This window comes from Argiope bruennichi, chromosome 10 (assembly GCF_947563725.1).
Source record: "Argiope bruennichi chromosome 10, qqArgBrue1.1, whole genome shotgun sequence".
NCBI classification, from domain to species: Eukaryota; Metazoa; Arthropoda; class Arachnida; order Araneae; family Araneidae; genus Argiope; species Argiope bruennichi.
The window spans coordinates 27,305,917-27,594,274 of NC_079160.1; the positions used below are offsets into that span (position 1 = coordinate 27,305,917).

General features: G+C 30.8%; 3 protein-coding genes and 6 non-coding genes across 9 annotated transcripts; 4 read left to right on the forward strand and 5 right to left on the reverse strand.

Annotated features, from left to right (window-relative positions):
* Positions 1-4,142: 4,142 nt before the first annotated feature.
* LOC129988409 (uncharacterized HIT-like protein Synpcc7942_1390) lies at positions 4,143-14,171 on the reverse strand. Its single transcript, XM_056096633.1, has 5 exons — positions 13,986-14,171; positions 13,020-13,157; positions 11,871-11,975; positions 7,487-7,559; positions 4,143-4,373 (listed from the first exon to the last, which is right to left on the reverse strand). Exons 1-5 carry the CDS (start codon positions 14,043-14,045, stop codon positions 4,282-4,284), a joined length of 468 nt encoding a protein of 155 aa, XP_055952608.1. The 5' UTR covers positions 14,046-14,171; the 3' UTR covers positions 4,143-4,281.
* Positions 14,172-25,587: 11,416 nt separating this feature from the next.
* LOC129988161 (uncharacterized) lies at positions 25,588-84,796 on the forward strand. Its single transcript, XM_056096314.1, has 3 exons — positions 25,588-25,784; positions 52,873-52,915; positions 77,605-84,796. The coding sequence occupies exon 3, from the start codon at positions 77,605-77,607 to the stop codon at positions 84,745-84,747; it is 7,143 nt and encodes a 2,380-aa protein (XP_055952289.1). The 5' UTR covers positions 25,588-25,784; positions 52,873-52,915; the 3' UTR covers positions 84,748-84,796.
* A 17,522-nt stretch (positions 84,797-102,318) lies between these two features.
* On the reverse strand, positions 102,319-149,696 carry LOC129988908 (cyclin-dependent kinase inhibitor 1B-like). Its single transcript, XM_056097198.1, has 3 exons — positions 149,105-149,696; positions 126,745-126,927; positions 102,319-103,258 (listed from the first exon to the last, which is right to left on the reverse strand). The coding sequence occupies exons 1-2, from the start codon at positions 149,475-149,477 to the stop codon at positions 126,803-126,805; spliced, it is 498 nt and encodes a 165-aa protein (XP_055953173.1). The 5' UTR covers positions 149,478-149,696; the 3' UTR covers positions 102,319-103,258; positions 126,745-126,802.
* A 3,902-nt stretch (positions 149,697-153,598) lies between these two features.
* Positions 153,599-153,671, forward strand: Trnaa-agc (transfer RNA alanine (anticodon AGC)). Its single transcript has one exon. It is a non-coding gene; the product is annotated as a tRNA-Ala (tRNA).
* A 9,778-nt stretch (positions 153,672-163,449) lies between these two features.
* Positions 163,450-163,522, reverse strand: Trnaa-agc (transfer RNA alanine (anticodon AGC)). Its single transcript has one exon. It is a non-coding gene; the product is annotated as a tRNA-Ala (tRNA).
* Positions 163,523-230,930: 67,408 nt separating this feature from the next.
* On the forward strand, positions 230,931-231,003 carry Trnaa-agc (transfer RNA alanine (anticodon AGC)). Its single transcript has one exon. It is a non-coding gene; the product is annotated as a tRNA-Ala (tRNA).
* A 47,242-nt stretch (positions 231,004-278,245) lies between these two features.
* On the reverse strand, positions 278,246-278,318 carry Trnaa-agc (transfer RNA alanine (anticodon AGC)). Its single transcript has one exon. It is a non-coding gene; the product is annotated as a tRNA-Ala (tRNA).
* Positions 278,319-278,384: 66 nt separating this feature from the next.
* Positions 278,385-278,457, reverse strand: Trnaa-agc (transfer RNA alanine (anticodon AGC)). The gene has a single exon. It is a non-coding gene; the product is annotated as a tRNA-Ala (tRNA).
* Positions 278,458-283,650: 5,193 nt separating this feature from the next.
* On the forward strand, positions 283,651-283,723 carry Trnaa-agc (transfer RNA alanine (anticodon AGC)). Its single transcript has one exon. It is a non-coding gene; the product is annotated as a tRNA-Ala (tRNA).
* Positions 283,724-288,358: the final 4,635 nt, after the last annotated feature.

A 288,358-nucleotide genomic window follows, 5' to 3' on the forward strand; every position in this document is an offset into this window, starting at 1 on the left:
CAGAGAGGTGCGCGTGTTAATGTCTTGTCTTGTCTTTTCGTGATTTGTGTGAAATGTGATCATTAAAGAAATGTTCCTGAAAACATACATCCCCTTGCTTCCATTGCATGGATTATAATGAACTTCATTCCACCAGAGTATGCATTTTTGAAGTAATTTTGAATGAAATCTATACTAATAATAAAGATGAATGTGTGTGCGAGTATATTGGTGCTCTACAGATCAGATCACTTACAGCTATCAAATTTGGCACATATATACAGTACACTCCCGATTATCCGCGGAATTGGGTGGCGCGGCCGCCGCGGATAATCAGAAAAAAGCTAAAAACGGGTATATCAAAAAAGAAAACAGTCATTCCAGCTTTGAAAAATCGTTTTATGTACAATAAAACGTAAAATAAACAGCAGGAAATGTTTAACTAAAGCTTAATATTTTACTCAAAACTGACCTAAAATGCATTTTGTTAATGAAAACAGAAAAGTGCTTTGTACTTACGAGAGGCGTCAAGGATACACAGAAAAATTAATACATATGTACTGTTTTAATACTGTAATGTATTATATAATTACAAAAGCATAACTGTAAAACTGCACCTTTTTGAAAAAATCAGTCAGAAAAAAAAAAAAAAAAAAAAAACTTTGTGCGGCCGGCGCGGATAATCGAGAGTCTACTGTATTTTGAAAGGCGAAAATGTGCATCTCAGAACGATTTTTTAAAATTTTTAATTAGAATTTTAATTCATTAAAAATTAATCTGAATTTTTTCTACAATAAATATTATAATACAAAAATTATGAAAATTTTTCCTAATTTTTTTTTTTTTTTTTTTGCCTGACTTCCAACAATAGATTACATTTTGTCCTGAAGTAAACTGTCTTCATTATGTGATCAACTATCTGATCGCGTAATTTTTTTTCCATTGCTGAAAGCTAAGGAAGAAAGATTTTGTTTAATATTTATGCACTTTATGAGAGGGGTAAAAGAACTGAAGGTATAATACCATGAAGCTTAGAAGATAGATAAGCAGAAGAAGCTTAGAAGATAGATGTTTACGTTTTTAATATTGCAGTGATGTCAGGGAATTGATCTCCATTAGAAAGGTTCATGCATATAGAGAGCGGAGAATATGTAAGACAATTAAAATAACATATCTTTAACGTCTGATAATTTGCCAGAATCATGAACATGAAGTTATTGCCTATATAATTAAATAAACTACTATTCCCAACAAACCAGCTAGTTGCCAAAGTTGAATAATTTTATAGTTGTTAAAAGTTGTGACCACTTCATCAACGTCTCAAAGATACACCAATCAGCGCCCAGAACTTCTCCACAGCTGACTGGTCTCATATTATAAAAATATTGGTTGTTCTTAAATAATAATATTCATAATTCGGTCAAATTTAATCGCAAAAATTAAAAAAGTGTGTTTTTTTTTAAATTTAAAGTTGAAGTGCCAAGAATATTTCCTTAGAACCAAAGGACTGTATAAAATTTAAAATACATTATATAGTATATATAGAAATATAAAAATTTTATATATAAATATTAAAAAGTTAATATTAAGTATATACATCTAAAAGAAAAAATGGCGTAAGTGTAATAAAGAACATCATTTTATGTAGTTTGAATCAATATATGTTCTGATGATTAACGAATAAGAACATTTTAATGAATTTCGTATTTTTATTCGAATAACGAATTTTATATTTTCATACACATTGTCGGTCCTATGAGTCATAATTAGTAAAATATTCTTGAGACACTAACATTTTAATTAAAAAGATAGGTTCTTTTTATTGCTATTAAAACTTAGTAAGTTATAAAAATTTCAATATTAGAATCCTATAAAAGCGCGTGATATTAGACTTCATTGACCATCTCAAAGATATGTCAGTCAGCGTCCGGAGTTCCTCCGAGTCTGATTAATCAAAAAATTATAAAATTTTTGATTGCCCTAAAATAGTTCAAAAATTCATTACTCGATTAGATTTGGTAGTAGAAGATAAAATTGGGTTTTTGATTCAAAAATTGGAATGTCAAGAATATATCATTGAATACGATTCTTTAGGACCAAAGGACTCTATAGATTCCATAATTTTTTCAGATGTATACTTATTGACGAAAAACAAAATAAAATATTATTATTATTTACATCATTAAAATCCTTGTGAAAGCAAAACTAAATTTTAAGACAAATCAGAGAAATTCTTTTCTAATTCTTGAAATAATATATATTATATTATTTCTTTTATAATTGTTTAAAATAATGCATAAATTATGAAAATTATTCTGTAATTCATATAAGACTTCAGTGCTGACGGTTCTGCTTTTTAATATTCAAATTTTTTAAATAAAAAACATAACTGATTGAAATTTAATTACTTCCGTTTGGATTTAAAAAACGAATTTTACGGGTGAAGATAAAACGTTAGAAAGGTACATAGTACAATGAATATACAAAAGATTACTGACAATCAAAATTTGGAGCTTAAAAATATTTTATTGAAGTTAGCTATTAAAAAAAACATCACGTTACATAAAATATTTATAGGAAAATTTTTAGCAAGCATTACTCTCGGCGAGCCAGCGGGTTGCCTAAGACGGCTAGTGTTAAAAAAAAATGCTAATTAACAATTCTTGAAATTTATACCATTACAAACAGTATAAATATCCTACTTAATTTATCTTGAATGTTATTTATTTTAAGTATTGACTACCTGTAATTGCAAATTCTTTTAAATCTACATTATGAATAGTTGATCATGAATGTAAATGCATTTTCATTTAATTAATATTAGATTATTCAAAATATAATTGCATTTGTAATTATATAATATATACTACTGCAATCAAAAAATATCCTACAAAACATATCCCATGTATTATATCTCTTTCAAAGTAATGCATGCACTTCTGTCAACGGTTTTACAAATTATCAAAACTTGCTTTTAAGTCATCAATGAAACTTTAAGAATTCGAAGAAAATTTTCACTTACCGAATAAATAATCTCAAATTGGCAACCAGGAAAAGGCAAGTTCAATCGTGAAAACAAGAAAAAGTCTTTTAGAAATAGGAAAAGTCACATGGTGCTCTATCAGGTTTTGGAATCATGTTTGTAGAATGTTTGATTAAAAACTCACGAATAATTTCACTTTGAAATGTGGTGCAAAAGCCATGAGTTCTCAGATGCATTTCAAGTCATTTTCGATTAATTGCTTTGCACAAAAAGTGCATAACACTCAAATAATAAATACGAAAATCAAAGAAAAAAGTTAACATTATTTTGACTTCATCTTTTAAGTGTCATTTACATGCTCGTTGAATTGCTTCGTTATTAAAAGCATATATTCTTATTTTATCACCGATAATAATGCGTTTTAGAAAGAAATCATTTTGAGAAAGCATTGCTCGAACTACTTGAATACGCTGTTACTTTTGGAACAAAGTTCTTAACACAATTCGAAAAGCGATGTGTTGCAGTCCTAAATTATCTTTTAAAATTGCTTGATAGGAACCAAATGATAAAAAAATTTGTTCAGTAATGTCTCTTATTGTCAGACGATAATCACCAAGTATCTGATTTTATCACTATCTTGATCCTTAATAGAAATGGATGGTCTACCAGATCGCGGGTTATCTGCGGCCTATTCTATGCCATCTTTGAATGTATATCAATCAAATACTGTTGTTTTCAGATTAACAATTGTAACTGTGCTTTTGCATATTTCACATGCGTTTATAGCAGAAATTTTAAGACAAATGTATTTTCAGATGATAAAATGGCGTAAATTCCTAACTACTATAGATGTTTATAGAAGTCATAAAAATATTTGATGAAAGTTTGCAGATGATAGGTACTAAAGATGTATTATAAATCAATATTCCAGATATTTTTGATTAAGTATATTAATTGATATATTTAACTTAAAAATTATAGTCAAAGTTGTGTAAAGAAAAGCAAGAACTGATCGTTTAATATAACATATGAAATATACCTTTCCTAAAAACATGTTTCAATAAGAGCTTAAAATTCAAATTAAATAAATTTTTCTGATGCAAGTTTCAGCATTCAAAATCTGAAATATTGAAGATGGATGCTTGTTTAATAGATTAATGAACAATTTCAAGAAACAACATTTAGAAGTTAACAGTTTATTCAAAATCTTATAAATGTAACTAATTACATATAATAAACAAATTATTGCACACTTATCAAAAAATTGCAATTAATGAATCATTTTTGAAATTCAATATTTTTGATTGAAAATGCATCTTCTATCCAGGAGGCCATAACATCTGTCTTCCTCCCAAAACATGGACGTGTAAATGATAAACTGACTGAGCTCCATCAGGACCATTGTTAATGACTAAAAAAATAAAAACATTAATTACACTACATTAATAACACTAAAATACTACATTAATAACACTAAAATTAAAATGTATCCTTTCAAATAAAATGAAAATGTACACAGACATTTAATAAGTAAAGTAATACATACACAAGTAAGACATACATTTAAGTAACACATATATTAAGTAACACATACATTTTATGTACAATATGTATAATCAGGACTGAACTAAGCAATGCGAGAACTTTTATGCAATTTCAAAATCGGGTACTCTATTTCAATCTAATTTCTTATTTAAGCAACAGTTGATTTCAGTATTTTACCAAAATAATAATAATAATTTGAAGCTAGTTTTACACAAAATGGCAAGATAATTATAAAAATTTTATAATTCAATCTAAATATTTCTTTAATTATACAGGTAGTTCCGAAAATATCTGCCAATATTTTGAAGGGGAGGATAGAGGGGACCAAAATAAGCCTTTTTTACTATCGAATGTATGCCCGGAAATGGAGCGTTTAATTACTGGTTGCAAATCAAATACAAACGTCGGAAGAAAGACAGGCTCACGGAAATGCCACAAGGATCTGCTCAATAAGCGCTGTTTTACAGAAGATCTCAAACGAGCGAATACTAACTTCACACCGTCAACACATTGATGACCGTAAATTTTCGAAGATGCTGGACATATCCTAACATCCCTCCTCAGCAGCAACAGACAGTCTGGCAACAAAATTTTCTGGGGAGTCATTGGGGGTAGCATAAAATGTGTTCTTCAGATGCCCTCACAAATAGAAATCTAAACATGATAAATCTGGTGATCGTGGTGACCAATGAGGTCCACTTCGACCTATCCAACGGTTTGCATACGTCGCGTCCATGTAATTTCGGACATGTTTGCTGAAATGCATAGGAGCATCATCATGTTGGAACCAGATTCGCGGTTGAATGAACGCTGGAACGTCGGCCATCAATTCGGGCAATCTTTCGCAGGAAGATGGAGTACGTGCACCCGTCCAAGTGAGGCATCGGCAAGATGCAAGGTTCAATAAGATAATCATGAACCATACCAGCACAAACGTTTATGGAACATCTCCGCTAGAATGCATGTGGTCTTGTTGCGTGTATACTGTAGATGCCCCAAACATTCGAATTGTGGTCATTAAACACTCCATCTCATGCAAATGTTACTTCGTCGGTGAATAGTTCGTATGCGTTGAAGTCCGGCTGTTGCAGGTACCTAGTAGATCCTAACGATCCGATAGGATTCTGACTATCTTGTACCAAGTATATCTTGACTATCCTCTGCATGCACAGGATAGTCATCCATATTTAATGTTTGTACTCTCTATAAGTGAAATGGCGCATAACTTCATCATCCTATACATGCGCACGCCTCAGACCCAGGCTTCGCGAAATAGCTTTCGTGCTTGCAGCAGGATTCTGTTCAACGGCACGTAAAACACTTTCTTCCACGGCAGGCGTTCGGGCGGTTTTGGTCCGACTCACATCTCGCTGGCTTCCCGTGAAAGGTGCATTTTCGCCGAGCTGGCGGTGGACACGGTCAAACGTTCGTCGACTCGGCAGTTGTCTTCCGGTAAAAGGGCTAGCCTCTGAGAAGCTAGCCCGTTTCCGCCGGCTGCCCAATACATCAGACGGATATCTGGAAGCTCTGCGTTTGTAAAGCGATGCATGCTGTTCTAATCCCATCGACCAAATGACCCTTTATTCCCAGATGCTGTTCAAAAAATGAGCAATCTATTGGTGCTTAAACACATCATTTTCGAACACACATTCTATGACAAAAAAAAAAAAAAACTTTTATATATGTATTTTCTATCCCACTTTTTAAATATTGCAGATAATTTCGGAGCACCCTGTAGATACAGGCATGTTAAAATTATAAAACTAGTAAGTCATTAATTGGGAGGAATCTTTAATTATATAATTAAAAAGTTGAAAATATTTTTCCCTACTTTTCTTTTGAAATAAATTCTTTAAAAATATATCGAACACCAATCCACCACTCCCTCTAAGATGTTAGATTCTTCACTCATTATAGCAAGTAAGTTCAAGCATTCTAGATTGGCTGAAAATCAATATCAACTTTTCAAAGTTTTTTTTTTTTTTTCAAAAATCAGATTTAATATTAGAATTAGTAAAAATGAGACACTTGTAAATTTTCAGTACATTATTATATCATTGCAGAGATTATTGTTCCTTCATTGGCTTTGAATAATTGTAATAAGAAATACCTATGATGCACCATTTCATTTACAAATTTAGAAATATTTTTTTAACAACTGATCTACAAGTGAACATGAATATTATATATATATATATATACACTATGGAAAATACTTTAAAATTTAAATGATCCTTGATTGCGATCAATATATTTGAATCCATGACTTTTGTAAATCAAATAAAGTAGAATTCTGTTTAAAAAAAAAGAATGCACTTAAAAAATCTTTAGGCTTGGAGTAGCTGCATATTATATTTATTTGATAATTCAGTTTGCTTGTCCTTGTAAGTCCTGTCAAGTTTTTATAAGACATTTTGTGAAAAGCAGTTGTAAAGTCTTTATTTTATTTGTTTATTTATTTACAATTCTTATTCTTTATAATTTCAAGGAAACAGAGCAATTTTATCTTTTGCCAAGATTTCTTTCTTAAAGCTATTATGAGAGCAATGTAGTGAACCTATTAAGAAGGTGGAAAGAAGGCACACACACACGCAAAAAAAATCTGAGCTTATAGAAATACAGTCAACACAACTCAGAAATTTTAGTGAAACTGTAATTCAAAAGATTAGGAAATTATTGTTAGTATTTAATATTCGAAATTATATATATATATATATATATATATATATATATATATATATATATATATATATACATACACACACACACATTTACAAATAATTTATATTTATTGCTGCAAAATCATGTTATGTATATATATATATAATTTAACTAACATCAGAAAACATACCAGCCACATTTTTTTCTCTTCCTTATATGCTCAAGAATATCATTAATTTGTGAAAGAATGATATTTTTATACAAGCACACTAAATATAGGTTAATTTTTTGAACAAAAACTTAAAAATTTATCTTTACCTAATCTGTAACCATTTTCAAGTTTTTCTTGAACTGCTACCTGTTTTGCAACTTGAAGAAGATGGCCTAACAGCTAAAAATGTATAAAAAGACAATACCAAAATAAAATATTTGTTATGTAAATAGAAATATAACAATGAATATAAAAATATGAAGTAAGTAGAAGTAAAATTTTGCAGTCAACATTAAATTTAATTAAATTATTCTTTTAAAAATAAAAACGTAATCATTTGTACGTTGAATCTGTACTGTTGATAAAACTTAAGTAATGACATTGGTATTTTAGATATAATTTATTTCGAGAGGAATTTGTAATTTTATCCTAAATAATTCACATGTATATTTTTAATCCAGGGTAATATTAATAAAAAATACAGTGGATTTCAAATATTAATCCCATTTATAGTTTATTATACAACTAAGATAAGCAAAAGAATTAAACTGCAAGACAACTTTTAAAATTTTGAAATACTTTTAAAGAGTAAAATATATTTTTAAAAACCAAGTAATAAATATGTTAAATAAATTCATATTAAAAGAACCAAGTTGTCAAAATTAATTGAATAATAATAATAATAAATATCAGTTGAAAGTTTAAATTCAAAACAGTTATAGGTGTTCACCATAAGGTCCTGGGAACAATATCAGGGTGCTTTGATCACTCAGCTCATAGTCTTTCAGCATCTTCAGATATGCATGTCTCATAGTCTACAGATATGCATGTCTCATAGTCTTCAGATATGCATGCCTTGTGTTTATCAGCATCAAATGATAACAGAAGAACAAACATATGCTGTTTTATATAGCTTCAGAAAAAAAAAAATCAAATATTGTTATACATGCATATCTGCATTTTTCAACTCTTCATACTAATCAATCAGAGAAAATTTTGGGATGAGTCATCATATTGTTTGATATTCTTGCATTTCTTGAAGGCTTGCATTGAACACTTATAACTGTGTTGAATTTAAAATTTCAACAGCTATTTTTATTATTTTTGATAAATAGCAAGGCAAAGTTAGTATATTCATTTATAAATATCGTGCATAAAATATGATTAGAGAAATATCTTTGAAGTGAGGAAATATTAACTGCAAAATATATAATAGACATAATACAGATGGAATCAAATCCCAATAGAAAACTGCATGGAACTATATAAGATATTCTCAAATTAAAAATATTTGGTATTTTAGCTCACAATCACATTTATGCAGGGTGCATAGCGTCATGAAAAGTGTTTAAATTTGAAAACCATTTTTAATCACCTTCTTAGTGCTTAATTTTTTAAAAAATGTCCTTAAAAAGTGCTTAATTTTGTCAAGCACATCGAAAATTTTTTGAGGGTTGCCAACAAGTATTAAGATTAGACTTTTTTTCCCATTCCTTCTTCAATATTGTGCATTGTTGCTTGTTTATTGAAATATTGGGAAGGTTATCCCGAAGGAGCTATACAAAATACTTACTATGTCATACTCAAAAAATGTTCAAATTTCAGTAGAATTCAAAGATAGTAAAGAATTTATTATGCCTAATAAATGTATGTTTGATATTTTTATGTGTTAAGAAAAAAAAGGGGATTGGTCTAACGAGTGGAAAATAAGAATACAGCAGGAGAATCTGGTGCACCAAAGAAATATATTGAACAAAGGAAAGGCCGCTCTAAAAACTCTTACAGTGAAGAAAGAGCCTTTAGCCCATTTCACATTCAATCCTTTATTTCATTAATAATGTCTCGAACAACCTATTAAAGTCATTTTACTGTACTATACTGAATTTTAATTCCGTGCTGTGCATAATTCAGCTTATTGATTGCATAAAATCTAGTATGGTGAAATTTTAACTTGAAACTATAGGTTTTCAATGATCATGATTTCTTCCACACTTTTTCTAAAGTTTCCCTCCATTTGAAAATTTTTATTTGTTAGACTTATCTTGACAAATTTTAGTTTTTATATATAAAAAAAATTAAAAAATAAAAACTTTTATTTTTCGGTGGGGTAGGGGTTAGATTCTATCATTTTTTTAATGATCTTCCACATTGTAATTCTTACATATTTTTCCCCCCATTGAAATCTCTCTATTCATATAGAGGTTTATCCCAATGGGCAGAGCCATGTGCAGCACAAACTACTGAAATTACTAAAATGACATTTAGAGAAAGTTGCTTCTTTGGTATAGAGGCCTGCTTAGAACAGATATGGTTTAGAACAGATTTTTCAAAATTTTAATTAGACCTTTAATTAAAAAATAAAAACAGAAATTTAATATGTTTTCACCAAAACATCAAAGCTTATTATCACACAAAAATTATTTTTATATCATTTTAAAAGGTGGCTTTTCAATGATACCAATTTTGTTTGAATGAATTTTTTAAAGTTTAAGTAATATTTGGAAAATTAGTTTTGGACACAATTTGTAACAATGACTTTTATTATAATAAATTTCAAAAACTACTGTTGCTTCATAGAACTGTGGTGAAAGCTTATAAGCCAGTTAACAGCTACACTACACAAGCAATTTCTTTTGTATTGTGGTCATGTTACAAGGCTGCAAACCACAAGGTCCCAGGTTCTATCCTCGCTCATAACAATCTTCCACATACCATTGAGTCACATTAAACATGCTAACATTGTGATAAAAAAATGCTTTCTTTGATTTAATTTAAAACTTTAAAGCTGTTTACTGATTATTCACCTTGGTAAGTGTTGTTAAATTTTGAGACACTGGGATATATTATCAAGTGCTAGCTTCAAAAATAATTTTAAAAAATTAATTAACTATAATTATTTTATTTTCATTTTACTTCTAACCAAAGAGCTGGTGTATTTTTAACTTCATGAATTTGTTTCTGTTACTTACAAGAACTAAGAGTTGTGAAATAATTTTCATTTTTTCACAAAATATATCATGTTTTTTTGTAATTTTTTAAAAGCTGAAGTAAGAAAATTTTATTTTTGCATATAGGTTAAAAAGCAGGTTTTTATTAATTTTTCAAAATTGAAACATCCCCAAAAATTCTTTAATAAATTTTAAAAGTATGAAGCGATAAAATAATTTTTTTTATAATCTGAACAGTTCTAAGCTATTCTGTAACTCTTTTATATATATATATATATATATATATATATATATATATATATATATATATATATATATATATATATATATACGATAAAAGGGATGATTTCAACTTTAAAATAACAAAACTATGTAACTACCATTCCAATCTAAACTCTAAAATTTTCAAAAATCTAATTTTCTCACAAGTTAACAGGATCAAAAGGGTTTGCAATAATAAAAATTCTTATATTGAAACATCAAACAACCTCCTTAAAAATTTAATTAAAAATGAATTTCCTAGAAATTACTGTAATGTCAATTTTTTAATTAAACAAGGTATGGTTTGGGATTAATCCTTTGGCTTAAATAAAAATAGAACTTTCCTTGCATATTGGATTACTCAATAGATGGTGCTGGGAGCCTACTTCTGTTTACATAATTTTTTAAAAACAGGGAATCACAATCAATAGTTTAAAGTTTTCTTGACTGTTAATGGTATGTACTGGCCTTTTCGTTTTTATTTTTTAATTTTGTGCTATTGTTTGTTTTTATTGTTATTTTTGTTATTGTATTTTTACTTTGTTGTGACTAATTTCTTCTTATTTGTTGTTTTATATTTCCTTTCTGTTAAAATGGTATATCTCTTGAGCATAATTTCAGGGGATTTTCAGGTCACGAGGAATCATTTTTAGACAAAGTCTGTTTTTCCTCACAGAAAAAATCCCTTTCTTTGAATCCCTGCCTGAGGGTGACCCTTGAAAAAGTCTTCAGGCCGGATTCTTTTTTTATATTTTTTTATATTTTTTATAATTTTTTTGATTTTTGTTTTTCCTATTAACTTGATTCTAATACTTTTGTATATATATATATATATATATAAAGAACAATTTGACCTAAAAATGTTTTTTATAAAAAAATTAGATCATGGCATTGTTCTATCATCAATTTTTGGTAGTTTCACAAATTTTATGATGCTAGCCATCCTAGGTAGCCTTTAGCTCTTAACTTTATAAGACTGCAAATAAAATGTTCTAAATTGCTAAATATTATGAGTTAGCATAGGAGCAAATTTATACTTCTCATTAAAGACATGTCAGATTTTATTTCTTGCTGCATATATAAAATTTTTGGTTTTGCTGCATATATAAATTTTTTTCTTGCTGCATTTTATAAAAATCAAATAAAAATTTTTTGGTCATCATATGCTTCTACATCACTGTCAACATTTTCATAAATGATGTGTTCATCCAAATTAATTGGTAATTTATTAGAAAATGTTGAAAAAGATTCCACATTTAATAAATAAGTTATTAAGACTAACCTCTGTATCTCCCGGAGAAGCATCACTCAAAGATGGAATCAGTTTTCGGGGAATAACCAGAAAGTGCTTTGGAGCCTGTGGTGTAATATCTCGAAAAGCCATGCACTTGAAAACATAAAATATTAGGATGAACACAAATATTTTTTTAATGGATCACACAGTAAATATGATTAAATTCTTATTTTAAATAGAAAAAAGTGTTTTCCACTCATGAAATATAAAAATTATCAGATATGATAAAGGTTAAAAAAATACTTTTTACTTAAAAAGCTTTTAAAATTACGTAAAGCAGCTAAGAAAGCTAGATTATTAGCTCAAAAGAAAAAGGATGAGGGAAAAAAAGGAAAAAGAAAGAAAGAAAGAAAAGGAAAAAAGAAAAAAAAAAGAACTAAAGAAAAAAAAATGATTTACGTGTTTGGGCAGAAGTTGATGATGATGCAATAAACCATTTTTTGAGTAAGTAAATATGAAAGCTTCCCTACATGAGAATTTACTACACCTTTATATTTAATGATTCATTTTTTTTATTGATTAGTCATATTTCCATGCATCTATATATATATATATATATAAAGGATCTTTACAGATAAGGAAAATGAAATAAATAAAGTAATTTTAATTTAAAGATAAATTTTCCATAAGAAATTTATTAAAAAAATTCCATAATAAATTTATAAAAATTAACAATCACTGAATTAAGATTATTTTATACTAATATATCTAGATCAGGACAAACATCTAATGATTAATTTTTTATCAGTTAATCAGAAAATTATTCAAATTAAATAATAAAACTCTAAATTAAGTGATACTGACATGCATCATTGTGAGTGAAGTATATAAAATTGTAGTCTTTTATGGTTACAATGCACAAGATATTGTTAGGAACCATATATTTTTAAAAATAGAAATATTTATAACTATCAAATTATTCATCCCTTTTGAAGATTTCAATATTGAAAGTACATATAAATTGAATATTTGTCTATAAAATAATTATAAGATAGTAAAACGTTGAGTTTTATCAACAAAAATATAAACCACTTTGAAAATTTAGGAAACTTTAATATGGAGTAGAAAGAAATAAGAATTAAAAATAATGATAAAAAAAAGATAAAATCAATATTATTTTTTAGAAATTAAAAGTACCTTGTCATCTTCATATAAGATATCAGCAGGTATACTTTTATCTAAAATTTTGGAAAAAATTGTGGGCTTAAAAGATGTTTTTGAAGCTTTTACAGCTTTTGAAACTTCGCTTTCAGCAGAACACATGGTTCTAACAAACTGGAAAGAGAAAGAATTTACATATATATATTGAAAATTTCAGCTGTAAAACAACTTTTCTTTACAAAGTTAAAAATAATTATTATTCAAATATTTCAAAAGGAAAAAGCAATCAAATAATCTACAAATTTTAAAAACTCTATTGCAAAAACATACTTTTAAAATACCAGATTAATTCAGACAATTGAGGTAGCTTAATTAATTCTACTTGGAATTAGGTTATTTTGTAAGTCATTAAACAAGAGACAAATGTCTTAATTGAAACAATTGCTCCAAATTAACTTCTAAAAATTCTATCACATTTTATTGGTACAGCAGTTCGAATTTTCAATACAGAAACAAAAATTTTCAAACACTGCAATTCTTCATTTCATTCATAATTTTTTTAGGACAGATGTGGACTAATTACATCCACAGCATTGGAAACATTATTTCAACATAATTATAAAAATGTGCATATATAAAAAAAATTTTCATAGCAATACTTTTTTCAGCCATAATCAGGTCTAAAAAATATTGTCAACAAGCTTGCAGTAGTATAAAATGCCTGCAGTTTTAAAATTTAAATATTAGACCACAAAAGCTAAATATCCCTTTAATTCCAGATTGTTTAGAAAATAAATATTTCATAAAAAAAATATTGAACAGTTGGATTTATTCTCACTTCCCATATGCATTAAAATTTACAATGCTGAAGTAAATCATGCAACTTCAAAGTTTTTAACAAATAATCACTTAAGAAAATAAAACAATATCAAAGACACTATTTTTTGTGTTTAGATAAATAAGGAAAAAAAAATTAAAGTATAAAGATATCACTTTCATTACCAAGTTTCGACAAGCGTTCCATATTAATAACTTTTGAGCAAATAAAATATTTGTCTTCATTTTATTACAGAAAAAAGCAATCACTTCATTGCAGCACTTAAGTATTCTTTCCCCTCCTTTTTTTTTTTAGATATACTTTTTCTGCACGGCCAACGTTACACACAGAGCTAATTTTTTCGAAAGACATAGAATAGGAAGGAGTCAAATTCGTTCATTTCCCTGTTCTGGACTTTTGATTCCGGGTTCGACCGCAGAGCTGGAAATGCATCTCGTTCTCAAGTCTGGATCCGGAATTCAACTAGTATTAAGGCTCAAACTTACTTTAATAATAAAGTTTTTAATATTAAAATTTTAAGATTTATTAAATGAATTATTTAATAAATCATTATTATTAATAGCATAAATTTAATAAAATTAATTATTTTAATGTTCGTCTTAATTAATTTCATTTGCTTTTTTTCATTTTTTAAAATTATGATTAATAAAAATTTTCCTAAGAATAATTAATATTCTATTCTTCCATTATATGAATTTTTTATGAATATACGTTATTATGAACATATGTTACTTAATACAGTTTTCAATATTTTGACGACGACACCAGACATTTGAAAACTGTATTGTATTCATCTTGTATATGAATTTTTATGAATATATGTTACTTAATACAGTTTTCAGTATTTTGTCAATGACACGAGACATTTTTAAACTGTATTATATGATTTTAAATGCAACTTTTCTATAAGTTTATTTTTATTTTCCGGAGGCAGTTTATTCATTGTAACGTTCAATTACAAAATTGCATATTTCTAATTAATTCAATTCAATCTAATAAAATCTCTAATCTAATCTGACTAACACCATATTCTACAAAAGTGCATTATTCAACATCAAAAAGTTTTAAAAAACTTCTTGTAGTTATTGGAAATTAAGTGTCAATATTCAGAAGTTTTAATTTGTTAATAATCTATTTATAATATTTTATTACCATCGACTTGCCTACTAATTTAACTATCACCAAAATCTAAGCAAAATACAGAACTTATTTTAATACGTCAAAGTTGCATTATTTTTTATTCCGAAAATAATTTTTTTTGTTTTTGTTTTCTTGACTATATACACTGCTATTAGTATTTTTTTCATCTTTGGACCGTCTTCTGATAATTCTTGTACAAGTTTTTCCGCATAACATTTTTTGAAATTTTTTCTTCTGAATAATGAATGTTAGTGGATTTTAAACAGGTGGATTCTCAGGAATAGAGTCAATCAAGATCGACTCTTTATCTCATAACTTTTTTTGCCGCCATTTTACAGAAAAGAAGTAATTCGGAAATTTGTTTAAAAATTATTTTCATGTCATTGACGTCAATCACGCCGCACCATTCTTGAGATAATTAAAGTCACTACCGCCACGAGAAAAACCCTAGTAACCCTAAAAGTAGGGGTCAATTGTAGAGATGCATAATCCACGATTTTTTGAATAACAAATAATATTGCTATTGTTATTTTTAAATATGCGTTCCAAATATCTGTTATTTCAATCATATTATTAATTAAAAATTATAACTTAATATTAAATATAAAATTTATTTATTGTAAATAATACTTAATTTACTAATTTAAGTAACGTGTGATTGAATTAATTTATCTGTTTCAGCTTACTTCTTAAGTTTTACTTTTTTCTCAAAACTATTTATTTAATTTATTTATTAGAGTGAACCATTTTCTCGAAAAGGTGAGTTAAAAATATATGTCATTTCTTTAAAATGTTTACTTTAGTCCTATATTCTACCAATAGATGGCGCCAGCAGTAAACAGAATACATGTAATCAAAGTCAATCAGGTCACGAGCAATTAAAAATTATCTGTATGGAATAGTGTATCATCAAATACGAATATCTGTCACTCCCGTAAAGTGGAGCGGTGATTTCGCACTTTTCAATGAAGCCTCGCACTTTCCGGTGAAATCACCGCTCCGATCAATTTCAGTGATATGCAATTCAATGATACGATACGATAATTCCAATTACCGCTCCGTTCACTTTCAATCCAATCACAGATTTCTTTCGAGAGCTTCCATTGGACAGATAGTATCGATTGTTACTTTCCAGTGAAGTCACCGCTCCGGCAAATTTCAGTGATATCGTATCGATTGTTACTTTCTATCGTGATCCAAAACCTGTAATCGAAATATCATCAGTAAGATCGTATCAAGGATTTGAATCACACCCGTCTTTGAAAAGTATTGATCACTTGTATTTGTGACTTTTTGATATTGGTTACGTAATAACCGCTCTTAAAATATTCGTCATCCCTAGTCACTAGGAATGGAAACGAGATATTCTATTACATTTTGGAGGAGAAGGAAATGACTGTATTTCATTTGGCACAAATAGAACCGGTTAGAAGTCTCATTTTGCTTTATACAGTCTATGCCTGACGTACATATTTTGTGATTTTCTGATCAATTCTATCATTTACGGATCTTTGTTATATATAATATATCTGTAAGAAGTGCTACGGATGACTGGGTAACCAATGTTGGAGAGTATGTGATCTTCCAAAGATTGTGATAAATATTTCATAAGTTCTTAAAAGAATATGAAACAAATAAATATCTTTAATTTTGTTTATTTATTGATTTGTTTCTATTTTAACTTTTTGCTGAATTTCGTGCTTTTATTTAGATTAAACAGTAACACATTTATTATCAATTAAACAGTAATACTTTCTAATTTTTTCCCCCCTGACTTTTAGTTTATTATTTGAAACTATCATTTTCATCTAATTCAAAACTTAGAAATTCTAGTGTAACAAAACAAAACAAAAAATTCTAGCTTTAAAAAGAAAGTTTTCCTCTCTTAAAATCGCATGAATCTTCAAGAAAATATCAAATTATTTTGTTATTATCCAATGGTTTTTATTTAATTGACGGCAGCCTCAGGTCTTTAAAAAATTCAGTACAAACGTAATAGAAGAAATGTCGTTGAATTCTTTTTTATGCAAGACATTACTTTTCAAATTAAATAACAAGGAATTTTTAAGTTTATCTACAATTTAATAACAAAATTTTATTCAACTATCATATAAATACATCTGCATTAGCACAGCCGAAATGAGTTTCTCGCCTAATGAAGCTCGTATAGTTAGCCAAATGTTGTGGTCAGTTTTGTGCCCACTTCCCTACTTTCTTCGACTCGTCTAATTATTGCAACTATGTTCAGGGTAGAGATGACGAATATTTTACGAGCAGTTATTACGTAACCAATATCATAAAGTCACAAATACCAGTGATCAATACTTTTCAAAGAGGGATGTGATTAGGGATGACGAACATTTTCAGAGCGGTTATTGCGTAACGAATATCAAAAAGTCACAAATACAAGTGATCAATACTTTTCAAAGAGGGGTGTGATTCAAATCCTTCATACGATTTTACTGATGATATTTCGATTACAGGTTTTGGATTACGATAGAAAGTAACAATCGATACGATATCACTGAAATTTGCCGGAGCGGTGACTTCACTGGAAAGTAACAATCGATACGATCTGTCCAATGGAAGCTCTCGAAAGAAATCTGTGATTGGATTGAAAAGTGAATGGACCGGTTATTGGAATTATCGTATCGTATCATTGAATTGCATATCACTGAACTTTATCGGAGCGGTGATTTCACCGGACAGTGCGAGGCTTCACTGGAAAGTGCGAAGTCACCGCTCCACTTTACGGGAGTGACCGATATTCGTATTTGATGATGCACTATTCCATACAGATCATTTTTAATTGCTCGTGACATGATTGACTTTGATTACATGTATTCTGTTTACTGCTGGCGCCATCTATTGGTAGAATATAGGACTAAAGTAAACATTTTAAAGAAATGACATATATTTTTAACTCATCTTTTCCAGAAAATGGTTCACTCTAATAAATAAATAGTTTTGAGAAAAAAAATATAAGAAGTAAGCTGAAACAGATAAATTAATTCAATCACACGTTACTTAAGTTAGTAAATTAAGTATTAATTACAATTAATAAATTTTATATTTAATATTAAGTTATAATTTTTAATTAATAATATGATTGAAATAACAAATATTTGGAACGCATATCTAAAAATAACAATAGCAGTATTATTTGTTATTTAAAAAATTGTGGATTATGCATCTCTAGATGTGATTCAAAGCCTTGATATGATCTTACTGGTGATATTTCGATTACAGGTTTTGGATCACGATAGAAAGTAACAACCGATACGATATCACTGAAATTTACCCGAGCGGTGACTTCACATGAAAGTAACAATCGATACGATCTGTCCAATGGAAGCTCTGGAGCAAAACAGAAACGGAGAAATCTGTGAATGGATTGAAAAGTGAACGAACCGGTTATTGGAATTATCGTATCATTGAATTGCATATCACTGAAATTTATCGGAGCGGTGACTTCACTGGAAAGTGTGAAATCGCCGCCCCACTTCATGAGAGTAAACTTGACTTTCCGATATTCGCATTTGATGATCCAATATTCCATAAAAATCCTTTTTAATTGCTTGTGACCAGACTTTGCATATATTCCGTTTACTGCTGGCGCCATCTATTGATAGAATATAGAACTAAAGTAAACAATTTAAAGAAATGACATATATTTTTAACTCACCTTTTCGAGAAAATGGTTTACTCCAATAAAGAAATTAAATAATTAGCTTTTAAAAAAATCAAATTTAAGAAGTAAGCTGAAATAGATAAATCAATTCAATCACACGTTACTTAAATTAATAATTTAAGTATTAATTACAATTAATAAATTCTATATTTAATATTAAGTAATAATTTTTAATTAATATGATTGAAATAACGGATATTTGGAACAAATATTTAAAAATAACAATAGCAAAATTATTTGTTATTCAAAAAATCGTGGATTATGCATCTCTGGTTCAGGGTTTTTCTCGTGACGGTAGGTCAGTATCAAAACCATACACGATTGATTGAATTTCATCTGCAAAGGATCTTTGCGTCATGGTCGTCAACACTGCCAAACCGGATGAACCTGCGCAATTCACACGAAGACGAAAATCTTGCCTGACCGGTTGCCTGCAGGCTTGAACAGAAAACTGTATCGTTTAAATATATTTCACAGAATTTGATGATTAATTTTATAAAAGTCATTTATTAATTTCAGAAATTTATTTTTAATGTAAGAGGATAGACAGGTGAGCGTATAGATTAACAGCTTTTTTTATGTCAATTTGTCAATACATTCCAAGATTTGAATGGACAGATTACAAATTGTGCAAAACAGAGCTGGTGATTTAATAAACTGAAAAATTCTTACTACATATTTTCATAAATTAATTTCACAGTTAATAACATAGTCAACTTTAGCATTTTTTATGATTGTTTTGTGTAAAGGAGAATGGTCAAAATGATGAATAAAATCTTTTATCCGGTAAGTTCTAACTTCATTCTTAACTACTTAGATTTCATTAGTGAGTTATCATTATAAATTTAATAGCAAAATATTGAATAACTATTGTCCAGTAAAAAAAAATAAAAATATTAGTCTTTTTCTAAGTAAATATATAACATAAATTTTACGAAAGGATTGCAATGTTGTATTCAATTTACCAAATGTTTTTGTGTTTTAATTTGCACATACTTTTATTCTTGGACCAAATGCATATTTCGTTTTGTTTATTTTTATATAATTGATAAAAAAATGATCAAGATAATTCTTTGCTGTTGAAATTTATCAAATCTTGTAAGCCATTCATATTTTTGAATTGGATAAAAATAACAGTGAAACAAAAGGAATATATAATTAGCAATTTAAAAATAAATATTTGGTACCCATTCTCCAGTAATACTATCTATAAAAAAATATTTATCTAGATATAGACATAACCCTATGAAAAAGTGACCATGGTAATGAGCATTTTATAGAATCATATAATATTTATTAACATTTAACTCCCTTGTTTCCAGTTGTCAAATAAAAAGTTTCTTTGAAAATAAAATAAAAATCATTTCTTTACTTACATAAAGGGAAGAGAAATAATGGTGAGGAAAATAAAAAAAATAAATAGTAAAATCAAAATTTATATAAAAATAAATTTGAGGAAAAGAAATAAATCAAATACATGAAAACAAAAGTTATGTATCATATCTAATCACTAAAGCTTTATCTTACCTTGTGTAAAAGAAACAATGGTCTAATTCTATAGACGATTTTACATAAGAAATACCAGCGCCTTACTCCGAAATTTTTAAACTCAGTGCTTTGAGCATTAATAAATAATCCATTAAATCTTTTACTGACTATTTTGGTATATTGAATCATAAGAATAAAATTATTCCTTTTCAGCTATAATGCGGACAGTAAAGAGTGAACTGCTCCCATATTGGATAAAAAAAAAAGTAAAAAAGCAATTGTAAAACTTATCAACTTCTCATAATGAAATTTAAAGTGAAACCAATTAGTACGGTGAATATGACTTCAAATCTGTGACTCTCTAAATTTGAAGCGAAATTTTAAGAAACTTGGAATTTAGCCATTTTAGTAAATGTTTAATTGAGGAACAGCGGAATGTCATTGAAATACATTTCAGAAAAGATAAGCGATCAACTGAAAAAGGTGAAATTTTGGGAGAATTTTACAATATGGAGGTGAATTTAAAAAATTCGCGAAATAAATTATAATTTTATGCAGATTAAAAGGAGGGAAGAATTTTAATCTAAATGGGTAGTCATCAAATTGAAGTAGGACTTCAGGACTACCTTAATATGATATTATGTAACTTAATCTACTTGTATTAGAAAATAGAATTCACTTGTACAATATAACTCAGATGAAAAAAGTAAGGAACCTTGAAAATTAAAATAATAAATATGTGCATTAAAAAATCAGAAAAATGTTCAATTCTAAGGATAAGCTAAAAAAATCAATATTCTTTAAAATTTACAAAAAGTAACCCTAGCCACCAAGTTAGTAATAGCATGAAAAACTGTGTTACTGCTGCTTCTGTAGATGTAAAATTGTCATATTAATTGACTTTTGATTGGGTGTTAATCATAAAAAAATTTATATGCTTTTTATGAAACAGCTGAAAAGAAAGGACGTTTGTACAATTGTATCAAAAATGAAAGAGGGCATTAAATTTGAAGGACAATCAACAGATAAATTAAAATTTAAACCCTTCAGGACCAGGATGTGGAGAACGAAGCGCTCTCACTGGACTGAATGCCCCGAAGTGAAACGTCACCACGGACCAACACAGTTTCAGCAGTTAAGCGTAATTTTACAAAAAGAAGAAGAAATATCTTATAAAATTATCCTTTTAATGTAATGACTTCAATTTTACAATTTTAACATTTAAATATATTACTATTAAATCTACTGCAATTAACATTTGTAATATACTACAACTTAATATGTATTAATTTAAAGACTATAACGTTGATAGAAATGAATGAAAAAAGCAAAAATATCAACTTTTAACTATACCCACGAAAACAAATATTATACACATGAAAATAAAGTTATAAATATAAAAAATGTATAATATTTCATTCTCACCCCCAGCAACAGTCATCTGAACGCATTTTCCCATATTCTCCTAACAAAAGAAACCAAAGCAATCAACAAGAACACCACAGTCCCTTTAAATCACACATGCACTTTTAGAGAGCCATTTGTTTATACCAATAAATCTATCGAATTCAGAAACGCAGAACAGAAACCAATGCCTGCCCGCATATGAAGGTCAAATGCTATATTATTAGACTGTTAAGTATTTCACTCTTCTCGTAATGGGAAGGTAAAATAGAACTGATCAAAAACATACAAAATACTATGGAGTGATCCTGAAACTCCAAACAACAAATCTATTCCTCCTACGTAAATCACTAAGCATTCCATCCTTTCCCTACTCAGTCAAAATATAAGCAAAAGCCCCCCCCCCAAAAAAAAAAATCATGGCCCTTTAAATGCCAAATCCTCTCGAAAGAGCGGAACACTTGCAATTGCTTACATGTTAAATATCCCGGATCAAGTAAAAAAAAAAAAAAAGTTCAGAACCGGATACGTATATTGAAGATCTGTGAAATATACTTCAGAGTTATAACGGACTTCAGCCGCCATCTAGTGTTATTAAAAAATTTAAATAAAATGTTCCAAATAGAAATCACACTGGCGGGATCGTAAGCCCATAGAAACGGAAAGGTTCGCTTCTTATACGATACCTTGGCTCGCGAAGGGAGAATCGCGTGATAACATATACGTGATCATGGTCCTGAACGGGTTAATGATAATTAACTTTTAAACAAGGAATCTTAGCACGTTTTACAGCTTACTCGCCACACTTGAAATGAAAAACAGCCTAAAATAATTGCAGAACATTGAAAAATCTAAAATAAATTTAAAAAATACAGTTTTTTTTTATATTTATTTATTTATTTATTTACGAAGCAGCAGAGCAATAGATTTTATGATGGTAATAAAATCTTGTTATTTCTGGTTCTTTAATTGGAAAATCAAAGTTATAGATATTTAGTTCGCTTTTAATCTTAATAATTATTTCTTAATTTAAATACGAAAAATAACACACACCTCACGTAATAAAAGATTTATTTTAAAGCTCTCTTATTATATCAATTTTCTCTCTTAACAATTTATTATCTATTCTTATCTCTTAATTTTCTCGAACAATATTAATAGCACATTTTATTTGTCACGCACATAAAAAAAAATGTGTAGTCCATTTAGAACCACTGAATAAAACGAGCAGTTTCAATAATTTCTTTGATCGTTGAACAGATAGATCTTTTTCCTCCTTAGAATTTCTTTCCTTCTATATTTAGCGAAGCCCCTCCTCACAAAGAAACTTAGGAAAGTAGATACCCACGAGTCCCCCGGTTTACCCGAATGGGTAACTCCTTTGTGTTAAATACAGGTGTGTTTTTAACTCCTGAAGTCAAAGCAATTCCATCGCCAAAATTACTTCAGAGACAGGAAAACAGATATACTCATGACTTTTTGAAATTTTTCTTCCCTTCTTTTTATTTTTCTGCTAATTTTCTTTTTTGAAACCGAGTCTTGACAATACTTACTTGGCATGGACATGATTAGATCTAACAATATTAAACATTTTATGGTATGAATTATCAAAGTAATATATGCAATTTAACCTTGTAGGTGAGGTAAATGACAGTACTTTATGTTTATAATATGTTGCAAACTTACACTAAACCGTTATACATCTGTAAAGTTCGTATATTTCAAAACTCATCGATTGTTCCAGTTAAATTTCTTCCTCTGTTCTTTCCTTCTCACTATTACCATTCAGAACATTATTTTAGTTCTTATCAGGCTGAGGGCCCCTCGATCGCTGGGCCCGGTGCATAGCATCCACTGCACCTCTCACATGGCTGGCCCTGCATTGAAGCCATAATTATTACTATACGCTTAAATAATCTCTCCTCTTGCAACAAACAGTATCGCAAAAAGTTTTTTTTTTTTCCCATTTATCATCATCCAGTCACAATAATCCCTGTTTATATGGTTTAGTACTGGTGATGGGGTGACTGGCTGTAATTAAAAAAAGTCTTTTATTTTATTCATTAATTCGTTCCACAGATTCGACAAGTAGAACTAAATCCTACTTGCCGGACTAGTTCCGAAAATTCATTTAATGATATGTTTAACGGAGCGCCCAGCCCCTAGGATTGGGGCTTAATCTCCGGTAGATGATAAACTTTTAAATAGCCTGGCTTTCCATATTTGGCCAATGCCAATGATGTGGGGGGTTGTTGGGAAGCGCCTAGGTTCGGTGGCCTTTAATCTTCTGCTCGACTGAAATGATGAATGAGTGACAAATAACTTATGTTGAGCATGATTAACAGTTTAGGGAATTATAAAAATTTTAGATCAGTTTTAAATGTTGCTAGAAATTGTGAGTTAACTTGACGGTATTTGGGGAAAAAAAAACATAAACATAAGATTACATAATTCTAAATGTAGTTTCTTATTTGTCATATTGTTTACATTGGCTATCGGCGGGTAGAGTAATCACAATGGGGAGTGGGGAAGCGGGGTCAAGGTTTAAGTTTTTAATTATTAGTTGTTGGGGATCTCAGTGCCTCGGCTAGGATCATCAATTTTTCCCAGACGTTTTCTTTTTTCTGCATTGCTGCGATGGTTCCTGGAATGTCTTTTATGGCGGAGAAAATCTTATTGAGCTCTGCGGCAAGTGTCAGGACTTCCTGCAAGTTTCCCTTAGTGTTGAAGGACGATTCTTCATCTGTTATCTGTTTGTTTACTTCCTTGGGTCCCGTCTCCTGGGGGGGGGAGGGGAGTTGCCTCGCTTTTGCGATCGGGTTGGTGGTAATTTTTTGTTTTTATTGCAACTGCGTAGCTTGTTCCTGGTCGGGTTGATTTGTTCTGGGCTACCTTTGGGTATTTGGGGCATCCTCTATAATTTGTGGTGTGGGGCCCTCAGCAATTGGCACATTTAACTTCTGCTTCTTTTCCCTTTTTTGGGCAGTCTCTAGATATGTGGCTTTCTGCACAGATGACACATTTAAGTTAAAAAGTCCGATGCACTGGCTTATATAGTACTAGCAGTAGGTGAGGTGGGATGTGCTTTATGAAACTAAGGTTTCTATTGGCTGTCAGGATGTGAAGGGAGGAGCAACATGGATTGGGAAAACGCTGCCGAGCAATTTAATAAGGATATGAAAAATTTAAGTTAAGATATGAAAAGATTAAGTTAATATAAAATAAATAGGAAAAACTAAAAATTTAAGGGCTAAATCAGAATATTACGGGGTCTTTTAATACGAAGATTAGGGGTATATTTAGGAATATCTAGAACTGCTTTATTGTCATGAGTGTCAATATTTTTAAAGAATTTTTCAGCGAGTTTTTTAATAAATTTTTTAAGTGGTGGGTAGTCAAGTGCTTTATACATGTTGGTGTTTGGCATATACCAATGGCAATTACAAAATCTTCTAATAAGGTTGTTTTGTTGAATTTCTATAATTCTTAGGTTTGATTTAGCAGCGTATCCCCAAACCGGAAATGCGTAAGTTAAAACTGGAAGCAGATAGGCTGTGCAAATAAGTATTTTGTTGTCCCTATTCATTTTGGAGTTTCGAGAAATTAAGGGATAAAATTTACGAGTTAGGTCTCGAAACTTCTTTTTAATATAAATAAGTAGTTCCGAAAATTCATGCATTAGTCATTTTATTTATAGTATCAGTTTTCGGAACTACTTATTTATGTTAAAAAGAAGTTTCGAGACCTAACTCGTAAATTTGGAGTTTCGAGAAATTAAGGGATAAAATTTATGAGTTAGGTCTCGAAACTTCTTTTTAACATAAATAAGTAGTTCCGAAAATTCATGCATTTAGTCATTTTATTTATAGTATCAGAACCGAGAACCCTTTGCAAAAAGAACGACATATCAAGCCAGTAAGATTACGCATGCGCATTTACTACTTGCCCCTTCGAGACAACCGTTATTTCCGTTCTTTCAGTGAATGCGCTTTCTTTTATCTGCGCATGCGTGGTCATATTGATTCTTATAACTGGTCCCTCTTCTCGTCCCTTGGCAACAAGTGCCGACGAACTAACTTGGCGTGAAAAATCGAGGATCTCGGCGTGGAGCCCATTTGTTATTGTTGCGAAAGCTCCAAAACACCAATTTGTCTCATCTTGTCTACTTAGTGTACTTTCCTAGTCATATCTGCGCATGAATCAGTTCGTCTCCTCTGCAGGAGCGTAAACGAAAAAAGAAGTATGTCTTTCATTAAATTAAATTTTATTCGTTTTATATAATTAACCGCTTTTGATGACCTATTTATCTGTCAGAAAATGTGGTTGTATGCAATTTCAAATTTCTTATGTATAATTATATTATTCCTTATGGAGCACGAGGGCATCATAATGCCATTAAAAATCGAATTATTTGTTATCCATCTTTTAATTGTATGTGGACTTTCACTTTCTGATTTTTCTTGAATGTTGAGAAAATAAGCGAAATTTCTTCCTCAGTTTTCAATGTTGTATAAAAATTACGCGATTTAATATTTGAAGAAATAATGAAGATAGTTTAAATTGCATGAAAAATATTGTTGAAAAGCGTGCAAAAAATTCTCAAATTTATGAAGAAAAGTGTATTTTAATTATCTTTAGGAAGACATTTTTTTGAATTTTAAAGATATAAAAGTTGCTCTTTTGTAGCATAATTTTAACACAATAAGTTTAATTTTAATAAGTAAATTTTAAAAAAATTGCTAAGAGCTTCCTGTTTTTCAAAGTTACATATTAATACCTTTAGGTAACATTCTCTCCAGTAGAGAACCAGGATGCTCCCCCAATCTACTTGATTTCTAATAGAGAATATTCCTGATCATTGTTTTTTTAAAATTCTATTTTCTTTTTGCTTTTGAACTATTTAATATGAAACAAAATTTATAGTATATTGTGTTTATTTTATTGTATTCTTGAGTTTAATGGCATAAAAACCATTAATTTTCAGTAAAATGGATGAATTGAGTTGCTACATATACTGCTCATTAATTTTAGTTTTAGTTTCTCGAAATATTCATCCAGTTATTTCAGACCAAGTAGAACATATGCTCAAAACATGTCGATATCAAATCTATTATGATATAATTTTTTTTTACCATTATGCTATCATTTGGAACTTCAGAATTTCATAATATTATATCTGTGATTTCTTTTTGATATTGCTTTTATAAGAAGAAAGTAAATATAAATGCATTTATTTTTGAAATCAGAATTTTTTTCTTTTGTAAATGTATTTGAATTACTTATTGTGAATAAAAAATCTTAAATATTATGTAGATAAATATACATAGTATAATTGAAATATTTATAAAATGTGAAAATTTCATGGAAAATTAATATGATAAAAATTTCACACTTGTCATATAATTGATTATAGTAAGGAATGAAAATATTGTATTACGTCCCAATACCTTCATTATTACATTACAACTAAAGCAAGCATTATTCATATTCATCAAAGCACCATGTCTTCAATGCTTTAGCTTGTAAGCTTAATAATATAATCTGCAGGAACTTTATGAAAACCTTAGGCATAATATAACACCTATGTGAAATTGGTAAATATATAACTTATGTAGTGTTAAACGAGTGAAAATTGATTGAATGCATAAATTTCATTTTTAAAGGTTCCTAATGCACAGTCAGATGAATGGAAAATTGATGCAACAAACATAATTTATTTTGAAAAGTTCCTGATGTGCAATCAGATGAGTAAAAATAAATGTATATACTGTATTGTAAAAGGATTTTAAGGCTTTATTATATTCCATATCATTTTACTGTCATTAATAGAGAGCTGGAAAGAACTTTTTCATTTATTCTCTTTTAGAGAGAAATGAGATATACATAAACAAAGTAAGCAGTTACTAGAAATAAAGAGTATGTCTTGAGATTTACAACTCACATATTTCTACAAATATGTGAACTTTGGACTTCAAAAAAGTATTTTCATATTTCCTTTACATGATTTAGCACTGCTTTTATGATACTATTTAGTTTTTTTTTAAACCAAAGTTTCTCCTCTCCTTTATAACCCATTGACCTTTAGTTCGCTAGCTTCAGAAGGTTCTTAAAACTATCTTAGTCTGGTGTAGTATTTCTGCTTTCCCTCGTCTTATTACAACATGGGCTAAACTTCCCTTGTTTTTAGTGTTAACCATTTTACTGGTAGATTTAGTATTTGAAATGGAAATAGCATGAATTATAATGAATGTGTAGTTCTCTGATTAAACTTATTATAAACAACATATTTTATTATTTATTAATATGATTATTATAAAAATCATATTATTAAATACCTTTACCTTTATTAAATACCTTTTGAAAAAAATAAAATCTTATTAAAAATTATGGAATAAAAATTTATATGGCTTTCTATTTTATTTGTTTTTTTATTTCATTTTTTAAAATTCTTAAAGTAATAATACAATCTTTTATCAATTGAAAGTAATACTCTATATTTATCTTTCTAAAAATTTATGACAAAATAATAAGTTTTTGAAGTTTATTTTAATGCTGAACACTTGTTAATGCATTCATTTACTTATGAAACTTATTTGTGATCAAAATTAGCATTTTCTTTTTTAGTAGATGAATATTTTAAATATCAATTTCTTATATCATTTAAAAATGGCTCAAATTGTCATAAATTCATGTATTTCTCTTCCTGCAAATATTGTAATGAACTTTTCCTCCATTGAATTCCTTCAATGAAATTCAAATTTCAAATATATCCTTTTTATTAAGTTACAACATGATTTTATTGTAAAAATTCAAGGGATTGCATAGAAGAATAAACTTATCTGTATGTACCTAGAAATCTAGAACTATCTGTTTCAAACTGTTGTTTTCATATATTTCATGTCTGAACAATTCAAAAAATTTTATAAAAAGTATTTCATTTCATGGGAATTTCAAACATTGCTTGCACTATGAAATAAAAGAAAAAAAAATGTTGAGTAAAGGATTGTTTTATTATTATTATTTTTCATCATAAGTGTTTTCATAAAAGTGTTTAAAACACAAGATTGATAAATTAGGTTTTTGTTTTATTACATTAATAAAATTCATTGCTATAAATTTTGAAACTTTGATTAAAATGAAACAAATTATTGATATTAATGAATTTTAAAATTATTTTGTTTATTTATGGGCGGAGGGCTTTCATTAAAGGTTCTTATCCTCCCGATATAATAGATGGATGGGTGAAAAGTGACTTAACAATGGTATTGCATAGCAAGAAGGTTTTATTGCATCAGAGATATTGAAGCTTAGTTAGGATTAATTAGTTAAGAAGCTAGTTAGTTATATATAAAACAAATATAGAGAGAGAAAAGCTTGTTTTTTATATGATAGAATAAATCAGCAAAGTCACATTGGTGTTGTTACGTAGCAAGTTATTGGTGGTCTAGTCTCAGATGAATCGTTGGGGTCTCTGGATATTAAATTCCTCTTATTACCTGCAACTTTATTATTTTTTTTTATCAAAAATGTCATTCACAAATCACTTTTAACAAAGCCAAAAGTTTAATATTTTCATAAATTCTTAATATTTAAAAATTCATAAGATTTCCTGTAGCAGTTTAAAGGGAAGTAATTTAATTAATTTCAATTATCTATATTACTTAAGCATTTTTTTACATCAATATATTACATACATTATGGAAGTGAAATTTAAATCATTTTCGTTGTTGCTCCTGTCATTTCATCCAGGCTTTCCTCCCCCCCCCCAATTGCTGATATCAAGATATGATTCAACTTATTTCTAAATGTTGAGTGTTTTTCAGGGATTTGCTTTTCTTAAAAGTTTTGTTGCACTTTAATATAGCTTTAACTTCAGAATCAAGTAATGGTGAAACAATTTTTTTTTTTGTCCATTTTTAAAAAGTCTGGCCTTAGGAAGTGCATAGTCGTATTGTAAGCAATTTTTGATAGTACCTGGTACCAGGCAATTTTTGCTCAGAATATAAAATAACTTTTAATTAAAAAAATATACCTTCTTTTTAAAAAATATGGTTATTAGTGGGGGGAAAAAAAGAGTTTTCATTTTGTTTTTTACTTTTTAAACATTAATCATGTAGGGAATTTTAAAATCATTATTATTTTTATTTTGAAATTCACTACCAATTAGTACTGCTAACATGGGATAAAATTTGAGTGAACTGATAGATCAATTCATAAGTTTATTTTGAAAAGTCTAAAATTGTGTGTAGTCATAGAGAATACAAACTACCATAGAAGAAGTGAATGAAAATTCTGTTACAAAGAAAGATATGTCATTAATTACATTCATTGAGAATTCTATTAAAAATCAAATAAGTAAAGATTTAATGTATGATTCATAAAAATAAATATTTTCTATATTCCAATAAAAAATTATTATTATTTAAATGATTCTGAATAAAGGAGAGTTAAATTCAAACTATTGGAATTGCAATAAAGGACAAAAATAATGATCTTGATGCTAAAAAAAGTTTTTAAAAAAAATCGAAATTCAACTTGATTTTAATTTTTATCATCATTATTATGGCATTTGAACGAAATAAAAAATGAACACTTTTATTTCTCTTCTCAATATTGGAAGATTTTTTCCTTCCTTTTATTTCTTTATTTTATCATTAAAATCCGATGTTGTTTATATATATATATATACACGCTCGCATATATTTACAAATTTAAATCATGTGTTTGTATGCAAACAATGCAAAAACCTAAATTATCAAAATATTTAAATTTAAAGAAACTTCTGCTAAAAGTACAGTAAAAAAAAAAAAATCTTATAAATTTTAAATAGAGGAAGAAGGATTCTTTCATTATATTTAATAGTTTTAATTAAAAAATAATTAAATAAACCATAATTTTTTTGAAAAATAATGAAATTATATTTGTTAATAAAAGATTTATTAATTACATTATAATAATTATTATAAACCTGTTTAATTTTTTTCAAAAATTGAGAATTTTTTCAGTCAGTTTTTTAAAACATTATTATTTGTAGGCTTGACATTAAACTGAACAAAATATATTCGTTTCGCTGACTGTATTTTTACATTTTATAAATAAGAAATTCAATCGGCTGGGGAAAAAAATTGAATTGTCAGTAAATTAAAATTAAAAATTTGAATTTGTCTGCTTGATGGAAAGTGGCACACTTTATACATAAGACAGTAAGGACCTTCCAGAATGTATGTCTGTGAGAGAGAAAGGAAAGACTTTGCTCTCTGAGAATTGCTCTGGAACATCCTGGGCCTCTACTCATACAGATAAACCAATAATTATGAATTTTATGTTACAAACAAGTAAATTTTTACTGTATACAAGAGCAAGGACCAAGGATTTTTCAAAATAAATATCCATTTATTGAGGAAACGCTGATCCTTATGATGGGATAGTGACACTTGTACTCACTCATTAACTTGAGCCATTTGCTCTCACATTATAGGTTTACTGAGCCTATAACTTTGGCAGGAAAAGATGAGCATTTAGAGGAATTTTAGAGAATATCTACTTATTGTTCTGATACGAGAAGATTGATGGTTGAGAATTCTTTCTCATGGAATAATCACCTCTTTCGCATGGTAAAACTGATAATTGCCCTTTAAGAACGTTAGAAACATCTTAGAAATTCATTAGGTGTTCGATGTGCTTTTTTTTTTTTTTTTTTTTTTTTGCTTTGGCACGATTTTAAATAAGAATAATAGTACCGAAATATTCGAAAAATTAAAAATAAAGCCATCATCTATGTATAATTGATGTCAATATTGACAGGACTAATCTTAAGAATGTAATGCTGCTGCTTTTACGAAAAATCCGAAGGATATAAAGAAAATTTGAAGAAAAAAAAATGTAACAGTGTTCTTTTCAAAATTATTTTTTTAAGCCAGTTGAAGCTATGATCAAGGTTAAGAAGCACGTAGCAGAAATTAAAAACAGAATTCGTAAAACTGGTGAATTCATTTCAGAAATATATCAAAAAGAAATGTCTTCTCTTTTCAATGTGATTATGAATTTCTTGATGGATATTAATTTTTGCAAATTATAAATTTAAGCAACATTCATATATTTAAATATCTCTACCTTAAGATTGTCAACATCGATTGCAGAAAATGCTTTCAATATAGTAACCATAATGTAGATTGAATAATTGTTCAACAATTTTTATAATTTGGAAAATATTGTCTTCAGTGGAAAATGGAACAAACTTTTTTTAATCTCTAAATATACATAAACAATGTTAAATTATCAATATTCAAATTTTTTAACATTCAAAATAAATTAATTAATTGTCAATTCAAATTAACATTACTAAATGTACTACTATGAAAGAAATGAATCATTTAATTTTTCAAATATATAATTTAAAATCACATATTTCATGTAAAATGGGGATATATATATATATATATATATATATATATATATATATATATATATATATATATATATATATATATATATATATATAAATAATTAAAAATATACGAACAAAGAAAAGGACAAAGAGATTATTATCAGTTTACAGAAATAATCTGTTAACTTATTTAACTCTCCTAACAATTACTGGTTATTTAAATGGATGTAAAACTATTTTAAATAGGTGTTCTTTTTTAAAGGAAGTTATTTCTGATATGTAAGAATGATTCAATTTGTTTTCCATTTTAGTATTCAAGTATTGCAAATATGTGAGAGACAATATTCAAAAATTTATTAAATGCTAAATTTTAACTTGAATGCTCCATCTGTCTTATTTGTAAGTACATTAACCTTTTCTTAATTAGTCACTATATATATATATATATAAAGAGACAGAGAGAGAGAGAGATTTTTTAAAAGTAAATACTCTTTTACATAGAATTTTTTTATATAAATGTGGTTTAACCAACATTCGATTTCACTTTATAATTTTGATATAATTAATGCATTGATGCCAAAAATATAAAATATAAATGTAATTATATTTAGTCAGTCAGGTTATTGTATTGTGCAAAGCTGTGTTTTATACTAAATATTGAATAAAAAATAATTTAATTCCTTACATACAAAGAGAATTTGAAATCATCTTTGAAAGGTAGACAATAAAAATTGCAGATATATCAAATTTTAGAGTAGCAAATATCCATAACAATTGTCACTGTTAAAAGGTATCAAAAAGGGTGAATCCAAGTAACTTTCAAAGCATCATTTTAGCAGCAATAAAATTACCCTAGAATTTAGTTAAATCAGACTGATTATGTAAAAGAAATTAAATAAATAAATTATTAAATCGAAGTATATGTAAGTGGATTATTTAGGATACTACCAAATATTATTTTAAATTATTGAAAATGATTTTTTCCCCTTACTTTATAAAAAACAAACGCTGAAAATCAAAACCTCAATTATGTAGAAAGCCATGCATTTTATATATTTAAATAAATAGCATTAAGAGGCAAAATAAACTCGATTTATATATTTCAAAATATAATTCTTCACATTATGAAGAATCGTGTATGATTGGTATTATATATATAATATTTTACATGTATAATATATTAATATATATAAAATATATAACACTTAAATAATTGATTCGTGTGGTCTTCTGCATTTTCTTTTATGCAATGGAGTGGGGGGGGAAGCTTAAATAAAAAAAAGCTTTTTTAACTTTAGCACATCTTTATGATGAATATTTTTTAGGAAATATTTTACATTTTATGTAATCTTTTCACTTCTGTCATACAGAGAAATATCTTATTATCTCTGATATATAAAGGATATTTTATAAAATGACCTCAAGGATTTTTTCAAAAAAAAAAAAAAAAAAATAGCTATCTAAAGAAGCCATTTTTCGTATGAAATTTGATGATTCTGATTTAAAATACTGAATTTTCGGGTTATGACAGGATGTATGTTTTGGCTTTAAATCTTGGTTACAGATACAATTATAGAAACTAACAAAAAACTACATTGGTTTCCTTTAGTATGTGCGCCTTAGGAAATCTAACAAAGGTTTGATCGTCTGTCGGTCTGTACTTGTAGAAACATATAAAGCTGAAGCTGAAAAAAGGAATCATTTAAATACATCACATCTTTCAAACTCACAATAAACTTAAATACATCACATCTTTCATCATCAAAACTACAAATGTAGTTTTGTGTCAAATTTTTGTTTCAGTCGGTCTTGAAAAACCTGTATAGAACAGAAATTCCGTTTTCGGTTGTTATTAAACACATGTTGGGGATTAATCGCCAAGGATGACTCGATAGAATCGGTAAAAGAGCTAAATTCACGCCAAAACGCCAGTATCATGCAAGCAGTTCTCTAGGATAACGCCTTTATTAGAAAGTATGCAAGAAAGTTTTCGGAAGACCATTGCTGCTGGTTTTAAAGAAAAATAGCAAAATAATAATAATTTTAATGAAACGAAAACAGTAGATTTCTTTTGATAGTTTATCTTTAAAAATAAATGAACTTTTTGAGAAATGCGTTTTAAAGTAAAATTAAACATAGCCTATTGAAGTTGTATCTTCGGTTCATTTAAAGAAATTTTTTCCTCTAATTATATTACCAATTTCTTTACTTTTCTTCTAATTACATCACCAATTTCTTCCTCTAATTACATTCCAATTTTTTTGCATCACCAATTTCTTTCTTCTTTCCAATTTTCTCAATAAAGGTTTTATTATTATTATTATTTTCAAGTTCATATCGGCACATTTTGACATTTTTTGAACATTTTGACATTTTTGTTTTAACATTACATTACATGCAACAACATTAAGTTTTGACATGTTTTAAACTGTATCGTTTTTTTTTTTTTTTTTTTTTTTTTTAATTTTATTCGTTTGTCCGTTACAATACAAAAACACACAGCTATAGCTTTGTACTGATTGATGTTTTTAATATTCTTGGATTATGTCTTTTTGCTTTAGCTTGTGCCAGTTTCAATATATGAGGACTGGTAATAATTATAACTGCTTCCTTAGCGATATAATAATCCCCTTGATTTGACCATCGATTTCAGGCAATGAATTTAAGTTCAATCTAAGCAGTCTTTGAACCCCCCTCCCTCCAAAAAAAAAGGATTTAACCTCATCATTAAAATATTGAATAAAATTATTATAGTAAACTATAGTCCAGAAAATTTCTTCTTTCAGGATATAACGTGTTTTTCTACTTGTTTACAAGCATTCAAAGATTATCGTTCCTTTGTTAATCATATGAATAATGATATCTATACAGGAAGGATGTTCCAAAAAATTGCAACAAGCGTTTATTTCCTTTACAACTGCAATTAGATATATTCTTATTGCAAAGTTTCATCAAGTAGGATATCAAAATGTATGAACAAACTTTGGCAAACTGAAAAAAACTTTGGTTTCTGTTGAGAGGATAATAAAAAGAAAGATTAAATTTTTATACAGCCCATATTATGAAAAAGGGCCAATTAGTGAAATATTGTTCTTATATCCATACATGCACATTTACGCTTCTTATCTGTAAATGGACGAGATAATAAAGACAAATTTTTTGCCTTATACTTTTCTTTCATGACTAAGCAGTGTTTGAGCGATACTTTCGTTGTTATTTTCTATAATAATATACATATCCCGAAAGATTATTTAAAGGACAAAATCAGAAAATATCACGCATTAACTTTCATAAAAATTTTTTTAAAAAAATGGCTTGTTAATGCATTAATTGATATGCTTAAAACACTTGTTCAAAATTAGTACCTTCAACGTCTATGCAAAGCTGTACCCTTTTAACAGTACTTGCTCGTATGCGATCGAGTTCATCTATGACATAAAGACATCTTTAGAATTCGTCAGCACAAATCTATAGAACATTTTCTCACAAAGCTAATTCATCCCTTAGTTCAGACATAATGCCAGTCAAAATTAATCTGTGGGCTACCAAATGGAACCAACTAAAGAGTTTTCTAAAAATAAAATACATAACATATTTACAGAAAATTGTCATTGAATAATTAACTTCTTGTATGAAGAATTTATATTCACCTTTCGAAAATTGATAGTTTTGTCCTAGTTAAAGTAACATTGGATTGCCGAAACTGCATTTTTTCAGAAAAGAAGGATTTGATTTTACCTAAGGAAGGGCCCAATCGTAAAATTCTAGACTTCGATCTTTTAATTGTATTCTGTATGAACGCCAGGTATTAGGTTGAAGCATTTTTTACTCTGCTGATTGTGGAATGTTGAGTTCTGGTTTGACTGTTCATAATCTAGTATAAAATTAGCCTGAAAAGTAAGGCAAACTATAAATTTTTGCATCACATGTATGATGTCTCATCCTCTCCAAGGAAGGAAAGCTCCTGCAATTTTTAATCGCTGAACACCCTGCCTAGAAAAATGCTGGAAACTGAAAACGATGTTTATACATATTCTTTTTACTATTCCGGAAGAATATTTATTTATATTCTTTTACAACTAGGCCGGCAATACGATTATATATAACTTAAATCGTCATAGTATCCTTACTTTCCTTCTTGTCATATGTATGCCATCCCTTTAGAAAGCTCACAAGTGCGAGCAAAAATGTTTACTTTCTTGTTGAGTATTACTTCTCAGATATGTCAAACGTTCAGTTTCTGAAGTTTCGCTTCCCTTCTTTATAAAATGGAAGTTGCATCTGTCGACCAATCAAGGTGAACAACGTTATACGTGATTAGCAAATTTATTTGAAGTCGTAATGATTGGGTGATATACTACCAGACAATATGTACATATGATAGTTTTTCTGGGCTGAATAAAATTTACATTCTGAAATAAAGGTTTTCTTCCAAAAACATTGAAAACTAATGTGATCTGATCTCTGCAAATTTTGTAGATAGAAATGTAAAAAATTTTGTGTGCGTAAACGAATGTAAGATAAAAGTTATGTTAAATTACACATTGATACTATGACGGGTTTATAAAAATTTAATTTTTTCATCTTTTTCTTAGCCTTTTCTGCAGAAGCCAAAGTATTTTCATACAATTGATTACCTTATTTAATGAACTTCATAATTGGAAGTATGCGTCTTGGTGCGATATTTAGAGAAATAAAAACATTTTCCACTTTTGGGGGCCCTTTTGGAAGAAATCAGTCCAACCGACTTTAAGGCCAGTTCTAACTGCTGCTTTTTCTTATAAAATGGGATGTAAAAAAATGAGGGCAACAAATTAGGAAAATATATAATGCAATGAACAGAACGATACAAAACTTCTAAAATAATAAGAATTATTTGCCTGTCAAAATTTGACGCATAAAAATTATTTATTGAGGACACTATTAAGACAGAGTTGACACGTAACTGAAAGATAGGGTTTTTTTTTTAAATTTATTTATAATGTTAAACATTATTGTTATTAAACTTTAAAAAAAAACACACATTTTGCTTAGCAAATTTATGTTTAAAAACAAATTTAAATTTTAGTTAAAATGAAACAAATAATTGTATGCCAATGGAAACGTGAGGCCTACCAAATTCTTATTTTCCGTGGAAACTACAAAATGATCCTAACAAGCAGCTGACCTGCCTCTTTTATTACAGTCAAGGGAGACGCACTGACGACTTACTACGTCGGAGCCGTTTTTAAGGAAGTCTCAGAGCCTTAGAACATAGGGGAAAATACAAAGGGCGAGTTCAATCTGATAGTTTTTTTCGTATGAAGATGGCAGGGATGACGTACCATTGGAAAAGACGGAGATACGAATATTCAATCCGACAACCCTAAAACAAGAGGTTCTATATAATAGTTTTTTTTTGGGGGGGGGCTGCTTTTAAACGTTTTTTTTTTTTTTTTTTTTTTTTTTCCCTTCCTCGAGGGTCTTTTATTTTTATATCTGGATCTCGTCTGTGCTTCTTCTCACTGCATTAAAATTAGATCATCGATTTATTGCAGTGATTCCAATATTTTCGATTATGCTGAAGCAGTTTTTGTGGCTTTGATGATGGGGGCGGTTTTAAAACAAAAGGAAGAAGCAACTCTCAAATCTGACATTCTGTATGTCATTTTTTTTTTTTTTTTGAGAACTTTAGAAAAATCTTGCCACCTACATTCCATTAATAAATTCTCTACAACTTCCAAGAATTTTTCCTTTGTTGTCGTTTCTGCTTCTTGATGTATTTGTAATTATTGAAATCTGACAAAGAAATCAATTTCAAAAACCCTTTAGTGGGTTTAGCAGAATGTATCACTTGAATCAGCGCCCTCTCCCTCCCATTTTAAAAAATTCTCTACAAGAGGAAGGAATACAGATTTTACCTTTTATACATTCAGCATCTCACATATTCTATACACAGTAACTAGACTCTAGGGCTTGCACCAAAATTTGCTCATAGGTAGAAACAGGAATTTTCTAATGTTTAGGGAAAATGGAGACTTTTCAATCCACCATGATTCTGTGTCAGATTCCTGCTCTGTACTGTTAATGCTGCATATATGGAAATGATTCGAAATGTCTGCTTGAAATTAAGAAATGTGGATGCTTTTGATTTCAAAAACTATGTTATTGAAATGAACGTAACTGCAGATTTTAATGAAAAAACATTATAGCCCAACTAAAGAATATGGTATAGATTTTTTTTACCCGTGTCAACCAAATCGATGGCTTAATTTTTTTTTTATTTAATTAAATATCTTATGTGCTTGTTTACTGAAAATGTCAAGTGCACCTACATTAAAAGAATTCTAAAAAACTAGCAATTTAAGATGATAAAATTTATGATTCATAATAAAAAAAATTGATACCGGCTACTTTATTAAGATTCCACTAAGTTTTTATTTTTATCAGCTCCATGCCTTTTGATTTTTCGTTAATCTGTTAATGTTGATGATTGAAATACTTAAATATTTACTGGTATGTATAAAAAACAGTAAGATTTTATGTTTTGAAACGCTGATGTTAATTTTTATTAATGATAAGAATATTTAATATTTTTATTTGCTGACAAAATTTATAATCTTAAAATTTTATGGTGATACTTTAGAATTCTAAAATATTGATAGGAAGTTGATCTTTATAAAATTACACACACCTAAATGAACGTTGTTAGTTGAATTATTTGGAAATAAAATCTAAATACTAGAAAGCGCAATTCCGTTCATCAAAGTTTTGTATAAAAATATAGCCAATAAAAAAAATTATGTCTTAGAATTTTAAAATTTTGGATTTTATTATTTATAAGACGTCTTTTATAACCGCTGGTTGGTCAAAATATTGTTTGCATTTAATTTCAATTGAATTTCTTAAACATAACTTTTTGTTCATGATTTATGCCCATGACAAAATATTTTTAAGTGTCTGATTGTCCTAGATATTAAACCATGTTAATTTAATAATCTTATATATGTTAGTGTTATTGGAAACATGATTGTCTGAGACATCTAACATTGGTAATATTGTAGTTAATTTATATATATATATATTACTTTCCCCATATTATCTTGTTAACACAATAATTAGAATACTTTTGTTTGGATTTTAACTGGTTTGACATATGTTGTAAGAAGTGTAAAAAAAAACTTTGAGTTGTAAATGGGTCATCTAACTTAAACAGAGTGAAAATGGTGAGGTGTTGAAATTTTCACTTCCCTGTAACTTATTTAATATTGGAGATAGAAAAATGAAACAAATTAGAACCCCATTAAGGCGGACAACTTTCTTATTTAAAGTTTTTCGATTGCTTAGAAGTTAAGGATTAAAAAATGATTTTTAACCTCTAATTTTGTCTATTTCTAGCATCAGCAATTATATTGTTGCCAGTTTTGAAAAAAAAATGACATAAAAATTCTATCTTCATTTCATTTCCATATTTTGAATTTGTTTAAATCCACGTGGACTAAAATAATAAAAGCTCGAATAAAGATAATTAATGTATACTTATAATAAAGCTCAATGTGTGTGTTTGTGTGTGTGTGTTGACGCTCTACAGGTCAGGTCATTTGACATACAACTATCAAATTTGGTACATGTATACCTTAGAGGTCGGGAATGTGCACCTGGGGTCCCTTTTTTTGAAATTTTAATTAGAATTTTAATTATTAATTAAAAACTAACTTTCCCGCCAAAAAAATCTTCCATTTTCCCCACCGCCAACTTTTCCGCCAAAATAATCTTCCATTTTCCCCACCTCCAAATGAGTAAGGCTTTTTCTCCCAACAGTAATGAGGCTAGGGTTAATATTTTTCGGCGGATTATTTCAAACAATTCTGTTTATTTTCTTAATGTTTGATGCATTTAAAATTAAACATTGTTAATTAATCCATGTTTCAGATTCATTCTGAAGTACTTTTGAATTAAAATAACACAGAATAAAGGAAATTAAAAATGTATAATCTGCATAGCGTTACCCCAACTGGCGTAGAAAAATTCACGCATTTGCGTTACCTAACTGGCGAAGAAACTTCACGCATGCGCATTGTTCTGATTGTTGTCATGACAACCACTATCAACGTATGATTTAAATTATTTTTAGGTTAGTTGCATGCTTTTGTAATTAAATTGTATTTATGTTAGTTATATATTTTTTTGTATATGCTTATAGTTTTAAGTCCATCGTTTTTTAAGTACTTTTTTTAAACCTGTTTTAGACCGATTATTTTAAATGATTCATTTTATTTTTTTAGTGTTTGATGCATTTAAAATTAAACATTGTTAATTAATCTATCTGGTCATGATGAATCTGAGAAATTTTGTTGACAAATTCTTGAGATATTACATAAATTAAGAAAGATATTCTTTAGTGCCCATAAAGTTTAAATGCTCAGTGACTCTATTATCAGTAATCATATTATTAAAAAAAATGCTTTGTTTCAGTAAAAAATATTATTATATTAATTGCAGATTAATCATTTACACTTTAATTTAAAGCATAAATTCTACGAGGGGTAACAGAAAATTAGAGAGATACATATCACGTTATGGCTGAAGGCCTTTATAATATTATGAATGAATTATATGACTATCAAAATTTGAAGTTTTAAAATATTTTCCTGAAGAATCTATTAAAGTTGGAATTGCATAAAATATTTAATTATTAAAATTTTAACGAACATTAAGATTGGCGAACCGGCTGGTCGCCAAAGGTGGCTAGTTAAAAATAAACCAGTAGAAAGATTTAATGGTAACATTATGTGAAAGTGGTCAGCTTAAATTTTTCCAGAAATTGCATGTTTTTTTAATTATTTCCAATATATTGTATAATTCTTATCAAAATAATGCAATATATTGAAAAGAATTAAAGAACAATCTTTTTCTTGGAAGTTAGAGTATGAGAATTGTATATCAGCTTTCTCGCCAAGGCAAAAACATTCAAGCCAAGTTTATCAAAACTCTGTTCCATTTATCACTTATTGTATTTAATCCACTTATTTAACAGTTGAGAAATAAAGAATTTTTATTCCTTTAGGATTTTAAATTTTAAGTCCAAGGAAAATGATACATTCTCCAGAAAAATATTTATTGTGGTTAAATCCCTTAATTTAACTGCAATATATAGAAATAAGCAAATATTAAAAGTGACGTTTTCTTTAAAAAGAAAATATTTTTAATGTTTGCTTATTTCTGAATAATGTAATTAAATTCTATATGTACTACACTAGTATAGTTGACATGACATGAAATAAGAAAGGTAAAATATTAAGAAAAAATTTCTACATGCTTACAATAGCAGAAATATGATTTAATTTTAGAAAATATATTCTCATAAACATATGTATTGAAATTGTCTCATAAACATGTTTATATTTGTATGGTATAATTTTCATAAAATATCTAAGAAATTAGTTTATCTAGCTTTACTTTATAATTTCATTCAACATTGAGGGTGTGAAACCCTGTAACAAATGTATGTATATTTTTGGATATAGGAAAGGTAGTTGTTGTAGTGATGGGGAAAATCTTTAATTGCATTGTATACAGATAACATTTTTGATGAGGATTTTCGGTATATGCAAGTATACATTTACCATACAAGTTAGCAAAGTCTGTCACTAAGTTATTTTAGAAAACTCTAGGGAAAAAAAATGTGAGCAACTTACTAAATAATTTTTTAACCATCACATATCTTATCCCTCAAAACAAAAGTATTGAATAAACATGTTAATACTTCCCTCCCTTGTAGTCATAACAGTATATAATAAAATTTTAAATAAAATGTATTTACTATTATTTTTAAAATCCCTAATCACAGATCAATTTCTGGGGAAAGAGCTTGGTATCAAAAATGTATAATATATATATATATATTTAAGGCTGCGAATTGCCTATGAAACAAGTTTGAGGATGTAAAATCCTTAGAAGTACAGTTTTATTAATTTCTCTGAATTTTCTTCATAAGTATGGAATTGGTATCTAAGCATATGCATTATATCAAAATCAATATGCATTGCTTCAAAACCCCCTAATCAAAACAACATCATGTTCTCACAAAAAAGGAATGCCACGTTTGGAAGCTGAATAACGAGCGTTTCCGTCGCAATGAGATTTTCATATAATAAATTATTTACCAATAAATTTTTTAACATATTAATTTATATAGAATTTTTATGAAAAAATTTTTTTTTGTGAACACAAATTGCTATTTTCTAATTTCTGAGATCATAAAACGGTTTTTTAACGGATTAATCTTAGAACAGGAGTCAAATCCTTCAATGTTTCCCACTTAAGAATGAATGAAGTGATATTTCCCTATTGGGGGGGGGGAGAGAAAATACTTTTATTAAACCTGTTATTAAACGCGAGTGAAGTTTTTTTGTACATATTATAAAAATTAAATTATTTAATTTCCTCCGAAAAAAAATTACATTCCATGAAAATAACAGCTATGATGTCATAGTTCTACATCAACCTTTTAAAAAAACACGTCTGCTATCAAAGAAGCATACGTAATAGTACAGCAATACTGGTAGAATCAAGTCAACCTTTTTCAATGAAGCGTACATAATAATAATAATGCAGTACTGGTAAAAGCAGGTAAAAAATATATATGCGATTAAAAGATGATGATGAAAATTGCCATTTATGCTTTATTCATTGTCTACGCGATTTCTAGCTTCAAAACCCCCTAACCAAAATAACATCGTGTTCTTACATGATAATAGTAAATTTGTGGAAAATTTTAAATTCGAAGTGGTAAAGAATCTGGAACAAATCAGCCCTGTATAACAAAAAAAAAAAAAAAAAAAATTATATACACATTTAAGAAGGAGAATAAACTGACCATTGTCCATTTTACCCAGATTTTGAATCATATTCTACATAAGGGATATTTAATTGCTTCTATGTCACTTGCGCTCGATAAATTTCCCCCTTTCCGCTCAAGTGTCAAGAAAGACTACCACATTATAAACTTTATCTTTGCATGTAAGATTTGGCGATTTTACAATGTACGCCAAACTGTGCGGTCAACTGACCCATTAACCACCCCCAATAAAACGATTAACCAATAAAACTTTCCCTTACTCTCTGAAGAGGTCACTGTCTTTGTACATCACGAGAGGGGTTTTGTGGGGTTAATGAGTCACCCAAACTTGTTTGGAAAAAATACTCTTTGAGTTGGATATTTTAGATTTTCTCTGCTTGCACAGAAAATCATACTGAGGCCCGCGTGAATGTTAGAAGGGCTCTTAGAACATAGAACTCATCGCTGATTAATTATTGAAGCACTTCGATTTTGGTACATTTACTTGCTCTCTATAATTCTGTTAATTAACATTTCCGAATTCTGTAATTTAGAAGGAGTAATTCAATGTTTATAGTATTTCGTTTGACACGATTTTATTTTTATCAATAATTGCTTTTATTAATTTTTCAATCCAGGAGAATCGGCCAACATCTATGTGCCTATGAAATTGTAAGACCTCGGATTCATCCCAAAAGAATGGCTCAATCCTTTCTCTCAATAGTTTTAGTACTAACAGCGAATTTTAATAAAATGTCCCTAATTTTTTTTCGGATTTTATAAGTAAATTATTTATTCAAAAAATATTAAATAGGTTTAATTGAGAAAGAAACGAACAAAATTAAATTGAATTTTTGTATATTTCGTTATTTCGTATTAAAGTTCTGGAATATTTCAGACTGAATATTCATCTAGGAATTGTTATAATTTTTACTTATACATAAAAAAATAATATGAAAATAATAAAAAGGTGAATTTAAAAAAAATGAATATAATTTCTAAATAATTCTTTTTTTAATATGCATTCACAATATGCATAATATGGTCACTTACATTTAACAAAAATAAATAAAGAAATAAAAAAAATAAACTAACTGCAAACATTTATCTCTCTGACATTCAGCATAGTCAAGACTGTTCCGCATTTCTGAAAGCTTAACAGCATTTTTTGTTCATTTGTATGTAATTAAAATTTAAAAAAAAAAGTTTTGAGAGATTCATTGAATAACTTGGTAGTAATGTTGCTTTTTTCGAAATAGAAATTATGATTACTCCTATATAACCATGAATTGAAGAAAAATAGTTGCAAAATATATTGTTACACAAATGCTAATACACATTAAAAAGCATTTTTTTAAAAGTTTTTATGAAAGCAATGGCCAACTTAGTTTTATAATTCAGATTTATGGTTGCTAAAGTTTACTTAACTTGTCATTGATCGCTTACTCACAAGAGCATATTTAACTTCAAATTCTATTGGACATGTAACATTTACTATTGTTCTTAAAACCGTATACTATTCCGCTTTTTGCGCAATGCATCTTTTTTAATTTTCAGTAATCTCAACAAAAAATGGGAACTTGAAAAACGAAAGTGTTTAAATTTCAACTAATACGAAAACTTTCTCAATCAGCATTGTTTATGAGCATTACAGATAATATACTTATCTAATATTAATTCATTTCACTGACATTGACCCTTATACATACAATAATTTGTTACATTAAGGAGTAACAAGATTTAAAAATGGATACACTTTCTAAAAATTACAACGTTGTAACTTCCGAAAATATTAAAACACAAAATTGATTTTTGCATCAAGATAAAGCTAAAAAAATTATCTTTTTAATGATACCAATGCTTTAATCTACAAATTAAGTTTCGATTTTTAACGTGTTTTTAAAGAAACATTTTAACCATATTTTTCAACAATGTACTTCGCACAAAATAAAAATAAAATTTAATCTGCATGAGCACGTCAATGGGAAAAAATTAGCTGTTATCCACCTGTTGCCATCACATTGAAAGAAGTTCAAATTAAAAACATAAATCAAATATTATTGTAAATTAAATATATAAAAGTGTAAATTTCAGCTAGTGTCTGTATGAAGCGAACAAATTTGAAATATATTTTCTAAAAAGTAAATGGAGGAAAAGATTTCTATGAACTTTTACAATATCTATATTATTAATTAAATCAAACAATTAAATTTAAGGTAAACAGGGTTTATATATCTATTGGATAGTCACTGTAATCAGCGCCCATCAGTCAATTTTAATCAGGGGCACGCATCTACTAATAAAATGGTCTAAATGAACTAAACAATTACAATTTATGTTACTGGAATCAATAAAAGCCCCGATGAATTAAGAATTTTAAATTTTTTCATAGGTCCTTTCAATTACCCTTTGTAATCCGTTTACATGTTTATCCTTTTACATTAACCTTTGAATCTTATTTAACAAATTGTTTTGAGACATGAATATATTTACACTTAGCACTTAGATCTCTCCTCTCAGGAACCATTCAAGGCAGTGCATCATTTTGGCGTTTTATTTAATTATTTTATTAAATTTTGAGTGATAAAAATATGTAGATTAATTTTCTGGGAAAATTCATATATATTAATTTTTCGGAGCAATGAACAAGGCTCTTATTAATAATAATAAGATAAATGATAAGATAAATGTATGTACATAAATGAAAAATCAAATAAAATTTTTACAAAAATTAGCGCCATTCCATTATTACCAATAAGCCCGACCGGAAATGCAGCTATGGAAAACTAAAAACCGTCACCCGCGCCAAGTTTTCTTGCCAAAGGTCCAAATCCCAGTAAACCTATGACAGCAACAGGGGTAGGGAATGATTTACCGAGCGCAAAAGTTCCGATTCCATTTAATTGGCCTTTTAAATAGACTTATTGTAAAAGAACAGCTAGCATTAGAATTTAAAGTCCAGTCACACGCACATAAAATAAGTGAAGTCGAATTTTAATACAGGGATGTGACTCATCATCATAATAAATATATATTTATTATATAATATGATGATAATCTATTGACAATCATTAAATATAAAATTAAGTTAAAAAATGAAATAAGATTTATCTTTAAAAAATTCTCAGGTATGATAAAATTTAAATAGGTATTTTATCATATAAATATTCTCTTACCTCTCAAATGTTATAAATATAAAAATAACGTTTGCAGTGCTTTTTTTTTACAGCATATTATGAGATCATTGTTGTTTAAGAATAAAATGATAAACAATTTTAAATATACATTCCCATTCATTATGAAGGATTTTTTAATAAACTTTTTTGCTTTTGATTGAAGAAAAAACATTGTCTTAAAATAAAAATTTTCATAAAAAAATCATGTAACCAAATGGCCATTGTATTAGTCTTCAGGAATTTGAAAAAAAATCCGTGAATAACTTTCATATTTTATTGGCAAATGCAATTTAAAAATCAAATACGACAAGATTGTATGTTTTAATGAAGTTCTATAATAGTTCTGTATGTTAAATAAAGCTCTATAAGGTATATATTTTAATACTCTCCTTTACTATGCTGAATGCAAGATATACATTCTATTCCCAGTTTGATGTGGGATTTATTTATATAATTGAAGATAATTTTTTGCTCATCTTCATATTTATTACACTGCATAAAAACTACATATAATCAATTTCCAGTAAAATACTTTTTTATATTTTAGAAATTGTTTTGTATTAGATTTATTACCAGCATGAGTAAACTTCAGAAATATGTGAACAAAATATTTCATGTAAACTATCTAAATGCAACTTACATCCTTACTCATAATAAGGAGATACGTCTGTTTGTGCTCTACAGCTCAGTCCTTATGACTTAGAGCTATCAAATTTGACACATGAATATGAATCTTGGCATATGGAATTAGAATGTATAAATGTCTAATCCTATATCTGCTTAATAGACATGAAGAAACGAATACTTTATTATGAAAGCATTTGAGCCAAAACAGTATCAAAAATGTAAAGCAGTATATTTTGTCTGTTATTCTGTTCACCTGAAAATTGTCTTTGTAAAACATAACGTTAAAATAAATTTGATTGCGGTTCGGTAGCTTTTTTTCTTACTGTGCTTTTGAAAAAAAATTTACCAAGAAACAATAAGTTGTATTGCGTTATGCTTATGCAACATGCAATATAATTCCTTTACACGGTAGTTATTCAGAAATTTTCAGTTGTTGTTTTGCTGTCGGATTGTATACACATCTGATTGCTTGTGTATTAATTGCTTGCTTACAATTTTTGCCATCATTATCATGTTAGTTTATTGATTGTGTTTGGCAATGGCGTGCAATTAATATTCAAATACCTAAATCTGATATGTGATTTATTTCGTATCTGAGTATAATGGGTTAGGCTTGGTTTAATATAGTGTACAAAATATATGACTTATTTATTTAACAATATTTTTCGTTGAAATTGTTTTCTGCTTCATGGATTAACTTTGCAAATAAAATGAATTGACTTTTATGGGCACTAAAACATTAGATTCATGAGAATGTTGGGCTTTGGAAAGGAAATGGTGAAAATGTTGTTCTTTTGGAATTGTCATACGATGGAATCTAAAATTTGAATCTTCATTTATTAAACTCTTAATCTTGAGTAAAAGGTGATAAAAAATCATATTTATTATTTTTCAATTAGCAACATTTGTAAATAGTACATCCTATATATATGTCCAAAAATGTTTTTACCATATAAAATCACTTCAGTATTTTTTCATCATTACTGATTTTAGCCATAAAATTTTGTTGATGATTTTAGTTATTACTATTTTTTTAGATTTAAGAATATTGTATGTATACAGTACAAAAATTATTCATGGCTGTAGTACTTAAATTATTATAACAAATTTTACTGGCATCTTTGTTACTGTCACCTTAAATTTGACATTTTCTGACATTTAATTTTGACATTTAATTTGACATTTAATTTTTTAATTTATTCCACGATTGTATTTGTTTTTCAACTTTAAATTTTTATATACCATTAAATCTTTTTAAATAATTTAAATACCAATTTTTAAAAGGTTCAGTTTTCTTAGCATATCTTAAATGCAAAGTTACTTTTGTCATACCACTTATATAGCAAAGCCACTTGTATAGAAAGGGAGGTTAGTCATGCTTTCTCTACAAATACCCATTAATGGAATTTTAATGATTAATGATGGAATTGCATGTGTTTGTTCTGTATTTATAGACAAAAATTATACTGTACTGTATTTAAAAATGTGCTCTTTGTCTAAAATTTAATGCAATTTGTATTATGATTTAGAAGAAACTGTTTGTTTCTTATTCCATTACAAATTTATATGAGAATTATAGTTAGAGCTGACGAATGCAATAATGTATTGATGGTCCTGAGGGATTCAATCAGTTTCTTTGAACTGCATAAGAAAGTTTTGTGCATATTAAGGAGGCTGATTGTTATTTTATTTATTTTTACTAGTCTTTTATTTTCATGCAGTTCTTATTTATAAATGTATGAGAAAGAAAATCTTTCTTTTCCTTATTGCAGATAGTGATTTGCATTCATGGTTAAATTCATTGTAATTTAAATAACAGAAGTACTTGACCAAATTTGTTGTAAAATTAAATATTTAATAAAAATTAATTTCTTTATTAAAATGTCAATTTTTAAATTAAAAGTGTAATTATAATTTTTATTAATTGTTAATCAATCTATGGAAAACTAATTAAAAACAGCCTCATTTAAGTTACTCATAATGGATTACTTAATTATAGACTATCATCCCGCACAGATTATACACTAACTGCCACTGTATAGAAAAGATGACCATCAATCAATTTTCTTTTGAAATCTATTCTTTTTACTTCCTGTATTCATCATTATAAACATTTTACCTTTGCAGAGTTTATACTGTATCATACATTGAAATCCAATGTAGAAATAGTATTTACATTCATGACAGGAGATTTAGAATTACTCAAATGAAGGGAGTTTCGTTTTTAATTTATAACTACGATTCAGAATAAATGATTAACGTTTTTTTAATCGACAAAAAATAAAAAAAAATAAAAAATATTGAATAATAAATTCAAGATATGGCTTTCCAGTGAATTAAAATAATTTTTCTCATGCAGAAGTTACGTATTTCTGGGATCTATAGGATATAAAGATGACGAGAAAGATTCTAAAAAATCTGTCACATGTTACTTCATATTACTTTTCACGAATGAATTTTCTTTATAAATAATAATTTGAAGCTGTTTATAATTTATGGGGGAAAAACAAAAACAAAAATTAACATCAGGGAAGGAGATGCGGAAATATGAGTCGGAAGTTGATGTCTGATTGTTTTCAATAAAAAGTGGAAATTCTTATTGAAGTTGGAGGAAGTAACTTTTCTCGAGTCATCTATGTTTTCTTTTTCAAATAAATATTTATATTTTGATCGATTATGTTAAAAGTGCTAGAATGAAGACCTGCTTTTCTACCTCTGTTTAATTAAATTAGAATTTATTGTGATAGTTGATGATAGTTTCCACTTGAAGACATTTTAGGAAATTGAGTTGAATAGAAAATATAACATTCTACTGGAAATGAGACTTTTTACTACTAAATTTTATAGCTACTAGTCCTTACTCATTTTAAAGTGTTTCAAAATCTTGGATATTTCTTTCTCTTGTGTCATGAAATTCAACGATTTCTGTTTTTATGAAAATATATTTTCTGACTTTTACCAACAAAATGGGGGAAGGGAAGTGGAATTTAAATTATAAATATTAAGTTGGTATGATAGGTTATATATGATATTCCATGCAACAAAATATATTTTTATTGAAAAACAATTTAAAAAGAACTTTAGAATAGTTATAAATGGGCGATAAATTAAATTCTAAGGAAATAAGTAGGAATTTTTTTATAATTTCAAATAAATTCTTTTCAAGTTAGTTTTACTATGAATAGAAGCCAAAACAGCTGTTCCCAATTATTCTACATTCCTTGGTGTAGAAGGTAGCCATAATTATGGTAAGTGAACATAAATCAATCTAAATTGTAAATATTAAGTAGGTATGATAGGTTATATATGATATTCCATGCAACAGAATACATTTTTATTGAAAACAATTTAAAAAAAAATTTAGAATAGTTGTAAATGGGAGATAAATTAGGTTCTAAGGAAATAGTAGGAATTTTTTATAATTTCAAATAAATTCTTTTCAAATTAGTTTTACTATGAATAAAAGCCAAAACAGCTGTTCCCAATTATTCTACATTCCTTGGTGTAGAAGGTAGCCATAATTATGGTAAGTGAACATAAATCAATCTAAATTGTAAATATTAAGTAGGTATGATAGGTTATATATGATATTCCATGCAACAGAATATATTTTTATTGAAAACAATTAAAAAAAAACTTTAGAATAGTTGTAAATGGGAGATAAATTAGGTTCTAAGGAAATAGTAGGATTTTTTTATAATTTTAAATAAATTCTTTTCAAATTAGTTTTACTATGAATAGGAGCCAAAACAGCTGTTCCCAATTATTCTACATTCCTTGGTGTAGAAGGTAGCCATAATTATGGTAAGTGAACATAAATTAATCTAAATTGTAAATATTAAGTAGGTATGATAGGTTATATATGATATTCCATGCAACAGAATATATTTTTATTGAAAACAATTAAAAAAAACTTTAGAATAGTTGTAAATGGGAGATAAATTATGTTCTAATTAAATAGTAGGAATTTTTTATTATTTCAAATAAATTCTTTTCAAATTAGTTTTACTATGAATAGAAGCTAAAACAGCTGTTCCCAATTATTCTACATTCCTTGGTGTAGAAGGTAGCCATAATTATGGTAAGTGAACATAAATCAATCTAAATTGTAAATATTAAGTAGGTATGATAGGTTATATATGATATTCCATGCAACAGAATATATTTTTATTGAAAATAATTAAAAAAAACTTTAGAATAGTTGTAAATGGGAGATAAATTAGGTTCTAATTAAATAGTAGGATTTTTTTATAATTTTAAATAAATTCTTTTCAAATTAGTTTTACTATGAATAGAAGCCAAAACAGCTGTTCCCAATTATTCTACTTTCCTTGGTGTAGAAGGTAGCCATAATTATGGTAAGTGAACATAAATCAATCTAAATTGTAAATATTAAGTAGGTATGATAGGTTATATATGATATTCCATGCAACAGAATATATTTTTATTGAAAACAATTTTAAAAAAACTTTAGAATAGTTGTAAATGGGAGATAAATTAGGTTCTAAGGAAATAGTAGGATTTTTTTTATAATTTTAAATAAATTCTTTTCAAATTAGTTTTACTATGAATAGAAGCCAAAACAGCTGTTCCCAATTATTCTACATTCCTTGGTGTAGAAGGTAGCCATAATTATGGTAAGTGAACATAAATCAATCTAAATTGTAAATATTAAGTAGGTATGATAGGTTATATATGATATTCCATGCAACAGAATATATTTTTATTGAAAACAATTTTAAAAAAAATTTAGAATAGTTGTAAATGGGAGATAAATTAGGTTCTAAGGAAATAGTAGGAATTTTTTATAATTTCAAATAAATTCTTTTCAAATTAGTTTTACTATGAATAGAAGCCAAAACAGCTGTTCCCAATTATTCTACATTCCTTGGTGTAGAAGGTAGCCATAATTATGGTAAGTGAACATAAATCAATCTAAATTGTAAATATTAAGTAGGTATGATAGGTTATATATGATATTCCATGCAACAGAATATATTTTTATTGAAAACAATTAAAAAAAAACTTTAGAATAGTTGTAAATGGGAGATAAATTAGGTTCTAAGGAAATAGTAGGATTTTTTTATAATTTTAAATAAATTCTTTTCAAATTAGTTTTACTATGAATAGGAGCCAAAACAGCTGTTCCCAATTATTCTACATTCCTTGGTGTAGAAGGTAGCCATAATTATGGTAAGTGAACATAAATTAATCTAAATTGTAAATATTAAGTAGGTATAATAGGTTATATATGATATTCCATGCAACAGAATATATTTTTATTGAAAACAATTAAAAAAAACTTTAGAATAGTTGTAAATGGGAGATAAATTAGGTTCTAATTAAATAGTAGGAATTTTTTATAATTTCAAATAAATTCTTTTCAAATTAGTTTTACTATGAATAGAAGCTAAAACAGCTGTTCCCAATTATTCTACATTCCTTGGTGTAGAAGGTAGCCATAATTATGGTAAGTGAACATAAATCAATCTAAATTGTAAATATTAAGTAGGTATGATAGGTTATATATGATATTCCATGCAACAGAATATATTTTTATTGAAAACAATTTAAAAAAAACTTTAGAATAGTTGTAAATGGGAGATAAATTAGGTTCTAATTAAATAGTAGGATTTTTTTTATAATTTTAAATAAATTCTTTTCAAATTAGTTTTACTATGAATAGAAGCCAAAACAGCTGTTCCCAATTATTCTACATTCCTTGGTGTAGAAGGTAGCCATAATTATGGTAAGTGAACATAAATCAATCTAAATTGAAAATATTAAATTGGTATGATAGTTTATACATGATATTCCATGCAACAGGATATATTTTTATTGAAAAGCGATTAAAAAGCAAACTTTGGAATAATTGTGAATGGGAGATAATTTAAGTTTTAAGGTAATTTGTAGGTTTTCCTATAATTTCAAGTAAATTCTCTTCAAATTAGTTTGTTACTATTTGTAGAAGCCAAAACACTTCCCAATTATTCCACATTTCCTAGCGTAGATGGGAGCATACCGGAATGATTATCGACGTCTTTCAACTGAGGCTACTAATTAATAAATTGATTTGAAAACAAAGGTTTTGTATAATGATCTTTCCAGAGCATGAATATGCACGTGCATAAACTATAGGCCTAATTTCCTTCGATTTCCTATGGTCATTTTAAAAAGATATAATTACCTGCAAAATTCGGTTCTGATTATCCTAATTGATTTTGTCAATTTTGAGATATCCGCTTTTTCTTGTAACAATAATCTGTTTACTCGTTTATTTAAAATTATTTAGATATTTATCAAATTGCATTTCTTTCAGGTTCTTCTTGAAATCCTCGTCAGATCTCCAGTCTTCATCAAAGGTAAATTTAATATTATAAATTTATTAAAAGTGTATTACAATGACCGTATATTTATTTTCCGAAATCGAATATTTCGTTTGTATCCGTGTGTAAACAGATATGAACTGAAGATGCAAAGTGAAGCCGTCAGAATAAGCGTTATTTTCGAAGAGTTAAGTAATTCACATTTATTTATTTATTTATCATAACTTTATAGTTGTATAATTTTTCTCCATAAATATCGTTTTTACTTTTCGTTTTTATATAGGTAAGGAATCAACGAATAAGTTCAACATTTTTCAAGAAATGAATTGAGGTAAGTTGCTTAGAATTAATTATTATTATTTGTATAATTCATATTATACTTGGCATCTGAAGTAAGTAATGCAGAGAATGCTTATTTATTTATTTATGAAATGCATAACTATATAAGCTTGAAAGTAATTGATCTTTTTTTTATTTAAATAGATTTCACACCAAAGAACTCAGTATTATTCTTTCAAGAAAATTGCTTTGGTAAGTCACGCAGAATTTTTTTTGTTCATATCTTTAATATATGTAGAAAGCTAATCTATCATTTATTCTTAAATAGGGTTGAACTGAGCATTGCAATCCATATATAAATGGTGGCCAAAATTGTGGACACTTTCGAAAATTTTTATGTTTTCTAATTACGTATGCTTATAGAAAATGTTACTTTTTACAAACAGCAAACTCTTATATATCATTTTAAAGAGAATTTAATGCTGATTTCAATACAAAATGCAAAATTCAAATATTTGCAATACAAAAAGTTGAGCGGCAATAATTATCGAGATACATTAGCTGATGATTGCAGTATGTTGTCAGTACAGTTATAGCAGTCTGTTAGTAGAGTAGTCTATTTTTTATTACAGCTTCACATAAATGCTTCATTGAGCTGACTAGAGTTTAAAGTTCTTCCTTCGTTATTACATGATGCCAGGAAACAATTATAGCCTCAGTTAGTTCTATTATATTTGATAGACGCCTCATTCGTACGAGAGTTTTCAAACGGTGCCACCTGTTCTTAATATTAATGAGGTCAGGACTGTTTCCTGGCCAGTTCAATGTCATTTGAATTCCAGCAATTCAATGCTTTTATACTAAACAACTTTTACGATATTTTTGCTGTGTGACTAGGAGTTGAATCCTGCTGAAAAATAAATGATGCGATGTTGGGAAAAAGATCACTGATTGAAGATAAGTTTTGGCTCTTGAATAGTGTCTGTGTATTTTCTTGCATTTAATGCATGACTAAATCATAACACTGAGTTTTTCACAATTGCTTGAATGCAGTCGGAATGCAGCTCTTCGCCTTTTCTACATCTTACATATTTTCGCCCATCACTACCAAATAACAATATATTTGTTTCATCACCCCATATAACTTGTGACTACTGATCATTTGGCCAATTAATATTCTCGTTTGACCACTATAATCTTTTTATATGCTGCTGTAAATTGAGAGAAGGCTCTTTTCGCAGAATTCTGCCTTTTAATCCAATATCTAATAATCTTCTGATTGTTCTGGAATTGACAAAACCACCAACATCATTCAGTTGACTTCTGATGGCCTCTGATTCTTCTGTCTTGGAGATGGAGTTATTTTATTCTTCTGTCGTCAAGAGATGTGGTGCGACTTTCGCGGCCTTTTCCTGCTTTGTTTTTTTATTGAATTTGTCTCCTGATATCGTAAACAAAACCAGATACCTACCCAACTGTCTTGCAATTTTAGCATAGGAAAGACCACATTCTTGTAAACAGTAATCTTAGTTTTCTTTCTAGGTATCCAATCTATTCTTTTATCTGATGATATTGCTTCTTAACTGTTTACAAATATTTACAAAAATTGCTACTAAATATTAAAAAGTTTAACAAAATTTCTTGTAGTTTGATTGCATAAAAAGCAGTCTTCCTTCTACAGAACAAAGCATAATATTGACTTGTTCCAACTTTAAACATGATATCAGCTTTTGCTGGCAATTATTAACATTTGATTGGTTCCCAGAACAAGAACAGTGATTGTTCAGGAAAGTTAGAAATTACAATCCACTTCATCACTGTTTGTTTTTCAGATTAAATCGTAACTTTTTTTGTTTTGCAAGTATTTGATTATTTCATTTTGTATTGAAATCAGCATTAAATTCTCTTTAAAATGACATGTAAGATTTTGCATTTTGTGAAACATAACATTTTTTTATGAACATACGAAGTTAGAAAACTTAAAGGTTTTCAAAAGTGTCCACAATTTTGGCCAACACTGTATGCCAAAAATTCAGGAAAAACCTATTTAAACCTATTTATTTATATATATTTCATAAACTTCTTATCTTTGAATTAAGCTGAGGACCTGATTTACTTTTATTTTTTAATAGGTTTGAAGACATTGAAATGAGGCTTAAAGAATATCAGCGCAAAAGGAATCATTTGCTGAACTAGTGTTGACAAATGATTCGCAAAAGGAATCATTTGCTGAACTGGTGTTGACAAATGATTCCCTATATGATGATTACAATGAAGTCATCATCTGCATCCAGTGAAGCCAGCGTCCATATGGTTTATCTTTCAGAGAGAATCAGCTATTACGACAACGAAGACGGAATGCGTGGAGACTCGGAGCCGTAAATTGCATGATTCTTGTTTTTGCGCATGATACTTGAAATTTAAGTAATTTTGGTTTTTTATATATGGTGTTTGACGGTTGTAATGGCGACCAAACAGCACCAAGAAAAATGTCGCCAATTTTTTAGCATTTTTTGGTCGTCGTTAAAACCGACAAGCACCTTATCTACAATTCGTGCATTGATGACTGTGTGTATCATTAATGCGGGAAAATATAAATTATGCGTAATGTAATGGAAAAAATGTATTTATAAAGATGTGTCTTCTTACAACTTGTACAGTGGTAATTCATGTTAATGGCAATCACTCTCATTTCTCCAAAAATACTGTTATCAAATTTTAATTGATACTGGAAAGGGGAGGGCAAGTTGCAACTGCTTTCGCTGGTGTATCTCAGGCTTGCTTCATAGAAATAAAGATCAAATATCTGATTCACGATTGAAAATGTTAAATATCTGTATGTTCCTGATATTCCAAATAAATAACTTTTCGAAATTGCCTTAAAATTCTTGCTGACTTAGTTTATAGATTCTTTTTAAATATTTTAATTTTTTTAATATGAACTTTTCCTTTAGAAAGCACTATTTGACAATTCCCTTCTTTCTCGCTTTACCAGTCCAGTGTCAAATGTAGAGGCCTATTTTGGATGGCTTACTTAGCAACTTCAAATAAAATCACTGCTCTATGATTTGCTACGATTTGAACTTTATAAGCCTACAGCCTTTTATGAAAAATTCGTAACTAACTTGTTTGCGGTGTTTGAAGTTCGTGTAATGCTTGACGAGTTGATTTAGTAAGGCGCCATTGAAACGATTGCCGAACGAGTTCAACACTTTCTTCACTCGCTCTAGGCCTACCGCCCCTGGGAAAAAGAACGTTCGCTGATTTGACGTATTCTTGTATCTTATTATCGGCAAGTAGAGATGAATTCACTAGTTATTACCTTTCAGATGTTACATGAGTGCTGACACAAAAAGGGCTTGCACCATTGTGGTTGTATGGATCATGTGGCCGAATAATACTTACTTTTGATTGTATAATTAATGCCAATACGCAAATTAATTGGGAGGCACCAGACCTTCAGTACTGCATTGCCCTTATGCAATTGTTTGCGGTTTCATTCTGCGATTTCTCTCTCTCTCTCTTTGTGTGTGTGTGTCTGTTCCTGTTGTCATCTTCATACAGGATGCTGCGCCTCTCCACTGTGCATGTGAAGTCATTAGAGACAGAGTGGTAAGTCGAGAATGTAAGTTTAAGTGGCCCTCATGATCACCAGACTTAACATGGTTGTGGGGAAACTTAAAGTCTAGTATGTACCAGGGCTCCCCAGCCACTTTTGTGGAACTAAAAGATGCTATTCGACGGACCATTGGTAGCATCAATACCGACATGTTACACTCATATATAAATACCTTGCATTAGTGGTCATGTTGAATGTCTTTAGCTTTGAAATAAATGCACAGTGTCTGGCTGTGGTGATCTATTCCTTTTCCTGTTTGTGTTTGTCTGAGTTATATGAAACATTTCAGTATGACGTGTGAGTTCCTGTTTCGGTTACTTGTTTTTTTACTTTCTCGTATACGTAGTATAAAGAAAATATAGTAATTGTCAAAAAATTTGAACTGGAGATTTTGACGAATCTCCACATTTTAGAGATTCCTGAGATCGAAAAATACATTTCTGGGAAATGTCCATCTGTCTGTGACAAAGATGATTAAAAAACGCTTTGAATTAGACGGTTGAAATTTGGTATACGGTCTTTACATCAAATTTGCAGATTTGAATAGTTACAAAATGAAATTTTGTAAATATTGAGGTGCAAGGCATTTTCTGGGATAACGCCTTTATTAGAATATGCGAGAAAGCTTTAGAAATATCACTTTTTTTTTCTTTTTTTTTTACACATTGAAAATCGTTCAATGTCACTGATAATTTTCGCACAAATCGAATTATTTTCTAACATTATTTGTTTTATTATGAATTTTGAAATTTGCATGAATTCATGACGCACCCTGTCCCTTCTCTGTGCTTCGTATACGAGAGAGTAAAACTGTTGAATTCAAATACACGGTGCGCTATATATCAACAAATTACAATAAAAAAAAGTATTGCTCGAAAAAATTGTGGTTTGCGAGAAATGTTTAAAAAGTCTCTGGATTTTCCCCCCATAAAAGTGATTAAAAAATGACAGATAAATGGTACTGACACGCCAAACAAAGACTGTTTGTGCAAATAAAGTTAACTACATGGTTGAAAATGGATCTGTCATTCGATTATAGCAGCCTGCTATCGTTTCCGGATTGAGCATTTGTGGTTCAACTTTTCTGTAAGTGCTGTTGATCCACGACTAAAGCATTGCGAAATTAATTTCCGCATGATGAAAGGAATCGAGACGAATAAAAACCCTATTTCATTGAATGGGATACTGGATTTAGTAGATGGTTTTGAGGGAGTTTGGAAGATCGTGTACGAAGTGGCAGACCCTACGTCAGTGCTAACCGCGTCCCTTCTGTACAAAGTTTCATAAGAAATCTGGCAGCCGATGCATCAACAGGGAGTAGCAGTGCATGTGAAGCTGTGAGAGTAAAAGGGATTTTGGAAATTTCGACTCGACACATTCTGCACGGAATCTTGAAGCTGCATCCTTGCAAGATACAGACACTTCATCAGTTATTGCCAGCAAATTCCGATGAAAGACAAGCCTTTGCAACATGAGTGCTTACATAAACGGAACGTGACCCACCATGATTGTCGAACATTATGTGGCCAGGTGAAGCCTACTTTTCATTGCATGCTCGTGTCAATAAGCAAAACATTCACATCTGTGCAACATGAAACCCTTGTGAGTGTATGAACACACCTTTACATTATTCGCTTGTGTCTGCTGTGGTTTCACCTCGCCCTTCACTTCGGCCCTTTCTTTTTTGGAAAGCTTTGGAAATCCTGTTTCGTTACTTACTATTCGGATAGCCTGTTTCGTCAGAACAGTATCTTACGCTTTTGCGTGACCATGTTGGGCATCCTGCAGCAAAAACGTACGATCAGCTTCATGCAAGATGTTACCCCGTCTCACGTTGTTCGTTCTGTCAAGGCGTTCCTCTTAGACACATTCGCTGAGGACCGAGTGATAAGTCGAGGATGTATGATTAAATGGCTGTCATGATCGCCAGATCTTATTCTAGTAGACTTTTGGTTGTTAATATATTTTAAAGTCTTGTGTTTACCGGGGCTCTCTAGCTCCTTTTGGTGGAACTGAAAGATGCCATTAAATGGAGTATCGGTGGCATCGATGCATTCAGCTGTAATAGGTGTAGTTATGCGCTCCCTTGCTTAATACCTTGCGGTAGTGATCATGTTGAACATCTTTTGCTGTAAAGTAAAATGCGCTGCGCTGTGTTAAGATACTATGCTGTGTTTTTCTGATTTGCATAAGCCATCTCAGTGATCTGTTGGTCATTTTTAATGGGAAAAAGATCCAAAACCTTTTGAACATATTCTGCAAACTGCAATTTTTTTCGAGCATTACTTTTTTTATTATGATTTTGTGAAGTTTGCAGGAAATTTATAACAAACCTTGTGTATCACAATGCATTTCATATAATGAAATAACAAAACATTCTAAATTGTGAATAAAAGGAACTATTGCTCAATAATAAAGCGCCAACAAAAAGCAGGCAAGAATGTCCCAGGAAAGATAAATAAATCAGTATAAATTATTCTTAAAGTTTCAGATAATTCAATAATTTGAAAGGAAATATCTATTGTTTTCGATAGTTTATCCAGTAAAAATGGGAGCGCTAAAAACTTGTTAAAACAACAAAAGGCTTTTATTTTTTAAATTCTTTAGCTTTTTTAAAAAATTAGTGCTGGTTTAGGGTATCCAGAGGAGTCACCACGTCAAAAGAACGATTCTAACTAGGGGAGTTTATTGACGTAAGCACTATACTGTACAGAGAAAATTTCATATCCTACCACACAATAAGACAGTAAAAAATAAGAACATGGGAAACGGCAATATCTTTACAGACACACAAACACAAAATTAAACTTGTTGGAAACACAAGATACCAGCAACACAGTTGCTAGCACTTTTCTCAGACTTCTGTTTAATCTTGTGAAGAAACAGTCAGCCGGATAATGAGGTAGAAGCTAAACAAATATTTTGTTGTATAAGCATAAGGAAAGAGTTGACTTGTAGGTAATTGAGTGAGGGCTGTCACCAGAATTGGAATAGATGCTAGAAGGATCTTGTTATATCATAGAGGTATTTAAGGAAAGGAGGCTAAATTAGAACATTGGAATTGTTGTGGGTATGGCTATGGAAGATACTTAAAGTAATTTTGGTCTACCTAGAATGGAATTGCCTTGATTATTTTGGTACTAAATTGGTGGTTTTTGTTAATTTACCGATTCAGGTACGAATGTTTTCACCTATCGGCTTCTTCAGGGGAAAAGAAGCTGTCAAGTGGCATTCCATGGTGAAGAATAGGTAGGGTAGGTTTCAGATTCCATTTGTACAGTTCTTTGGGTGCCTTGCTATATCTCTTTATATATGAAGGGAATTGACCATGTTCCATGATGAATTGCACGAGTTCCATGCAATCATGGGGCGTCCTGTTTGCATATTAACTGTATATATGTTGTTGTACTGACAAAGTATAATAGAAATTAATTTTGACTTAATAAAAATCATCTGTATTTACATTTTAATTATTTAGTCCTTATTCGGCATTTTCTTAAATTTACTTTTGGATGAGTTTTTGATAATCAAAACTTCACTTTTGAGCATTGTTTGTAAGAGCAATTCTTGGAATATGTCAGCAAAGTGAATACTTCAAGAATAGGATGTGAATAGGATTCCCATATATAAGACACAGCCGTACAAGTGAAAAATTCTCTCCTTTTGACCTTTCGTCCCTTGAGTTCTAAAATTGGTCAATATTGCTTCTATAAACGTTATTTGGACAACATCTCTGATTAAACTTTGTTAATTTGAACCCCCACTGTTAGAAGGAATCTTTCACATTATTATAACTTTGATATTTAGACACCTGGAAACTAAGGGAGTACTTTTAATTGTTATGCTGTGATTGGATGGTGACAAACTTTTTTTGACAACTTTTTGACTTCTTTCAATTAACTTTTCATTAATTTTAGCTGGCTAAGGAATGTCATCTTAGATTTGGCAAGTTAGCGATATTGCAATTTTTGATGGTGCTGCACGTGTTTTAAGCTGTGCTCATACGAGGCCAATTATTGGGTGTAATAGAAAGCCACATCTTCCTCAGGAAGGTGGCGTGATTTATGAGACAGTGTCCCTATGGGACAACTATTTCTCATTATAACTTTGATATTTGGACACCTGGAAACTAAGGGAGTACTTTTTATTGTTATGCTGTGATTGGATAGTGGCGAACTTTTTTGACAATTTTCTGACTTCTTTCAATCAACCTTTCATTAATTTTAGCTGGCTAATGAATGTCAACTTAAATTTGGCAACTTAGCGGTATTGCAATTTTTGATGGTGCTGCACGTGTTTTAAGCAGTGCTCATACGAGGCCAATTATTGGGTGTAATAGAAAGCCACATCTTCCTCAGGAAGGTGGCGTGATTTATGAGACAGTGTCCCTATGGGACAACTATTTCTCATTATAACTTTGATATTTGGACACCTGGAAACTAAGGGAGTACTTTTAATTGTTATGCTGGGATTGGATAGTGGCGAACTTTTTTGACAATTTTCTGACTTCTTTCAATCAACCTTTCATTAATTTTAGCTGGCTAATGAATGTCAACTTAAATTTGGCAACTTAGCGGTATTGCAATTTTTGATGGCGCTGCACGTGTTTTAAGCAGTGCTCACACGAGGTCAATTATTGGGTGTAATAGAAAGCCACATCTTCCTCAGGAAGATGGCGTGATTTATGAGACAGTGTCCCTATGGGACAACTCTTTCTCATTATAACTTTGATATTTGGAAACCTGAAAACTAAGAGAGTGCTTTTAATTGTTATGTTGTGATTGGATAGTGGCAAACATTTTTGGCAACTTTTTTACTTCTTTCAATCAACCTTTCATTAATTTTAGTTGGCTAATGAATGTCAACTTAAATTTGGCAACTTAGCGGTATTGCAATTTTTGATGGTGCTGTACGTTTTTTAAGCAGTGCTCACACGAGGCCAATTATTGAGTGTAATAGAAAGCCACATCTTCCTCAGGAAGATGGCGTGACTAATGAGACAGTGTTCCGATGGGAGAACTATTTGTTATTGTCCCATTGGGGTCATGTGATCTTCCTGATATAAGCATGACCTTTCATTGTCCTCAAGCAACCTCTGCTTTAGAGAGGACACTCTTTTTCTTTTCTGGCACGCAAAAGAATAAGATTTTTCTTTTTTTTTTTCCATAGGCGTGATAGAGAGATTGTTAATTCTTGAGATGTTGATTCCCAAAATAACAGTTTGGAGAACGGCTTTGTCTATAACTTGCGGCCTGCAATTTTGTAGACTGATGCACGAGCTTATCATTAATGAAAAAATGATAGAAAAGTTAAGTACAGAATAACCACTCGAAACCTAGCTTCCTGAACTGCATTGGACACACGATAGCGAGACTGCAGCCTAGGAGCCTGAGAAAAAGGTGGTCTTTGCTTGCGACCTAGAGCTAGGGAACTGACAAAAATAAATTGGAATGATAAAAAGGGACCGTGTGCAGAATAACCCATTCCGCTGGCCAGTTGACCTGCGTTGCCTCTAGATTCCCGCACCCCAGTTTCCACCTGATGATCCTGATCTGATCTGTAGCTGTAGCATTCCTGCCACTCCCCATGAGTTTGCATCCACAGAATTAGAATTAGTAAACAAGAATTAGTAATATTAAAGAATAGAAGAATTAGTAAAAAGTAAAATTAATTAAATTACAAAAGTTATAAATTTTTATTTTATAACTTTTGTAATTAATTTTATTTTTTATCAATTATTTAAGCAGAGCCCGATTTTTTTCTTTAACGTAATTGGATATAGATTCTGCTTCCAAGGTTTAAGAGTGCTGATGTATATGCTGTTACTTAAATTAATATAAAGCTAATTGAATTTGATTTGTAAAATTAATGAGAAAGTGAAAAGATATTTGAACTGCATATTAAAAGTTCAGGAATGTCATGCTTTTTTTTTTACATGTTTATGATTATATTGATGTATGTGTTCTTATTATAGATTGATATTAAGCTAATTATATTTGAATTGTGAAATTTAATGAAAATGCTTGAAATTAGTAGCCATTTTTATACTGTATATTAAAGGTTGAAAGTGCGTTTAATTATGTGTGCGTTTAATCTAATGTAATTTGCTCAAAATAGTTATTCTTCGACATATTTGTTATGTAATTTTTTAACCAAATTTCTATAACTGAGACTAATTGAAATTTACACAAAGATACATTTTTATTTTATATATTTTGATTTAAGGAAACGAGTTAAAAAAATGTTAAAATTCTGTCACGATTAATCTTTTTTTTTTTTTCTTTATTTATTAAAAAATGTTTCTTTATGTATTTACTATTTCTTACCTGAGGTTGACTCTAAGAAAGCAAAGTTATAGAAATTTAGTTGTTAAACATTAGTTTATTTTGTATTAATTTATTTTATTAGAGCATTTGTATTAGTTTATTGAAGTGCTTTTTGTATTAGTTTATTTTAAGTTAAATATTAACTTTGTATTTAGTATTATAGTATTTTCTGTCATTTTTTTTTAAGTGTTATGTCAAGTTGAAGTTATAATGATCTAAAATATTAGATGCGAATATTAATGAAGTCGTTTCAAATTGATGTTATTTACATTTTATATATATCTCTTAATAAAAATGTTTAATTGTTTAAACTGTGATTCTATTATTCTTTCATTAACCTATAGAGCATACCCATTGACGTTGTCTGTAAAAAGAATTGTGGGAAGTTTTTTTATTTTTATTTTTTTCCCCCCTATCTGAACACAGAGCAATGTACTGTGACATTTGATTAGTCCTTTTGTTTTCATTATAAGTAACACGATAATACTCTTATGGATAATGGAGATTTTTTAACCTTTTTATTGGTTGGATGTTCCGACATCATATGTGGCATAACTGACTGTAAGACACCTTCCCCTTATACTGTGACGAGAAATTTGTATTCTCTTCGTAAATCGTTTAATGAAAACAAATAAGCATTGATACAGAATTTTATTTCAATTCATTTCTCGCTTTGTTTTAAAATTTCGATTTCTTTGGGCCAACAACAAAAATAAGAATTAAAAATTTACCACAGCGCCATTTATTTTTCTGGTATAGAACCATAGATTGCTCTTTGCCAAGAATTTGATTTTTGTCATCTAATTTTTGTGTATAAAAAAAGCATCGAAAAGAAAAGAGAAATAATATTTAATTTTCTAAATCAGAATCCGAAAATTTTTGGGTTAGGAAGCGTCAGAAAATTTAATAATTCAATGTTTATGTAATAAGTTATGTGCAAAAGAATATTTTGCTAAAAAAAATAACAGAATAAGAAAAAATGGAGTTCCCCCCCCCCTTTAAAAATCTGATTAAAAAGGTAAAATGTTTTATCTTGTACATTTTCAGATTCTTAGGTGTTACTTTTTTTCAATCATTATTTTGAGGCCCTTCAAATATTAGATAAGCACTTAATGAGCAAAGAAGGAAGGATTGATATTTTCTGTCGTTTTTTAAGGTTAATTTGAGTTATGATAGTATAGAATCATTAAAGATCAAAAATTAATGTGCAGTGAGTGAAAAAAATGAAAGTTTAATGGGGAGGGGGGTATAATTTTCCATTTTATTTCCTTATCTGAGAAAAGAATTTGTAAAATATAATTTTTTTTTAAAAAGTCGTTATTTTTTTTTCTCTTAAAAATCCTTTCATAACTATATATCCTTATTTTTAATGACAAACTGGGAGAAAGCTTATAAACAATTCCATATATATATAATATTTTAAAATCTAATTTAAACTTAGTTAATTTCCCAATTTTTAGCGCAATTCAGCACATATTAACTGCTTTCTAGAATATTCTCTTATTTCCTGATTCCATTCCACTTTTTCTATTAAATTAATGCAACAGAAAGCTCTGTAAAAATGCTTTGGTCAGTAGTTCCCATGCTCCGAGTGAAGGGATAAAAAATTGCTGACCTAAACAAATTCTTCTAAAAGATTCCTTTGCCTGAGGTCGACACATGTAGGAAATCCCTCATTTCGTTTTGTGTCGTTCTGTGTTGTGCTCGTCGCTTCTGCTTGTACATAAATCATGCCTCCCGGGATGGAAATAGAACGAAGTTAAAAATTCAAAGTGTCTTCCCTGTCTTCGGCCACGACTCTGCTTACAAAAATTATGTTTATATATATATATATATATATATATATATATATATATATATAATAAAAAATCTTATTCCATTAAAATTAATTTCCAATTTTTTTATCTTAAACTAGCCCATGTTAACTTCATTCGAAAATGTTCTCTTATTTCCTGATATAATTTCCACTATTTATTTAATTGTTTTTAACACGCGCTCTATAAAATTTCTGATTTCAGTTTTAAAATATTTTTTTTCACACTCCAAGTGAAGGGATAAAAGTCCCTAACATCCACGCATAACTTTCAAACAAACCTAAGATTCTCATGCTTAAGTCTACACATATCAAAGAAATCCCATCAAAATTTCATAGTATAATCATTGAAGGGAAAATTTTTGGTCTCTTTTGCTGTTGTGTCTTGATGTAGATTTACGCATCTCTTACCACTTTTTCTTTGTACAAACTATGCCTCCTGGGATAAAATAAATCGAAATTAAAATTCCAAAATTTTCAACTTTTCGTTCACGCACTGTTGAAAATATGTTATGTAATTTTATATTGGCATCATGTGAACAGATTACTAGTATGTTATTTTCTCTCTCTAAAATTCATATGTTTGTGAAAGTAGGTAGAGAAATAAGGTACAGATAAAAGGGTTTTTTTTTTTTTTTTTCACGTTTGAGTTTTCAGCGATTTTAATCATTATATTAATTGTCTGCTATTTTAATGATTACATTAATTAAAATCGCCCAACTGTAAAAGTAATAAAGGAACACATAATTAAGTTTAACTTTGTTTTTAGGGGTTAAAAAACACATTGGTAGGGCAATTTAATGCCCTTTAGTTAAATAAAAGAATGAAACCTAGTACAAATGTCAAATCTTTTACGAGCTGAGCGTGAACAATTTTGTGGAATTAGAATCCTTTCTTAAAAGAATATAAATGAAAATTCTTGTTTTTTTTTAACAATCAATTATATTTCTACCTAAAACAATTTTGCTCATGTCTAATAATCGGATAATGTTCTTTTGATATTCTTGAATTTCTCTTTAGTTTAATTTCTGCAATCTTTTATCCAGCTGTCGCATTTCCTTTAAATTTTTAATATTGCTGATTAACTATTATTAAGTTTAAGGAAAATGATTAAACTTCATTAAAAATGAAGTTGGAATTTTAGCTTCCGGTAATTAATAGATGAGAAAAAGAAATTAATATTTAGCTTTGTCAAAAAGCATTCCAAATACAAAGGAATAATGGCGCTAAGAAGAGCATCTCCAATGACGACATATTGTGAATTACTTACCAATAATGTTGGAAGAATCCAATCTCCAACTCTCGTGTGAATTTTAGGACAGTTGATATGCATCTTTTCACTTCTATTTATATAAGAGCCCGTTTAACTTGATTTTGAAAAAATTGATCCTGGAACAAATAACTTTAATGGGAGACCTTATTGTCCTTTATTAAATTCGGATTCAGCTTAACCATTCTTACTGGATGTATGTTTATGAAGAGGGAACTGGAGCCTGCTAACTATCTATTAATACCAGAGAGGGAGAGATCAGTTTGTTAGTGGAGATTTGATGATTTGACTAATCATTATGTTGAAGAGACATAGTCCGTTTAACTTGGTGCAAAATAAATTGACACTAGAGCAAGGGACTTGATGAGAGACCTTTTTGTCCTTTATTGAATCTATATTCAGCTTTATCATTCTTACTGGACGTACGTTTATCAAGAGGAAACAAGACCCTGCTAACTATCTATTGATACCCAAGAAGAGACCGGTTTGGTTGTGGAGATTTGATTGACCAATCATTATGTTGAAGGGACATAGCCCATTTAACTTGGACAAAATAAATTGACACTAGAGCAAGGGACTTGATGAGACACCTTTTTGTCCTTTATTGAATCCATATTCAGCTTGAACATTGTTCTGGACGTAAGTTTATCAAGAGGAAACAGGGTTCTGCTAACTATCTACTAATACCAGAGTGAGAGAAAGAGACCGGTTTGGGAGTGGAGATTTGATTATTTGACCAAGCATTGTGTTGAAGGGACATAGCCCATTTAACTTGGTGCAGAAAAAATTGACATTAGAGCAAGGGACTTAATGGGAGACCTTATTTCCTTTATTTGACTGTTTTCTTATAATATTGAATTGAAAATAAAAGTCATCGTTTATTCATCTTTATTATATATATATATATGTGTGTGTGTGTGTGTGTGTTTATGTGTGTGTGTGTATATATATATGTGTGTGTGTTTATATATATGTGTGTTTATATATATATGTGTGTGTATATATATATATATATATATATAGGTGTGTGTGTGTGTGCATGCATTCTGCCAATTTGCAGGTGAATTTTTACTGCAGACTGAAAATTTATACAATTTTGCTGTCACTTAGCAGTTTCTTTTATTCCGATACTATTTGGATGAAACGAGACAACTATTTTTCTACAATTTTTTTTTGTGCGGATGAATATCTGTGTGATTACGGTCCTCTTTTCCCTCATTCCAATCACTCACATTCTTCATCCATGCGAGTCCTTGGAGATTTAACTGTGTTCTTATAATATTGAATTGAAAATACTCTGACATTGTTTATTGATCTTTACTTTATATATGCATTTGTACGTGCGAAATAAATATGCTGTCTGAAAGAACCATGACCAGGATCTTATTAAAAAATAACAACAACAAAAAAGATATTTTTTTAGTAGTACATTCTATTATTGCTGTAAATATTTTTGTGTTTATTTGTTGGGTGGTGGAATTATTGTTCAGATGTTGGTAAACAGTATGAATAGGAAAGATTTCCTCTAAAAGTAAACAGATTTCATTCTTAAACACTTTTCCAATGTGCAATAAATTTTGTACTTCATTTATCAGTAAATTTATGACAATCAATTCTGAAATATGATTGGCAGGCTAAAAGCCCGCTTAGATGGACACTTATCTTCTTGTATTGTATATATTAATTAGAATATTTGCAAAAAAAAAAAAAAAATGTTTGAAAAATAATATATAAAACGTATAATTATCTGAAATTGAATAAGTGCAATTTTTTTTTATTTATTTATTCCATGAAGATAACCTCCGGGGGGGGGGCACCTCGAAATGAGGATGAAATGCTTCCGGCGTGGTGGTTGGATCTCGCCAGGTTGTATGACTTTTGCGTACAATACACTTTGCGTACGAATCATAAAACTGTCAGTCAGTTGTCTCGTTTACAATGCGGTTGTGTTACTGATAAGGTTCAGTTCTGGAAGAGGTTACAACATCTTAAACGTTATCTAAAAGTGTCATAATTGGCGAGAGTTAGCCTGATGTTTGACACAATTTCGAATACTTAACGATACGTTCATTAATATAATTTCATGCGTTTTAATACTGTAGGAGTCATTTCCACTTTGCTTTTTATGAAAGATGGATTGCTTTTCAATGTATATATTTAAAAATGTAAGATAAAAACATTGTTGAATGATATTTCTGCTCATATAAATAGTGTACCCACTTCGAAATAATAATCATTTTTTCTAGATTTCAGATATAAATGCATTACTTTACATAAATATAACGTTTTGCATTAAACGAAAGAGTTTGCGTATCATTAATTTTTGATTTATTTCTTCTTCATTCGTTTATTTAATTCAATAAGTTCGTTATTTAAATATAGGCAATTAAAAATTATTTCTTAAATTTAAAGTACAATTAAATGAGGTTAGTGGAATTGGAAGGATTTGTAAGGAGGGATTTGTATTTGTTTTAAAAAAAATCAGTTTCCAGAGTAGAACGCCATTCAAATTTAAACTTTTCTGTTTATCATCGTAGATTTAATTTAAATGTTGTTACATTTTTTTTTCAAAAATCTCTACTCTGATAAAGATAAATTATTTGTTCATTATACGACTTTGCATTTTATGTATGAAATATTTTAAATATAAGGTGCGTAAAATAAACAGCTTACTAAATCAGAAGTATATTAATATTTTGCTAACTGATCATTTGTACCTGCGAAAATTTGTAGGAAATATTAGCTGAATTCAAATTTAATTTTCTTCTAGTTGCACTATTCATTAAACTATAATCGAAATCTACTGTTAAATATAAAACAAAATTAAGAAAAAGGATTTTTACATTAATATATGTAGTATATGTTCTTCAGAAACTTTAATTTCATTAAAGATCGTTCTTATATGTACAAAAAGTCATTAAAAATAGTGTTGAATGAAGTTCTGGTAAAATACTCTTCAACAATATACATCTACCCCTTTATTGAAATGTTTACTGATTAGCTATGCGTTTTTTTCCATATCTTAAACAATGTAATTATTTCTAATTTCAAAAGAATTCATGGCCGTTTTAAACCTTCCAGGGGCCTTGAGATAATGCAAATCTCGAAGCCCCTTTTTTCCTCCAAATTTTTTATTGATTTTAATTTAATTTTTATTCAGCAATTTTAAGTAGTAAATTTTGAAAACTGAAGTCGCAAATCCCTTTCTAAAAAGTCCATTTCAATATTGTACAAATAAAAAAAGTGCACTGTCAAGACGTAAAATTAATTTTAAGCAAAATATCGAAAACAAAAGAAAACTTTCTATAACACTCTAAACAATATTGTAAAAGGAGGGAATATATTTCTTTAAACTGTAAAGCTTCAAATTTTTTAGAATTATAAAATAGCATAACGAGTAAATGGTAATTAGGAATATTACTAGAATAAAGTCTCAAAATTAATATATAATTTAACTTGAATAAATTTGACTGCACGGCCCACTGTCATTAAATGAAAGTATAAAACTATTTACATTTCTACAACTATTAAAAATTATCAAGAGCTGAGGGGTTCCTTGACAATTGCCAACTTTACCTATTTAAAAATCTTGTCCCCTCCTCCCCCCAGATTAGAATTATTTAAATAATTTTTTTTGGACTGTTGACATAACAGCTCCTTTATAGTAGATTCAAATCTCTTGGGAATTTAATTATATTTAATAGAAATGGCTTCAAGGGCATGTTTCGATTTTCCCATTGATTCGGACGTTCTTAAGCGATTTTTTTCGTGAAAACAATGCACAATTTGCAGATATTTTGCTATGGAAAAAGTCTGGTTATCTCACAATGAGCCCATAGTTTTCAGAAGTCCAGTCGAGATCCATATAAGATTTTAAGAGCAAATGAATTTAGAACATTAGTTTCTTTATTTAAAAAAATAAAGTCAGACTTCTTTTACTGCATTGCAGAAGAAACTCTTGCTGTAACATTAAAGAAGTTTTTAAAGAGATGTTTTATTTCTTCATAACTATATAAGTGAACATTCACTTCTATTTCTGTAATTTACTTTCATTCATAATACATGAAACTTCGATTAAATCTTCAGTATTCCATTATAGTATTTCCATTATAGAAATTTGCAATCTTGTAATTAAAATAAAATGAATAATTTCCTATTAGTATATTGCTATTAGTAATTTTTTTTTAGAATGGAATTTCTATTTCGGATTTTTTTTAAGTTTATTGATTTTCATTTCATGAGAACTATATTTAGCATACTTTGATTTTGAATGAATAATGCAGAGAATTCATATGATTTGGAAGTAAAAACTATTTTTTACTGTAAATTTTTAGAAAGTTATCAAAGTTATCAAATAATTCTCTTATTTTTTGATAAATTAAAATTCTAATTAAAAATTCAAAAAATCACTTTCCTACCCTCCAAAATATATATTTGTCAAATTTGATAGGCAGACGGCCTGGTGTGTACAGAACCAGCATATACACATAGAGACAAAAGTTTTTTCCCTGTGTTTAAGCATCAAAATTTAGTTAAAATACCAATATATTTTCTCGCCAAATACTTTTGCCAACAGATAACATATGTTTTAGCAAACCTAGACTAATTACTCCCTACCCCCTTTTTTCAAAGAGCTACGCGTGATTTATTGGCTTTTTTTATGAGTTGTACGCAAATGGTTGTACGCATCTGTCCCACTACCATCTCGCCATCCTGGAGGGTACACAAATAGGTGGGGTGGTCTGACTCCTCCCATCGATGACGGGACGTACTCCCTTCGGGGAGGGTTGTACCGTGGCCGGTGATGGCCCTTAGGACTCAACCACAGTTCCCGCCAATGTTGCTGTTGCAGCGGTCCGGTCATTCAGTTTTATGTTTTAAATCCATGTGCCTTCGTAGCGGGTCGGAGAGTCAGATGGCTGACTTATTCCATGAAGATTTTAGTTAAAAAGAATATAAATAATTTTCACATACTGTCATTATTATATTATAATATTTTTGCACATTTCATTATTATTAAGAATGTAATACATAATATATAAGAGGAAGGATACGAACAAAAATTTTATATACATTCGGTTTTTTTTTTTTTTTTTTTTTTGTAAAACCTAAAATATCAGGAAAAATTAAACAGCAGAAATTTTGGTTCTTGTAAAAATATTTTCACAAAGTTGCTAAAAAAAAGTCAACTAAAATAAATCATAATATGGTGATTATGTTAAAAAATGTTTTGAAATGTGAAACTAATCTGATCAGTTTATTAAAAGAGGATCCTCATAGTGAGCATTGTTTAAAGTCATTTTACTGCTGCTGTCATAAGTATAAATAATTGCTGGCAAGCTCTGAAATATTTTTTAAAAATTTTAATTTCGAGAATTTTTATATTTTACTAGTACATTATCGAAAAATTCGGCACTTCGGCTTTCCAGTTTCTCATACTAGAGCTGTGTATATCTATCTGTACAGTTTTTATAACTGTCAGTCAAGGAAACTGCAGAAAAAATAAAGGCTGCATTCTGAATAGATCAAAATATGGTTGTTGTTGTTTCTAATAGCTCTTGTCTAGACAAGCCCACTGACTTTAAGATGTCAATTGTGGTTTAAGCCAAGGGTACGTCTCTTGTTTTTACAGTAACGCCATCTAGGGCCAAGAGAACGACTTAGCTACACACCCGCACAACCCTTTTTAGGGGACGGACTTAATTCATATCTTTCATTCACTCATCCACAGATTTTAATATAGATCTGAATCAAAGAACGATCACCCCTGATCCAGTACCCCCAGTGGTATTACTCTCGACATGGAGGGCGTTGTGACCACGACAGATTTAACGCGCATCAGCCACCACACACGCGGGGAATCTTCGGCTGGCGGGGTTCGAACTCGCAAAAAAGGGACGCGCATCCGTGGAATGCTATTATGAATCAGCTTATGGGAATATTGTTATTCGCTTTCAACAATGTATATTTAAATTTTGTAAACAGAAATGATGCCATGAAGTATTTATTAAAAATGATGTTACAAGTATTCATTCATTTGAACTGCAAATTTCTTGAACGCGAAAGCACTTGCTTTCTACTTTCTGGCATATAAAGAGAAAGTATTGCTTGTAATCGTCAGAAAATTCGAAATCGAGATTTTGACGAATCTTTTCATTTCAAACCTCCATCAGTTCCAAAAACCAATTTTGCAAATTATGTCTGTATGAACAAGCTAACTCAAAAGCGCTTTAACCTCTAGACGGTGATATTTGGCATATGACCGTTACACCTAATTGTTAGATTTCTTTCAAATTTTGTACATAATCCATTCAGATGATGTCTTTCTGTTTGGCTGTTTACATAAAATAACTGTAAAGCAACAATTCGGCATTTTACTCAATAATAACGTAATAGTATTATGATAATAAAATTTGATATATAGGTTTAACATCTGAAGTGTACATTTATTTCATTTCAAAACTATCAAATGATACAGTCTGTATTTTCACATGTCTGTAAAAGCGATAACTCATAAACATACCGACTGAGATTTAGTATGTTCTTCTTACTACAATTGCAATTATGTGTCAAATTTCTTTTTCAATCGAAAAAAAAAAAAAAAAGACGCACAAAATGCATATTTGATTTTATAGTGAAACTGCCTGAGAATTAACCGTTGCATGTTGCTCAATTAAAAATATATTTGCTGTTCATATGGTCCTGTCGTGAATTACATCTTTCGGAGCTAAATAAGAACTCACTAGTGTAGAACAAAATTTGGACATGACAGAGGAGCATCAACGCAATCTCCCTCTTTGTCATCGGATCGTGGTGTAACGACCAGTGCCATCTATCGGAATTACCAAGAAAAGGTGGACTTCCTGCTTGAATTGGGTTGAGACATGATTATTTTAATTTTATTAGCGTTCCTTTTAAAGCAACACTGGGGCTAGTTTGGGACGGACCTCGTAATTTTGAATCTCTGTCAGATGAAGTGGACAGTTGAACTGGCACCCACCCTGCAAGCTTCCACACCACACCAGCAAGTGGACATTTGTCCCTGACGGATTTGACGTGCATCAGACGCACTTACACGATGGTTATTCGGTGGAATCGGGTCTCGAACCTCAAACCTTCCGGCTCTGAAGTCGAGATGTTACCACTAGGCCACCGCGGTCCAGTTGCGATAAGAAGATGATAGATGAGAGCGAGAAATAATACAAGGATTCCGGAAATCCCGGTTTCTAAAATTTATATCAACTGAATTGTAATAAACATTTTAAATTAGTATTTGTAATGTCTGCAATAGCAATAAATGAATGATTTGCACTAAAAATAATTGGACTTTTGACTTAGTAATCTTGCTCATACGTTACAGCGGCCTAAAACTAAGAAATTTGTTTCAAAATAGCTCTGTTGTAATTTCGAGTAATTTTACCTATGTTCTCATGTATATCAAAATAAATAAACAGGCCCGTATTTTCTACACCTAGCATAGTTTACGATTTAAAAAAATGTTTTTATTATTATTATTATTTAATTTCTCTTACGTATCTTCTTAGAATTTCTTTAATTTTTTTTTTTTCCTTATTTATCTCTTATCGAAAGGTCCTAGATTCTAAGATTTTTTTTTTTAATTTTGGAAGAAAAAAAAAATATGTTATTGGTGACTAAAGATTGCTAAAATATCCTAATTGACGAAGCAATGAGTAGTGACATGTGAGCTAATAAACAAGCAGCGCTTTAAAAAATATGGATTTAGAGAATACAGTTTTAATCAAGCCTCTTGACTCGTACGCAGCCCAGATGATTAAATAATGAAAGTTAGTATCATTTATATTAAACAACCAACATAAGGTATAAATTGCTTTTAGATTTATCAATAGAAAATTAAGTGAATATTGGAGTGACAGTTCTATAGACGAAAGAATCAGAGCCCTACATATGCGTATTTATCTTCAAATTAAATTTAAAAAGAGAAAGAAATGCATTTTGGCTTAAATTCTGTAAATATGTGAAAGTTTTAGCACCTTGTTTTTGACTAATATAATACAACTTTTGCATAATATTTCATTGTAGCAAAGTTTTTCCCGGTAGTAGTGGGTTTTTTTTCACTGTAGTGAAAAAGGTTGATCACTCCTTATTAAAGGTTTTGATAATTTGCTACGTTCCCCCCCCTTGTATTGTAATCATTAAAGAAAGTATTATAATCATTAAAGTATTATAATCATTATTAGAGAAAATAATGTAATCATTAAAAAAAAAAAAAAAAAAACGAACTCAAGATTTTTAAGAATCTTTACATTGCAGACTCTGAATACGAAAAACACTTTTGGCGTCATGTGTGTCTATTATCTGTGAATACAACGACTCAAAAACGCTTTGAGTTAAACGGGAGAAATTTGGTGTATGGATTTACAAACAAAGTGGATTCCCTGTCTGTTCGAAAACAAGTGAACTCGATAACTTAAATTGTATACAGATAAATAGATAAAATTTGGTACACAAGTATACATCGGAAATGTTGATTCCAAATATATTGTCGTATTGAAAAGAGATAGTGGACTCTCCATAGCAGAATGGTCATGGCTCTGATCTCTTAATCAAGAGACCGTAAGTTCGAATCCCGCTAGAGACGATGTGATTCACAGTCTGTGTAAATATCTAATTCATTGATTTTATGTTTCCCTTTATTTCATGTTCCAGAAGATTCTGGACATTTCTTCAGTTTACCAGATAAGTGTTCTGGACTTTTCTTACTGTCTGCAGAAAAGTATTCTGGAACTTTCCCTGCTAGTATAAAAGCAGAAGATCTGGCAGTCACTGTGTTCTCAGTTCAGAGTTGAGTTAATAAATTGGTTTAACTTTACTTCTTGTGTGTGTCATTGAATTCCGCACTAAAACACATACGTGACAGTATTTTGAATCAAGGACACACCTTCTGTCCTGACAAATTTTGCTTAAAGTCTGGTTGAAAAAAGATGTCTAAAATATGTATTCTCCCAATAGATGCATAAAAGTTCTATTTTATATTACACTTCTAGAGATATTTGTATTTCAAAACTATTTTTCGTCAGTGTCATTCAAGTTATGTTGTTGTTGTTGATTATCCCCCTTGGATTGAACACCAATTCAAATCAAGTCCAAGAGATCGGGGTGCAGTAGCTTCTGAGGGCCCCTGAGCACCCGAGGGCAGGATTATGAAGATGACATTCACACACTCGCTTACACGACCCCTTTTTACAGGGTTGCTCTTTCACACACCTCACAGATCGAACACAGGGTAAAAAACAACCATGTTCGAAGCCGGGGCGCCCAGATCACGGGGAAGACGTGCTACCCCTATGCCAGGATGCCATCATTCGAATTATTCGTGACCTTATTCAAGGTCACAATTTTATGCAGGTGGACAAGGATAAAATCTGTATTAGAGAATATTCGAGAAAGTTTCGGAAAGACATCTCTCGCTGGTTTTACGTGACAAGCAGGAAGCAAAACCCAATCTCGTACTGAGACAAAGCGGAGAAAAATAAATAATGAGGGAATGAAAGTGAATTTAGTCTTTTATTAAGAAAGGTATAGAAAAAAATATATCAGTGGGTCAAACCGGAGTTGCTAGGAAAGCAGCTCTTTCATAAGTAAGTTGAAAGTAAGAAATTACTATTTTTTGTTTTTTAGTATATCATTTCATTTTACACATTAGGGGAATTTCGGTGCCTTTTAGAACTGCTTGCCGAGCAGCCTCAAAATATGAGTATTTTACTTGTTAATAGGGCTGGGCGATGACGGAGTTCATCACCGCGATATATCGTCCAACAATATCGATATTTTTCGATATATCGTGATATCATTATTTATTTATAGCTATTATAAGTTATAAATAGTGTCTTTTTAACATAGTGACTGATCAGAACGACTCCAAATGAAAGGAGTATCAATCTATATAATAAAAGTATTTGTCTTCTGTTGAATAAAATTAGTTAGAAAATAATTTTGTTAAACCCCCGTTAGTAAAGTGTATCAATGCCAAAGAATGTCTACATGTTGCAATTTATAACATTGCGTTTAAAATAAGCATTTTCATACATTAGAACATGACAGTGTTTATAGAAATATTTAAAAAATTTATGTATGAAGGTCAAAAAGAATGGAGAGCAACAAAAATGAAATCGAAAATTAATTTTGAATATCGATTTATTGTATCTCGATTTATCGTGAGCCGCTAAGCAAAAGCGGAAATATAACGGAATTTATTTTCTTTTTTATGCGAGTACGCTTAAGTGTGAAAATGCGAGCTGCGAATAAAATAGTGAATTTAATCTGCATTTATAATTTTTTTTTTATTTCTGAAGATAAATATTTAGCGATTAAATAAAGCACAACCTTCTGATAACCGCAATTATTTTCCCATAATGGTATCATTCAGTTAGAGAACGGAAAACAGTTTATTCCAAAATGGCGTGCTTAAAACAAGTACTTTTATAAGAATGTGACAGTATTTATAGAAATTTTGACAAAAATTTGTATAAAGGACAATAAGAAAGAAGAGTAACAAAAATAAATAATAACACTAACCGAAATCGAAAACGCAAATTAATTGTGAATATCAATTTATTGTATCGTGATTTATAGTAAACTATTATTCATCATCATGATTTCGATAGATCGATATTTTTCAAAAAACTGTCATAATTAAAAATCGATTTTTTCAAAATACCGATTTTTTTTCGATAAATCGAAAATCGGCACAGCCCTATTTGTTCGTGTATTTTCTGTTTTTACAGATGCTTTTATTATTTCTTTTTTCAATTTCAGTTTGAAATAAGCAAATGTAATCTAAAGCAAAAACACAAGTTTTAAAATTATATCAAGCGCTGCTGCGGTCCTAACAGATGATACGTCTCAGGAAGTAAGATTCTTTCGCCTTAAATATTGACATTAATGTATGGCATTTAAAGGCCGAAAAATTTAAAACAAAAAGGAAATCAATTCATTCTTCAATGGTTCAGTCTTCAGATGGTTCATGAGTTTAAGATTTGTGACAATCTTTCGTTTTCTCTCCAACGTTCGAGATATCTTGTAAAAAGATTTCATCAATGTAAGTAACGTAGAATTCGCAACTTTAAGTGCACTTTGCAAATTCTGAGATAGTGTCAAGTAATTGTATTTTCTTCGCCGTCTTTGTCTAAAGGTATGCATGTAAAGAGACATTCAAAATATCAGCTTTGAAGACAACCAAAAAGTTCTGTCTGCGGTTTCATGATGACCTATAACATTCTTTTTCCACCCAAAGACTTTCCTCAGTTTTGGTCACTGCATACTTTAATTTTTGAATGGCTTATATTTCTGTTTTAAATGGAAAAAAAAATATTTAAATGATTATTCATTCTGCTTAAAGATATAATATTAATTCAGTTATGTTTGTACATGTTTCAGATGCCCAGAAAAGATCCATGGAGTTACAAAAAAAGAAGGAGGACAAAAAAAGTGAAACATTCCTTACAAGAGAAGGAACGTTCAATGACTCAACATTGCCGAACTTCTGATACACTTGGTGAATTGTCAACATCCACAGAGCTTGTCTCTCAGAAGGCATTGGATCTTCCACTGAAAAAGGAAGAAATAATTTATCCAGACACAAGATTTCCACGATCGACTACGCTTTTTCCAGCCGAGGGAACGCTTATCGATGACGAAAAGGAAGATTTAACGTCAGGCACTTCTAGTGTAATTTTTAAGCGTTGCGCTGAAAAAGAATTAGTATCCGCAAAGTCTAAAAAACTTAAAGAAAATGATCCACCTAAGTCAATAGAGCCAACAATTCCTGATGATGTTATTGTAATAGAAAAACCCCAAACACAAGTTAAAGTTGATTTAATCGACTTGACTGAAGAATCTCATCCAGTCGTAAAACTATTTTGCTCTCCTACTAAGACTAGTCATCTTGGGAATAGATTACCTGGCAAACCAAAAACAACATTTGAAGATAATGATTTTCTTGTTAAAGATAAAAGTAATGAATCCAATACCATTACCGATATTGTTAGTGCGGCAGGCATAAATTGCCATACTATTCAGGTAAAAGCCGAACAGAAGAAAACCTGTAAAAATAACTGTCATATCAGTGCCAATATGTCTTATATCTGCAATAGTAAAAAAATCAATCCTCCCACGGAAAACTCCCTTCCTTCCGAAGTGGAAGATGAAGATAGAATAATAATGAAGGAAAACAGTGATAAAGTTAATTTAAATCAGTCTCATGGTGCCCGTCCCTTGGATAACTATGTTCAAATAAAAGCCAAGCAGAGTCAGTTGAATGAAAATAATACTGGAAGCAATTTTGGGAAATCTCATGTTGTTGCCAGCCCAAACATCGCAACTGAAAATTCTCGTTTGAGCTCTGAACTGGATAAGGAAACTGATGATAGCGGAGAATCCGAGGGCCAAGTTTGTACTTTCAGCAAAGTTTCAGATTGTAATGCAAAAGACGTCACAAACGCCTCAGATGTTGTTAATCACTCGTTGAATGCTGCTATTATAAAAGTGGAGCAAAATGACATCATCAACTCTATACCAGTTAACAATTTTTCTTCTCATGGTGAACCGATAAGCATGAATACTGATGTTCATCCAATACAAAGTTTGCAAAATAACACTAATGCAAACTGTGAATTCAGTGATATAGCAGCTGAGGATAGAATACTGAATGAAAACAGTGATAAAGATAATTTAAATCAGTCTCATGTTGACCGTCGCTTGGGTAATCATGTTCAAGTAAAAGCCGAGCGAAGTGAGTGGAGTGAAAATAATGCTGAAATCAATTTTGGGAAATCTCATATTGTTGTCAGTCGACACCCAAACATCACAACAGATAATTCTAGTTTGAGCTCTGAACTGGATAAAGAAACTGATGACAGCGGAGAAGTCGATGGCCAAGTTTGTATTTCCGGCAATGTTTCAGATTGTAATGCAAAAGATGTGACAAACGCCTCAGATGTTGTTAATCACTCGTTGAATGCTGTTTCTATAAAAGTGGAGCAAAATGACATCATCAGTGATAACTCTATACCAGTTTCCAATTTTTCTTCTCATGGTGAACCGATAAGCATGAATACTGATGCTCATCCAATTCATAGTTTGGAAAATAATACTAATGCAAACTGTGAATTTAGTGATAAAGCAGCTGAAGACAGAATACTGAATGAAAAAAGTGATAAAGATAATTTAAATCAGTCTCATGCTGTCCGTCCTTTGGATAACCATGTTCAAATAAAAGCCGAGTTAAGTGAAAATAATACTGAAATCAATTTTGGGAAATCTTATATTGTTACCAGTCCACAACCAAACATCATCACTGATAATTCTCGTTTGAGCTCTGAAATGGATAAAGAAACTGATTATAGCAGAGGGGTCGATGGCCTTGTTTGTACTTTCAGCAATGTTTCAGATTGTAATGCAAAAGACTTCACAAACGCCTCAGATGTTGTTAATCACTCGTTGAATGCTTTTACTATAAAAGTAGAGCAAAATGACATAATGAGTGATAACCCTATACCAGTTTCCAATATTTCTTCTCGTGATGAGCCAAAAAGTATAAATATTGATGATCATCTAATACAAAATTTGCAAAATAACACTAATGCAAACTGTGAATTCAGTGATATAGCAGCTGAAGATAGAATACTAAATGAAAACAGTGATAAAGTTAATTTAAATCATTTTGATGTTGTCCGTCACGTAGGTAATCATATTCAAATAAAAGTCGAGCGAAGTGAGTTGGGTGAAAATAATACTGAAATCAATTTTGAGAAATCTCATATTGTTGCCAGTCGACACTCAAACATCACTATTGATAATTCTCGTTCGAGCTCTGAACTGGATAAAGAAACTGATGATAGCGGAGAAGCCGAAGGCCAAGTTTGTACTTCCAGCAATGTTTCAGATTGTAATGCAAAATACGTCACAAACGCCTCAGATGTTGTTAATCACTCGTTGAATGCTGCTACTATAAAAGTGGAGCAAAATGACATCATCAACTCTATACCAGTTAACAATTTTTCTTCTCATGGTGAACCGATAAGCATGAATACTGATGATCATCCAATAAAAAGTTTGCAAAGTAATACTAATGATAAATATGAATGCAGTGATATAGCAGCTAAAGATAGAATACTGAATGAAAACAGTGATAAAGTTAATTTAAATCAGTCTCATGTTGTCCGTCCCTTGGATAACCATGTTCAAATTAAAGCCGAGCAGAGTGAGTTGAATGAAGATAATTCTGAAATAAATTTTGAAAAATCTCATATTGTTGCCAATCGATATCCAGAAATCACAACTGACGGTTCTCATTTGAGCTCTGAACTGGATAAAGAAACTGATGATAGCGGAGGGGTCGATGGCCTTGTTTGTACTTCCAGCAATGTTTCAGATTGCAATGCAAAAGACGTGACAAACGCCTCAGATGTTAATCACTCGTTGAATGCTGTTACTATAAATGTGGAGCAAAATGACATAATTAGTGATAATTCTATTCCAGCTCCCAATTTTTCTTCTCATGGTGAACCGATAAGCATGAATACTGATGCTCATCCAATACAAAGTTTGCAAAAGAACACTAATGCAAACTGTGAATTCAATGATACAGCAGCTGAGGATAGAATACTGAATGAAAAAAGTGATAAAGGTAATTTAAATCAGCCTCATGCTGTCCGTCCTTTGGATAACCATGTTCAAATAAAAGCCGAGTTAAGTGAAAGTAATACTGAAATCAATTTTGAAAAATCTCACATTATTGCCAGTCTACACCCAGACATCACAACTGTTAATTCTCGTTATAGATCTAGACTGGATATAGAAACTGATGATAACAAAGGAGTCGATGGCCAAGTTTGTATTTCCAGCAATGTTTCAGATTGTAATGCAAAATATTTGACAATCGCCTCGAATGTTGTTAATCACCTGCTGAATGCTGTTACTATAAAAATGGAGCAAAATGACATAATGAGTGATAACCCTATACCAGTTTCCAATTTTTCTACTCATGGTGAACCAAAAAGTATGAATACTGATGATCGTCCAATACAAAGTTTGCAAAATAACACTAATGCAAACTGTGAATTAAGTGACATTGTAGTTCCTTGCCTTTCCTCTGTTTGTCGTACTGAAATTTCATCTGGCATCTTCTCTAGAAAGAGTGAACCAGAAAAGATGGATTTTCAGGAAAATTCTGTCAAAAATGAACTTCAAAATTACGGAGACATACAGCAAGAAAGTACTGACTCAAATATTGGAACTAATGCTGAGAACTCATCTAAAACATTATTTACAAATATATCTAATTGGATAAGTATTTCTCCTATCTCTGGTAATGATATTTTTGGCGATGGTGATTCGGAATATAAACCGGGAACATTTGCAACTCCATTGATTAAATACTTGAATTGTAATAAAAAAACTGACATGCTTGAAATATATCACACAAAAACTGCTCTCAACTTATACAGATCAGCGACAAGTTTCCACGCACAAGAGAAATCAGAATTGTATTTATCAGAAAAATGGGAAGTATCATCAAATTTGCAAATAAACGAAAAGCCATCATTTAATTTAAACATTGACGAAATTACAAATAAAATCTCATCATTGCTGAATTTTTTCAAGCCAAATATTACTCATTTGGATTCAAACTCAGCTTCATCTCCATTCTGGAAGTTTGTTGATGAAAGAGAAAAGCAAAATTCATTAAATAGTGATGGTTTATGTGTTGGAATGCGGCAGAATAGTTCTCCAAATTTTCTTTTTGAATCGTCTTTAAAAGTTAGTGAATCATGGCCGGGGAGTGTCTCTAATTCTCAGATAGAAGATTCCCCGATGGATATCCAAAATTCTGTAAAAGATAATTGCCCACCTGCCATATGTCTCCCGCCGTTAGATTACAATAAAAGAAGTGAAACTTCTAACGGTCTGTCGACAGAGTCAGTGGAAAATCCGAATGAAAAATTGCTCTCCAAAGATTTTCTTTGCCAGATACTTAATAATGTCAAGACTACTGCAAATATTAATGTCTCGTCGAATCCACCAATTGATCCAATAGTTAAGTCAAACATAAATATCGATGAAAGTATTTTCGAAAATCTTCGTCAAATAGATTTCCTCAAAATTAAACCAGTTGAAAGCACAGATATCATATCAGACTTAAATAAAAAGAATTACGAGTGCATTGCAAAGAATTCAGAAATGTCTCCACACAACTTTTCAGCACCTAATGAAAATATTAGTAATCCATCTACCTCGTACGACGACACTTTTGAAACTCCTCCAAAGAGAGTTAAAAAATGTAAAGATACCGCAGCATTCGAGAAAAACGCTAGAAAAATAAGTTATGAGGAGTATAAGAAGAGAGATAAAAATGTAATAACTCACCCACCAATTCATCAACTTAATTCTTATTTCCAGTCACACGCATTGGGAGCTTCACCTATTTCTTCTAATTTTGAGCAAAATATGCATACTCCTCTCAAAAATCGCCAAAATCATGACATTCATATTTATAATGATATAGCTTTGCGGAATCCCTATCTTCAAAGATCGGTTAATACAAGCCCCAATGACCCTAGGTTAACTCGAAATAACTCACCTTTAAATAGAGACTTAAACTCTGAAAAACATTTAGATTCTTTCAATAATGGTGAAATCAGTCCTCATCACAGTGTTCCTGAAACTGCAAAACTAACCCTTCGTGTTCATCGGAAACGAGCAATATCAGCTTCAGAGACTAATGCTTCTAATGAACCATTTTGTCACTCGGATTTTAATCAACCGACTTCCAAAAGAAATAGAATTGCTTTACTTCCTACTCCGTCTTTTAGAAGTAATTTGCTTACTGTGCCTCAACCTCATCCTGTTAATTCCGTTTCTGGTGTAAAAAATTGCCAGCCTCTCTTTTCACTTCCCAATTTGTCAGCTAACGCTTCATCATCTTCTTCTCCACAACATCATTTTGTGTCGCAGGGAATTCATCCGCAAATGTCCAGGCATCCTGAATCAACCCATGATCAGTACTCTTCTGTAAATGTTAAACGCCAATTCATGCCTTATCCACCTCGTCTAATCAACAACCCTCCTCTTGTAATACCTTCTAATACCGGACCGTGTAATTCATTTGCATCTGAGCGATCTCCCAATCATTCCACAGTAGGATTCCATTTTGAATCTCTGATTCCAAAACAGATAAAAGACAATATTGGAAAAAAGATAGTCGACAGAGATAATGTATATCCCATCATCATTGAGAGGAACACAGATTGGCTATATGGATTTAATGTGTTTGGAAATGTAAGAACTTGTGAAATGGGCTTTGAACTCCAGCGAGTGCGATTTAATTACGTGGATCATCTTACGCATTATAATACGTATTTCCCCCTTCTGTTGGTTGAGTGTTTTAGCAATATCTCAACGTGCTTGAAGAAGAGAAAAACGGACACCAAAACCTGCAAGATCGTAGATTATTCGAAAGATGATGGACGTTATGTTAAAATTTTGTGCGAAAGCTTTATTCATTATTCTGAAGTAGAGACAATCCCGACTGAGGATTATATAGTTCTTGTAAAATTCGGCACTTCTCCTGCAGGTGGTATTAAAATGCTTGGCTATGTCCTCTCTTCCTGCACGAGACCATATTCGCAGATCCACGACCACGGCAATGAACTTTTAAAATTCTTGAAGGTAGACAATCTCAAAGATGTGGTCAAATTTAAAATCCTATTTAGCATTGTTTTCGAAGTTCCTGGCATCGACCTAACAATGCCCATAGAAATTACAAGACTGACAAGTATTAAAAAAGTCCTGATGATGAATGAAGCCCTTGCGAAACTTCCAGAGTCACCACTGTGCAATATTGTTCTCAACCCTCGAGGTCATGTTATGAAGAGTATTGCCTTACCTCCCAGTAAGGAGAGAGATTCCTTCACCACCGTAGCACAAGAGGCTATCCAATTCTTAAAACTTTCTTCCCCTCAGTTGATACTCCTGAAGTGTGCTCCTTTCACGGATTCTGAATTAGCTATAATCGTGTTTGTGGAGGAGATCCTAAAATCTGAGTATCCTGGTAAGATACTTGTTTGTGTGCGCAGGGAGATTTTAAGCGAGATGGGAAAGAATCTCCTCAAGTCTACCCGGAACTTGGTTATCCTCAGCAGGGAGAAAGAGTATTTTCAGACAAATATCCATAATAGAGTTCTCGATGTAAAGATCTCACATCTGTCAGAGAACCGAAACATAACGAAAGAGGAGGCCAAAAACCAGGTGCTTGAGGAATCGAAAGTTCTACTGGCTGTGACTGGAACGTGTTTCTATGAGGATGTGGGGTATATTGTAAAAGACCTTACTTGTTGTATTATACATGATGCAAATTCTTACACAGAACCAGAAACTTTGCTTCCCTTGTTGTACAAGATCCGGCATCTTCTTTTATTTGGGGATCTCAATAAATCTCCGATAAACTCAAGATTTGCCATGACTTTGGGATATAACAAGAGTCTTTTCTATCGAGCTCACATGAATAAATTTACTTTTTAATCGTCATGAACATTATATAAATTCATGTTATCGATTGCATATTTGTATAAAATCATCATCATTGTATTTTGTGAATAAAATTTTGCATCTATTGACTAAAATATATGCCTTCATGAATTTATTTATTCTCTGATACTCTAATATGTTTGGCTTACTACTTATAGAACATTAATAGCACATATATATAATTTAAAACGACGTTTCGTATAGCCGTGGATTTAATGCTTTCCTATAATAAAGTGACTATGCTGAATTTATTGAAACAACTTATAGCGCCTCTGCGGCGAATCTGGGAAGGAAGTTAAAAGAAAATCAGTGAAAAAATCCAAATAGAAAAATGCATTCTATATCATAATAAAAACACAGGAAAACATTTCATGTAGTTATCTGTAAAACTGACGGAGATATTTTCTATTAAAATTATTAACTTCCCGTAACTTGTAAAAGGGGTTCATCCTAAAATTGGGAAATATATTCTCCGGTATTATCATACAATTTTTCTGAGTTAAGCAACGGCTAAGTGAAATTTAAGCAGTTAAGAAAGTAAACAAAAAATAATTTGAAAAACATCTGAGGTTATTGAGGAAATATTTTAGAGCAAACCTTGTACAAGTCACAGAAAATTCATAATTTTAATCTCAAATGTCTGCATCAATTTTGTAAATAACTTCATGAAATTTTTTATAATGGCGCACATTTTTCTAATTGGATTTTTTGGCCTGTCTTCGTTATTTTTGTAAGTTCCTTATTTCGCTGCTAGAAGCGCTGTAATCTGTTTCAATAAATTCAGCAGTCATTTTATTATAGGCATGCATTACATTCCTGGCTACACGAGACACATTCTGAATTTAAAGTGCTTAAAAGGATTTTACTAATCACTCTTTATGTAATGAAATTTTGTCTAATGATTAAGTAAGAAGTTGGTTTTTTTACAACTTTTAAATGAATTATCATTCGATATAATTCTTTTATTAAGTATAAGTAAATGAAAAAAAATTTTCGAAAATAACTTTGTTTGTAATCTAATTCTTTTCTAATATTTCAAATAAATTAAAAAATTTACTTAGTTTATAATTTTTAAACTAGTCTGAATCTGCAATTTTATTATTTATATTCGATAATTGGATTTATTTTCTTTATTATGTCAACTTGAAATTATTCCGTTGAATAGTTTTAATTTGATATTATTGTTAAAAATAAATGTTTTAGGCATCTTCTAAACATGATATTTTACACATAAAACAAATAACACAGAATTATAATTGGATTATTTGCTTTTGAAGTGTGGATCACTTACTCTTTAATGACTCGCATATAAATACTTTTACTATGCAAATTTTTTTTTTTCTGATTCTTTATTTCGATTTCTATCTTCATTAGATTTTTTGCATTTTTAAATAAAGAATTTGATTAAACGATAACTGGAGAAATTAGTAAGGGTAACTTGTTATTATATTACAGCATAATTTTTGAAAAAATTTCACTCTTGAATATTTAGTGGGTGGAAAAAATTTCCTGCCTTTTTTAACCATTAAAACTATTATTGCGTCTGGCTGAAAAAAATGAGAAAATAAAACAGTAATTAATAATAATTTTTTAAAAAAACTGTACATTTATATAATTTTTAAAGAATCTATAAATAAAAAATGAGAAAATACAACATTGATTAATAATAATTTTAAAAAAAACTGTGCATTTATATAATTTTTAAAGAATTTATAAATAAAAAATGAGAAAATACAACATCGATTAATAATAATTTTTTAAAAAACTGTACATTTATATAATTTTTAAAGAATCTATAAATAAAAAATGAGAAAATACAACATTGATTAATAATAATTTTAAAAAAAAACTGTGCATTTATATAATTTTTAAAGAATTTATAAATAAAAAATGAGAAAATACAACATTGAATAATAATAATTTTAAAAAAAACTGTGCATTTATATAATTTTTAAAGAATTTATAAATAAAAAATGAGAAAATACAACATCGATTAATAATAATTTTAAAAAAAACTGCACATTTATATAATTTTTAAAGAATCTATAAATAAAAAATGAGAAAATATAACATCGATTAATAATAATTTTAAAAAAAACTGTACATTTATATAATTTTTAAAGAATCTATAAATAAAAAATGAGAAAATACAACATTGATTAATAATAATTTTTAAAAAAACTGTGCATTTATATAATTTTTAAAGAATTTATAAATAAAAAATGAGAAAATGGAACATTGATTAATAATATTTTAAAAAAAAAAAAACTATACATTTATATAATCTTTAAAGAATCTATAAATCTAGATTATTTATAAATTATTTTCGCTTACAGATTTTAAAAGAATGTAAGGAATTTCACTTCAGTGCCATTTTTATACTCATTAATTTATTAGAATTTTTGTAAACCTTGAAATAAACTGGAATGAAGCGGGACGAAGTCAAAAACGAGTACTAATGAATAACGTATTAAAAAGATTTCAATGTATTATGTAAATTTCAGCAATCACAAATTACATTGAATTTTACCTTCAAATATGATTACATCCCAAATCACATTTCGGATATTATTTGGTACGTATTCTATATGTATAAAAATATAGTTTTTTAAATACATTCTGAATTTTAAAATCTAGTTTCGGTTTCGGTACTAATATATTTCGTAATTATTGTACTCAGTTTGAACTGGTGATTTTGTCGAAGCTCCACATTTTAGATCTTCCATGAATTAGAAAAAACACATTTCTAGGAAATGTCCATCTGTCTGTGACAAAGATAATTCAAAAACGCCTTGAGCTAGACGGATGAAATTTGGTACACAGTCTTTACACAAAATTTGCGGATTTCTACCAAATTTTGAGTAAAATCTATTCAGAGGCTGTTCGAATATAAATTAACACGATAACTACAAAACGAAGGGAACTAGATAGATAAAATTCGGTACACAATTTACACAGATTTAACATCTATAGTGAAGACATCAATCAAATTTTGAACCAAATCCAAACTCAAACTCAAAAACGCAATGATTTAAATATATTAAATTTGGCGTGGGTGTAGTTTCGTTTAGTTGTATTAACGCCCCTTTTTAAATCAACACTAGGGCTATTTTGAGACGGACTCCGAAACTTTGAACCGCGGTCAAAGGACGAGGACGACGCCTGAGTTGTTGTTGTTGTTTTTACTTCATGCTTGAGAACCTTTTATGGAAATGAGATGTCTCTTAAGAAATGCGAAAAGTCATGTTGTGCTAAAATCGTTTGGTTATTGCCATTTTAACCCTTTAAAGGGCCATTTTTTTCTAGTCATATTATGTTTAAATATTTTTAGGCTTGAAATTAGAATAAGAAAAAGGATTCATTTAGCTTATTAGATAAATTTAATTTGATTAATTAATTAATAATTGAGTAACAAATCAAGACACGTCATTTTGTGTGAGATAAAGAACTGAAGCATCTAAGTTTCTGTCTTTCTAAAAAACATTGTCAGAACTGATGCCAACCTACATAATTTCATACAAAGATTGATAAATTTGGTGGAAAGCATACTTTTCACGGCCCTAGAAAGGGTTAAAAAACTATTTGATGGCAGTAGAAAAAAAATTGAAAAGTGATATTTTAGGTCTTCCTCCTTCGATTGGGATCAAAATTTTTATAGATTTCTGTTCAAAAATTTTTTGTGTAAATTACTTTTATATATTTCTGATTTTTAAAATTATTAAAATATAAAATGTACTTCCAAATTTTTAAAAATGCCTAACTTTATCCGTGCTTATTAAGTATTGTAATTTAAAGTAAAAATTATTGCCAAAGATTTCTTATATGTTGAAATATATTGGGAAAAGGGGAAATCTCATTAAGTTTAAGAATTCAGATTTTCGATCGCTTATAACGTATCAACCGTTTATTCAAAATTACAATATTTTAATCTGGAGAATCTGAATATGCATTCAAAATTCTGTATGGTTATTTGAAAAAAATTGAGTTTGAGTAAATCTACATATGGAGACGTCCCCTTACGTGAAGAAATATTTCGTACAATGAACGTACAGCATTACATAGCGAACATATTCCTACAACGATAGACATTTAGAGTTTTATTTGGGAATAAAGAGCAATATCTGGATACCTTTTTGAGGGACCCTACAAGTAGGGATGACGAATATTTTAAGAGCGGTTATTACGTAGTCAATATCAAAAAGTCACAAATACAAGTGATCAATGCTTTTCACAGAGGGGTGTGATTCAAATCCTTGATACGATCTTACTGGCGATATTTCGATTACAGGTTTTGGATCAAGATAGAAAGTAACAATCGATACGATATAACTGAAATTTACCGGAGCGGTGAATTCACTGGAAAGTAACAATCGATACGATCTGTCCAATGGAAGCTCTCGAAAGAAATCTGTGATTGGATTGAAAAGTGAACGGACCGGTTATTGGAATTATCGTATCGTATCATTGAATTGCATATCACTGAAATTTACCGGAGCGGTGAATTCACTGGAAAGTGCGAGGCTTCACTGGAAAGTGCGAAGTCACCGCTCCACTTTACGGGAGTGACCGATATTGGTATTTGATGATGCACTATTCCATACAGGTCATTTTTAATTGCTCGTGACATGATTGACTTTGATTACATGTATTCTGTTTACTGCTGGCGCCATCTATTGGTAGAATATAGGACTAAAGTAAACATTTTAAAGAAATGGCATATATTTTTAATTCACATTTTCCAGAAAATGGTTCACTCTAATAAATAAATTAAATAAATAGTTTTGAGAAAAAAAAAATTTAAGAAGTAAGCTGAAACAGATAAATTAATTCAATCACACGTTACTTAAATTAGTAAATTAAGTATTAATTACAATGAATAAATTTTATATTTAATATTAAGTAATAATTTTTAATTAATAATATGATTGAAATAACAGATATTTGGAACGCATATTTAAAAATAACAATAGCAATATTATTTGTTATTCGAAAAATCGTGGATTATGCATCTCTACCTACAAGCCTTTAGGCAGATATCGAGAGAGATCAATTGCCGAAATAGAAAAGAATCGAAGTCAAATCGCAATATAGATCTAATAAATAGTTGAGGAATGGGGAATACAATTTTCCTCGATTAAAAAAAAAAAAATAGTCGCAGTTTCTCGAGAATGGAACTGATCATAAACGATAGAAGATTGCCTTTTGATAAAGTGAAACAATGCTTTTTTAACTATAATTATTAAATTTTTCTTTTAATCTCTCTTAAATTCTTCTTGCTGTTGCATCCATTTACTCTCAATATTGTCTTTTTATTAGTGTATGATTATTTAACTAATAAAAGAGAAATTTTGTACTTTTTGGGTTTCTACGCGTTAAATATTATCTGTTAATAGCTTCGAGCATTAATTTTAATATTGGATCCTGTATGTATTCATCGTATTAACAGCCTTTGGCGACCAGCTATTTCGCCAGGAATACTGATTGCCTTCATTTTAAAAATAAACATGAAAAATGCATAATTTCCTTCTACTTAACTTTATATTTATGATTTTTTCAAAAAAGGTGGAAATTGCCTGATGAAGCCGAGTCCCAAGACTTCGTAGTGATATTAAAAACTTAAATCTCTGGGTAATCTTATTTTTAAATTGCACATTTTCTTTTGTAGTAATGTGATTTCGTCTTCTGATTTCTCGTATAAACTGCTTAAATAATTATCAGCTTCTTTCTTTCTTAGCTTTCAACAAAGGAAGAAAATTCGAAATTTGAATTTTTGATGAAAGAGTGAACGGTTGAAATCCATTTCAAAATTTGAAAATTTGATGAAAGAATGAAAACGGTTGAAATCCATTTCAAAATTTGAAAATTTGATGAAGGAATCAAAGCGGTTGAAATTCGTTTAAGAAAAAGAAATTCTATTGTTAACTATAAAAAATACTGAAATATTTTTTTAAAGAAAATTATCAAAACTCAGGGGGAAATTACTCCGTAATTCATTTGGTTTCTTTAAGAAAGACATTAAATTTTTTTAAGTGGTTTAAAAATCAAATCTTTTACTATGATTCCTCGTGTAAATTGCATAAATATTAAACAGCATCATTCTTTCTTAGCTTTCAACCATGGAAGAAAATCATATTTGATGAAAGAATGAAAACAGTTGAATTCCGTTGTAGCATATATGTATATAGTCTAGTTTGGTAATTCAAGGTCTAACAATCTGTCCTGTATAACGCCGGCATGCTCATACTTCCTTTTATACAAATACGCGACAATAAAAATAAATGTCTGAGGCAGCATTTAGAAAGGGGCTTTTGATTTTTTAATTGTAATCATAAACAACACAGAAAATTATAAAATAAGCATATTATTTAGGATTTCGGATTCGTAACTGTATTCTAGTAATTCGCTTCTCAAATGGCACTTCTCGGAAACATGTAAAGATAAAAAAATTCAAATTGTAATATTATTTAAACTCGTAATTTTTTGCTAAAGATAAAAAGTTGTTAGTTTTAGAAATTTTTTTATGTATCTTAAGTTTAAACATATTTAAACCGGCGTCCTGGCATAGGGGTAGCGCGTCTTCCCCATGATTTGGGCGTCCTGGGTTCGAGTCCCGGTTCGGGCATGGTTGTTCTTCATCTGTTCTATCTGTGCGATGTGTGAATATGCCCCCCCCCCGTAAGAAGGGGTTGTGCAAGCGAATGTGATGAGTGAGTAGCGTAATCGTATGTTTGACCCTAGTTAGCGCTACTAAAACAAGAGACGCTCCCTTGGCTTAAAATCGCTGACTTCGTTCAGCGGGCTTGTCCATGGCAAGTGCCATTAGAAACAACAACAAAAAGAAATGTTTGAAACCTTGAGCATTTATCAACACTCTTATCAATTTCTGACAAAAAACAAAACCTTCACAAAAGCTTCAATATTTTATAGCGGCTGTAGAAGGTCGTGGACAAAATTTTAAATTTTTTTTTCTGACCGTTTTTTTAAATCTGTGCTATTATCGAATAATACCTCGTTAAGAGACTTTGTGCTTAGCAGTTGTTTTCGCATTCGAAAAAAAATTTCTTAAAGAAACTTGAATCCCTTGCAGACCAAATTTAAAAGTACCCGCCTTAAAATCTGAAATATCGATCTGTTGTTATTCCTGGAAAACTGTTGCATCGCACGTGCCCAGATATCGATTGGATACTATTCGTGGAAAACTGTTGCATCGCACGTGCCCAGATATTGATCGGATGCTCTTCGTGGAAAAGCACTTTCTGAGTCCCAGATATCGATCGGATCTTATTCGTGGAAAATATTTGCTTCTGTGACCCAGATATCAATCTGTTGTTTATCGTGGTAAAGCACTTTCTGAAGCCCAGATATCGATCGAGTGTTATTTATATCTCCGGATATATCAAGCGGAAATCATTTTGATCTATACTTTGGTGGTGAATATTTCGTGCCTTAACGTGTCACTTTAGACCCTACATTCCGACACAAAAAATAAAAGTTTTATAATGTTTATCCGCCCCTCCAAGTTTTTCCATAGAACATAGAAAACACCCTATATATCATTTACGAAAATTAAAAAAAAAAAAGTATATTTCTCAAGCATCCATGACTTAAGATAACAGAACAAAATAAATTTAATACCGAAACTTTTTGGTGTTAATATATTTGGTAAATTTAATACTAAACTTTTTTTTCGTAAAAAATATTTGGTTACTTTTTGATATAATCCTCTCGAAGGTTTAGACATTTTCCATTGCGAAGGATCAAGCTTCAAAAAACATTTCCGCCAACGATATGAGATAGGCCTTAACATATTTTTTGCAGCTTCTCATTACATTGTTATTTTAGCAACCTTGTCAGTTCTTCAGTTCAGAAAAGAGATGAAAATCATTTGGCTCTAGCCGCTTTCTCAATGAAGAAGAAAAAGAGCACAAGTCTGTCGCAATAGAAGATCTTGTTCAATGAGTTGATCATATAGTTCAAATGAAATGACGGCTATTGTCTCGAATCCCAGGCAACGAGCTGGTCTACCAGGATGCGAAAATTGTAACTTTGAAGGATAAATGATTAGATATTCCTGCTCCTATTTTTTCATTAGATACATCAATTAAATCTCATTTCGTGATACTGACAACAATCTGCTTCGAAGAAGGGATCGGAAACTTGGTTCACCGATTTGAGGAGAGATTTCAACAATTTGACTCGATTCAAAAATTTTAATAATCAGATCGAGTTATTCTTATTTGTTATTCAGCTTAATTTATAATTGTATAATAAATTTAAAAATATGATAATTCATTGTTACTTAATTTTAACTACTTAATTAAATAATTCGTTGTTTGGTAAATTGCATATATTTTATTAAAAAAGATAAGATAAATAAAATAAAAGCAAAGTGCTCCAAATAAGTTATTGAAATCAATGCAGATTTCCTAATCAATACAAACTTCAAAAACTTTCTGAAATTAACGCAACGCCAAAAGCCACTCTGCTGGTTCAGGTATTGTCATTGTCATCTGATCGCTGTTGAAAATCATAAGATCCATCCTGAAATTGCCCCTCGAGCAGCTTTAAAGTATGCACGTTACTACAAATAACCGAAGTTATGAAAATCTTTTTTATATTGTTTTATGTAAGATCAGAATATTATCAATACACTTTAAATGAAAGCAAAATAAAGCTATTGATCAATTTCTATATTCTTTTTTTCTTTTCTACTCTTTGGAAATTAAATAATAATAATTTATCTCTCCATCACTTTATATCAAATCTAAAATTTACATCTTAGTTTTTCAACTGAAGACATTTCTTAAATCCTTTAGATAATTATTTATATATTTATTTAAAGGACTTAGCGAATATATTTTTGAGTACTTCTTAGAAATTCTAAGTTATACAATTTTCGGAATTTTCTTTGTTTGAAGATATCATTTAAATATTTTTCTGTGTTTGATTTTTTTTCTTCCCAGGTGAATTACTTTTCTAAAAAAATAGATATAATAAAATAAAAAAAGTGGAATAAAATTATAAAACAAATGAATAATACAAAAATATCATATAAAAATTAAAAGGGAATGATTGATATGGAAATTCCGAAATCAAATCTGGCATTTCAGAAAAGTTAAATTTTCAGGTCACCAAATATTGCTTTATATTTAAAAGAAATTCTGCTGATGATGTGCTATAAAACTCCTGATAAACTAATGAAATTGCTTTCTTCCAGATTCTTATTTTGTAAATAAAATATTTAGAAAATTTAGAATAAAAATTTTAGAAAATCTTATTAGTGCATTCTTTTGACTAACTTTTTATATTATAAGTTCTATTCATATCTATCTTTAATATGAACTGAATACTTTTGGCAATTGATCATCTAATTTAACCCTTTCTAGGTCGTGGGAAGTATGCTTCCACCAAATTTATCAATCTTTGTATGAATTTATGTAGGTTGGCATCAGTTCTGACACATTTTTTTAGAAAGACAGAAACTTAGATGCTTTAGTTCTTTATCTCACACAAAATGATGTGTCTTGGTTTGTTACTTAATTATTAATGGACCAAATGAATTAATGAATCAAATTAAATGTATCTAATAAGCTAAATGAATCCCTTTTCTTATTCTAATTTCAAGCCTAAGAATATTTTAACATAATATGACTAGAAAAAAAATGGCCCTTTAAAGGGTTAACAGAAATATTTGTAATTTTTAATATTAATTAAGTTTCTTATACAGAAACTTGATGCTGTCCAAGTACTTTTAAGTATTAAATCGTAATATATATTGAAGCTGCGTTATTTTAATGGTCTTATATCTGGTCTGATTATCATGTACATACCTAATAAATTCGAGTCCCATGACGTTATAGTGCTATGGAAATCATAGTTTTCAGGTAATTTATCTTTAAATTACAAATGGCCTTTTGGAGAGAAACTGACTGTGTTTAACTTCAGTCAAATTTCTTATGCATAAGTATCTAGAGATTTAACTGAAGCAGCAGTTAAATTTCTTTTTTTAGACATTATATTATAACAGATATTAAAGCTGTAAGATATAAAGCTTTCTTAATAGCCTCTCACCTGTTTATTGTATGTTTGAAACTTCTTAATGGATTCGAGACTTAGGCTATAATAGTACAAAACTTGTCTGAGTAATTTCTTTCAAATTGCTTAATATTTTTATTGTGAGTAATTTCTTTCAAATTGCTTAATATTTTTATTGTGAGTAATTTCTTTCAAATTGCTTAGTATTTTTATTGTGAGTAATTTCTTTCAAATTGCTTAGTATTTTTATTGTGAGTAATTTCTTTCAAATTGCTTAGTATTTTTATTGTGAGTAATTTCTTTATCTGATTCCTAATCAAAATCGCGCAGAGCAAATCTTTCTGTTCTTAGCTTTCGAAAAAATTCACATGATTAGAATATTCCATAAAATAATAAAAAAGAAAATTGTTTAAATTGTAAAATATTGCAAAAATTAGTCTATTATATTTGCTAAAGTTGCCATGGAAAATCATCAAAGAATCACGTAATGTTAAATTAAATAAAATTTCCAAAAAAAAATTTCTGAGAAGCAAATTGTTAGCTCTTAGTGTATTTATATGTTAGTAGTATTATTATGAAATTTAGAACCTGTATGTCAAATGGTCTGACCAGTCACTCAGATTTTCCTTTATTATCGATGTAGATAAAACATGAGAAATCATGGATTTGATAGCTTTTTGATTGAAAGAAAAAGCTATAGAATTTTATCTATAAAATTTTATTTTATTGTATTTATTTATTTAACTTATTTTTTTAATTCAAAGACTGCTAAAAGTATCCAACTATTTAGAATTTCTACTTTCCACTTGTAATAGAATTTTCCATCAATTTAGTTGTTTTGTTTTAATTTCCCGAATCAACGAAAATATATTTGTGCCTAAAATTTCAACTCCCACATGTAAACTTATTTGTTTAAGATTTTTTATTCGCTACTTATAAAACTTTTCTTGAATCGGAAAATTCAGAGATGCCGCCTTAAAATTATATCTTGATTTTGATGTAAATTAAGATTTTAAACTGAAAAGTGTTGATATTAGCTTAATTTAAATACATTCATTTTTAATTTTAAACTCTTCCAGTTAATATTTATAAATTATTTAAAGCAAAATGGATGTTCAAGTATGCAAAATTTAAAATATTTTCCCACTTAGTTCATAGATGGCGCCACGACTTGAACTTGGGAAGTTTCAAAAATATGCCAATAGATGCCGCTACTGATATCAAAATTTCTGTATTTCATATTAAAGTTGAGCAGTTCTATTTAAAATTGATATTTTTATGAAGAAAAGTTTAATTCTATGTACAACTAGTCTTTTATTTCGATGTTTTTTTTAAACACTTTTCACAATTTATAAATAATATTTCTACTTTTGGTCAATATATTTTATTGTCTTTATTCATAAAAAAAATATGTTAAATACTATTCTTTCAACTCTTATACACTAGAATCAATCTATTTAGACTGTAGAAGTGAAATTTATTTCATTTGTTTATAATCAAGTTTGAGAATAAAATGTTTTCTAATTCTAAATATTTACTTATTTACTTTTCAGGATAAAAAAATTAAGCAAAATCTAAACCACCAAAACTGACAAACTCATTATATTTCAATAAATTATTTCTTATCTAAGTGAAATATTTTTTTTCTTTCTGAACCTTTTTCCATATCTAGTACTATGTATTCTTTCTCTTTGGGGATTTGAAGTTCATTTCCTCTTTGAGAATTCGAAGGAGACTGTGTAAATGAATATTTATAAGATTTACACATGTGCATTGCTTAGAAAGTAGATTGCAACTTTATAAATAAAAAAAAAAAAAAAAAAAAAAAAAAAAAATTTAAAAAAATTGAATGAAAGAAACCACAACAGAAATAAAAGTCTTAATATCTTTCCAGAATATATTTTAGAATATCTTAATATCTTTCCAGAATATATTGCCAGAATATTCCTTTCGCTAGAATATGGGTCGAGTTAAGTTTTCGTTAAACCTCTTGCATATAATTTGATGTACAATAAAATAATTCAAAATTAATTATATGTGTAATTTGGTATATACAAAATTAAATGCAATATTCCCTCAACCAAATTTTTGCAATTTACAAATTGTAACATAATTAAAGTTATGTTATCTTAACAACCTTACACCTGATCTGTTAATCAAATACAAGAGCTTCTGTAGTGGTTCTCCATGATAATATAATGTAATTAAAAACTGAGGTTCCTATTTCAAATGGCACTTTGTCTTTAGTAGCAATGAAAATTCACTTTCTAATTCCTCATGTGAACTGTGCGAATAATAAAAGAAATCTTTCTTTAGATTTCAGCAGTAGAAAGTATTTTAGAAACAATGAGAATGGCTTGAATTTTAAATAACAACAAGGAAATATATTGTTGAAAAATAAATTTAATATTTTTTTTTAAATTGTTAATATTTAGAAAAAAATAACGCAATTAATTTGATATCTCTAAAAAGACAATTTGAGTTTGAATTGAATTTGTTTAATTTTTCACACTTATTATAGCAAAAAAAAAAAAAAAAAAAAAAAAAAAAAAAAAAAACTAAAAGTTTTATTTTATTTTTAAATAATAAAAATTCAGATTAATTTCTTTAAAAAAAATTACTTTTATATTTACATTATTACACTCCAAAATATATTTGTGTCAAATTTAGTATTTTAGGTCATACAATCTTTGTACAGACACGCATTCTTCTAATATTAGTAGAGATAATACATAGACTTACATTCTTCTTAAATATTAATAGATAAAAAGTATTGTTATTGTAAACCTTTAAAGAGAAGTCAAGCAGTTCTTGATTTGAAGCAAAAATCGTAATTTCCATCATGTTAATCATGCGAAATTTAATTTTAATAATACGGAAAAATGGATTAATTACATATTATAATCAGCATAGTAAATTTACTCTTTTGCAATATTTCGTTTCGATTCTTATAAAAAAAACGATCACAGAATTATTTTGCTGAATGATTTTCGCAGCGTCTATAATACAATAAGCCAGCGAAATCTGCAGCATATCTTTTGGTCTGTGCCATTATTATGCAAATCTTAATTCTTTTTCTGCCGTGAAGAAACTCAGATGTTTTTTTTTTTTTTTTAATATTAAATTGACTGATTGATTGATGTGTGAATAAAGGTAAGTATGAAAAAAAAATTAGTTATGGAATAATAAACTTTAAGTTTTATTTAAATTTTGTTCAATTAACTGATAGGTGTAACGTTAAAACGTTATATTTATACTGATTCATTAGGAATTATTGCTGGTGTTTCCTTTTCACATTTTTTTTTTTTTTTTGTTGAAATTTTTGCATCCAATACTGCATGTTTTTTTCGGTCATTGGATCAACATTTGTTTCAATACGATTTTAGTAATCAGTTATGATTTTAATGTCCGTGAGCATTGCGGATAGAGAATAACACCCGTTTTTAATGTTACTGCATATTTACATTTAAAGTATACTGCAAAAAGTAACTCTTTTAAGCTCGCTGCTGATATGCATGACTTTCTGCTGCATTTTCTGTTACTTAATCAGCGCCAAACATCTTTGATATGTTATCTAGAGAATAACAGCCTATCTAGAAGAAGCTAGAGATTCTTTGAGAGAAACTGGAGCACATTTGTGTCTCACATGCAGGAAAACCTTCAGCAGACAATCCGACTGCGAGTATTTTATAAATGATTCTGTCTCAACTCTGTGAAAGATTTTCCGGACAGGTGTCATTAACTGTCTGATCATCTTCCCAGTTATGCAGAAAACTATCTAATATCTATCTATTATGTAGATTATGTCTATATTATAAGTTTTAATTCTTTAGTTTCAGTTTAAGTTCCTATTTACTGTTGGCATCAACCATTCGTATTTCCATAATGAAATATCAAAGTTCCAGTGGCGTAATGTGGGTAATTGTCGTCAGGGATATATGATTTTTTTTTGTCCCAGTCATCATTAGTGATTTAGCAAATACAAATGCCGCCCGAAGTATGGCATTATTTTTTTTTTCGCTCTTTTATAATGTTTCCCTTTAAAAAATTACATTAGCGCATTAATGTTTTATCTTCATGGCGCCTGCTAAATTGCCCCCCCCCGGAGTGCCTTTGACTCCTTTGCTTCTCGATCGCTTTGCCACTGAAATGTACATATTTTTGTGATATTTTGTATGTTAAATGTAGTGATCCTGAAATATAAGTGTTGACAAATTTTTATCTTGAGTTTGTGTACAAGAAACCAATAAAGTAGTTTTACTCTGGAGAAAACTAATAGAGTAATTTTTTTTTTCACATAATGATGAAGATATAATAAGCATTATTATTCGATGCAATAATTTTTCTTATTTGCATTTTTTTTTTCTTTTTTAAAACGAGGAATAGATTTGATTCTTTCGTTTCAAAAACAATTTGTCGTGTACTTTTGACCAAAATTTTGTAAATTTTCTCTAATGAGATGATGAAATCCTTCATTAAAATATAGATTTCTTCTTGCATTATTTGACTCTTGTTCAATATTCACTTTAAGAAAATTAGGAATTTATTTCATATTATCCATCATTTGTATTGAGCTGTTTTATTTTAATGAAGTTTATAAGTATTGCGTGACATTTATACAATATTTAATATTACTGTTATTTTTTTATACTAAAAATGAAAGCTATTAACTTAATTTTTTTAATCATAGATAAATTTTTCTTAATTATTCAGATTTTAAAGTGTAAGGAAAACTAATTCATTACATTTAATAATGATAATACAATAAAATCTGAATCTATACATAAAAGTTTATTATATTTTGAGTTAAATTGTCATAGCATGTGTTATGTTAATAATTCTTGAATAAATTTGTGACTTCATAATCACTCGAAATTTTTAAATCTATGTAGAAATTTGGTCATTAGTCCATATAATAAATTCCATTCGTATAGCACAAGATGTTTTTGAATTATTGTGTTCGTAAAGAGACAAGACATAATACCAAAATTATGTATTTTGAGATTTTATGGAGATTCATCGAAAACTCGAGTTTGAATATTTTGGGCGACTACATTACTTCCTCTATACTTCGTATATGATAAAGTAAAAAAGTGAGGATAAGCCAAAGAAACTGGGAATATTTGTCTTCCAATTAAGATGTAATAATACAAATTATGCAGTTTCAATCAGTGCTTGATGAAAGGATCGATGAAAGAAATAAGGAAAATTTGTCTTTGAAATATGGAGTAATAATACACATCATAGGATTTCAACTTGTCAATTATTGTAGAGATTTTTAAATAAAAATGCGGCGGTAAACTAGCAAAAAATGTGTATTTATCTTTGAAAGAAAGCGAGACAACCAATATAATCTGAATAATAAAAATCTATTTATTCAAAATATAAACATAGCAAATGCATATTTTAGGAGAAATTTCTATACAAGCTTTGTTATACACATACAGAATCATGCAATAATATTTTATACACACTTATCATGCAATTCAGTTCAATTCCGTACATTTCTAAATATAAAAAGACATTTCCTTTAAAAATTTCAAACAATCAGCTCTTTCCGATGCATCTAAAACTTGCTTAAAACAATAGTTCTCATTGGATGAATGCTATATTCACATTGCGTGCGCAAAACTATTTACACAAGACACTTGAAGCAGCCATTATCAAACATTGGTAATTATCCTTAGTTGGTATTGGTAATTATCCTTAGTCAATATAGAAAAAATAGTTTTAATTGGATGATCGCTATATTCATATTTCATACGTAAAATTATTTACACAAGACACCTGAAGTAGCGATTACCAAAAATTGGTAATTATCTTTAGTTGGTATTGGTAATTATCCTTAATCGATATAGAAACAATAGTTCTAATTGGATGAATGCTATATTCATATTACCTGCATAAAATTATTTACACAGGACACCTGAAATAGTGATTACCAAACATTGGTAATTATCTTTAGTTGGTATTTTCAATGAATGGATGCGCATTTTGCAGTATGAAAAAAATTTCACCTTCATTAACAGAACTGAATTGCAAGATAACAAGTTCGGATTAGCGAATAATCAATCTCTGTACAAAAGAGAGGCTTTTTGCTGCCGTATTATCCGTGCAGACAAAAGAAGAAATGAGATCAGTAGCTGATACCGGAGCATCACCGGGCACGTCGTGAGTGCCCTTAAAATACAAATTACCTATGCACAACTATATACAAGACATCTGAAGCAGCGATTACCAATCTTCAATAGATATTGACCGATATCATTAACTGATGTTTTTAATCAAAGGATAGCATTTTGATTCATAATCGGAAGCACAAAATCAAAATAAGCAAATTCCACAACAAAGGAAATATTATATATTTTTTAAAAAATTTGAAGAAAATCTGATAATTTCTTTTAATTTTTTCAATTTTGAAAACATCTTTTACTAGTAACTTATATTTCACAGAGTGAAATATTAAAAATTTGTGATGAGATTTTTTTACATGAAAGCATGTTATTTATATATTTTATGTAATAAAATACAGAAAAATCTTTACAATGCTTGATCTATTTCATTATTCAGTTATAAAAAGTTAAAACTTACATAATACAAGAATTTAAAATCATTAACTCATGATGACTATATTAAAATACATAATTATTATATTAACTGTGTAATTATAATATTATAGTATAAAATACATATAAAATTAACTGTGATGACTATATTAAAATACATAAAAATTTAACTTTAGGATACATCTTGTAGCCATTTGGCAACACATTTTTGTTCCATTTACAGCTGCACATGATAGTTTCAAATGGCAACAATGAGTGTTTGGAATTTTTTTTAATGCTTTTTGATAAACATTGGAAGAAAACATCGATATATGGCAAAAGCGGAACTAGAATTAAAAAAATACCAAGATAGCTATTATATGCATAATTTTACCGTTGAAAATGCTATCAAAATATTTTATTTCAATTGGAATAATATATATAGGTAAAAAGGGACTTTTATTTTTATCGCAGAATCGTTACAACGTGATTTATGTCACTGGGATATTATTTAATTTATAATATAGCCAATTAGCATATTTTGTTAAAATTTCAACAACAAAAAATAAACTAAAATGTTTTTTAATAATTTTCGTAAATTATATGTAGTTATTTGTACTATTAAAGTGTACTTTTTTTCGTAAAAAAAATAAAAAGCCATACATTTTAGGGTTAAATCACTCACAAAAGTTGTATATTAAAATAAATTTAAGAGGCTTTAAAATTAACAGGCATTTATTTAATAAAATTCTTTGTTGAAAATCATGCAAGATTGGTAATCGCTGATCTAAAGGAACAATCCATTGCATTCTTCAAAAGTAATGAAGTACTTTATCTTTAGTGCTCTATTGCACTATCAATTTCGACATACAATGTTCAGAAAAAATGGATTGATGTATAAGAAATCAAATTTTGGTGATGTATCTATATAGTTTCGTTCTCTATTTCAATTTTATATATATATATATATATATATATATATATATATATATATATATTTCTTGGTTATCATTTCTAAACCAATAATAGGATTAAAAATCATTTCTTTATCAGAATAAGTGAAAAATAAAACTTTTAAATATTTTCAATTTTAAACTGTAGCTATGAAGGGATAATTAAATATTATCACTAACTCGCCATATATTTGGCACTAGAATAACAGCAGATAATTCAAGATCATATTTTATTAAGAAATTATTAAAACTGTATATTCATGAGCAAATAATTAAATTCCTCAAATAAAATATTAAAAAAATCCATGAATGTATTTCTATAACAGTCAATATTTCAAATATGTTATAAACTATAAAATTTCGATACAAGAATACTCAATTAAACAATTTAAATTAATTTTCGAGCATTTTTATAATACAGACATATATTAATTTTTGTATAAAAACGATTTTTTTTTTTTACAATAACTTATATTATGAGTAACATGTCCAATCTTGAACATTTCAGTTCAGCTATATAAAAATGAAAGAAGGATAGATTTAACAAAGAAAGAAAGAAAGAAATCAATATTTTTAACAGTTGGCACATCACAAGCATAGAAAACTCAGCATCCCGCCTTTCAGACAGAATGCCTTACATACAAACATTAAATCTGCATCATTTTGATTTCAAAACGTTTATAGAGTAGTTGGATACAGTGAAGAGTTTTCCTAAAACTTAGCTTCTTAACATTTACAAATGGCTGAATGTTTTTTAAAAAAATGTCCAAGAAGAGAGGAATAAAATCACTATGGAATGTTTTTCTTTTGTAGAAGTTCAATAGTTTGTTTAAACCAGAACCGAAGCTCAGCAGCAAATAAAATTGTATTGAAGACTGTCACCAGATGGCAGAAGAAGCAAATTAGTTCCTGAGACTGTCACCAGATGGCAGTTCAATTTATCACATAGATCTTTGGTAGCAGATCCGCAACCTGAAAAGAATAAAGAAAATCCGGTTAATATTTGGGATTAAAAAACTAATACATTAAATTCATAAATATTTTATAAAAGAAAGCAAACTTTAAAATTAAAATAAATCAAATCAAGAATATTTAGAATATAACTTTGTGATTCTGCAAAACTTTTTATCCAAGATAAAATTTACGGTTAAAAGAATTGTAACTAAATAATTTTTAAAGAAATGTGTAATATACAACCTATACATAGGAACTTGAATAATTCGAAGCTTGCAAGATCAAATAGAAATTCGATATACAAAACTTTCATTAACATTATGTTAAACAGGAAATATAAGGGACCAGAAAATAATTCGAAATATCTAATTCCACTTGGAAAGAAATAGTAATAAATTTGTAACTATGCATTTATATTTTTATTGTTCCAATCCAGAAATAGAGCATTAAAAAAAAGTAGTTTTGGTTTTCATTCGTAGACAGAACTTCTACACTTATATTGCACACACACACACACAGAAAAAAAATGAAATAAAAAAATAATAAAAAGTGCCTTTATTGCGAGCACTTGCGGGGCACCTGCCCTGCAAGAAGTGTAACAAGAAAGGCAGAGGAAGTTGCATCCAGCTGTTCTGCAGCGCACCAGCTGAAGGGAGGGCCGACCTTGCTCACAACTTCCGGTACGGTACCCTCGCCCGTTTTTTCTTCCCACGGAGGAGGTAAGAGACCCGACCGGAGAAAGGGGTGCAGCAGATTCAGAGCGACCCCTGCGGGATTTACTTCGGCGGCCTTCATCAAAAACGGTCGTTTAACTCTCCGTTTGGTGAGAGTTCCAAGCCGTCCTGCTGTTTTGTTTATTTTTCGAGTTAATACTTTTTAAAGGAATACGGTTCAGTTTGAATAATTTTGAGCACAGGAGCATGTTCAAACACACAGAAAAAAAAAAAATTTTTTTAATAAAAATAAAAGAATTGCAAAGAAATTTCTATGACTGAAATAGCATTTATGCGAGTCAGTTAAGTGAAAATTAGTAACATAAATAGTAGTTTTTTCTCAATAAATTAATTTTTTTTAATTTATAAGATTATACCAGACTTATTTTTTATTGTTATAGTTTATTTTCTAATGAAATGAAGAATCTGTAACGAAAATCTTCCAAGTTTTTCAATTTTCAAAAATTTTGCGGACCTCCGACACAATTAGGTAACAATTATATAATAATTGATAATATAACTGGAAAACAAATAATAACAACAACGATAATTGATAATATAACAAATTCCATTGCAATCTTAAAAAAATCTAATAATAGAACATTTTAAAGCTATAATAGAATCGCTTAAATTGTTTAATATGTTAATAAAAGCCGTTACAATAAATATCGTTATAAAACTTTGATATTAATCATTGAAAAACAAAACTTCAGAAGTAATTGAGTCAATAGTCCACAATTAAAGTACAAACAGCACTGAAAATATAACGACAGTTATTACTACAGCTGAATGATGTCCTGACATTAATTAATATAAAATTAAATTTTAGTAGAAATTAGGATCAAAAAGGTTTACAATTGAAAAAAGATCAAAATTTTGAAAAGTTCTATCAGGCACGATGTTTTATGTTTACAATATCATATAGCACCCCCCCCCCCGTCCTTTTTCCTTTCCCTGCTGAAAATACACCTGCTATGATCTTCCCTTTTCTTCTGTATCCTACAAACGAAAGAAGGGAGGGGAGTGAGGTGACTTTTGCATCGTGTGAGCGTAAAAATCGGGCTTCTCACCTGATTTCTACCCCATTTCCGGCGCTTCGCGCACCCCAGTTCTGCTTTTCCCAAGAAAATATCAATAGAACAAAATCTTACTACGAGCCCCGTACTCTACTATCGTAGTAGTGATAGTAGTAGTAATTGTAGTGGTAGTAACGTACTCATACACTCACACGGTTCTCAGGAACCCCTCCCCCCTAGCGACCTTCAAATCACCTTCTCATTGATGTTGAGACACTTTGTTCCAAATTTTCCCATGACTATGGTTCACACTTTTGACTAAAATTTGGAAAAACTAACAGAAGGACCAAATTTTTTTACTATTTAAAATTTTTTAAAGCTTTTAAGCAATTTGTTTGTAATAAATAACAGAGTACAGTTTATTTATATATATATATATATATATATATATATATATATATATATATATATATATATATATATATATATATATATATATATATATATATATATATATTTAAAATTATATTTAGAATAAATAATTATATTTGTGAAACAATGTACATACAGAAAAATATTTTTAATATATTTTTTTTAAATGTGGAAATAATTTATGAGTATGCCTTTATAAAAAAATTTGTTTAATTTTAATTTTTTAAATATACGATAAAATTCGAATTTTATATAATTTGCCATTATTTTATCCAGTCTTCCTCAGTATTTCACATTTCAGCTACAAATCATTCAATACTATTATAAGACTTTATAAATTTTTTTCAATTTAAAGATTATTTCAACAAAATCAATTTATTTACTAATCATAAATTCGCTGAGAAATTTAAATTAAGTTATTAGAAAAATGAGAAGATAAATAAAAAAAAACTAATTTTGATAAAGAAAGCAAAAAATGGAGACCTTTGAGCCATAATTTATACAATAATTTATGACCAAGAATTTAATCGATAATAACCAAAAATATATTTTTTAAACAATATTTAAATCATTTGAGAGTTATTAAACAGAGAGTTATTAAATTTAAAAAATATATATTCTGTTCAATCTTAAAATAACAAAAAAGAGAGAAAAAAAAAACATGAAAAATTTTGGTAAGTTTGAGAAATACGTAAGTTTGAGAAATTGAAAAATAGCGTTTCAAAAGCAATGTTTTAACGATTTTTCGTTTTCATTCCAAAGTAAAAGAAGAATCTGAAATCTTCACAAAAATTATTATGGTGACTAATTTATACCATAAAACTGTCAAGGCCACTCTACCGTTGACGTCAACCATAACAAGTGTAGATTATGTGTCACATGCTTTCTTGAATTTCATTATTTCAAATGCAAATTCCGTTCATACACTTAACATAATAACAGAAATATCAAATGAATTTCTGAGCGAAGGCCAACCACAAGATTTCAGAGAACAATTAAGACCACAATGAGCTAAAAGGTTCCAGGATTATCGTCGTCATTCTGAGTACGACAGAAAGTGTTTTCATTCAATGCCAAACGGATTTAATTCAATGATTTTTTTCGCCAAACACTTCATCGAGCACGATTCGAATAATTGTATTCGAACACTGCAATCGAAAAGTGTGGGAGAAGAGAGAGAGAGAGAGGAACTGCGAAATCGTTTGGTTCCGGCCTCTAGGCAAAGAAGAACTTTGTTCCCGAGGAGGAAGAGAACACTCGAAGGTAATCCTCTAAGCAGACGAGAAAATGGAAGTGCTCGCTTCCTGTTCTAAATCGTCCTTTTCCACACCCAGACCATCATTCGCACTGCTTTCGATGAAGTCGTGAGAACCTTTGCAGGGAGAAAGAACGCCTTCAGAATTCACAATGAAGCACAAAATGTTAAATCCTCTGAACAAGGAAATTATCACATATATGGAAACTCAGTATAAAAATCTTTCATTAATGTGAAGATATTGATGAATATTTAACGAGAAATTCATAAGTTTTTTTTTTTTTTTTTTTTTGGCTGTATAAATGAAGGAATGCGATAAATTCATCAATTGATCGTTTTTGGGCTGTACAAATCAAAATGCGACAAATTCATTAGTTAATCTTTTTTTTTTTGGTTGTTTAAATCAAAGAATGTAAGAAATTCATCAGTTAATCTTTTTTTGGCTGTATAAATGAAGGAATGCAATAAATTCATCAATTAATCTTTTGGCTGTATAAATGAAGGAATGCGATAAATTCATCAATTGATCGTTTTTGGGCTGTACAAATCAAAATGCGAAAAATTCATTAGTTAATCTCTTTTTTTTTGGTTGTTTAAATCAAAGAATGTGAGAAATTCATCAGTTAAGCTTTTTGAATTGTATAAATCAAGGAATGCGAGAAATCTATCAGTTAATCTTTTATAACTGTGTAAATCAAGGAATGCGAAAAATTCAGCAATTAATCGTTTTTGACTTATAAATCAAGGCATGAGAGAAATTCATCAGTTAATCTTTTTTTTTTTTTTTTTTTTTTTACTTAATAAATCAAGGAATGATAGAAAGTAATTCATGGTAGCTATTTTCAGTCTTTTTTTTTTTTTTTTTTTTTTTTTTTGTAAAAATAGATTTAAAAAAAATAATTATGAATGAAATATTTTGAAAAACCTAAACATACATAATTTTCATCTCTCAATTTTATTCGAAATGCTTATTTATTACTTTATTGAATTTCAGTTGGTAGCATTTTTATAATAAATATCAACAGAACTTCTGATGAGTCCCTCATATAAATTTTTCGAAATGACAATTTAAAAAAAACGATAGAAATATGCAAAAAAGATATACAAATAAATTAAACAGATTAATACTCGTAACATGTTAAAGCTGGAAGGGAATAGATTTGCTCATTGATTTTATACCCGTAAAGTACTAATACGGAAGAAAACATTTTCTTCACTTGATTATAGGGATTCAAAAAAAAATTTACAATTTATTTTTCATTTTCATATTCAGGATATTTTAATAATCATTGTTCATTTCCAATAATAAAGCTTGAAGATGAATGCAACTGAAAGAACTGCACTATCGTAAATTAGAAACATTTTTTTTTAAACATAACTAACTACATAAGGCAACTTTCCACCGATTCATTCAATAATGATACTTTTTCCATACGGACACACAAATCGAAAATATGCAACACACAAAAAATATTTGTTTAGATATAGATGCAGGCTGAAATTCACATTCATATTGAAGGCCCTCTTTTGTTCGAAAAACACAAAACACTGATTCTTTTTTTCAGATACTGTTCCATTAATCTGAAATAGTTACAACGTAGCTATACATTAAATGTGTGTAAAGCTGATTCAATAGTTTTATGAAAGAGGTTATAATATAATGTTGAGGGACCCGGATGTGGTTCTTCAGGTGAATCCACAACAGCCTGTCAACGCTCAATACGAAAATGAGAAATGAATAGAGTGTTATTGTTGCCAAAACTTTCTGAGTACTTGTAATGACTGTATTGAAAACTATTCTGGACAGGAGGAAAGTTATTTTCGACGAAGGGCTTTGAATGAAAAACAAATATGGTACGTTCCACAGATTTTCAAACAGTATTTCAAATATATTCTGAAGCTTTAAATATATACATCAGCATATTTCGTTATATTTTCGATAAATTTCAAGTCAGTAAGTTAACTTTTTTTTTAAAAAAAAAAAGCCTATAAATTATTCATATTATTACTTCTTTTTAGACAGGCAAAATGGTAAATTCAGTAACTAAAATTCAAGTTCATTGAAAACATGATTAAAATCCTTTAAATATTATATAAGATTAGCAACAAATTAAAGAATATACGTTAAAATTTTAATGCAAGTAATGGATAAACAAACAAACAAAAAATCACACATAAATTTTTTTTATTAAAAAAACTGCGTATATAACATGATTAACACTTAATAAGCCGAAAAAATATCCTATTATTATTATAAAAGGAATTTATTATTAAAGGAATTATTATTTATTATTTAAGGATTTATTTAGTGACATTAACTTTAATTATTTAGAAGGGAATAATTATTTAGTGACATAGTATAACTCATTCATTCACTTAACATTCGCACTCATCATGTTGATTTCATTAAACAGATGTTTCAATCTTTTTACTTTGGATTTTCAGACTTGTTGCATTCATAACTATCCCTCTGTATCAATGTCTTTATCTACAGATTTAATTTTTTTGAATGTCTATTTTTTTTAAAAACTCAAACAGCTTTTTGAGGTTAGAATCGCTGGAAGTAAAGAGGCGAGACTTTACCCCCACCTACGCAAACAAAAGAGCGGAAGAGGCAGACGCAGAGTAAGGCAGCACCTGTGGGAAAAACGGAAGTGACTTCGATTCTTGGGGTGTGCTGCTCTCAGCTCTATTCTGTTCTCTTCCTTCGGTTTACCCCCTCTTCCCCTCCAAGAAAAAGAAGAAGAAACCGAAACTAAGAACATCTGATGTTCCTTCTCTTTTCTTTCAAGCATCAGTTTTAGCCAAAAAAAAAAAAAAAAAAAAAAAAAAAACCAAGAGGGAAAAAAAATCAGAAAGTAAGGAAATGTATTTGGGAACTAAACTTAGTAATGAGTACATATTTCATTTACCTAAAATAAGTTGAATCCGTTTTTTTTTTTTTTTTTTTTTTTTACAGGTTTGTTTTTAACGACACAATGCAAACGCACTTTGAAATAATAATAATAATAATATTTTTTTAAAAAAAGCGAAGAAAGTTATGAAAGAATAATCAGTAAAGAAAAGGCGAGAGTAAAAAATTCTTGCATTTAATAGGCCTTCGATATTTAATATTTTTCAAATACAGCAAATAGAATTTTATATCTCATCCAATTTGTCCTAAATATAAAAGAGTCTACATTATTCTGTCTCATCCATTTCTGCCCCCCCCCCAAAAAAAATAAACAAACTAACAATATTCTTTTAACAACAGATAAAAATCACGCAGTTACGAGTTCATAATTTAAAAAATAAAAATAGATATTTTTCAGAGTTTTCAGCTAATACATATTAACAGGTTTATATTAAAGTAAATGAAAAAAATCTTGTTAAAATAATGATGATCCTATTCAAAGAAATTTATTATTAAATACAAAATTTTAGTTACAGATTAATATTAAATTTACTTTACTTCTTTCTTCTGTTTCCTGGAAATGGAATTTAATCTTGTGAACAACTAAGAGGAGGGGAAAAAAAGAAAAAAAAGAAAAAAAAACCCGTACCGAATTTGCACAGCTGTCATGTTATTTTGTAGTAAACATTTCCCTCTTTTAAATAAAATATGAAAGAAAAGTTTACAACTGTGCTTCTTGCTTAACGGAGTACAGAAATAATCGTTTGCATTTAACATGGAGTTCCTTCGCCTTAACCTTTCCGGTCCGATCCTTTCTGGATCAGTGGACCGTCTCTCCCCTCAAACGAAAGGAAACGAGTTCCACCTGTGGACTGGACAGTATCCGCTTCGCATTTTGCTGGCGAAGCGAGGAAATCTGACAATTTCCTGCATTTCTGGAAACAAGCATCACTGACCACAACATTTTCCCCCATTCTTCTACTTTTTCCCTGGCAACAACAATCAGTTTGATCGGCTTCCTTTTCATCGCCGTGTCTTAGCTTCACTTAAGAATATGAGCAATTAATCCGAATAAAAAACATCTGAAACTAATCCAAATTTATACGACATTAGTTATAACCACGACATTAGTTATAAGTTTTTATCATTTTCTACCAACTCCAAATTATAAATAATTAATATTCCTCAACTTAAATATAAGATAATAGATGGCAGCACCAACATATAAGTTTGATAAAATAATAACAAATCTGAATTTAATCAATTTCTGATTCATTACAATTTTGCAAATAATTAAAACTTCGTCGACTTGAATATATGATAATAGATGGCAGCACCAAACTTAAGAGAATGTCTTAAAATTAAATAATAAATATAAAAAACAATATTCATATTTAAATTAAAAATGTAACACTTGTTAAAAAATGCAAAACATATTTTTTAAGAATCGTCAATTAAACTTTACCAATAAATGCAATATTTTTTTACAGCATATCCCTCAGGGGGGAAAAAAAATCAATGTTTTAAAAAATAATGTATTTTTATATCATTCTTGAACTCTAGATGGCGTTGTCGTCATCTTTAGTCAACTTTCCTTAAATGAAAAAAATATATATTTATGAGAAAGTTTTTATTAAATTACGTACTTAAACTATATTGTCTCAAAATTCAAAAAAAAAAAAAAAAAAAAAAAAATCGCTGCAAACGTGCCATATCGATACCCATTTTTATATTATTAAATAATTTGTAAGTCAAGTTAACTCAGTAACTGATCACAGCCTCTAGCCATTTTGTTTAATTCGAACTTCGAAATAGATGCTTTTGAATTTGATTTTATAATAAAGTAAATTACATAATATATTTTTAATTTATTTATTTGAAAATCTGAGCAACAGAAATATTTTTGAAGAATCTATCATCGACATAATTTCGAATTAACAAATATTACAGATTTATGACACTAGATTTTTAAATTAGAGTAAATGGACAATACAAATAGTAGAAAAGCACAAAATGGAAATATAAATTAATTAAATAAATAGTTTATTTCATGGTGTTATGGAAAATTAAATTCGAAGAATTCTCATTAAAAATAAAAATGTAAGGAGAAAGTGGGCTCAGAATTAACCCTTTGAAAATGTACGGTTAGATAAGGCAAGTGTTTTAAAAGGTACAAAAGTTTTTTTTTTTTTTTTTTTTTTCCAAATATGAAATATTTTAGAAGTAATATATATATATAAAAGCTTTAATATATTAAAAAAAATAATTTTATATTATAATATAAAAATGTAAATATAAATAAAATAAATCTCGGTGTAATTTTAAATGCTTCACTTTCTTTTTCTCTTCGTGCAAACGACTTTCATGAAAGTCAGTTAGGCAACGGTGCTTTACCGTCTTGCTAATAAGCGTCGTGAGAGCCAGACCATGACCTTGCTCCTATTAAGGGAAGTCCCGCCCTCACAGGAAGGTGAAAGTGGGCGCGCACCGAAGCCTGTCACCGCTTTGCGAACTCAAGCGCGAACGACAATTAGAAAAAGGGCGAAGAACACTATGGAAAAGCATATCACACGGTTAATGGATTTTTGCCATTGTTGCACGTACTTCCTTACTATTCGTGATCGGGCCGGATCTGCGACTTCCGAACTCTTGAGATTCGAGTTTTCACGCGATTTCAAATCTTGTCAGAAAAGTGAGGCCACACACAAAAAAAAGTAGCACCGAAATATATGCAGTAAGTCTCGTCAGTCAATCAGACAGCAATTCAAAAATTTTGCCTCTTCTAGTTAATTAGGCAACAGTGTTTTAAGGTCTTGCTAATGAGCGTCCTGAGAGCCAGACCATGACCTTGCTCCAATTAAGAGTAATTCTGTTCTTGTTGAAACTATCCCTTCTTTCAACTGGCAAATGATGTTGCTCAAAATCATTTGCCTTGAAATCGGAACAAAAGAGCAGGGGGAAAAAAATCACTAACTTTAGGGTTTTTTTTTTAATTAAAATTTTTTAAAGAAATAAATACAATTTAACCACAAAAAGTAGAAAAAAAAAGATAAAAATTCTTTTAAAATTCTTACCAGGTAGTTAAGGATATTTTATTTACAATTCTAATAAAAATGTATTTATCTTCATGGAAAGCTTCAACATTTAAAACCTCTCAAAAAGCGAAAAAAGCATCAAAAGAAATTAAAAAAAGAAAACGAGTTAAAAAAATAATATATAAAAAATACATATAAAAAATTAGCGGTGAACATAAAACCCACTAAGCATTAAAAAAAATCTCGTACTTTCCAAAAAAAACCAACTAAAATACTAAAAAGTGTCAAACAAAAACATCTCGATAAAGTATAAAACAAAATAAAGGGAGGAAACTGAAGGGAACAAAACTTAGAAGTGGAAACATAATCTTATAGAATGGGGCGCAAAGAACGTGGATCGAGCAAAAAGCGTGTCAACAACTTGCGCCTCTCCTTCTGGTCCTCGAGTAGGGACAGGTGGTGTCCAGAGTACCCGGATCAAGTGGTTCCCCTCGGCCCCCGAGGAGGGAAGCAGCAGCAGAGCGGTGCACGCGCTACGGGGCTGACCCCAAACATCTGCCACCCCAAAATAGGCCCTTTAAAAGAACAGGTGAAAGCTGGCCACGAGACCTTGGGCCGAAGAAAAGAGAGCCACGCGACACACTATAATGAGATCAGAGCTTTCTTTTGACCTCCCCCTTGAAAAAATAAAGAACGATACAATAAATATAGAATCTATGCCTCGATACGGGACAGATGGACCGGCCGTAGAAATCACCTGTGCAGTGACCCTTGAAGAAGAGAAATATAGCTGCGTAGAAGAATATAGCTAAGCTTTGATTTTTAAGCGATTTTTGCCAAAAGAGAATGAAAGATTACAAACTGAAAGATATGTTAGATTTTAATGGAAGATTTGCATATATCAATTGCAATAGCATATATCAGAAATATAAACAATTGTAAACTTTAATAAATGAAGTGATAATGATTAAAATAAAAGAATCCTTAAATGTTTTAAAAATAATTATTCTAATAAAAAATAATTTTAATAAACAAGACACTTTAACTTATTTAACAATATAAATACAACAATTTTCCAATCAAAATTCAAAATAAACAGCAGAAATAACATCAAACGTGTTTTTAATAAACATATATAATATGCATTTTAATAAACGTACTATAATAACATCAAAATTTTTTTTTTTAAATGAGAATTTCTTTTTGCTACATTTTTGAGTATATATATTGCAAAACAATAAAGTCCTCAAGTGAATTAAAGTTTTAAAAAAATATGCATTTACTATTACTGAGGACATGTAAGTAATAAACATATTGAACTTACCAAAATAATTTAAAATTTTTCTTCGAATTTAACCATATAAATTCGACTTATAGATGATATTTTAAAATTATTTCTTTGGAAATTCAGAAAAAAAAAAAAAAAAAAAAAACCCTAATTGGACAAGTATTTAAAACGTAAAAATATGTTTTAATATTTGTTAAAGTATATTAAATAGAAGCAAAAATGTTAAAGATCGCAATAATTAACTTGTATTCTCTCATCAGAAATATTTAATTGTGGCAATTAATGCAATTCAAATTTTTAAAAATAAAATAAAAGTTTTAAAATGAAATAGTATAAAAATATTTCAATAAGCCGGACCACCATTATAAACACCTGAAGAATATCAGCATTAAAAACAAAATAAACTAAGAAGTGAATACTACATAACATCCAGCATCTAAAAATGTGAAATTTCAAAAAAGTTTCTCTAATGTGAATGATTTTGAAAGGTGCAAAAAATAATGTTGCGCCAACAATAAATCGAGGAATAAATTTCAAAAACTACCGCACCATGATTGAAATAAAGCTGCATTATTGTCCATGGCTGAGGCAAATGGCTCTATTTATCGTTTGCAGTTACTCAACCGTGTGCGGAGATCCCCCCCCCCCCTCGGGGCACACGAGAAAGACGATTGCCAAAATCGGGCAGACGATGTGCGGGTTATTGGGTTTTTGAGGAGGGGGATGCTCCTCTCGTGGCAGGTGCTGTAGACGATAAGAACAAGTTGCAGCTGTTGTCGGACGGCCAATCAGGCGGCCGCTTGACCCGTGGGCTACTTTACCGGTGGCTCGGGGCTCAAAAATCCATTTTTGGCAGTTTCGTTACGAGAAAACAGGACTAGATTATTAAATAAGCAATTTCTTATGGGCTTCACAACTTTAGGGAGTCTGAACCCACGAGATTTTTCTATAGCATATTAAAACATGTTTCATTTTGTACTTTTATTTAATGCATTTAAAGGAAATGCATTTCAATTTGATCTCATTAATTTTGGCACATTATCTTGTAACATTTCTATTAACATTTTTGTTTTAACATGCAATACATAGTAACATTAACTACCATTTGCAAGAATTTTCTACTGCATATTGAAAGTTATTTAATTTTGTACTTTCATTTAATTATAAAGGCTGTACATTTTCAATTTGTTTATATTTATTTTGAAACATTATTCATTTCTAATTAATTACCATTTACAATTTTTATTTTATTCTATAATTCTAAAAAAAAAAAGCGCAGTGTTCGATTTCTATCATTAAATATAATCCACATTTTGGTAAGAAAAAGTTGTTTTAACACAATTTTGCTTAAAATTGCTTTTACATTTCAGCTGTGCATTTTTTTTTTATTTATTTATTTTGCGCGGTATATTTAAATAATTTTTTTAAAAATGATCTGCAATTAGTTTTGATAATTCAGTTTACCAAAATCTGCAATTCAAAAATATTTATATAAAGATTAAATTAAAATCAATTCAAAATATTTGGTTTTGAAGTTAAGAGGAGTTAAGAGCCCTGAGAAGGCTCGGCCCTACTAGAAAAGCTTGTTTTATTATTTTTAAGAATAAAATAGCATTGATATTAAGTCAAAATATTTCCATCATATTATATGTTTTGGTCTTTTACTAGCATTATTTTAATAAAATAAGTCAACTACTTTCAAAGAAACATTGTAAATATTTTCCAGAAAACGTCTAAAAGAAACATTGCAAATATTTTGCAGAAAACGTCTAAAAGAAACATTGCAAATATTTTGCAGAAAACGTCTAAAATAATTAATATAAGTGATTAAATTTCAAAATTGCAACACTTTGCAACGATTCTGATTTTTTACCTAGTAAACAGTTGAAAAAAATAAATTAAATATACAATGTGAGAATTTATTATGCAGTAGATAAAAAATTCTCAAAAGTTTCTATAAAAGTAATGAAAGAGAAGAATATCTTTAGGCACACAAACTATAAAAGGAAGACAATTCAAATAATTTCTATAGAAAACGAATATTTTACAATTGATATATTCATAATGCCATATATTGTATGTCCATAAATTTTTTAAATAATTTATTTACTGAAATTATTGAAAAAATTTAATTACAAATAATACAGTTTTAATTATTAAAATTAATTAACGTTTATTCATTTTTATATAATAATCATCAAACTGTCCAAAACTAAAAATAAATCTTCACAGCCTCTTTACTTTAAAAATTGTCTTCCTTTATTATTTTCATTTCAAATTATTATTATTTTCGAATTTTCACATTGGTTTTTCGAATAAAAAAATTCCACCGTATAAGCGAACCTGCTAAAAATTATTACAGCATTCTTATGAAGTGTCTTTACACACCTTCTTTTGGAACGGTGCATCGGTATTCTTCCACCACCTCCTCACCGGAACTGGCAGCTGGTACACATCTGCGGTGAAGAAATGCACCACTTCCGAACAACAGGTGTGGAAATATGACCACCACGGTTCAGCTGCTAGAGCAACCATGAGCCGTGTTCAGTTTAAATGACTATACATAAATTCCTCCAACAGTAAAATGATTTTGAAATAAGAACATGAAATTTCGGCAAGTTTGAGGTACATTCGAATATTCTAAAACTAACTAAAATCTTCCAGATCTTACGTATCCCCAGAGATTCTTAAATTTTTATCATACATAACAACTTTTCGACTAATAGTAAAGAAATTCGCCACCAATGTGAGAATGTGATTCGGTAATATCGCTATCCATGTATGAATGTGTGTGTATGAATGATGTATGAATGTGTGTGTGTGTATGAATTAAAGTGAAAGAGTGTATGAATGTTAAAGTGGAAGAAGAGTGAAAAGATGTATGAATGTTAAAGTGAAAGAAGAGTGAAAAGGTGTATGAATGTTAAAATGAAAAAAGAGTGAAAGGATGTATGAATGAGTTATTCTATGTCACTCACCTATAATTCCTTTCCAGATTAGAATATAAACAAAAGATAATAATAATATTCATGTTCAAATCAATATTCTTAAATAGGGCATGTAGGGCCGAGGATTCGGAGATGTAGGATTCGATAATATCACTATCTATATATGAGTGTTTCTATGAAAGTTAAAGTGAAAGAAGAGTAAAAGGAAACATCAATGAGTTATTCTATGCCACTCATCTATAATTCCTTTCCAGATTAGAAGATAAACAAAAGGGAACAATAATATCCAGGTTCAAATCATTATTCTTAAATAGGTTAAAATAAAATGACTATAATGTTTCGGAGATGTAGGACAAAAGATTCGGAGGTACAGGACTCGGTAATATCACTATATATGTATGAGTGTGTGTCTGAATGTTAAAATGAAAAGAGAATGAAAGAGTGTATGAATGTTACAGTGAAAGAAGAATAAAAGGATATGTGAATGAGTTATTCTATGCCACACATCTATAATTCCCTTGCAGACAAGATAATAAACAAAGGCACAAGAATAATATCCAGATTCAAATCAATATTATTAAATATGTTAAAATAAAATGACTACAGGATTTCGGAGATGTAGGACCAGAGAGTCCAGATACTCCGCACAAAACAATCATCAATGGTGCGAATGTTTTTCAAAATTCCTCAATATTTGAAGAAGTTATAGATGACAGAGAAATTTGATTAAACTTACATTTGTGTAAATTTAGTACAATAAAGAAAAATGGAATCTTTTTTTTAAATTTATTTCTTCTAGATGATGATGAATCGAAAAAATTATACTTTTTAGTGAAATTTGGCTGCACCATAAAGAAAATTCGAATTACTCAGAAATTGAAGAACGAAAAATTAGATTTGAAAATGAATAATTGACGTCGAATAGAGCAGTACGAATTTTTTTTTCAATATTTAACAGTTATCATAAATAAAGCCTAATTCATAAATAAACTATAAGCACCTTTAATTGACTGATCAAAATTCATGTTTAATTAATAATTTTACAATATTAATTAATTAAATAAATAATATTGTATATTCGAAAATGATAACTTTATAATAAAATTTCAAATTAACAGTGGAATTCATATCTAAGCTATTAAGACTTTTTTTACAATCTGAAAAAAATTTTAATGCTTCTATTTTCTTAACTGAATACATTGCCAAGAATTATAAAACAGACTGTGGTCATAGAGATACATATACATTTAACTATCATAAACAATTCAGTAATAAACAAAATCCTGCATTTTTTTTTTTTTTTACTTTAGATTTTTAATTAGAGATCAGAACAGATAAGAGAAAATGATCGATTTGTAGACTTCAAATTAAAAACGTTTCGAATTGAATCAAATTCCACGGCATTAAATTTTTTCAAATACCAAGAATTCCTGAATACCATTCCAGATAAAATCGTTGCCGAAATGTGTAAATAACTCAATTCTATATTTTCTAACATGGGTTAAAAAGGTGACATAACTGCAGCTGAATCGTTATGAACGAAAATTAGAATGAAGAATGTTACTTAAGAAATCCAATGAATCAAAAAAATTACCTCCAATGAATCAAAAAATTACCTCCAATGAATCAAAAAATTACCTCCAATGAAGAATTCGAATCAACCTTCTAATTTTCAGATTATATTCAAGACTAGAAGAAAATGGATTTCTGAAGCAAAGATAAATAATTTATTCTTGGAGCTTCTAAGAAATCCAATGAATCAAAAAATTACCTCCAATGAAGAATTCGAATCAACCTTCTAATTTTCAGATTATATTCAAGACTCGAAGAAAATGGATTTCTGAAGCAAAGATAAATAATTAATTCTAGGAGCTGAGCTGATTCATTTGGCGCACCCATGTTTTGCTAACAACTTCAGGACGTAGAATATTTGCATCAGCTAGGGTGTGACAGTCAGAATGTATGGATCTAACAGAGCTTGAAGGTTCTTTTTAAAGATGCTAGCAGGGTTCCTGCATCGGCCACTAACTTCTCTAAGAAAGGCTAAAATCAGCGAGTTTGTTTATGAGACAAAAACATCACGGATGATGTAGTATCTTGTGTCTGCATTTAAAAAAATGAAGTAGTGATTGTTGGAGATGTAGATAGGAAAATACTCCTTTAGAACTTTATGTGCAGGTAACTAAAAATTACTTTCTTCATAAACGCAATTAGCAATTATATTCAAATATTCTACCCATAAATTTTAAGCACTTATTGCTACCACCATTTTAACACTTTAAAGCTCGTTTGTAAGATGAAACATTACTGACGATTTGCTACTTTATGACAGCATAAAAAACACGATGTAATGGATGCACACTTTGGAGATATAGATACGAAAATATTTCTTTTTAAAGTTTAAAACAATTTATAAGATAGATATATCAATGACGATTTATTATTTTATGCCTGCATCAAAGAAACGAAGTAGAGGTTTTGGAGATATAGATAGGAAAATGTTTGTTTTTTAAAAAACTTTTATGTACAGATAGCTATGAATTACCCAAGTCAAAAACTCAACGAATTATTACTTTGAAATTATCTACCCATAAATTATAAGCATTTATTGCTATTTATAACATATGACTTTCAATAATTTAAAGCTTATATACCTTTACATTATGTGCTAATATATAAAAAGAGATTTTACTTAAAATTCATAATATTGCATACTAGCTGCCGTATATTTTACTTTACATATTTACTTTACAAATTTTATTTTACTTTCATTAAAGGAAATAATAAAGTGAATGCAAGTTCTTTTCATAAATAAAGCAATGACGGTGTATTAAGGGTAAGCTATTATTGATTTTATTTAAAGTCAATCGTATTTACTTTCATTTGATGCAAACAATAAAATGCATACTAGTTGCCGCATGCAAAACAATGGTATTGACTTAAGAATGATCTAATACGAATTTTATTTAATGTTTATCTTGCAAAAACATATATATTTACTTTCATTTGTTGTTACGAATAAAATGTATACCACTTATCAAATGTAAAACAATGACAATGAGTTAAAAGTGAGCTACAACGGATTTTATACAAAGCTTATCTTGCAACAGCATACATATTTGTTTTCATTAGAATTTGGTTTGGTTTGGCTTGTTTTCTGGCGCATCTTTGGCCATACTGCGCCAATGTTTTCATTAGGAGCCAATCATAAAAGCCATACTAATTCTTATAAGTAAGAGTGTAATGGCATAGAGTTAAAAATAAGCTACTAAAGATTTTATTTAAAGCCAAAATTGCAGCATTATATTTATTTGCTTTCAGTTAGCACGACACACTTAACTGTATTCTGAAGTTCTTATAAGGAATTTTAATGGAAAGACTGAATAATAAATATGATTCAATATTAAGATTTTGAATAGATTTCTTTTGTTCGATGCAAACCAGTGCATTATGGTCAGAAACGATTATCAAAATCAAAAGAGGAATTTATTCACATTCAAATTTTCAACAGAAATTTACGGATTGATTTAAAAACAATATTTTAAACAATCAAACCAAATGATATATAATATATAAATATAGTACACTTCCGAGTATCCGCTTCATGAACTATCCAGCTTCCGTACCTAGTTTTCTTTTATCGTAATTAAATGAGGAAGGCAAGGTGTCTATTGAGTGATCTATTCAAGACTTTTTCAAAACCTTTAAGTTTTGACTTTTATCTTAAGGTACCCTTTCATATAAGTGTAATCATTTATCAGTGAAAAATAAAATCAGTTTGATCCAATTTTCTTAAGAATTAGGCCTATGATTTATGTTAATCTTTTGCTTATGATTCCTGCATTTAAGTTCGGCATTACAGAATTTATGCTAAAACCCGAACAGTTTATATCTTTTAACTTACCTTTTCTCTAATAAATTCTTGAAACGTGCAATGCAGTATATAAACATATATAAACTACCAGAGCAGAGTCTTCTATTTTAACTCAACATATTACCGGCTAATTGCTTCTATGATTTTTCAGGGAAAGGCTGCATTGAGACAAATTGAGGGCATTAAACTCAATAAGTGAGAAAATATGTATTACAATAGTGAGTTTTGGATAAAAACTTTCTCTTCTGGTATTGGTGGGCAAAGAAATGAATTCCTAGAACTCCGGCCTATCCCGCGTTTTTGTTATCCGGCCAGTCCTTCAGCCATATTAGACCGAATACTCGGGAGTATACTGTATATAATTTGAGAATGATTTCAAAACTACTTCTTAAATAATGAAACAGATTATTTAATTTATGACAAAAGAGCCTTTATAAATCATGTTTACGTAATAAATCGAAATTCCCCAAATAAAAAAATGAAAACATTTTTAATTCATGACAGAATAGCACACCACTCGGCCTTTATTACTGGCTTTACCTTTGAAATAGAAAGCATGCACCCCTGAACAGAATGTCCCGACTTCATATTTAACTTCTATATTCTCCTTTCAACGGAAAAAAACTGATGGGGGAGGTGGGTTCAGACGATTTCTCTCTCCTTCTGTTATTATTGTGAGAGACGGTGACAAATGAAGGAGGAGGTCAAGGGTCGAGTCATAAGAACACGAGTCGTTCCAACAACTTCGGGGTGGCTTAAAAATCACGGTTACGGTTACAATACGTCAGAAGAAAATAACCTTCCGTGAAAATCGCTTGCACTTAGGTGGAAAAAGAATCGAAATTTAAAATTTACGGATTTTTATTGTATTTAAAAAAAAAAGAAAAAGAAATTTGCAGATTTCAAAAATAGTATTCGAAAAATTTAGACATTTAAGACTAAAAAAATTTAGAATAAACAGGAGATATAAATCTAAGAATGTGTGTTAACATAAAATAATGCACAGCGATTCGTTTGCATGAATTAAGGCAACATCCCATCCCAAAATAAATTCATTCATGTTTTTTTTTTTTTTTAAATTTAAATAAGCAATATGGCAAAGTGTTAAGCAAAAATAATGTTTAAAATTAAAATACATATCATTAAGTTTCATAAATTTTGAAGACATTTTTAATATTTTTTACAGGAATAATTTGGCAATGAAATGTCTGACATTGCACATACATTTGTATTTTGTTTTCTACCATGGGAAAACTCGATCCAGGTGCACGCTGTACTATATGGGAAAAGGAACAGAACCAATTTCAGATTTTACAGAAACTGTCATTTCATAAAAGGAATTTAATAAATTAATCGAGGATAATTGGAAACTAAAATCTGAATTATATAAGTAATTGTACTCTAAACCTTGGATAAGCAAAGAAGAAATTATACTTTTTGATGATGCCATTCAAATTTTCACACTGAAAATCTGGCATATATCCAGAAAAAGAAAACAATCACTCATAGAAATTAAGGAAAATCTCTATAAAAAGAATAGCCTACAATAAAACCAAAAGAAAAAAAGGAAAGTTGTTAAAAGCACAGAAATAAAAGAAAATTTCCATTACTACTAGTAATATGGAATTTTGTATTAGTTTAATTGTGGTATGATACAAATTCATAGGAATACTGACGAAAGCAGGAAATATTTGTAGAAATAGTAAAAGATACAGGATTTGCAATGCAAATAGAAACCAAAAATAGTATTATTTATACTGTGGAAAAAATACAAATTCTTGCATTATCAAGCAACAAATATGGAATTTCCCAAATGATATGGATTTATTTCTGTGATTTTATATTTTGGACATGAGTGAACCGATCTTTCTCAAGCGCAAATTTTTATCTGCATCCCCAAAAGGGATTTTCATCCCCCGCTCATTGGACAATACCGGTGACGCAACGCATAAAAAAAATAAACATTGTACTATCGGCACAGTCACAGTTAAGGAATCTCGCTCCCTCTGTAACGGGTCCCCAACAAAACAAAGCGAGCGTTTTGCGGAGGAATGAAAATCGTAACAATGCGAACATATAGGGCTCATAAAAGGAGATATTTTGGCGCGCTTTTTCGTTCCAAGAATGTATAACAAAAACTCTCGGAATGCGCGACCACTTTTTTACCATCCATTGATGGTAAGATTCTTGAATGTAGGCAAGAGGATTTGTGACTTTCTATGTTTATAAGGGGGATCAAAAAAATTCTGGAGGAGTGATCGGGTGGATAAAGAAGGTTTTCGAATAGGGGGCGACCATAGGTGTGGGTGAGAGTGTCACCTTCAACCTTCGGAAAGAACGAAGTATTCTTTAACAGGAATGCTAGGGAATTTGAGATTAGAAAAAGAAAAAAGATACGAATAAGTTATTCAAGAAAGGATCACTTCATAAAACAGAAAGTAAACAAAACAAAAAAAAAAACAAAAAAAGAACAAAACATTCTGCAAAGAATGGTAGGGAATTTGGTATCTAAATGGAAATGAAATACTGTTCAGCTTGTAGTACGTTTGCAGACGATAAATTGTTGAATTATCGTTTGCAAATATTATTGATAAATTTTTAATATAGTTTAATTAAGTTAATATTTGAATTGTTATAATAGGAAAAATGGTACTGGAATGGTAATTGTTATTATTATTTTTGGCGGAAATTTCTAAGTGCAGTAGACATTAAGAATAAAAACGCTTCCACGAAAAGGAAGAGATAAAGCCTTATTGGCATTATTTACACTAAAATGGGGAGTTCAATTTTAAAACCCTCGATTTTTCACAAAGCATGGAAAAAAAATTATCAAAAATTTCTTTCTTTTCAAGAGCTACACCCCCAAAATGCTCCGCAGACTCAAGAAAAAGCATTGCAAGAATTCTCTTAATAAGCAGGGAGTGAAACAGGTGGCTCGTCTGCCCCGCAATTAGATTAAAAGAGTTTCCATCTGGCAGCTGGAAGGATTCCACCTGCCTACCCTGTCTGGAGGATGAAGAGCATGGAGACATTCCTTGCGAATGGAAAGTGATTTCCAATCACAAACATAATGAATGCTTTTACTTATACTGATAACAATTGTCAAACAGAAGCCGCAAAATTAAATAAAAGCTATAAATTGATGAAATAAGACAAATGATTTCTTTTAATTGTTGTTAAAACATCGCAACTGTATGACGATTTCTTTAATGAAATTGGTAGACTTTAAACAACTGATTTGACGAAAATTAAATTGATAGGTGTTCAAATTAGAAAATTCTGTTCAATTTTTATAACTAGACATTTTATTTGAGATCATGCATTTTGCAGAATTAATATAATTTTAAAAAGAAATTAGGTGAATGCAAAATTCAATATTGTAAACTCCAACGAATAGAATGTAAAATTTAACAGTTCCAAATTAATTTCAAAGAACTAACAGTGCATAAACTAGATGATCCAAATAGGATATAAAAAGAATTTAGACTTCCTATTTAAAAGAATGAATAAATGAGAATTATAGAGCCAGAAAAGAAAATAACAAAAATTCTCTAATTTTTTTTTAAATTCCAGGTATGATTTATTTGGATTCTCTATAAAAAAATGAATTCATGAGAATTCATTCCAGAAAAGAAAATAACAAAAATTCTCTAATTATTTTATTTCAGATATGATTTATTTGGATTCTCTATAAAATAATTAAATTCGTGAGAATTATAGAGCCAGGAAAGAAAATAATAAAAATTCTCTCATTCTCTTATTTTAGACATGATTTATTTGGATTCTCTATTAAAAAAGAGAATAAATTCATGAGAATTATCGAGCCAGAAAAGAAAACAACAAAAATTCTCTAATTCTCTTATTTCAGATATGATTTATTTGGATTCTCTATAAAATAATTAAATTCATGAGAATTATAGAGCCAGGAAAGAAAATAATGAAAATTCTCTAATTCTCTTATTTTAGACATGATTTATTTGGATTCTCTATTTAAAAAATGAATTCATGAGAATTAAAAGGGCGAGAAAAGAAAACAACAAAAATTCTCTAATTCTCTCATTTTAGACATGATTTTTTTGGATTCTCTATTTAAAAAATGAATTCATGAGAATTAAAAGGGCGAGAAAAGAAAACAACAAAAATTCTCTAATTCTCTCATTTTAGACATGATTTATTTGGATTCTCTATAAAAAAAAATGAATTCATGAGAATTAAAGGGCGAGAAAAGAAAACAACAAAAATTCTCTAATTTTCTCATTTTAGACATGATTTATTTGGATTCTCTATTTAAAAAATGAATTCATGAGAATTAAAAGGGCGAGAAAAGAAAACAACAAAAATTCTCTAATTTTCTCATTTTAGACATGATTTATTTGGATTCTCTATTTAAAAAATGAATCCATGAGAATTAAAAGGGCGAGAAAAGAAAACAACAAAAATTCTCTAATTCTCTCATTTTAGACATGATTTTTTTGGATTCTCTATTTAAAAAATGAATTCATGAGAATTAAAAGGGCGAGAAAAGAAAACAACAAAAATTCTCTAATTCTCTCATTTTAGACATGATTTTTTTGGATTCTCTATTTAAAAAATGAATTCATGAGAATTAAAAGAGCAAGAACAGAAAATAACAAAAATTCTCTCATTTCCGACATGATTTCCACAGCATATAATTACTTTATATCCTGTGGAATAAGAGGTGGTGCAAAAAATGAAAATAATGAAAACTTCAACCTTAAACTATTTGAATATAGTAACGGATTCAAGTGAATTTCATAATGAAACGTGAAAAACAACAAGAATTCGTTCAAGTATCGGAAAAGAGCGAGAAAAACAAATCGAAATATCGGAAGTGTTAAATTGATACATTCTTCCATCCGGCGGAAGTGACCGAAAATAGACACCTTCAACTTCTCACCACACCCAAATGAAAAGAGAACACCGCTCTTCGACCACGCTATCAATCTGATTGGAATAACTTGTCAACAAAAATGATCTTATCATTCAGCCTTCCCCTGAGTTTTCTTCAGAGATCAACAAAGAGTAAAGGAATTGAAGTAACACCAATTCAACATAAGTAATTGTTTTTTCGTACGAACATTTACGAACAACATACGAACATTTTTTCACAGCTATATATAATGAAATTATAGTCAAACCTCTTTTAATATATCGTTCAATGGGCCACTTAAAAATCGTTTGTATTAGGTATGTGGCAATAATAATGGTATTTGCTTAATAATCATATTATCGAATATTGATTTACAATACAATGAACTACTTACTTTAACTGTAAGATATAAAACAAGATTTATTTTTAAGCAAAATTCATAATTATGATAGTACACCCTTAAAATTTCTGGTAATAATAATAGAATTTAAAAATTTTTAAATGCAACATTTTTTCAAAAATAATTAAATAGAATTCTACATTCAAAAGCTATTTTCGAATATATAAAGATATAAAAATTTCTTATTCTTGAATTTTAATCTCAGAATATGCGCCAAAATAAAATGTGATTCTAATGGATTTGATATAGTTTGATACTTTAGACAATTTTATTATAATAGATAAAAATTAAAATGGTAATTTTTATTGCTATAGAATTTTGCAGTTTTTCTTTCTTTTTTATGACGTTCGTGTTTGGAAAAATGTATGTAATTTTCAAGAAAGGAAACGTTCAAAAATGTTCAAGGAAATATTTAAGGCGCAATGTTTTTTTTTGGGGGGGGAGGGGGCATTTTAGCTTTGATTATAGTGTCATCTGATTTTCAATTTTCATCAAATCATATTAAATTGAATTATTATTCGTAAAAAAATATAAAATTTCTAAACTACCTCTTTTAAGGGATGCACTATCACACACTTGAGGCGTAATAAGAATTTCTTTTGTACACTGAAATGAATCATGATGAAGATTAAATGACGTACTAATGAGGATTACACACAAACGAGTGACGTATTAAAGAGGTTTCACAGTTAATACCAAATTAACACTGAATCTGCTCATAGAGTACACAAAGCAAATCATCACAGAGCTAATTCTCACCTCAGTCGTATCCAGCAACTTCGGTTGAACGGTCTTCGGCAGCGGGCGAATCTACGCCCTACCTCGGCCTCGTGGTGGCTATGAGGTGGTCGCTACTGCTGCTGGTTCTGCTCAAACGACGAACCTTCAATTTGTGCGCTGTACCTTCTTCTGAACTCGAACGCTTTCTTTTTGTCATGAACTCTGTAAAAAGATATTAATAGATGATCAGTCTGACATTAATTATAAATATCAAGAAAATTAAAGCAATAGTACAGATGATTTTTGCACATTTTTCTAATATTTTCAGTTATAAAGTAAATGAAAAATTTATCGTCATCATAAATTCTAAAAAGATATTAATTGACAACCAACTTTAGTCTAATTACTTTTCTAGTAAATATCTTGAAGTTTAAAGTGATTCTAATCATGATTAATACACGTTTTCTGATTCGCAATTAATCATAATATATTTCTTACATGGTAAATGATCGCTTTCTCTTTGTCAAAAATTCAGAAAAAGATATAATGATGTACAGCTTGATACTTTTTTTACTTTTCTCATAAATATCTTGAAAGTTTTCACTAGTTTTAATAATAAGTATTGCCCATTTCTTAATATTTTACATTAATATATAATAAGATTATAATAATGTAAATAGCAAATAGAAGGTAAGTGTTTTTTTAGTTGAATGTTTTTAGAGTATCAAATGCAAATTATTTTCAATTATTTCCTGATCGTTTCTCAAATGTTATCAAAAAATGCTATTAGAGTGACAATCCAGAATTTTCATGACGAAATACAATCCTCATCAACAATCATAATCTAAATGCCACAAAACATTGTAACAGAACTTTTAACATTACATTGTGACATAACATTACATTACATAGTAACATTACAGAACTTTTTCTGTAATTTAGAGACGATAACGTTTGAATCTTTTCTTGATTTAAGTGTAAGTAAATTGTTAGATGTATTTCATTTAAGGAATCATTACAACAGTGGCGTAGCGACGGAAGGTGGAGAAGTGGATGTATACATGTACAGAACGTGGAAAAGTGGATGTATACATGTCTGGGGGTGGTGAGAGAAAAGCGAGAAGAAGTTAATGCATTTTGTCCCATTTGTAAGCCAAATTTCATGAGGGCAAAAATGCAATTGCTACACCACTGCTAACAAATGAGAAAGAAAAAAATTGCACTCCGGGCGTTATATTTACCAATGCTACACCACTGATTACCAGTTACTAATCATCAAGCAACTAGAATTCAAATTGAGATAGTCCTTTCAGCAACGTAAGAATTCTCGCTCTCATCACAACATACACTGTTTAAAAAATGACAGAGAGACTGTAAAAGGAAAAAGAATCTGTCTATAATTTCAATAAATAACTTATTATGTAATTTCATAAAACACAAGACTGATGGACAACATTATGCCAATTTTACGAAAATTCCTCAATTTTCAAGGATATTTTATTGATCTTGAAAATAATTACCTCATTTTCAACCACCCTGTGGTTTAAAATTAGGATTGATAGTTAGATCTTTGCAGTGATAAGACCATTATTTTACTTCTTGTTTACATTCTTCTGTTAAGAATAATTTGTCCCCGGACAAAGAAATTGAATGGAATAAGAACAATAGGGAGATACCCATCGGGACATAAAAATTTCTTTAATTCTCACTCTTCACCCCCCCCCCTCCATCTTATTTTTATTTCCATTTCATTATTTTTACAGAAACAACCGCTGGTTTGAATGGATCGAAATGACCTAATGATCCACAGATAAAGACCGGATGTTGAACATCAAGTATTTAAAGTACCAAGAATCGAAACAATCGGTTGATGGAAAAAGCTGATACAGAAACGAGTCCCTTGTTGGAATTCAAAAGGAAATTCCAAAGCCCAAAAGAAAGGAAGAAAAAAAAAGTTTGGAACGAACTGTGAAAATACCAACAAACCAGAATTACCCTCCTATAGAGATAACATAATAATCTACTTATGTATATCTTGAAACAATCATAACAACCATCAAATTGAACTATTTCAACGGTGCAATATCCTCTCCTATTCCCCCAATTACTTTTTATTATGATCTGTTTATAAAATCAGCTATATTTTGTTCAGTCATTTTTATAAAGAATGATTCGATATTATTCCCCCCAAAAATGCATTTCAACTTGCTGATTAATGATGATAGTAGATTATTTTAATGCCAAGGAAGCACTAAATAACATCAGTTTTTGATGTAAAATCCACTATTAGAAATATTCACAAGTTTGAAATCGTGATGCATTTGTTTTGTATTAAGTACTTGACATGAGGGTCTGCTACAAGTATCGATAGCTAAATGTTCTTATATTACTTACTAAAAGTAACAATAATCATTCCACTTATTCTTTATTTTTGGAAAATTTCCATTCTCAATTTCAGCTAAATATAACCATTTTCGACTGGACAAATAAAATCAATTTTTTAAAAAAAATTATTTTCAGATTTCTTTTTAAAAATATCAAAAGCAATAACTGACTATTAAAATGACTTAAAGAGCAAATGATGTTGACATTGGAATTTCTCTCATATAAACTGAAACATTAACGCTAAAAAGAAATTTGTTGTATATACAACTACAATATACCAAAAAGTGCCAGACTAATCTTCGTTCCCAAGACTTTCAATAACACATTTTTTTTAAATTAATTATTTTTGAAACAAGCTTTATGAGTGATGACATAATTACAATATTAAATTCACAAGAAGAAAGACTCTGAATAATTCGATTTGTTTCCCACGATGGAAAAAGGATGGGTCATTTCATTATCTGACCTCTGTCCATTGTTCAAGTCAAAAGTGCCGCCTCAGTTTGTGATGGGTGGGAGGTAGGAGGTGTGCAATAAGAGAGGAATTTTATTCCCTCGGAACAATGGGGGAGCATCTAATCGGCCACAGCCTTTTGGAACAATCACCAAAGACAAAGGATTTTAAAACTTAAACCCCTAGGCATGTGATCGGTGAGAAATGACAGCATTAACCTTTTATGGGCCAACATATAATCTTTGGACATAATGGAATGTCTTAATGTTGAAGCTTCAAGATAAATATTACTTCATTGTAAAAGTATGTTTACAAGACTGCACGACTTTTGAAAAGAAATCTTCTATACTGACGATTATTTATTGGGATTAATTTATTGGATCAAATGACATAATAAACATGCAGATAAGTTGATATATGGTCAATCAGTAAATGATTGGTCAATCAGATATATGGTACTGTAAGTCAGTAAGTTGATACATGGGATAGTCAGTAAGTTGATATAAGCGACAAGTTATCCTTGTATATACTTGAAAGATTTTAATTTATACATACAAGGGTCGGAAATTATAAAGTGGCAATGATATAATTTTATCTTATATAACGCAGTTACTAGCTGGTAATGCATATAGTCCTTAAAAGTAGTCATTAGCATTTCCTAAAATTTGCTTCCAGCGAAGTAAAATCAGTGTAAAACCTGAATTAATACCAATTCTACTGATGCTTCGAATGAAATTATGCATTGATTTAAGAATCTCTGGAACAATTCTGTAACGAATGCTACTAAGTGGTTCCTCTTCTCATGATCAAATCATAGTCAGATGGGCTCAAATTTGGGTATAGCGAGTTTCAACCACAGAGGACAAAAAACTCTGTCACAAATTGGTACAGAACTGATTCAGGCAACCACCAATTACAAGCAAGTGGAAATGCATCATATAGAACATAAAGACTACATCAATAGGGTATAGGCATTACAAGCTAGTAATTATGTTATATCAGATGTAATTATATTGCAATGCCTATAGTCCTTCTAAATAATCATTATCGTTTAACAGAATTTACTTCCAACGAAGTAGAATAAGTGTAAAACCTGAATTAGTACCAGTTCTGCTGATGCTTCGAATGAAATTTTGTACTGATTTATCTCTGGAACAATTCTGTAGCGAATGCTACCAAGTGGTTCTTTTTTCTTTGGATCAAATCAGAGTCAGATGGACTCACATTTGGGTGCAGCAAGTTTCAACCTCAGAGAGCAAAAAACTCTGTCACGAATTGGTACAGAACTGATTCAGGCATACCACCAATTTCACGTCGTTGGAAATAAATTATACAGAAGATTGAGACTATATCAAAAGGATTATATTACAAACTAGTAATGGCGTTATATCAGCTGTAATTGTATTGTTGCCATTATTAAATGTCTAACTCTTACATACATAAAATTAGAAATACTACTGATGGTACTTTTCAGTAATATAGACGGCTAATAGACGAGTGTTAATTGAATCACTTACTTCGATTAATGAATTGTTATTTTTTGAAAAAGAGAAACGTTGACTTTCATCCCTGAAACCACATTAAAATGATCACAAGAAAGAAAGTGATATTTAATGAGTAAATGTAAAATTCTGTGATTCAAAGGCATTAATTACTGATCATTTTCGTAAAGTAAAAAAATTATTTCTTTCTGAGTACAGATTGGAAAAATTTTAGGAAGTGTAATGCAGTATATGGGTTGCACAATTCTCTGTATGCGTGTTAATTCTTCTTGCTCACGAATCACCTTATAGAAACTGCACCTAAAGCAAACATATAACACTTTTTTTTTTCAAGCAGCAAAGTGATATTCTTTTGTGTGAGAGCATAAGCTTTATCAATCACTCCAAAGTTTCCTTTCTCTCTGGCAATTATCAGGGAATCACAGAGAGAATGGGACTTCAAGAAACACCATTGTGTTCCGTCTTATCATTGTTCCTATGCTCTTCACACAAACAGATATTGCTTCATTTTTTTCTTGGCTGTGGTTTTATCTGCCCATTTGAATGCAGAGTAAAAGCTGAAAATGCACAGCCTATTTTTCGTTTACTGTTTCCAAAGTTTAATTTTAAAATGTTACCAGCTCATTTTATTTAGATATTGAGCCAAAACCATTTTAGATTGATCAACGAGTACATATCTATCAAACTATTTCTACGATATAGCTAAAAAATTAGGTTCATTTTATAAAATCCAAGATTTTGCATACCTATCATTTAATAAAAATTTAGAGTATTACTCAGTGAGTATTCTGATTTAATATCGAAAACTCATAGGTACGACTGAGACAGGGCTCCAAACAAAATGGACCAATAAAAAAGTATAGCACAACTTTTTATTTTAAAATCCGATATTTTATGTTCGACTTTTGAAAATCGAAATGAGACATTGATTTGAATAGATGGATGGCCAATAAGCAACAGATCAGCAAAATGATTATTATCAAATATTTTTATATAGAGGTTAAATCATGAACATTTTGGTTTATACTGGTTATCAAATAAATAGCATAAGACTTTTACTGGCCACCAGGATTATTTCGTCATATACTAATTATCAAGTACATGGTATAGAACTTTACTGGTCATCAGGATTATTTATTCTTACAACAGTTATCAAGTAAATGGTATAGACCTTTACTGGTCATTGAGTATATTTCGTCATATACTAGTTATCAAGTAAATGATATAGATCTTACTGGTCATTGAGTTTATTTCGTCATATACTAGTTATCAAGTAAATGATATAGATCTTACTGTTCAGCAGGATTATTTAGTCTTGCACTAATTATCAAGTACATGGTATAGAACCTTACTGGTCATCAGGATTATTTAGTCAGTTATCAATTAAATGGTATAGACCTTTACTGGTCATCAGGTTTATTTTATCATATACTTGTTATCAAGTAAATGGTATAGATCTTTACAGGTCATCAGGATTATTTATTCTTACAACAGTTATCAAGTAAATGGTATAGACCTTTACTGGTCATTGAGTTTATTTCGTCATATACTAGTTATCAAGTAAATGATATAGATCTTACTGGTCAGCAGGATTATTTAGTCTTGCACTAATTATCAAGTACATGGTATAGAACCTTACTGGTCATCAGGATTATTTAGTCAGTTATCAAGTAAATGGTATAGACCTTTACTGGTTATCAGGATTATTTGGTTTTATACTGGTTATCAAATAAATAGAATACTTTTACTAGCCATCAAGATTATTTAGTCTTACACTAATTATCAAGTACATGGTATAGAACTTTACTTGCCATCAGGATTATTTATTCTTACAACAGTTATCAAGTAAATGGTATAGACCTTTACTGGCCATCAGGATTATTTCGTCTTACATGAGTTATCAAGTAAATGGTATAGACCTTTACTGGTTATCAAGATTATTTGGTTTTATACTAGTTATCAAGTAAATGGTATCAGCCTTTTACTGATAACTAGTATCAGAACTATTACTCATACTAGTTATCAAGTAAATTGTATAAAGCTTTTACTGATTATCAGGACTGGCTTTACAATGGTTCATTTTTCAAATAATTATAACTAAATGAATTTTGAAAAGATAGCTAGAAAAGTTGATATCATAAGTAATTTAAGATGCAATCATTAAACATAAGCGAACACTTTATAATATATAAAACATAATTTACATAAAGAAATCGTGATAAGATTCTGGTTCCACATGAGCGGCAATCCACTATTTCTTCTCTTTACAAACTGAGCAAAATTGCATTATTTCCTTCTGGTTAAGTATTATTTTTTGAACACAATAGCATTCACACGTATCATGCGAGTGGTGCATTAATATCCCAGCGATGACGCACTTTAAAATCTGTGACAATTATCATCAACAATTGGATGAGCAGCATTTTCTTCTCCAATTCATCTGCTGCCTTCGACAGATAAAAAGCGAAAGTTCCCGGAAGATCAAGTATTCTGTTTCAGATCGCTCTATTTTTGTCTCCCTCCTTTCAAGTGGTCGTCGTCAGTTTTCTGGAGTGGATACGACTGAGTAATGAGGAAGTTTTCTTCAAATCAATTCGTTTTCAACATCGAGAGCACTCGAGACAGAAACAATGCGATAGGAAGTGATTAGGAAGAACCATATCACTGCAGTTAAGTTAGCGCTTTAGTATTGCAAAATCAAAACCAGAGGCAGCAAGTCACCTCAAAACATTCTTGCATAATTGTGTATTGTTAAACGCATGCTAATGTATTATTAAAACAGACGCCAATGAATTGCTCTGTGTATTATTATTAAACGCAGGCCACTGTATTATTAAAACGCGTGTCAATGTATTACTCTGTGTATTATTATTAAACGCAGGCTACTGTATTATTAAACGCAGGGTACTGTATTATTAAAACGCGTGCCAATATATTACTCTGTATATTATTAAACGCAGGCCACTGTATTATTAAAACGCAGGCCACTGCATTATTAAAACGCATGCCAATGTATTAATCTGTGTTTTATTAAATGCACGTCAATGTATTATTAAACACATGCCAGTGCATTATTAAAACGCATACCAATGTATTACTCTGTATATTATTAAACGCATGCCAATGTATTACTCTGTATATTATTAAACGCATGCCAATGTATTATTAAACACATGCCAGTGCATTATTAAAATACATGCCAATGTATTATTAAACACATGTCAGTGCATTATTAAAATACATGCCAATGTATTACTTTGTAAATTATTAAACGCATGCCAATGTATTATTAAACACATGCCAGTGCATTATTAAAATACATGCCAATGTATTACTTTGTAAATTATTAAACGCATGCCAATGTATTATTAAACACATGTCAGTGCATTATTAAAATACATGCCAATGTATTACTTTGTAAATTATTAAACGCATGCCAATGTATTATTAAACACATGTCAGTGCATTATTAAAATACATGCCAATGTATTACTTTGTAAATTATTAAACACATGCCAATGTATTATTAAACATATGCCAGTGCATTATTAAAATACATGCCAATGTATTATTAAACACATGTCAGTGCATTATTAAAATACATGCCAATGTATTACTTTGTATATTATTAAACGCATGCTAGTACATTATTGAATTGAAGCACATGCCAATGAATTACTCTGTACATTACTAAATGCACGCCAATGGCGAGAAGCCTCTACACTGATACACTGAGTACGATGTTTGGCGATTAATATATATATATATATATATATATATATATATATATATATATATATATATATATATATATATATATATATATTGGAAGCTTTTTTCCCAAGCAGATTAAAATATTCATATTCATTCCATAACCTGTCTCTATATGGGCTTTGTTCAAAATCTGATAGAAATTTGCAAATTTAGTGTTCAGTCCATATACCAAATTTCATCCATATAATCAAAGCGTTTTTTAATTATTTTTGTCACGGGCAGACAGACATTTTCCAAAAATGTATTTTCGAATTCAGGGAGATTTAAAATTTGGAGATTGATGGAAGTACATACAACGATTTCTTAAATAATCTGTGCAAACCAATTTTAACATCAAGCCATAAAAAAAATAAAAACTATGATAATGATTAAAAAAAATATGTGTACAGTAATTTTCTTCTTGATATAAATTTATATTTATCTGGACTGATAGACAACCAATGTGTTGCTTGCAAACTTACTATGTCAATAGTAAATGAATTGGTTCTTTCTCTAATACATTTGAAAAACTGTCGCAGAGAAGTACAAAGAAAAAACAAAAAAGGGAGCAGAAAGCCTCTTTTTTTAAGAAATTTTCTTTTTAATCGAATTAAAAAGACAATTAGAATCACACAATGCAGTAATAGCACAATTGGCTGTTTCGATTTTTCTTAAATTTCTTTTGATTAACCATTTACCTAAACAAACCAAGTACGAGTTTGGGACAAAATCTCGACTAGTGCTTGATAACTCATGTTGTTTTTATCGAAAAAAGGCAAAAAAGTGCTGCGTTACGTACATTGGAATGTGTACACGCTACTCGAGATTGGGTTAAAGAAAATAAAGGAATAACAGGACATGTCTGGGGGAATTTGCGTCAAAACATCGCTTTCTCAAGACACTCTGTCGGCTGATTAAATTTGTATTGCGTCTGGGGAAAAAGTTAAGACATCTGAATTGAAATAAACAGTCTCCAGTTTACTCCGATAAACTTGACAGCGACTCTATAAATTATTTTTAAAAAGCTTACGTCTAATTTCGCCTTTCATTTAAGAAATAATTATAAAATGATTACTAAAAGAATCATGAATGGCTGGCTAATAATAACAGATTAAAGACAAAATTAGGACCGAAATTAAAATCCCCGGTTTACTCCAATAAACTTGACATCAATAAATTATTTTATAAAGCTTACATCCGATTTCGCTTTTAATTAAAAAAATAATTAAGAAATAATTACTAAAAGAATCATGAAAGGCTAATAATAACCCATTAAAGGCAAAATTAGGACCGACATTATTATTTTATCATTAATGTTTAATATTAGAATCGTTACAATAAAACAAAGCTTTAAAATCAACAATTAAACATAAATCTTATGTTTTAATTAAAATAGGAGGTATTATGCATTTATGGATCACAATAAATTATGAAATTCTAGTAGCATCATTCTAAAATCCCATCGCAGAAATGTCACCAAAATAAAGTGTTTATGCGTTTAAAAATTTTAATATATTTCACAAAGAATCAATTGCAGTTAAATCGATCACAAAATCCCGCTTGCAGCAATTAAAAATTATTTGAATCAGAATATTAATGGAAAAATGAATCGTTGAACAAAAATCATAGTTTTAAAATCACTGCTAAATATTACAATGAAACATGAAAATTTAATGCTAGAATAAGTTTGATAATAATATGCCAATTCTAATGCAACTCTTTAACTAATTTGAAATTCTGCAAACGTTAAAAGTTTCAAAAAGCATTATTAATTCAACATATTTAAATTTCAGAGATATTCTCTTGTCATTGTAGCAAAAATTTTCCGGTTATATTATTTAAACAACTTGAAGTAACGAGAGAAAAATTATATGAAAATCAAGAAGATAAAAGTGTTAATCCAGAAAAAAAGAACACACGCAATTTTAAAGGAATGGCAGTTGAAACAAAGGACGAATGGTCAAGAGTAACCATTCATAATCTCCAATCATCCAACCAGTAGCATCTGAATGGCCAAAAGAAGTGGATTGACCGTCAACGGTCATTTGGGGGAACTTTCAAGGTTTCTTTTTATTGTCTTACACCCTTAAAGGTCTACAAAGGTCCCCTAATACCGATGCTTCCAGATTGTAATCGGATGGGTTAATGACTACAATGCTCTACCAACTGGAGAGAAAACAATGCAAAGGCCGGTATTGCACAATTCCCCTTCTACTGCTTAGCACAGAATACTTAATGAACGACATGGGCTTGATTGTAGGCGTCCTTTGCTGTTCACTTTCTCTGAGTTTGGCACGCGATTTTGCAAAAGGTTATCTACTATCTATTATGAGTTCTGTGACGAAAGGGGTGCTCTTTGTCTTTCTTACAAGGGCAAACGTATAAAGTCATCTCTCGCATTCGAATGAAGGGAGAAAAATTATTCGAAAACAAGCCGATGTGGGCAATCGGTATTTATTCACTTGATGCAATCCACGCTTGCAGGTGGTTTTCTGCGCTAAAATATGGTCGTCGCCGTCACAGTTTGTTGAGAAACCACCGAAAGTTGAGTGAATCTACTCAAAGGAAAATTTGATGTAATCTCGGAATTATTTAAAATTGATTTATGAAAGAAAGCTTTTTGGTTTTCTAAAACAACACAAGTGATTTTAATGTTAATGCTGCTAGCGTGAATATGATTAAGAAGCACTTAAGAGAATTCTGTGCAATTTCGAGATCCTTAGGATGTAAGTGGTTTAAAAGCACTTTTTGTTGAAACTACGAATTCAAAATAGGTTTATGTCACATAAATAGCAATCAGATACATAAAGTAATTTTTAAAAATATAAATAATGATATATATCTCAACGTAAATTCCAAACAAAGAATCCTTTATTTTAAAAATGCCTATTCTCAAATTTAAAAAAAAAAATTACTTATGTGGCTTTAAATTACTCCTCCTTAAAAATATAATAATAATGTTGACAATAATGCTCAACACTAATTTCCATTATTTCTTCTACTATTTAATCACGCGATTTTTTTTCTGGTGTTGAAAATTGTGGAAAAAATTTCTGCTAACTATTAGAATAATTTATATAAAGACTCAGAAAGTAAAATTACATTAGCACAAAAAGCAGCGTGCAACTACAAATAGATTATCCAGACACTTAAGTTTTTATTGTGTGGGACTTGACTTCATTCGGAAAGTTATGCACTCAATAAATAGAACAAGTGTAAGACTATTGTAATAATACGTTTTTAATAATCATAATTAATATCATCAACTCAATGGAGGGAATCGTGAATATCAAATTATGCATAAAAGATTTAGTTGAAATTAAATTCAATCAATATTCTCGGAAAATCAGATGGGCCACCAAAGGTGGCTATAAGCAAAATATCATTAAGAGGGTGAATCAAACAACAGCAGTCATCCTTTGATATCAAAGAATAGTTATACATTTTTAACGCTTCAGTAAATTCAGTACCAAATAAATACAAATATTAACCAAAAAAAAAAAAAAACCCAAAAAAACTTCATGTTTCCAAAAGTGTCAAAAGATGGATGCTTTTAGTGCGTGTAAAAAGGAATGAAAGGTCCAGCGTCCGGCGTTTGTTTTCGTTTCACCTTCAGATGACAACAAAAGAAGATGACGTCCGTTGGTCCATTGTGTGGTGCGGGTGGAGTTTCCGTTCGTTTCACTTCGAAATTTCGCTTTCGAAGAGCTGGAGGACACACAACTCACCTCTGACTGAGAAAGCCCCCCCCCCATAGCATTACAAAACAAAAGGAACAAAAATACGTTGACGATTTAGAATAATTTGATATAAAAGGCTAGATCTTATAATAAATTAAATTCAACCAATATTATGATTTATGAATCGATTGAAAAAGAAATGAGAATAAGTATACATTTGGAAAATTATATTAATATTGACGAATTTCTTTAATCTTGAATAAATATCCTAGAATTCAAATAATTATTGAACAGATATACTATAAAATTTAACTAATTAATTACAAAATTATGATTTACTAATGTAAAATTGTTGAGTTAAATGGAATGGGTAATTACAGAATGGAATCATATTACCCTCCTGGGTAATGGAATGGAATAGATTTGATAAAGTTATATAATTCAATTTCAAATTACAAATTAAAGTTCGCACAGTCCAAATAAGATAAATATATCAACATCAGGAAATAACCTTTTTATGGAAAATGAAGTTGTACTGTGGGAATACGCACTGTATTAAGGCGAGATTTAACTTGTTTTTGGAAATACATGCTATTTTTATTCTATATTAGATTTTGATTATCTATATTATATTAGTATTAGATACGTACCGTATTGGAGCAAGATTTAAATGAATGAGATATCCGAACACTTTGTCTTGATTTGTTATTGGAAATACTATTTTTATTCTATATTAGATTTTGATTATCTATATTAAGTTAGTATTAGACACGTATTGTATTGGAGCGAGATTTAAATAAATGAGATATTCGATCACTTTGTCTTGATTTGTTATTGGAAATGCTATTTTTATTACATATTAGATTTTGATAAGATATTTTCTCATTCGGAATTAACGAAAAAAGACAAGCAAATTATACATCATTTGGCAATTTTATCGCAAAGAAAACTGAATCCAAGAACAAAATCAGGTTGAAACTTGATAGAAACAGACAGATCTAAGTATCCCAATAGATGCATTTATAAAGATTTTAAGGAAAATTGAGATAAATTTCTTGCTTATATAGAAACTTCGCTCGTGGGATAAACACAGAAGAGGTCAATTCAAGTAAGTCGCGCTAGTTCGGAAAAAATCTGGTCATTTAATTGCAGGTCGAAGATAACTATTATAGCCTGGACGAACAAATAAAAAAATGGACAAAACAAACCATTAAGGTAGTGTATAGAAAGGGAAGGAGAAAAAGCAATAGAGCATTCTGTAAGATCGAAGTAGTCAATTTATTTCCCTTGGAAGCGGGGTTTAAATGAACTGCAGGCGTGAAAGGAGGTGTGGCGAGATGGAGACAATGAGGGCAAGGGAGTTTGGAGGTAATGAGCCACAGAGCAAAATGCAACAAAAAGTTCTCCTCTAAGAGGGATCCCCCAAGCGTGAATGCTCCTCTGAGTCACCTTCAAGGAAGTTTTGTTTTTAGTGCACCCTAGCTGCTCATCAACGAAAACGATAACACGCTCTTCATTTGTGGCAATACTCAAGATAATGGTTAAGCAACGGAGACAATAACGGGACACATTTGCCCAGGATGAGAATCTTGGTATGGGATGGGGGTGCAAAAACAAAACGTTACTGCCTTTGTGTAACTTTTAAAAGTTAAATATGGTGAGAAAGAGCAAAAAAATTAATATCATTCTAAGGACACCATTTACGTTTTCTAAATCCCTGATGAGGACCAATGTTAAAATAAATTTATTCTGTATCATGGGTACCACATATACAGTATATATGTTACGGTCATGGGTATCACATATACAATACTCAAAACTCGTAAAAAGCTATAATATCGTTATAATTTGTTTGTTAAAAATGAAAGAAATAATTTCACCTTGCTTGAAAAAAGAACAAGTATACTATACACTAGTTGCACTTTCAGGTTCCCCATAGATGATGCAAACAAAAATGGTTCCCAAAAAAAGATCCACTAAACTGAAAAATAAAAATTACACACAAAAATCAAGAGCTCAGGGGCTGATCTAGTGGCTGATTCACTAAATGAATAATCATTTTCTAAAAAATCATTGAGATTAATAACAAGTGACCAATCACAATTTTATACCCATAAAATTTTAATAAATAATATTTCATTTTTTTAAACTCAATTAAGATTCATAAGTGACCAATCACAATTTTATACCCATAAAATTTTAATAAAAAATATTTCTTTTCACCTATTGATTGATTTTCATTTCGTTGATTTGTCTGTCTTATATCGTATTTTGAAATTCCATAATAAGCACTCTTTGCAACTTTGGAAATACTTAGAAATTAAAATAAACGCAAATAAAATGATTTTTTTTAAGGAAAGGAAATCAAAATTATTAAAGTAGAGTGAATTTTGAAGCACTTATAGTTTCTAGGAAAATAAAAAAAAATGTTCGAGATATAAATTCTTTCAATGTTATTAATACTGAATAAAACTTGGTATCTAATCCTAAAAAAATATTTAAAAAACGTTTAATTTAATTTTTTTAAATGTGTCATTAATGTCATAAAATGCAAAAAAAAAAAATGGCATTTTTGGCACAAAAAATGACATTAAAAAATGTCATACGCCATTAAATAAAATGCATTTTTTAAAAAAAGGAATACACGTCAAAATTATCAAAGCAGAGTGGGTTTTGGAACAATTATATTTTCTAGGAAAAGATGTAGAAGTTCGAGATATAAATTCTTTCAATGTTATTAGCATTAAATAAAGCTAGGTATCATCTCGCACAAAAAAAAAAAAAAAAAAGCAGATATAGTTTTTTTAAAAATATATTATTATCTTGAATCAATTCACAGTGCCTCGCTATGAGAATTTTAATTTCAAAAATGAGTAAAAAGCAACTGAAGCCCTAGCAATTGCATGGATTCTAACAAACCATTCACTGATTTCATAGCATGAGCTCCACGACCATCATTTTCAAGCAGAAATTGCATCAGCCGTTGACGAGGAACCCTGGATCTTGCCACCCACCAGTGACGTCAGCGGGTCACGTGGCCACGCGATCTCACTCTCTTCCCCTTTCTCCCTCTCGGTGGCCCGTGACCTCGGAGGCCCCTTTCCAGGGATTCGTTGCAGCCAGTCGTGAAAGCACTGATTCGCTTTTTCTCCCCCTGCCCCGCAAAGTAATCAGGGGGACTCGATGCATTTTTTTTTTTCTGTCTTTTTCTTTCTTTTGGTGGCATCATCACTAAACGTTAGGGCACTGTAAGCACCATCTGATGTTCTGGATGTTAAAAAATGACTCATGCATTCATCTACTAGCATATTAATTTTTTTTTTATTTAGTACACGATAATAAAAATTTAATAACACTCAGATATTTTCATTGAATTTATCTAGATGCATAATTTTTTTTGTCTCTTTCTTTCTTTTGGTGGCATCATCACTAAACGTTTGAGCACTGTAAGCACCATCTGATGTTCTGGATGTTAAAAAATTATTAGTGCTTTCATCAGCTAGTACAATAAAGTTTTCATTTAGAACCTAATAATAAAAATTTAATAATACTCAGATATTTTCATTGAATTTATGTTAGATTAAGTTAGAGTCTCGGAAACTCGTTTTAATTTTTTTTCTATGATAAAGAAATTAATAAAAAAATCGTTCATCAGCCATATACACAATCGTATATTTCATAATTGATAAAAATTTAATTATAAGGTTATAATTTCACCGAACGTATTTGATTAATGTAAAATGTTATATTTAAGAAGCAGTAAAGGGGAAAAAATATTATACAGAAACATATTACATTTCAATTACAGTAATTCTGAACAAAAGTTTATCAAATTTAACATATATTCGTCATAACATGAATATCGATAAAGATTGAATTGAATATCGATTATTATTCTTGAATAAAAATGAGTTTTCTTAAACCTAGAATGTAAGTAACGTAAGTAAATATAAAATAATATATAAGTAAATATAAAAAAAAACCATTATTTTTATTTAAAACCCACTCACTGTCTGGAATTTTATTGCAGACAGCTTAATTCTTTAATTTTTCCCATTGCCATATTGCATCAATAAACTAGAAAGAAATCATTTAATTAGTCAGATGACTTATGATTGATTTATGAAACGCCCCCTGTTTACTTTTGTATTTTTAAAAAGAGAAAAACAAACCCAAATGCATATCATTTTAAGATCAAGTACAGACGATGACTCTCGTAGATAACTGACATATATGTCTTAGCTCTCAATCACAAAAATCACAGATAAAAAAAAACAGTGATTTGGAATCGCAGAAAAAATTGGTGATTGGTTTGAATCCGAACAGTTCTGTTCTGCGCGAACAAGAATGAACAGGAGTTTTATCTGAATTTGCTCCGTAATTTATTTTTTTTAAATTTATTTTTTTTATTCAAGGATTATTAGCAAATAAAATGAGTCAGGAGCATTTCTTTGATAAGGACGGGATTTATACATGATTCAGTCAGTGTCTTTGCATAGGCGCGCAAGGTGACGTGGGTTGTCATAGCAACCGATGTGATGTCACGAGAGAAAAGTTTCATTTTTCCGGGTATTTTTGTGCCGTTGCGTGAAGAGTCGTTTCTTCGGGAAAAATTGTGTCACGAGGTCTCCGTGCAGAAACACGAAAAGGAAATATGTAGACTAGAGGATAGATGAAAATTCACAAATAGGGAAAGAGTGGAAAAGAACTTTATATAACGTCCTGTGATACTTTGGACTGATTCGGCGGGATAAAGTTCTAAAAGAAATGCTACAACCAATATCAGATATTCAGGCATTCTGCAGAATCACTTTCATAGAAATGTATTCTTTGCAGAATGCAATATTATCACAATCAGTATTTTGGGTTTATATAATATTTAATATGAGTTTATATAATATTTGCATTAATCTAATATTTGAGTTTATATAGTACAAATATATAGACAAAAATATGAAAATATATGAAAATTCACAAATAAAGAAATAGTGGAATATAATTTCTTTTCTTAGCTCTTTACTTTAGACTAATACAAATAAAACAAATACTATTGCCAGCATTTGATATTCAAGCATTTTCCAGAATTATTTTCATAGAAATTAATTCTTTGTAGAAAACAACATTATCACAATAGATTAGAGAGTAGTATTATGTTGTTTTTTTACTTTTTTTTTTTTTTTTTTTTTTACTATTGCTTTACATCAAATTATATTCTGTTTAAATTATTAAGGCAAATAAAAGTTTTTAAGAAAATCAGCTGAAAAATCACAAAGCTTTGTTATTTTAAGGAACACATTATAATTGAATAAAAAGTATATTTAAGTTTGACAAAATGACAGTTCTTGCCATTAAAAATTCGAGAGCTAAAAGTGGTAAAGTGCCAAATGTGAAAATATGGCTACTAAACAATTTTCTACTTATACTGCATTATAAAGCATTGTCTAATTGACACTTTAACGTCAAAAACGGAAATTGTTTTCTTATTTCATCCCTAATTTTTAATTTCTTTTAATCTGTATTTCTGAAGTTTCAAGTCAAAAGATTTTAACAATCATTATATGAAAATAATTTTTAAAGATTTATTTCAATCCTTTCCCCTTTTTTGAAATGAGAAATAACAATAAAGTTGCTTAAAATAATGGCGAATATTTTTAGAGCAAAATACTATATTTTGTAAAAACAAATACTTATTTTTACATTTTATTTTCCTTTTTAAATCAGTTCGAATGGTCAATTATGAATTTCAAATTGTATTAGAACGTAAGTTTAGCTTCTCATGATATTTTTTTAAGAGGTAGTTATTAACTGGAAAATATATGACTTTCACATAAGTTACAATTTTGTCACAATAATTTTTCTATAACTGTGCATAGAGGATGCGAGGTTCAATAACTCAGCACTTATCCGTCCCACCCTTTGCTAGAACACCCCCAGAAAACTTCCAACAGAAAGAAACACTTCTCAAGAAGGAACAGGTGTTTCGCTTCACTTCCATTCAAAGCAAAACACCCTCGGGACAGAACGAACGTGTGCTGTATACCTTGGACGCGAGGAACCAATTACCCATGGGTTAGGAGGGGAAGGGGATAGATAGAAAGATTAGGGGTGTTTGCATCAGGAGAGTAAATCGCTCTGATAGAAGCGAAACAGAGATGGATGTTGCCAGATCGCCAGAGCTTTGTATTCGATGTCATTTAGCACAGGCAGATCTTGAAAGACTTTCCTTTTCTTAAACATGAGAACGAAGCACGATTAAACAGAAATTTATGTGAAATAGAACTCATAAATTCATCAATACAGCGTGCGCTTAAATATCAGTACTGATTAGCAGTTATATAATTATCAATGTAAAAACAGAAACATCTTCACGACATTATTTAAAAATATATATTTAACAATAATCACTGCCATCGTTGTGAAAACATTTTTAATACAATCAATTAAAACGAACGCTCAGTACATATATATATATTTTTTTTTTAAATTGTTGCTTGCAACGCATATTTCAGAATGCGACTGTACAGAAAAAAAAAACACAATTCTAATTGTTTACAATAATTATTTTTTTTATAAATAGTGAATCTTAAAAGTTTAAATCTTCAGCTATATATTGTTGAAAAGCGTAAATTTAATTGCCATATTTGACATTAAATAATTTGTTAAATAACCATCAAGTAGCTTAAAATGATAACGAATAATATACTTCACATTAAATGATTTGTTGTTTATAAATTATGTTATTAAAATAATTTTAAATTATGCTATAATTATCGTGGCAGATGGAAATTTTACAGCTCAATGACCAATAGTATCCAATGAAACATGTTTATCATGAGGAGTATCATAATCAGAATATATTTCTTACATTTTCTATGAATTGTTTTAAGTGAGGAAAAATATAAAAAGTTAAACAAAAAATGCTAGTTATAATAAAATAACTTGAAAACTAGTCAATTCATAACCAAACATTTTGTATTAAATTTGACAGAAAATGGCTAACGCACATAACGGAATGATTTCATACCTTTAATATCATAAAGTAGGCTTAGCATTATAACGAAAAATACTTCAACTCTTTCAAATGATTTTTTTTTTTTAATTTTTCACTAAACGGCATATTTTTATTGAAATTTTAATGCATCAAATTACATCACATGTTTGAGATTACTGAGATTCATTACTATTGTTATTATTTTGCTTTAGTTTTGTTTATTATTTACATCGATTGAAAAATTCATTTATGGCTATCGAACACTTTCGCCATTTTTCCCTCCAAAATTAAAGTATGTGGAGCAATTTATAAAATGGCTATTAAAAGTGTCAAACATAACTTGAGGTTACTGAAAGAAGACAATAAAAATCGGCGGCGCACAATGACGAAAAGTCCCAGTTCCCGCCAAAAGGCGAACGCCTGATCCAACATCCACTTGTTTGCGCACGACCCTGGCTGCAGACGATAAAAACAGCCATCACTCTTTACGCATACACTTCATTCACAAGCGAAGATGGATTAACAGAAAATATCTAATTTTTCGAGGCCTTTCAAACATTGAGGCTCAATTCGATTCTATGGCTTAAAAAAAATGGCGAAATTGGAACTATATTTTCCTTCGATATTAATGAAGAATGTTACCGCTGCAGCACTCCTAGTGAAATAAAAAAAATCTCATAAAGTGTAACGATAATTTAATATAACGTTTAGCTTTTATGATGAATGTTTAATACAAATAAATCGCAACCAAAAAAGGAAGAGAAAGCGATCGCAGAGTGAAAAATTGAGAAATGTGATAAGTACAGAACGTGTGAAGGCAAAACTTGTTTCCTATATTCTTGTCTTAAAATCTTATGATTATGAAATCGTGCATTAACTAACTATTCATTTTTAAGTTAAAAAGTAGCAATAGCTACTCATAATATGCATATTGATATGTCAAGGTTTAAGGACAAATTAACTCAGTTAATTATTTTCCTTTTCGATCAACGAATTTAAATTACAAAATAGTATTAATTTCACTAATTTGCAAAAAGCAGTTAGTTACATTATAACTTTTTAGCATTAAACATAAAAAACAACAACATATAAAATTGTTAAATTTTCCAAATATTGATTTTCTGAGTATCCTTCAAATGAAAACTTACAACTGATCTGATTAGAAGTCTGATTATATACAAATATAAAACATGCTAGATCTGCTAGATTAAATAGTATTGATTTCATTCAGTTTGAATTGATTTGGCTTAAGACTAAACAGAAATTTGGTTTGAGAACGTAATTAGTTTGCTTTAGCAGTCTGAAAAGTGTTTTCGCAATCACTTAATGTTTGTTTCTTTAGTTATCTAGAGATGTCTAGAATTAAAATATTTACATGAGTGACACGTTCTAAAAGAACATTCATTCTACTGAATTCGGACTCATGAAATCAACAAATATATAAATGCTTTTGAATCAGTATTAAAACAACTTTATCAGATGTTTTCTTTAAACAATTTTGACCTAAAATATTTCAACCAGTATAAATACAGAATTTGAATAATGAAGCTTTAATTATTAAGCAACTGGTGTAACACTTAATTTATTTATTTGAACTGGCAACTTTTCTTTATTTTATTTCAACTGGCAACACTTTAATCGCTCAGAATTACCAAACGATAAAGAATGGATATTCATGTAGGCATACTCAGTTTTGCTTCGTTTCAGCTAAGGACAGAAACTTCTTCGCTACGATAGCTTGCAGAAGACGCCGTGTTCTAAATCGAACGGTAAGCCTTAGAATTAAGCCTTTCGAACGTCGCGTGATTGGGACGGCGGGATTGTGAGAAAATGGTAACAAGGGCACTCGTTAGAAAATTGTGGGAAGACAAATTCTAAGAAAAATAGGTCAACATTAGTAAATCAGAAACAATTCGCATGTTATTATTTGTTTATATAGATCTAAGAATAAAATTTATATACAAATAGTTTATAGAATTTAGTAGATTCTATTTTAAAAAAAATCGTGGTCTTTTTAAGATAGAATTTAAAAACTTCTCAATTTACATTGCGATCACCGCTGCAATAACATATATAATATTCCGTATATTTTTAACTGAAGCAGATAATGCGACTGATTAACATAACAAATAAAGGCATACTAAGAAAGAATTAAGTTAGCAATAATCTTTTTTAAAAAATATCAGATACCTTGCATGTAAAATTTATGTTCTGTTCTTGCAAATAGTAAATGTTAGAATAAACCTTTCAAGGTCAAAAATCTAGACTGGAAATTTGATTTTGAACGTGTTTAGCAAAGGAAAATCGGCAAACTGCTATATAGAGTGAGAAATATTGTTAAAAAATGGTCTCGGAACAATTACGGTTCATTCGAAACTTTAGGTGTTAATGTATATTTACACTCGTGTTCTGTCTCTTAAAAAAATCAATAAATGAAAACAAATGGCGAATTTTGATTTGTAATGCTACCTAAGATGCAAATGTATACTGGGTGTCAGAAATCAAAACATACTTTTTGAAAATATTTACATTAAGTTTTTCAGCGTTAAACTTTAAAAACATACTAGTTGTTTTTCATATCCATAGCTGTCTCATATTTATTTTAGAGTTATTTTCATATCTGGTCGTTCACAGCTAGTTGTTTTTACGTAGGTAAAAGTAATATAGTTTCTTGTATGTCTTATTTGACACAATGAATAGAAGGAAACATCGAATTTCGTAGAAAATTTGATATAAAAATTTTAATCACAGAATTCTTACTTTTTAAAAATTTAAAACTTGTTCTTAAATAAATCTTTAAATTAAGATCCTTGAAATAGACTTTATTATTCTTTTTTAAACATTTGATAGCGTTTACTGAAATTACCTATATTGACAGTAAGTGTAAAGAGGTAAATTACAAAATGTTATTTCACTTTTCTTTTAAGGTTTTTCTCCAACTGTCTCTCAGATTTTAATTACATATGTTTATTACGTTATCTTTAGAAAATACGTTATCTATGTTTGTTCTTTTCAAATCAACAGCTTTTTTCTCTCGGGATATTTTTATGAAATTTTTATTTTGATGCTCATTTTCATGTTTTCAAAATATAACAGGAATAATTAAACAAACAAACCTCACCATAAATAAAATACCATTATATAATATTTCAATTTAAATACTCAAAAAATAAAATAAAAAATGATACATTATACTTTTATAAATATTTAATACTTTTTGATACATTAAGTAGTTTTTCGGTGCACAAATAATTTAATTGTAAAACAAGATTTTAAGAATAAAACATCCAAATCTAAAGATTTCAAAGCCCCAATTCGCAATAAACGCTGAGTTTCTTAAAAATTAACGCTCTATTAAATTAACTTTATATAACGAAATTTTAATGTTTTTCGATTTATAATTTTATGAACATTTTAAAATTTAATTTAACGGTCGAGATATACCAATTTAGAAATTTCATGATCATCTTGTATAAAAAATTTACTTTTACTGAAACAGAATTTAAATTAACGATGCCAGAGTTGTCAATTACATATGTAAGTTTTCTATTATTTAAACGACCCTCTGACATGCATAATTGTAGAGCAAACGATTTTTAATCATGTACAGTGTTAAAAAAATGTCTCCACTTACCTGTTATTTTGGGTTGAGTTGAAGTATTGCTCCTTTTTCTTTTCGATGCCTGCATCGAACTAGAAGTAGATTGCGCAGGACTAGCCTCCGCTACCGCAATTGTTTTGTCCTTCTTCGGTGCCGGGGCGCTGACGGGCATCCACTGATACCGCCCCGCTAAGGGCGTTTCTGTCTGGAAATCGAAGTTCCACCTTTCCTTGTCCCTCTGTCGAAGCTGATCCTCCATACGCTTCAGAAAAACGGAAGGGTCGGCCCGCTCCGACGGATCGTTTGCGAACAGCCGCCGGCACACCCCCGCCCCGGAACGAACACCTTGAACTGAATTCGTGCGCCCCATAACATCGGCGAACAGCAGCACTTGAACAGTGCACATCGCTGTCGAAAATAATATGCACAAAAAATAATTAACTGTAACGTGCGCTAAAGCAATAAAAATAAACAGATGACTTGGTTGGGGAAATTCCACGCGACGTTAAACCGAACGTTTCGTTAATGGTGAGCAGCACACTACCTCGTCCAGAACGCTCCTGTCTTTTGAACGCCCTGACTCTACGAACCCCAACCGACGAATGGCAATGAGGAGAACGATTTTCAAACTTCTCCACACGCTGTAACCGTTTTTATTCTTTTTTTATTTCTTCCTTCCCCCGGCTCCCTCCCTCTGCGCTGCGCTCACTTTTTGGTGATATTTTGATTTCGAGCTCCCGTTGTAGGGTTGTAGTTGGCGACAAATTGGCGAGCACTTGTATGCAGCATTTCGCCAATTAACACGAACGATCGTAGTCCCATCAAATTGTGAAATTTAAAGAATTCGCTGTGTGTGAATAACGCTTTCTATTCCTTCTATAACTAGATTATCAAATGAAATAAAGTTAAGAATATTTTTAATTAATAGATTGTATTCTAATTAGGTACATTTTGATCACGTTTAATAAAATTCTTTAACATTTTTTTTCAGATATGTGTAAAGCATTTTGATTTATATGAAGTTGATTTTGTAGGTAGAGGTGTTAGGTAAAAAAAAATTGCTGCTATGTATAGAAAAGAAATATCCCAATATTTATTCTATGTATGGAAAAGAAATTATACAAAAAAAATTTCCCAAAGAAATTTACAAAGAAAGAGTATATATAGAATGTAATTTAAATGAGTTTATATTTATCACTGAAATTTCACTTTGCAACATATTATCAACCGTTATAAATTAAAAATGTATTTCGAAGGGTTCTTTTAAAGATTTTTTTTTTTTTTTTTTAGTTTATAGTATAATTAATTGTTTCAGTGTTCGATCATGAAAATTGAAAGCAACCATTTCATCAAAAGTAAGTATTTTGCTATTAATCTTTTAATTTTTCATTATCTTAATTAATGAAAAGAAATTCCTTCTAAAACTTTAGTATTACATTTTCTATAAGAATTAATATAAATTTTAAACATAAATTAAGTTTGTCTGAATAATTCAATGTAGAAATGCCACAAGCAGGCATTTAATTGACTCTCTGCATTTTTTAAAAAACCTATAAGACCAATTAAATTACTTCAAAAAATCATGAATAAGAAATGTGAAAAAAAATATATCTATACGAAATTTGCTCACCAAATAACAAAAAGAAATCTATTTACAACTCGTTTTATTTTCTCGCATATAATAAATGCAAAGAAAAAGCATTATAACCATCCAGAAAGAAAATTCTATCTTAACATTTTTATAAATCATCAGACTACTCTGAATTTGCACATTTTTGTCTGTCTGTTAGTCTGTGAAAACAATAACTCAAAGCTGCAATGAGTTAGTTACTGGCATGAAACTTTTTCATCAAATTTCTATATTTTTGGGGATTATTACCATTTTTGAAAAATCAGTTTGTTCATTCGATGATAATCGTATAAATACGATAGCTCAAAAATACAGATTACTAAATGGATGGAATTTGGCATGTGGATTTATTAATAAATTTGTGAATATTAATCAAATTTTGAACGTAATTCATTGAAAGATTATTGATTCGAAAATGCAAAAATTTAGGAATTAATACATAGTTCTGCGACTATTATTGTAGTACTCTATCATATTTTGGACGGAATCAAAAGGAATGAAGAGACCCAAAATAAAGATATTGCTTTTTTTTTTTTTTTTTTTTTTTTTTTCCTTTTACTTTGCTATGAAATACGAAACATGTTTATGTACGAATAAAGGTAAACACGCTTTTTAGTTTAACCATACTGTGAAATAAATTGATTTTTTTTCCCTTAAAAATAACTGCTAATTCATTCTGTCTATGCCATCTCTATTTGAATTTTGGCTGTATGCAAACATTCGACACATTTGTGTTTGTTTGTGCATTGAACTGCTAAAGTGTCATTAATTAAACAAATGTACTTTAATCTTTTTCTTTTTTCTTATGAAGACACAATTACTTCACATTCTATTCTTAAGAATTCTTCCACATTAACTACGCTTTAAATTATGGATTGACTGATTGGTTTGTCAAATTACATTAAAGCTCTTAAACCATACAATATGAATAGCAGTTTAGTTGTGAATTATTGTCAAAATTGAAGTCTTGCAAAATGATAAATACCACCTGATACATAGTGTTTTCCATTTTCCAGACTTCCACACCATTCCAACAAGATATCACAACACGCGAACCTCCCATTATATACATTAAATATCAATTTCTGTGCGTTAAACTATATATTTTAAAATATATCCACCAGAGATTATTTGATCAAGGATTATTGACTCAGTCTTGATATCTGTTAATATATATCAAATCACAAAATTCGCGAACTTGAATTCAAAAGCTTAGTTAAGTCGGTGAAAACTCTGATTAACTTTACGTAAAATTTGAAATTCGCCTGCATCACCAATGAAAGACGTCATTGTATGTTTACGTTTCTGTTATGCAGGGACTATTCAAAATTCAAACTGTTAAAGAAAGCACAGTAACAAGAACGAACAGCATACTGTTCACTCTTGGATTCTAGAACCCTCCATGCTTTTGCGCAAGAGTCAGGACGTGTTTCTTTAGTGTTAATACTTCAGCTATCATTTGCCAACAGATTCTAATACCCTCCGCGCTTTTGCGCATGCGTTCAGATGGATTTAATTCGGCAAAATAGGGACGAGAGGAAAGAGAAAATGAAGAGATTTTTACATTTAGCAATAAAGTAAGTAGATTCCGGAACTGACGCACATCCTTTCGTATACCACCCCTTAATGAGATAGAACCGCCGAAAAGTGGTCGTCTTAGAATGCTGAAAAGAACAGTATTCCGTCTCGTGATCTTACCAATATTAAAATTAAGAGAAGAAATGGTTTTCTTTCGACTCAACGGAAGCACAATTTTCAATTTCGTATTCATTTCCTAGTATATACGTTTTTTAATTCGTACATGCAGTAATATAGTCAACTTATTCTACAAAATTCATATTTTTCCATAATATCATACGAAGTTTTGTGCATTATGTCAAAATAAATAAATGCATTCCATATTATTAGTTAAATGGTCAAGAAAGTCAATATTCTAAGAGGAATAAGCTGGCTGTAAAAGGTGGCTTGGTTTAGTTATATTAACGTCCCTTTTAAAGCAACCTAGGGCTGTTTTGAAACTGACCTCGTAATTTTGAACCGCCGTGGGATAACGAGGATGACACCTGAACTGGCATTCCCCTTCTTCAAACTTCCACACCACACTAGTGGGAGATTTGGCTCCGACGGATTTAATGCGCACTAGACCCGCTTACACGACGGTTCTACGGTGGAATTGGGTCTCGAACCTGAAACTCTCCGGGTTCAAAGCTGAAATTTGCCACCGTGGCCCCAAAAAGTGGTATATTATTAAGTAAATTAAAATGTAATTAATTATTTATTTATTATATATTGGAATATTTATTATTCATTTGACTGTTTATGCTGTATACCACTTGACAGGTCTTATAAAATAACAAATTTCAAAATTATATATGTTTGAAGTTTATTATTACCTTATAATCTATCACAATAATTAAGTGCTTTTATCTGTTAATAAGAAAATCATTAATTAATAATTAAGGTTAATTTTTCAAAATTTTGATTAATTCAGTCATTTTTTTCCTGTGACACATCTTAAAAAAATAAACAAATGGAAAAAAATATATTTACGAAGTTACTAAAATAAAAAAATAAACAAAAATGAATCCTTAACATGCTATTAAATTAAAAATTTGTTAAAATTTTAATTGAATTAAAAAGTTCATAATACAGGGTGCATAACGTGCACTACCTTTGGCAATAAGACGCCTAAAAGCGAATTTGGGTCATAGCACATTGTAGCTCAAAGCTATAAAAAAAAAAAGGGTTAACGCAAAAGCCAATGTAAACCACGGGGTATATATAAAAAAAAAGCACTAATTCCAATTCAGCGTAGATGCGGGGTTGAAGAATTAGATGACGAATCCCTCTTAGTAGGTCACTAGATCAAAAAGAACTCGTAGCACTTAACTGTCGAAGGGGGCGTAGCTCAGATGGTAGAGCGCTCGCTTAGCATGCGAGAGGTACCGGGATCGATACCCGGCGCCTCCAAATTTTACTCTTTTGCAACCCATGCAATTTCTTGTAAAAAAATTGTATACTATGAACACTTATCCGCAGGGGGTGTAGCTCAGATAGTAAGGCGCTTGCTTAGCATGCGAGAGGCGCCGGGTATCAATTCCAGTACCTCTGTTTTAGAATTTCGACAGGTGTAAATATAATTTGCTAGTGCAGTAACATTTTCAATAACGATGAAGTGATCATGAAAGTGTTTGTCAATACACAAAGTTATTTAAATTGCGTAATATATATATATATATACAAATAAGTGCCAGCGTCCTGGCATAAGGGTAGCGCGTCTTCCCCGTGATCTGGGCGTCCCGGGTTCGAGTCCCGGTTTGGGCATGGTTGTTCTTCTGTTGTTCTATCTGTGAGATGTGTGAATGTGCCCTCCTGTAAAAAGGGGTTGTGCAAGCGAATGAGTGATGCGTGAGTAGCAAAGTCGTACTCTTGGCCCTAGTTGGCGCTGCTATAAAAAATAAGAGACGTTCCCCAAAGGCTTAAATCGCTGTCTTCGTAACAGCGGGCTTGTCAGTGGCAAGTGCCATAAGAAACAAACAAACAAATAAGTAAAACAACAAACTTGTAAACACGGAAAGCTATTATTTTTTTTATCCTATTTGTATTTATATAACCCCTATTTTTAATAAACAAAGATTTCAAAAGCATTTCCGTATTGATATGTGACTTTTTATTGTTATTTTGAGGATAATCCGCAATTTCCTAGTCGCTTGATTCCATGGATGATACGCAATAAACAACATTATAAGCTTCTGAAAATTCTCCAGGTATAACACTTTTATAAGTTGGAGAAAATCATTTTTAAAATTGTTTGCTTGTCTGCCTTATTCAAAATTCAATAATTCGGGAACACAAAAAGCTACACAGGTGAAATTTGGACATATTTACTTATCAAACTCGTAATTTGCATCAATCATCTAACCACACCAAATAACCAGTTGATTTTTTTTCGTCAACTTATCATGCGTATATGAAGATGATAGCTTACAAATGCAACAAGTTAGATGGGTGAATTTGAAATTGTGATCTTTGAACTGAAATTCTGGATGAGTAACAAATTTTTATCCTGATCAGTTAAAAAAAAAAAAAGCAGCACTATTCTCTACATCGTTCATACGAAGCTAAACACAAAACGTACAATATTATGTAAGTATAGACGAAAGTGGGAAAGAGTAGCACCCCCCCACCCCCACCCCCAATTTTTTTTTTTTAATTTCTTCTCTCAAAAGGTATAAAAAGATAATGTATTCTAATTAGCAATGATAATTTTTTTTTTCAAGTCCCTTGTATCCTGACACCAGAAACATTTATAAAAACCAAATTTCACATCAAAGAGCCCGCTTGCTTGAGAACTTAACTTCAGATAATATCTGAGTGTTAGAGGGTTCATAAGTGGAAATTTCCCTGCATGAACTAGCTCTCTTACTAAATGATAAGCTTAAAAGAAGTAGAGATTTAAAAGAGCGATATGCCTATGAATTAAGCCTGCATAAAACGAACGGGAATTACAGGTTTCTGATAACGTTAGAAGATTACTAACAGCAATAGCATAGTAGCAATTACATTAAAAAATGTTTTCTGTATTTCAAATGGTTTCAATGTATTTTTTTTGGGACTCGAGATGAATGAATTTCGAAACCTGTCATATCAGAACGTCGATGCTTTAGACAATCATATAAAGATTTTTTTTTATATATATATACGATGTAATCAAAGATTAAATGTTGTGATTTTCAAAGAGATTACAAACATTATAACTCAAAAATGTAACCATTTTGTTGGATTAATTTTAGTAAGATTTCATTATTAAAATTATATATGTATATATTAAATTTTGGACGTGTATATATATATATATAAATATGATTATTCAAAAATACAGCTCACTAAGTACATGCATAATTTCGTATATGGCCTTAATATCATTACTGTAAATATATAAAAAATTTTGAATCACATCAATCAACCAACAGGAATGGTCTCCTCAAAGTTTTCTCGCATACTGTCTAATAAACTTGTCACGCCAGAGCATGGCTTACATGGCATTGGCATACAATAGATACGAAATATTAACTTTTGAAGTGAATTTAGCACTTTTCTTGAATCTATCGTGTCATATTTGACGAATTATTTCGTGATTAATCCCTGGCAGACGTTTAATGGTACCCGAAACTCGAATCTGGGTTTTAGACACGTTTTTCTCAACAAATTGAAATAAAAATTTGACACAAAACTGCACTTGTAGTCACAAAATCTCATACCAAATTTGATATATTTAAGTCACTGCGTTTCCGGATTATCGGTCTTAAATACTTCTAAAAGTACAGTAGGATAGACAGTCAACCTGAATTAAAATTTGATACTTGTATATACTATAAATGTTAAATCTGTGTACCAAATTTTATTTACCTAGCTCTCTTCGTCTTAATTTATATTTGAATAGCTGGACAGACGGTCATCCTCTGGACAGATTTTACTCAAAATTTGATAGAAATTTGAAAGTTTTGTCTAAAGACCATATACTAAATTTCATTAATATAGCTCAAAACAGTTTTGAGTTATCTTTGTCACAGACAGACGTACATTTTCCAAAAATGTGTCTTTCGAAAGTTTTTACATTAAAATTTTTGAAAGTTTTGCCTAAAGACCCTATACCAAATTTCATCCATTTAGCTCAAAACAATTTTTGAGTTATCTTTGTGACCGACAGACGGACATGTTCCAAAAATGTGTTTTTCGAACTCGGGGAGGTCTAAAACGTGGAGATTCGTCAAAACCTCCAGTTCGAATTTTTTGACGATTATTATATTTTCTATATACTACGTATATAAGAAAGCAAAAATGAAGAGATTCAAAATTCAAATTTGAATTATCTTCCCTGAAAGAGTGATTCTGAAATTATAAGTGAGATTCAAGGGAGAAGGGGAACACTTCAGCAACTTTTTAATATTTTTTTTCTTGGAAAAAATGCCCAGTTTTTACTCTAAGAATGTAACAATATATTAACTAATAATATGCATGCACGTTTTATGTAATAACAAAATACATAAAACTTACATGCATAGCAAATATAACAAAATTCATGAACAAACTACTGACAGGTGGAAATAAATGTAATTATGCCTCATAAAGTTGTCTGACTCTTTTAGTTAAAATAGCATTGTTTTTTTTTTTTTTTTTTTTTTTTTTTTATCAAGCAAAAATTATTTGTTGAGTCCCTAGACAGACATATTTTCTTGTTATGCGTGCTGTGAGTCAAAGCTAATGTAGCTTCATGTTGAAGTACTTTTTTAAATTCAAGTGACCTAAAATAAAAATGTTATATTTTTACACAAAATGTCTTCCCTAAGAAAAAAAAAAGATTTTCCACACACACACACACACACACAAAATATAACTAACTATTAGAGCCTTTTTCTATCTGTTTTCATGCTAACAATGTCATCTAGCGCCATCTCGTAAATGTTTGAGGTACTTGCATTGTTGCCATAGGATGATAACTTATTAATTACTGAACATTTTGAGAGAGGACCCTGGTGGATGTGAGATGAAAAAATATTGAAAAATATTCATATGTTGTTGTTTCTAATGGCTCTTGTCTAGACAGGCCCACTGACTTTAAGAAGTCATTTATATTCATATGTAATCAGTATGCGATTCATTTCTAAATAATTTCTCCGAAAAAGCATAATCTTACAAAAAAAGAAAAAAAAAAAAAAAAAAAAAAGGACTGCTCAGCTAAGCTTAGTTTTCCAGATATTGTTAATGTAAATCACATATGCCTGTTTCTAATATTCATGATGAATATTTATTACACGTTCTCATTGTACACAGTAAATCATTCTATCGTGTGAATCTATGGCTTATTTTCTTTTTTAAAACTTAAAGCAACACAGATGCATGCTTGAAAAAAAAAGTCCACCTCTGCGTTAAAAAAAAAAAGGGGGGGGGACTGCTGAGCTAAGCTTAGTTTTCCAGATATTGTTAATGTAAATCACATATGCCTATTTCTAATATTCATGATGAATATTTATTACACGTTATCATTGTACACAGTAAATCCTTCTATCGTGTGAATCTATGGCTTATTTTCTTTTTTAAAACTTAAAGCAACACAGATGCATGCTTGAAAAAAAAGTCCACCTCTGCGTTAAAAAAAAAGGGGGGGGGGACTGCTGAGCTAAGCTTAGTTTTCCAGATATTGTTAATGTAAATCACATATGCCTATTTCTAATATTCATGATGAATATTTATTACACGTTATCATTGTACACAGTAAATCCTTCTATCGTGTGAATCTATGGCTTATTTTCTTTTTTAAAACTTAGAGCAACACAGATGCATGCTTGAAAAAAAAGTCCACCTCTGCGTTAAAAAAAAAGGGGGGGGGGACTGCTGAGCTAAGCTTAGTTTTCCAGATATTGTTAATGTAAATCACATATGCCTATTTCTAATATTCATGATGAATTTTTATCACAAGTTCTGATTGTACACAGTAAATTATTCTATCGTGTGAATCTATGGCTTATTTTCTTTTCTTTAAAACTTAAAGCAACATAGATGCATAGCTTGAAAAAAAAAGTCCACCTCTGCGTTAAAAATAAAAAGACTTGTTTTCTGAATAACGATTTCACAAAGCGGCCGAAAAACAAAAGCAAAACATTTGTTAAACGAATAATTGGAAGGAACTCTCCTCTCATCGAGTGATTTGAAAAGCGGCTCGATTACAATGGCAGGAAACGGGAGCCAATCAAAAGGTGCCGACGCCGATGGAAAAAAGCGCTCTTTAACCAAATTTGCCCTCGGCCGTAAAAACGACCGATATGACCAGAAGGAGTGAAGGTAGACAAACCAAAAGATGTTCGGAGGGTGGTTGTTTTTTTGCAGACAATGGAGATGGGCAAGACGTTCTGATTCATAGCGGTGGTCGTGCCTTATTGCCTAATGATATCTTCACTTTTTTTCTGCATTGTCTTCCGAAATATACGGAAGGTTTTCCACGGAACTGTTCCATTAGTAGCATTTCGCTTCTGTTTCGAAATCGGTTTTGCGGAGCCATTAACGGAGGCTACTTTTCTTCATATTTCGTGTACGATTTCGAAGCTGTTTGCTGACGTAATGAAATCATTGTTCCATTTAATTGGACAAGCAAAAACATGTTTGTTCCAGATGTGTGGACAATGAAATTTAAAACGCATCGCAGATTAAAAAGTTTACAATTTATGCAAATAATTTCTATTCGTTAAATCACCGACAGAATTTTTCTCTTGTATACTTACATCAAGCATGTGAAAATCTTGAATTAAAATAAACATCTTTATGAGCAGCAAGCATTTAAAATAAAAGTTTTATAGCATTTTGTAATTTGATTCCTTAATTTTCTAATTATACATAACTATTATTAGCGAGCCAATCAGTAATAAAATAGGATCATCCGTGTCATTAGCATTCTACTATTGTTCTGTTTGAATGTGGGTGTGGGTGTATATGAGTTAGTAGCGCAAGAGCCAAACTTGGCTTAACTGCGCCAGTCGCATGGTTAAAATATTCGAAATCGTGGGTAAGGAACTACGTGTTTTGTTTGGAAGAACTTACTACTGATGATAAAATAATACCAACCAGGCCATTAGCATTCTATTGCTGTTGCATGGAAAGGCCATTTTTAATGCTTATGAAAGGAAATTTACCGGTAAAGGCCGTTTTTAATGCTTATGAAAAGAAATTTCTTGTCAGATTTGAAAGTAATCACTGTAAGTAAGATCTTCTGTAAAATAAAAAAGGTGGTTTCAGGAAAGAAATGCCAAATGTCAGTAAGAAAACATTAACTTTGCAGTAGCCCTTGATGTTTTTTTATTGTTAGCTTCAGAAAATCAAATCTATCACTTTAGGCCTTTCATTTTACTAAACCTTTGGGGATAATCATTAATTTCTCTACAACATTAACAAAACGTGTATAAATATGATGAGTGATTTGAGAGAAAAGATTTAATTTTTTGAATTCATAAAAATTCCTCTACATTTTAAGTGCATAGGTATCAAGAACTCCAGTATACTATTAAAAAAAAAAAACAAAAAAAAAAAAAAAAACAGACCTTTGTTTATTTATTTATTTTCAAAATAGTTATAAAAATGAAAATTTTTCGGGGGGTTAATATTCAACGAAGTATTCAGAAAGAAAGATTTTGAGAGAATTAATTTTTGAAAATAATTCTCAAAATAAGGTTTTTGTGAGTTATAGCTTTCGAATTAGTATTCAAAATTTGCCCTTTAACTTTCGTGCCCATGCTTCAGACAGGCGTCGAATTATCATTGCTAAAACTTATAACCCGAAATTAAATTATTCTAAGATACTAAAATTCGATACAAAAACTTCACAAATTCTACAAAAACTTTCGATGTTTTTTGTATTCGTAATTGACTTAGTAGAACAGCACATCGTCAAAGCAAAAAGTGCGGTCTATTTAAAAAAATAAATTTTCAAGACTTTTGGGAGTTTTAGTAAATTGAGCAATTCACAAGAAGGAAAAGCTTATTCACAAAGCTTCAGACAGAAGGAAAAGCTTCAGCTTATCGAATCTATAATTATTTAACATAATCCAAAAATGAGGTTGCGAAAATTCAAAATGCATCATTTCGTGGAAAATCCTTTCAAAAAAGGAGTTATGTTTGAGATTGGATTCATTATACTAGATATCCGAAAAGTACCTTTGAATTTTTAAGTAAGTTATATTAAGCTCGTAATTTTTAAACACGATCAGAAGACGAGGATAACACCCGCGCTGGTACCCTTTCTCCAAACTTCCACACTACACCAGCGGGAGGACATTTGGCCAAACGAATTTAGCATGTAACAGGCCGGCATCCTGGCATAGGGGTAGCGCATCTTCCTCATGATCGGGGCGTCCCGGGTTCGAGTCCCGGTTTGGGCATGGTTGTTCTTCCTGTTCTATCTGTGAAATGTGTGAATGTGCCCTCCTGTAAAAAGGGGTTGTGCAAGCGAATGAGTGATGCGTGAGTAGTCAAGTCGTACGCTTGGCCCAAGTTGGCTCTACGATAAAAACAAGAGACGCTCCCCCTTTGGCTTAAATCGGCTGTCCTTGAACAGCGGGCTTGTCCGTGGCAAGTGCCATAAGAAACAACAACAGCATGTAACAGATCCTCTATTTTTTTGTGAAACCGGGTCTCTAACCCTCAGATCCCGAACACGACTAGGTTCTTTGCACTGTTGAACAGTTATTAAAAGGAAACAAACAAAAATACGCATTTGACAGTGTTTTTTTTTTTTGTTAATAAGTCTTTTTTTTTTCTATGTGCTTGTCTTTAACAATGTTAAGAGTATTTCAATGCTCACTTCATTAATCGCATGCAAAGTATTGAAATGAAACATCGAAAAAATCGCCATAAATTCGTTATGACATTCATAAATCAACGATCTGGAAGGTAGGTATCGATTATACGAAATCCTTGCTTTATGCTTTGTCTGCATCTCAGATTTAAATTCGATAATAGGCACGACAAAATTACGTCATTCTTCATCCAAAAAGCTGTATTAAAACGAGAATGAGTAACTTGATGTCATTAGGTGTTAAGTTCATTTCAAAATTATCAAGTGCAATTTCTCTGAAACTTTTTCGCATATATGAATACCGAATATATATTTAGGATGCTTTTTTACTTTCTTGTATACATAGTATAGAGAAAGCATTGTAATCGTCAAAAAATTCGAACTCGAGATTTTGATGAATCACCATATTTTACACCATCCTTGAGCTCGATAAACATATTTTCGGTGTTACATTTGTGATACGATAACCCAAAAACTTCTTGAGCTTAACGTATGAAATTTGGTATACTATCTAAACTCCAAATTCGTAAACATTTATCAAATTTTGAGCTAAATCTGCTCCGTGGAAGTCCGTCAGGCATTTGAATATGAGTTAACAAGATAACGATGAGATTAGATAAATAAAATTCGGTACACAGATTTAACATATATAGTGCAGCCTCCTATTAAATTTTGAACTAAATCCAACAAGGAGTTGACTACCTGTCGATCTGTACTTTAAGAAACATGTAAACGCAATAATTCAAAAACGCAGTAACTGAAATATATCAAATTTGATATAGTTTAGTTTAGTTAAATTTTATTATGTCCTGTTTAAAGCAACACTAGGGCTATTTTGGGACGAACCTCGTAATTTTGAACCGCGGTCAGATGACGAGGACGACACCTGAGCTGACGACACTTTCACCATATTTTGGCGTGGTGTGGTGTGGAGAACACCACACCACGCCAAAATGTGATATAAAAGTGTATGCCTACAAGTGTAGTTTTGTATCATAATTTTTATTTCAATCGGTTGGGAAAAACACATCTAAAAGATAAATTCGATTTTCGGATATTATTAAGAATCAATCACGAGTAAACTCGTTAAGGATGACAGGATAGATTCGCTAAAAATTCTAAATAAACGCCAAAGATTAATATTTCGTAAAACTATTGCAGCCAATACCATGGAAAAAGTTTTCTGGGATAAAACTTTTATTAAAGAGTATGCGAGAAAACTTGGGGGAAACAGCACCCACAGGTTTTTTTTAACACTAATTGAAATCAAAATAAGGAAAATAATTATAATTTTAACAATATCACATGCCGGCGTCCTTGCATCTTCCACGTGATCTGGGCGTCCCGGTTTCGAATCCCGGTTCGGGCATGATTGTTCTTCACCTGTGTTCTATCTGTGAGGTGTGTGAATGTGCTCCCCTGTAAAAAGGGGTTGTGCAAGCGAATGTGTGAGTTTCATCTTCATATGAGCTAGAAGTCAGACTTCTGCCCTCGGGTGCTCAGGGGTCTTTACCCTCAGAAGCTACTGCAACCCCTTTCCATGGCAACGCGGAATTCTACATCATCATCAACAAGATCACATATTTCAAATTTCATTTATTTAAATCTTTGCGTTTAATATGCGTGTGGAAATATGGATAAGCAGAATAATTTAATTCACAATTTGTTAAGAATTCACAATTTAAATGCTAATTCACAATACAAACTTTATTTATTTAAGTCGTTGTGTTTTTGAGTTATATTGCTTACATTCATGCAAAAGTATAGACTGAAAAGTATGACATTCAATATGTGGATGAGCTTGCTTCAAAATTTAATATGGATCTATACTTTGCATATTAAATCTGTGTGTCAAATTTTATCCATCTAGCGTTTCACGTTTTCCAGTTATTGCGCTCATTTGTACTCGGATCGGCAAACAATTCGGATACTTTCTTTAATTAAATTTTCATTCGGATACTTTTTTAATTAAATTTTCATTCGGATACTTTCTTTAATTGATTCCGTTCAAAATTTGTTGCAAATTCAGACATTTTTGTGTAAAGACAACTTTTGCTAAAATTTCATTTGCCTAGTTGAAAGCATTGTTGAGGCATTGTCAGACCAATAAATGGGCATAATTTTAAAAAATTAGTTTTTTGGATACAGAAAGGTCTTAAAGATGAAAGTCAAAATCTCGAGTTCGAATTTTTACAATGCTTCTTTGTATAATTGTATACAAAAAAAAAAAAAAAAAAAAAAAAAACTTAATTTATGAAGGGAAAAAAATGGAGTATATCTCCTGCGTTTAACTTTTGATAAGTTTTTAAAAATAGAACACTTTTCGGGCACTTCCAATCTCAGTTGATTCTTAAGCATTTAAATCATAAAATATCTTGCAATTTCAAAAAAAAAAAAAAAAGTTGGAGGCGCCGGGTATCGATCCCGGTACCTCTCGCATGCTAAGCGAGCGCTCTACCATCTGAGCTACGCCCCCTTCGGACAGCAAGCGTTAACAGGTGAGTTAGTTCAGAACATCGCTGCTCAAGTAACCTAGTTTTGACAAGGAGGAAACTGGATCTGGGACAATCAGTCCAGTGAAGGAGAGTAAAGTAGAAAGTTTTAGTAAGATATAAATCGCTCGTCTTGCTGCTTTTCTGAATTGAATTTGAAGAAACCTTTTAACTTAAGAGGAACTTGCATACTTTTCTATTCATTTCATGTTGTTATTGCAGAATATTAGACATTTTTTTAATTCAAATTTATTTCAAGTATTTTTTTTTCAAAAAATGTCGATTTCTAATCTTAAATAATTTTATAAACATGTATTAATTGGTTTGATGTATTATAAAATTATTTATCATAATTTTATAATGTAATAATTGGTTTTTATTATTTCATTTTTTTTTTGTATTTTTTAAGAAGCTTATAAGAGTTGGTAAAAAAATGCATTATATTTATCAAAACATTTCCTATGCTTCAAGATGCATTATAAACAACTTTCTTCTGCTTATTATTACGCCTTTTAGCTTTGTATTTTCTATTAATTTATTTGTTAACAATGAAATCAAAATGCATACTTCAGACACAAAATTGGCATTTCTTAGGAATTTTTTTATATATATATTGTAGTAATTGTGGGTCTTGATATAAAAAAAAAATTATAATTGCTAGGCGTTTTTTTTTTCCCCTCTCTCTTTTTTTATCATGCGAGAACATAATGTTGTTCTGGTTGGGGGTTTTGAAGCTCGAAATCGTGTAGGCAATGAATAAAGCATAAATGTCAATTTTCATCATCATCTTTTAATCGCGTATATTTTTTTACCTGCTTTTACCAGTATTGCATTATTATTATGTAAGCTTCTTTAAAAGCAGATGTGTTTTTAAAAGGTTGACCTGTTTTTACCAGTATTGTTTCATTATTACGTATGCTTCTTTGACAGCAGACGCATTTTTAAAAGGTTGATGTAGAACTGTGACATCATAAGTGTTATTTCTTCTCAAAATCGGTCGAGCTCCAAAACTTTGTTTGATAGCTAGAAAAATTGAAAATGAAAGTTAAAAACATTATATATATATATATATATATATATATATATATATGAGAGAGGGAGGGAGGGAAAGAGGCCGATAGAGAAGTATCGTGATTGTTTCAAACGGTTTAAATTGGTTAATGACTAATTAATTAAGACAAATAATGACTTAAAAATAATAGTGTTCTCACATGATAACTTGAAATTGGCTATCGTATATTTCATTTTTTTTTTTTTTTTTTGAAATTTGATTGGTGAATATTTCATGTGGTGCCAAATTTTAAGAAATAAGTGTGAAAAACAAAAATCAAGTCAAAACTGAAAAACAAAAAACAAAAAAAACAAAAAAAAGAAGGGAAAAAAAAAATGCTTACGTTTAAAAAGTTTTCTACTTTCACGGTTTCGGTTTTTATTTTAACAAAAAAGACAAGTGGCTCTATTTAGACTTCAACACCGAAGTATTAAAAGGGTTCAAAACTCCCATTTAATGTACCACTTAAATGTAGTGCGGATTTGTGCGTGATCTAGGTGCAGAGTAGACCTGGTGTTTGACTCCATTATGTTATTATAACGATAGTTTGAAGAGTAATATGATAGATTTGCATCTTCCTTATTCAAAACTACTTCTATGGATTCAAATTATGAAATTCTGCACCATCAATTTATGTGTGTATAAATCCCAAAATTTAATTTCAAACAATATTTAAAATCGCAATTTTAAGAGTGTATTAAAAAGTAAATTTTTCAAAAAACTCATTTCTACTTTTTAAAGTTAGAAAAACTTATACTAGTTAGAGTTTTTTCAGAGAATATTAAGTATAAAATACCTGCACTCTCCATGTTTTAGGACTCCCTGAAATTTATAAGACAAACTTGAACCTAATCAGTCAAGACAGAAAATATCCAAAATACGTGCTATATCTTTTTCACAATATGATGAGCCGGCGTCCTGGCATAGGGGTAGCGCGTCTTCCCCGTGATCTGGGCGTCCCGGGTTCGAGTCCCGGTTTGGGCATGGTTGTTCTTCTGTTGTTCTATCTGTGAGATGTGTGAATGTGCCCTCCTGTAAAAAGGGGTTGTGCAAGCGAATGAGTGATGCGTGAGTGGCAAAGTCGTACTCTTGGCCCTAGTTGGCGCTGCTATAAAAAATAAGAGACGTTCCCCTCAGGCTTAAATCGCTGTCTTCGTAACAGCGGGCTTGTCAGTGGCAAGTGCCATAAGAAACAAACAAACAATATGATGAAACTAAAGAAATACGCGAGAACATTGAGAAGTGAATATCAACATTCTCAGTGTTTTAGGGCCTTTGAAAGTTATGTATACAATGGTTTAAATACATAGCATTAAATTGATGATGCGACATGCGGTTTTATATTTTATAATTTACACATCTAATATCGATTACTTGCAATTCGTCAACGTAATTCATTAATGAATTAATTCAGAAAAATCTTCTAAATGTTCTTCAAAAAAGTATTATGATTGGAAAGCATCTTATTTTATCTGAAGATAATTATATTAGTTTTCTTTTATGCTCTTATTTAGAATTACTTATTACCTTAAACTTATTACTGAGATTCATAATTGAGAAATTAATGGGCATTTATAAGTAATTGCAAAAACCCGTTAATATCACGATGATTATTTCGGCAATCGTGGTCCTTGGAACGTGATGATGGGTCTTTTATTCCCACGCTCATCGCCTACCTGCCTCCCTTCGCCCACGCCACCAAACCGCAGACGACATCGGCCGAAAATCGTCTGCAACAGCCCCTGGCGTCTTTCCGTATGCGGCGGGCGTCTCCCTGCGGTCCGCCTGGCGTCACGCGGGCTTGCTTCTCAGCCGGAGCGGGGCGGAAGGCCTTGTTGACATTGACTCGGTAGAGATCGGGTGGGCTCGGAAATTAATATCATGGACTCAGGTCCTATCATGCCAATTCGGGAACAATCGTGTAATTGTGCCGAGTATTTATGACTAAATAGCTTTTTGTAGAAATTCTCATCTTTTTTTGAAACCTCGAAATATTCGTAGTCATAGCATATTATTAGTATGGAAGTACTGCATAAATTAAGACAATGTCATTAATTAATGTGATTTATTATAAGCTGCTGCTTTAACCTGTCATTAACATAACCATTAACAACGCCTTTTATATGCATTAAGTTCGTATTACGCAGAATTCAAAGATTCTTATGTCTGGATAATATATTTTTAGATCATATGGCAAAATGCTGCGCGACAGATATAAATCAATTGCAAAAATGCTTATTTTGTAGTGGCACTTTGCGATTAATCGTTTCCAAGAATAAATGACAAAATACTTTTATTTAAAATCTGCTCATAAATAAATAAGGCATTAATAATAAACAAAATTGTTTACGCCTTATAATATTAGAAAAATGGCATATGATCGAGAAGAAGTGATCAAACCGAAATTTGAACGTATATGCTATGAGTGCTTAGATATATTTACGACAAAATTTCGTCCTTGATCATTTTGTGCTTCGTAGAGTGATGAAAAAAGTGAACATGAATTTTGGATGCCTTTTTATCAATTGATTGTTATTAAAATTTGAGACAATATTACAATTTTAGTATTAAGATTATATATAAATTTTCATTAATATCGCTGTCTTTTGAGTTATAGCGTCTACATAATGCGCAGTTTGCATAATACATAATAGATGGTCAAGACATCGATAGATTTGGTTCAAAATTTGATAAAGATCTGCTCTTTTGAAGCTAAAATGTGTACCAAATTTCACCCATCTAGATCTTTACATTTTGTACTTATCATATTCATTTGCATTCCGACAAACCTCGGAATAGATTTCGTCCAATATTTGACGAAAATCCAACAATTTTGCATAAATAAAATGTACCAAATTGTATTCGTCTAGATCAAAGTGTTACTTTGATCTAGACGAATTGACTTCTTGTGTTACTTTGACCATTCCATTTAAAAAAAGGGCCCAGATATTTGTACAGCTGTTAAAAATTCGCTTGCTGAGAAAGAAATTGATTTGAAATGAATTGTCTCTATTATTGATGGTGCTCCAAATATAGTGGGCAAAAAGAATAGTTTGATTAGTTTATTTCAAACAGAAGTAGGCCATTCGATTCTTGAACTCCACTGCATTATTCACCATCAAGACTTACGTTCTAAGAGTGGTTTAACATCTCTTGATAATATAATAGCGTTAGTCACAAAAATAGTCAACCTAATATCATCACAGGCTTTAAATAAGCGAAAGTTTGAGGCTTTGTTGAATAAAGTCAACTCGATGGATAATGGCTTACTAATGTATAAAAATGTTCGCTGGTTGAGCCGTGGGAACATACTTCAAAAATTTGTTGACTGCTTGGAAGAAATCAGATTGTTTCTGCAACATGTGGTGGTGGAACTGTATCCACAGTTGTTGGATGTTATGTGGCTCTCAAAATTGATGTTTTTTACAGACATATGCCAACATTTCAATGAATTAAACGTAAAGCTTCAAGACACAAATAAACCAATTATCGTCATGATGGATCTCATTCGTGCTTTTGATGCTGGATTGCATGTTTTAAGAACGATATTATTAAAAAAACTACAAGTACTTCCTAAATTTGAATATATATATATATATCAAAGATTTAGATGTACAGGAAAAACCAGACAAAGAAAAAGTTATTGAAGAATTTATTTCCGTAATTAATTCGTCAATCAAGCAAATTTCAACCAGATTTTCTCAATTCAAAGAATTATCGGAAACGCTCAAGTTTATTATGTACCCTGATGTGATTTCATTTGATAAACTGAACTTGTCCCAATTCGATTAGTTGCAAATTGAAGAATTTGAAATGCAAATGATTGATTTGCAGTCTAGTTCAATATGGATTCAAAAATTTATTGAAACAAGGAAAAAGGTGGAATGGATTGAAACAAAAAGATTAACGAACTATATAAGTAAAAATGCCAGGAACGAAATTTTGGAAACTCATGCTCATGCTATTTTAACCATATTTTCATCTACCTATGCCTGTGAGTCATTATTTTCAAGATGAATAACATTAAAGACACTCTTAGAAACCGTTTGGCAGATGACTCCAATTCATCCAAAAGTAACATCTTACAATCCTAATATAAGTTATTTGTCATCTAATCTGCAGCAAAAGAAGTCACATTAATGCTACTTTAATTTGAATTACACGTATAACTAAAACATTTACTACTACTATACAGTGCAAAATGTATTTTTTCGTTGTAAATAAAGAATTTTGATTTGTTAGTATTTAGTTTTTTTACTATCCCAATAATCACAAATCAAAATTATTTGACGGCATGTCTATACCTCATGAAACATTTCTTTAGGAAAAATGGCACGTTCATCCATAAAGGTTCACCATCCCTGATCTAGACGAATAAAATTTGTTTTTTTTAGAATCAGAAATTCATCAAAAGTTCAAAATTTTTAACGATTACAATTCTTTCTCTCTCTCTCTGTATACTTTATATACGAGAAAACAAAAACAAGTATATCATTATTAAGTAACATTTTTCTACAAATTCGAAATAAATATTTAATAAAAATCTGCAGGAACAATAAAAATTTTCGAATTTTCATAAGACTCTCTTTTACAAAATCGTGTCAGAAAGGTTGTTCGCATTTACGGTCGCGTGTCTCGCATTTGTTGATGTCCTCAAATTTTACAGTTATCTTTCTGTAACCGCATCAACTCAGATTACTTAACGGTTCGTGCGACCGCAAACATATTGTATAATAATGCCTACAAGCATTCATATCTGAGCAAAGAAATTTGAAAGCTTGGAATAAAAAATAGAAATGATATCTTTTGATATAGTTTTAGCATCATATTTTTTTACATGCTGACATGTAATCATGTGACATACATTTTTCAAAAAACGTATGAATGCTCTACAGCTAAACTGTTGCCTGATGATGTGAAATCTGCAAATAGTTACTTCCTGAGTATTAGATATTCATTAAAAAGGTTTTTTTTAAATTTTTTTTATTAGATTGGTAATATTTAATCGAAATTAAATTTTTTTTTCTTAATAACTTTGGGACCTCTTATTGCACAATAACCATATCCATATTATTTTTTAAAAAAATTTAATCAGCTTTTCATTGAGATCGATTTGTTTTTTCTTTTCAAACTTTTCTAATTCATTTTAAATAATTAAAAATATTCTCATTATTTAATAATACTTTCCATTGTTTTAGTTACTGGTTTTATACTCACATATTGCAATGTTTAGTTTACTTATATTAACGTCTCGTTGTAAAGCAACACTAGGGCTATTTTGGGACGCACCTCGTCATTTTGAACCGCGGTCAGATGACGAGGACGACACCTCAGCTGGCACCCCCCTCTCTCCACACCACAGCAGCGGGAGTACGTTTGGCATGCCGGATTTAACGTGCAACATACCCCCTTACAAGACGGTTCTTCGGTGGAACCGGGTCTCGAACCTGAAACCCTACGGCTCACAAGCCGATACCTTACCACCAGGCCACCGCGGCCTTCGTATAGTGTAATGATATTAACACAATGCAGAGGGTGTATTTCATGGTGGATTTAAAGCGTGCAGAGGGTTTTTTACATAAAAAACGTACTTTTACGTGAACCACATTCCGATAACAGACTTTGAAAGACGTGAAAGTACGTTTCCCACGTGCAATGTGTTTGAATACACTTTTTTTGCCTGCTTTTGTTATAAATAAGAGCAAGATATTTTTTAAAAATAATATGAAGCCAAACTAAAGCAACATTATGATGCAATGTTTCGATTCTTCTTAAACTTCTTTATTATTAAAGAATCATCTATGGAACTATTTTTTTTTATTTTTTGGTTTCATTTAAAACAATTAGAATTATTACTATTTCTTACGAATGCGGAATAAGCAGGCCATTAAGTCACGGATGTAGTGGCCTATTGGTAAAATCTCGGTTTTGTGGTCACCAGATCGTAGTCGGTCATTGACCCCATTCAACAAAAGGTTCAGTGTGTATGATAACATAACATAACACAAGCTGACCACAAACATTTTCATGTCATTGTGACATAAAAGTTTGGATTGTGGGGACATCGGTTAAAGCTCTGACTTCATCTCGATTACGTTGTTTTTCCTATGCCTACTTTGAAATGGGATATTTATCAATAGAGAAACACCTAATTACATCATTAAATGCATTTCATTACTTGATAATTGCAATAATAGCAATTGCTATGCCATTATCTCGTACAGGATCTCATCACTACAGGATGGAATTATCAAATAGGCAATTACCTAGAGGTTTTTTATCCAACTTCGATTTGAAGTTGTGAATTATATCCATATTATTTCATAATTAAATGTTGCTAATTTTAATTAAAATAAAGCAAAATCTTGTTCATTCTCTAATGCGTCAGCTTGTAGCATGCAATTGAAGTTATAATAATGTATAAAGGTTGGAAATTTAATAGTAGCAGCCATATAATTGCATTACGCCATCTTTCAAGCGATATAATTACAGCGATGCGAGACAAGTATTAGCTTGAAACATTTATAACACTTTGATGCAATCGATAACTTTATGTACAACTTTTTTCCAGCAATGAGCAACAGTAACAATTTTATCGATGTATCAGATAGAACGATTTATCGCTTTGAAAGATATCTGGAATGCTTTGGAAACGAGTGTCACTAATCAGTTCCTTCTTCTTTGGGTCAAAATCATAACTACAGGGGCATGAAATAACCCTGTAATGTCTTGATCTAGACTAATCAAATAACGGAGCAGAATTTTCAGACAATTCTTTATTTTACAGCCCTATATATACAAAAGAACAACTTGCTCTAATCTTGTTAAATAAATAGTTATTTACACCTGTAGTCGGAGACACAACAGTCAAAGTCGAAGGCTTTCTTGAAACTCAATTGGTTCTCGGACTCCAAACTCGTGGGCGTAGTCCAACAGTTTCCTGCAATTCGTTTCTTCTCTTCTCTTTTCTTAAAAAAAATATCCGCACTTTATTTCGGCGACAATCTCCGCCTCTTAATTTACATTGGTCATTTGAGCTCTCTTTCTGCCAATCGGGGTTCAGCAATATGCTCTCTCAGCGGTGCCAGTGGGTCGTGGGAAGGTCCTTTCACGATGAGAAACATTTAGCATCCAGATGTTTGGACACCCCTTTCTTTTTGAAGGTACTATCAATACCTCTTGGACGAGGAATTCCACATGTGGTCTTTCACGTAGTTGCTAATGAACAGATGCGAGACCACCCAGGTGAAAAGATCCACCATCTGGCTATCTCGAGGGGTTTAGTAAGTAACAGCGACGACACAGCTGACTGTAAACGTCTTATCAATACTGGGAAACGGGGAATGTTACAACCCTAACAAGAAAAAACCCCATGTCATTAGTTGCTACCAAAGTTTTAAAAATCCTAAACCAATAGACCTCTCTAGCTGAACCATTAACAGAAATGGCTCTGCTTCAAATATTCCATGACTTTCGAATCACTGAAAACATGTTGTTCATAGCACTGATGACTATATTAAAATATTATGAATATTCCAAGCTTGTAATCGTATTGTTACCGATGTAATTATCAAGTTGTCACGATTAAATTTTCAAATTTCCTATTAACGTTCAATAAAGAAACACTTCATTTTAATTATATTAAAATACCATATTAAAGAAACATGAGAATGATTTTGAAACGAATTTCTAAATTTCAAAATATGGTTGCATGATAAAGAAATACTTCAACATGCACCCCTCTCCAAACAAACACGTCACAAGATTGGAATGAATTATGATATTCGACATTACATTTAAATTTATCACAACTACATACATTGCAAATTTACCTTGATTGGAGTTTGAATGTCGATATAAAAACAGCTTCAAGGTAGCCCTAATCCTAATAGTCATTCCCTTTCAGGCAAATCGGAACACTCCACATTCAAAACAGATATGAATGTAGAAACTCGTTCATTTATGGCATGGACTGGAGTGGAAGATTGAATATCCAACTCATTCATCTCAAATTCCTATTCTTAGTCTTAAACCAATGAAATGCCGGCGTCCTTGCATAGGGGTGATCTGTGCGTCCCGGGTTCGAATCCCGGTTCGGGCATGGTTCTTCTTCATCTGTGTTCTATCTGTGAGGTGTGTGAATGTGCCCTCCTGTAGAAAGGGGTTGTGCAAGCGAATGTGTGAGTTTCATCTTCATATGAGCTAGAAATCAGACTTCTGCCCTCGGGGGCTCAGAGGTCTTTATCCTCAGAAGCTACTGCACCCCCTTTCCGTGGTAACGCGGACAGACATCATCAAACCAATGAGATAAACTGATTTGAAAAGTTTAACAATTAAAAAACACCTTTCGACATAAAGATGAATTATGAAATAAGTGTGGGGGGGCGATAAGGAAGAGAGAAGTTAAGATACAAAGTGAGCAGAAAAAGATCACAATGAATGTTTTAGTGGCTAATGACATTTAAGGGTATTCTAAATCAGTGTTGATTGTCATGCTTTCATTCTTGTAGAAGTTTCATAACTTTCAGTATTCGAACGACGAATACTGAAGGTTAAACACGAATCTTCCATTTTGAATATTATCTTAGCACCAGGTGAAAAAGTTTTCTAAGCTAAACCTGTTGAAATGTGAAAAGTTTGCTACTTAGTAGACATCAAAGCAGTGGTCTTCATCACCCGTGTTTAAACATAAGCAGAATCTAGCACCAGGTGAGAAAGTTTCTTACGCTGAATCTGTTGAAATGTGAAAAGTTTGCTACTTAGTAGACATCAAAGTGATGGTCTTGATCACCTGTGTTTAAACATAAGCAGAATCTTGCACCAGGTGAAAAAGTTTCTTACGCTGAATCTGTTGAAATGTAAAAAGTTGCTACCTATCTATGAAAGTAGGTAGCAAAGGCCCCATTTCATCTAGGTCCGATCACTCCACGCCATTTTGGATAAGCCTTTCATCTATTCAAAATAGCTTCCTATCTGTGGCTAAGCAGATGTAAGTAGCCGTCAATGCATCTACAAAATAGACTGGCATGGAAAGTTCACAAAAGAATCTATGTGGCGGTGATTTTGAATCTAACTTTGTCATTAGAGTACAGGACATTCATAAGCATTCCAAACATTCTGTACAACCATTTGCATGGAGATAATTGACAAATCTTAGACGTTGCCTTTAGGGTACAGGTCATTCCCAAGCACTGACTCTAACTTTGCCATTAGAGTACAGGGCATTCATAAGCACTCCAAACATTCTGTACTACCATTTGCATAGAGGTAATTGACAAATCTTAGACGTTGCCGTTAGGGTACAGGTCATTCCCAAGCACTGACTCTAACTTTGCCATTAGAGTACAGGGCATTCATAAGCACTCCAAACATTCTGTACTACCATTTGCATAGAGGTAATTGACAAATCTTAGACGTTGCCGTTAGGGTACAGGTCATTCCCAAGCACTGACTCTAACTTTGTCATTAGAGTACAGGACATTCATAAGCACTCCAAACATTCTGTACAACCATTTGCATGGAGATAATTGACAAATCTTAGACGTTGCCGTTAGGGTACAGGTCATTCCCAAGCACTGACTCTAACTTTGCCATTAGAGTACAGGGCATTCATAAGCACTCCAAACATTCTGTACTACCATTTGCATAGAGGTAATTGACAAATCTTAGACGTTGCCGTTAGGGTACAGGTCATTCCCAAGCACTGACTCTAACTTTGTCATTAGAGTACAGGACATTCATAAGCACTCCAAACATTCTGTACTACCATTTGCATAGAGATAATTGACAAATCTTAGACGTTGCCGTTAGGGTACAGGTCATTCCCAAGCACTGACTCTAACTTTGTCATTAGAGTACAGGACATTCATAAGCACTCCAAACATTCTGTACTACCATTTGCATGGAGGTAATTGACAAATCTTAGATGTTGCCGTTATTGTACAGGTCATTCGCAAGCACTCTAAACATCCTCTAAATCGTAACTAAATCGCACTCTAAATCGTAAAATTCCAAGCCAAAACCAGTTATGAATTTGGACACCCATCAGTTTTAATGTGGAATGGAGGTTGAATGTCCAGAAAATCCTAGTTTTTACCATCTTATTCTATTTGCAATAGACAGGTGGTGGATGCGGAGTGAAAGATTTTAGGTACATAGATGGGATGTACTTGCAGTGTAATCTAGCAAAGTGTTAATTGAGAATGCTGTGACGAAATAGGCATATAGTGACCATGTCTATGAAATAAATGTGCTAAAAAAAACCAATGGCATGGAATATCAACAAACAGTTTGCATGACATCGAATAATTGAGAATGAAAGGTCCGAATGAAGAATAATTTTTAAAAATAAGGATTGAATGTTTATTGTTTTTCTATTAAAGAATAGGTATTGCACAATTTATACATTTATTTTTCCATGTTAAGTTTCGAATACAATTACCGAAGTTCCTTTCTTTACTAATAATTCCATTCTTAATTAAAATTTTCAAATAAGTAGTTCTTTGACATAAATTATCTTCCATTGTTTTTGCAAATATTCTTTTCTTAATTAATTAATTGCGGTTGCGGGAGAAAGTTCTATTTCTTCCATATTTCAATTCTGTATTTAAATTACCACCCTCGTTTCGTGACATCACAAAAGTCGCATGAACTATCATCTGTTGTGCGGTTTCCTAACCGCAGTTTCTTTTCTTTTTTCTTCTTTTTCGATCATTTCCAGCATGACCTCTAAAGATAGGTGTACTCAAAAACCCAATAAAAAGAACACTCAACTAAGTGAGGATGATTTCAGCCCACACAACAACTCATGGAGCACCGTAGGTGGAGTAATTGTTCTGGGCATGTATTTTCATGCGGCTTCGTGCATTTTACGGTTTTTTATGTGTGTTTTAAAGTGTTATCTAAGCTTTGTTTTCGTCATAATGTTTTTGCCTTCTGTTTAGATTTGTTTCTTTTACTCGAAGATTTCTGCCCTAGAATTCGAAAATAAGGCTTTTTCTTAAGTGCACTCCTCTTTCTTTTATGTTGTACATTTTTGTAAGTTTTTTTTTTATTTTGTTTTTGTTTAATCTGAAGTATTTTATGTTACTGAAAATGCTATTCTGTTATCGCACTTCTTGATGAGCAAGAAATATGACATTTTATATACTTGTGTGTCACCGATATGAGACAATATTTTAAAAATTTCAGAGTACAATCTTCAATTTATCGATTAATTTTAATTAATATTGACTTCCATTTGAGAGGCTCCATCTGGCGGTGAGTTTGAGAATTATTTATTGCAAGATTCTGCAAGATTCAAAGCTTGATCTATTTTAACAATTAAATGAAATCAAACTCATTTTAAATATAAGAGTTTATAGACTGAAATTAAGACTTCTTCCTTATGTAGTTTTTGAAATGTTATTATTATTATTATTTTTTGATACTAAAAATGGAACTGTTGATATCATGAGATTGCTTTACGAGAGGTTTTGTTTTGCTAATTAGAATTATTCGGCAATTAGAACAATTCCAAATCACAATAAATTGGGATTACTGAGGCTGTACTGCATGAAAATTTTACAAAAACTCTTAAAAATTGACTCAAAATAACTTTGGTTTTATATAAAGTCTCTACAGAGTCGCAGTTATATAGATTATTAAGGTTCTGCATTTGAAAATTTTTAATGAAATCGACTTTAAGGATCACTTTAAAAGTATATTAATAATACACTCTAAATATAACTACATTTAGAATAGAGTCATATTTATTTCTCATTTCTAAATTCATCTGAAACTTTTGAAAAACATCAGATATTAATTTATTTCATATTTGAAAATTTTCCTTAAAAAAGTTTTTAAAAACACTCTTTCATTATACTGATTATACCATTAAAAATATTTTTTATATAAATTATTTCTACTTTTATAATTTTAATTTATAACTCATTTTTATAATTATATTCTTTGTTACGAATCTATTTCTTCAAGTTTTACTTCCTTTTCAAATTTACTATAAAGTGGTGCAACTTGTATTTATCAAAACTGGAATTTAAGCTTTGAAAATGATAGAATAGTGTATTATCATCGAGAGAACACATGTGTACAAAATTCTATAATACCAGAAAGTGAGCGAAAAAAAATCAATTATAAAATAAAATTTTTACAAACATGAAACAAATCATATATGATAGTGTATAAAAATATATTAATAACGCACTTTAAATGATGACATAGATGATATATTAAAAGTCGAGTCACGTATAATCCGGATTATCGAGGTTCTACGTCCTTTCAGTTTTAAGGGGATCTCAGGATATCTTCTTTTAGGTACAATTTACATCGATATCTAAAATATTAAAATTCACCGATATGATACATATATTATTCCAAAAGCAATAACAATAATTGAAAATTCCTTTACAATATTAGATAAGTCAGAACTTCAAATATGTGTCTGAAATGTCAACAGAAAAGTTCCAAAAGTCTTGTCTGCATACGACTAGATACAATCTAGCAGTGACAAATTCGAAATCTCGTTAGAAAGGATTTCTTTATTTCTATTCTAGTTGCTTTTAGCGACCAGCTGGATCACTGAGATTATTGGTAATGTCAAATTTCAATTAAATCTCCAATTCATGATGTTCATGACTCACTCAACAAAGTGTTTTTAAACAACAAAATTGTGACCGATATTTGTTCTGCGTTATTTAATAGCCTTACACCTGTTCTGTTTATTGCATACATGAACCTTCACAGGGTGTGCATTTTCGTGACATCATAATGTCACTAAAAAGTAAAGTGTCTGGGCAATTTATTCTAAGTTTCACGTTCTTTTGCAGCAATGCAATCTTTCTTTTTTTGGCTTTCAAAAATGGAAGAAAATCCCTCGATTAAATATTTAATGATGCAATGAAAATGATTTGAATTCCTTTGCCATTCCATTAAATTTTGAAAATTATTCTAAAATTTTTTTTAATTACCCAAAAATTGAGTAAAGCAATTGCCGGTAACAAAATTGGTAACATGGTAAAAACATTTTTTTTGATTTTAAAATGGCGTGAAAATTACTTTTTTTTTTTTTTTGCCATAATACTTTTGTATATTATTGAGGGAAAATACTAAAATATATTTTATAAAACGATACATTATGTTAGAACGACACATTATTTCAAAACATCCAAGATGATTACAACTCCAAGGACTCTTCTAAATCGTTACGCAGAGCAGTAGCCGAATGAAGGGTCAGGGGTCAGCCCACCTTAGCCTGCAGGGAATGAGTTCAATTAATCTGGCGTCGACCCCAGGCATACCCTCATTAACGAAGCCCCGTCTTCCAGATTACAACAAATTGAATCTTCTCTAAACATTCCTCATCAAATTGATATTGGAAGGAGGCCTCGAACCATTTTTTCGCACGGTCTCAGATGAAGGTGAGATTGAGTACGATCCGCGGTGACAACAAAAGAAAAGAAAAAGTAAAAAAAAAAAAAAAAAAAAATAGAAATGAAAAATGAATTTCGTTGACTGGAAAAGCTCATTGCGGAAAATCACTTGTTAGGGGAGGGGGACTTTATTCGCTTTGGTTGTATTTTCCACCTGTTTTAGTTAATGAGATTGCTTCGTGCTTTCAGACTTAATGGAATCATTAAACAAGGTAGTTAATGGATATCAAAGCGTCTAGTAATAAAGTTTTGCTGAGATAGTGGGTTTTAGATATCGGATTTTGTAAATAAACCGCCTTGTTTGATCTTGCATTTTTTTTCCCTTGCTGAAGAGGAAGGTAAAAAAATCTCCCTCCTCCTAAATATTTAAAAACTAAAAGAAAAAATGCTTAAGTGATTGTTAGTTATTACTTTTTTTAATTGATTAATGCATTGCTCATTTTTTTATGCTTAATAACTGTAAATGCATTTTATTACTTCGGCAATTTTATTATTATAACTAACTATTGCTGAATACTTGTAAGGAATCTCGAAGGAGAAAGTCAAGAAAGCATACTTGAAGTACTTTCCACAGAAGAAGGATGGAAAGGAACCCTTCCCAAAGATATAGTTCAATCCAGTTATATTAGCGTTTCTTTTTAAAACAACACTAGGGCTATTTTGCGACGGTCCTAGTGATTTTGAACCGCGATCAGATGACGAGGACAAGGTCTGAGCTGGCACCCCTTTCTCAGTTTCCGCGCCGTTCTAGCGGGAGGAAATTTGGCCCCGATGGACTGTGTTCCAGGCCCGCTTACGCGACGGTTCATGGGTGGAATCGGATCTCCAACCTGAAACTGAAACTTTAGCACCAGACAACCGTGGCCCCCAATGGTGCAAAAAAAATTAATTTTGCTCTCAAGTGGTTATTAATAATTATTTTTAATTCATAATTCTAATGCTTAATTGTTTTTGTATGTGTTGTAACTATAAGTATAGTTTGTTAATATGATTAAGTTATTACTATAGCAGATTATCACAGATACTTTAGAGAAATACCGATGGAGATATGAACGAAAAAGCACTTGAAGAAGTATTTTCCATACAAAAGGGAAATAAGGGAATCTTTTCCTAATGATAAAAAAAAAATGAATTTTGTGCTGAAATTATTTTTAATTGATAACTGCATCGTTAATTTATTTAGTTAAGTAACTGCATGTGCATTTTGTAAATTCGAGTGTGTTATTATTATATCACTATTACTGAATCATTAAGCGGATCTCTATGGCGATAGACACGAAAAAGTACTGAAAGAAATAATTTTTTTTTTAAAAAGTTTCCACAATTAAAGTTGGTTTAAATTGAGAGTGCTAAAATTTTTTGTATTTATTAAATTTTAGCTGCTTTAAATTTCGCTTGAGAATGTCACGATAGATATATTTATTCATTGTTCCATCAATAAAATGTAAGTACCCGGTAACAGTGCTTGCCATGCAACCCCAGACTATTTGATTGCCACCTCCATATTTGACAGGAGGCCCTGCATTTTTGACATACACTGCTGTATTTGGTTTCCGCCAAACTTTTTGCTTGCCGTCCGATCCGAAAGTCTTTTATTTGCTTTCATGAACAAAAATTAGATTTTCCCAAAATTCTTTTGGCTGCTTTACATACTTTTAGCAAATGCCAACTTAGCTTGTCGATTACCTGATGTAGGGCTTTCTTTGAGGTAATCTGCCATGACATTTATGTTTTCTTAAAACATTTCTGACAGTTTCAAGATTTACAGATTTTTCTGAACTTACTTTTACATTGCAGAGTCAATTTTATTGCACTAGTTTTTGGATTAAAGTAAGCTTGTTTCACAATCCACCTCTTTTCACATTCATTAAATGCCCTTGGACATTTGGATCTTTGCTTGTTTTCAACACTCACTGTTTTCTTGAACATGTCAATAATGTTAAAAACAGCAGATTTACTCAAATTCAACATATGTACTATACAACGAACTGATTTTCCATTTCTCCAATGAGTTATTACAAGATTTGGCACATCAACTGATATATCTATATTTTTCCACTTTTTTCTACAAGTAATCTTATTTGTTGAAACTTTTAAGTTTAAATTTATAGTCTAAAAGATGGTAGTTCAATTTTATTGATGTGTTATATATTGGTTGAGTTCCTCATTTCAAAACTGTCCCAATACTTTTTTGACTCCTATTCGCTTTTGAATTATATTTGAAAAGCTATACCAAATTATATTTCTAAAATACCAATTAAGTTTTCCTCTACAAACTGTGCACCAAATGTTAAAATATTTCTAGATTCACTTTGTTTTTATTTTAATGTGATAAATAGTTTTATAAATAGCTTTGCAGTTATTAACGCCAAGTGTCCCAATACTTTTCTGAGTGACTGTATATAGTGTCTATGATCACACTCATATCAACGCAATAGATCCAAGTTTTCAGTTCCTAAATTTTCAGTCTTAGATGAATAACGAATAATGGCTGGAAATCTTTTTTCGTCATATATCTTTTATCAAAGAATCATTTTTATCATTTATTTACAGGATTTTCTTTTTATCATTTTAGGGAGAGAAATATTGCATGGAGATCCTAGTTTCAATTCGGGCCGTAGTGGCCAGCTGAGGTATCATCCTTGTCATCTGACCATAGATCAAAATTACAAGGGCCGTCCCAAAATAGCCCTAGTGTTGCTTTAAAATGGAACAGAACTGAATTGAACAGTTTCCATTCCTCAGTAATAAGAATTAATGAGCTGGTATATCAATTCTAGTACACTCAAATGATAAAATTCAATGAACCATTTTTTTTTTGTCAAAGTTATATTAATTAAAAGTTCAGCAAATGCTCTAAATACCTAAGAGCAGCTCAAGCAACTTTTTTTTTTTCAATTTCCATGCAAAATTTAAAAAACTAACAATTATTTTAAGTATCCTGAATATTAATCCATCTAATGTATAATTTAGAGAATTACTGGGATGCTAATTTTGTGCTTTATTCGTTTAAATTAATGAATAATATTTTTTATTGTGAAAAAAACCACTTTTTTATATAAAAAGTTTTAATGTAGTTTTGCGACTGTATTTAAAAAAATATATATATTTGAAAGGGCTTCTATATATTAAAATATGTACATTTTAAAATAGAAAAAAGAAGTATAAGAAGTATAATACTTATATATTTTTGAATTAACATGAATTTTTAAAATGATATATATTAAAATTTTTAAAATGATTTAATTGAAAATAAATATTTACAGCATAGATTATTTAAGCTCTTCCATAATACAGTGATTTACACATAAGCTGCTTAATTTAAAAAGTGAACAACATATAGAATATTAATTTAGTAATTCAAAAATTCCTTGAAAATTAATACGAAATATAAAAACGAATTAAGCGTATTACTTAAAAAAGTGAATCAAATTAATTGAGGAATGTCTTTACTTCTCTATGGTGAACAGTAATTTGTAGAAAAAGATTTTAAAATTTAAATTTCGACCTCACTTTATTTTATCTATGACAATTTATTGTCGCCATTTGGTCTTCCATGAGTAATTAATGAAACTCTCTAATAAAATGATGTTTTTTCAGTGAAATTCCCAAATATCAAAACGTTTTAATTAAAATTTACTTAGCATGTAGATAGAAATTAATTACTTTAAAGTTAATATTAATGTATCTGGGTTAAAATAAATCAAAATTCTGATTAATTAAATATTTTCACTTAGCGCCATTTGCGAAATAAAAATTGTAAGAATAAATTAAATTGTTGCCAAGAGAGCGATATCTAGTTATATCCAGCAACCCTGATTCTGTTTTCATAAACTGTGCTGTGCTCGAGCCCCGGGCAGAGCGTCTATTTATAGCCACCAATGAGCTTCATCTGAAGCCACGCCATGATCTTCGTTGATTGGTCAGTTGCGCTGAGCCCAGGCAGAGCTGGGTGGAGAGATGACGTCATCTGGAAGCGTCTTTCAAAATCGCGCAGATTGGATTCGAAAGTGTCCGTTAAGATTTTTCTAAGACGGTTATAGTCTTATGCAATCTCTTGATAAACCGATCGCGCGTTTCTTTATATTTTTTTCCCATTTATTTATCCATTTCTTACGCATTTGTTGATGAGTTTTTTAACGGTTTTTTTCCTCGGTATCCGTCATCGAGGGAGATAGCCAAACGACGTGCTTGCTCGCTTATTTTCCACTTGTATATCACTCTTCATAAATCTCGTCCTTATGCTTTTCAATTCAGAGATAAGGCAGATGTATTAAAATTATATGTATTAAAATTACGCAGTAATTATATGAAAGGAAATCTTGAATTTCAATATATTATTTTTGCATTCAAATTGAATAATGGGTTTAAATCGTTGCAACGATGGCTAATTTCAGTTTTGTAAGGAGGGAAAAAAAAATGGCAAAGAAATGTTCTTTAAAAAAGAATAAAAAGCAAATGCAAAAATATTATGAAAATTTTTAAATGACTTGTATAGTGAAAAATAGCTATGCTCTTTTAAATTTTGCAATAATTTCCATACAAGTAAAAAAAAATATTCATCGTTTTGGTATATCTTCGTGAATTTATTTATTATCTAACGTACAGAAATAAATATGAATATTTATGAAAATAACACCAAGACATATTGCAATGTTATGCTAAGTATGAAAATAAAAAAATTACGAAAGTATCTGAAATAAATTCCAAGTTAACATGTGACAAACAGTACGATTTTTTGATAGATTTGAAATGAAACATAAATCATATTGATGCAAACGTTTTAAAATTCAACATAAAATAAAATCAATAATAAAATGTTATCCACTGTAGAATTGAAAAATGTCTAACTTTTTTACCCATCTTACAGATTAAAAAATAATTTAAAAAAAATTCTTTCTGTCTTTTTTTTTTTTTTTTGTTCATTTTTTTCCTTTCCATTTTTGAAAAACACAGCTGAACTGAATAGAACTGTACATATTTGGTTAAAGTAGATATATAAAAGTAAATAATTTAACATTGTCTTTACTGACATTTTGCCTTCTACCATTATTTTTTTAAATCACTTTAAAATGCCAAATTAAGCAACTAAGCAAAAACGTGTTTCCATTTTCCCACAACGTCCGTTTGGCAGATTTTCTGGATATTAACTAACTTCGAGAAGTTAGTTTTTCATATTTGTTGCTTTTAGCTTTTTCACTCCCTCTTATATGAAGTACACGAGGAGAAAAAATTGTAACTGTCAAAAAATTCTACCATAATATTCAGAAGAATCACCTCATTACATATGATTCACTTCATATCGTATAGAAGAATCATCTCATTATATATGATTCACTTCATGTCGTATAGAAGAATCACCTCATTATATGTGATTCACCTCATATCGTATAGAAGAATCATCTCATTATATATGATTCACTTCATGTCGAATAGAAGAATCACCACATTATATATGATTCACTTCATATCGTATAGAAGAATCACCTCATTATATATGATTCACTTCATGTCGTATAGAAGAATCACCTCATTATATATGATTCACTTCATATCTTATAGAAGAATCACCTCATTATATATGATTCACTTCATATCTTATAGAAGAATCACCACATTATATATGATTCACTTCATATAGTATAGAAGAATCACCTCATTATATATGATTCACTTCATATCGTATAGAAGAATCACCTCATTATATATTATTCACTTCATACCGTACAGAAGAATCACCTTAGTCTATCATTAGGCTTATATATGTGTTTTAGAAATTGTCTTTTAGTACGATGACTCAGAGACTCAAAGCGTGTACAAAGTCTGTACATCCTATGTGTATATTTCTACCAAATTTTGGAGGAAATCTGTCAGTGAAAAGTCTGTCTGTCTGCATGTTGATGCGATTGTAAATGCAATGGTCTAGATGGATGAAATTCGGTATATGGTTTTATCATCGGAGTTGTATATCTGTATCAAATATCGACCAAACTTCCATTTTCTTTTTTCCTGCATATGGAAAAGAGTATGTATAAGATGATGATTGAATGATTGTGTGAATGAGTACATAATTATAACTGATAATAAATATGTTCCTTTCTAGCACCTCTAATCCAAGTAAATAATTGTTACTATTCATAAAATTAAATCAATACTAACACAGTTTTCATTAATCAAAGATTATGTGCCGGAGATTGTGATCAGCTGAGATCGGCAGCTCCGTCAAACCCCCCCCCCCAACACTGTATGTATATACATATACATATATTCCACAGTTTTATAATTTAACCCATATTAACGTAATTCTAAAATGATCTCTTATTTCCTGATCCAATTCCACCTTTTTTTATTTAATTAATGCTAAACGAGCTCTGTGAAATTGCTTTAATCAATATTTTCACACACACCAAGTGAAGGGATAAAAATATATTTTAAGAATTAGATACCTATATTTTCCTTTCCTACGTCTACATGTGTCAAAGATTCTCATAGTATAAAACTACTGGGGAAAATATTTCGGTCTTTTTTGCTCTTGTGTCACGCTGCAGATTGACATATCTCGTCACCTCTTTCTTGTACATATTATGCGGAATGTTGTTGTTTCTTATGGCACTTGCCACGGACAAGCCCGCTGTTCGTAGACAGCCGATTTAAGTATGAACGGGAGCGCTTCTTGTTTTTATCGTAGAGCCAACTAGAGCCAAGAGTACGACTTAACTACACACACTTCACATCCCTTTTTACAGAGCGGACTTCCTTCACAGATCGTAATTTAGACCTGAATCAGAGAACGATCAACCCTGATCCAGTTCCCCCAGTGGTATTGCTCTCGACATGGGGGACTTTGTGACTACGATAGATTTATACGCGCGTCAGCCACCAAGCACGCTGGGAATCTTCGGCCGGCGGGGTTCGAACTCGCAACCTAAGGGAGGCGAATCCAACGCTCTACGAACCAGGCTATCTCGGCCTATTATGCCGAATAAATCTAAGTTTAAAAATTCAAAAGTGTCTTCTATTGAACGAAACTGCTTAAAAAATATATGTTTACTTTATATTGGAAAAGGCTGTAGTCGCCAGAAACACTCTTTTTTTTATTTTTAGTTCCATGATTTCTGTTTCGTTGTATAATATTAAGAAAACCATATATGTATTTTGGACATCTTGGTCCTATCTTTTTTGACCTTGATCTTGACATCTTTTTTGATCCAATTAAAATCAAAACTATCACAAAATTATTATTTTAGAAACAGGGTCACATATTCGGTCATTAAAATCAATTATTCAAACTGCGTTTTTGAGCTATCGTATTTGCATGCATGTGGAAGTGCATACCGAAAGATAAATTTAGTTCAAATTTGAATGCTATCTCTACTTCAAATGCTAAAGCAGTGCTATAAGCTTTATGTATATATGCCATTGCGCTTGCGTTTGCCTACCTGCATGCGAAAGTACACGCTCAACGCCATTTATAGATTTGGTACAAAATTTAGTGCAAATCTACACTTCTGATGTTAAATCTGTGCACAAAATTTAATGCAAATCTACACTTTAGATGTTATATCTGTGCACAAAATTTAGTGCAAATGTACACTTTAGATGTTAAATCTGTACACAAAATATAGTGCAAATCTGCACTTTATATGTTAAATCTGTGCACAAAATTTAATGCAAATCTACATTTTAGATATTAAATTGTTAAATCTGAGCACAAAATTTAGTGTAAATCTATACTTTAGATGTTAAATCTGTGCACAAAATTTAGTGCAAATCTACACTTTAGCTGTTAAATTGTGCACAAAATTTAATGCAAAACTGCACTTTAGATGTTAAATCTGTGCACAAAATTTAGTGCAAATCTACACTTGAGAGTTAAATCTGTGCACAAAATTTAGTGCAAATTTGCACTTTAGATGTTAAATCTTTTCACACAATTTAATGCAAATCTACACTTTAGACGTTAAATCTGTACACAAAATATAGTGCAAATCTGTACTTTAGATGTTAAATCTGTGCACAAAATTTTATTCAACTAACTTTCTTCGTTTTACAATAACCTTGAAAACTTATATTCGAATAGGCAGACAGACAGATTTCCTTTGAATGGATTCCGTGAAAAATTTATTGGCAATTTACAAATGTGGTATGAAAAGCATACACCAATTTTCATTAGTTTAGCTGCAGATGTTTGTGAGTTGCTGTATTCATAAAGATACCTTATTTTAAAAGTGCGCTTTTAGGCTCATTGCAAATTTCCCATATAGCATTGTTTGGCTCAAAGTGTTTATGAATCATCGTGTTCACAGACAGAAAATTACAAAAAAAGGGGGTTTTTTTTCGGATTCGAGGGGATCTGAAACATGAAGATTCGTCAAAGTTTCGATTCCGAAGTTTTTGGCGATTACAGTGCTTTCTCTTTGTGCACTTTGTATACGAGGAAGTAAAAATTCATCTGTATCTAATTAACACCTCACAATTTTCATAACTTTGCGATTAGCGCTTTCAATATAGGCATTTGTTAATCAACTTCCTGCATCATCACATTGATCATATACATGATTAATATGGATAATGAACATTTTAAAAACTTATTTTCTATTTTATAAATTTATTTAATACAATAATATATTTAATATTGAAATTAATTAATTGTACATATTTTATATTGTGTAATGTTTTTATTGATTTAAAATTTAAGAAAAATTTCATAATTAAAATATAGTGAATCAGTATAGCAGATTTTTAGACGCCCTTAAATTAATAGCACTCATGGGCTATAGCTCAATTAAATGTTTGGATAAGACGACTATGCTGATGTAACAATTTCAAATGCGGCTCTGAAATTTTTTGTGATGAATATTCATATATATTTTCCTCCTACTTACAATTATTATTTTTTGGAGAGGGGGGGGGTCAGTTTAAAAAAATTGAAATTAAAAAAACAACTAATTATTATTGTGAATTATTTCTTAATTTTTCTTCCTTAACTTTTTCCTTACAGTCAGTCGTTGTTATGAAGCTCATATTACAATTTAAAGAGTTGATTTGTTAAAACGTTAAAAGAAAACTTTGAAATCAACCATAATTGGCTAGTTAGTGAGGAATTCATTATACTGACTTAAATAGAAAAAGAAGCGAACAATTTTAAAACCATTTAATTAATTACCGTTGTCTACTTAGTAATATAATTTAGTTTGTATGCAATTCCACATTAAAAAAACAATAAAGTGCCTTAATCAGCTAATAAACTATCAGAAATTTTAGCTTTGAATTCTTTTTAAGTTTTAAATTTATCTGTTATTTGTCACCATTGGCGAATAGTTTATTCGCCAAGAATAAAACTTTATTGGTTTTTAAATTATTAATACGAAATGCATAGTTATTTAAAAGTGCATTTTATTGTTTGATTAGATTGCAAAAAGGAATTTAATAGAAAGTGAAATTTATGCAAAATAACCTTTAGATTTTAGCCTTGGTAAATCGAATCCAAAATTTGGCAAATTATTGGTTTAAAGAAATCAAATTTGGCGACAGATTTCTTTTTATCTAATTAAAATTAATCAATTACTTAAAAAGAGCTCACTGTCAGATTTTTCTTAGGAATTGAATTTTATGATGATTAACATTACGTAATCACTATTGAAGAATGGTCTTTGTCCACTCTAGATTTAAATCTCCTTGGCTTTAACATTTGGAACTATTTAAAAGTGAAGGTATGTGTTCAATCTCACATGACTTTGGATCGTTTGTAGTCTGCTGCAATGAAAGCAATGGCTGAAAAGATAGAAATGTGATAATCCCTTTGACTATAAGATTTGGTACTATATGAAGGAGAAGATATATACTCAACCTCACATGAATATGGATCCCTTGAAATCTGCTACTGTGAAAATAAAGGCTGAAATTTCACTGTAATGTGATTATTCCCTTGACTATATTTGATACAATTTGAAAGGAAAGATATGTGTTCAGTTCTCACATAACTATAAACTGCTTGAAATCTGCTGCATGAAAAAAAAAAATGACTGAAATAGGCAAAAATGTGATAATCCTCTTGACTTTGATACTATTTGAAGGAGAAGATAAGTGCTCAATCTCACATGACTTTGGATCGTTTGTAGTCTGCTGCAATGAAAGCAATGGCTGAAAAGATAGAAATGTGATAATCCCTTTGACTATAAGATTTGGTACTATATGAAGGAGAAGATATATACTCAACCTCACATGAATATGGATCCCTTGAAATCTGCTACTGTGAAAATAAAGGCTGAAATTTCACTGTAATGTGATTATTCCCTTGACTATATTTGATACAATTTGAAAGGAAAGATATGTGTTCAGTTCTCACATAACTATAAACTGCTTGAAATCTGCTGCATGAAAAAAAAATGACTGAAATAGGCAAAAATGTGATAATCCTCTTGACTTTGATACTATTTGAAGGAGAAGATAAGTGCTCAATCTCACATGACTTTGGATCGTTTGTAGTCTGCTACAATGAAAGCAATGGCTGAAAAGATAAAAATGTGATAATCCCTTTGACTATAAGATTTGGTACTATATGAAGGAGAAGGTATATGCTCAACCTCACATGAATATGCACCACCTGAAGACAGTTATCTGTGAAAGCAATGGATGAAATAGACATAAATATGAAACGTTCTGTCCTTGATAATTGTTTGCATCTTTGACAAGTTTGTATCCAATCACAAGGCCAACATTTTGAATTGCTGTATTCTTTGATTTGTCACTTATCTTCTCATGTATCGTATTGCACATTTCCTTCTCTTCATGTTTCGTTTCATTTCTATGGTCTGCTGACCTTGGAATAGAACTAATACCCATATTTGTATTTTTACGGTATGTGATTTATATCGCATTTTTTTTTTCCATGCTTTATAATATATAATCTTTGATAATATCATCATTATTTAGTATTTCGGTTGATAAAGACAAGGCAAAGCGTCCTATGGAGGTAAATCGGTCTTGGAAAGGTCTGGTGGAAATTAATAGAGAGAATGTAGTTTTCAGAATTATAATAAAATTTAGATACAATTCAAATACATTATTTTTAAATAAATAGTTAACATTTGTAATATTGTGATAAAATTAGAAGGAAAAAAAACGATTAAAAAAAATAAATCATTAAAATATCATCATCCTACAAAGTCGCGCCTAAGTACTTGCAGCTTTTGAGGAGACCAACTTTAGTCACTTTGCAAAAATTATCCGAATTTTTAAAATAAATAATAAATTTCGAACGAAATTATGACACTTTCGTATGACATATAACTGTGTCTTCGGCACTAGATGTCTATTAGCGTAACGAGATTCGAAGCTCTCAACTTTGTCTTGGATTGGTAGATGTGAAATGTGCACGAATCATGCGAAAACTTTTAAATGTTTAAGTATTTTTAATGAAACCAGCGGAATTTATGTCCTCGAAGTTTTCTTGAATTGTCTCTTACAAATATTCTTGTATGTAATTACCTATATGTCATCTGGGAACAATAGATACGAAAGAGACTATTTTGGCTATTAATCGCTGAGATGCGGTTAATACACAAGTACTAGAAAACCGTATTTTGGACACCTCTTTATAAAGTACTGAAACTAAAATTTGAGAAAATGACTACAATTATATTCATAAAATCACATACCAAATTTCGTTTATTTTAGTATTTGTATTTGCGAATTATCATGTTTGTATGCACAGATAAGCACAGGCTGATAGAAGGTTAATTCCTTATGAGAATTAATTCAAAAATTATATTTTAGATGCTAAATTCCTGTTCCAAATGTTTTCCATCTCCTTACCTTTCTGTGTTTTGAAATGATCTGTGTTAACTTATATTCAAGAAAAACGAACTTTCACAATATGGACTTAATCTATAGACCTGCGTTAATCAACCTGCACATAGATCTGAACCAAAATTTGATGCATATCTGCAATTATAAATCTGCAGTACTGCGATAAAAAATATACGCCAAATATTATTAAATTAACTCGGTTGTTTTATCAGTTGTTACGTACGCAAATTAATAAACAAATAAACTTCAATATGACATATTTATCTCAAGATTTGATTTAAAAGAATCTACAATTTTGTATTAAAGTAATACATCGTCTTCTAATTCGCTGCATGTTTCAGTTCTTGTATTAACAGAGAGCCGTTGTTCAGAATCCATTTTTACTTTCTCGTAGACGTAGTATAAAGTACAATTTTGACGAATCACTGCGTCTGAGACTTCTCTGCGCTCGAAAAACATATTTTTGGAAAATGTCCGCCTGTCTGTCTGTCTGTAACATAGATAATTCAGAAACACTTTGAGATCGATGATTGAAATTTTGTATACGGTCTTTACACCAAATTTTCAGATTTCTGTCAAATGTTGAGTAAATTCTGTTCCGAGGAAGTTCGTCTGTCCGGCTGTTCGAATATAAATTAAAATTATAGCTACGAAACGAAGAGAGCTAGATAAATAAAATTCAAATCACGGGTTTAATATGTATAATGCAAATACTTATCAAATGTTGAGACAACTCCAACAAAGGGTTGATTGTATGACTGTCAAATTTTGGGCTAAATCAAACCATGTGTTGACTGCCTGTCGGTCTATACTTTCAAAATTCAAAACGCAATGATTTAAATAAAATCAAATTCGGTATGGGGTTCTGCGTCTGCAAGTACGGTTTGGTGTCAAATCTTTGTTTCAATCTGTTGAGAGAAACGTGTCTAAAGCACAGATTCGATATTTGGATACTTTTGGCCGCATGCCAGGGATTAAACGCCAAATAACTCGCCAAAGATGATACGATAGATTCAAATATTAAATTGACACCAAAATTTATTTTATAACTATTATACTCCACTGTCATGTAAGGCATTCCTTGACATGACAAGTTTATTAGAGAATATGCGAGAGAGTTTTGGGAAGACAACTCCCACTGGTCTTTTTTTTTTTTAACTCACTTAGATTTAATATGTGGTGATTAATCAAATTCTATAGATCGAATGTTTTGACAACTATAATATTATATCTTACGATGCTTCACATACAGAAAGTAGTAAAATTTATACGATTTAAATGTGAATTAGAGACGATTTTTATATATATATTCTCTATATTTATATTTTTTTTAACATTCTTTCTCTTTCTGGTAAGAAAGTTGCATGATTTAGCGGGATCATTTTGTCTAAAAACTTAACTCTTTTATTTCAATTGTTAGATTTAATCAAGAGAATGATATTTCAATTTATAGAAAGAAATTAACATGACAATTGTACGATAAATAATTAAACTACGACCTATTCGAAGATGAGTGTTTTCTCCGTCTAATCAGCACAGAATGAAGATCTGTTCTGATTAGACAGATTGTACTTAATTTCAAACACCATTATTAATTTCAATACAATTTTCACATTAATAAATTTCATACTTTATAATTTTCGTATATTTAATATCATGATAAATTATCAATAAATAATTTCCATGGTTGCCTAATTCTATAATATTTAATTTCAAAACAGTGTTTGAAATTTCGTGGAACGTTATTAGAATTGTTGGTATCTTTTTTTTTCGTATTTTGGCAAATGAAATTATGATTAAATCTTACAAATATATGCAGCATAAATTTGCTTTCATCAAATAAATAAAGTAATATTTTTAAATAATCAATAAAAATGTGAATAAATTAGGCATTATTAATTTAAAATAATTTAGATACAATGCAACATAAAATGACAATCTGTAATCATACAATTTACAAGTTGCACAGTAATCCTTTTCTAAAATAAAAACCATCGAAAACAGCTCACAATTTCTAAACATTTAATTCAGCTTTTAAAATTAAATGTTATGTTTAAAATAGAGTTTTCCTATTTATATTAAAATCATCCACTATTAGGCAGTGCCATATTAATTAATCTGACAAAGACTGACAAGTAAGATAAGGGAATAAATTAATATTAATTTTTGCTAATGTAGTCTCAATAATCAAAAAGGTGAGAGGCATTGCATTATTATCTTTTTGGGACATATACATCGTAATATTGATTATTTATTTCCTATAAAGCCCTCATATTATCCTTTAGAACTCATCCTTAGTTCCCGTATCCATGTTAATGCAATGACAGTCATTTCGATTACCCCGGGCACTTAGGCAGGGCCAGGGTAATTCCTTTGTGGTATTAAATTGTATATTATGGAATGACATTAACAATTGCAATTAATTATATTATAAAAAACCGTAATAACTTGCTTTTCCATTCTTTTGTATAATTTTAACACTTCAAATTTTAAAAAAATATGCAAAATAAAAAAAAAAATATTATTGAAACTATTTTCGTTAAAAATTTTTATTACTGTTTATAATGAATAAATTTAATTCATATATTTGCATTTTCATAGCTAACTTCATATTTCATGGAAACCTTTCAAAAATTTGTGTGGCCCCCCAAAAAGCTTAGTTGATAAAATTATATATTTTTGCACATATAAACTTTATTTTCATACGATTTAAATTCAAAGAGATACATAGTTTTGAAATTCCATGGTAATTATAAAGAAACGTATTGCAACAACACTACGTAAAGCGACTAAAACAGGGGAAATGGTAATTAAATGCTTTGGATACTTTACTTTATAATTAATTCGAAAAAAATGTAAATAACTTCTCTTTGTAATATTTCGTGTAATTCCTCGCAATATGCATTGTTTCATCCTTTTGCTCAATAGATACTGAGGATCACTGTTGCATGACATTAATGTTGCAATGATATAAAAGACCTGTCCACGTGAGGATAATACATGCATGTATTATTCAACGAGTGTGTCTACGGCGTATATTATTCTATATGCAAGCGTTTATTATTCTGCGCATGTTATTCTATAATACACGTAGGCATTTATACATCTATTAAAAATGTCTTAATATTATAACATGAAGACAACTGAGTCACATACAATGCCATTGAAAATTCTATGTTATAATAATTCCTCAATACGTTTTTCAGTATTCTAATCCATAAAATTAAAAAAAAAAATGTTCATTTAAAAAGTTGTCATAGTTCTTTTAATATTTTGTGGAGCGAAAAAATATTGAACAATTCATATTTTTTAACATTTAAATCACAATATTTAAGGAATGAATAGAAAAAAATTTATTTCTTTATTCAGAAATCAAGCAATATATTTTTTTAAGTTATCTACAAAATTTTGAAATAAATTATTTGGTAAATATTTTTTTAACAGAAACAAAATATATTTCTTTATATCTTTAAATTATTTTTGGCTCATAACTGACATATCTTTGCTAAATGGGCGTTTCTTCAATCATTTTTGTATGCAAAAATTTTTTTAAAAAGTATTTTTTACCTTTTCCAAAATATTTATTTCGAACGTCATCGCATACCCTAAAGAGTGTTAAGCTAAAAATTGTGATAGGAATAAATTGCATTAAAGTGTAATTGTTGAGAATATAATGTCTAATTCCCGATTGTAGAGGTAGTTTATTTATTTAAATAAAATTTGCGATGACATGCATAGTAAACAAAAGCTTTTCAAACGTGGGTGTAGGAAATGTCCATCCTCCACTGTTGCCAAACCATGGAACAATCATACACTGTTTATTCTCTGGAATAATTAGAAGGGTGATGAAATGTTTTCCTGTGGTTACGAATATTTTTAAACAAAGGGAATCCAACGGCTAATTTTTTTTTTTTAAATCTAAAAATATCAACATAATTCTTTTTTTTTGGGGGGGGGGGAGGTTTCAAAGAAGTAGCTGAGTAGAGGCTCACGAAGTAATGAGTTAAACAAAAGTGAATATAACGTCATATAAAATATTTTAAAATAATGGTTCATAACTTTTGTCATTTGGAATCAATTGTCCATATCAATCTTAATCAAACTTCTTCAGATAATTTTTGATAATTTCATCCCTTTCTCACTTAATTCTGAAAAAATATTAAAGGGATAGTTTATTTTTGAATTAATATGTTGCATCTTTTTATTTATTTTAACTTAATTACATATTGTAGACCTAGGCTAATTCGAGATCGTTGGGATCACAATAAAAATTCCAACTATTCAAAAACTCGAATTCAGAAAGTTTCCTTTAAAAACGAGTAATTTAACGTTTCAAATGACGTTCATATTATTTTGAATAAGATTTCTACCAGTTATTGACTTTTTTTTCTCTTTGATTCTGTTCAATAGAAATAGGGTAGTTGCTACCGTAAAATTTATATGATTATCTGCGAAATCTGGATTTGCCAAATGAGCAGATTAACATTTTATTGTTAAAACTTAATTAATATAGTAAGATTTTAATTAGTAAATAGAATCATAATTCATTATTTTTAAATTTTAAATTATGTTAAGTGTTCAAATGAATAAAATATTTCTGAGGTGTATTTTTCAAATGTTATTTATTTGTTTTTACCTGATATTAGTGCTTATTTTTCTATTACTATATCCATTGAATGCTCCCCCCCCCTTTCTTCAATAACAAAAAAAAAAACCATCATTAAAAAGTGTGTTATTTTTATTTTATTACAGTAGTAAAATCCGGAATCATTAAATAAATATGAGTTGACAAAACATTTTTTAAGTTTAATAACCATGTTTAAATGTAGTTTTAATAATAATCATAAATAGATCGAATATTTAAGAATCTGAATTACATAAATTTATCTATTAAATGTCATTTAGAATTTTGAAGGCACATTTATTAATTAAAAGGAACCATGTTAATTTAATTAAATTTTAATACAATTGTTTTAAGTGTTTATCATATTTATCAAAAATAATAAAATTACTTTTTTTATGCAATGATTTTAAAAATGGATTTATACATATTTATATAGTATCAAAATATAGTACAATCCAGTATCAAAATCAGTAAGGATGATACTGTATTTTTGACAGAATACAGTATCATCCTTGTCATTGAAGACTAATGACGATTTATTCCTTTTTATAAGAAATATTTTCCAAATTATAACAAACTGGGAATTTTATGCACTTTTTATGAAAATTAAAATACAATACACTCACCAAAAAGTTTAACATTAAAAAAAATTAGAACAAAGGCAAAAGATATTTTCAATGAAAAGTAAAAGAAAATTACGGCACAGAATCTATTATTATCAATATCAAATCCGCATTATTTATATAATCAAAATGCATTTGTGAATTCGCTACAATAAGCAGTCGGACGCTAACACAATTTCAGGCCTGCGTGTAACTGAAATCAATAAAGTTTTGACTCGTAAAATGCCGCTAATGGCAAGAAATAAAATGTATTATTTGTGTATTGTCAGAAATGATAATATGTTCTATTTTATGTAATCCATTGGGGAAAAGGAATATTTAAACTAATTTTAAGATTTAAAAGGAATCCAAAACGTACCAGAAATCTAGCTGGGATGCGATGGAAAACTATTGACCAGAGCAGAAAGCAGCCCATTGCTTATTTCAGAACGATAATGGCGCACATGGTCAGTGTTCTAGGTCTATAAAATGGCTTTATTGCTTTTTCAGAGGCTCCACCATGAAAATTGATTATTTATTGATAATTTTTATCAAAAATGTCAATAAAAATTTTATTAAAATTATTGTTAATAAGTAAGGATTGGATTGGATTGGAATTTGGCGTTTTATGGCACAAACGCCGGTGTCAGCTATGCTGGGGCCAAACACAAGGTTAAAATATGAAACAAATTAATTAATAAATAAGAAAAGGGTTATTTTAAAAAATAAAATAAAGGCCTTTATAATTAATTTATTTTAAAAACTTTTAAAAATAATAATAGAATTTTTAAATGAAAGATCAGAATACTAACAAAGAAAACAAGCCGTCTGAAGATTTTTAATTCTTTCCTTCAAAAAGTATCTTACAATTGTATTTCTGAATGAACTTCAGAAAGTGCGATGAGAAAAGACTTCCCAGATTTTTCTAAAGTTTCATTAGAAATTTTTTCCATTGAATTCCGAAAAAAATTTCAAAAGCAACATATAAAATGTGGTTAAGTTGCTCTAAAAAAATTATGTAAATTTTGTCTTCAAAATAATTTGAAACTTGCCTTACAATTATTTCTTCAGACATAGTGACGGTTTTTTTTTTGTCTCATTCGTAACTTTCAAAGCATATGTAATCTGTTAAATGATAGTTACAACATGCATTGAATAGAAGGCAATGAAAGTGTCAACCGAGAATTTTTTTTGAGACCTTTTAAATGAATTTAAAATTTTGTGGAAAAAAAAATTCAGAATGATGTCCCATTGTATCCTTTACGTCCTTTCTACTTCTGTAAGAATTAAAAAAAATATGTACAGAGGGTGAAAACCGATATTTTGTCATTATTTTTAATTCCTTTATCGAAAAGAAAATATAGCAGTTATATTTAGAAATTTGTTTGAAAATGTGTGATAAAAAATATTAAAATATGGAAAAGTTATTGATTTTTTCATGTTTTGGATTTTGTGGGTGATTATTTTACACATAAAAGTTAATAGTTACACTGCAAGTCTCCCAATTAGAACGTTTTTTATTCGAAATTCTTTCTGGCATCTTTCCCATTTCCTGTTTATAATTAAATTAAAATACTGTTTATAATTCGAATTCATTTTGTTTCACAAAATTAAAAGATATTTTTAGGCCCTGATTTACTCGGTACATTTTATTGTTGTACATTTTTAACAAATAAAAATAAGTGCTTTTTTAAAATGCGAGAATGAAACATTTTTAATATCTTTAAAAACATGGGGCATCATACTTTGAATTGTTCCATCCACTTCAAAGACTACTGTTGCGTTCAAAGTGCTTCATAAAATAGAAAAAAATTTTAAAAAGTAGAAAATCGATTTTATTTTTGAACTGCTGCTCTTTCCTCATATCCTCAGTGATTGTAAATGTAGATATTTTTAGGTCTTGCTTTACTCTGTAAATTGCATTGTTGTACATTTTTAATAAATAAAAAAAGATTTATTTCAAAATGCAAGAATAAAACATGTTTAATATATTTTTAAACTGTAAGCATTATACATATGAATTGTTCTATCTCAAAATTTATCACACTACCATTATATTCAGAGTACTTCATTAAAATTAACGTCTTAATTACTGACAATATTAATTTCTTAAGATCGTTTGCTATCTACAATAATTATAACTTTTTTTATTAAAATTATTTGCAGATTTATTTAGAAATTAATCATATATTAAAACAGTAAAGTATTAAAAATAAATCTTAACTACCTTTTTTAGCTTAAAAATTGCTATTTTTTTTCCTTCTTGACTCTCTCATTTTTAGAGGTGTTATTTTATTTATTTATTTCTAAACTTTTAATAAATTTTTATTGCCTTCTTTTCAACTTTTAACCTAAATACCTATTCTCTTCGGGTTTTGTTTTTTATTTATTTATAATGTATCCCAACGAATACACAAAATTAGACACATGAAGAATTTTAATCACCATACCGCAACTTGCAAATTTTTTTTATAAAAATAATATAAATATATAAACATATAGATATCGTCAAACCTATTCAATTTTTGGTCTAACATAGCATTTCTACTAATTCAAGCATGAAACAAACTCCAATGAATTATCTAATATATTTTATTCTACACAATTTTATCGATGTTTGTTTGGAACACTGAAGAAATAGAACAAATCAGTGAATTTTAAAGGTTTCTTTGGAACTTTTTTCATTTAAAATTTACACATTAGGAATCTTGTGGAAAAATAATGACTAAACAACAGGCTTGTACAGAGGGCATTTCCAATGATATTTCCGCTTCCTTAACTATTTTATCATCGGCACCAATAGTTTTAATCAGAGCACGTGAAATAAATTCTCATCGAACACCAAAGGTCGAACAGATGGAATCTTCGTTCAGAATAATCAAGACTAACATGTGCAGTGCACTGACATGCTATCAGTTCACATGTGCAGAGTTCACACTAAACAAACTTCAAACTTTCAAAAGAATTTCACAGAAATTAACGGATTCACGATTTCACTGCAATTTGCTCGTTATTTTCTTAAATTAAATTCTAATTAATTTAACTTCTGAACTATCATTCATCACATATTGTTTGAAAATTTTATATCCTTCTCTTGTTAGAAATTCAGTAAAGGAAAATATTAATTCGAGGAAATGTATTTTTGAAATAAATGAAGATTAGATTTAATTAAATTATATGCTGAATTCAAAAGAAAATCGATAAACTAAACTTCTATTATTCTTATGTGTAATATGAAAAGTATTAAAAAAAATTCAAGGCAATTTTTGAAATTTGCAAAAAGCTAAATAACATTAATTTTTATTCTTTTATCAAAACTAGCAATAATTCTGAAATCTTTAATAAATAACGATTTTATTATTTAGAAATGGAAATTCATTTCTTATACATTCATCTAAAATTCTTTGCCATTTTTATATTCTTCTATTTTTAGAAATTAAGCAAAGAAAAACACTTATTCGAGGAGATATATTTTTGAAATTAATAAAGATTAGATTTAATTAAATCATATGTTGCAATTAAAGAAGAATCTATAAACTGCATTTCCATTATTCTTATGTGTTGTAAATAATTTAAAGCAAAAAATTTAGTAAAATTCAAGGCAAATTTAGAAATTTGTAAAAAGTTTAATAATATTAATTTTTATGGTTTTTATCAAAACTAGGAATAATTCTGAAATTTTAAATAAATGACGAATTTATTAGATAAAAATGTCTAGGAAATAAATTTTAGATGAGACACTTATGCATATTAACATACGAATTTATTAGATAAAAATGTCTCGGAAATAAATTTTAGATGAGACACTTATGCATATAAACCTAAGACATAGTCATGTATTTCAAATGTAATGAAATTTATCATGTAAAGATTCTCTGAAAACCTGTTATAAATATTTGGAAATTTAAAATTTAAAAAAATAATGTTTTTAAATAAATTATTTGTTGCAGTATATTAATCTTTATAATTATTACTAGTTGCAGGATATTAATCTTCGCTTTTATCAAAATCATCAGTAAAAATTAGTAATTTGAAAATGTTAGATTATTACGAATATATTAATAAAAAATTCTAGAAAATGAATTTGAAAGAAGATGCTTATAAATATTAAACTAACGCGATAACATATATTTTGAACTGAATTAAACTTGACCTATAAATATTTTGAAAAAGCAAGTTGTGACTGCTTGGATATTCAACAAATATCTCCTTTTTTTAAAAAAATATTTTTATTCTAATCTCCAAATAATATCAAAAGTATTTAAATAAAATCATTTCAAATATATAATATATATAAATATCTATCTTAAAATGATAGATATCTCTATATATTGTTCTAGAATATAGAAAGAAAGACGCGCAGATAAAATTATGTACGTACAAGTACAAAATAATGTAATTTATTACCTGATTGATGCTTACTATAAATATCTGAAGAGATTATGCTGAAATTAAAAATATAAATTTAAACAACAGTTTCTAAATTTGAAAATACTAAAACTATCTATAAGAAACACCAACATTAAAATAACTCGTGTTTAATACTTTCATTAAAAAAATTTCAATTATTGATTTATAAGTTAAGAATAAGTTTTTTAAAATTCAATTTCAAAATTTTAACATTCAATTTTAATTTTTTATAAACATATTTTTTATTTTGTGAATACATATTATTCAATAAATTGTATGGAACCGAATGCCTAGTAAAAAATATCTCACAATTTTTTTAATTTCCTTTTTTTTTTAACTTTATTATTTGTTTCGCATTCCTTATACTTTATTTCAAGTATTTTACATTTGAGGAAAATTTTTATAATGAAACAGTATATCTAAATTCCGATTTCTAAAAAAATAAAATTGTTCATTTTTTCAGAAATCGAAAATTTAAAAAAAAAAATTAAATTGCTACAAATATTAGCATAAAATCGGAGTTTATCTGGAAAATTTTAAATTTTAATCATGACTAAAAAGGTAAATTTTGAAATCTAATATATTTTATTTAGACTACTTTGAGAAATTTTTAACTTTTTCCATCTCATTCTTTTTTGATAAGATAAAATATCTGCTACCTTATTTTTCATACGAACAGCCCGTGAATTCATTTTTATATTTTTGAACGAAAAAATAAGGAAACAAAAATTTCTACAAATAAGAATGTAACAATCATCTAAATTAACAAATAATGCTGTTGTGGAAAAACAATATTTTACAGGATATAAATTAATTTTCGAATTGTAAAAATGCTTATGATCCTAATTTTTACACAAAAATAGAATGTCACTACTAACTTTTTGATTTATAAAAATTTCGTCTGTATCTTTGCTTGGGGAAAAATTGAGACAATAATATTCCTAGATATTATTTTTGAAGGAAAAATAAACAGTATTACATTTAAAGGAAACATTAACAGTATAACATTTAAAGGAAAAATAAACAGTACAAATGACGAATTAATTTATGATAAAAAAATTAAGATCACGCATTTCTTTCGAAAATTCAAATAAAATAAATTTTTAAAAAAGAAATTTTCTAATCTATTTTTGCTTACTGATCTTGAAGAATCTAACAGCGTATCATGATTTCAAAATTTTCTTATTGTCAATTATTTATTTTGCGACCCTATTCGGGACTAGTAACCAATTTTGGTCAAATTACATTCTACTTGAAATTAAACTTACGTAATTCATTAAAAAAAACTACAACATTTTTTTTCCATTTCCTTCCTGGGGAATAAAATTTCTTATCGAATTTCTAAGAACAACAGAAAGTAATGTGAACATTTCCATCTGGCCGGAATTCAATTTCGTTAAAAAAAACAAGTGGAACGTGGTTGGTCTATTTTGATAAATCACGTGGCCTTTCTTGCTTGTTATTGGAGGTTTTGGCATTGCATCCTGAAACCGCAACTCCGGGGATTCAGTTTCTGCACATCATTCCTTTCTTGGTTGTCATAAATTAAATAATTCAGCGCTTTCCAGATCACCGTCCCAGGATGTAAATAGACAGAACAGAAAGTCTATACTTTTCGTATAGTTTTTCTGTTTTAGCATTCAGCTAAAATTAAATTCAACTTGAAGGACAGATTTTTAGTTGTTTGAAAAATGAATGCATGAAAAAACTGATTTCAACATTTTCACAGTAACTCTTTAAAAAAAAAAAGGCCTTTATTTCTTTAAAGAAAGCCTTTTTATTTCTGTATGATTTAGGTAATTGTTTTTTAAAAAACTAGAAACTATATATATATATATATATATATATATATATATATATATATATATATAACAATAATATTAAATGTTAGTGATGAAATAATTAGCGATTTTTTTTTTTTTTAAATTTGGGATTTACTAATAAATAATTGATGAATGGAAAATCTTGAAATAAAATTGCATTGCCGAGAACAATGATTGAAAGAACAAGAAATGTAAAACGTTGGTAATAAAACAATTCGCTTTTTTTTTTTTTTTTTGTAAATCTTGGATTTACTAATAAATAATTGATGAATGGAAAATCTTAAAATAAAAACTGCATTGCCGAGAACAATGATTGGAAGAACAAGAAATGTAAAACAATGGTGATGGAATAATTCATGATTTTTTTAAATTTTGGATTTACTAATAAATAATTGATGAATGGTAATTATTTAGCTAATCGCTAATTATTTCATTACCAACAGGTGATGAAATAATTACCGAATTTTTAAATCTTGTATTTGCTAATAAATAATTTATCAATGCAAAATTTTGAAGTAAAATTGTTTTACCGAACATAATTATCCACGAAAACTTATATACTACACAGTTTGAATTCGAGGTTGCAGTTGTTTGGGAAAAAAAAAAAAAAAAAAAAAGAGTAGTTTTTCCCAAATTTTCTAGTATATTCTCAAATAAAGAGATAATCCGCAGTCCTTAATCCAGAAAAAAATTGCGGACTTTGTGCTAGGCCGTGAACATCGAGAACATTCAGATTTTTATTTTAAGAGTTGCGTGCTTCCTAGTATAATAAAGAAAATTGATGTGTGAATGTTATTAGTCGCATGCCACTGACAAACAATATTTACGAAAGAGTTCATTAGCGTGCTATCTTTGGCGACTTCTTTTCGGCGTTTAATCTTGGGTATATGATTAACAACAAAAACTGGAAAACGAATATATATTTTGGGACATTTTTCCCCCGACATATTGAAACCAAAATTTGCAACAGAACTACAGTTATATTCAGGAAGTTTCATAAAAGGTTTCATTTATTTTCCTCACCCATACGATAGACCGACAGACGGTAAATACCTTGTCAGATTTGACTCAAAATTTGAATTGGAACTTCCCTTTCAACGTTAAATCAGTTATTGTTTACCTAGCTCCTTTTTTGTTTGCATTTTTCATGTTAACTTGTATTTCAACAGCCGGTAGAGAGAGGACCTCTAAAAAGGTTTCGTTCTTAAATGAATGGTACAAAGATCAGGTTGATAGATTTCATCCATTAAGCTTAAAGGCGTTTTTGAGTTATCATATTCACAGGAGATATAAATAATTTCAAAAATGTGTTTTTCCGACTCAGGAAGGGTTGAAACATGAAGACTCATCAAAATCTCGAGTTCGAATTGTTTGATGAATACTCTACTTTCTCTTTGTATACGTGTATGAGAAAGTAAAAATGAATATAAGTCAAAATAGATTTTTTACTTTTTAATTCCATCTTTTTCAAACATGTCACTTCAATAGAAGAAAACCTTTTAATTTTTTGTTCCCCGATTTAAGTGCTTATTAAAATATATTATTGAAATTGAAACAATAAACAAAAATACATTAAAATATTGATGGTTAAATAGTTTATTTTTTGAAAATCTTGTACTCATTACTGTACTTTCTCTTTGTATACTTAGTATACGAGAAAGTAAAAATGAATATAAGTCAAGATAGTTTTTAACTTTTAAATTCCTTCTTTTTCAAACATGTCACTTCAATAGAAGAAAACCTTTTAATTTTTTGTTCCCCGATTTAAGTGCTTATTAAAATATATTATTGAAATTGAAACAATAAACAAAAATACATTAAAATATTGATGGTTAAATAGTTTATTTTTTGAAAATCTTGTACTCATTACTGTACTTTCTCTTTGTATACTTAGTATACGAGAAAGTAAAAATGAATATAAGTCAAGATAGTTTTTAACTTTTAAATTCCTTCTTTTTCAAACATGTCACTTCAATAGAAGAAAACCTTTTAATTTTTTGTTCCCCGATTTAAGTGCTTATTAAAATATATTATTGAAATTGAAACAATAAACAAAAATACATTAAAATATTGATGGCTAAATAGTTTATTTTTTGAAAATCTTGTACTCATTACTGTACTTTCTCTTTGTATACTTAGTATACGAGAAAGTAAAAATGAATATTAGTCAAGATAGTTTTTAACTTTTAAATTCCTTCTTTTCAAAAATGTCACTTCAATAGAAGAAAACATTTTAATTTTTGGTTCCCCGATTTAAGTGCTTATGAAAATTATATTATTGAAATTGAAAGAATAAACAAAAATACATCAAAATATTGATGACTAAATAAAGTATTTTCTGAATATTTTATTAATAAAAATTTAATATACGTAAATTTCAATGTTTAAAATAGTTATTAACGATAATTTATGCTTTCACCTTTTATTTGAGCTTGAATTATTTCATTATAGTTCGTTCTCCGAGATTTCACTAGTTTTGGTCTTATTCCTCTTTCACCCCATAAAATTATGGACCTCGTTTAAGGTCATGGATACCCTGCAAGGCACTGGTGAATGATAGTTACGAAATATAGATGTTTGGCTTGAATTTAGCATCTTTACTGATTCTGACGTGAAAATATATATTTTAGACCCCATTTTGTCGGCCGATTAATTTAGGCCAATTAGTTAGATTTTGATATAAAAATATGACACAGACCTACAGTTATAGTAAAGAAAAATCACACCCAAAATTTCATATATTTAAGCCATTGTCTTCTTCAAAGCGAAGTCAGAATTTATTGATGAGAAATCACTGATGAAGTAGATGGATTTTTGCTTCTCTGTATAGTCTAGCAATGATGATACTATTCATTCTCGAATTCTACAAACCTCAACCTTTTGCGCATGCTTCAGATTATGTTTACTTAGTCAAAATAGGGTGAGAGAAAAAATGACTGGAGGAAATGTTTACATTCAGCGATAGATGAATTAGGATTATACTTGGATTGGGAGACGTAAAAACTGCGGGTAACTCGTAATAGGATCTAGAAAAAGGATCTTCTAATTAGACACTTAAAGGCGATTTTTATTTAATTTGTGGGGTCTAAACATTAAATTATGATGATTAAATGAAAGATTTCTATTCTTAAAGTTTGGTAATTCATTTTTTTTACGAAATAATGATAATTTTTAGGTTAAAACAATTTTTTTTATTTCTTATTGGATAAAATTTTGAGATTAACAACGGTAGATAATTTCAGTCACTTTTAATGATATTATACAAAATATTTTTCTCGTTAGCTCTCAAAGGTTTTTTGAAGTTTGATTTAGCCATGTAATCAATGAATGCACAATTTTGAGTTGCAGTAAAATAGTAGGATGAGAAACGATACAGCACTCGTATAACGTGGAAAAAACAGAACAAGAAAGTATCTAATGTGGCGGAAATCGAGATGAAAAGATGAAGAACACAGAAAATGCGCCCATTCTTCCACATTTCACCCCTTAGCGAGGTAGTATTGCAGAAAAGTGTTAGTCTCGTGATAATGAAACAAACAATATGGTTATATTGGTCATGACTACACAGATAAAATGTACACTCTTATGAGTGAGGTTGGTGCATGCGAAGTAATGGTCATTTTATAACTGACCATAGTTTCCGTCTTACTATTCTCGATGATAAGTTTCGATAAAACGATGGTATTCTTGTATGACATCTCTTCCCCTATATAAGCTCCTCATGGTTGTATTAAATAACACAGTTTGGATAGAAAATAGTTCCTTATAACTGAATTCATAATAACGTAGTAAACTGTCAGGTTTATTATATGAAATCTTATTTTCCAATTAAAATAATTAAGTTAAATAAGCTAAAATAGAGCAATAACAATGCAAACAATACCTCGACTTAGCCAGAGGCCATGCGAGAAACTTGTTGGAGCCTCCGAAGAGCAACCCCACCTAACACGAAAGAACAAACAGCATTAGATGATACTGGACACTTGCAAACAACAAAGGACCCTCTAGAGATAACGCATATTGGTCTTTCTACATTAGGATAGAACTAAAGACAAGAACTTTGACAAAATGTCCTTTATAGAAGATTTAATGACTGGAATTTTTTGACTCCTATGAACAATTACGAATTCAAAATAAATAACAATGAACAGCATATGCACTACAACTTATTTTTTAACTGAATTCGAAATACTAAAATTTGAATTCAAATCTATATTAAAATTTCGATTTTTTAAACAAAATAAGACACAATTCTAAAAGGAAATTTGATATTTATACTTCTTTTATTCTTCATAATATACGGACATCCTGGTTTTTCTGAAATTCTCTCCAAATAAATCCGCTATCCATTGAAGGTGTTTCCCCTCCTTCGTTCGGGGAGGCACCTGCTGCGAAGGCCACCTGTTCGCCTGCTCCGATTTTTCCTCCCACCATCTGCTACTTCCCTGCCATCATCCCCAGACGTGTTACTTGTCTGTCGAACACCAGTGGGAGATGAATTTCCTTTTAATTGTTCCTGTTTACTTTCCTCTCACGATTCATTGATCGTCTGCCGCTGCTGGACACCATTTCGAAATTTACCTTGTCGGAGTAATTGGGATCACTCTCACGACCTTGATCGAGAGCAATGATTTGTTTTTCTTGAAATAAAGTAAGAGCATTAATTTTTTTTCTTTCAAATAAAGTGAGTGCAATAACTTGTTGTAAGTTGTTTAGTAACTTCTCATTTGAATTCTTTAAATCATTTTATTTATACAGATCCATTCTTCGTTTTTCCAGTGTCTCCTTACCTTCTTCTATAGTTCCACGGGGGGGGGGACCTCGTAATTGAGGATGAGAAGCTTCCGTCATGGTGGTCGGTTCTCGCTACCCTGGTGGGTACACAAAAAAGTGGAGGTTAGGCTCCTCCTATCGATGATGGGACGTACTTCCCAACGGAAGGGTTGTGCAGTGGCCGGTAATGGATCTTGGGTTTCAATCACAGTTCCCGCCAGTGTTGCTGTTGCGGCAGCCCGGTCATTCGATTTTTCTTTCGGAGGGTCGGAGTAGCCACTTTGTGGTTGTAATTATCTTCTTGTATACATATATAAAGATAATGTATTGTGATGATTAAGAATATGAAGATAGAGAATTTGTTGAGTATCTTGATTTCAGATCCCTTTGAATCTGAAAAGTACATTTTTATTTTCTCGTATACGTACGTAGTATAGAGAAAGTAAAATAATCGTCAAAAAACTTTGGAGTCGAGATTTTGACGAATCTCCACGTCTTAGATGTCTCTGAGTTCAAAACACACATTTTTGGAAAATGTTCGTCTGTCTGTCTGTTACAAAGAAAATTATAAAAACTTTGAGCTAGTGCTAGACTGATGAAATTTCGTATACTCTTTACATCAAATTTGCAGACTTTTTTCAAATTTTGAATAAAATCTGTTCAGAGGAAGTCCGTCTGTCCAAATGTTGGAATATAAGCAAACACGATAATTATAAAACTAAGAGAGCCAGATAAATAAAATTCAATGCACAAATTTAACATCTATAGTGTAGACAATTATCAAATTTTGAGGCAAATCCAACTAGGAGTTGACTGTTTGTCGGTATGTACTTTCAGAAACATGTAAACACGGTAATTCGAAAAACGTAGTAAGTATATCAAATTTGACATGGAGTTTTGTGACTAAATGCAGTTTTTTGTGTCACAATTTTTGTTTCAATTTGTTGAGAGAAACGCGTTTAAGACACAAATTGGAATTTTGGATACTATTTACATATTTCAGGGATTAATCGTGAAATAACTCGCCAAGAATAACACAATAGATTCAGTAAAAATGCTAAATTTGGGGCAAAATTTCATATTTCGTGATTATTGTATGCCAATGCTATGTAAGGCGTTCTTTTATATAATAAGTTTATTAGAGAGTAGAAAGATGTGGGAAAACCACTCTCGCTGGTTGAAATTATATTTGTCTGTCGGTTGGTCCGTCTGTCCCACTGTAAACATAATAACTCAAAAACTCTTTGAGCTAAATTGGAGAAATTTGGTATACGGTCTTAAAGTCAAATTTGCAGATTTCAATCATATTTTGAACAGAATCCATTCATTGAAAGACGGTATGTTCCAGCAGTCTGAATATAAGTTAGTACAATAACTATAAAACGAAGAGAGTTAGATTTATAGGATTTAGCACGCATATTTAAAATCTGAAGAATCGACATGTATCAAATTTTGATTGAAATCCAAAAAGGGAATTGATCGTCTGTCTATCTGTACTTCCAGAAGTATGTAAACGCGAGAGCTAAAAACTTCAATGATTTAAAAAGTGGCCGATTTTTTTTTGACAAGAAACAAATTTTTGTTCTTTGTTATTGTTTCAAATGGCACTTTTCATAAACAAGCCCACTGATTTTAAGCCAAGGGTGCGTCTCTTGTTTATTCAATAGTGCTATTTAAGGCCAAGAGTACGACTTAGCTACACACACGTCACAACCCTCTTTATGCAGTGGACTTCATTCATTTATTTCATTCGCAGATCGTAATTTAGACCTGAATCCGAGAACGATCACCCCTGATCCAGTACCCCCAGTGGTATTACTCTCGACATGGAGGACTTTGTGACCACGACAGATTTATACGTGCGCCGGCCACCACCCACACGGAAAGCCTTCGGCAGGTGGGGTTCGAACTCGCAACCCAAGGGACGCCGCGAATCCAACGCCCCACCAACCAAGCTATCCCAGTCCTTTATTGTTTTTTTAATAATACTTTCTTCCCCCACATTTTGGTTTGTTTATTTTGCTCCCTGAGCCTTTTATCTTTGTTGTTTTTGGATATTTTTGTCGAGGATTATAGATGTCGATTTGAACTCACATATCTTCCACGGCTGAGACCATTAAAATATCATCTGCATATCTATGTACTTTGCAGTACGGTCTAGAACAATTTGAGGATCAATTAGATAAAAGAAATGACTCAAAAAAGTTTTTTAAAAAAATTATATACATCTTCATTAGAAAACCATAAAAAGACACTTTAGGCATCAACTTATCCTTGTTTCCGGATCAAAAATGTTCAAAGTTTGACTCCTTTGGCTGCATTAATAAGGTATGAAAAGAATATTGATTATGAAATGAATGAGATATGAAATTATGAATGAGGTATTGATTATGAATGAGGTATGAAAAGAATATTGATTATGAAATGAATGAGGTATTGATTATGAATGAGGTATGAAATGAATGAGGTATTGATTATGAATGAGGTATGAAAAGAATATTGATTATGAAATGAATGAGGTATGAAATTATGAATGAGGTATTGATTATGAATGAGGTATGAAAAGAATATTGATTATGAAATGAATGAGGTATGAAATTATGAATGAGGTATTGATTATGAATGAGGTATGAAAAGAATATTGATTATGAAAATCGTATTGTGGAAGATAAGTGATATAGAATAAAGAATAACCAAATGTCTTCACTTCCATTGATGAGATCTTAAGCTAAGAATATTGAATATTATAACACACCTGACATCACGAACATCAAAATACGGAATGACAACACTGGCTTCACTGTGAGAGCTTTTAGTAATAATACTGTAGAGCGCTAGAAGCACCCGTAACGTGGTGAAGTTTCCCTAATCATTCTTTATCTTTTCATACATACGTATGTACAAACTGACAGACGGTCAACCTGTTGATGGATGTGGCTCAAAATTTGATCCAGATCTATACTTTAAATTCTAAAATTGTATATGAAATTTTGTCTATCTAGCTTGTCATATTCGCTTGTTCTCAAGAGCCAGACAAAAATTGATTCAGTACAAAATTTGACAGAAATCTATATATTTAGGGTAGTCAAAATTGCATCGTTTTAACTTAAAGCTTTTTTAATGTCTCGTATACGAAGCATAGAGAGAGCATACTAATCGTCAAAAAAGAAATTTCGATGAATTTTAAACCCCCCTGTTTCCGAAAAACACTTTTTTGGAAAATGTCTGTCTATCTGTGACAACGATAACTCAAAGACGCTTTGAACTAGACGGTTGAAATTCGGTATATTGTCTTTAAACTAAATTTTGAAGATTTCTGTCACATTTTGAGTAAATTTTGTTCAGAGGAAGTCCGTTTGTCCGGCTGTTCGAATATTAGTTAGCACGATATTTACAAAACGAAGAAAGCTTGATAGATAAAATTCGGTGCACAGATTTAATATCTATTGTATAGGCACTTGCCAAATTTTGAATTAAATTCAACAACGGATTGGTCTTCTTTCGGCTTATACTTTCAGAAACATGTAAATGCAATAATTCAAAAACTCGATGCCTTACATATATAAAATGTGGTATCAGATTTTGCAAATACAATTGCTATTTTGAGTCTAATTTTTATGGCAGTCAGTTGCAAAAAAAGCCCACAAACTGAAATTTCTGAAAACTCAAATTTGATTTTCGGATACATGAATTACTCGAATATTTCAGATACATTCGGATTAATCGCAAATTACTAGCCAAAGATGACACAATTGATTCAACAAAAATTCAAATTCCCTCCAAAGGTTAATATTTAATATCTATTGTATGCTAATGTTATACGAGACATTCTCTGGAATAGCACCTTTTTTAGAGTTTATGCCAGAAAGTTTTGGGAAGACCACACCAAATGATTTAAAGAACAAAACACATTAAATCACGAATGATGAAATTTTCATGAAGTGGAAACCATCACAGAAGTGACATTATCATCTCTACTAGCATGTTGAAGTTAGACTAACCAAGCATCTTTTTTTTTACGTTGATTGACGAGTTCAAGATACGTTGAAAGCCATCTGTGGCTATCAATTTTGTACCGATTGCCGGTGTCGTGTGTTTACAATGGGCCCCTAAAGTGAAACCCAGACCTCCCAGGAAGCCCTCCAAGGACCTGGAACGAGGAGAGAAAATGTTCCAATTTATCGGTGGCTTAAGAAGATCGGCACGCGTTCCAAAAAGAAAAATAAACATGAAGAATGAAGAGGGGAAACTATATATATCAACCCCTGTAATCTTTTGACATTCAAACAGCTATTTAGTATCTTGAGATTCCACAGCAGTTGAGTCAGAAGGAAGGGGTGCCTTATGGAAAAAAAAAATGACTGCGTGGCATGGAACTTCTGAAAAGAATCAGATGAGAAATCTTTAAAATTTTTACATTCTCGTTCGTGAAGTAGAGAATAAGAAAATGCTGCAATCGTCAAAAATTTGTCATTGAGATTTTGATAAACTGCCAAGTTTTAGATTTCTATTGGTTCGAAAAAAAAGTTTTTTAAGAGAAAAGAAATACTATGCAGCCATTGAAAGATGCTTTAAGGAAAGTCAACCATCTAACTCTCCGACCCGCCCGAAGGCACACAGATTAAAACCATAAAACTGAATGACCGGACCGCCGCAACAGCAACATTGGCGGGAACTATGGTTGAGTCCCAAGGGCCACCACCGGCCACGGTACCCCGAAGGAAGTACGTCATCGATGGGAGGAGACAGATCCCCCACCTATTAGTGTACCCTCCAGGGTGGCGAGATCCAACCACCATGCCGGAAGCATCTCATCCTCATTTCGAGGTGCCCCCCCCCGGGGGGATGCTTTAAGGAAAGTCAGAGATAAAAACCTTTATTCCCCAGTTTAAGCTTTTACATTTGCTTAGTAGAAATAATTTAACTAAATACTGTATAATGTTAGCTAGCATTTATAAAAGTACAGTGAAGCATTTAAAATATGTAGAGGGAATTATAGAAAAAAAAATTATCCAATTATAAAAAAAGTATTAATAAGTTAGTGTTGCGTGTCTTCAATAGTCTCTTGAAGTAATACAGGAAGAAGAAGATTAGTTGGTATTAATATTTCAGCGTGAAATAACTGTTTAGTTTTCTTTCTTTTCCCACTTTTCTAAGTAGATCTTAAATCCTGTGGACAGATGCAAATTTTTTTTCTTAGTTCTTGTGATAATTTATTATGTCAGCAGTTTTCGTTCCTGATTCCTTGTATTTTCCTTCTAAATAGTTTATCAGCTAATGGCAGAGTGTTTGAAACAGCTCGAAGAAACGTTCGGAGCACTTTTTTAGAAATACATGGTGTAGACATACTTTAACCATATTTCTGGGTTTAAGATTATTAAATATTAGCAATAGAATGTCAATATTTGAAATAAACATTGATAATTTTTGAAAATTGACATTTAATAGCATAAATTTAAACAAATTCTTAAAAAATTTCAAATGGCTACATCAAAAACTATTACTCTCATTCGAACAAAACCTATACCAAAATAAGCTATATAGTTTTCTCTAGGGAATGAACAACAAGCGTATGATTATAATAATAAATAAAAATTTTACAACCAGTCGAAGATTTATCATGAAATTTTTAATAAATTTATGACGTTATTATTCAAATAAGCTGTAAATTAAAAAAAATATTCCCTCAATCTAAATTATTTTAGTTCATTCCCTAGAAAATAGAATAAAGACAAAGTCCATCAAATTTAATAGTAATGTGATAGTTATATTTTGAGTTATTTGATTTGAAGTGAGCAACAAATGAGTAATAATCAGTTTTGAAAAAAATGCATTTAAAGTATACAGTAACGTGTTTTAATAATAAATTATGTGTGTACATACTTAAAATTCACCACATTTATAGGTTATACCTCCTTTCTCCTCAACCTTTAATAATTTTCCTTTTTTAATCATTTTTTTTCTGGCAATTATTGCATTTGGCAATGAATGCCACCTAGATTCATTTTTTCTGTCTTTGTCGAACTCAACAAATGCTCTAACTGCATTTGCACTAGGATACACTCCAAAAACCTTAAGTATATTCAGTAATCCTATAAAACCTTTGTTAAAATGTATTACAGACATAAATGCCCCTAATCTGAGGTTTCGGAGTTCAACAAAGACATCTCTAAGTACAAATTTTCACAACACACCGTTGAAACTCTCATTGGCATTTTGCGTTATTCTGTGCAAAACATTTTACGTATTTAAAACTAAATTTGTGTTTATACAAATTTTTAACATGTTTTTGGCCCTTTAAATCGGTACTTCCGGTTATTTAAATGTTCATTTCCGGTTTACCTATCATTACGAAAATATTAATATCTTCACTTCTGATTAACGTAGAGACAAAAGTAAACCTGTTTTAAATAGTTCAAAGACTAATCTATCCAATAAAAGAATTTTTTTAAAAAGGGATTTTTAGCAAAAATCGTCCTTTTCTACGTGTTCGGATACCTTAAATAAGGAATTAAAATATTTCCTTGTATTATTCATTTTAGGGAATTTTTTTATTCATTTTAGCGAATTCAAGAACCTATGGTATGAAGATTTTTCAAACAACCTCTTCACGCTGTGAGCATGGTAACTCAATAATAACTGTGAAAATAAGGAATTAAATCATTCTCTTGTCATATTATTTAATTTAGGGAATTTTATTATTCATTTTAGGGAATTTAGGAACCAATGGTATGAAGGTTTTTCAAATAATGTCTTCCACCTGTGGGCACGGTAATTCAAAAATGCAACTGTTACAAACTGTGCAACTACGCTAATTTGTAATCAAATTATATGGAGTTAAACTGTAATAAAAATTGAATAAACAATTATTTTTGATTTGAATATTTCTCTTGCGTTTATTATCACTATTTTAAAGAGTTTTAAATTTTTAAGATAAACACAATACTTGAAGTCACCAGTTTACATTAAAACTCAAGATTATGTCTCGGCCATGGCACCGTCTTTGCCATTACACAGTAGGTATTTTTTATCTCACAATGAAGGATTTTTTAATTATCATTTGAAATGACTTCTATGTTATAGAAATGCAGATACGACAAGAAACCAGCAAGAATGGTCTTCCCAAAACTTACTCGCATACTCTCTAATAAAATTGTCATGCCAGAGACTGAACTACACAGCATTGGCATATAATAGTTTCGAAATATGAATTTTTGGCGTGAATTTAGCATTTTTACTGAATTATCGTGTTATCCTTGGCGAGTTGTTTGGCGATTAATCCCAGGTATGCGTTAATGGTAACCAAATATTAAATTTATGTTTTAGGCACGTTTTTCTCAACAAATTGAAACAAAAAAATTGCCACAAGACTGCACTTGTAATCACAAAATCCCATACCAAATTTGATACATTTAAGTCACTGCGTCTTTGAATTTTCGCGTTTTCATGTTTCATAAAGTACAGACAGACAGTAAACCCATCTTTGGATTTGGTTCAAAATTTGACAGATGTCTACATTATAGATATTAAATCTGGGTGCTGAATTTTATCTATCTAGCTCTCTTCGTTTTGTAACTATCATATTAGCTTATATTCGAACAGCCGGACGGGCGGACTTCCTCTGAAGAGATTTTACATAAAATTTGAAAGAAATTTGCAAAGTCGGTGTAAAGACACATACCGAATTTAAACCGTCTAGCCTAAAGCATTTTTGAGCTATCTTTGTCACAGATAGACAGATAGACATTTTCTGAAAATTTGTTTTTCGAACTCAGGGGGGTTGGTCTACAGAGTAGAAATTGTCAAAATCTCAAGCTCGTATCTTTTTTTGGCGATTTCTATATTTTCTCCATATTACTTGTGCGAGAAAGTAAAAAAAGGCTGCATGTCTATAACCACCAGATTAAAGCTATATAATTTGATATGAAACATTCAACAAAGAATCAGATGTTGCTTTGGAAGAAATCATTCTATTTAGATACATTAAATATCGATTAATTTTTGCATTGCTAATCTATAAAAATAAATAAATTGTCATGACATTAAGCAATTATTTTCACATTTTGCAAACATTGCAAACTGCATTTGCATTGCAAACATTTATCGCATTTTATGATTTCACAAGAATTTAATGAATGGGACAAAACAGCCAGTGTTTTTGTAGAAATTACACTGTCACATGATGAACTTTGATATGGTGTGACAAAATGATAACAATTGTAAATGTTTGTGAAAGTCATGCAATGATCACGACGAGCAAATGTAGAGTTTTCTCATCCAACAGCCAGATCCAATACGTATACGTGTCCAGTGATAATTGTTTTAATTAAATGTGTATTTCTTTCATTCAAAATTATTTACATTTCAATCAATTAAAATCATTTCATTATAAACTTTCTTGCCATACTATTTTGAATTAAACCGTCTGCGAAATCGTCACCAAATTCCTGTCGTATCTGTAGTAGGCAAATTTTAATTTTCTGCCTGCCACAATATAAGCAAACTGTTAAAGAAGAATAATTGATAAGCAAAGATTGATGACTTTTTAAAAATAATTTACAGACAGACCCTAGATAAGCGCCCCCCCCCCTCCCTTCATTCTGATATGATAAAAATATGGTTGATTTATTCTATCTATGGTCATTGGTTCTAATTGGTTTGGTTCTCTTTAGTCTATTTGGTTAATAATCAAAATTCTTAATCCCTAAAGAATCACATAAATCGGCAGATACTATATTTTAAATTTCATCAATATTAAAAACATTAATTAATTTTTTTTATAATAAATGATAAAAAAATCTAGATAATTTTGTTATTACTATTATTATCTTATTTGTTTAAAGATTATTAATCTATTTTTGTTTTATTTTGCATGATGGGTCAAAAAATCAGAACAAAAAAAAAAATTTTTATTTTAAGAACTAATTTTAATAAATGCAATAATAATTATTTTAACTCTCTAAATAATTTTAAATGCATTTCAAATTTTTAAATTAAAAAAATTAACCGCACAAAATAATTTAAAAAAATAAATGAAAGATTTTAAATAATGTCAAAACAGAAAGAAAAAAAAAAAGCACTCTGCATACAAACATTTCAACAATGAAAATTTAAAATAAATAAAAAAAATATCTTTTTAACATTTTCGATGTTTTTTTAAAAAAGGATCGAAATTTTATTTATTGCCATTTTGATTGAATACATTGTATAGCAAGCAAAATAGTCTTCAAGCAAATAAAAGTATTAAAAAATTATTAATCACAGATCATCCGTGTTAAAACAGAGAAAACATTACAGTAGTTTTTTATTTTTTTATTTTTTATTTATTTATTTACAATTTTTGATTTCTGCATCGAAATAAACAAAATAAATTGTAATTATAGTTGAAAGGGCATTAAAGAAATTTAAAAGAATCAAATTATCTGGAATTCGAATTCAAAAAGTTCGAACTTTGGAAGTGCCAATGGATTATTTAAGCAAAATGCTGAAGGAGCTACTATTTTTAACCCTTTTGCTTTCATAAGTTCGAATTAATACCTTATTTATTCTATTTAAAATCTTCTAAAAAAGATCAAAAAGCATTAACAGATTGCTTTAAAAGGACGATTTTTTATTCTTTTAAAGGAGAAAGTATTTAATTGCGAGGACAATTGGTCGCCTTCGTCATTCCCTGGAGGTCGTTCGCAACACCCACTGCTACCCACAGTCGCCCACCTGTTCGGCCCACCGGAACTTTCACCTCTCACCCACAGATGCTTCTGCAATAAAATAATAAAAAAAAATAGAATGCTTAGTCAACATTATGAATCAATGCTGTTCTGCGTCGACAAAAAATTGTAATGAATTTGGAATTAAATCATTCGAATATTTGTGCACTATTTGAATGAATCAGAATTTCTCAAACTATTACTCTGCATTACCAAGTTGACCTTGAACTTAAACTTTAGAGAACAAAACCAATGATGAGTGTTTCGATTAGATATCTTTCAATGTTAATGAAAGAAAGAAAGTAATGTGAATAACAGAACTTTCCACAAAATAGGGTTCTGAATTCGAATTTAAATTAATTCACTAATTTTTCTTACTTATATGAATCAGTATTTAATGCTGTTCTGTATCAAGAAAAAAATTGTAATGAATTCGGAATTAAATGATTCGAATATTTGTGCACTATTTGAATAAATCAGAATTTATTAGTTGTCTCTGTACACCAAGTTGGCCGTGGGCAAATATTTTAGGATAATAAAAACAATGAAGCTTGCTTCTGACAGATATTGTAACATTCCCCATTTCCCAGTACTGATATGACATTTACAGCCAGCTGTATCGTCGCTGTTACTTAATAAACTCCTCGAGATAGCCAGATGGTGGATCTTTTCACCTAGGTGGTCTTGCATCTGTTCATTAGCGACTACAGTGAAAGACCACATGTGGAATTCCTCATCCAAGAGTACATTCAAAGAGAAAGGGGTGTTCAAACATCTGGATGCTAGATGTTTCTCTTTGTGAAAGGACCTTCCCACGACCCACTGGCGCCGCTGAGAGAACATATTGCTGAACCTCGATTGGCCAAAAGAGAGCTCAAATGACCAATGTAAATTAAGAGGCGGAGATTGTCGCCGAAATAAAGTGCGGAGATTTTTTTTTTTTTAGGAGAGGAGGAAAAACGAATTGCAGGCCGACTGTTGGACTACGCCCACGAGTGCGGAGTCCGAGAACCAACTGAGTTTCAAAAAAGCCTTCGACTTTGACTGTTGTATCTCCTACTACAGGTGAAAATAACTATTTATTTAACCAAGATTAGAACAAGTTGTTCTTTTGTATATATTGGGCTGTAAAATAAAGAATTGTCTGGAAATTCTGCTTCGTTATTTGATCAGTCTAGATCAAGACATTGCAATATCTTTCAGCATTAATAAAATAAAAGAATAAATCAAAAGTAAATAGCAAAACTATACACAAAATAAGATTCTGAATTCGAACTTAAACTAATTCGCAATTTTTATTAACTCTATTCTTAAACTGTTACTCTGCACTGCAGATGGGCCTTGTGTATGAATTCTACGATACTCAAAATTATGAAAAATGGTTTTGTCTTCTTTTTTGATCACAAAACCCTTTAGAAATTTTGGATTTTAATTAAATTTATTCTTATTAATCAACGAATGATTCAGTTTCCTATTTTGTATTACGCATGTGCGGATTAACGATTTAAAAGATTAATTAATGGTTCTAAAAGACTTTCTCTACCAAAAGAAAAAAAAATTCAACGAAAAAAACTTTAGGTCCAACAAAATAAGAAAAGCTTGAAAAATAAGAAAAAGGATGGTCAAGTTCATCTTTGTCGGAAGTATTTAATTCCTCTGATCACAGGAACCATGTTTTCGAATTAAAAGAAATCTTTAACTACAATTTTTTCAAAACTTTGTTTTTCATAAAAAATCGTTAATATGATAAACGTAATAGAGATAATAGCCTGAAAGGTACTTATAGGTTTCAAATAATAAGAAAAATGAGGCAAACTTTCTGCAGTTGGTGAAATACTTTTTCATTTATAATAATTTATATCCGAATTCAGTTGGAATAATATAATGAGGAAAAAAAATCAAAATTCAGTTAACCCTTTAAAGGGCCATTTTTTTCTAGTCATATTATGTTAAAATATTTTGAGGCTTGAAATTAGAATAACAAAAGGGATTCATTTAGCTTATTAGATAAATTTAATTTGATTCATTAATTAATTTGCTTAATTAATAATTAAGTAACAAATCAAGACACATCATTTTGATTGAGATAAATAACTGAAGCATCTAAATTTCTGTCTTTCTAAAAAAATGTGTCAGAACTTATGCCAACCTATAAAATTTCATACAAAGATTGATAAATTGGGTGGGAAGCATACTTCCCACGGCCCTAGAAAGGGTTAATGAAAAAAAAAATGAGTATTTAAACACATTTCCTTTCTCCCTAATTTACTTGCATTTCAAAACTTTTCTTACATTTTCTGTCATTTCATAAACAATTATCCCCTATAACTTGAGTGCAATGAAATTATTAATGCAGCATCACAATTTAAAATTTAGAATGTTAAACATTTTGATCATATAAACCATTTACAACAAATTATTTGTTCCACGAAAAAATATTAGATTTATAGAAAACTTATTTCATCATTTTGATGTTTATGATTGACAAATGCATCTAAAAAAATAAAATGTTATTAAAAATACATTTTTTTTTTCAAAAAAAAAATTTCCGAACGTAATTGGTTTTCTTAATTTTAATTAATCTGAGTTATTATCGGTATTATTTATATAATTATGACAAATAGATCGAAAAGCATGGTCAAAGGATTTCGTATGCCGTATTTTTTATAAATAGTCTCATAAACATAAACAGATAAATTCTATTCATAAGCTCCATTATCGAATAAGTTTTTGAAAACCATTTCGTTGAGATCTCGTTGCGCCGGATAAGAGGGATTCTTCTGTATTTTAACAATTTGTTTGATCATTCTAAATATCTTTACTTAAAACCTTGCTCAAAAGCATTTTTTGAATAAATATCCTTCCTTAAAACCTTTTTCAAGCGCATTTTTTCCATTCACTATTTTATGTTTGATACCTGTTGGTAATAAGGATATGACATCATTACTGGAGATTTCATAGTCATTAGATAATAAATTCAATAACACTTATCATCAATTATATGAAAATGGAGATACTTATTTGCAAATTCTTCACTGCAATTCTTGGGTTGCTGCATTTATACCCATTCATTTTTAATGCTTGCCGAGGAATAAGCCCCATGGTAGAATTTTCGAAGGGTATTTTCTACAGAAAAAAAACTTTTGGAGATCATATACCCTTGTATAGAAATTAACAGTAGACATTCTGGTAAATCATTCCTATATTGAATTGAACTTTCCGAGGAGGTCTCTTTCTCTCATTCTCTGTAAAACACACTTCATTAATTTCTTAGTTTATTGGCAGGGAAACACACTTCAGCACTACAAATAGGAAAGCGGTGTTACTACAGCATAAAATATATTTTATGAGTCCAAATAAAAGCAACAGGAGTAGTCTCCTCCAAACTTTCCCATACATTCTCTAATACAAATGTTATCTCTCTCTCTCTTCTTGAAAAATTGTGGATCTTGAAAAGGCCGTTGCATGGCATTGGCTGCGAAATATTAACCTTTGGTGTGAATTTAACATTTTTAGTGAATTTATAAACTGAATTATTTACTGAATTTTCGTATGATTTGTGGCAATTAACTCCTTGCATATAGTTAATATACAATTACAAGAAAACCGAATTTGTAGTTTGGACATATCTTCATCGCCTGATTGAAATTGAAATTTGGCACAGAAATGCAAATGTAGTTTTAAAATTACAAACCAAATTTAAGTCGTTGCTTTTTTTAGTTATTGTGTTTATATGAATGAGAATATTATTACTTTGATAGATTTGGTTTAAGATTTGATATAAGAATCTGCACTTTAGATGTTAAACCTGAATATCAAATTTTATCTTCCTAGCTTTTTGCGTTTTATAATTATCGAGTTTCCTTGTATTCGGACCGCTAGCAGACAGACCTTCACTGAAAGGATTTCATTCAAAATTGGATAGAAATATATAAATCGGTTTAAAACCTACATACCAAATTTCACCCTAACCCCCGAGGGGCACTTCGAAAAGAGGATGAGATGCTTCCGATATGGCGGTTGTATCTCGCCACTCTGGAGGGTACACAAAAAGATGAGGAGTTCTGGCTCCTCCCATCGCTGACGGGACGTACTTCCTTCGGGAAGGGTTGTACCGTGGCCGGTGATGGCCCTTAGGACTCAACCATAGTTCCCGCCAGCGTTACTGTTGCTGCTGTCGGGTCATTCAATTTTCTTTATCCGTGTGCCTTCGGGCGGGTCAGAAAGTCAGTGATATGATACTAAATTTCACCTGTCTGGCTCAAAGCATTTTTGAATCATCGTGCACACAGAGCGAACGATATAGATTCCAAAGATGTGTTTTCTAGGCTCGGGGAGATCTGAAACGTGGAAATTCCTCAAAATCTCGTGATGTAATTTCTTTGACGTTTACAATACTTTTTCTTGTATATTTCATATAAGAAAAAATTAAAATGTTATTCCTTGTAAAAAGTAAAAAGTCCTTGTACTCTGTAAAAAGAATAAGTGCTGAATCGAAAGTATTTACGTTGTTAAATTGCGAAAAACAGAGGAAAATCGATAACCAAAAGATCACATAGCATATTGTGCTAAATAAGTTATTTTACTTAAATAAGCATTTGTAATCTTGTATTAAAATTTAAATATAACTAAAACAAAAACAAAAAAGAGTGGAAAGGTTTTCTATTGGATTCATTTAAGTATTATATATATATATATATATATATATATATATATATATATATATATATATATATATATATATATATATATATATATATATATATATATATATATATATATATATATATATATATATATATATATATATATATATATATATATATATATATATAAAACGGAAAATACGGTTGAATAATTTTTACCACCTTCAATTATTTTCTCAAATATAATATTCAAAAACTAATTGATTATTTTACAGTCTCCTTTCAGAAAAAGTTTTCTTAATAAAACATTAGAGAATATCAAAAAATAGTTTTAAAATAAAGAGTATTCAAAATATTATAGTGAACCCGACTCAAATCTTCTTTATTCTATATTCATTGGTAATTCTAATCATTTCTGTGTTGTCTTAAATTGCATCCAAGTGTATGTATTATAGAATTATCTTAGATTCGAATTTGTATTGGATATAAAACAATTAAACTAATTCTTTTACTTGTTAAATACATCCATACCTTGTGTCCTCAATGATCTTAAGGGAATGATCTTTTTAAGGCATCTAATTCTCTAGAGGACTTTATCTGTTAAATAACATATTCAGTAAAAAAACAATGAAAATTTGTCACTAAAAATGTTAATTTGAATTGTACTCTTTATTCTGAATTTTTTTTGCAGTAGTACTACGTTCAAAATACTTACTATATGTTGTTTCTTTATTATAACAGAATGTTTATTTATTGAAATACTTTTTTTTAATTTATTAACTTTTTAATAAAATGAGTATTACTTTACTGTTTAGTACAGAGCAGCTTATTTATCTGTTATTAAAATCATTAAATATCAAAAACCAATTTTTACTGCAATTTGTAAGATTTTTTCTTTATAAGAATTTTTGACAAAGAATTATTATTGCATTGCCATCAGCTTCGAATTAACTAAAATCTACTACACATACTTCCTTTTTTCTTCTTCTTTTCTTTTAATTTCAAAATTACTACGAACTAAAAGAGCAGATTTTTCCAAATTTTACGTTAACGCATGAAATTGAGAGCAATCTGTTCAAAGACAGCCAAAGCCAACAGTCATTAACCAGCCTTCTATCATGGACAACCAGAGCAGACGTTTCCAAACTGGGTTTTATATTTGTTACCTGTGGTACAATCTGTTCAGAAAGAGGCAAAGCCAATAGTCATTAACCAGCCTAGTAAATTTATGGCGTCCAGCCTGAAATCCAGACGAAACTACCATGCTTACGACCTGAAGACCTTGGAAGGGAAAGAAAAAAAGAAAGGAAAAATAAAGGAACTTTCCTTTCCAAATTGTCCGTTTGGGAAGCTTCGACAGAAGGCAGACAAGCCCATTTGCTTTCTTTTTTCTCTTAAGGGGGGGGGGAGATCTCGAATTACTGGGGCTAAAAGGTCGCCCCGAGAAAGGCATGCTCGCAAATGATTCTGTAATCTCTTTCTCCTTCCCAGCCCCCTGTCTTCTGACCAATCAGAAGAAGCTCGGCGCGTGCCTGTTTTGCAGGGGGGTAGATCAAGGCACGTGCCATATGGCGCTCGCCTTGAGCTTCTTCGCTTCATTAGAGTGGGAGGTAACGTCGAGCTGCAAGACCTGGCAACGGCGATCAGGGAAGTAGAAACTCCATTAATGGATGTAACATCACGCCTTTCACGGATTTGCAGCTTGTCGGATAGAAAAGTGCATTTTTAAAAAATGAAGCAGAGCTTAAAGGTTACTTTTATTCTGTAAATTAAAAAAAAAGGAAGAAGTCTTTCATGGTGTAGAAATTTCAGATTTATTAATCTGAAGTGAGAAATAAGTACTAATAGACGAGAAATTGCATATCTTGAATAAATCCTAAAAAAATAAATTTAAGAATATAAAATGGAAGTTAACAGAGATTTGAAGACCCTTTGTGGAATGCAAAAGATTCGATCTTCTTATAGCCCTCGCTATATTAATTTGTTGTTTCTATTTTAAACAGAGTGAGGTAGTTGACCTGAGCCCTCCTCTTTGAATAATTTTCGGGGGGAAACGTAGGATTTCAAATTCATAGATTTGTGCAGGATGATCCTTTTGAAATCTCAATTATTGGGTTGGTGGAAAAATAACTTCGCTTATATCCCTATTAACTAAAGCACTGATTTTGAAACAATGAATAAATTTTTATCACCTATGTATTTTTCCCCTTTTTTTCTGATAATAATTTGACATTTTTTAAAATCAAATTCATCATTCCATATTTATAGAAATAAATTCTAGCCATTAATAAGAAAATCACTGTGACCTATATTGTTTCTAAATTGTTTCTTTTTAAACACAAATAAATGATTATTTGATGGAGACAATTTTGGGTTATTGATAGATATGGTATCACTTCACAAATGAACTAAAATAATTTTTGATGTATCTTTAAAGATGTGCATCATTTTCTATAGTCTTGGTTTGGTTTTAGTTATATTAACGTCCCGTTTTAAAGCAACACTAAGGCTATTTTGGGAAGAACCGCGGTCAGATGACGAGGACGACACCTCAGTTGGCAGTCCCCTCTCCACACCACAGGGAGGACGTTTGGCTAGGACGTTTAACATGCACCAGACCCGCTTACACGACGGTTCTTCAGTGGAATCGGGTCTCGAACCTGAAACCCTCCGGTCCCGAAGCCGAGACCTCACCACCAGGCCACCTCGGCTCTTTCTATCGTCTTGGAGAATAATAATTCTTAAATAATTTCAGAATAATGCTAATTTTTAGCATTATACTTTAGAAACAAATAAAAATACACACAAAAACTGAAATATCAGATAACTAGCATTAAATGAAAGAAGCCGACACAAATAATTCAAAAAGGTAGCTACATTGTATGTATCTGAAAATCATAATTATTTTTATATTAACTTAATATAATTCCTACGAGAAAACTTTTATAAATAATGTCTGAAAAAATGAACTAGAAAGAAGGGAAAAACAAAAAACAAAAAAAAAACAAAAAACAATACACTCGGCAAGCTGAAAGGCAAAGATAAATTCCATCACATCTGAGTTACTATCTGGCAACATAAATTGTTGATGTAAGAAATAATCAAAATTAGGGCGCAAAAATCACTTTTCAGCCCCTAACTTCTAAAATACTGCAATCATCTAAAAACTTTAAGCACAAAAGTTGTCCGTCTTAACGAGGCGCTAATTTGCTTAATATAATTTATTTGTCTATATTTAATATTAAGAAAGTTATAGCGAAATGAAAATTTCAACTACACACCCTTTTCAACCCCTTGAGCTAGATGGGCCGTTTACGAACTCGTCCGAGATTTTCAGAATCGTAACAACATATTCCAAACCAGTTAAAATCCACATAAAAATTCCTCTACTGTTCGTTTCAGTATTCTCAGACGATCAATTTTCGACGATTCTATCTCATTAAGGGGAGAGACGCCGAAGGCTATTTTGGGACGGACCTCGTAATTTTGAACCGCGGTCAGATGATGAGGACGACACCGGAACTGGCACCCCCCTCTCCACACCACACCACACCACACCACACCAGCGGGAGGACGCTTGGCTAGGACGTTTAACATGCACCAGACGGTTCTTCAGTGGAATCGGGTCTCGAACCTGAAACCCTCCGGTTCCGAAGCCGAGACCTCACCACCAGGGTATCGCGGCCCTTTCTATTGTCTTGGAGAATAATAATTCTTAAATAATTTCAGAATAATACTAATTTTTAGCATTATGCTTTAGAAACAAATAAAAATACACACAAAAACTGAAGTATCAGATAACTAGTATTAAATGAAAGAAGCCGACACAAATAATTCAAAAAGGTAGCTACATTGTATGTATCTGAAAATCATAATTATTTTTATATTAACTTAATATAATTCCTACGAGAAAACTTTTATAAATAATGTCTGAAAAAATGAACTAGAAAGAAGGGGAAAAAAAAAAAAAAACAATACACTCGGCAAGCTGAAAAGCAAAGATAAATCCCATCACATCTGAGTTACTATCTGGCAACATAAATTGTTGATGTAAGAAATAATCAAAATTAGGGCGCGAAAATCACTTTTCAGCTCCTAACTTCTAAAATACTGCAATCATCAAAAAACTTTAAGCACAAAAGTTGTTCGTCTTAACGAGGCTCTAATTTGCTTAATATAATTTATTTGTCTAAATTCAATATTAAGAAAGTTATAGCGAAATGAAAATTTCAACTACACACTCTTTTCAACCCCTTGAGCTAGATGGGCCGTTTACGAACTCGTCCGAGATTTTCAGAATCGTAACAACATATTTCAAACCAGTTAAAATCCACATAAAAATTCCTCTACTGTTCGTTTCAGTATTCTCAGACGATCAATTTTCGACGATTCTATCTCATTAAGGGGAGAGACGCGGAAGGATGAGCGCATTTCCGGAATTCTTCGTCATTCTTTGACCATGATTTTCACCTTATTAGATCCTTTTTTGTTCCATTTTTTTTTTCATGTGAATATACTGTCGTTTCTGACCGTATTATTTTAATTCAGTCTGGGAATAATCCGAGTTTATTTTATCGTTAAATGTAAACATCCCATCCTTTCGCCTTTCCCCTCACCCCTATTTTGACGAATTAAACCAATCCTAACGCATGCGCAAAAGCGCGGAGGGTTTTACAATCCGTTGTCAAACAATAGTTCACAAAAGAACATGGACAAATCGTTATATATATATATATATAACGATATATATATATATATATATATATATATAAAGCATAATTTAAGTACAAAAAATAAGGGGTAAAAAATACGTCAGTCTACATCGCACACATCTTGGTTCATTTTACTATAAAATTTTGATAGGTATATATTTGATACTTGTAGTCTTTGGAAAGAAAAAGTTAGTTATCTTTAAAGGAATGTTGCAAATATTAAAGATTTTTATCACTTTGCTCAGAGCGTAAGAACTTGCTGAATTTACAGTTTTCTACAGCTCGTCTTATAAGTAATTCAATAAAAAGTGGAATTGGATCAGGAAATAAGGACAATTCCAGGACAGTTAATATGGGCTAAATTAAGATAAATTAATTATAAGTTTAATTTAAAAGATATCATTACATATATTTATGAACTTTTGAATAAAGGTTGGTTTTGGGATCTAGGTACCATGATCGATGAAGAACTGTAGAAATTTTCTCGCAGTCTTGTCATGAGAACCATTGCAATAGGTAGTCTTCCTATAGGAATCTATATAAAAAAAATGGGGCAGCTCTTTTTCATCTTATAGTGCATATTTGCATATTTTATTTATAGAAGAAATTTTAGAAATTTATACTAGCATAGAAAGATAAAAAAACTGCCTAAGGAAAGCTGAATAAATTTGTACTTTCACAAAAATAAATCTTTTTTTTTTAATGTCAAATAACAATATATGCAATCTCTAGGACATTAATCCTGTTTTCCTCAGGCAGTTTTTCCTCTCCTCACACGACACCAAACATATGGACTTACGAATGCTCTGCAGGTGGGAGGCAGGTAAGGAGCGAGTGAGTTGGAAAACATGTAGAGTAGGAGAAAGGGAGGGGATCTGACCGTATCGCACGCGGGCGTTTCCTTCCAAAGAACTCGTTCGTAATGGGTAGGTCATGCACGATTTGCTTGGGAGGGGGTGCAACAATTCGGGGAACTGTACCCAGAAATAGTTGTGGTTCCGAATGCGCGATTTTTTTAACACCGAGAGTAAATATTATGGTTCTTTTAAATTCAAAAACATAACAAATCCAATACCATAATAACGTCAATTAATCAAACAATAGACCTTGCATATCGGCCTTGACCCTCCCGTGTCTGGGATATTTTTTAAAAAAAAAAAAAAAAAAAAAAAAAAAAAAACCTATTTCATTTTTTCCCCTCTCCAGTATATATTATTTTCTTCTAATCTTGCGCATTAAGTTATTGCTTAAATATACATTTATATATGGTTTTGAATTTTTATAATATTATAAATACTTTTATAATTTTGAACTGAAGGGTTTCTTTTATTCCATATTTAATTTTCATATTGCTCATTTTGTTTTAAATCTTATCTCAATATCAAGGAGACAACCATGAGCAATTTTATACTCGATTTGTAAAACTTTCCACTTTAAACAAAGTGATCAATGGATTAATTAAAGGGGGGAAATATTGGGACTCTAATTGCATGCAGCAAGCAGTACAATATGATAATGATATTTTCACGGTGAATTTTACTTAAAAACTATTTGTAGAATTTATCTATTATGCATTTTCAATGTCTTTATTAAATACAGGAAGAATTTATTAGATAGGCTTGATTACTTTGCTTTCAATAGTTTTTATATTTAAAGTGGGAAAAAAAAAAGAGGAAACATATTTACAAATTCATTTTCGATTGAAAAAAACATTTCATACAATGATAACAAAATTAAATATTAAATAGCAAATAGAGTAAAAAACATTATTATAGATAATTAACTTTGAAAAATTAATAATTCATTGATAGGAAAAGGAGAACTCACTTTTTTTACCAGATATTTTTCCCAGAAAAGCTGCTTAAGCTTAGGAATGTTTTAAATATTCTTTACAATCAGAAATGTTTGAATTATATTTTCTTAAATCACCAAAACGTTGTGTTAATTTTATCAATAACAAAAATATTAATACTATTAAGAGGACATCTCGAAAGAAAAAAGAAAAGAAAAAAAAATTCCGGCTTCTTGTTGAAGGAAATACAACATAACTCTACTTCTTCGGATGGGAAATTTTTTTGCCATTAATATTCATAACCTTTTTTAATGTAATAATTCCAAGCAATAGGAGATTTCGGAAATCACATGATCCTTTTTAACGTAATAATTCCAAGCAACAGGAGATTTTTAAAAATCCCATAATCTATTTTAATGTAATAAATACAAGCAATAAAAAATTTTGAAAATCTTTTTTTTTTTTTTTTTATTTCTCTCTCTCTTCCTTGTTGTGATTTGTGTCTAAGTGAAGTAACAAATTTTCTTTTATGACTAAAAGTATTCAAAATATACTTTCTAGATTTTAATTAATGTTAATTTTTTGCTTTTTAGGGAGCTTAATGTGGTCGAAAGTTGTATTATCAATTTAAAAATTTATATGACATTTAAAACCAGTTTTAATTCAAAATTCATTCGATAGGATCAGGCTTTAAAAGACCAGTTTTGCTCACAGCATAATTTTCAAAATATTTCATTGGCATTGCCATCAACTATGACCAAGAATTTTATGTATAGTATCTTTAAGAGTTTTTCAAAAATATGTTAATTTTTCGAAAACATTTCAATAGTTATGCTATTAGTTAATTCCGTGAAAACCCTGGTCAAGCCGCAGATGGAAAAATAACATTTAGGTTCTAATCACACTTCGAACAATTTCTGGGAACTGCTTCGTATAAAAAGAATTAGTGGACCACCCTTTGCGAAAAGATTACAAAAAGGCGAAAAAAATCTTGTTAGAATCCGTAAATCATAATAAACGAGGGTCACTTTTAGCATGGAGAATATGTGAATCATATGGGTCACGTGACCGACAGCTACGTGATGTCATAATCAAGCGGGCTCTTTCAAATGTATCTCAGAAGGTTCGACCTCCCCGGCGGTATGTCTTTGGCGGTGTGTTTGTTGACGTTTTTTATTGACGAAACCCTAGCTTTTTGCGGCGCCTTTGAAGTAGGGTCGGACAGGCGTGGGCTGGCCCCAAAAGAGTCCCGAGCGAATCTTCCAATATCCAAACCAATTTTCTTGAGATACACTTCCGCCAGTGTTGAGCACTTAGCTCAAGTCCGGTGATGCCGTGGTAAAACAAAATATCGGTTTCAGACAAAGATCCAGATTTGATAGACATTGACTTGAGTGGGTGTATGGCGCCGAGGTCACGGCATTTTTTTTCCCCCTTCTTTATATTTAAAGGCTTAAGTACATAAAAAGCGAAATTATTTTGTATTTGCAACAATCCCAAACTTGTATTTAGGATATAATCCAGGACCGATCCAAAGAGGATGGGACCCGTGGAAACGCATGTCTCATGCCTCTGCTTAATTTTGCAAAAAGAAAATTATTGGATTTCTCTTTCATTGGATTTCCCTTTCATTTATTTATTTTTAAATACGATTATACATTCATTTTAATATTATCACGTCCTTTGGATACATTCCAAACTTGTAGCTATCTACTGCGCTTGCAGATTGCTAACACCGCGTCTACATAATTCTAGTCATTTTTTTAAAAAATACTATTATTTATGAAAAAAATTCAAAATTTAGATTTATGAATGAAATGATTATTAGAAAACATTCTAAATTTAAATTTAGATTTTAGATTTCATGCGGCTTTTAAGTAAAATTCGGATAATTTTCATAAACAGGCTTTCGACAGTTTCAGATAATCTCCTCAGATGTTATAAGAATTCAAATGTGACTTTAATGTGCGATACTGATTGCAATTGATATATTTAATAAAATCGAAATTCGGTATCGAGTTTTTTTTTTTTTTTTCCGGATCATAATAATACAAAAATTGAACTATTTATTCACAAAGAATTTTATTGAAATTATTTAATATAAATTTATTTGAATTATTTATTTGAATTATTTAATATAAATTTATTTCTGAACTGAAAATAATATCGGTCTTACCAAATACCATTGCATTTGCAAAAAGACTTTTCTTAAGATCGAAAATAATAATGAAGTCACATTTTAAGATTAACATTGTCAAGAATGATTTATCTCCTTGGACATTTTATCTATTATCCGCATCGGCTAATAATTATATTAAATTATAATTAGTTATTATCAAGGAATTTGTTTAAAAAAATACCGTAGGTTCCCAAAAATCAAGCCGTGGGGGAAGGACAAGCCGGATGACAAAAATACCAGATAGGTTGGAGTTATATAAATGCTCATTTCTCAGTCCGCCCATATAATTACACCCATTTATTAATGAAACCTATTTCCTTTACATTTTCTAACCTGTTAGTAAAGGCTAGTACTTCATAAATGTTTGTTATGAAATATCGATATCATTTTGAAAAAATATTTCAGGAAAAGGAAATCCAAAAATGAAAATATTGCTGAAAATATTGAAATAACATAAAATAAATATTTTATAAAATTTAATTTAATTTTTATAAAAATTAAATCCTTTATATAGTATAATAGGAACACATATATTTTTCTAAATAAACAAATATTAAGATAAACGTAGGTTTAATTCTTTCAAAATTAATGAAACTTATTCCATTATTCGCTGATAATTGATCACATTAATATGAAAATATAATTCTAAAATGAAAGAATCAAAATTGGTAGGTTTTAGTTTTTGAAAATATCCACTACTTCGACAATGTATATATTTCTTCATTTTATCGAGGGGAATTATTTTTCTAACGAAGCCGGATAGCTATGATATTTAAAATTTGAATTGTAAAGAATTAAAGTCATCATGGCCTATGACGCAGGAAAAGTGATGAGAAAGGAAAAGAATTTCTATCATCTTTGTATTTGTTGTTAGAAAATCGAATTATTGGTTTGTGTTCGCGACACTTTTTAAGATGCTCGAATCTATATCCATTTTGTTGGAATTTCATCCATTCCAAATTTCATTCTTGGTTTATGGTTTTAGCTTATTATTTTGATCACAGAAAAACATAATACAAAAAATGTGCTTTTCGGATTCAGTTAAAACTTGGCGTTCAAAACTGGGTATTTCGAAACTTGGAGATTTGTCAAAATATCGAGTTCGAATTTTTTAAACGATTACAATACTTTTTCTGTTTACTTCATATGCAAAAAAGTAAAAATAAATGAATAAATAATGAAAAATAAATAGAATAATAATAATAAATTTGTTGCCTATAGACACCCATTTTCAGGACTGATTTTAAATGGTGCATCAATTCTCTAACTTTTACTACATTAATGTCTGTTTAAGTAGGAATAATTAATTTCATTCCATTTCCCACTTTTTCTGCCTTACTCAATCTGAAAATAATTAGCCATAGTTCAAAATATTTTCTCTGTAGTAATAAACATTTAAAATTGCAAATGATGTTTTCGTTAAATATTCATCATTGAATAAAACAAAAGGTGAAGGTAAAAACTATTGCTGAAAAACATGTGTTCAGATATTTTGAAAATTTATTTTCAAATCCTATTCCAAAACTGCGCTTGTGACACAAGGCTATGATATCAAAAGAATTGGAAATGAAGAATCCGATGGACACTAAAAATGAATTAGGAAACTGTAGTCTAATAAAGAGAATTTTCAGGAAGAAACCATCAGTTTTATGTGTTCAAGCATCAAATAAAGCAAATAATAATTTCTGAAATCTTGCTCTTTAACAAACAATAATACGAATAATAAAAGCATTGCACATATTTATGTAAAAGATTCCACAGACCGGTTTAATGTCGGATTTATGCAAGTAGGTCACTGGTTCTTCAAATGGCTACAGACATGACACTCAACCGCAGGGGGCGTAGCTCAGATGGTAGAGCGCTCGCTTAGCATGCGAGAGGTACCGGGATCGATACCCGGCGCCTCCATTTACTTTTTTTTTATTGTTTAATATGATGCAATATAATAGTCTAGAAAGAGAAGTGCAAATGCTCAGTATATCACAGAATGAAAGCACAGGATTGTCGTTTTTTTTAAAGAGCAAAATATAAATAGAAAATGAAACAAAATTTTGAATCTGTGCATCCGTGTTCATTGCTATATAATTAATGGTTAAAGGGAACGATAAATTATATTATGCACATGGCGCAACTCATGTTATTCCCACCAGAGATCATTAGAATAGTAGCAATTTCCACCCTATTATTACAGTGATTTATTTTTCATCTTTGTTTCTCATGTAATTAAAGATATCCTCAGTTTAATAAGAATTAGTTAATAAGAAATAATCGGAGTTTTATTAAATTTAAACACCAAGACAGCATGGGCAGGAGAATATAGGATAAAACCAACAGGTATCGTCTCCCCAAACATTTCTCGTATACTTTCTAAAAAATATACTTGCGCCTCATTAATCACATGCCATTAGTAAACAATTGTTATGAAAGAGTTTAATAGAATGGGATCTTTTTAAAGATTAACCGGGATTGGGTTGAAGATGAAAATCAAAAATGCGGTATTAGGTTAATGCTGAATATATTTTGGAAATTTATTTCCTAGACCTTTCAAATCAAAATTTGATACAAAATACAATTATAATCAAAAACTGATATACTAAATTTCATATATTTAAGTCACTGGTTTTTGAGTTATCGCGTTTAAATTCATGCGAAAGTACAACCAGCGGATGGTGAATTCCGGTTCTAAATTGGATACACCCTTCAGATGTTAAATGTCAAAAAAATATCCATCGCCTTATAATTATCGTTTTAGTCTTTATTCGAATATCCATAGAAATATTCTTCCTCTGAATGGATTTAGTTTAAAAGTTGATATAAATCTGTGAATTTGGAGTACATATCATAAACCAAATATCAGCCATTTAGCTGAAAGCGTTCTTCAGTTGTGGTCACGGATAAAAAAACAAATGATCAGGTAGATAAACATAATTCCAAAATGTGGTTTTTGAGATTTAAGAAGATTAGAAACTTACAAATACGTGAAAATTTCGAATTAGAATTTTTTTCCCCCTCTTTGTATACTTTTTATACAAGAAAGTAAAAAAGATGAAAGGTAGAAAGTTTTTTTTAATACTATTATCATTAAAAAACAATCGATTACAATAATTGATGTAAAAATATCAAAAGTCGAAAATCGGCCCTTGACCATGCCACCAAAAATGACCATTTTCCTTTCGAACCTTAGCCTTATCAGAGCTATCTGTCGATGAAGCTGCCTGTTTATTTTGAAATTTGCGTTTTAATCTATTATATGCTAAAAGTTTAAATGAAATTTAGATCATTTCAAAAACTTATTATTAATTTCCTCCGATCTATATTTTTAGATAGATTTGTATGGGAAGACTATCTATTGCATCTATTGCAATGGTTCTTATCACAAGACTTCGAGAAAACTTCATTTCTTTCCCAATCATGGTCCTAAATCCAAATTAATTCCCAAAGTTTTATCTTAATTTAGCCCATAGTAACTTCATTCTAAAATATTCCCTTATTTCCTGATCCAATTCCATTTTCTCTACTTAATTAATTCAAGAGAAGCGTTATAAAATTGCTGAATCGTCTAAAAACTTCACATTCCCACGCTCCGCGAGAAGGGATAGAAAAATGTCCGGTAAACACATTCTTTTTAAAAGATCCCTGTGTTTCCCTTACTTGTGATTGACATGCGTCGGAAATCCCTATGAGAATCTTAATAATATATTAGCACTATGAAAAAATATTTTCCCTGCCAATATCTCATGTTATAAAGACGAGGGATATATTTTTCTTGCTTCTTCAACATTTCTGCTTTTGTGTCGCGCAGAGAGTGGACGTGCCCGATAGTAACTTAGATGCAAAAGATCTACTTTGTCTTCCAGCTTGCAGAGGATTTTTTTAATTTTTTATTTAAATTAAATTCCCACCTCACAACGCTTTAATGTAGATATTGCTTACCTAATCTGTTTACAGTTGCTACGTCAAAAGCTGGTTTCTAATTTCTCAACAACAATAAAAATCAATAAAAGTATTACACGTCACAGCGACTATATATCAGCCTCCTACAATGAATGCTTCTCTGTTTTCCTCAGCTCTGATTGACGAACGATATCCTCATCGTCCGATGAAATCTTACCTGCCCGGTCTGGTACGGGCCTGTTCTCTGTGTCGGGTGAGAGGTCAGTGAATCTTCGCTCGGTCGGAAGTTGAGGAATGCCCGCTGACTCATCCATCCCTCGACCGCAAAACGAAAAAAAAAAAAAAAAAAAAAATTAAAAAGTGGAATAACAGCGAGTCGGAAATGACTACCGATAGCTCATAATCGGCGCGATAATTCGGTATTGACTTTGCTTTTCGAGTTCTACTTTTTTTTGGTGTTATCGAGTTGCGGCGAAGGTGTGACTCATCGATGACTCAGTTCCTGGGGGAAAGAAAAAACAACTTTTATTTTGTTGTTGTCTCTTATCGAACAACAACAGTGCTTAGTTCCACTTTGTACTTCAGCAATGTTTGCAATCTTCTTTAACATCTATTTTTAAAATTCAAGGAAGATTTATGAGCCAATACAGGCAAGGCTAAAACTGTTTTCAGGGCAAGAAAGATATGGTTTATTTATTTATTTTTAAATTCGTAACGAGCTTTATGAAAGGTGATAACCTTGATTAAATATATTTTTAGTTTCAAATATCTTCTTTCCTATGAACATTGAAATAAAGTATCGAAGTTCCGAATAAAATTATATTCATGAATATTTTAAAAGATATCACAATTCTCTGATGATTAAAAGATATTAATTGCCTACCGTTGGACAAGTGAATTAAGACATGGCATTTCATGACGGAAGTTAATTCATTCAAACAGGTGAGTACTTTATTTTAAGTCTAAAAGAGAACTATTTTGGTCTCTTTGAATTATGGGCACAGATGACGAGACGAGGATGATTTCTGAACCAGCATACTTCTCCACTTTCTTACTCAACACTAGGGAGTTTCTCCCTAAAGATTTCATATATATCAGATCCATAAACAAAAGGATTTTGGGTGAAATCAAGTCTCGAATAATCTATTTTCTATTCTCGAAGCCGAATGTTGCAAAACCTATGTAACATTTTATAATTGAAGAGATTTAGATGAAGAAATAAGATTATGGTCCTATCTTTTGGCTGTGTTCGTAAGCAACATTATTCAAGAATTAATTAAGAATAATAATACACGATTTAATAACGAACTGCTCGTGATGGTCGTGGTAGCTGCTGGAAGATTTTCTGATTTACCTTCAAGCAAGCTACAAAATGACAGATGCAAAGGCTAGTTTTTTGAGAAAAATATCATAAGGGACAACCTATTCCCATGTACGTCAGATTTCAACTTCAAATAATATTTAGATACTCCAAGGTCATTTGATCGTCTGAAATTCGCCTTTTTTTATGAGTCCTTGGTTCATGGATTGAATCAGATATGTGAGATTCCATGGCAGTTTAGACTTACTAAATTTTGCGTAATTTGAGGAACTTTTGTTATCGTCGTATCTCGGGTATACTTTTATATGGTATGTGCTTCAGGTATGTTTCTGTATGGCATTTTTCGAATAGTCGCTTTATTAAATATTATTTGATACACTTTTCAGGTGATCTTATGTTTGTCCTTAATTTAGTTCTGTCATTATGCAACAATAACAAATTTCTCAATTTTTTATAATGATCACTAATTATTGGCCAGGTATTTATTCTAAGAGAAAATTAAAAAAAGAATCTTTCAAAATTTAAAAGAATTTATATCTCTCTTGTTTCATTTATATGCTGGTTTGATGAATTAAAAAAAAGTTTCAGAATAGCTGGGATGATATATTATTGACAGGACAAAAGTCAAGCAATTTGGGGTAAATGTAAGTGCTTATGTAAGTGCTTTGAAGGGATTAAAATACATAATCTGTAACGTTTTTTAAAGTTGTAATCTTCCTTTGGAAGACGTAGCAATCACAGTGAATCCAGTAAGCAGAAAATTAGACAGCTATATACCTTTGGTTATGGAATAAGAGAACGTGGCACCGAATTTTGCAAATTCTATTGTTACTTTGATAAATAAAAAGTCGGGAATGTTGAAAAAAAAACTATAAGTTTGCAAGAAAAAGCATTAGAGGGAAAACTTCATTCAATAAAAATTATCCTTTGTAATATAGCAATTAAATAAGATGTAAATATCGTTTAAAGTAATATTTCTGCTAAAGTTTTTGTTAAATAGAAGAAGACATAGATAAATCCAAGTTTGCTGATTGAAGATTATACTGCTTTTTATACAATACTCTAACGAGTATCCTTAAATACTTTTCTCAATAATTATAAGATGGAAAATACCTTTTACGGAACATTTAAAACATGGTTTACTTAGAATTCTATCACAGCCATCGTTGTACGAAAAGTGTTCGAAGTGAAACGTGTAGATTTTTTAGAAAACATCTGCTCGAATTCCATTTTATCCTCTGATCTTTACCATTACAGTATCTGAGTTCAAGTTCATGCTTAATTCGTTTACATGCCATGCCCTTCATTTCTCGAAAAAATTGGGGAGGGGAGTTAAAGAATGGTTTTCATGATTACTGACCCCCTTGGCATATCCCCTTCACAGCTTGCCATTACGCGGAAAACAATAGAAGAGCCTTCGAGTAATGCAGCATCGGTCGATCACGCCGCTGCCAGGTGATGTACTGCATGATAGGGGGCAGCTGCAAACGATTAGGGAGCGTGTCGTTTGACGCCTTTTGGGGTTGATATGCGATGCGGGCCCCGGATGTCACGAGCGGCCCCCGTGTCTGCCTGCCAACGGATGCCTCTGTGTCCTTCGCGTGCGCCCGTCATCTTTTCAAGAGGTTAAACATACCGGTGGCTCAAAATGCAATTTTTGAGTGGCTTTCATGAGGGGGTGTTGCCCTCGCCTCTTTTTGTGAGTATGCTCATGAATCATGGAATGAGGTCTCATAGGGTTAATTTTTGTGATGGTAATCTTAAACTGAATATAATCTGGATAAATCACTAAAGACAGATAACGTAAAATTAGCTGATTTTTTTTATCACGTATGCTCATATAATTCACAAAATTATTTTATTTCTTAAAATTACAATATTATTGTGTGCATTTCTTATAGATTTTCCCCTTCTTTTTCGCTTTTAATAAAGTAGAGTTGCAAACAATTCATTTTTAAGTAACTTGAAATTCCTTTCTTTCATTCTCTCTCTCTCTCTTTCTTTGCAGCTCTTTTATGCACTCTTAAATTCTTCGCGTATTTCATTTTGTTTTTATTATTATAATCATACATGATATATATCGTTGCTTGCTATTTTATAGAAAACTGCTTATTAAATGAGTATTTTACGAAGAGTGGCAATAGCAGATAATGCTGCACTTTTGATCGATTTTCATATTAATGTTTACTGGCCTGACATGTATGTTCACAATTATCTTGCAAGTGTTGATCTTGAAGCTGCTAAGTTTTGCATTTATTACATAGTTTAATACAACAAAATTTTCGATGTTAACATTTTTTATTATGTTTTTTTTTTTTTTTAATTTAGATGATGGTCAGAGGTATGACGTATTGCTTTATCTTCCACCTGCATTTATATTAAGCCAAACAAAGATGGGAAAATGAATTTCATTCACATAAAATGACTAGAAAGTTATTTTTGATTTAATTTCAAATTTTTATTAATAAAAAATGGTATTTACAAGAGTTTGCAGTTTTTAAAAGTTTCGATTTTTTTTCAAAAATATATTCATTATATTACTGTTTTATAAACGAGAAAAATCTTTACTGAATTTTATAATTCGGGGAAAAAATTATTACTACTTTTAGAATTTTTTTTTCTTAACATTTGATTATTAAACAGCAGAATTTCTTTCGACTCAGTTTCTCTCTCTCTCTCTCTCTCTCTCTCTCTGTATATATATATATATATATATATATATATATATATATATATAAGCATTATTTTGTGTGAAGCAGAATGCAGTTTCAAAGGTAGTGACAGACTTTCGATTTCTTGACGCCGTTTTATTTCATCTTGGAGATACAGGCATTATGTACAAGCAGGAGCACACACATAACACAGAACGACACAGAAAGGAACGAAGGAAAAGCTCTTCTCTGTTGAGAGGGATTACGGCTCATTGGGACCGCAGGCCCCACCATCCGTAAATCTAAAAATGGTTAACTTTGGAGTGATATGAAACTGACCTTAGTAATTACAGTGCATCATACATGGTTTATTTTAGTTTGGAAGTATTGTTTTCTTGTGTGTGGAAAAAAGAAAAAAAAAAGGGTTATGTATTATTTGTCTGCAATTTAAATTGCAAGGGCACAGCGAGGTCTGCGTTTGTTGCAGGTGTCGTTTATATCATATGTCGGTAGATTACTTAGGGTGGGGTTGTCTATATTTATGATGTTTCCATAGAAGTTTTGGGCTTGTTTGAGGATGAATTGTTTGATTGGGGGGATGTTCAGAGCTTTAATGATTTCCGCATTTCTGATGAACCATCTGGCCCTGACTATCATCCTTAATGTTTTGTTTTCCAGTGCGACTATTTTTTGTAGGTTAGTTTTCGCCGTAGCAGCAAAGATCGGACATGCATAAGTAAGTATTGGATATGCTAGGTAAATGAGGACTTTATTGTTTATTGAGAGACCTGAATTTCTGCAAATTAGCGGGTATTGGATTCTGAAAGCCAAATTAAATTTTTCTCTTGTTTTAGTTATGTGCGTTTTGTAATTTAAGTTTTTATCTAGTGTTATTCCCAGGTATTTGACCTCGTTTTGCCAGCTGATTTCAGTGTTGTATATTTGGATTTTGGGCCAGTTATTATTTTTCTTGAAGAATAAGATTGCCTCTGTTTTGTCCACGTTGAATTTTATTTTCCAGCGGGTTAGCCAATTTTCGAGATTATTAATGTAATTTTGTAGGGGGATGATTGCTTGCTGAGGGTTTTTGCCTTGGGAGAGAATTGCAGTATCGTCTGCATAGAGACTTATTTTCTGGAAAAATACAGCAATTGCTGCGGAAAGCTGCATCTGTCCTTCTGTTATAAATTGTTCACTTTTTGTCTGTAACTTCAGATTTTGTATAATGTTCGTTCAGTACCTATGTAGTATATGTTCTGTGTTTGTTGTAGGGCTTCTGTTGCTTGTTATAATTTCATTAAATGCTTTTTGCTACAAAAGGAAAGTCAGTAGTTTTAACTTTTATTAGCTACAACTGGTGACCCGGACGTGATTCTTGAGATCTGGAGTCAGGAGTCCTGAAACTTAAAACGCATTCTTTAGCCTCTTTACTGTACTGGGAAATTAACTATATGGACATGCGTCAAATTGTATTATACAAATCAATTAGAGAATATTTATGACGAATTCTTATGGTATAAAATGTTATTAAACATGCTTAGAGAGTTAGTTGACTGTAGAAGCTCCCTTCAGACAACAGAAGTCAACGCAGGCTTTCTCTGCGATCCAGCATGCCGGATGACAGCTGTGTATGACCGCGTTCCCCGGATCCGTTCGGAATGCCGTCTTGATAAGGACATGAGGGTGTAATCTGGTATCTTTTTTTTTTTTTTTTTCATGACATGCGGGGCTTTTTCTTGCCCAGGTCATTGTTTGGGTGTTTTCTTGTCAGAAATGATAAAAATGTACACAGTTTGAATAGAAATGATGTATATAAAGAAAAAATTTAAGGCTTCCGCAAGCAGCATTATTTATCATGCTCTCGGACCCTGTTTACTTAACTGATTTACCAATTACTCTCTGGATAATGTCGATGCTTTCATGTGATAATTCGTCAAGAATCTTACTACCGGTTTGAACGTAAATCAACATCAACTGATATATAAAACTGGCAAAGGCAGATCAGCATTTATTAGATTATCTTCATGATTTAAGCCTCCATTTACATTCAGAAATACAAAGAATAAATTTTGATAATATGCACATCTTAAACCTTTCTGAATCAGGGGGGGGGGACACATCGTTGGCATTAGATATGTCGGTGGGTCTATCTGTGAACACGATTGGATTAGTTATTTACGAATGAATCATACTTATTGTTCGAAATTTTTATTTCCACCCCTATTTCCTAATCAGTCTTTTTTTTTTTTTTGAGTACCTTTTGTTGTTCTACTTTTACCTCCCACCCCCAATTATTCCCAGTGCGAATGTTTCATTATTAATGCTAAAGGCTTAGGTTAGTTAAATGAACTCGAATTAACTTAATAACATTTGTGGAATTGATTGATTTGTAGGATAACATTGTGATTTCATAATTATTTCCGTTCTTTTTATTATTCCTTTGATTTTGTGTTAAGGCAAATGAAAACAGCTTTGAAATAATTTATCATTGACTTATTATAAAGTTAGCAATTATTCATCGCAATAATCGATAAATAGAAAACAGTTCAGAAGAATCCTTGAAAATGTAAGTGGATTTTTATAAAATCAGGTTCAAGTATTGAAATGAAGACATAACGTTATATTTGGAATTGCATTAAAATTACTGGAATATTTCCTATTAATATGCATATAAAAACGAATACATTCTTTGCCCAAATTCTTTGTTCATTAAAAGTGTAAAATAATTTTTTAATTAATAAAATGTTAAATAAATAAATTGTAATAAAATAAATAAAAAATTCTTTATTATTGATTAAAAATAATTATTATTAATTAATATTAATAAATTCCTTTACGGGAAGGCTGTTTGTCTGCGTATATATCAGTGATAAATTCATTTACAGGAAAACAGCTTGTATGTATGTGAGTAATAAATTCTTTTACAGGTTGTTTGTGAATAATAAATTCATTTACAGGAAGGCTTTTCGTCAGTGTTTATGTGAAAAAGATAACTCAGATTTGCTTCGAGGTGGACAATGTTATTATGAGTATGTTATTTTCACCAAAATTGAAGTCTATATCAAGCATTAGACTAAATATCCGACTAAAAGTTGACTAAAGTTACTCATCTGTAATATGAATGAAGAAATAGTATTTCGCACATGATTCTAATAGCAATCAACAAAAATTGACAGTTTTTAAATTTTGAAAACTTTGATTCCATTGTAATTCCATACATTTGATTTTATTTAATAATAAACAATTCATAAACAAAAACTTTGGTAGCGTAGGTAATATGATATTTCTAAATGAATTAGTAATTTATTCAATTTATAACAGGTTTTCATAGCTGTATAGTTTTCAAATGCTTAAAAGCGCTAAAATTGCATTGCCACATGAACAAAATTAATTGCGCCAATATTGAGTGCATCTGCAATTTTCTAGTAATAGAACATGTTTCTATGAAAAATATTCTGTAAGTAAGGTTATTAAATTTTTATACGAGTAACATTTTTTTTGTGACAAGATTAAATGTAAAAAGAAATCCTCTAAACCACTTTAATTTGATTAATTTAATTATTATTGACTATTTAATTATTTTTCCATATTATTGACCACTGGATTATTATTGAATTTTTATTACATATTATTGACTGGTTATTATCGACTATAGAATTCCCTCTCTCCCCCTCCATATTTTCCATCAAAAGCCAATTCAATGGTTGAAGCATCAATTCGTGATATATAAAGTGAAATTTCATTTAATATATTAATGAATGAATTAATTAATAAAATAATTAGCATACATTCGAAGAAAATATTTTGAATACAGACGATTTTTCTTCATTATTAAAGACATACCTTTACCGTCGAATCCAATAAAACCATATGTTGTGTAAGATGTCGATATATAGAGTTCCGTCATGCAGAAAGGCATATTACAAATTCTTCATTGTAAAAAAAAAAAAAAAAAAAACTACGCATAATTAATTTTTTATTATTAAAGAAGAATTAAACAAAGGTAAAACAAATTCATTTTAATTAATATTCAAATAACAATGATTTTTTTTAATGCTTCTTTCTTATTACCGCGTTTTTATTTTTCCTTCCAAGTTCTGAGTTTTTTACTAGGCTGAATTTCATTTCCATTTTCGTAATCAGGCTACATTCGCTGTAAGAAATCTAAATCAAAGCTGATTTTGAAGTAAAAATAACACTCAAAGTTAAGAAAGAGATTCGTAGAATGGAAGCAAGCATCTTATTCACTGGCAAATACTTATTACTTTTCTATAAACGACTTCCATCCTCTCGTGAGTTTCTATCACAATAAGGATCAATCAAACGTCCCCCCCCCTTATTTACTTTATATGTTTTTTACGAATGAAAACAATTTTTTATTGCAATAGAAATTCCTAATATTTATTTGTTATATAGAAATTTTTATTCGATAAACAGAAACTTTCATTGAAATTTCATGAATCCTAAAAAAAGGATGTCTTCCCCGTGATCTGGGCGTCCCGGGTTCGAGTCCCGGTTTGGGCATGGTTGTTCTTCTGTTGTTCTATCTGTGAGATGTGTGAATGTGCCCTCCTGTAAAAAGGGGTTGTGCAAGCGAATGAATGATGCGTGAGTGGCAAAGTCGTACTCTTGGCCCTAGTTGGCGCTGCTATAAAAAATAAGAGACGTTCCCCCTCAGGCTTAAATCGCTGTCTTCGTAACAGCGGGCTTGTCAGTGGCAAGTGCCATAAGAAACAAACAACAACAAACAAACAAAAAAAGGATAGGAATATGATGATTTTTGAAAAATGGAAATTCCAAATATGTGGGATTTATGCACAGTTATCCGATAAAATCCTTTAAATGGTATCAGTGAGACTATATTATTAGTGGTTATTGTATATAAAAATCATTCATCTTATTATTAATATTCATCTTAAATATTATTCCTCTTTTTGCAATAAATTTGAATCGTTTGTTAAGTAAAAAGCGAGAAAACCTGAGACATTCGATTCAAATTCAGGAAATTTGACAGGAGTTTTCATTTTAAACAAAGAGTCAAAATTTAGAACAATCTCGTTCAATGCGGAAAGGTAAATGGTTCACCAAATGCATTTTTTTTTTTTTTTTTTTTTCGAATTTAAATGTATTTGAAATTTGAAATGCTCCAAACGTTTGGAGCTTTGAGGTCGTTATAAAAACTTATGACAAATATTCTTATTATACATGAAAATAAATCTGAGTATTCCAGATATCGAGTTCTTTTAGATAGTTAGAATTAAATTTTTTATTCAGAGGAGGGCCGCGGTGATCTGGTTGTAAGGTCTCGGCTTCGGAACCGGTTTCAGATTCGTGACCCCATTCCACCGAAGAACCGTCGTGTAAGGCGGTCTGTTGCCCATTAAATCCGTCATGACCAAACGTCCTCCCGCTGGTGTGGTGTGGTGTGGAGAGGGGGGTGCCAGCTCAGGTGTCGTCCTCGTCATCTAACCACGGTACAAAATTACTAGGTCCATCCCAAAATAGCCCTAGTGTTGCTTCAAACGGGACGTTAATATAACTAAACAAAACCAAACCAATATTCAGATAAAAATCGATCAAAATTCTAATAAATATCGAGTACGTAAACATAAAAATATTGATAAAAATTAACTTTAAAAAAGATTATAAAATAACAACCACTTTTATTTTTAATTTATCTTTACATGATAAAAATGAAAAGGTAAATGAAATAATTAAAAATTAGAGCACCCTAAATATTTTTTAATAATATATTGCTGCTAACAAACAACTTCATGCTCTGAGAATATAAAACTGAATTTTTTTGAGCTGACAAACGAATAACGAATATTTCATTACAGGAATTAATAAGAATGAAGGTGTTTTATTAAAATATTCGTTGAAATCAAAAAAGATTTGTATTAAATCAGAAATATTCGTATTGTTAGAAATATTCGTTTTTTGAGCAATTGGGTGGGGTTGCAGAAAATTTAGGGGTGTTTTTTTCGTATTATGAAATTTTTATTGTAGATCGGTAGTGTTAATTGCTATACGATGATTTTTAATTGAACATATTTTCTTTATAAAAAAAAGATTGATTGATTGATTGATTGATTGAGTTTTATGGCGCAAGAGTATAAAAAAAAAAAAAAAAAAAAAAAAAAGATAGTTGATAAATTTATATCAGCTCCAAATCAATAATTTGCAGAAAAAAAAAAAAAAGGCTTAATAGTGTTCCCGTCTTGAAATAAAAGATGAAGAAATTCATCATAAGCCGTAAGGAAAAATTTCATTTTTGATAATGGGCTACATTATGAGAGGGGTGCTGGTTAAAATTAGTAAGAGTGGCTTTAAAAAAAAATCAAAAACGGAACTCTAGATCAAGTCACGCGTATTTTTAAGTTAAGTTTCAGCTGCGATTTCCGCACGACTAATTGCATCCTCAAAAGGCAAAGGTTACGAGATATACGTCGGGAAGAAAACCCACCTCTCACGTAAAAAAAAAAAGAAAAAGAAAAGAAAGCACATAGCAAGCGAAAAAGGACGCAAAAACAAAGTTTCAACTCGAGTCGGTGGAGAGCGGTTATGCGCCGAGGCGCAGGCGCACAGGAATCTTGGGCACGCGCGTGACATGGCGCGAGGGAGGAGGACCAATCAGGAAACTCATTGGGGAAGGATTAGGTGGGAGGGGGTTGTTTCATCCCCCCCTTTCTCAAAGCCGCAGACGAAAACGGTGCAGCAGTAGGCGATTTTAAAAATGATAACAAACAATGCCTTAACATGCATATTAAAATAGACCAAACGGTGTCTTTTTATTTGCTGCCTTATTTTGAATCCATTTATGTACATTGCGGTAGCGGCGAATTGTGATAATAGCGATCATCAGAATGCTTGACTCAAGCTCACAAGTTCTATCACAAGACAAATATTGCACATAAATTTATTTTTCAAAGTCAGATAATAAGTCATTCAAAAATTACACCTCATTTTAAAAATAACCTTTATCATCATATGTAAACAAATATGTTTTTCAGATGGATAATTTAAATACATATATATATATATTCTTAATAGCATTAAGGAATCAGAACACATATATTTTTAACTTCTAGTATACGAAGCCATACACAGTAAAAATATTAAAATAGTCAACAAGAAAAATGAAGCCTCGAGAATGAGATAAATCTTAACACCTCACTTAAGCCTCCGAAAAATACATTTTTACTTTTGTGTATCAGAAAAAGTATATTAATTGCCGAGAAATTGAAACTCAAGATTTTGACAGATTTTCAAGTTTTAGATCTCCACTTTCCAAAAGCACATTTTCCGAAAGTGTCGTCTCTGTGATAAAGATAACTCAAAAACTCTTTGGGGGGTGGGGGGATAGACGGATGAAATTTGGTATACAGTTTTTATACCAAATTTGTACATTTCTATCAAATTTTGAGCAAACTCTACTCAGAGAAAGCCTGTCTGTCCGGCAGTTCGAATATAATTTAACATGATAGTTACAAAACGATGTGAACCAAATGGATAAAATTTGATACATAGAATTAGCATCTATAGTCTAGACACCTATCAAATTTGTGCCAATTCTAACAAGGGGTTGACATGTAAACACGATAAACTGCTTGATTTGATATGTTCAAAGACACAATGACTTAAATATATCAAATTCGGTTTGTAATTTTGTAACTACATGTGTAGTTTTGTGTCAAATTTTTATTGGTTGGGAAAAGTGTGTCTAAAACACAAATTTGATTTTCGGGTACCGCATATCAGAGTTAATAGCCAAATAACTTGCGAAGGATGACACAACAGATTCAGACAAAAGGCTACCTAAATTCCCACCAAAAGTTAATATTTCGTAACTATTTATTGTACGTCAGTATTATGCAAGACGTTCTCTATGATAACACCTTTATTAGAGTGAATGAGGGAAATTTTTGGAGTAACCACTCCGGGGGTTGGAATCATGCGTCTAAGAATACGGTAGCTCAGAAACTCTTTAAGTTGGACGGAAGAAGTTGAATATTTACACCAATCTTAATTCCTATTAAATTTTAAACAAAATTAATTTGCACGAAGTTTGTCTGTCCCAATACAAGTGAATGCGATTACAAAATGTAATAAATTGTGTACTAAATTTATAGACTAGCTAAATAAATTTGATAAGCAATTTTAGCATCTAAGGTGCTGAATAGAATCGAATTTTGAATTAAATTCGTTAAAGGATTGGCATATTATTTGCGCATTCATTTGCATGCAAACGAAACAACTCAATAATTTAGATGAGTGAAATTTGGAATGCGATCTTATTATCTATTCAAACTGAGGGCTTGTTCCAGTTGAAATGAAAACCTTCAAAATACATATTCGGTCTTCTTCATAGTTCTTTGAAGCACATTGAACTGCTTACATTAATTAGTAATACAGAGTATAATCCTGAAAAGCAATAATCTTCAACCATATATATTGGAATTAATAATTCCGTTAAACCATAATTCTCCGTACAGCACGTATGCTATTTGTTAAATGAAACCAATTCGTGGTAGTATGATTCATATCAAGTGTTTCGAATTAACTGGTATTTTGCTATCTAATGAGCATTAAGACACACCACCAGTCTATATATTATATAGGTATATATTAAGATTTGAAGGTTAACTTTTAAGAAAAGAATACATAAAAATCTGTTCTGAGCCAAATGACTGATATAGCATTAAAGGATCAGAATCAGAAGAAAATATATATACAGAGTATACCTAAAAAAGTAGAACAAGCATTTATTTCCTTAAGGTTTTCCCATTCATTCTTTTAAAATCACATAAATAATAAAATTTAGCACAATTTACAAAGAAAATCAGCAGAAATAATCAAAACAATAAAATTATTTGATTTTTTTTTTTTTTTTTTTTTTGTTTCACATATATATTTCCCAAACCATTGAGATAAGAAATATTTTGATAAATAAATACTTTATGAATATTCAAAACTATCGTTAATAATTTTTTTTGTCAAAATTTCTCGACGTTTTCAACTAAAGGTGATTGTAAAACATAACTAAATGAAGATATCTAAAAATCTGTTGTCTATTTAATCTTCGAGAGTTTTTGACGTATGCATACAAAAATTTTTTGAAGTTGAATTGTTTTCAGTTTCCAAGTTTTCGCTGACCAAATCATTGCAAAATGCTCATTTTTCAGAAAATGCGTTCAAAAAATGTACTTGCACATTAGTTCATTTAAAACTTTAGATACCAATACTATTTTCAAGCTTTTTTTTTTTTTTTTTTTTTTTTTGACAGAATTGGCTGAAATGTGCAAATTGAGGCCATTTAAACAGGGAATTAATATAAATGTTTCAAATATTTCTTTTGGAGAATCTTAAAATAAAATCGATCAATCACATAACTAAAAATATATATATATATACAGTTTAGGCTTTATTTTTTGATCACACGATAAAATTCGAATTTTTCGAGCAAAACATTTTTACGACCTACTCAGATACTTTAATCGATGATCAAATCGGCTCTTTACCGACGTGTTAATGTTAATAATAATGAAATATTGTTTTTTTTTTTTTATGATCAATCTTTTTTTTCCTTACATTCCCCCTCCCCCTTCTTTTTTTCCTCCCCCCTTTTTTTTACTGAATGAAAGTTTATAGCTGTGATGTATGAAACATATATATATATATACATATATAAAGATTCAAAGTAAATCTCAAAATTCATTCAAAAGTGATGAAATAAATCATTTGATTACGAATTTATTGAATTACACATATTTTGACTAAGATTTTAAATTCAGACGATAATACAAATACTCAACATAAATCGAGCTCTTTGGCGCTGAACTTGACAGTGTCGGTAAAGGGGGAGATTAATTCTGATGAATTAATTTGCTTTGGAAGCATTCGAGCATTATTTGGAACTGCCGTCGCCATTTCGAACTTTGGTCAGATGATGAGAGTCATATGTGAGTCGGCATCTATTTTTCAATAACTATATACAAGTTCAACGAAAACATGTTTAACACGTAATATGATCCATATACATGGCAGATCTTTTGAAAGAATTAGATTTCGAATCTGAAACTTTCTTATTCCAAAGCTCAGATCTTACTACTATCATTTGACGTAGAAGAAACCATGCACTCGCACGTATACTAATCAAAAGAAAACATCATTTCAATTTCGGGACATTTTTTAAAAGAATTTTCAACTGTTTTTTAATTCGATTACTTATCAAAGTGGTCTAATTATTTTCATATTTGGTAAATTAATTCAATAGTGAACAGTTCTGATAAACTTTGTACTAGAATATTACGACTGTGTTGAAATTCTGAAATCTGTTTATCATTTTGTTGAAACTTACCATTTATATTTTCTTGAACGCACTGTCTTGAAATGAATATGTCGTTAAACGTCTTGCTAGCATTGTTAACATGATACTTGTTATTTAAAAATTGTTCAAATAGAAGTTAACTGATAATAATTCAAAAAAACTATCAGGAGTTGTCTCCCCAAAACTTTCTCGCATACTCTCTAATAAAATTGTCATGCCAGAGAACGCCTTGCATGGCATTGGTGTACAGTAGTTACGAAATATTTAGTATGAATTTAGCTTCTTTACTGAATTTATCGTGCCATCCTTGGGGAGTATTCGGTAATTAATCCCTGGTATGAGCTAATATATCTAAAAATCGAATTTGTGTTTTTTTTTCAACCGATTGGAACAAAAATTCGATACAAAATTGTACTTACAGTGACAAAATCCCGCATCAAATTTGATATATTTAAGTCATTTTGTTTATGAATGATCGAGTTTAAATATTTCTGTTGTTATATTTGGCTTAAAATTCGACAGGTGTCTACGTTATAGATGTTAAATCTGCATACATAAATTTATCTATCTAGCTCTCTTTGTTTTGGAATTATAGTCTTAACTTATATTCATACAGCCGAATCTGTTCAGAAGAACATATTTTACACAAAATTTGATAGAAATCTGCAAATTTAATGTAAAGACCGTATACCAGATTTCAACTGTCTAGTACAAAGTATTTTTGAGTTTTCTTTGTCACAGATGGGCAGACGGAAATTTTCCAAAAATGCGTTGTTGTTTTTTTAACTCACACAAGTGAAGACGTGTGATTAAAGATTAACACACGTGAAGATTAAAGATTAAAAGGTGGAAATTCGTCACATCTCGAGTTTAAATTTTTTGACAATTTCTATACTTTCTCTATGCTATGTGTACAAGAAAGGAACAGGTGTCGTCCTCGTCATCTGACAGCGGTTCAAAATGGCGAGGTCCGTCCCAAAATAACCCTAGTGTTGCTTTACTACGGGACGTTAATATAACAAAACTAAACAAGAAAAGAAATATGGCTTCGGAAGTTGAGAAGATGAAAGATAATTCTTAAACTTTCAATGCGTAAGGACCTTTGCAGGGCTTAATATGGTCCTGTATATGATCATAATAAATACCATAAAAGCATAAAATTAGATTTCCCTGATAATACGTCCTTTCAAAAACTTGAGGCAACAGGGGTTCCTTAGGTAGTTGCCTATTTGATATCCGACCTTGGTCAGACTTAAAAGACCACTTTCTCTTTTAACAGGCTTAATTCTTTAGAGTTGCAACTTTAATGAAGTTGTCCTCATTACGCGATAGGAAAACTCATAAGAACTAATGAAACACTGCTCGAAGGTAAGTATCTGAATCGCCGGATGCTACTCACACCTTTTTGCTCTCTTTTGATGAATCCCCCATAAACAAGGCTCTGTTCAGACGAGTGCGTGACGAGAAGAGATAGGAGATAAGCGATCGCAACCCCAGAAGCAAGGGACGGTTCGTCGACTCCGCAATCAGAGCGTCCCCTCGCGTGCAGCGGAAGCGCACCTGTCGACCCCCGAGATGCTTATCGGGCTCAACAGGTGCCCTGGTCCCCGAAGGGCAGAAGGATTGAGAAAATGGGCAGGAAATCGCCAATCAGATGAAACCTCTGGAAGCATCCCAGTGGATACTAAATGAAGTAAAAGTGATTAAGTGATGCTAACAAGTGTGCGCGTGTGAATGAAGATACGTGAACGAAATACACTCTCGCGACAACAAAGCTGTTCTCTCGGCAGCACAGGAAATGTTTGCTTTATTTTTGTGAAATTTGTATAGCGAAGGTATATATTGATTGATTTGTTATATTATTGTTTCGTTTATAAAATGCGTTGCGATTATTGAAGTTGAACCTCGAATTATTAAGGGTAGTCTGCAACTCCTTTACTGATATCCCAGTTAGGAAATTGTGACACTATGTACCACTGTGTGAATGTCACAGTACGAATGATAAATATACGAATAGCAATGGATTTGGGTTTACATATAGTGTGTGTGTGTGTGTGTGTGTGTGTGTGTGTGCGTGTGTGTGTGTGTGCGTGCGTACGTGCGTGTGTGTGTGTGTGTGTGTATGTGTGTGTGTGTGTGTGTTTATCTTTCTTTATTCGGAGAAGGGGGTTCGGCTGCTGACAGATTAAGTCCAATCTCAAGCATAAATCTACAGTTCTAACACAGATATTAAATACTAAAATTCATGCATCCAGCTTTTCAGTTTCTGTATTGTGTCTACATATGCACGAATAGACAAATCCATAGATAATCATTTTAGCGATGGATTTAGCAGCAAATATGATCCAAATCTACAATTCTTATAATAAAACTTTACGCCTAATTTATTCCATTTAGTTATTTGTGTTTTTTAATTGCTTTTACATGCACATGGACAGACAGACTTATTTTTTCCACTTTTTGATTTTTTAAAAATCTGCAAAGACAGCATACTACATTTCATTTGTTTAAGTTGCTGCGTGTGTGTGTGTGTGTGTGTGTGTGTGTGTGTGTGTGTGTGTGTGTGTGTGTGTGTGTGTGTGTGTGTGTGTGTGTGCGTGTGTGTGTGTGTGTGTGTGTGTGTTGGCGCTCTACAAGCCAAACCGTTTAACTTATGGCTACCAAATTTGGCACATATATACCATGGACGATGCACTTCGAGGCGATTAAAAAAATCTTATTGGAATTTTATTTAATCAAAAATTAAGCTGAATTTTACCGGGGTTTTTTCCCGTAATTACAGAAAATATTATTGCATAAAAAGGAATTTCGCACTGTTGCTAAGTTTTTAAATCTTATCTTTTTAATGATCCTGATTTAATAGTCATACAATTTTTCCTAAATTTTTACAATTTAAAAAAAAAATATTATCTTATCTAATTTCCAAAAATTTATTACATTGTTGCTCTGAGTGCACCGCACATTGATTCTCACCGTTTTCACTGTCTTATAAAACATTTAATAGCATGATTTCTTTCCACTGTTGAAAGCTAAAGATAAAAGATCTTATTCAATATCTGTATAGTTTACAAGACAAATTAAAAAGTGAAGTTACAACACTGCAAAGTTTAAATGATAGAAGAACCAAATGTTTATTATTATTATTTTTTTAAATAATGTTATGACGTTTTGGAACTTTCTGAATCAGAAAGTTTCATATACACGATAAACAGAACATACATTAGACAATTAAAATAACAAAGCTTTAATGTTAGACAATTAGGCGGAATCGTGCATTTGAAGCGATATCTAAATGATTTATTTGAAATTAAATATAACCAATATTCTTGGCGAACCAGCTGGTATATTAACCCTTTAAAGGGCCATTTTTCTTCTAGTCATATTATGTTAAAATATTTTTAGGCTTGAAATTAGAATAAGAAAAGGGATTTATTTAGCTTATTAGATAAATTTAATTTGATTCATTAATTAATTTGGTTAATTAATAATTAAGTAACAAATCAAGACACATCATTTTGTCTGAGGTAAAGAAATAATACATCTAAGTTTCTGACTTACTAAAAAAAATTGTCAGAACTTATGTCAACCTACATAATTTCATACAAAGATTGATAAATTTGGGGGGAAGCATACTTCCCACGGCCCTAGAAAGGGTTAAAGGGGCGACATTGTATGCTAAAAGTCCAACTTAAATGGTTTTAATATCTCAGATATGTTAAAGCCTCATTTTGATATAAAATATTGTTTTTAATGATGGATACGAAGTAAATAGATTATAAAAAAACTAAATATCTGGATTTTTTCTTATCCCAGCTGTCCATCTTTTGCATTTGATTGAAAAGGTTTTGAACTTACCGTATAAGAAACAAAGGAAATGATCTCCCCGAAACCTTCTCGCTTTTTTTCTAATAAAGATGTTATCTCCTTCTCATAGCACAAATTTATGGACATTGAACAAGACCGTGAATGCTCAGAGAATGCCTCAATGTTTCACATGAGAGAGAAATGATCGTCCCGAAACCTTCTCACATTTTCTCTAATAAAGATGTTATCTCTTTCTCATAGCACAAATTTGTGGACATTGAACAAGACCGTGAATGCTCAGAGAATGCCTCAATGCTTCACATGAGAGAGAAATGATCGCCCCGAAACCTTCTCACATTTTCTCTAATAAAGATGTTATCTCCTTCTCATAGCACAAATTTGTTGACATTGAACAAGACCGTGAACGCTAAGAGAATGCCTCAATGCTTCACATGAGAGAGAAATGATCGCCCCGAAACCTTCTCACATTTTCTCTAATAAAGATGTTATCTCCTTCTTATAGCACAAATTTGTTGACATTGAACAAGACCGTGAATGCTCAGAGAACGCCTCAATGTTTCACATGAGAGAGAAATGATCGCCCCGAAACCTTCTCACATTTTCTCTAATAAAGATGTTATCTCCTTCTCATAGCACAAATTTGTGGACATTGAACAAGACCGTGAATGCTCAGAGAATGCCTCAATGTTTCACATGAGAGAGAAATGATCGCCCCGAAACCTTCTCACATTTTCTCTAATAAAGATGTTATCTCCTTCTCATAGCACAAATTTGTTGACATTGAACAAGACCGTGAATGCTCAGAGAATGCCTCAATGCTTCTCATGAGAGAGAAATGATCGCCCCGAAACCTTCTCACATTTTCTCTAATAAAGATGTTATCTCCTTCTCATAGCACAAATTTGTTGACATTGAACAAGACCGTGAATGCTCAGAGAATGCCTCAATGTTTCACATGAGAGAGAAATGATCGCCCCGAAACCTTCTCACATTTTCTCTAATAAAGATGTTATATCCTTCTCATGGCACAAATTTGTGGACATTGAACAAGACCGTGAATGCTCAGAGAATGCCTCAATGTTTCACATGAGAGAGAAATGATCGCCCCGAAACCTTCTCACATTTTCTCTAATAAAGATGTTATCTCCTTCTCATAGCACAAATTTGTTGACATTGAACAAGACCGTGAATGCTCAGAGAATGCCTCAATGCTTCTCATGAGAGAGAAATGATCGCCCCGAAACCTTCTCACATTTTCTCTAATAAAGATGTTATCTCCTTCTCATAGCACAAATTTGTTGACATTGAACAAGACCGTGAATGCTCAGAGAATGCCTCAATGTTTCACATGAGAGAGAAATGATCGCCCCGAAACCTTCTCACATTTTCTCTAATAAAGATGTTATATCCTTCTCATGGCACAAATTTGTGGACATTGAACAAGACCGTGAATGCTCAGAGAATGCCTCAATGCTTCTCATGAGAGAGAAATGATCGCCCCGAAACCTTCTCACATTTTCTCGAATAAAGATGTTATCTCCTTCTCATAGCACAAATTTGTTGACATTGAACAGGACCGTGAATGCTCAGAGAATGCCTCAATGCTTCTCATGAGAGAGAAATGATCGCCCCGAAACCTTCTCACATTTTCTCTAATAAAGATGTTATCTCCTTCTCATAGCACAAATTTGTGGACATTGAACAAGACCGTGAATGCTCAGAGAATGCCTCAATGTTTCACATGAGAGAGAAATGATCGCCCCGAAACCTTCTCACATTTTCTCTAATAAAGATGTTATCTCCTTCTCATAGCACAAATTTGTGGACATTGAACAAGACCGTGAATGCTCAGAGAATGCCTCAATGTTTCACATGAGAGAGAAATGATCGCCCCGAAACCTTCTCACATTTTCTCTAATAAAGATGTTATCTCCTTCTCATAGCACAAATTTGTGGACATTGAACAAGACCGTGAATGCTCAGAGAATGCCTCAATGTTTCACATGAGAGAGAAATGATCGCCCCGAAACCTTCTCACATTTTCTCTAATAAAGATGTTATCTCCTTCTCATAGCACAAATTTGTGGACATTGAACAAGACCGTGAATGCTCAGAGAATGCCTCAATGCTTCACATGAAAATATTGCGTGATTCTCATGAGAGTTGTGTGCTTCGTAGCATAAAAAAGAAAACCTGTACTTGTGCATTAATTGCTTGGCATTGGCGAACATATGTTATGAAATATCAATCTTTGGTGATTACCTAACATTTTTACTGAATCCAACGTACGATCTTTGACGTTTAAGTGCTAGCACGTTATTAATACACAAGTACCAGAAAACCGGAAATATATATTTTGGAAGTGTTTTTTTCGATGTGTTAAAACCAAAATTTTACTTAAAACTATAATTTTAATGGTAAGAGCACATATTAAATTCCAGTTATTCACACGCATGCCAAAGTGAAAATCGACAGACAGACAATAGATGGATTAAATTTCAAATTTGATACGGATGTGCATTTTAGATGTTAAACCTGTATATCAAATTTCATATATCTAATTCTTGTCCTTTTGTGTTTACCGTGTTGTTCAAACTTCCTCTGAATAAATTTCGTTCAAAATTTGATAGATTTATTCGTAAACAAGAAAGTGGAGAGATGGACTTTCCCTTTTTTTTCAGTTCATAAAAGGATAGTTGGTGAAAACAATTTAAATAGCTAAGATTTCATATTAAAATAAAGCCAGCATGCCCATACCTACATTTCAAAGAATGCTTAAAGATACTTGCATTTGATAAGGATCTTTAAATCAGAAGACGGTTGTAATAACTACTTAGAACTCTTGGATCCGGCATCATTTAATTGTTTCGATCTATCTAGGTACCACCCTGGAGCAATTTCTAATTGACCGATTGTGTCTGATTCGCGTGACCGGTCCACTGGTCACTCGTCGTTGAAAGTCACCTCCAAAGTCTGTTGGTCGCGTGTTGGCAGCCTGTTCGCGGGGCATTTCAATGAAGTCGCGTGTGGAATTATCGCGAAAAGAACCTGTCTGTTCTGCTAATGACCATGACCGTCATCAGAAGTACATCGGGTCTTTGTTTCTATCTCCTCCTCTTTTGATTTAATGCCGTCTTTTTTTAATTTTATCTTACTTCATAGGATATTATTTTTAATTTTATTTTACACCACGCGATGTCTTCAAATAAATGAGCACTTTATTCGCACTCTGATTGGTCAAGTGTTTTGCCAGAGGCCAATCAGGGAACGAATAAAAGAGTGATATATCTCTGCTTATATTCAACAACTGGAAAACTTAATTACTTGGAAAAAGTAAATTGACGGACAACCACAAATTTCTTTTCGATAAAGTATTATTTAAGCCAATTAGGCTCTATGGATCATCCCTTGAAAAATAACAGCACTGGAGAAGAAGAAAAAAGCTGCGAACTTGTAAGTTTTCAAAATAAAGTATTAAAGGAAACAGTAAACTCTTTTTAAGAATTGCATTGTGAGATCGTACTAGAGGACCTAAAAATTGAACCTGTTTAGAACCATGTGAAAACTGTTCCAAAAATGTTTTTTGAAGAAATCCCCTAGAATTCCAACGCATTTTTGTAATCATCACTTTACAACCTATCAGCTTCGAACTCTCGATCAGTTCAATTCAATCATATTAACGTCCCGTTTTAAAGCAACTGTATGACTAGTTTGGGACGGATGTCGAAATTTCCAGCCTCTGTCAGACGACGAGCATAACCTTTGAGCTGGAATCCAACTTCCCCCACAACATTTCGTCCCGACGGATACAACATGCAAAGTTGCGTTTACTCAACGATTCTTAAGCGAAATCGGGCCTCGAACCTGAAAATCCCTTCGGTTCTGAAGCCGAGTCCTTACTACTGGGCCACCATGGCCTTTTGCATTTACAAAAATGAACCTAGAATAGTGCTAAATACTCCTTTGAAAATTTTCCAGCAGTTCAAAAAGGCCTGTAGTTCAGAACAATCGACGCAAATCCAGACAGCGTAACTATTCCGAATTTTTATTGATTCGAATGTCTTTAAAACGCTGTACTGATCATCCCACGTTTTTCTGAGAAATTATATTCAAAATTTTTATCATCAAAGAAAATAGTAATCAAAAATCTTCTACCATACTTCCCGGAATAAAACTCCAGAATTAATTTCATTTATTGAGCACAAATTGCTCTCTAAATAAGTAAAACTTTTAATTCAATTTAATTTTAGAAATGGAAGAGAGTAGAAATACCGCAGTAATAGATACTCGCTCTCTTTGCCGTTATAAGAAATTAATTGGCCATATATTTTTGGGTAATTTGGAATGACTTTATATGTAATTCATTTTGATTACCTTTCCAGCTCATTATAATCTCTGAACTGTTATGAACTAAATGATAATTGGATTTTTTATATATTTCTGAGCTGTTTCTTCATCTTCATATATTTTCAAGTTCTATTCCACCAAATATATTCCTCAAAAATTCTCTTTGAAATACTGTAAACAATTTCCTTCAAGTTTATAAGAAAAACTTTTACTGAAGTATAAAATTATCAGAGATTTCGAGATTCGAAAATTTTACACCCTAATTCACCGTGGTAGCGGATCTTGTGTACTTTTTTCTTTTTCATTGGCACGACAGTCCTGAATGGACCTTAGCCTTTCAGAACCATTCCCCTTCTCCTTCATGCCAAAGTTTTAAAAATTCATAACCTTTAGGATTTCAAAGTTTTACCCGGGAGTCACTTCATTTACAATTTTATAACGCAATTGGTGTCTTTTTCGTTACTAGACAACGTTCTACGACAATCTTCGATGAGCATTGCCTCTCATGCAACCCAGTTTCTCGCCAACAGATAACCCATACCAATTTCCTAGCCTTTTTTTTCCTTTGTAATCTCCCTTTCTATGCTTGTTAATTTAGGGAAGGGAAAAAAAAAAAAAAAACAGTCGGAGTGGTCACCTCTAAACCTTTTCATCATACTAGAGAACGCCTTGTATGACATTGGCGTGCAATAGTTACCAAATATTAATCTTTGGCGCGAATGTAGCATTTTTACTGAATCTATCGTTCATCCTTGAAAATTTATTTGGCGATTAAGCTCAGGCATGCAATTAATAACATCTGAAAATTGAATCTTTATTTTAGATCTGTTTTTCCAATCGATCGAAACAAAAATTTGTTGAAAAGCTACCCTTGTAGTTGCAAAATCCCATATCAAATTTAACATATTTAACTCTTTGCATTTTTGAAGAACTGTATTTTTAAAAGTAAAGACCGACAGACTTTCAACCTGTAGTTGATTTTGGTTCTAAATTTGACAGGTCACTATAGATATTAAATCTGTACACCGAATCTTACCTATCTAGATCTCTCCATTTTATAATTATCGCGTTAACTTTTAATCGAAGCCGGACAGACGGATTTCCTCTAAGCAGATTCTACACAAAATTTGATAAAAATCTACAAAATTGATGTACAGACCGTATACCAGATTTCCACCGTTTAGCTCAACGATTTTTTTAGTTATTTTTGTCACAGACAGGCAGATGGACATTTCCTAAAAATTTATTTTTCGAACTCTAAAACGTGGAAATTCATCAATATCTCGAGCTAGAGTTCCTCTATATTACATATATAAGAAAGTGAAAAATTATTCCAGAGTGAGTATCGTCCATTCTGGTCATAATCAGTCTATGACTTATTATAAATTTAATAACATCTGTATCTTATTTTCTGAACTGGTTCTTCATTTTCTTCATGCATTTTTAACTTTTATTCCACAAAACATACTTTAGATTTTTTTTCTATCAAATAATGAATAATGTAATGTTATATATAATATAATATTACTCTTTTTTATAGTCCCCCCGCCCCCCACACACAACTTAGTTCGGAATTTACGAAATCCTCCTTCAGTCAGTTTCATTCATTCTTTTTTTTTTTTTTTTTTTTTCTTCTCACCAAGAAATCTTGAAAGAGTTAAGTTAAATCCACCTCTGCTATTTCTAAATGGCTTCTTCCTACGACGACCCAGTGACCGACAGTCGGTCGTCTGTCCGAAAGAGGTGGGGGGCGCCAGACGGGACGGTGGCACGTGTCATTCCCACGGATTGTCTCGCGCAGAACGGCGTGGGAATCCGCACGTGGGTCGCTGGCGACTAGCGGCTATCTCCCATTGAAAGAGAAACGTGAACAATTCGAAAAAAGAATTGATTGAAGGATCGCATTGTCCAGCAACAACAGATATTCTGTCCCTTTCAGCTTTGTCTGCCTGATCTGGAAACTTTGACGAATTTAGACGTTTTGGATCTTTCTGAGTCAGATTTTTTTAATCATGAACTCAGGTCATGTCTCAAGACTGGTTTTAGCATTAAGTGACCCTTTGCAATCGCCTACGGGCATTATAATAATGGGAATCTTATGAATGAAACAGACAATAATCAGTATCGCTAGTTATAATAAATATCGCATTACAATACATATATAAACCACAACCGGCTATTTTGACCTGCCATTAAGACAAAAGGATTTATCTGATTGGTCGGACCGCCGCGACAGCAAAACTGGCTATAACTATGGTTCAGTCCTAAGGTCCATCACCGGCCACGATGTAACCCTTCCCTTGGGAAGCCCGTCTCGCCTTCGTAAGAAGTAGCCGAACCCCATCATTTCTGTACCCACCTATAGAAATTTGCATTATACAGACAATATCTATAATATCTATACGCCGTTAATTTGCATTATACAGACAATACCTATATAAAGTCATGTCACTGACTCTCTCCGGCCGGCGTCCTGCCATAGGGGTAGTGCATCTTCCTCGTCCCGGTTTCGAATCCCGGTTCGGGAATGATTGTTCTTCATCTGTGTTCTATCTGTGAGGTGTGTGATTGTGCCCCCCTGTAAAAAGGGATTGTGCAAGCGAATGTGTGTGAGTTACATGAGCTAGAAGTCAGACTTCTGTCCTCGGGTGCTCAGGGGTCTTTACCCTCAGAAGCTACTGCACTCCCTTTCCGTGGTAACGCGGACACGGCAACATCATCATCCCTGACTCTCCTACACGGCCGAAGGCACATGGTTAATAAATACTGAATGATCTGACCACCGCAACAGCAACATTGGCGGGAAGTCTCTTTGAGTCTTAAGGGCCATCACCGACCACGGTACAACCTTTCCCTATAATAAGTACATCCCGTCATGGATGAGAGGAGCCAGATCCCCACCTATTTATGTATCCTCGAGGATGGCAAGATCCAACCACCATGCCAGAAGCGTCTCGTCCTCATTTCGAGGTGCCCCCCCCCCGGAGGATCGATACCTATATAAATAAAGCCGTAAAGAATTTTTAACTATGCTAATAAATTACTGACGTATATAATGCAAATATTATTGGAGAGTTTTTTAGCAATTAAAATGCTTCAACAATATTTTTTATGTTTGGTTACATCATATTAAGTTCTGCTGGTAAATATTTAAGTAATTGAATGTTTTTTTTTTCTTGTCATCAAAGAATATCAGGTATCTTGCACCGGCCCTCTGTGGTCTGCTATTCAAGCTTTAGATGGTAACTATCAAAAGCGAAGAGGCTTGTCTATGCGCCTACTCATAAATCAGTGAACCCAATAACTCAAAATCACAATGACAATTGGAAAAAATTTTATTTGTATCAAATTTTGGACAAAATCTGCAGATAAGTTGATTAGCTTTTAATCTATCAATTTGTGGGTAAAATGAAAGGAGGAGAAGTTACATTTCACAATAAAGTAAATTCCGGAAATGTGCAAGCTATTCCGCGTCTCACCCCTTATTGAGATAAAATCATCGAAAAGTGGTTTTCTCAGGATATTGAAACGAACAGTATGAATAGTAGTTTATATTTTTCAAGAAGCAATAAATAAATTTATCTATCAAGATAGAATAAGAGAAAGTGGAAATTTACATATGAATGCAACCCCCCAGGGAGGCACCTCGAAATGAGGATGAGATGCTTCCGGCATGGTGGTTGGATATCGCCACCCTGGAGGGTACACAAATAGGTGGGGGATCTGACTCCACCCATCGATGACGGGACGTACTTCCTTCGAGGAGGGCTGTACCGTGGCCGGTGATGGCCCTTAGGACTCAACTACAGTTCCCTCCAGTGTTGCTGTTGCGACTGTCCGGTCATTCAGTTTTATGGTTTATCCATGTGCCTTCGTGGCGGGTCGGAGAGTCAGATGGCTGACTTTACATAGGAATGCTGAATTGACTTTCCAAGCATTAAATAACAAAATTTTTATACTTGTATCTGTAATTAATTCTTAGAAGGAATTAATTCAAAGGTAAAAGTCACTTGCATAGATGTTTCAGAGTCTCGAGAAGTTTTCTTTTAACTCTTTATTTACCAATTTACTTTACCACCAATTTTTCAAATTTATTTTTGAACCATTAGTTAAGTTTTGGTACAGAATAAACCCAGAAAGAAGAAGAAAAAAATTAATAAATAAAAATAATTTAATTAATGAAATTAATAATAAAAAATTTTTAAATGTTATTTCCAGTTGACATCTACTGCTTTCTGTTGGAAATACGTTCTTCTTGCTCTTTCAGATAATGTTAGAAGAATTGTCATATTTTGAAGATATCGGTTGGATTAAAACGATAATTTATAAAGTACCGTCGATAAATAAAGGGTTAAGGAATTAAATAATTCTGAGAATTCCATACAAAGTGTGTCAATTAACCCTTTCTAGGGCCGTGGGAAGTATGCTTCCCATCAAATTTATCAATCTTTGTATGAAGTTATGTAGGTTGGCATAAGTTCTGACAAACTTTTTTAGAAAGACAGAAACTTAGATGCTTCAGTTCTTTATCTCACACAAAATGATATGTCTTTATTTGTTACCTAATTATTAATTAACCAAATTAATTAATGAATAAAATTAAATTTATCTAATAAATTAAATGAATCCCTTTTCTTATTTTACTTTCAAGCCTAAAAATATTTTAACATAATATGACTAGAAAAAAATGGTCCTTTAAAGGGTTAAACTAGTAGGATTAATAAATTCGAAGTTGTAGGGGTCCGTGCGTCCATGTTACTCATTATTAGATATTTTACAGTACAGAAAGTAGTCATATTTATGCAAGAGTCGAAAAGTCTTGCATAAATATAACGAAAAGTACTAAAAAATAAATTTGTGTAACAACAAATTGAAATGAGATATCAAATCTCGTTCAGATTTTGGTGAACTTCTACACTTCGAAACATAGTTTCCAGTTTCATCATATTTTTTATTATTCATGGAACGCAGCATAACCATTGGTCCATGCAAAATTCTCGAATCATTCGTTGAAATATGGAATATCTTAAGACTTAATTTGCTCAGACGGTGAAAGTAGGAGAAAGATATAGAGTGAACCGGTCCATGACCACCTGTTCTGTGCGCAACGAGAACAGACATGGTGGAACAAGATCGTGAGACTTCCATCTTCCATTGCATGCCGATCAGGAAGACTTAGAAGAAGTCACTGACTTCTCTCCAAGTGAAGATTGTGCTTTTTTTTCATGTTTATTACCTTTTCTGAAACACATTTGCACAAGGATGGAGCGACTGAATAAATAAGAGGAATATTTATGATTTCAAAGTTATAATAGGAATATAGCAACACTGATTGTTATACATGAGTGATTGCCATGCTATTATGTGTATATACTTAAGCTGGTATTGATTGCTTATTATCAACAGGTAGGATTGTGATTTTATTTCAAAAATAAGAAAGAAGAACATTGTGAAGTGCAGTGGAGCTTAACTGATTCGAAGATGGAACAACAATAAAAGTTATGATTTCTCCAAAAATGGAAAGTTAGGAAACATAAATCTAAAAACGAATACTGCAAGAGAAAATGACTATTTTTTTTTTTTTTTTTTACTAAAAATTGTAGCAAAAATTTATTTTTAGTATTTGCCAATTTTAGCAAATACTTTATCTCGCTTATCTGTGAGCGGATTGCCCAAATGTTGTTCAAAACCTTAAATTACAATTTTTTTTTTAAAAAAAAAAGATGTTTTAATAAAAATATAACAGGTTGTTTAGGTGTGAGTTTGTGAATGTGTAAATAACTAAATAACTTGTAACTAGATCATTCTGACTGATTAACTGATTAACTATGCCTGCAAAGTAACGTAAGTAATTGGCGAAATCCGTCCAGATATTGAGGTTGGGTTGTATTTTGCTATATTTCTCGGAAATCAATGAAGTCTGGCAACCATTGATGTTATATTTAAAGATCAAGGCATAGTCCATATAACGTAAAATGAAATAGTGCTCATAAGAAATGTAGCGCAGATGATGTAGGGTTTGAGTTGAATAACTGTCCAGTGCTTTTTTTCTGCCCCCCCCCCTCAAAAAAATTGCTAAGTGCTCCCTCCCTGCAGAAAACGTACAGTGAAGAAGTATTTTCGAGATTCTTCTTGAAAATAGGGAGTGGGGGCAAATGACTATTAATACCATGTTTTGGGATCATGATTTTTTATATGAAATAAAAATTGGCGAAATTGGTATTATGGTAGGGATTGGTTAACTCTGACGTAGATTTTTTTTTCTTCCATAGAAAATTATAGAGAAATAATATTTACGAGAATAAATATTTCTCTCATAAACAAAATTATAGTTTGGGGACAGGTGTCCATTGTCGTATTTACAATCATGGGCAATCGTAATAAAAATTTGCGAAATCAAACCAATGGTTGAAATTGGTAAGATTGGTTGGTTCTTTGATTTTCCTAATCGTTATTTTAAATATCCAGAAATGTAAGCTAGCTTTGGCATCCGACCGCCATCCCGTCCAGTTTTGGCACCTGGATTCTATGAAGATTTATCGAACAACGAGATCCAGCAAGGTCACTGGAAGGACATGATGAAGCTACCTCTTGAAGAGAAGATCTCAAATCTCTGTCAATTGCCCTAGTTCATCACAAAAACAAAAGTTACATCAGCTCCGACCATGTGTCCGTTTCTTTACTGCTAAAATTGTGTGTCCAAGCTCCCAAAGCAAAGATATTGATTAAATTGCCTGCAGCACTAAATATTCTATAAGCACCTACAATCTCACAAGCTTCCAGACAATACATGTTGAGTCTTGTAAACAGTCCTCTAACAGGTCTTGAATGAAAAATATCTTTTTGGCAACTCCAGTTAATGGAAGTTTGTTGTCTTCACATTAAGCGAAAAATTGTGGGCATCCATAGAGGTAATATGTTACAGTACTTTTTTTTTCTTCAGTATAGTCGACCACTCTGTTACCAATGAAAAAGCAGAATCTACGGCATTTGTTGTGGCCGACTGCTGTATTTACATAAATCGTCCATAACAAGGGCCGATTCATTGAACTGATATCTTCTTTAAGGCGGTTAGCTCCCAGTCACAGAGTGGTCAATCTCTGACTTTCTTCGTCGTCTTCCAATAACCTGTAATCCTGTTAAAGCCCCGTTCCAACTACCTGAACACATCTGGAGATAGGCACACTTTATCCTCTTTCCCCTCTCTTGTGGTTTTCCAAGGTTCTTTGATGTATGTTAAGTTTACCGACAATTTGCAGGAAGCTCCGGACCGACGTCCACAGGCCTGGGTGGTCCAACAATGGATCAGTTGGAAGATTTATGACCAAATCCGTAATGCAGCGGGTCGGCGGAATGCGGCTTTAGGCAGTTGCCTATTTGATAATCCGACCTTCGTAGGACTTAAAGACCACTTTCTCTTTTAAGAGTTATAACTTTAAGGAGCATCAGGCAACCACTTTAAGAAAAGTTTCTCAAAAAACATGTTACAATACCACCATCTAAGTGACATCTACCTTCTTTCCTCATTTCAAGAGCAATTAAATATTTTAAATATATACATATTTGTTTACTTTTTGGCAGCGCAGAAGTTGCGAAAAACTGTTACAACTCCCGGACCACGAAATCCGTGCTTTAGGAAATGTCACCTTGTGATTTTTGTCGTTGGTATAATTTTCCCATTAGCCTGTTTCTGCTGGATGTGTGTTACTCTTGCATCAGCCCTTCCTTCGGCGGTTTCAATGTCACCCAAATATCCTGGGCAAACAGGGAGACGCGCGCTCTCTGTTTGCAATGCCGCCAAACGGAATGGCCAATATTTGCTCGGCGGCTGTTGACTCAGCTTCTTCAGCTGGGAAACAAAGCGTCTGACCGCCTCTTGTTCGCTTTGCTAAAAAGTGCACTAAATGCTATTTTTTCTGTTCTGCATGAAACTGACAACGACCTTTTCTTAACAACGTTTCTTATTTTATTATTTAGTATTATTTTCGTCGGGGGGGGGGGGAATCTCGATCATAGATTTGGAAAGAAGTTGTTAAACTCAGCATTAATTACTGATGGCTGGAATAAAGAAAACTTAACTAAAAGCAAGCAATCAGCAAATTTAAATTAATTTATTTAATAAGCAAAAACAAAGCAGCACTGCACCAGATCCGAAATCTTTAATGTTCCCATTCGTTTCTTTCTCAATAAATATTGTCAAAAATTCTTCCCTAACAGTATTAAATCTCTCTTGGAATGTCTTCATGTTGATATAGTTAAATCCGTTGGGACCAAACGTCTTCCCTTTGGTGTGGTGCATAAATTTGTAAAGTGGGTTGCCAGCTCAGGTGTCGTACTCGTCATTCTGACCGCGGTTCAAAAATATGAGATCCGTCTCAAAATAGCCCGAATGGTGCTTTAAAACGCGACATTAATATAACTAAATTATACTTAACTCGTAAATTATACTTAATTATATAAACCTCCTCCCTCTGGTGTAGTGTGGAAGTTTGGAGAGAAGATTGCCAGCTCAGGTGTCGTACTCGTCATTCTGACAGCGGTTCAAAATTACGAGATCCGTCTCAAAATAGCATCAGTGTTGCTTTAAAACTGGACGTTTATAACTAAACTAAACTCGTGTTGATTTAAAATTCCTAAAATCTTGAAGGTTCATAGAATTTTCAGAAATTTAAGTCATTCTAGAACATGCCATGCCATGTGATTAACTCCGTAAGCCACTTTTTCGCCTCGCAAATTAACATGCGTTCGACATCAAGCCTATGCGCACAATAGTTTTAGATGACCATAATTGGAATTTCAGTTTTAAGTACTCCATCTGAAACACTTCAGTGTCAGAAAATTTTCTCTCAGTCAAGCTGTCTATAAATCAACCAATCAACCAACTTCAACAGAATTAAACCTCTTTTGAATGTTTTCGTGTTGATTTAAATTTTCTAAATCTTGCATGCTTATAAAATTTTTAGAGATTTAAGTCATTCTAGAAGGCAGAGACAATTGTAATTTCTGTTTTTGTAACATGTGTCCTCTGACTGACACTATAAGCCACTTTTTCGCCCCGCAAATTAACATAAATTCGATATCAATCCTATGGGCACAATAGTTTCAAATGACCACAAAAGGAATTAGAATTTTAAGCATTCATACTCCACCTGAACAACATATGCGTATCATATAAGTCCGAAGATTTTCTCTCAGTCTGGTTTATTTCTTCAGCATAAACTCGCATATTAAGTTGCTCTTCAGTTTCTAGTTGTCTTAGATGAACGTACCGTTCAGCGTTCGATTCAAGTCTGCTTCCTCTCTCTTTTGCATTTCTCAAGATGCTCCTTTGTTCGGCATTTCCTTGTTTAGCATTTCCTTGCACCATGATTTGTCACTTATGGGCAGTTTTTTTTTTTTTTTTTTTTTGCTCTTATCTTTGATCTCCACTCAGATTAAAAACCTGGGGCCGCGGTGGTCTTTTGATAAAGTCTCGGCCTCGAAACCGGAGGGTTTCAGGTTCGAGACCCGTTTTCATTGAAGAACCGCCGTGAAAGCGGGTCCGGTGCACCTTAAATTCGTCAGGGCCAAACGTACTCCAACTGGTTTGGTGCGGACGTCTGGAGAAGGGGGTGCTAGCCCAGGTGACATCCTCGCCATCTGTCCGCGGTTCAAAATTCAGAAGTGCATCACGAAATAGCCCTAAAATTGCTTTAAAACAGGGCTTTAATATAATTAAACCAAACTACACTGATCAGTTTTTGTTTGATTCCTTATCTCCGTTGAATGGTGAATTGTTTATCTTAAGACTAACAAAAAATTACTTTCATAATTATATCATTCATTTCATATCCATATGAATTTTCCCTTAATTTTAATATTACTTCTTTTATTTCAATTCGACACACAATCAAGTTTTGCAATGTTATGACAGAATTCAAACTCATCCATCAAAACATTTAACCGCGTGCTTTTGCCAATTATTAACTCCGTTGTAATAATATCACGCATATATACACTTCTCAATTTGCATTCTTTGCCAACGGATTCTGAAACCCTCCGCGCTTTTGCGCATGCGTTAGGCTGGGTTTAATTCGACAAAATAGAGGTGAGAGGAAAGGTAAAAGCAGATGTTAAAATTTCAAAATAAAGTAAATTCCGAAACTGCGTCCATCCTTCAGCGTCTCACCCCTTATTGATATAGAATCGTCGAAAAGAGATCGTCTCAGAATACTGAAATAAACAATAGTAAACTTTCATTTTTTTAAATTTTTTTTTTCGACTTACAAAATATTAGTAGGTTATTACTTTTCGTCTTACATGACAAAATTTACTTTATTTTCTATTATTTATCCGGCATGAGTACGGACTGTTGGATATTTTCCTTGTATTGACAATGAGAAAACAGGATTCTATCAGATAGGTGTCGATTTGTCAAAGTTTCCGTTTCCTTCTGAACAAGAATTTACAAGCGTAGATTTAGTCCCAACGATGATCCATTGTAGTTTTTATATTTTCGCATTAACTTATGTCGAAAACAAAGGCCTTAGACCTTTCTCATAGTCCAGTGTTGTTCAGTTTCGAAATGAGTTTTTCGTGATGTTAAGGAATGTCTTTTTACTCATCATTTGCTACTGGAACAGTTAGCCCTTCAGGAATACGAAAGTCACATCCATAGAGTTCGTGCTCCCAGAAACAATGGACGGATGTTTAGTCCAAATAGAATGGGTGTGGAGGCGACTCATTTAGAGGAACTTTTGATGGTGCCGACTTAATGCTTTTCGATAAATCGTGGCATCCGTTCACGAAAAGGCTTGTTTATCACTTTTTTTTGGAGGGTGGGGGTGTGTGCAATTATTTCCAAAAAGTGTTAGACTTGCTCATAGACCAAAATGATAGAATTACAAAACTATTTTCATATCTGTGATGAATTCTTTAATTAATTTTTTCATCTTCTAAATTTCTGAAATTATGTAAATTTTCTTGGAATTTATTTTATGTGATGAAAATAAAAGTCATAATAGTGCATGAAAAACATTTTCACATTAATTAAGATAAGAAATAGAACATTGACAATTTTTCAAAATTAAGTTTTAAAAATTATGGAAATTAATTCAAAAATTAATAAAATATTCAGTTAATTAGAAATTAGTAAAAATCCTGCCTTTTTCCACAGCAGCTTCAAAGAAATATATTACAAAATAAATATTCTTAAACCATCAAAAAAACTAAATTTTCATCATTTTAATAATATAAATTTCGTTTCTACGAAATATTTCTTTCAATTGTTATTATTGTTCTTAAATATTAATTGTTTTCAGAAGTTTCGGAAGAAATTATTATATAAAAAAATCGTTATATTTTCTTAAAATTAAATATTTTAACTTTTCAATGATAACAATTCCATTTTTATGCCATTTGTTATTAATTCTTTAGAAAATTTAAACAAATAATTTTAAAGAAAGAAATTTATAAGTTCTCTTTTATTGGGCAACGTTAAGACTTCAATCTACTCTTCAACTATTTTTTTTAAATTGCTATTTATTTCTTTGTCTCTTGCATATGTCTTGGAAAAAACCTTGTGTATTATAAAATTTTATACAAAAATAGTTTCCAAGTTAAAAATAATATACATGAAAGGATTTTAATCCAGAGCAACTCCGTGTAAATCATTTAAGTTCAAATATATTTACGCTCTTTCGTTGGCAACTTTTGCTATTCAAAAAATTAATTTACTACGATCTGAATTTAACTATCATTAACGACAGAATTTCGCCCATAGACTGCGAATTCGAAATTCCCTCTCTTAATTCTGACATAGAATACAATCTCGATAGTTTTTCTCAGTACTATTTTTATAAAATGATTTTTTGGGGGAATCTTCAAAGTTCACTTTGGTCTCATATCAATCTCTTTTTGGGGAATGGAGATCCAGTTTCTCAGAAGGTTTTAGTACATATAACTTTGGGGAACATGAAATATTCTACGATCTAACATCCTCGTACTGAAATGCAATGAAAGTTTCAAGAGAAAGGCGCTGGCTCAGTTACCGTCTTCGTCATCTGCTCACGGTTCAATATTTCGGGATCTGACCCCACATAACATTTATATAATTTCCAGCATGACCGTTGATTCAATTAAAGTAAAAACGATATCCATTTGGTCACTTTTTCTTTTTTCTTTCTTTCTTTTTTTTAAAATGTCTCTCCTTTTCTTTTATCCTGCTTTTGATGATTGAATGCTCTTGGCTAAAGTAATTTGAAACCGCATAGCAACCATAGATTCTGAATTGAATGTCTAAGGTCCAAAGAAAATACCTATCTAATAAAATAATTAAGGAACATATAAAAAAAACTATTCTTTGATTAATGCATCGCTATTGCCTAAATTGACGCTTCTTCAAAGCAAAAGTTTGCATTTTAATATTCTTCACATGTCGCATAAGTGATTTATATTAAAATTTATATTCCAAAAAAATTTTTTTATCCTATAGATTTGTTTAATACAATAATGTACTTAATATTTAAATTGGTATAATAAAAAGTATATAAAGACCTTGGAAATTATTTAAGGTTTTTTTACATATTTATAATCAGAATGAAGTAACTTTATATTTCATAGTTAAAATAAACTCAGTATAGTACATTTCTTGGCACCCTTGAGCAATCGCAATATTAGATAATTGGACAATACGACCGTGATTGGTTCAATGTGATCAATCACGGTCGTATTATGATCAATGTTGTAATTGATGATTTTAGTAAGCTCTTTTTAATTGGTTTCATTTTCTCGCTAGAAAAGCGCAGTATAGCCAAAAATGGCTCTTGCGCCAATAAACCACACAACAACAACTCGCTAGAAAAAACAAAATCATAGCGACCTTAGAATTGAAGCATGGCAAAAGAAATTAAAGTTAATAAGATGATGATAAATTAAAAAGAATCAATTTAAGGCAGTTACTTATTTATTGAATTTTTTTTTATTTAAGATTGTTTTATTCGCTATTTTTGATTAAGTAAAAAACTGAAAAAATAAGGATGTTTTGCAAATCCTTGCGAATTGTGATTGTTCCGTCGGGTTTTATCGCTAAAAAAAGCCCTTGTTGAATGCAATCGTTTTCCACATCTCTTATGGACTTACAACGTCGCCAGTTTATCTTCTGGCTCTAAGATGAGAAATGCGCATGTAGAGGAGCTTCCCAACCTTTATCAAGACACAATCCTATTCTGAATAAGACGCCAGCACAATCAACTCACCTGAGCACAATCGCCAGAACATACCATTCACTCTACAAGTGATCGTCCATCACCCCAAGACGTCTGGCACCTTGGTCACTTCCCACCCAGCGCGTAATGCACGGGGCGACATTGACTTATCGGACAGGGCGATAAGCTAATGCTTTCCCCGCATTCCCATAGACTGTTCCGCCCGGTAGTAGACATGGGTCTATCACAACCCCCATTGTTGTTCCATTCTCGGCGGCCATTAAGAAACCATTAGTTTTATCTGCGGTAGAAAGGATTGCGAATGGCATCCGAATTGGATGTGTGTTTGGTTGGGACTATCAGTATTGCACTTGGCTATATTGGCTATTTTTTTTGTAGCATTTTACAGGCATTCTTTATTTTTTCCCTACCTGGCGCTTTTCTGAAATCGGTACGTGTTGATTTTAACGGCGCCAAAAAGCGCCAAGAAAAACTTTCTTAAATATGGTGATTTCAATTGGCAGCATGTGATTCGTAAGGGATGTGATCTATATTTATGCACATATTTATTATATACTAGCCGCCTTTGGCGACCAGCCGGTTCGCCAATCTTAATGCTCCTTAAAATGTTAATAATTAAATATTTTATGTAATTCCTACTTTAATAGCTTCTTCATCAAATATTTTAAAGCTTCAAATTTTGATAGTCATGTAATTCCCTCATAATAATATAAAGTCCTTCAGCCATAACATAATATGTATCTCTCTAATTTTCTATTAGTTCCGGTAGAATTTATGCTTAAAATTAAAATGGAAATGACTAAACTGCAATTAATATAATAATATTTTTTACTGAAACAAAGCATTTTTTTTTAATAATATGATTACTGATAATAGAGTCACTGAGCGTTTAAACTTTATGGGCACTAAAGAATATCTTTCTTAAATTATGTAACATCTCAAGAATTTGTCAACAAAATTTTCTCAGATTCATCATGAACGGATCGATTCATTAACAATGTTTAATTTTAAATGCATCAAACACTAAGAAAATAAAATGAATTATTTAAAATAATCGGTCGAAAACAGGTTTAAAAAACTACTTAAAAAACGATGTACTTAAAACTATAAGCATATACAAAAAAATATATAACTAACATAAATACAATTTACTTACAAAAGCATGCAACTAACCTAAAAATAATTTAAATCATCCGTTGATAACGGTTGTCATGGCAACAATCAGAATGCGCATGCGTGAATTTTCTTCGCCAGCTCCGGTAACGTAAATGCGTGAATTCTTCTACGCCAGTTGGGGTAACGCTATGCAGATTATACATTTTTAATTTCCTTTATTCTATGTTATTTTAATTCAAAAGTACTTCAGAATGAATCTGAAACATGGATTCATTAACAATGTTTAATTTTAAATGCATAAAACATTAAGAAAATAAACAGAATCATTTGAAATAATCCGCCGAAAAATGTTAACCCTAGCCTGATTACTGTTGGGAGAAAAAACCACTGAAGCCTTACTCGTTTGGCGGTGGGGAAAATGGAAGATTTTTTTGGCGGAAAAGTTGGCGGTGGGGAAAATGGAAGATATTTTTGGCGGGAAAGTTAGTTTTTAATTAATAATTAAAATTCTAATTAAAATTTCAAAAAAAGGGACCCCAGGTGCACATTCCCGACCTCTAAGGTATACATGTACCAAATTTGATAGCTGTAGGTCAAATGACCTGGCCTGTAGAGCGCCAACACACACACACACATTGAGCTTTATTATAAGTATAGATATATATTTAAGCACTTGAGTATATTTTTATGACTTGGGGGAAATTTTTTCTTGGCGCGTTTTGGTCGTCGTTAAAATCGACAAGTACTCTACATTCTATTAGGATAATGACAGGGGCGACAGTCTGATAAAATATTTGGCTTGGGAAATAAATGCCCTAATTAAAAAGGAGACAAATTGTAAAGCTGCTGTACAGAGTAATCTTTCTATTTACATATATAAAAAAAATTGTGTAAGTATTGCGTATTATTCACTTTGTAATTGGTAGATAGCGAGTCACCTGACCAACGATATTGTTTGCCGGCGTCCTAGCATAGGGGTAGCGCGTCTTCCCCGTGATCTGGACATCCTGCGTTCGAGTCCCGGTTTGGGCATGGTTGTTCTATCTGTGAGATGTGTGAATGCGCCTTTCTGTAAAAAGGGGTTGGGCAAGCGAATGAGTGACGCGTGAGTAGTTAAGTCGTACTCTTGGTCCTAGTTGGCGCTACTATAAAAACAAGAGACGCTTCCCCACCGGCTTAAAATCGCTCTCTTCGTAACGGCGGGCGTGTCCATAGCAAGTGCCGTCGGAAACAACAACATGGTATTGTTTTTCCAAGATTTGAAATATTTAAGAAAAAGTTTTATTCCGTCATAGTAAGAATTTATATTGCTCTCGAAGATGAAATGGGGACAAACCACAGTGAGGTCTCCCCAAAATTTTCTTGCATAGTCTCTAATAAACTTGTCATGGATTACACGACACTGTTGTATAATAGTTACAAAATATTAATTTTTGCCTTGAATTTAGCATTTTTACTGAATCTATCGTGTCATCATTGGCGAGTTATTTGGCTATTAACCCCTAGCCTACGGTTAATGGTGTTTATTAATTGTGCTTTAGACACGTTTTCTCAACAGATTGAAACAAAAATTTTGCAGAAAATTGAACTTTTAGTCACAAAATCCCATATTAAATTTTATATTTAAGTCATTGTGTTTTTGAATTATCACGTTTACATTTTACTAAAAATACAGACCGACAGACAGTCAACCCTAGTTGGATTTAGCTCAAAATTTGATACTTGTCTACACTATTGATGTTAAATCTGTGTACCTAATTTTATATATCTAGTTTCGTTCTTCTTTTTATAATTACAGTGTTAATTTATATCAAGACAGACGGATTTCCTCTGAAAATATTTTATTCATCTGGAAATTTAGTGTAAAGACTGTACGTCAAATTTCAACTGTCTAGCTCAAAACGTTTTCGAGTTTTCTTTGTCACAAACAGACAGGCATTTTCCAAAAATATGCTTTTCGAGCTTAGGGAGTTCTAAAACATGTGGAGATTCGATAAAATCTCGCATTCAAATTTTTTGACGATTATCATACTTTCTTTATACTACGTATACGAGAAAGTAAAAAGGAAAGGTAAAGCTTTAACACACAATTAAGGGCAAATGCGTTTAAGAAAGTATTATTTGTTAATTCTAATTTTAGACACATCGTTTGTGACAACGCTAATGAACAGCTTTTCAGTTTTGTTTGCCTTTTTGGAGTAAGAGAATTTTTTTCATTTCTCGGCTAGCAATCAGCTGAATACATAAGCAATACACGTGTAAATCTTGCATTATTTTTTAAAATAGTAATGGAGCGTCCAGCAGTATCAGATGAAGAAAAAAATTCAAAGAAAGACAGAGTGAAAATCAACAAATTTGTAAAGAAAAGCTGATCCTGAAATTGCTACATTGGCGGCAAAATGTGAAAAATGGAAACAACATTTAGATATTGGGAATATGAGCAAAGAATGTTCTCATTATGGGGCTCTAAGTTTTGATTCTGAAATAGCCCGATCGGTTAACGTATTGTTACAAATCTGTGATGCGGTTTCCCAGCATAGTTGGTTCCATAGGAGGTCCCAGAGCTTGGCGACTTGGCGACGAATTTGGTGATTTTGGCGCCAAAATAGATTATACCCGAAACATCGAGAATTTTCCCGATCCGTCCAGTAGGAACGGAGATACGCCTCGATTCTTGATTGGTTGAGAGGCTTCTAGCCCCACCTCCTAAGACCTATAAAAGGAGCTGCAGCTGCAGGGGAGTGGTGGTGAATTGAGTAGTCGTGGACCAGTGGAGTCGAAGAGTAGTCGGGATCGACGGTAAAGAATTGGCCTTCCAGGGATAAGCGGAGCAGCGACGGAGTGAAGCTAGTGCTGAACTAAGCTATGCGCTACTGTCTGCAGTAGAGACCTGTTGTATGCTGCTGTTTTGTATGCTGCACGTCTCGGCTGAAGATAATCGTCTTCTGTGCTGTATATAGTTGTCGTCTTTGTGCTGCCCTGTGTGTCTTCGTGTAAATAAACGTCGTTGTTTCATTTTCTACTACCGCCTGCTGATTGAGTGTTCTCCACACCATATAACTTCCACTATCCAAACGAACCCCGGAAATTTCGTAACAGTATATTGTCATCATGGAAAGTTTAAGCTTCCAACATTGAACGAATGACCAATGAAATTTAAAAACTTGCCAACTGGAACTGACGAACATCGACTAAAGTATCGGGCAACATTGGGGTTGGTGAGCGAAAGCGAGCACGGGTGAAGCCCGCTAGCTTAATTATCTATACATAGTATAAAATGAAGTCTTTTGAAATCGTCTGTTATGTTGGAACCACAAAAACTCGAGAATAGTTAACGGATATTGGAGATATTTAAACCATTTTGTAGAGCATTTATTGGGGAAGGTTTTAGTGCATTAAGGTCATATCAAAATAATAAAAGGAGTTTTATAATTGCGATTTTAATTATTGCGCGCATGCGCGAAAATCTCAAACTGCGCATGTGCAAATAGCTAGAGCTGTGGTATATATATGCGATACATTTCTTTGTTTACGTCTGATTTTAAAAAGAGATTCAAATCTCATTATGCCCAAAGAAAGGAAATCCAACCTTGGTCGGGACACATTAAATACCAAAAAACTTCGTCTGTTGCTCGATAATGAAAATGAAGAGGAAAGAAACGTTCGGTTAAGGATTATCAGAGAAAGAATGTCCACACTTAGGGAAGGAGAGTCATTTGATGAACCGTCAAAGGACTCTTCTTCGAACTGAAATAACCGTCTTCCTTTAAATCACACTGCAATTGAATTGCGGAGACAGAATGAATCTCCTGAGGAGTGGAATGATAGCCTGTCTGCTGACAGAGAAAGACATTTAAATTTGAGACAGAAGAGTAGAAGTGAAAAAACAAACATTTAAAACTATTTTCTTTGTATTCTTTTCCTATTGTATATTTTTAATGGATTGTTTTGTCTACGGATCATATTTTTACCTTTTTAGCAGTCTAAATATTTTTGAATGTGTGCTATAAAAAAATTGTTTTGTAGCTATTTTTGATAATTTCTAAATATATTTTTATGTTTGTTTGATGCTGCGTAGCCCATGTCATATCGGGTGGAGGCTAGACTTAAATTGAAAGCAAATTTTTCATCTTGGATGCTATGCCATGGGCAACGCCGTGAGGGAACTGCTAGTAATAACAATATGTAACAGATTCAAGCGTTTTGCAAACCTAGCCAATACGCTTTATATCTCTGTTCTAATTTACTGGGGCCAATTCAGTTCCACTTTTTAACATAGTTTTCAATATATTTTTTCCAACATGCATATTATTTCAACATACGAATACATTCAACATACATAATTTTACAGAAGTTTCACTTATATATTTAGTAATATAAAACATGTATAATAATAAACATGTTCTGGATACATTTTAGATTTTTTTTTTAATTTTATTTTAGTAACTTTGTGAAGTTACATTTATTTTTATTTTATTTATTTATTATGATTCATGACGGCGCAGCTTCGAAGCTTATATACAATATTAATCAAGCAGACGTTTATTGTTTATAAATAATGCAAAAACCAAACGAGCTTAAGGAAGTAAATAGGAATCTCATCATTACTATTTGACAAAAATATTAATATTATTCTAATATTTTACAAGCAACAGCTTTTGCATTTTTTAATGAGTTTATTTGGCAAGAAGACATAAACAACATTTTAATCAATCTGCTAATAATTCTAGGTAGCTGTCTAATCTGCTTGGTTTAAAATCGATTACGGATTAGAAGAACGCTTTTGAGCAATAGATTGCTACATGAAAGATCTGTGGCGGATCGAATCGAACGAGGATAGAACCAGGGATCTTGTGGTTCGCAGTCCAGTAACATGACCACGATACAAAAGCTATTACTCATGCAGCGTAGCTGTTAACTGGCTTATAAGCTATTCACTACAGACTCTCCCTGCAATGAGTCGGAGGTGAAACGAACGATATGGCTGTTGAGTGGTGATGTATTAGCTGTTGATTCTAATGTGCCTGTATCCATTTGAGTAGCGCCAAGAGTTATGGCGACCGTGTGTGGGTGAGTGGTTTCTGTTGCTGCGTCAAGTGAGTATGACGACTTTGGTTTGCTGCGTCAAGTGAATCTGACGACTTTGGTTTGCTATGGGTAGATGGCACCACAACAGCTGTACGAAGGTTGGTGTCCGAGGTCACCAATGTTGTGGTTTGGAATGAGCGAGGATAGAACCTGGGACCTTGTGGTTCGCAGCCCAGTAACATAACCACAATACAAAAGCAATTGCTCGTGTAGCGTAGCTGTTAACTGGCTTATAAGCTTTCACCACAGACTCTCCCTCCAGTGAGTCGGAGATGAGACGAACGATAGGGCTGTTGAGTGGTGATGTATTAGCTGTTGATTTTAACGCGCCTGTACCCATTTGAGTAGCGCCAAGAGTTATGGCGACCGTGTGTGGGTGAGTGGTTTCTGTTGCTGCGTCAAGTGAATATGACGACTTAGGTTTGCTGCGTCAAGTAAATCTGACGACTTTGGTTGCGGGTAGATGGAGCCACAACAGCTGTACAAAGGTTGAAGGTTCATCGTCCGAGGTCTCCAATGTGGCGGTTTGGTATGAATGAGGATAGAATCTGGGACCTTGTGGTTCGCAGCCCTGTAACATGACCACGATACAAAAGCTATTACTCATGCAGCGTAGCTGTTAACTGGCTTATAAGCTATTCACTACAGATCTATTCCTCAAAGTCTACTTCCCGCTCTAGACCCAACCCAGGGGTTGAGTAGGAAAATGTCAGTTATAAATAATCAATAAATGAAAGATATGTTCTGTTCATTCTACTCTCTTTTTTGTACCCCTAACCTCTGAATTTATTGACCCTCTAATTATATGGCACATTCTGCTTGTGACAATACTGTTATTTAAAAACTCGAAAGATAAGAAATGATTTTTCAATAACAAATTTCTGTCATTGCTTGCACTTAACATCAGTGAACACAAAAGGATTTTAACTATACTGTAGAGGAGTCAATGCACGTGGTACAAACAAAACATGACTCAAAAATACAACAACAACGTACTATGGCACGTGTTGCAGAATGACGATAAAATACAGCATAGGACTTTATGCCTGGATTGACTGAGCATGTGACATTCCATGAGCTAACTACATTAAAATTGACTAAATATTTCGGTACAGGAAATTTTAACTATAATTATTAATTTTAACTATAAAAACTAAAGTCTTTAATTTATTATCTTTTCGTTATAAACAAAAGTTAGCATGAAGTCAAAATAGGATCCATCTTCGAAAAGTAATAATTAAACAATTAAAAATTCTCTTTAATATTTCTTTACAATAGTCATAATTTTTTTTCTCGACCAATTGCTAGAAATAAGATTAGTGTTAAAATAAAGGTCAGAGTTTTAATCAATATTTATGTTGTAGTCGGAAATCCCCAATTAATATATATATACTAATATACAAATGTATTTATAATAAATCTTAATTATTTATGTATTTATAATAAAAACACATTATAATAAACTCTTATATATGTTTATAATATAAAATAAACATATTTATAAGCTTCTAATGAAATAAAAATTTGTTCCGTCATTTTTGCTGAGCAGTATTTTAATCTAAAAGACTGTAACAAATATTACATTATTATTATTTAAAGCCACCTGAAAGAAAAACATACGTCAAACTCCTTCGCAGTACCCCGTCCTCCCCCTTTCCAATCTTCTATACCATATTTACACAGTTCATTGTAGAGTGTTAACCCACAAAATAAAATTTAACGCGCCTAAGTCAACATTCAGCGACTTTTAGTAGAATCGGGTTTAAAGCCTAATGTTTGGCGACATAAAAAGGCAAAATTACTTTATAAGCCGCCGCAGCCCCTGTTTCATTAATATATACTGCTACGAATCCTTGATTCGGCTTCCCAATATAGTTGGTTCCATAGGGGGTACCAGAGCTTGGCGACAAACTTGGCGATCATTTGGCTACTTGGCGACAAAATAGATTATACCCGAAACATCGGGAATTTTCCCGATCCATCCAGTAGGAACCGAGTTACGCCTCGAATATTCCTGATTGGTTGAGAGGCTTCTAGCCCCGTCTCCGGAGACCTATAAAAGGAGCAGCCTGTAGCTGCCGGAGTCGAGTCGTGGACCAGTGGAGTCGAAGAGTAGTCGGAAGCGACGGAGAAGAACTCGTCTTCCAGGGACTAGCGGAGAGCGACGGAGTAGAGCTTCTGTGTATACTGTTGTATGCAGCTGTGTATGCTGTTGTATGCTGCACGTCTCGGCTGAAGATAATCGTCTTCTGTGCTGTATATAGTTGTCGTCTGTTTGCTGTCCTGTGTGTCTTCGTGTAAATAAACGTTGTTGTTTGATTTTCTACTGCCCCCTGCTGATTGAGTGTTCTCCATACCATATTACTCCCACTATCCAAACGAACCCCGGGAAAATTTCGTGACAATACATATACATCAGGCGCATATTAGCATTATTGGTTGGATATGTGTGCAATATTTACAGCACTTCCTGTAGAAACTACTAGGCACTACTTGTTTGGCACAAGTTGAGCATGTGCAAGAACCAAATTCAACCCTACCAATAAATAAAATAGTGCAACTTAAAAAAAAACCCAAGCCTTTAGGCTTCCGTACTAGATGAATGCTCTGTCATCCGAGCTATGTACTTTTCGGCACCTACTGCTTTCTTATATGTTACAAACAAGTTTTCATTAATCCAGCACTACACACAAGAAAAAAAATTGCAACTTTAAAAAACCAGAATCTGGTGGCACCGGATACCGAACTCGGCACCTCTCGTATGCGATGCGAACACTTTACCATCTGAGCTACGCCCACTGCTGTCAGATCCTGGTACAATAGACTCCCGATTATTTGCGGAGAGGATTATCCGCGCCTGCCGCATTAAGTCTTTTTTTTTTTTTTTTTTTGCCTCTAAGCAAAGAGAAAAGGCTTCCAAAGCAAGAAGCAAACACAAATGACTGATTTCTTCAAAAAGGTGTAGTTTTACAGTTATGCTTTTGTAATTGCATAATATATTAAAGTATTAAAACAATACATATGTATTCATTTTTCTGTGTATCCTTGACGCCTCTCATAAGTACAAAGTACTTTTCTGCTTTCATTCACAAAATGCATTTTAGGGTAGTTTTGAGTGATATACTAAAATATTAAGCGTTAGTTAAACATTTCCTGCTGTTTATTTTACGTTTTATTGTACATAAAACGATTTTTCAAAGTTGGAATGACTGTTTTCTCTTTTGCTATACCTGTTTTTAGCTTTTTTCGGATTATCCGCGATTTTTGTTATCCGCGGCGGCCGCGCCACCCAATTCTGCGGATAATCGGGAGTGTACTGTATCATATTTTTTTTTTCTTACAAGACATTACATCTGCTACAAAAGAGCAAAATTGGAGGCGCCGGGTATCGATCCCGGTACCTCTCGCATGCTAAGCGAGCGCTCTACCATCTGAGCTACGCCCTCTGATGTCATCTTTTTGTAGCATATATTTTCTTGCCAGAGATTATAGATCCTATAAAAGAACAAAAATGGAGGCGCCGGGTATCGATCCCGGTACCTCTCGCATGCTAAGCGAGCGCTCTACCATCTGAGCTACGCCCCCTGCGGTAGAAACTGCAATCTTTTGCCTTACTAACAAGTTTTAATTGGTCTAGTGACCTACTAAGCCTGTTCCGAAATTAAACTTGTCTAGGAAATTGAGAAGGCGAAAAGAGTTTCGTAAGTCCATTCGCTCGGCATTTCAGCTGACTTTACGCCTTGTAGATTCATACATTATATTTGAAGCATGTTTGAGTATGCAATAAATGGCAGCTAATAATAAAATAAGCGCCACTTCAATAAAAATTTCAATTTGATTCCGAAATTTTTTTCTTATGCCCATTTGTTGATTTATATGATACTAATTAATGCACCCAACTTTGCCTCGGAACTAAAATCTTTTCAAGCATAATATTTTCAATATAAAAGCTATTTTTTGTGTGCAAATATTACGTTATATCAAGTCTTTTTATCGACTAAATTCCTTGTCATCTCTTTTTAAATCAAATTAGAATATCTTTGAAACAAACGATTTTTAAAAAGCACCAATAACTAATCTTCTTCATAATTTATTAAAAAAATTTTTATTAGCATCGCAAATTTTGCTCACAAATGCTGAAGTACTAGAAACAATGTTTCGTTTGAACTACTGAATTAAGCTTAGTTTTAAACATGGTTATCTCACTACTTTAAGACTAAGAAAACTATTATCAAAAGACCTATATACAAAAAAGACGTTATACAACTCTTAAAGTATAAGTTTAATACAAAAGACACTTTTAAAAAAATAGTGGTGTAGTTGTTCAAAGTGTTAAAAAAGATAACATTGTTGTTAACTTCTTATTAATTGAATGTTTATTTAATTTTTTATTTAAATATTTTGTATATTTATTAGATTAATTGAATTATGTATTTTGTAATTAAATTAAATTTTTGTACTTCCAAATTTTATGTAATTAGTTTGCAAAATTTGGATGAGTTAGTCTCTTTAATTTAGAAGAAGAATTTGAACATACGTGCATGCATAGCCCTAATAACTTTTTATATAGGTGAAGGTAGACAAGATATCAAGATATTTTATCTTAGAAACTTCCCCTCCATTGGACATCGATACTCCTTCCTCTACCTTCCCAAGGCCACTGTTCATAGATATTTCTGAATTTTTCATTCTGGATATTTTAAATTAGTTTCCATTCTAAATTTACATAAGTTCAGTTACTATCTTAGGCCGTGTTAACTCACTCAGACAAAGAGCCCGACATCCCACTCTTCGAATTTCCATGTCACACAAATTGTCAACGTTGGGAAATTAACCTAACATGGATGAAATATGAAATTAACCCCTTCTCTTACAAGAATCTTTAGGTCCTGTATATTATGTCCAGTTACAACAACAAGTCATAAACTCCAAAATGCTGAAAATATAATTAGAAAGCATATTGATAGCAGCTAGGTACTAACTACTGTTCTTTCTGGGATTCAGGAACCCTCCGCGCTTTTGTGCATGTGTCAGGTGGAGTCTATTTTGTTAAAAAAAGTGGTGAGATGAAAGATGAAAAGAGAAAATGTTTACAGTTAGCAATTGAATGAACTCAGATTATTCGCGGTATTTCGAGGCTTAATAACTGATTATTTTTCTGCGTACCACCCCTTAATGAAGTACAATCGTCGAAAAGTACTAGTCTCAGGATCCTGAAACGAGCTGTATACAAATATCTAAAGCAAGGCTGCAGTACGGCAAAAATAATTCGGTGCAGCAGTTTTGTTGCTATATTTCGTAGTAGAAGTCCTCTGAGAAGTGATGTGCAAAACGTAACTACAGTACACTCCCGAGTATTCAGCCTAATATGGCGGAAAGGCAAGCGGGATAGGCCGGATCTTTGAATACCAGAAGACAAAGTTTTAATACCAAAGCTCACTGAAATAACACGTATTTACTCACTTCTGATTGAGTACTTAGCCCTTCATTTATCTCAAGCTACGTAGAAAGTGAACACGACCGCGACCCTGTGAATCATAGAAGCAGTTCCGGTAAGTGTCGAATCAAAACAGAGGGCTCGAGAAGAACAGAAGGTAGTTTATATATGTTTATATACTGCACTGCGCTTATTAGAGAAAAAGTAAGTTAAAGGATATAAACTATTCACATTTTAATATGAATTCTGTAACTTCACTGTGGCATACTTAAAAAAAACTAAGTATAACCCAAGAACTGCGTAGTTTTAATCAGAAATTTCCGCAACAATTAAAGTCCGTTACGCACTGGCGAAACAATGAACAACGAGCAAAACGCTGCTCTTTTCCCGTCACAACTTGTATTTTGTACACGATACGTAGGAGGATCGTAGTGGACTCCCACTTCCAATGCCTTGGCAATGTTGCAAATGCAACGCTTTGCCTACCTCATTTAACTATGATAAAAAAAAAAAAATAAAAAAAAAACCCTAGGCCGGATAGTTGCTAACCGGATATTCGAGAGTGTACTGTAATTATTTTCATGGCACAGCAGCTCGTCAGTGATATGTGTTACTAACTACTTTGCCTCTGTTTTGTCGCAAATTATTCATCTCTGTTTGAAGTAGAACTCCAATGCTACATCTTCAAGTCTGATAAAAAACTTAAATTTCGAAAACAAAGCAACCCTCCATTTTCCCTTACTAGATTAAAACCATGAACATGTTTCGCTTCGGGTGAAATGCTTAGTGGAGCGAGAAGAAATGGATCGTATCGCTGACGATGTTCCATGGGGAAATCAGAAACCCATACCCCCCTTTCCCTACTCAACTGACCGTGCCGAAAGCTCAGCCGCATCCTTGTCAAAAATCGTTTGCCACCTGCTGCCAGATTGTTCTGTCTATAGACATATGCCACATGGGTGAGTCACAGAGGGAATCCTACCTGTCGGAGTGTAGCAGACGAGAAATGCATTAGCCCGCGGTCATTTATTCAATGACATGTGCCGGAGTGATTTGGTTCGCCGATCAATTTCGAGAACCATAAAGTTGCCAGCCATAATTGCAGGGGTAGGTTCACTGACAGATGAACAACGATTGGGTGCATACTACAAACTTTATGCCTTTATCTCCAGTGCGCATCTTTACGACATGGCGAATATATAGAGTAAATTTAAAGTAAGTTGGTCTCTTCAGAACATTCTGCAGCTGCAATTAATAATCGGTTTGGTTTAGTTTAATTTCATTAATGTTCATTTTGAAGTTACACGAGGTCTATTTTAAGGTGAACCTAGCAATTTTGAACCATGCTTAAATGATAAGGGCGAAATCTGAATTACTTTATCTAACTTTCCCTGTGACATTAGATGGAGGATGATGACGTCCGGTTTAACATGCACCTTTTGAGGGGGGGGGCACCTCGAAATGAAGATGAGATGCTTCCTACATGGTGGTTGAATCTCGCCACTCTGGAGGGTACACAAATAGGTGGGGGATCTGACTCTTCCCATTTATGACGGGACGTACTTCCTTTGGGGAGGGTTGTACCGTGGTCGGTGATGGCCCTTAGGACTCAACCACAGTTCACGCCAGTGTTGCTGTTGCGGCGGTCCGGTCATTCAGCCTTATGGTTTAAATACGTGTGCCTTCGTGGCTGGTCGGAGAGTCAGTTGGTTGACTTGACTTAACATGCATCTGACTTAATAGTCAGTTTGACTTAATTTGAATTCATTAATGCTCATTTTGAAGTTACACGAAACTATTTTAAAGAGGGCCTAGCAATTTCGAATCATGGTCAAAGGACAAGGATGAAATTTGAGCTAGAATCCCCCTATCTAAGCTTCCACATTACACTAGAGAGAGGATGATAGACCTGAAAAGTTAGGTTTAACAAGCACTAGGTTTACATAAAAGGTGGATCTTCATTGAAATCAAGTAACGAATCTAGAATTTTCTGACTCTTAGAATCCGATCTTATCATCGTATTTAAAAATAGGACAAATACCTAAATCTAAATACAGACTATTCAAATGTGTTATATGTGGTTAAGTGTAATAACATTGGTTAGGGAATATAAAAAAACTCTTTATGTATGAATATATAAATCAATTAAAGCCACTTCCTTGATGTGCTTGGTTACAAATTCCATGTAGATCTACAATTCTCTTAATAGAACCACACATCATATATCATCTATTTGGTTCGTTGGAGTTAAGAGTAATCATGGTCAGGGCCAGGATAGCCTGATTGGTAGGGCGTTTGATTTGCGTCCCTTAGGTAGTGAGCTCGAACCCCGCCAGCCGAAGATTCTGTTTCAGCGTGGTGGCTGGCACACGTATAAATCTGTCGTGGCCACAAAGTCCTCCATGTCGAGAGTAATACCACTGGGGGTACTGGATCAGGGGTGATAGTTCTCTGATTCAGGTCTAAATTAAGATCTGTGGATGAGTGAATAAAATGCATCAATAAAGTCCGCTCTGTAAAAAGGGTTGTGACGTAAGTGTAGCTTAGTCGTACTCTTGGCCCTAGGTGGCGCTACTGAAAAACAAGAGACGTACCCTTGGCTTTAAATCACTCACTTCTAAAGTCAGTGGGCTTGTCTATGACAAGTGCCAATAGAAACAACAACATAGTCATGCTTGCATGAAGGACGAGCTGAGAGGCTTCTCAGAGAGATATTTCGACCGAAATATGATAGAAATCCTGAATTTTGACGTAAGGATGACATACCAAATTTTATCCGTCTAGAAAGTAGCATTTTAAATTAAAAATTCACAGACAAAATTCAAAAAAAATTTTTTTTAACTTTTGTTCAAGGGAAGCGTATCAACATCTCTGTACAGAATTTTGTGACGTTTATACTACTTTTTCCTTATATATTCCACATTCGAGAACAGAAATTTAAAAAAAATATTGATATCCATATAATATAGCCATAATGGTATACCCATATATCCATAATGGGTACTTTGCTTCTAGAGTTCGATTTATATCTAACAGTTACAAAGTTCCATAAATTTTTCATGTTTTTTATAAATTATTTTATCTTAATTCCAACATACTAAAATTAAAAAAACAAAAACAAAAAACAAAACATTATTTATGCGTTTTTTCTATTTTCTTTCAGTTCTATAAAGCGCAAAAACACTTACTTATGAATTTTATTGGTAAAATATAAGCCTAACAAATTATGAGAAAAGAGATCTACAGGATTGACAAGACAGTCCAGGGAAGAAAGAACCTGTTTTGCGTGTCATTTCTTTAGAGTCGTATTGGCAAGTCATAAACAAACAGTCGTTACCGAAGGGGGCGTAGCTCAGATGGTAGAGCGCTCGCTTAGCATGCGAGAGGTACCGGGATCGATACCCGGCGCCTCCAGTTTTGTCTTTGCTTAAGTGTTCCATAAGTGTTCCATAAAGTGTTCACTAGCTTTACATAGAAATTTTCTTATTAGTTAAATTCAGGCTCAAAATCTAAATATCCTATTTTATCTTTAATTTTAACCAATCTTTTAAAACGCTTATGAAATATTTATGTAAAATGTCAGGAAAATACTTAAGTAATGCAGCCTTATGTAAGAAGTAACATGGGATAAAAAACGGTTTTTAATTGTCATAAATTAAAGGATTACATAAAATTTATAATAAGTTGAATACTTTTATGGGAAGCGGAAATTATGTAATCAAATTTTGAAGTTTTATGGTTTAAACGAACTGTTTAACAGAATTAAAATGAGCATTTCTAATCCGAATGCGTCAGTAAATTTCCTATTAAGGTAAAATTAAAAAAATTTCGGAATTAATTCGTAATTTGAATTCTTTTTCTGTAGCTCCTTAATTTTTTAAATATAATGTTAAATATTTTCGTTAAAAACATTGGTAAGTTGATTCTTTTTCCCGTAATATATTTTAAATTATTATTAACACATTAAAATATCGTTTATAATTAGCATTTATTTAGTTAAAATAAAAACTTTTGCAAAGAAGGGCTTCTACGTTAGCCCTTATTAAATTTAAGTTGTTAAATAGTATTAATTTTATGGCCGTCGTTGTTTGCTTTAATTTAAATAAAAATACATTTAATAAAATAAGAAATAAAAATTCTTTAAAAATATTTGAAATATACATTTCTTGAAAAATATGAATTTATAAATTTGTATCAAATTTCGAACCAAAATTGCCGGGGGATTGGAGATTTTTTTGGCTCTCGATCTGAGAACGCGATAGTTCATGAATATGACTGTTCACGAATGCGATCAATCAAAAGCACAACATGCTAGATAAATGAAATTTGGAATATAGCTTTCATACTAGAATCCTAGAAATTGATCAAATTTAGAAAATATATATAAAATTATTAATAACATATTAGAATATCGCCTATAATTAGAATTTATATGGTTTAAGTGAAAACTTTTGCAAAGAAGTGCTTCTATGTTAGATAATATTAATTTTATGTCCATCGTAGTTTGTTATAATTTAAACAAAAATACATTTGATAAAAAAAAAAGCAATAAAAATTCCCTTTAAAAAAAAACATTTGAAATATACAAATCTTGAAGGATATGGATTTATAAATTTGCATCAAATTTTGTGCCCAATTTGCCAAAGGATTTTTTTTTTTTTTTCATTTGATATGAGAACGCGATAGTTCATGAACGATCATTCAAAAACACAACATGCTAGATAGAAAAAATTTGGAATGTAGCCTTCATAGCAAACAGAATTCTGGTACTAGATCACATTTTAAATCCAATCAATCAGCGGCAGGAGACCCGCAACGCATGCTCAATGCATTAATTTTCATCAGGCTGTCAATTCATTAGATCAGTCTTAAGCTTCTATATGTGCGATTAAATCCATTAAAGCCCCAATTGGTGATAGCAAGTTGCAAGAAAGCAAATGATGTAATTATTTAATTGAAAGAGTGTAAGAAAGATTTCAGTTTTATATTTTAATATGTTTTTAATCCAAAGTAAAATTCCAAATTTAATTTATATGAAAATTAAAATGAATTTCCATTACATACTCCGCCCCCCCCCCCCCGACTCATGATAGCGCTCTTAAAACAATTATTCTGGTACATTTAAAAATGTATCTTTATTTGTTGTCCTTTTTCTTGTTTTTCAAAAAGTCAAAAACAACATTAAGTTGGAATATGTTAATAATTTTTTTTTTTTTTTTTTAAAAAAAGAAAGGTTTGGAGCAACTATTACTCATGTATAATTAATCACCAAAAAACTAAATTAAAATAAAATAAAATTTATTATAATTTTTGCTTCGTCATTCCCAAAGAATTCTTAAGTGGTTCAAAGCTTAAACATGAAGTAATTTCTTTTAGAGCTAAATCAACCCCAGCAGGTAAGAAAAAGACGAAAAAAAAAAAAAATGGTCGTGACGAAGGAGTTTATCGCCTCCGCTACGTAATTTCTCTGCACCGACAGGCACGGGCAAGTTGGTGCATTACCGCAACTTCAGGATGTCCGGGAAGACGCTACTTCAAGAAATCACACCTTCTGAAGAAAACGAGCGCGGTTAGCGCCATCTCTTAGTTAAATTATGAACTAAAACTACAGCTTCGTTAATGTCTGCTCACTAATATTGTGGTAAATGTATGTATACAAGCCTTGCTTGGCATGCTTCCAAATTTGAGAAGAGAAGCAGAGGGTATGATAATGAGTAGTTAATGATTCAATTTTCGATTGATTTTTTTTTTTTTTTTTTGCAATTGAAAACCAACACCTAAATAAATAGTTTTTGACTTTCATAATAGAAGAAAAAAATGGTTGTGGAATTTCGATAATTTGAATTTGTAGTTTTTCTTCCGGTCACTTAAATTTAATATCAATAATGTTTAAATATCATATGCATTTAGAATTTATAATGCTTAATACAAGTGAAAATTTGGAATAGAACTACAAAAAATCTTTTAAATTGTACTAACTTTTAAATTGCTTTTATTAAAGCGCTGTTTTCTGCTGAATGCTGACTTAATAAAACCAACTAAGTTTATTGAACGCATTTATATATATATATATATATATATATATATATATATATATATATATATTCATTCTTTAATCGTTCATTAAAGAATGAATAGTCGAATTTAATTCATTCATTCTTTAATCGTTCATTATAATAGTATTGTATTAAAAATATTGCATACTGTTTGTTTATTAAAATTAGGTACTTATTAGCTTTAATTATTATTATTTTATTACAATTACTTTTCACTTTTTTATTGAAGTCTTTCGCTGTTCAATTCTATATTTTATTTTTTTTAAATCTAAAATATTAAAAATAATTATATACTGATATTTTTAATTAAAAAAATTCCTCTTTTAGAAGTAGCTGTAATTTAATCTTAATTTAAATTTTCGGATAAATCGAATTTTTATTGTATCCAGTTGAATTCGAATTAAACAAATTCCACTGTATTGTCACATGAAATTGCGATAGGAATAGCAGAAATAAGATTTAGAAATATGAGTAGTATTCTCTGAAGAATTATTGAAATTGACTCTCTTATTGAAACTGGTCTCAGCTTTACATTGCAAATGACAAACAATTAAAAAGTGCTTGTAATAAAGAACTCGATTTTTTTTTTAAATGCTGAATGCGTGCTTCTTACATAATTGCGCCAAAAAGAATCTATTTATTACATTTTTTTTTTTTAAGTGAAGAGATTGAAAAGAAAATAGAGATTGATTGTTATTATAATTGATGTATTTATGTATTTATAATTGATTGTTATTGTATTTATAATGTAAGTTCATCCGAATTGGGGAGGAGGGGGGGGGATGATACTCACCTGAGATATGAAGATAAGAAGCTACCTGTTTAGCGATTAGTTCATTCTTCTCTGGCTCTTGCATAAATATTGTGGGGTCGAACTGCCTCCACTTCAACGATAGTATATATCTCCTATGGAAGGTGTCCTACTGTGGGCGGTCATTGCCTTAAGACTGAAATTTAGTTTCCGCCACCGTGCTATCTCATTGCCGGCTATTTAAATACTCTGGATGCTTCGTCTAGGCGAGAGTAATTCCGATATGGTCATCATTCATTTTTATAATATTTTACATTCGAGGATGAAAATTTGTTATTAACATATCGAAACATGTTATTTATTAAACATATCGAAAAACATCCAGTTTTTAAGCTGTGCGAAAGCTATTTGAAGGATGGTATCTGAATTTTTACTCGTGGTAAGATGTTAACGATAATATTTTAAAGAACTTTATATCAAAGTCAGTTATATTTCAAGTTTACTGTAAAGGAAATTAATTTTAAAAAACAGAAATTGAAGCGAAAGAAGACAAGAAACCCTCAATAAACATATTTTTATATATATACTGATAGAAAGAGAGAGAGAGAGAAAGGTTGGGCATACATTTTATGACTGAATCAAAAAAAGTTTTATTAAAATTAGAAGATCAATCATTAAAATCACCAACCATTCAATTTCTATTTTTCGAACTTTCTGTTAAAGGACATTTTTTGCAGCAGTTTGATTTTGATAGATAATTTCATAATATTTACTCTCCATATTACGAAAGATAATTTCTATGTAAAAAAGTTTTCTTATTTTTTTTTCTGTCTGCCACGACTTTTTATTTCCCGAAATTTCAACAAATTATCATAACCTCCTGTGTCTTTGCTCTATTATATAGCTGTCTTACTTCCACGACGTTTATGCAAATATTGTAATTGCAGATTATTTTACAGAACGTGATATATTGCTGATACGAAAATAACGAAGACAATTCAGTGAGTAATGAAGATAGTAATGAGGAGGTTGTTTAAAAAAATTCACATAGAGAGAAATGTTGGCATCAATTGAGAAAAGATGAAAGCAATTCTATTGTTTTAAGAAAACGATTCAGATTATGTGTTTCAGTCTTTACAGAAAAGTGGAATTTTTAAACGGAAAACATGTATTTTATATTAAAATTATACAAAAGAAGATAATAGACTCTTTTCAGAGCTTTGAATATGTATTAAAAATCAA

Coding starts and splice junctions, on each gene's coding strand:
- LOC129988409 (XM_056096633.1), bottom strand. CDS start 14,045: ATGAAGACAAATATTTTATTTGCTCAAAAGTTATTAATATGGAACGCT. Junction 11,976..13,019: donor TCTTATATGAAGATGACAAG/GTACTTTTAATT, acceptor TATGTTTTCAAG/TGCATGGCTTTTCGAGATAT. Junction 4,374..7,486: donor TGAAAATGGTTACAGATTAG/GTAAAGATAAAT, acceptor TTATTTTTTTAG/TCATTAACAATGGTCCTGAT.
- LOC129988161 (XM_056096314.1), top strand. CDS start 77,605: ATGCCCAGAAAAGATCCATGGAGTTACAAAAAAAGAAGGAGGACAAAA.
- LOC129988908 (XM_056097198.1), bottom strand. CDS start 149,477: ATGTGCACTGTTCAAGTGCTGCTGTTCGCCGATGTTATGGGGCGCACG. Junction 126,928..149,104: donor AACTCAACCCAAAATAACAG/GTAAGTGGAGAC, acceptor ATCTTTTTACAG/AGTTCATGACAAAAAGAAAG.